General features: G+C 44.8%; 1 protein-coding gene across 2 annotated transcripts; it reads right to left on the bottom strand.

Annotated features, from left to right (window-relative positions):
• Window positions 1-97,215: 97,215 nt before the first annotated feature.
• LMX1A (LIM homeobox transcription factor 1 alpha) lies at window positions 97,216-265,765 on the bottom strand. 2 transcript variants are annotated; one of them, XM_043450557.1, is made up of 9 exons: window positions 265,164-265,765; window positions 264,308-264,405; window positions 261,859-262,045; window positions 150,454-150,686; window positions 108,606-108,778; window positions 105,700-105,777; window positions 103,970-104,039; window positions 101,705-101,875; window positions 97,216-99,414 (listed from the first exon to the last, which is right to left on the bottom strand). In XM_043450557.1, exons 2-9 carry the CDS (start codon window positions 264,381-264,383, stop codon window positions 99,254-99,256), a joined length of 1,149 nt encoding a protein of 382 aa, XP_043306492.1. In that variant the 5' UTR covers window positions 264,384-264,405; window positions 265,164-265,765; the 3' UTR covers window positions 97,216-99,253. The 2 variants fall into 2 exon arrangements, with proteins under 2 accessions (XP_043306492.1, XP_043306500.1); XM_043450565.1 differs by lacking the exon at window positions 265,164-265,765 and adding an exon at window positions 264,895-264,915.
• Window positions 265,766-288,358: the final 22,593 nt, after the last annotated feature.

Below are 288,358 nucleotides of genomic sequence, written 5' to 3'. Positions count from 1 at the left end.
ATTGGCTGTGACACGCGGGCCAGCTGTTCTGAGAGGTGGAGCGCGGCGGGCGTTTTGAGGACAGAGCCTGTGGGCAGGTGGATGCGCCTGCCGACCACTCACACTGCTTCCTGCCTGCCGACCACATCTTTGTTCCAAGAAGGGGCTAGGCGGAGGCTGTGGGCTTTAGCATCAGTTTCTTTCTGCTGATCACAGCCAGGGGGTGGGGTACAGAGAAAAGGAGGAAGTTGCAGGTTTCATTTGGGGCATCAGGAAGCATCATTGCCCCCCACCAACACCCAGAAATCTCCCTCCCTTCCCAGACTGAAATCACTGCTCCTTCTTATTACTCTTACTGCGTAATAAATTCAATCCGATTAATCCCTGCTAGGGAAAAAAATGGAATATATGAGCTGGAGTGGGAAGCAGGGAGGGAGAAAGAGCATCAGATACGGGAAGGGGAAGATGCCAGGGTCAGGAGGGTGGTTTGTACCTCCAGGAAGTGACTTGAGCCCAGAAGGGAGAAAGAGAAGCACTTGGAGATGGGCATAAGCCTGGTATTGGTAAAAGTGCAAAGGTCTTTATCCAGTTTGTGGATCAAATGTGATTCAAGAAGGAATACACTTTTTAAAAAAGTCTTGCAAGCACACTTTAAAATACATTCCCACTCAGTAGCAGGTGTGTTCTGAAGACATTCTGGTTTTCTAACAAAGTGATCAGTGCTGCTGCCTGAATTGAGGTGGGAGCCGAGGGGAAGAGCTATGATATCTATAGAGCTTCCAACCCGTCCCAGGAAGGATGCTGAGCACTGCCAGACCTCTGGGGTGTGGTGGGGATGGGCTCCTCGGCCCTTCCAGATCCTGCTTCTCAGCGCTGAGCTGAGTGGTGAATTCAACTATTTGGTTCGTTTGTTTCATTATTCAACGACTTTTGCAGAACCCGACACTGCCAGACACCATGATGGGAACCGAGATACCCAAGAGCTGGAGGAGCTGACAGTGAGACTGAGAAAGCAAAGGGGAGGGGACATTACAGCGCGGGGTGAGAGGCCTGAGGGAGAGAGCCCGGCAAGGGTGGAGACAGGGTTCTGGGTAGAGCTGAGAGTCAAGGGAAGCCGGGTGAAGCCTCCTAAAGCAGCACCTCTTGAGCTGAGAGCTCTAGAGCAGCCAGCATGAGTCGGGGGTCACCGGCGTGCTTCAGGCAAAGGGGCACCCGTGTGAGCTCAGGCTGATGGAGGTCGCTATGCTGGGGACACCACAGTGACCCTCTGTTCCCTTGTACCCCTTCTGGAAGGACCCAGGGAAGGCTGTGAGCAGAAAAGCCAGGTGGGCGGATGGGGCACTTCGGTAACAGGGGCCATCCTTAGACAATCCTCCTTGTAGAGAGAGAACCCAGGGCCGCCTGCGCCCACAAGTGGGAGGGCCTGGAGGCCTGCAGCCGCTGGGGCGGTAATAGCCTCATTAGGAGGGCAGGGAGCCACGGGGCACAGGGAGCCGGTGTCAGCGGCCCCACGTGCTGTCAGCAGCTGAGCAGCTGTAATTGCCGCGCAAGCTCCTGCCTCACACCTCAGGTCTCATTAGCCCCCTGCTGGGCTGCTGCAAGGACAGATGAGAAGAACTTCTGCATCTTCAGCCCCTCTGCCGCCCGGACCACTGTCCTGCCACTCCCCTAACCACCGGTTCGCCGCCTTGTCCCTCTTTGTGGGTCCTCCAGCCTCTGAAGCAAGGACAAAGGGGCTAGGGGTGGATGAAGAAGGAAATGGGCTTCATCCTCGGCTCCCTGGTCCTTGCTAAACCTGGAGGAACCAGATACGCCTGCTACAGACCCCCAGTGGCTGAGTGGGACCTGGCACTTCGCTCCCAGTTGACTGTGGTTAGTTGCTCACATCTGCCAGGTTGGGACCCCACAGGATGGGCAAGACACCTCGATAGGGAACAAGGGTGCTCCTCGTATGCCTGCGGTCTAATGAGGAGGAGTGAGATCACAATGTGTACGGAAAAAAAATAGTGGGGCAATGCCAAAGGCGTTCTGATGCTGAATGAATTCAAAAGCAGTGGAGGAGCCGTGGGCTTGGCAGTAAACTCTGACCCTGCTGTGTGCTACTGACTCGGGCTGTAGCGACGACCAGAAGGTGTGTCCCCTGCGTCTGCAGAGCTCGCTGCCAGCAGGGAGGTGAGGACTGAGGCCCAGGACACGCCGGGCAGAGTGCAGGGCGGGAGCAGAGGCTCCAGTGAGAGAGGGACTGAGCAGAACAGAGAGCTGGGGAGTCGTGGGGCGGGGTGAGGAGGACAGGATGGGGTGGGGCTGTGAGGGGAGGGTGCCCCAGGTTGCAGCAGCTGAGGGACCCAGAAAGCCTGGACACCGTGCCCACTCTAGGAAGGCTTCTCAGAACCTGCAGCCTCTCCTCTGACTGTGCTTCCTCCTCATATGACAGGAGCAGGAGAGCCCAGGCTGGGGCCCCTCAAGGCAGGTCAGGGCTTCTCAGCTGGAACCGGCATCCTTGTTACTCCTCACTCTCCTTTCTTCCTCCTGTGTCCATCACAGGGACTTTTCTGCAGTTCCTACATGACAGCCCACTCCTGTAAGAAGCTTGGATTTAACTGTAGAATGGTTACTTCTTTCTTTTAAAGGTTTGTGGTCAACCTGTTTGTCTTAGGAACTTTGTATACAGACACCCAGGAAACTTCTGGAAAGTCGAGGGGAAATAATGATCATCTGTTTTTAACTCAGCATTATCAAGAAATAAGTTTTACTGATTACCAGTCATTCCACCCCAACCATTGAGACCACGTCCCTGAGCAGAGCAGCCTAAATTTATTCCGTGAGCTAAGCAGTCATTTTGGCATCTGATGAGCATAGCCTTCTCAAGTCCTGGGGTCAGGATCCTCACAGCTCTCCTCTGTTGGGCTGAGTGCAGGCCCCAGCATTCAGCAAGTGCACTGGTGAAATAGCACAGCTTTCTCTGAACCCTCAAGGTCACCCAGTGGAAGTGTGAGGCCCGCCAATCAAAGCCGAATCAGCTGCAGCTTTGTGAAAGGAAAGGTGAGACTGAGGCTGGGGCAGAGGTGGGATCCTCCGCCACCTGTTCAGAGCCTCCACCTGCCATGTGGAGTTTGGCTGAGCTGCAGGAGGCAGCAGCCTGTCTTTGATACATCTTTGTATTCACCTCAGCCCTGCCTGCCTCTCTGAAGTTGGCGCTGGGCTAGCTCTCATGGCCCTCGAAAGCAGCTTTCCGCAGAATACATGCAGTGAAAATTTAGACTCTTGGGACACTTAATTTATAACATACATGATAAAATAGTGGAGAAGGTTCTGGTTCTGTGGTCATATAAATTTGGGAAATGTGACTACTGCATTCCCCTTGCCCATTGGCCTATTATAAGTTCTGAAAAATCCTGTTTAATTTTACTTATTGTGGCTGCCCCAATTTTTTCATCACAGAGACTCTATTTTTATGTAACACCTATCAGCCCCTTATTGAACCTGGGTTTTCTAGCATGCCCTTGGGTTGAATGATGATGGTCTACAGCATCATCAGTGATAATTTAAGGTATACCGTTTTCCCAGGCTACTCTCGAAGATACAAAGCCTTCTTGAACCAAAGGAGTAATTCTTTCACGACAACCAATGGGTAAGCAGATGGTAGCCCCACTGGAATCTCTGAAATCACATCACATGGGTGATCTCCTGCTCTATGCAGCCAACCAGTTCAGAGAGCTCCAGTAACCATGGGGTTGTATAGAAGCACTGGGCATCTCTTCAAAAATCAAAAGCATGCTTCTTTTGTGACAGAAGGCAGCAGATGAAGAATATCCCCTCTGATAAATTAATACTTATACAATTTATTTAGAAAAACAAAGTTCCACATGTACACAGAAAGAGACAATCAGAGAAGGATGGGAGAGATCACCTTCCTTTTAATCAAAATTTGCTCTCTAGTATACAACTTTTTAGCCAAAGCAAGCACTGTGTATGAACAAAAGGAGGTAGGGAACAGTTATTAAATGAACAGTACATATCAGCTCTTTTTCATATCACATCTTAAATCAATATAAGAGGTGAGATCAAATTTTAGCAAGCTTTCTGTCATCCATTCTCACATTTAGCAAGGATATATTCAGTATATACTGTGTGTAAGATAGTCTTGAACCAAAAAGAAAAACAGTTTAGATAAGGTACCAGTCTTGCCCCAAAGAAGGTAGCAGGTTTTAGGGGAGATAACATGTAGGCTCTGATTTATAATCATAGGGTTATAATTATATATCTCATAACTGTATAATTATAGTCACTGGGTTTTAAATAGAAGGCTGCTTAGAAGCTACACGGTTCCAACCCATCATGTTGACAAATGAGGAAGCTGCGACTCAAGAAGATCGAGAGGCACGGTCAAGGCCACACACCTTTTGGTCACAGAGCTGAAGCAAGGGCACTGTCCTCCAATCAGGTTCCTGCTCCTTCTCCACCAAGAGTGTGATCAGAGCCCCGGAGAGCTTCAAGGAAAGTATTGTGAGGGCTCGGAGGGAAGGCCCTTGAGAGAGAAGGCATTTAGGCTGAATCTTGAAAAATGTGTAGGACTTTGATGATACTTGAGGATGGAAGGGCATTCCAGGAGGGTGGAACAGCAAACAAAGGTTTCAAAACCAAGAAGTACAGAGCAGGTTTGAATAACAGGCAAATAGTTCAGCCTTTACTCAGATACTTGATAGAGTATACTTATGATGGAGTTGACCCTCAAAGGCAGGTAAAGCTGAGACCTGGGTGGCCCAGAGTCAGACCAAGGGCTAGACCAGTTCAGTAAGATGTGGGTCTGAGTCACACACAGGAGCTGCAGAGGCCCTCATGTTATCCATACCCAAGCAGGGCCTGCTGCAGAAGGGTGACGCAGCCAGCAGGGAGGCGAGGGCTGAGATGCTGGAGATTGAGGGCACATCACTATGGCCCACTGCAGAGAGCATATTGAGAGAGTGAACGGTGTTAACTGGATGGCTCCTGGGGTAGAAGACAGGAGTGATGAAATCCTCTCTCCATGAAAGCAACTTACAGTCATCAGTTTGTCTCTCCAGAGTGGCTGTAGTCTTGTTCTTGGTAGAAACTGAACTTGAGGGAGAATTGTTATAAACCCTAAAAGCTCTTCGAAGCCTCGGGGTGATGTGAACCTTGGGAGCGGAATCACCACCGACAGGCCTGCAATCCCCAGAGTAGGCAAAGGACCGCTGAGTGTTTTCCTCACTCTGGCCACCGGGGGCATGACAGCAATGATTTCACAGTTTGATTTTTTAATGTAGCTGTCTCCAACCTTTTTGGCACCTATCACCAATTTCATGGAAGACAATATTTCCATGGGCTGGGGAATGGGGCTGATGGTTTTGAGATCCATGGCCCAGAGGTTGAGGACCTCTGCTTTAATGCATATTCTTTCTCTTTAAAAGAAACAAGTGTCCATCTTGGTGCTCAAACCACATCTGATCAATATTTCCATTTTCTGAAACTTCTTGGCATCTTTTTCAACATTGTTTGCTTAGTAGAAGCAGGGAGATTTACAAATGGATGTTTCAAATTCTCTTCCAAACGGATGATTTAGACCATCTTATACCTAAATATAAACAAGTAATCTCAGTTGAGTGTCCTGATTCTTTCAATGATTTAGACATCTGTTATTGTATAATCAAGATATTTATGTTTCTACATGACAAATGCTATAGATATTTGGCATTGTGATGATGCAGGCTCAGAACTGGGTCCAAGCTTAACTTCAAGCTGGAACAAAGTCTGATCTAGACACTCCCTTCAAAGTTATTCTTGTGATTCCTGCCTCTCTGCACGATGCAATTCCACCCCAGCACGCACACACTCTCCCAAAGAGGTCTTCACCTGAATGCCAGCCAGGCTGTGAAAACACCTCCATTCCCCGTGACTTCTGGGTTTGCTGCCATATCTGGGAGGGGAAGGGGAGCTGAAGGACCCCGGCCTTATGCTCAAAGCAGAGAATCAGTAAGCTCATTCTCACAAATTAAGAAGAGTGAACAGGAGGGGGAAAAAACAAAGTGGGAGGAAAGAGGGAAATAAAGAGACAAGGAGAAAAGAAGGAGACGGATTCAGAATCAGCTCAGTCTGTGCCGATACACACCCCACAAAATAAAGGAGAAACACATAAACAGCCCGGATGTTTGTGTGAATAAAGAAGTCACGTGTGCATATCACAGTAGTAATTAAAACCTCTCAGTCAGATGCTATAGAGAGATTAGTTGTCACATTGTGTTAAAGGAATCCTTGCCTTATTCCCTAGAAGGGGACAGACTGCCTGCCGTCCTGTCAGCTGTTTCTGTGCTAGATGAACCCTCAGCCAGGAGGCCTCGCTGGCAGATTCTGTGCTCAGAAGCCCTTAGCTACTGGGGAGTGTTCTCTCTGCTAAATAAGAGAAATAGTGGACCGCATCGATGCACCCAACTACTCCAGCCCTGGACCCCAACAGCCACCCAATTGTCCTTAGGTTAAGACCTTAAGCACCATCCAGAGACTTTCACTTCCCAGCCTTGCCGTTCAGGAAAGTGAATCATAAAGTTCAAGAGGCCGCTGCAAAGGTCAGGCAGAGGGGCAAAAATAGAGGGGCGTAGGGAGAGAAACCACCTGCCCGAAGTTTAGGGACAGCTTCTGGTCATCCTTCCTACCTGGCATTGTGAGACCAGGAATGAGTGTCTTAACTTACTAGTGTATAAGGTAGGTCCATTGGATCTGTTGGTTCCAAGCTGTAATTCTGTTCAACTAACCAAGCAGAGTAAACACTATAATCAATACTTGGAATAAGCAATTGACTCAGTCAACATTTTACCAGCCCATTAGAAAAGAAAACCCAGCCAAGCCAGTTTTTTTTCCTTCCTTTTTTAAAATTTATTCTAATTGGAGGCTAATTACTTTACAATATTGTGGTGGGTTTTGCCATACATTCACATGAATAAGCCATGGGTGTACGTGTGTCCCTCATCCTGACCCTCCCTCCCACCTCCCTCCCCATCCCATCCCTCAGGGTCACCCCAATGCACCAGCCCTGAGCACCCTGTCTTATGCATCAAATCTGGACTGGCGATCTATTTCACATATGGTAATATACATGTTTCAATGCTATTCTCTCAGATCATGCCACCCTCACCTTCTCCCACAGAGCCCGAAAGTCTGTTCTTTACATCTGTGTTTCTTTTGCTGTCTTGCATGTAGGGTTATCATTACCATCTTTCTAAATTCCATATATATGCATTAATATACTGTATTGGGGTTTTTCTTTCTGACTTACTTCGCTCTGTATAATAGGCTTCAGTTTCATCCATCTCATTAGAACTGATTCAAATGAATCCTTTTTAACGGCTGAGTAATATTCCATCGTGTATATGTACCAGAGCTTCTTTATCCATTCATCTGCTGATGGGCATCTAGGTTGCTTCCATGTCCTGGCTATTGTAAACAGTGCTGCGATGAACATTGGGGTGCACGTGTCTCTTTCAATTCTGGTTTCCTCAGTGTGTATGCCCAGGAGTGGGATTGCTGGGTCATATGGCAGTTCTATTTCCAGTTTTTTAAGGAATCTCCACACTGTTCTCCATAGTGGCTGTACTAGTTTGCATTCCCACCAACAGTGTAAGAGGGTTCCCTTTTCTCCACACCCTCTCCAGCATTTACTGTTTGTAGGCTTTTGGATAGCAGCCATTCTGACTGGTGTGAGATGGTACCTCATTGTGGTTTTGATTTGCATTTCTCTGATAATGAGTGATGTTGAGCATCTTTTCATGTGTTTGTTAGCCATCTGTATGTCTTCTTTGGAGAAATGTCTGTTTAGTTCTTTGGCCCATTTTTTGATTGGGTCATTTATTTTTCTGGAAATGAGCTGCAGGAGTTGCTTGTGTATTTTTGAGATTAATTCTTTGCCAGTTGCTTTGTTTGCTATTATTTTCTCCCATTCTGAAGGCTGTCTTTTCACTTTGCTTATAGTTTACTTCATTGTGCAAAAGCTTTTAAGTTTAATTAGGTCCCAATAGTTTATTTTTGCTTTTATTTCCTTTACTCTGGGAGGTGGGTCATAGAGGATCCTGCTATGATTTATGTTGAAGAGTGTTTTGCCTATGTTCTCCTCTAGGAGTTTTATAGTTTCTGGTCTTACCTTTAGATCTTTAATCCATTTTGAGTTTATTTTTGTGTATGGTATTAGAAAGTGTTCCAGTTTCAGTCTTTTACAAGTGGTTGACCAGCTTTCCCAGCATCACTTGTTAAAGAGGTTGTCTTTTTTCCATCGTATATTCTCGCCTCCTTTGTCAAAGATAAGGTGTCCATAGGTATGTGGATTTATCTCTGAGCTTTCTATTTTGTTCCACTGATCTATGTTTCTGTCTTTGTGTCAGTACCATACTGTCTTCATGACTGTTGCTTTGTAGTATAGCCTAAAGCAACTATAAAAAGAAGAAATGATGCACCCCAGGGTTAGTAGAAGGAAAGAAATCATAAAAATTAGGGAAGAAATAAATGCAAAAGAAACAAAAGTGACCATAGCCAAAATCAACAAAGCTGAAAGCTGGTTCTTTGAGAAGATAAATAAAATAGACAACCCATTAGCCAGACTCATCAAGAAAACAAGGGAGAAGAATCAAATCAACAAAATTAAAAATGAAAATGGAGAAATCACAACAGACAATACAGAAATACAAAGGATCATAAGAAACTACAATCAGCAACTGTATGCCAATAAAATGGACAACTTGGGAGACAAATTCTTAGAAAAATATAACTTTCCAAAACTGAACCAGGAAGAAATAGAAAATCTTAGCAGACCCATCATTAGCACAGAAATTGAAACTGTAATCAAAAATCTTCCAACAAACAGAAGCCCAGGACCAGGTGGCTTCACAGCTGAATTCTACCAAAAATTTAGAGAACAGCTAACACCTATCCTACTCAAACTCTTCCAGAAAATTGCAGAGGAAGGTAAACTTCCAAACTCATTCTACGAGGCCAACATCACTCTAATACCAAAACCAGACAAAAATGCCACAAAAAAAGAAAATTACAGGCCAATGTCACTGATGAACATAGATGCAAAAATCCTTAACAAAATTCTAGCAAACAGAATCCAACAACATATTAAAAAGATCATACATCATGACCAAGTGGGCTTTATCCCAGGGATGCAAGGATTCTTCAATATTTGCAAATCAATCAATGTGATATACCACATTAACAAATTGAAAGATAAAAATCATATGATTATCTGAATAGATGCAGAGAAAGCCTTTGACAAAATTCAACATCCATCTATGATATGGCCTCCAGATAGCAGGCCAGGTTTTTTACTGAACTGACTGCTATTTTGACTGAGAGGGCTTCCTGCTGGCTCAGACAGTAAAGAGTCTGCCCGCAGTGCAGGAGACCCAGGTTCTGTCTGTGAGTCAGGAAGAGCCCCTGGAGAAGGAAATGGCTACCCACTCCAGTATCCTTGCCTGGAAAATTCCATGGACAGAGGAGCCTGGAAGGCTACAGGGGTTGCAAAGAGTCAGACACTACTGAGTGAATATCACTTTCACTTTTTGCTTTCATGGTCTAAACAGTTGGTCACAAAAAATGCACACAGGCCACCTGAGAAACCCATGGACACTTGCTCTCCTAATCAACCACAACCTCTACCTGGGGTGATTTTTAAGCTACTATATATAATCCTGCAATCCTACTCCTGGGCATATATCTGGAGAAAACCATAATTTGAAATAATATATGCACCCCAATATTCATTGCATCACTATCCACATTAACAAAGACATGGAAACAGTCTAAATGTCCATTGATAGATGACTGTATAAAGAAGATGTGGTATGTATCTGGAATATCACACATCCGTTAAAAAAAAATGAAATAATGCCATTTGCAGCAATATGGATGAACCTAAAAATCATCATACCAAGTGTAGTAAGCCAGCTAAAGGAAAACAAATATCATATGACATAGCTTATGTGTGGAATCTAAAAAAAAAAAAAAAAGATACAAATGAGCTTATATACAAAACAGAAATGGACCCACAGACGTAAAAAATAAGCTTACAGTTGCCAATGGGAAAAGCAGAAGAGGGATAATCTAGGGGTTTGGGATTAACACACTACTGCATTTAAAACAGATGAACAGTAAGAACTGACTGCATAGCACAGATGACTATCCTCAGTATTTTGTAATAACCTCTAAAGGAAAAGAATCTTAAAAAGAGTACATATGTACATATACGCATATATGTATATATGAATCACTTCGGTGTACAGTTGAAACTAATACAACATTGTAAATCATCTCTAGCTCAGTTAAAAATTCATTATAAGCAAATTCTCCCTGTATTGTATCCACATAATGCCTTTATCTGAAAGTTAATTGGAGGCAAGAAACTTGTCTTCAACACCAGTGAAGAAAGTTTTGAACACCATTGAGGAAGTTTTGAAAAGACAACTCATAGAATGGGAGAAAATATCTGCAAATCATATATCTGGTAATGAACTTGTACCTGGAATATATAAAGAATGCTTATAACTCAATAATAAAAATAAGCCAATTCTTTAAATGGTCAAGGCATCTAAATGGAGATTTCTCCAAAGACATACGCATGTTTAAAAAGCACATGAAAAGGTGTTCAAACATAATGAACCCTCAGGGAAATGCAAATCAGAAGGAAATACCTTTACACCCACTAGGATGGCTATAACCAAAAAGAGAGCAATCACAAGAGTTGATGAAGATATGGAAAACAAGGATATAGAGAAACTGGAAACCTTGTACACTGCTGGCAGGGGTGGAAAATGGTGCAGTTGCTTTGGAAAATAGTCTGGCAGTACCTCAAAAGGTTAAACAGAGTTACCATATGATCCAGCAATTCTACTCCTAGGGATATGCACAAGAAAAATAAGAATGCATGTCCATACACAAACAAGTGCTGGAATGTTCATAGCATGTATTGTTGTTAATCAAAATTTGATCCTAAGACTTACATATTCTAGGAACTAGACCCCATCAAATGAGCTTGGGTGGTTGGACTCAATAGCAATGGATTACTGTAGGAGACTGCTAGGTGTTTCAAAACATGTTTTCCGTTTCTTCCACAGCAATCAACTATGAGCTGCATACCTAGCAGCTAGGTCTGGGTATTTGATTAAGTTCTGGCCAGTGGAATGGAAGTAATATACACCATTTCTGGGTACCTTTAAAATAATTGGCCATATGTTTCCCTGGGTCCTTCCCTTTTTAAAAATTCTTTCAGCTGTCTGAAAGAGAAGCAAACACGGGAGCAAAAACCTTGGTCCACAAAGGGATGACACCTTTTATGAGAACAGAGCTGTTCTACCAGTCCTGAGCCCTACAATTACCATTGGACTGTGACATAAGAGAAAAAATAATTTCTATCAAATTTAAGCCATTGTGGTTTGGGGGGTTTCCTTGTCATATCTACTCAGACTGTTCTCTAATAGAATCAGACTGCCAACTGTGCATGTGATTGATGTGTAAATCAAATGCTACTTTGTCATTCCTGCTATCTACTTTACATTTCCCCAAACAGGAATGTATAATTCTATTGAGTATCTTTTTTCCTATTCAGTATCATGGGAAACTGAATTAGAAGCTCTGTTAATAGATAATATTAAGATTGGTGGTTGGTTGTTAATTTAAATGAGTTGGTTAAAATGAAGAATCATTTTGAAATGATAGAAGCATGCTACATTCAACATTTCATTTTATTATATGTGAATACTTCACAGAAGTCTCTTTTAAAGAAAGTGGTAGACTACTATTCAACATAGTGTTGGAAGTTTTGGCCACAGCAATCAGAGCAGAAAAAGAAGTAAAAGGAATCCAGATAGGAAAAGAAGAAGTGAAACTCTCGCTGTTTGCAGATGACATGATCCTCTACATAGAAAACCCTAAAAACTCTTCCAGAAAATTACTAGAGCTAATCAATGAATATAGTAAAGTTGCAGGATATAAAATTAACACACAGAAATCCCTTGCATTCCTATATACTAACAATGAAAAAACAGAAAGAGAAATTAAGGAAACAATACCATTCACCATTGCAACAAAAAGAAAAAATACTTAGGAGTACATCTACCTAAAGAAACAAAAGACCTATACCTAGAAAACTATAAAACACTGATGAAAGAAATCAAAGAGGACAAAACATGTACCGTGTTTGAAGAATCAATTGTCAAAATGGCTATTCTACCCAAAGCAAGTCTATAGATTCAATGCAATCCCTATCAAGCTACCAACGGTATTTTTCACAGAACTAGACCAAACACAATTTGTATGGAAATACAAAAAAACCTCGAATAGCCAAAGTAATCTTGAGAAAGAAGAATGGAACTGGAGGAATCAACCTGCCTGGCTTCAGACTCTACTACAAAGCCACAGTCATCAAGACAGTATGGTACTGGCACAAAGACAGAAATATAGATCAATGGAACAGAATAGAAAGCCCAGAGATAAATCCACGAACCTATGGACACCTTATCTTTGACAAAGGAGGCAAGGATATACAATGGAAAAAAGACAACCTCTTTAATAAGTGGTGCTGGGAAAACTGGTCAACCACTTGTAAAAGACTGAAACTGGAACACTTTCTAACACCATACACAAAAATAAACTCAAAATGGATTAAAGATCTAAATGTAAGACCAGAAACTATAAAACTCCTAGAGGAGAACATAGGCAAAACACTCTCCGACATGAATCACAGCCGTATCCTCTATGACCCACCTCCAAGAATATTGGAAATAAAAGCAAAACTAAACAAATGGGACCTAATGAAACTTAAAAGCTTTTGCACAGCAAAGGAAACTATAAGTAAGGTGAAAAGACAGCCCTCAGATTGGGAGAAAATAATAGCAAATGAAGAAACAGATAAAGGATTAATCTCAAAAATATACAAGCAACTCCTGCAGCTCAATTCCAGAAAAATAAATGACCCAATCAAAAAATGGGCCAAAGAACTAAACAGACATTTCTCCAAAGAAGACATACAGATGGCTAACAAACACATGAAAAGATGCTCAACATCACTCATTATCAGAGAAATGCAAATCAAAACCACAATGAGGTACCATTACACGCCAGTCAGGATGGCTGCTATCCCAAAGTCTACAAGCAATAAATGCCGGAGAGGGTGTGGAGAAAAGGGAAACCTCTTACACTGTTGGTGGGAATGCAAACTAGTACAGCCACTATGGAGAACAGTGTGGAGATTTCTTAAAAAATTGGAAATAGAACTGCCATATGACCCAGCAATCCCACTCCTGGGCATACACACTGAGGAAACCAGAATTGAAAGAGACAGGTGCACCCCAATGTTCATCTCAGCACTGTTTATAATAGCCAGGACATGGAAGCAACCTAGATGCCCATCAGCAGATGAATGGATAAAGAAGCTCTGGTACATATACACGATGGAATATTACTCAGCCATTAAAAAGAATTCATTTGAATCAGTTCTAATGAGATGGATGAAACTGGAGCCCATTTTACAGAGTGAAGTAAGCCAGAAAGATAAAGAACATTACAGCATCCTAACACATATATATGGAATTTAGAAAGATGGTAATGATAACCCTATATGCAAAACAGAAAAAGAGACACAGAAGTACAGAACAGACTTTTGAACTCTGTGGGAGAAGTTGAGGGTGGGATGTTTCGAAAGAACAGCATGTATATTATCTAGGGTGAAACAGGTCACCAGCCCAGGTGGGATGCATGAGACAAGAGCTCGGGCCTGGTGCACTGGGAAGACCCAGAGGAATCAGGTGGAGAGGGAGGTGGGAGGGGGGATCTGGATGGGGAATGCGCGTAACTCTATGGATGATTCATATCAATGTATGACAAAACCCACTGAAATGTTGTGAAGTAATTAGCCTCCAACTAATAAAAAAAAATTAAATTAAATTAAATTAAATTAAAAAATAAACAAATAAATAAATGCTTTTCTTGAAAAAAAAAAGAAAAAATAAATAAAGAAAGTGGTAGATGATTGGCACTCTGTGAGCCGTATTGGACAATTAGGATGACAGTCACTTTTCAAGGATAGTAAAGCAGAAACCTGGAGGAAGACTGGATCCATAGCAACCTCATGAAACTCACTTGAGTCTGACTGCTTGCCTCCAAGCTTTTGTTCCTGGAAAGATACCATGGGCATCAGTCTGTAAGTTTTATACAAGGAGTGGAGAGTGTTTTTCAATTCAACATATTTATTAAGGGGTAATCAATTAAGAGCATTTGCAGAGTAATCAGATTCTGGACTGAGCAGAAGTCCAGAACAAGCAAATTAGAGTTAAAAGACATGTCATTCAAGTTACAGAAAGGCTTAATAAATGTCTGTATCCCATAGTAAGTACATCTCTCTTGTGAATAGAATTCTTGGAACCACTGGATTCATCATTTTATTTTCTCTCTGGTAGTACTGAAAACTGCTGATGATTTTAAATTTCCAGTTCTGATTTTTAAAGTTACCATAACTTCAATGTATAATATGAGACAAACTATAATCAAGTTGAATGGTTTGCAGTTTAATTGGTTTCCTTAGCCTCAAATAATCCTAGGGACACTTCTTCTTTATTGGCTACAGCCATTGCCTTGGCTTCCCCAGCCAAGTCCCATAATTAGTTGAACTAAAATTATTACAAGAGAATACGTCATTGACTATGAGCAAAGCCAAAGTTATGTTTATGTAAGTTATAGAGGTCCAGGTTGGAAAGGATTTGAAGTCCATTTATCAGACCCCTGTGTTAGTTCCCAAGGAAAATTCCCCCTCAGCTATCTTGAGACATGGTGTAGAAACATTTGAAAGCTACCAAAATGACTAGATAGCTGAATGAACGCTTGCTCTGTATTATTTTTAAAAATAATATAAAATAGGAAACAAAACTTTGCTCACAGAAATAATAAAATAATTGTGAAATAAAATAGTCTCTTACCATTCATTCATTCATCCCTTTGTAAATTTGACAGATCTTTGTCGAGAACCTCTGATTGTCTGTGTTGAGTGCAGAATGTGACTGTGGCGACTACCGGGTCCTCAAAGACTGCTGTCTCTTTTCTAAATGTAGAGTTGTTGCTGGAACACGGCTGCCAGCCAGGACTACATGCTTGATTGAGCTCTTGTACAAATGAATGACCAGTTCTGGCCCCAGCAATGTGAGTATAAGTGATGTGTGCTACTTACAAGCCAAGTTTGTTACTATCCCTCCCCATTTTTCTTTCCTTCTGTTTTGACTTTGGAGACTCTGTTAAAGGTGGTGGCATCACAAGATGGAAGGAGCCTGGACCTTTGAGTCACCACCTGCTGGAGAGCCTGCGAGGAGAACCACTCAACCAGGAGCACTGCCCTGGATTTTACGTGATCAAGAAAAATACCTTATTTTGCTAAATCACAGATTTGGGGGGTTGTTTTTCTATAGCACTTAACCTATCCTGATTAATACTTAATATGTAGGATTGGGGATAACAAAATTCTCATTTATTACAGGTAACTGGTCCCACTATTATGATCTTACTACATTGTTATGTAACTTTATTAGAAAATATTGGGGGTTTGTGAGAGTCTCTCCCTGGGGATCTGAAAAACCATTACACAACAGACTCTCCCCAAAGAATGAGAACAACCCCAAATTAAGTGCATTTTGGCAAACATTTTGTGCATAATTTGGAAATTAAAGTCTCTCAAGGACAGTTGCCTAGTTTACTGAGTGGAATGTTGGAAGAGATAGCAAATGAAGCCACTGGGGACATGTACATTTTTAATAGGAATGCTCTGTAATGTCTGGAAAATCCAGCACCGACAGCTTGACTGTTTAGTTCTTCCCACCCACGGCCTCCAAGCCTTCAGATGTCTGATTTATGAGAAGCTACACCCTCAGGTTAGATGTGATATGGCACAATAGAACTGGAAGTCCCACAGCCAAGGGATATGGCCTGGGGAGGTGGGGCCTCAGAATGCAGTCATGATCTCTCAAACCCAACTCCTTCTAGAATTTCTGATATGCTTTTCCTTCCCAGACTCATCAACTAGAAGAGAACACTACACGTAGAGAAATCATATAAAAGTTTCACATTACATTCACCATGACTACATGCAACTCATTCAAGTATTTTCTGTTCTACTTCCTTTTATAAAATGCTGATTGGAAGCTGATAAACTGTTTTCATGACCCACTAATGAATCAGAACTCTCCATTTGAAAACTGTCCCATCATGACTGTTCCCTTTTTGCCTTAAAATCCTCTTTCCCCTTGTGCTCTCTCCTTAACTAAAGTCTGCACTTAAGAAGGTTTCATTCACTTTCAACCTACTGAGAATTTGAGTCAAATTTTTACCTTCACAGGAAATACTTGAATTTTTTAGCCCTAGAGCAGAAAGAAGTCTCAGGTCTCTTTTTCTTCCATCAGCAAGTTGACAAATAAATCCAGAAAGGATAAGTTCTTCTTTTATTTTATTGTGGAAGAAAACTTTGGCTTCCCAAGTGGCTCAGCAGTAAAGAATCCACCTTCCAGGGCAGGAGACATGGGTTTGATCCTTGGGTCAGGAAGATCTCCTGGAGAAGGAAATGGCAACCCATTCCAATATTCTTGCCTGGAAAACCCCATGGTCAGGGGAGCCTGGTGGGCTACAGTCTGTGCTGTGCTTGGTCACTCAGTCCTGGCCGACTCTGCGACCCCATGGACTGTAGCCTGCCAGGCTCCTCTGTCTATGGAATTCTCCAGGCCAGTTACTGGATACCGGAGTATCCAGTGTCTGGAGTGGGTAGCCATTCCCTTCTCCAGGGGATCTTCCCAACTCAGGAATAGAACTGGGGTCTCCAGCATTGCAGGTGGATTCCTTACCAGCTGAGCCACCAGGAAATCCCGGGCTACAGTCAATGGGGTCCTGAAAGAGTCAGACACGACTGAACGACTGATCATAAGAAAACTTAACATGAGATCTACACTCTTAACAGAACTTAAAGTATATAACCATAAACTCTGAGGGATTTCAACTGCACTGTCAGTTTGAAAATACATCAGTATGTTTCATTAGTATACTGTCACTTTGAAAGTATCTCAGTATATCTCATTAGCATGGTGAGTTCTTTTTTAGCATTAAACTCACTTAAGAAAAAAAGGAGTTTAATTGCTTTACAATGCTGTGTTAACTTCTGCTGTACAACATGAGTCAGGTATGTGTATACACACCTCCTCTCACTCTCGAGCCCCGCTCCCCCCACCCCACGTCTCCCGGTCGTCACAGAGCACCAAGCTGAGCTCTCTGAGCCATGGGGCAGCCTCCCACCAGCTTCCGTTTTACACACAGCAGTGCACATGGCCGGTTACGGAACTGGGCATCAGAACCCCACTCCCACGATGTGGGTCATTTTCAGTCATCACTCTGCCACTTTACCAAATGAATGACTGCGCCCTCCCGTTACCAATTTCAAGGTTAATGAGATGTGAAGAGCTTTGTGGGGACAGGGTATTGAATACATGGAAGAGCCTCAAACTATGTATGTATTTATGTATGTTTGTATGTATTTTTGATGATCAAATAAGATATTTGCTGAAAAATCTACCCCTTCATAGAGTTCTTTCTATATGTTCTTCCTATATAGTTCTTCATGTAGTTCATATAGGGCTTCCCTTGTGGCTCAGCTGGTAAAGAATCCGTCTGCAATGTGAGAGACCTGGGTTCGATCCTGGAGAAGGGAACAGCTACCCACTCCAGTATTCTGGCCTGGAGAATTCCATGGACTGTGTAGAGTCGGATATGACTGAGTGACTTTCACTTCATATAGCTCTATGGAATTTTTAATTGCGGTAAAATACACATAACACAAAATTTACCATCTTAACATTTTAAAATATACAGTGGTATTAAGTACATTGTATTGTTATGCAACCATCACCAGCATCTGTCTTCAGGTCCCTTTTCATCTCGCAAAACTGAAACTCTATATCCATCAACAATAACTCTCAATTTTCTCCCACACTCAAACCCTGGCAACAACCATCCTACTTTCTGTCTCTACCTCTAATTGTATTCTCAGGTAGCTTTTTAAATCTAGGCCACCCAGCCACAGATGTGGAGTGGACAGGCAGCAGAGCAGGCCAGCTCCTTTCAGATGTGCACAGCACCCTAATTTTAAATGCTGCTCCTGGGCTTAGCAGGTGATGAAGGTGGACATCAGTTGTCTCTGAAGCAGCTCATGAAATCAAGGGAAATGTTAACCCAAGAAAGGCGGAGCTGGTGCAGAAGGTAGGCGAAGAGAGCGAGAAGGCAGATGTTGGTCAGCACCCTGCACTCTGACATGGAAGCCAAATCTCTGGGGACGAGCAGGGCAGACGCCGTGAGTGACAGCAATAAGGGTAAGACCAGCTGGTGCACCATTAATCGTCACAGGCTCCAGGGAGCTCATCCCCCTTCAGATAAGGACAAACAGTGCAGGCTGCTGTCTGGGACCCCCTTCAGTCACCCTGGAGGCATAACTCCACGTCCCTCACCTTTTCAACTTGCTTTTCTAGGTGCCTGTGACATTTATTTCCTGACCTCAGGGTGAAACTCATAAAGGCAAAATTATCCCAACCCAGCAACTTCTAAGCCATGAGGCTTAATCCATGTAAATCATTACTGTAAATGACAACCGCGACAATGGACAGTCGTGTGGACCCTACAATCATGATTTTATCTCTTTCCTGTTTGTCCCAACCAAAATACATATTTTTTCTATCACACTATTAATCCCTTATATTAATGGTAGACTCGCCTTATATAGCAAGGTAAGCAATTTACAAAGTCATTCTATGAGCCACAGAGAGCCATTGCCAACAGTGAGCACAGTGAGGAAAGGTTAGCGATGCCATGGACCACCAGCATTACTAAACAGTTCTTATAGCAAAAGCCACATTCAAGCATTAATAAATGGTTGGGTGGGTATCTCCACCCAAAAAAACAAACATGAAATATGCAAGGAGAAAACAACAGGGTATCCCCCTCAGTCTGTACTTCACATCAAGAAGAAACTCTAAAAGTAACAAGATAATAGAAGCAACAAACTCTTTAGGAATGTCATGGGGTGTGAATTGCCAAAGAATGCACAGGCTTCCTAAATATTATACACAAGAGAGCCCTGGATTTAGTGTGAGACACTTGAGTTTCAATTTAGGCTCCGACTTTCACAAGCTGTAACCTTGAATAAGATATAAACTCTCTGAATCTTTTTTTTTTTTTTAATTTGGCAAGATGGATATAATACCACTAGCCTCTGCCTTTTTTACCATACTGTGAAGATGAAATGAGATAATGTAAATAAAGCACCCTAAACCTAAGTGGTGAAGGCACAGTATTAATATTTATATGCAGCTACCCACACATATAGGTAGTCACACATGTCATGTACACACACAGGAAAAGAATTTTGATTAGTTTCATTATTAAGAATTCTTCAGCAGTGCTTATGAGAATTTCTGCCTGGCTTCTGCCCTAGGAGTATTCATTCAATTCTGTGAAATAAATTCAATTTACAGCAAATACATTGCCATTTGCAGGGTTTTGGTATACCCGAAACAAAGGATGATGTGTAAGGGAGGTAATCACTTTGTAATGTGTGAGTGATGGGGTATGTATACTGAAAAGTTATATAGAAGAATTGTCCAAATATTTGGAATGGATGCTATGAATTTCCAGAGTACAGTAGAGGGGCCTGGAATCACTTTTTATAAACTACAATGAAAATCTCACGTTCTTGCTGTGATGGCAGTTCTGTTTGTCATCCTCATGGATGTCGGCGTGCATGCATCGCACCTGTTTAATGGCAGCTATGGAAGTTACATAGTGCTGTGGTCTCAACATCTGTGTCCCTCTCCAAATTCACATGTTGAAATCCTAACGCTCAAAGATAACAGTATTAGTATTTGGTGTCTTTGGGAGGTGATTAGGTTGTGAGGGTGGAATTCTCATAAATGGGATTAGTGCTCTTATAAAAACAGACCACATAGAGGTCCCCCGGCCCTTGCATCATGCGGGGACACAGTGAGATGTCTGTGACATGAAAGAAGTCCATTATGCAACCATGCTGACACCCCAATCTTGGACTTCCCAGCCTCTGGAACCATGAGAAAAAAATTGTTTATAAGCTATCCAATCTGCAGTATTTGTTATAGAAGCCCAAACAGACTAAGACACACAAGGAGGTGTTCAACAAGGGTCTGAGGAATAATTTTAAAAGAGAAAAAAATGTAAATCAGGCCAGCTTATTCCAATCTGAAGGCTAAAGATGATGTAGGCACAAAGAATCTGTGTACACATTGTTCTTCAGACAAGCAAGTTTGTGATATGCCCATCAGAGTATCTGTCTACAAATATTCCAGTTGTTGCTCAGTTGCTAAGTTGTATCTGACTCTTTGTGACCCCATGGACTGCAGCATGCTAGGCTCCTCTGTCCTTCACTGTCTCTCCAAGTTTGCTCAAATTCTAATTGTAAAAGAATCTATGTTTCATAATTTGATGCCTTTTGGTTGACTTGCAAATTGCCTCCCTAGGTCAATGGCATGGCGTTTTGTCCATCATTGTCTTTTTAAAATTTATTCATTTATTTCAATTGGAGGATAATTACTTCACAATATTGTGATGGCTTTTGCCATACATCAACGTGTCCCCCCAGTCCTGAAAGCCCTCCCATCTCCCCCCTCCCGTCCGTCCAGGTTGTCACAGACCCTGCATGCTCTGCTTCATGCCTCAAACTCACACTGGTCATCCATTGTACATATGGTAGTGCGTATGTTTCAAAGCTATTCTCTCAAGTCATTCCACTGAGTCCAAAAGTCTGTTCTTTACATCTGTGACTCCTTTGCTGTCTTTAGGCACCTATCTCTGTGACTTTTATGTCTGAACTTGTAGTTACCTTCCCTGAGAACAACTCAATTCAGATTTCTAAAGTATTTCATATAAAGTTCATGTCTAACTCTGCCCTATGCTCTTTGGTGGCATGAACAGTCAAGTGCCCACAATTTGGAGCTTGTAAAAGTCAAGTTTGGTCTTAGCTCTTTAGACACAACTTTAGCTTAACATCTCCCCAGTCCCCAGCATCTAAATAGCAAAGAAGTCTCCTTCCTTTCCAGAGGGACGACTCTCCTTATCCCCAGAGGACAAACAGACCCTGGGGGGCTGAAAGCAAAAACGTAATGGCTCCTCTCATCCCTTGCTCTTGCTGAGTTATTTGCTCAGAAGCTCAGAGAAAAATATTCCCTGATTAAAAATCACGGTCTTAGTCTTTCTTTTCTATACTTCTCTTTTCTCAGACGTGTGCCTGCAGCAGGACGAAGGAGCCATGAAACACTATGGATAAGAGCCTTGCCCTGGAAGCAGACAGACATGAGGTTAAATACCAGCCTTTTGGAGCCTTACTTTTCTTATCATCTGTAATATTTGGTTAACAGAACCCATCACAGGGGGATGTATAAGAATTAAATAACATCTGAAAACCACTTAGCACAGTGTCTATAAAATAACAAATGTCAATTCACGTGTGACATTATCATCTGTTGGAAGTATGCCCTTCCCATGTAAAGGTTAGAGCTTGTGTCTGATGATTCAGCCTTACCTAAAAGGTTCAGGCAACCCACCAAGGAGCATTTGGCCCTTAATGTGACAGAAGAAGAAAACAAAAGGAACAGACCACAGGGTGATAGATTCTGTGGTCCATTCACAGATCAATTTCAAAGGAAAGTGGAATTTATGAGACATGAGGGCCAGGGCTCAGCTCGGCTTTTTCTATGGAACTAGCAGTCCATCCAACAGGAAAACTCAGTGATTCGGTTATTAATGTTTGACCCCATTGCCCAGTTACTGCTGAGTAGTAACTATATTGCAGATTCTGGTGGAAAATATCCCAGTCGCATTGGTTTGCACAGAGGAGGGAATGGTGAAGAGTGGCTTTTGTTTTTTAAACCTCAGCACACAAACGGACTTGAGGGGAGAGGAGTTGAGGAGCAGAGCAAACACAGCTTCCCTTTGTCCATCTGTCAGAACTGGCACCAAGGTCTTGGCAACCCCTTGGGAGCCTCTGTGCCTGGGCTGGGTTAACGTGGCCCCATCCATTTAAGAATATTTGATTTGATTGCACAGCAAAATGCTTTTGAAAAGCTGGGCTATTATCCCTGAAATAGAAAAATTAAAAAAATTTGAAAAGCACCTTTGAAGTCAGCTACCCAAATGAAACTTGTGACATCAGAGCGATGGCAGATAAGTGGGAGGCAGAACAAGGCCATCATTGACCACTGAGTGGGCCAGGCTGATGCCACACTTTACACCCTTCCAATATAAGTCGAAGATGAAAGATGCCCCGGGCGGCTCGCCTGACCCCTGGGCTCCGTTATCTCCAGTTGATTGCACACTGTTTCACCGTGAACAATCCCTCACTGTCTGCCTGGTGCAGGTGAATCTCAGCAGAGCAGGGGCCTGGGCGGCTTGGCCAGGAGAGAGAAATGCCATGCATAGCACAGGGGGCCAGAGGAGGCCTCGCTCCAGTCAAGCCCCGTCTTTATTATTCCTCTCATCCCCTGGATGCTGAGGACAGAGCAGCTAAGTGCAAATCAAGGGCAGCAAAGTAAGACCAGCGGGTGTGTGGTGACAGACAGGCAGCTCTCTCTCCCACTGATAGAACATCAAGAGACTGCAAACAAGCTCCAGCTGCCACACTGGCCCCCGTGTGTTTACATGCAGTGTACAAGAACCACGTTATAGCAAGAGTTTGAACAAACCCCGATTGAGTTCTTGCACCCCTTAGTGCATAACAACTAGTTACTGAAAAAGTTCAACTAGCTGTCAGTGGTTCTCAAATTTGAGCATGCATCAGAGTCACCTGGAGGACCTGTTAAAATAGATTGCTGGGCCCACTCCCAGAGCTTTTGATTTGTTCTAACAAATGTTCAGCTGAAGGAGATGCGGCTGGTTCAGGGCCCATACTCTGAAGGCCACTGGTCTTTACGGGAAATATGTGTTGTGTTCAAATCACTATTAAAAATAAGATCCGTTTGAGTTTGATACAGTCCAACAAGAGTCAGGTGCTATATATACTGAGCGCTGAGGGTACAAAGATGAATAACAAACTGCAGTTAAACAGTTCAATGCAATCTAAATTCTATCTAGAAAGGTGGGAATGTATGTAGCATGTGTGCTATTCACTGAGTCACGTCTGACTCTGTGACCTCGTGGACTGTAGCCCACCAGCCTCCTCTGTCCATGGAATTCTCCAGGCAAGAATACTGGAGTGGGTTGCCACTTCCTTCTCCAGGGGATCTATCTAGAAAAAATTAGATCAAATATAAGTCCACTGGTATCAAATAAACCCAAAGGATCATTTGAGGAATCAGTAGAGTGGGTTTGCAACTTTAACAGAAAGAAGTAAAAATATTTTGCATCATCATTAAGAATGGATGGAACAAGCGATTTAGGAAGGGAACTTGGCAGAAAAATAGTTTACTCTGTTAGAGAAAACTTTTTAGGACAGAGGCAGAATTGCTGTGAATGTCTAAAAGATACACTGTGGAATAGAAATTCATGAAACTAAGGGTGAGGAAGTGTGGGTGGACATGAAAGGACAGAGGGAAAGAGCCATTGTCAGTTGCACGATTAGGTGGAGGGAATAAAATAATTCTGATACCATGTTCCACTGGAGTCTGGTTTAGGCATCTGTGTAAGAGTTGACCCTGCGCATCCTTCAGGCCTTCTTCCATGCTATTTCACCCTCTCGCACTGCCTCAGTTATTCGACACATCCCTGAACTTCCCTCAGTTATCTAGAGTAGCTGAGGCAGAAGAGCAGAATCTCCTCTCAATTAATTAAATAGCATTTAATAGCAGCACTGACCAGCTCCCATGTTCCCAGAAGTGCACTGGGCTCCGTGGGGATGGGCTCTACCCTCAAAAACATGTGACATCACCACTGTCTTCAGAAGCTTCCAAGAGACAAGAAGGAACTCTTAAGAAGTTATTTTTCATTGACTAGCAATTTCAAAACTACCATAAGAGGTGCTACAAGGTACAAGTGTAAAGGGCCCTATGACTAATTGAGAGTAGGCAAGCAGGGCTGCAGAAGATGGAATAGTCTCCACTGAGGAGCAAGATGGGAACTCAGAGTGAAAACTGAGTAGATATAATACAACTGGAGAGGGTAAAGGAAAAGAGAGAGAAAGAGGGAGGGAGAGAGGGAGGGAGGAAGAAAGAAAGCCAGAAAGGAGGAAAGAAGGAAGGAAGGAAGAGGAAAAAAAAGAGAGAGAAAGAAAGAAAGGGGGAGGAAGGGAGGGAGGGGGAAAAGGTGAGAATGTATGTGTGTAGCATGTGTGTTATTCACTAAGTCATGTCTGACTCTGTGACCTCATGGACTGTAGCCCACCAGGCTCCTCTGTCCATGGAATTCTCCAGGCAAGAATACTGGAGTGGGTTGCCACTTCCACTCCAGGTGATCTTCCCGACCCAGGGATGAAAGCCCAGGTCTCCTGGATTGCAGACAGATTCTTTATCATCTGAGCCACTAGGGAAGACCATATGTAGTACATTGAAGAGCAATACACAGTTTATCTTGGCGGAATCAAAGGGTTTGAACTATATATATCAGATTGAGAAGAGACTGAGCAAACCACTGAAGGCTGTCCTAAGGAATTCTGACATTATTTTCCAGATAATAGGAGATCAAGCATGCATTTCATTCATTCATCTGTCTAATCCCTTATGGAGCCCATTCTATGGGGCAAGAACAGGGTTCACTTGCAGGCTTAGAAATCGCTTAAGACTAATCCTTGGCCTGTAAGTGCTCACTGTCCAGTAGGGAGACCCCATGGAATAAGATAATAATACAAAATAGTAAACACAATGAGGGGAGTTTGCACAAGGACAGCGGAGACCACAGGAGGCAGCAGGTGGCTGTCCCTCGGGGCAGTTAGGAGAAGGTTCGTGAGACCGAACTCCTTGAACTGGGACTTGGAAATGGCAGACAGCCTGAAGACAGGCAGCAAAAGCAATCATTGCTGCTCAGTGTGGTCATCCGAGGCTGCTTCTCACTTTTCTCCTCCACCAATCCTGTGTCATGAGTGAATGAAGGAGTCACTGAAGGAGTGAAGAAAGTGGGGGAAGGAAAAAGGGAGGGAGGGAGGAGGGGAGAGGATGGCATAGGCTACAGGAGGGGAGGATGCCAGAAGAACAATTAGGAGGAGTGACAGAGATGTCAGCCGGACATCATGGTGTGCCCATGAGCTTCAGAGCTCATAAGGGGTGCCCAGCGGTGCAACTATCAGGTGACAGCAAAAAAGACACTCTTTCAGAGGAGAGAAAAGTCCCATATTCCTCCCAAGCACCCCGTTTGTGGCTGACCATCTGCCTGATTCTCTTTCTACTCAGGAACAAATGTCCCCTGGTTGGGAGAGAGGATAGTTGATTGGCCTTTGCTCTGACTTGAGAGGTACCCAAAGTCCCCCCATCTGTTCTGCCCCCAGTCCAGAGGTTGGGGTGTGACTTCACAACTCCACAGGCTTCACAAGTGGGTTAGGGAAGGATCAGGACTCCTTGTTTCCAGAAAGCCATATTTACGAGGGGTACATGCTAGTCAGAAGCTCCATCACCCCTTCCCCCAAGCTGATGAGCTAGCTTCTATAAGTTGAAAGAAAGGAGCTTTAAAAGGGGAACCCCATAAGGAAAACTATCTTGCTATGAAAGTTAACCGAGAACCACCCAGCCAGTGAGTAATGGGGAGACTAATTTTTTTTCAAAGCAATGAATGTCTCAGAGCCTAGCAAACAATCTATCTGAGCAGACCATTTCTGTGAAAAGCACAATTTCAACAGCTAGAAGATCAAAGGACTGATTCCAGTTCAGAAGTAGATTTCAAATTTCTTTTGTCATTGGTGTGTATTCCATTAAGCGTCATTCTTCAATCTATTACCACCCACTCCTCCCCCATCCCTAAGTGTAATTTCACCGAAAGGAGGAGCTATGCTGGCCTGGGACTCTGAACTTAGGTAACTTGGGGGTTATGTGGCCTAAGCACACTCCATAAGCAATTTTCTCCGTCAGTCAATTTCTGCTATTAGCAAGAAGGACCCCCAGTATGGCTGCCCCTGTGGTTGGATTCCAGGTCCCTCTGTGCCCCGTGTAATTTAGAGCCTCTTTGATTGTGCAGGTGAATAGCTCCACTTGTTTCCCCAGCAGATGTTTGGTTGAAGTTCCTTCCCTGTGATTATGATTTTCTTTGGTCAAAAGGAGAGTAATTTGAGAAAGCTGGTCCAGGAATGAAGAACAGGGAGGCAGCCACGGGATGAATTTTTGAACTCTCCAGACTGCATTTCTGACTATACAATCCCGGAACCAACCTTATTATTAAGTGTAATTACCGGCCCCAGGCACGAGCTCCGGGGCCCCTACAGAGGACCCAAGTGTTTGCTGTAGGTACCACTAAGGTGAGCTATACTTTTTCAAGCACAGTCATCTTACCAATTGGCAGGTTATGAATTCCAGGGTGATAGCTGGGTCAAGGTGGCTCCAAATGTCCAAAGACCTTGATAGGATACTAAAGAATATAAGACATCCATTGTTAGAATCTTAAAAGCTAAGCATGCCCAGGCCCCACTTAAAAACACTAAAGATGTGTTTAATGCAACATTCTTTCCCAATATTAATTATTGAAAAATAATTGAAGTTTCTCTCTGCCCCTAAAAAAAAAAAAGGTGTATCAGCTCCAGGCTTGGTAATCTGATAATACTCTTGGGAGATGGGAATAGATGTTAGTTTAAGGATCACTAGACCCTATTTCATGTGAGCCTCAGTCACTAATTAGATAAACCATTGACTATGGCCTGCTCTTTTTCACTACGTGATTGTGAAAAAGCATGCATATTTCTACAGAAGCACATATTATCCCAATAATACACCTCAGATTGTTTAATTGAAATATTCAAAGAGCAGAAGAGAATGACAATATGTACCTCTGGGAAATGAGGAGGACTCCAGGAGCCTGGAAATGTAGGTTGAGCAAGTAAGTAAGACATTTTCGTGGAGATTAATATTTGATCTCGAACATTTATGAGGCTATTACAGTCTACTTCCTAATATATCTGTGCTCCACTTCTAACAATGACATAAATTGCTTATTCCCCTAAAATTGATGCTCCAGGGGTGTTTGGAATGTTTGTTCTGGAGTTAACCTTGTATACCCCAGTGGATTGGTCCTCCAGCTTGAGAACCAAGGACAAAGTATGCAGTGTCTTGGCCAGAAGACAGGGCACCAGCCCCATTCTTCTGCAAGGAAAGAGACCAGCCCAGGAAACTAATTTTAGACATTTGGGCCCCAGTCACTGTCTAATGAGGACAGAGCATCTTGCCTCATTCTTACTGTTGGGAGAGGCAGTTGTAAGAAAGTGATATTAATTTGTTATCTCATTATATGAATCACAGAGTTAATTTGTGTTTGTTTGTTTTCTATGCCGTTCAGCTTGTGGGATCCTAGTTCCCTGACCCGGGATAGAAGCGTGGAGTCCTAACCACTGGACTACCAGGGAATTCCTGCAAAGATTCTAAAAGAGTGTTGAGTCAAGTTGAAAAGTTGAGAAGTGTGTGAGTATCCTAAATACGAAATGCATTAATGTATCACGTGATAAATTAGTGGGGAACCTGAAGGAACCATAAATCCTGAGCAGAGGTGAAGGGATGGGGTGTAACAGAGGAGTCAAGAGCACCGTCTAGAGGCAGAGATGGCAGGTTGGATGGGTTAAACTGGGTAAGAAGGAAGAGGAAGAAGTAGGAGCATTTTCCCGGCTGTTGCAGACAGAGCACAGGTGATGAGGACACGACGTCCAGAGGAAAAGTTCTAACAAAAAGTTGTATTTATTGAGCACTTTTTAAGTGCTCAGCACTGGATTAAACACATGGAGAGCCATTCCAACATCCAACACCCCTATGAGGTATGATTCTTAATCTCATTTTTCAGAGGAGACAGCTGAGATTTGAGCGCGTTCATTTGCCAGATTTCCTTTCCTCTTCTCTCCTTCCTCCTTGTCTTCTTCCTTCACAGTGTCCTCGTTTTCTTTAATTTCTGTGTGTCAGTCACTGTTCTAGGCAGAGCAGAAAGTGAAAAGAATCCTGGTCCGTGTAGAGTTCACACTCTGGTGTGGTAAACTAACTTTGTACAGTATATAGTACGTACAGCACGCTTCCATATAGGGAGAGCTGTGCAGCCCCATGATGACCGAGAGAGGGAGGCAGACTGATGATGGCAGTGAATGGGCTTCCGCTAATGCAGATGCTTCGGGAAGGCTCTCTGATAAGGTGACATTTGAGCATCAACCTGATGAAGGGCTGGAGGGAACTATGAACCTCTACACACTGCTAAATATAGAATAGATAACCAGCAAAGACCTACTGCATATCTTATAACAACCTAGGAAGGAAAAGAATCTGAAAACATTTACGTATATAGTTATGCGTGAGAGCATACTCAGTTGCTCAGTCGTGTCTGACTCTGTGATCCTATGGATTGTAGCCCACCAGGCTCCTCTGTCCATGGGATTCTCCAGGCAAGAATACAGTTGCCATTTCCTTCTCCAGGGAATCTTCCCCACCCAGAGTATGAACCCATGTCTCCTGTGTCTCCTGCATTGACAAGCAGATTCTTTACCACTAAGCCATCTGGGAAGCCAAATATAGTTATATATATATATATAATTATATATATATATATACATACACATGCATATATATATATTTAAAGTATATATGTATTTATACAGATAGATAAGTATAACTGAATCACTTTGCTATATACCTCAGACTAACACAGCATTGCAAGTAAACTATACTTCAATTAAAAAATCTTTAAGAATATCTCTGAAAAGAGTATCCTAGACAAAGAGAACAGCAAGTGCACACATGCTTTTGGGTCTGAGGAAGACTGAGAAGGTCACTGTTTTAACAGCAGAGAACAGGAGGGACAGTGATGAGAATGAGGCTGGAGAGTAACCACAACACACACATACAGGGCCCTAGAAGCCGTGGGAAGAACCTGGAACTAGAGTGCAATGAAAACATATCAGGTTGCTGGGGCAGAATTGGCTGCAAAAGGACAGTAGTAGAAAGGGATGGGGGATGTGGTGATGATTCAACTGGTAAACAGTATACTAGCCATGGTATTGATAGAAGCAGTGAGAACTGACTGGATTCAGGTTATATCTGAATGTAGGATCAATGGGATTGGCTTTTGGACACAATGAAGTCTAGCTCTATACCTAGGCAGGTGAGCCATGTCCCCACACCCATCCCTTGGCCAATACCATAGGCTGGTCTTATTGCATCAGCCCTTCCATCCCCCCTTTTCCTCCCCCTTCTTTCAGCTGCCACCCAGCATTCACACACTGCCTCAGAGTCTCCCCAGCTTGCCCTGAGCGGGGTGCACATCAAATGTTTATGAAGAAGTGGTGTCAGTTTCTCCATCTATAACATGTCAGGGCTGGGATAATTGTCCTCTAAGATCACTTCCAATCCTTATTTTCTGTGATCTGTGATCTACTTTGCTATAATGTAGAAAATAAAAAAGCTAAGGTTATGGAAATCCATGGAATGCTTTTTCCTGCAGGAGTATATTTTTAAATATTGCCTGGATAGTTCTTGAGGATCCTGCTCTATTGCTTAGAATGAATCAAGGTGCTGTAGAATCATTAGGACTTTTGCAAAATCAAGATTTAAATGATTTAATAATTATTATATTGTTAATTGGGCTTCCCTGGTAAGTCAGACGGTAACGTGTCTGCCTACCATGCGGGAGACCTGGGTTCTATCCCTGGGTGGGGAAGATCCCCCGGAGAAGGAAATGGCAACCCGCTCCAGTATTCTTGCCTGGAAAATCCTATGGACTGAGGATCCTGGTAGGCCACAGTCCACGGGGTGTTAATTAAAATTACATAAAATTAAAAATTCACCTCCTCGGAAAACAGTTTGGTGAGTTCTCAAAGAGTTAAACACAAGATTACCATATGACCAGCAATTCCACTCTTCAGTATATAGCCAAAGAAGTTGAAAACAGCTATTTGAAGAGATCCCTTACACATATATTCATAGAAGCACTACTTCCAATAGGTAAAAGTTGCAACAACCCCGAATATCCACCAATAGATAAAAAGATACACAAAATGTAGTATTTTAAAGGAAATTTACCCAGCCATCAAAGGTTTTGAAATCCTGACAAAGGCTACAACATGGATGAGCTTTAAAGACATTGTGCATAAAAAGAAATGAATCAGCCGTGTGTGTACACACGTCCCCTCCTTCTAGTGCCTTCCTCCCACTCCCCCACCCCCACCCCGCATCTCACCCGTTCAGGCCACCGCAGAGCACTGAGCTGACCTCCCTGAGCGGCAGAGCAGGTGCCCACTGACTATCTATTTTACACGTAGTTCACTGTACAGCAGAAACCAGCAAAACATTGTAAAGCAACTACGTCCCATAAAATTTTTAATTAAAAAAACCATTATACTAACTGAAAGAAACCGGTCACACAAGATCATTTATTATATGATTCTTTTTATACGGGATATACAGGTTAGATAATCCATAGAGAAAGCAGACTGGTGGTTGCCAAGGACTGAAGGGGGTGGTGGAAAAGGAAAGTTACTGCTTAATAAACACTGCATAGTCTTTTGAGGTGATGAAAATGTTTCAGAACTAAATAAAAGCTCTGGAATTGAACAATGTAAAATCGTTAATTTCATGTGATATGAATTTCACTTCAATGCAAAGTAAATCAGTTCCCCAGTCTCACCAGCCGCATTCGGGGGCTCAGTAGCCAGTCCCTGCCGTGTGAGCAGCAGAGCTAAGCAGTGCATTCCCATCACTGCAGAAAGTCCTATTGCACGGAGCTGATTTAGACATGCACGGCTTCTGAGACCATTGTGGGGAGATTGCAAGAGTGGAGAAAAGCGGGGAGAGCTGGATCCCACCCCCTCTGGCCCCTGCTCTTCGCAGAAACTGGGATCCACCTACACCGTTATCTGTCTATCCTGCATCCCAAAGCAAGAAGCAGACTCAGTTCAACATTTCCAGCCAAATGCCCACCAGAGGGCACTCACATACCCCAGAAAACACTGCTCCAGGATCAAGATACATTAGCATCCAGTGCCGAACCAGGGGGAACAAATGCATGGAAAGCAAAGATTTATATGACAGATTCCGTGTGAACTCTCCCATTCCCACTTGTGAAACTGTTCATAACTGGGGGAAATTTCCCTTCTTGGTCATCTTGGATCTCAGCCCAATATGAATTTGGTGAGTATGTAGAAATCTTAAGCTAAAGTAGTGTAGTATGTTTTACATCAGTGAGAGAAAATAGATGCATACTGCACATTTAAGTGTGGATATACACAAGCACACACTTAAAGCAGATTAATGTATACATACACAGATATCACCTAAATGTAAAAGCTGAAGTCTCATGGCATAGAAATTACCCTGCCTTCCATCAGTAAATATGGTAAATCAAACACTGCTTCACAAGCATTTCAGAGAGATAACCCTCTCATTAAAGCAGCAGGCTCCTAGTAAACAAATCGTCCACCTCCAGGATAGGAACTGTATCAAAAACATTTGAAAATCACCATCCCTTCTGGGACATTAGTCACTGTGAGTATTTATGTTTCACTGTTTGAGTTTTCCTGTGAATCATCTCACATGAAGAGCCATTGTAATCAGAAAGTTGACCATTATTGTAGCTGGGCACAGGCATTACTGTCATTTTGCAAATCTCAGTGTGAAAAATGCATCTGTCAACTTTACATTTGTGGAATAACATTGTCCAGGACACATTTATTGCCTCTGCCATTTGGTATGTGGAGGGACAAGATAAATTTGCTGCACTCCTGAATGTGGAAATGTTTGGGGTTAGAAATATAAACTCAAAAGCCTTCTGCGCCCCCTCAGGACAGGGGTGTAAGTAGAACCTGCCCTGAGAGTGGTTGGTTGTTTTGTCTCATTGATGTCAATGTGGGTTTTCCTCCCTCCGTCCTCCCATCCTTCTTCTCTTCCTACTCTTCCTCTTTTAATCTGATATTGATTGCTCAAAATTGGAACAGTCTCTACTAATTCTCAGCTATCCAGGAGAAAGTGGACAAAGCCAGACTTCAGCCTTGTGTTAACGGTAGGCAGTGGTATCATAAAGAGAAAAAATTACTAGACCGTCTTCAGCAGAATATATAGAAATGAGAGGTGTTTAAAATGTCCTTTTATGTAGTGGTTTTTCATTTTTAATTTTTTATATGTATAAAAAGTTTGTATTTACCTGTTTCATTGGTATATTTGTTCTTTAGGACTTTAAAATCCAAGAACAAAGTCCAATATCTAAATCCGAAGGACCATCACTCCCTCACTTTCTTCAGATAACCTTAAATATCTTCCACTCTCAAAAGTATTACATCAATCAACTACATTCAGGCTAATCACTTGAAAAGAACTGTAAATCAGGGAATTATTGGCCAACCCCAAACCATTTACACAATCTTAACCGTAGGTCTCCTTAAACCCTTGAAATTTGCAAGAGAAAGCAAAATGTGAGCAGCATTTCTCATAGAATGTTTCACAGAAAACCAGTAAGAGAAATATTGAGGGGAAAAAATGGACTTCATGTCCAAATAAAGTTGAAAAATATTGAGTTTTTGATTTTTCTCCTGGCCCTTCACAACGTATCAATACAGTAAAGACTTTGAGGAATTGCATTGTCAATTCTCTGTCCAGACCTCCAAGATCCAGCCTCTGTCCCCCACAGCTTTCTTCAGAGAGCTGTAGAGGGCAGGGTGGGAGGTGCTGAGAACCAGGAGTCCAAGTTGACATTCCCCTGGGAAGCCTGAGGCCAGTGCTGACCGGGACTGGAGTTTGGAAACCTAGCTCCTTGCCTTGGAGCGGGATAAATTCTGCCAAGTAACATAAGCCCTGGAGTTTTCTGGGGTTGAGACTGAGGCTGAGACCTCACCTGAAAATATGCCCTGCCGCAACTTCCCCTGTGTCCTAGGTCCTTCCTCCCTTACTGCTTTCTCCAGGGAGCACTTCCTTCATGAACTCCTGCCCACATGTGCTCACCTCAGGGTCTGCTTCTGGGGAACCTGACTCACCACGCTATTCAACTTGCTTCACTCAGGATTTTGTTTATGCCTTCATTCGACAATCTTTTACTGAGTTTTTATTATGTGCCAACATATCCTGAAGGTGAGCAGCTAATGATTGGCTGGTTTGTTCCACCAAGTATACTTAGGCGAGGTTTCTCTCCAATGCAAAATCTATCAGATTTCTGGGAAATGAGAATGCCTTTAGAAAACTTTAGAAAACAATGACACACAGAATTAGATTTGGCACACAGGAATCTCCTTCTCAAACTACATCATATATTCCTCAAGGCAGAACTGTAGGGTGTATTTCTTTGTAACCACGTTATTGTTCATACTTCATTATGCCCTGAAGTTACTCTGGACACAGAGGTAGAAGCACTGAGTTCTCATTCATCTTTTTGAAGTGAGGAGAAATAGGAAGAGACAGCCTGGTGATTAAAATGTGACATGGGTAAATATGGGAGGGGGAGGTTAATGTCAGTTTTGTAGAATGAATAAAATTTTGGCTAACTGGCAATCCTGGACAAGATTTTCAAAAGAGTGTTGAATAATAATTTCTCCTAAGAAGCTCCAATTTCATTCCCAGATGGTGTGTACTCTATCTCCAAACAAACAACAAACCTAGGAAACAGGAAGTACTTCAGAAGGTCACTGTGCAATTTTTAAAGCTATGTCTGCCCAGTATGAAACATTTAATCAATTCATAGAACCCAGCATTCAATGTTGATATTTGGCTTCACAGAGGAAAATAATCCAGGTGTTTTGATGCTGGATTGACTGGTAGAAAAGAATCTGGAGGTGAAAATTGAGTTGGGAGACATGCTTTCTGTCTCCACCTTTTCTCTACCCAGCTTTCTCAAGGGAGAAGAGAATTCAACACTTCCTAGAAATCCAGTGAGATTCAGTTCAGTTCAGTCACTCAGCCGTGTCTGACTCTTTGTGATGGGATAGTGCTAAACCTGGTCCATTGAGAACCAAACTTGGCCAGGGACAAGCAGAAGGGGGAGGACTTCTGGCTGCTTCTAGGGTGGACACAATGTCTGCAGTACCCAGTGCTGTGGCCTGAAGCAAAATATTGGGATTCTTTATCAGGTAAGATGGTTAAAAAAAAAAAAACCAGCAAACCAAAAGCCCACCACCTGTCTCTAATACTCTTAATGGAAAGAATTATGAAGAAGGAGGTGATTTAAATTATAGGTAAAGTGGTGCATGTACATATACAGATCCTGGTCCATCGTCAAAGGTTAGGAAAGCCTGTGAGATAAATGGTGGAGGAAAAAGACTGGGGACAGGTAATATGTGACCAAATTAAAAGAGGGGCACAGATGATCAGAAAATCAAAGATTCTGAGCAGGAAGACACTGCGGTATGAACAGGACCATGAAAGGCTATACAGAAAAATCAAGCCTTGTAATAGGCCTTAATGGAATTAAATCTGGGAAGTTTGGTTACAAGTTTAAACAGTCTTATCCCAGGACATTCCCTGCCTCCTTTAGCCTTGAGAGAAAGCTCTCTGAAATTCTAATCTTGAGTCTTCTGAGCAGAAGAGTCTAGGACTGTAGAGTGAATATTTTCAAGACCTACACCTTAAACCAACCACCAAAGTCTGTTGTTGACTTTCTCATTGGTTTATCCTATATCTATCTATCTCTATTGGTTTATCCATCCTATAATACCTGTCCACTTGCCTAGGACCCTTCCTCTGAGGCATAGTTTTATTACTTGGGATGAAACAAGTTGAAAGAAAGGAGCCATAGAATTGAAGAAGCTCCATGTATCCCAGGCTGCTAGTCTTTTACTTAATAAACAGCCAGAAGGTGTGGGCACGTGTGTGAGGGAAGGGGCCTGAATCTGTGTGGACAGTCAAGTTCAGGCTCTGACACTGGTATGACAACTTACAACAAGACAGTTATTGAAGAGCACAATGCATTTGACACTGTACTGCACTGCCGGAGGGTTTCATCAAAAATGGGTGCAGCGACGCAGGTGGAGTGCCCAAGATGCTCACAGTCTAATCAGTGCCCTCGATGCCCGATGGGAAGGGGGCAAGCCTGCCCCTGAGGCCAAAGCGTGACCTCCATGCAACAGGCAAGTTTGGAACTAAAAGTTGGAGTGCCCAGGTCCAAGTCCTGACCTCAGTACTTTCTAGTTCTTTGACGTTGAGAAATGCACTTAAGAAATCTATGTGGGGAGGAACAAGATGGTGGAGGAGTAGATGGACATGATCTCATCTCTCCCTATGGATACATTAGGAATACACCTTCAGACACAGAAGTGCTTGCAGAACATCAGCTGAGAGCTGGCAGGAGTACCTGACCACTGGAAACAAATATATAGACCCACACAAAACTCGGTATGATGAAGGAACTAGAGGGATAAACAGGAGTATTAGTATGACCTGTCTTCAAAGCAGAGGTCTGATCCCCACAGTAGGGTAATTGTCTGAATCAGAGGAGAAACATTTGAGGCTGAGAATGAAGCAGCTGATCTGTAGCAGCCTAAATGGAATGAGAATCAGACAGTCCTTCCCACAGCCATACGTACCCTGGACAGGGACGCAGGTCCCCTAGAAGTCACAACAGCTGGGAGCTGGCACATAGGGATTGTGGAGCAATCCCAGGGCAAGGGCTGCTGTTGACTGTGGAGAGACAGACCAAGGGGACATGAGGGAGGAGATTGTGGTGGGGAAAATCCTGTGGAGGAAAGCCAGGCAGCCATGGAAGCAAGTCGATGCTGCTGAGTCACGCTTGGGGGTGGAGCCGTCACCGTCGCCTCTCCCTTCACACCAGCACCAGCAGCTGAGCAATAGAGAGGCTGGCCCATCACGCACCTGATGTGCAGAGCAAGAGTAGGACCCCAGCCAGAGGGGGACCCTCTGTGCCTGATGTGCTGAAAAACGGACAAGGACCCCAGGCAAGGGAGCCCTCAAAGTGCCGGAATGGGTGGAGCTACAGAGAAAGACTAACCATAGAGGTCTTCTGATCACCAGCTGCCAGAAGCTTGAAAAAAGACTTTAATATGGCCACAATTCCTGCAGCTGAGTAGTCTCTGCACACTTGGCAGTGCCATGGTCCCTGTGACCCAAGCAGCTGTGCCACCTTCATGATCAACCCTCAGTGGGACAGAGCTGCCACAGGCAAAAAATGTCTTGCATCTATGCATGCGGGGTTGCTTAGGTCACGTCCAACTCTTTGCTACCGCATGAACCGTGGCCTTCAGGCTTCTCTGTCAGTGGGGTTCTCCAGGCAAGAATAATGGCGTGGGTTTCCATACTCTTCTAGAGTTCTGTATTTCCTGCTGCCCTAGCCACCAACTCCCCTGAGTACCTGGTGCTGCCAAGGCCCCTGTGACCCAAGCAGCTGCACCACCTCCACACCTGGCCCTCACTGGGGCAGACCCAAGTCCTCCAGGGCAGCCTCAGGAGCAAACCCCAGTGGACGACCCACATGCAGAGGTGGAAATAAAACCACAGTTGAAACCTGGGGGCAGTGTGGCTAAGGAAGAAGACTGCAAACCTTCCCACTGGTTATACTAGCAGCAGATTAAATCCACGTGGTCAACCAGGCAGACTCTGAGTCTATGGAATATATAAAAGGACATTGAGTGCTCCCACACACACACAAAAACAACACTAGTTCTGACAGTGTGGACATTGGAGGCAAGAACACACAGGAGTAGGACCCGGCTAGAGTCTGAGCTGCTCCCACAGCAGGTCCAGAGACCAGCACAGTGTTGGAGGGCCTCCTAGGGAGGCGAGGTGGACTGTGACTCCCAGCAAGTCTCTTTGACAGAGACTCAAGAAAAACATTTATTATTCCTATATTTTGACTTGTTCTGTAGTTTCTTTTTTTTTTTTCTTTTCCTTTTTCCCCCACCTCTGCTGTAGTTGCTGATTTTATTAGCACTATGAAATAAATCTAAAGCTTTTGAGATTTTTTTTCTTTTCAATCACACTTTTTATTGCTGCTATAAACCTCTGCCTCTACATTGGCCTTTTGGAGTTATGTGGAGTTTTCCTTTTCTATTTTTTTCCCCTCTTTTTAAAATTTTAATTAAAAAAATTTTTTAACATATTATTTTTTCTACATTTGTTCCTTTGTCTGTTTTCCCTACTGTTCTCTTCCCCTTGCAGTTAATCTTTAATATATGTAAATCTTCTTTGAAAGTGAAAGTGAAATTTGCTCAGTCGTATCTGACTCTTTGTGACCTCATGGGCTATACAGTCCATGGAATTCTCTAGGCCAGAATACTGGAGTGGATAGCCTTTCCCTTCTCCAGAGGATCTTCCCAACCCAGGGATCAAACCCAGGTCTCCCACATTGCAGGCAGATTCTTTACCAGCTGAGCCACCAGGGAATCATCTTTATCTACCTCTATTTAAGTTTGCATTTCTATTCTTTTTTTCTTTTCTTTTTCCATTCTTTTTCTCACCATATTTGTTAGTTTTGTTTTCATTGCTTTAATCCCCAGTTGCCACCTTGCCTTAGGTTTGTTTTCCAGTCTGTGCTTTAGTTAGTTTGTTCTTAACTGGTGGATATCATTTTTTTGGTTTCTTTTGTTTGCCAGGTCAATCTATTGTACTTTATTTTTGCTGGACTCTTTTGAGTTTGCTTATGGGTGTATTTGCGTATGTGTATATTCCATTATTTTAATTATTATCTGCCTGATATTTTAATTCCCATTTGTCTGGGGTTCATCTTTGGTTTCTCATATTTGGGTATTTGTTTTAATGCCATTTAATGCCATAACAAACCACGTGTGGAATCTCCATTCCTGGCCAGAGATCAAGCCTTGAGCCTTTGGAGTGGGAGCACTGACTCCAAGGTCCTAGACTGCCAGAGAACTCCTAACCCTAGGGAGTATCAAATAGTGAGACCTCCCACAAAGGCGACCACTTGTGTACAAGACTCAGCATCTCCCAACTGCCAATAGCACCCTGTGCAGGGCACATCATCCAAACAACCAACAAGACAAAAATACAAACCCAGTCATCAGCAGACAGGATTACTGCCTCACTCAGCCCTGCCCATCAGAGGAAAAAATTAACAAAACTCACCTCCTCCCATCAGAACACAAGCACAAATCTCACCCTTCATGAAGCTTACACAAACCACTTGACCAATTATGAGAGCAGAAACCAAAAGGAAGAAAGGATTCAATCTTGAAGCCTGGGAAAAGCAGACCTCACAGTAAGTTTAAAAATAAGTTAAAAAAAATAATGAAAAGGCAGAGAAATACTGCATAAATGAAGTAATAAACTAGAAACACACAAGTCCAAATAAATGAAGAGGAAATAGGCAAACTACCTGAAAAAGAATTCCAAATAATGATAGTAAAGATGACCTAAAACCTTGAAAACACAATGGAGAAAATGCAAGAATATTAACGAAGACCGAAAAGAATTAAAGAATAAACATACAGAGAAAAACAGCACAATTATTGAAATTAAAAATACTCTAGAAGGAATCAATAGCAGAATATCTGAAGCAAAAGAACAGATCAGAGATCTGGAAGATAAAATGGTGGAAATGACTGCTGAAGAGTAGAATAAAGTAAAAAGAATGAAAAGAAATGAGGATAGCCTCAGAGACTTCTGGGACAATATTAAACACACCAACATTCAAATTATAGGGGTCACAGAGAAAGAGAAAAAGAAAGGGTATGAGAAATTTTTCGAAGAGATTATAGTTGAAAGTTTCCCCAACATGGAAAAGGGAATAGCCAGTCACTTCCAAGAGGTGCAAAGAGTCCCATACAGGATAAACCTAAACATAAACACACCAAGACACATACTAATCAAACTAACAAAGATTAAACATAAAGAAAGAGTATTAAAAGTAGCAAGGTAAAAGCAGCAAGTAACATACAAGGGGAAGCCCATATGTTTAACAGCTGATCTTTTAGCAGAAACTCTGCAGGCCAGAAGGGAATGACATGATATATTTAAAGTACTGGAAGGGAAAAATCTACAACCAAGATTACTCTACCTGGCAAGGATCTCATTCAAAATTGATGGAGAAGTAAAAAGCTTTTCAGACAAGCAAAAGTTAAAATAATTCAGTACCACAAAACCAGCTTTACAACAAGTGCTAAAGGGACTTATATAGTCAGGAAAAACAAGAGAAGAAAAAGATCTACAAAAACAAGCCACAAACAATTAAGAAAATGGCAATAAGAACATTTATATCAATAATTACTTTAAATGTAAATGGATTAAGTGCTCCAACCAAAAGACACAGACTGGCTGAATGGATAAAAAACCAAAACCTATATATATGCTGTCTACAAGAAATGCCCTTCAGACCTAAAGACACATATAGACTGAAAGTGAGAGGATGGAAAAATATACTCCATATAAATGGGAAGCAAAAGAAAGCTGGGGTAGCAATTCTCATATCAGACAAAGTAGGCCTTAAAATAAAGAATATTACAAGAGATAAGGAAGAATACTAACTACATAATGATCAAGGGATCAATCCAAGAGGAAGACACAACAATTGTAAATATCTATGCACCCAACATAGGAGAACCTCAATACATAAGACAAAAACTAACAGACAAAGAAGGAGAAATTGACAATAACACAATAATAATAGGAGACTTTAACATCCCACATACACCAATGGCCTAACACCCCCAAAATATGCCCTTTTCATTATAGGGGACTGCAATGCAAAAGTAGAATGTCAAGAGATATCTGGAGTAACAGGCAAATTTGGCCTTGGAGTACGGAATGAAGCAAGGCAAAGGCTAATAGAGTTCTGCCAAGAGAACACACTGGTCATAACAAACACCCTCTTCCAACAGCACAAGAGATGACCCTACACATGGACATCACCAGATGGTCAACATTGAAATCAGATTGATTATATTCTTTGCAGTCAGAGATGGAGAAGCTCTATACAGTCAGCAAAAACAAGACCGGGAGCTGACTGTGGCTCAGATCATGAACTCCTTATTGCAAAATTCAGACTTAAATTGAAGAAAGTAGGGAAACTCACTAGACCATTCAGGTATGACCTAAATCAAATTCCTTACAATTATATGGTGGAAGTGACAAATAGATTCAAGGGATTAGATCTGACAGAGTGCCTGAAGAACTATGGACAGAAGTTCGTGACACTGTACAGGAGGCAGTGATCACCACCATCCCCAAGAAAAAGAAATGCAAAAAGGCAAAATGGTTGTCTGAGGAGGCCTTACAAATAGCTATGAAAAGAAGAGAAGCAAAAGGCAAGGGAGAAAAGAAAAGATATACCCATTAGAATGCAGAATTCCAAAGAATAGCAAGGAGAGAAAAGAAAGCCTTCCTCAGTGATCAGTGCAAAGAAATAGAGGAAAACAATAAAATAGGAAAGACTAGAAATCTCTTCAAGAAAATTAGAAATACCAGGGAAATTTTCATGCAAAGATGAGCAAAATAAGGATAGAAATGGTATGTACCTAACAGAAGCAGAAGATATTAAGAAAAGGTGGCAAGAATACACAGAAGAACTATAAAAAAAAAGATTTTCATGACCCAGATAATCATGATGGTGTGATCACTCACCTAGAGCCAGATATCCTAGAAGGTGAAGTCAAGAGGGACTTGGGAAGCATCACTATGAACAAAGCTAGTGGAGGTGATGAAATTCCAATTGAGCTATTTCAAATCCTAAAAGATGATGCTGTGAAAGTGCTGTATTCAATATGCCAGAAAACTTAGAAAACTCAGCAGTTGCTACAGGGCTGGAAAAGGTCAGTGTTCACTCCAATCCCAAAGAAAGGCAATGCCAAAGAATGCTCAACTACTGCACAATTTCACTCATCTCACACACTAGCAAAATATTGCTCAAAATTCTCCAAGCCAGGCTTCAACATTACATGAACCATGAACTTTCAGATGTTCAAGCTGGATTTAGAAAAGGCAGAGGAACCAGAGATCAAATTGCCAACATCCATTGGATCACCAAAAAAGCAAAAGAGTTCCAGAAAAACATCTACTTCTGCTTTATTGACTACACTGAAGCCTTTGACTGTGTGGATCACAACAAACTGTGGAAAATTCTTCAAGAGATGGGAATACCAGACCACTTTACCTGCCTCATGAGAAACCTGTAACAGGTCAAGAAGCAACAGTTAGAACTAGACACGGAACAACAGACTGGTTCCACATCGGGAAAGGAGTATATCAAGGTTGTATATTATCACCCTGCTTATTTAACTTATATGCAGAGTACATCATGAGAAATGCTTGGCTGGAGGAAGCACAAGCTGAAATCAAGATTGCCAGGAGAAATATCAATAATCTCAGATATGCAGATGATACCACCCTTATGGCAGAAAATAAAGAAGAAGTAAAGAACCTCTTGATGAAAGTGAAAGAGGAGAGTAAAAAGTTGGCTAAAAACTCAACATTCAGAAAACTAAGATCATGGCATCAGGTCCCATCACTTCATGGCAAACAGATGGGGAAACAGTGGAAACAGTGACAGACTTTATTTCTGGGGGCTCCAAAATCACTGCAGATGGTGATTTCAGCCATGAAATTAAAAGAGGCTTGCTTCTTGCAAGAAAAGCTATGACCAACCTAGACAACATATTAAAAAGCAGAGACATTACTTTGCCAACAAAGGTCCATCTGGTCAAAGCTATGGTTTTTCCAGTAGTCATGTATGGATGTGAGAGTTGGACTGTGAGGAAAGCTGAGAGCCGAAAAATTGATGCTTTTGAACTGTGATGTTGGGGAAGACTCTTGAGAGTCTCTTGGACTGCAAGGAAATCCAACCAGTCCATCCTAGAGGAAATCAGTCCTGAATATTCATTGGAAGGACTGATGCTGAAGCTGAAACTCCAATACTTTGGCCACCTGATGTGAAGAACTGACTCATTTGAAAGACCCCGATGCTGGGAGGGATTGGGGGCAGAAGGAAAAGGGGATGACAGAGGATGAGGTGGTTGGATGGCATCACCGACACGATGGACATGCGTTTGAGCAAGCTCTGGGAGTTGGTGATGGACAGGGAGGCCTAGCATGCTGCAGTCCATGGGATTGCAAAGAGGCAGACACGACTGAATAGCTGAACTGAACTGAACTAGCGAGATTCATCAAGAAAAAAAGAGAGAAGAATCAAATCAACAAAATTAGAAATGAAAAAGCAGAGTTTACAACAGACAACGCAGAAACACAAAGGATTATAAGAGCTTGTTATGAACAACCATATGGCAATAAAATAGGTAAACTGGAAGAAATGGAGATTCTTAGAAAAGTTCATTCTTCCAAAACGGAAGCAGGAAGAAATAGAAATTATGAACAACCCAATTACAAGCTCTGAAATCAAAACTGTGATAAAAAATCTCCCCAAAAACAAAAGCCCAGGACCAAATGGCTTCGCCAGTGAATTCTAGCAAACATTTAGAGAAGAGCTAATGCCTATCCTTCTAAAACTCTTTCAGAAAAATTGCAGAGGAAGGAACACTTCCAAGCTCATTCTACAAGGTCACCATCACCCTGACAAAACCAGACAAAGACAACACAAAAAAAGAAAATTTCAGGCCAATACCACAGATGAACATGGATTAAAAATCCTCAACAAAATTCTAGCAAAGACAATTCAACAACCTATTAAAAAGCTCATACACCATGCTCAAGTTGGGTTTATTCCAGGGATGCAAGGATTCTTCAATATCAATAAATGTGATACACCATGTTAACAAATTGAAAGATTAAAAGCATATGATAATCTCAATAGATGCAGAAAAAGCATTTGACAAAATTCAGCACCTATTTATGATTAAAACTCTTCGAAAAATGGGCATAGAAGGAGTCTACCTAAACATAGTAAAGGCCATGTATGATTAGCTCACAGCTAACATTATTCTCAATGGTGAAAACCTAAAAGCATTCCCCCTAAGATCAGGAACAAGACACAGGTGTCCACTCTCACCACTAGTATCAACATAGTTTTGGAAGTCCTAGCTACAGTAATCAGAGAAGAAAAAGAAATAAAACTAATCCAGATCAGAGAAGAAGAGGTAAAGCTCTCACTGTTTGCAGATGACATGATACCATACATAAAAAAACCCTAAAGATACTATCAGAAAATTACTAGAGCTAATCAGTGAATTTAGCAAAGTTGGACCACACAAAATCAATACACAGAAATCACTTGCATCCCTGAATATTAACAATGAAAAATCAGAAAAAGAAACTAAGGAATCACTCCCTTTCACCATTGCAACAAAAAGAATAAAATATCTTGGAATAAACCTACCTAAGGAGTAAAAAAAAAACTATATACAGAAAATTATAAGACACTGATGAAAGAAATCAAAGACACATAAAACAGATGGAGAGATGTTCCCCATGTTCCTGGGTAGAAAGAATCAATAATGTGAAAATGACTATACTACCAAATGCAATCTACAGATTGAATGCAATCCCTATCAAATTACCAATGGCATTCTTCACAGAACTAGAACAAAAAATTTCACAATTCATATGGAAACACAAAAGACCCTGAATAGCCAAAGGAGTCTTGTGAAAGAATGGAGCTGGAAGAATTAATCTTCCTGACTTCAGATTGTACTACAACCTGCAGTCATCAAAATAGTGTGTACTGGCACAAAAACTGAAAGATAGGCCAATGGAACAAAATAGAAAGCCCAGAAATAACCCCCTGCACCTATGGGCACCTTATTTTTGACAAAGGAGGCAAGAATATACAATGGGCAAAGACTGCGTCTTCAATAAATGGTGCTGGGAAAACTGGACAGCTCCACATAAAAGAATGAAATTAGAACACTTCCTAATACCATACACAAAGATAAACTCAAAATAGATTAAAGACCTAAATGTAAGACCAGAAACTATAAAACACTTAGAGGAAAACATAGGCAGAACACTTGATGACATAAATCAAAGCAAGATCCTCTGTGACCCACCTTCTAAAGTAATGGAAATAAAAACAAAAGTAAAGAAGTAGGACCTGGGTAAACTTAAAAGCTTTTGTACAACAAAGGAAACTATAAACAAGGTGAAAAAAACAACCCTTAGAATGGGAGAAAATAATAACAAATGAAACGACTGACAAAGGATTAATTTTCAAAATATGCAAGCAGCTCATACAACTCAATACCAGAAAAAACAAACAACCCAATCAAAAAGTGGAAAAAGACCTAAACAGACATTTCTCCGAAGAAGACGTACAGATGGCTAACAAACACGTGAAAAGATGCTCAACATCACTCATTATCAGAGAAATACAAATCAAAACTATAATGAGACATCATCTCACATCAGTCAGAATGGCCATCATCAAAAAGTCTACAAACAATAAATGCTGGAGAGGGTGTGGAGAAAAGGGAACCCTCTAGCACTGTTGGTGGGAATGCAAATTGAGACAACCACTATGGAAGATGGTATGGAGATTCCTTTAAAAACTAGGAATAAAACCACCATATGACCCAACAATCCCAATCCTAGGCATATACCCTGAGGAAACCAAAATTGAAAAAGACACATGTACCCCAATGTTTATTGCGGCACTATTTACAATAGCCAGAACATGGAAGCAACCTAGATTTCCATTGACAAATGAATGGATAAAGAAGTTGTTGTACATATACACAATGGAATATTGCTCAGCCATAAAAAGGAACATCTTTGAATCAGTTCTAATGAGATGAATGAACCTAGAGCCCATTTTACAGAGTGAAGTAAGTCATAAAGTGAAAGATAAGTATCATATACTAATGCATATATATGGAATCTAGAAAGATGTGTACCAAAATTTATTTACAGGACAGCAATGGAGAGATAGACATAGAGAACAGACACATGGACATGGTGAGAGGGAAGGAGAGGGCGAGATGTATGGAAAGAGTAACATGGAAACTTACATTACCATATGTAAAATAGATAGCCAAGGGGAATTTGCTGTATGTCTCAGGGCCTCTGTATCAACCTAGATAGATGGGATGAGGAGGGAGATGGGAGGGAGTTTCAAGAGGGAAGGGACATATGTATACCTATTGCTGATTCAGGTTGATGTTTGACAGAAAACAACACAATTCTGTAAAGCAATTATCCTTCAATAAAAAAGTAAATTAAAACAAGAGAAAGAAATCTACATGGAGTTCCTGTAAAATACCTGCCTTGCTTACTTCGAAAGATTTTTGTGAGAATCAGATAAGGTTAATACATGTGATAGCATTTTGGACAGACTGAAATTGTATACAAATGGAGTTTCTTTTAATGTCCTCGGTATTTAATTCCCCCCAAGCCAGTGCAAGATGGGGCAAGAATAATCATCCTAATAGTTAAAAATTTTCTCTTGTATGTATGTTTTAACTTTTTATTTTCTATAATTTCAAGTTATAGAAAAGTTATAAGAAAATATGAAGGAAGCTGTATGTCCTATATCCAGATGTATCAATTAGTAATAAGTTGCCCCATTTGTTTTTTTCTTTCTGTTTCTCTCTCTCTCTTTGCAGATATCATGTCCATTTACCCCTAAATACATTATATATTTCATTCTCTTATATCACCCCAGTACAATTACCAAAATCAGCAGATTCAACCAACTGCAGATTGTGTAGTTCTATAGTATGTGTTTACTGGGAAAAAAAAATGTGTATAAGTGGACCTGTATAGTTCAAACCTCTTTTGTCCAAGGGTCAGCCATGTATATACTAAGCGTAATATACATATAAAGAAAACATGAGTTTACACTGGCACTTCCATTCAAATCAATACCACCAATGCGTTCTAGTCCTTCCCCTTCCCGTATTTTTAACTTCCTTCCCTGAAAGTAACTTGGCTCCCTTTCAGAAAATACTTATTTACCCAGTCTTGGAACACTCACACAGTAGTTTCAAAATTTCTAATCCTGTCTGGCTTACTTCACTTAGCATGATAAATATCATATGATATCACTTGTATCTGGAATCTAAAATAATGATACAAATAAGCTTATTAATAAAACAGAAATAGACCCACAGACATAGAAAACAAACTTATCAAAGAGGAAAGAGGAGGAAGGACAAATCAGGAAGTTGGGAGTAACAAATGCACTACTATATATAATAGACAATCAGAAAGGACCTACTGTATAACACACAGAGCTATACTCAGTATACTATAATAACCTATAAGGGAAAATCTGAAAAAGAATACACACACACATATATATTGTTTGCTGTATACCTGAAACTAACACAACATTGGAAATCAACTCTTCAATTTTAAAAAAGGAAAAAAAATGCTAACCCACACCACTATGAAAAACAAACCTACTAGGCAGGGTTTATCAATGGTTGCTTTTGACTTCAGATTGAGGTTATATAGTGAAAATACTGTGGTCAAATGTTACTTAGATTAGTTTTATTTCCTCCTTTGCTGTGATTATGTTTTTCATATAAAATGAAACAAACCCTGTTTGTTTCTGTGTTCCATTTTATGTTTCTTCCCCATTCTTCCTGATTAACTTTTTTTGTGTAGTAAAACATTGACCTGGCTCCAAAATTAAAATCTTACAGAAATGTATTTTTAAAGTATCACTCCCCCAATTCTTTGCACTCTATTCCCACCACTCCTTGCAAATAACTAATCTCGCTAGTTTGGGGTTTATTCTTTCTGTGTTTCTTTTGGCAAAAATAATAAGCAGATGCATGTATATTTCCTTAGAAAAATTAATATCAGGATTATTACTGGCTTACAGGAAAGACACAGTCTGTACACACACCTTATAGTCTGTCTGATCAGGCTGCATTTCCTACTGACTCAGAGGAGCCTGCAGGAGTCAGCAGGGGGCACAGAGCCAGCTCTCATGAGCTGAGTGGATATTACAAGTTCACTGTAGTCTGAACCCACATCCATCAACTGGCTGCTAATCCTTCTTGACAGACATCCCAGAAGAAACTTGATGTGTTAACTAATTCCAGAGTTTAATGAGTGTGAAAGTCAAGGTTTGTGCTTGAGAGGCTGGAAGTAAAGTGATTTATTTCAACATTTGACTGAGCAGAAGAAGTCACTCATAAAGTAGATAGACTCAGTAGCTTCAGAGCTCTTCCTCCACTTCACCCCAAGAAAAAGAAACTACACATTATCCTTCAATTAAAAAAAAAAAAAAGAGCCTACACATTTAAGTTTCCCCAGAAGGCTCTACTTAGGAGACCCAAGAGTCTCAAGCCCCAAGCCCTTCTTAAGATGCATTTGATATACCACCATATGCAAGCGACAATGGCAGGTCTGTCTGCCCACCTGTCAGTGGGGCCTTTCAGCCCCACAGGTGAAGAAAAAGGATGATGGCTCCGCCTGACTGCACCTGTGTTCACCTGAATAGAGTCAAGAATGTGGACAATTCAAGTATTCTCCAGCAGAGAAACTCAGCTGCGAGGCTGAGAGACTGGATGCGCTTTTCTCTTTGGGAATTTCTCCTTTGTCTCCATTGCTTTTCTTGACTGAAGGGCACAGTCTCTGCTGGACGGCAGACAGAGAGGCTCAGGCGGCTGCCTTGGCTCAGGCAGGCAGAGCGACAGCAAAGGAGGCAGCTTCTGTTCTGTACAACCTGAGCCCACTTGGGCTAAGGGGACACCCCCAAACTCTGCCAACTGTGCAGAGGAGCAAGGCTCTCCTCTCCATCCCCAACTCTCCTTGTTTTCTCATTTAGTCCATCTTACCATCCCATGTCAGTACACTCAGTTGAGAAGTCTAAAGAGATACATACCCTTAGGGCACAGGAAAGATAAATTCTCCCCCTTGATCCCAGCATAAACCCTCTTGGGTTGACAGCAACTCTCCTCTAGCCCCATAAGGCAGAGTATTGGGAATACTGTGTTGATGGATGGTAATATATATGTTAGTACAACAGTGTTCTACTCCAGGGGCTCTTTCATAGGATCTTGGGTTTGGAAGGACCTTGAGGTCAACCAGGACAGTTTCCCACCTACTCAGCAATCTGTCTGCAGCGCCTTTGACAGGTGGCCATTCAGCCTCTGTCTGAACCCTTCCAGTGATAAGGAACTCTGTACCACTCAATAGCAGACTCCTACTCATCCTTCAAGACCTTGATCAAATGTCATCTGCTTGGTAAATCTTTTCCCAATTCCCCTAGGCAGATCAGTTACTGTATAACTTGTGATCCCTCAGCACTTTTCCTTTAGTCTATAAGAGCCTATTGCATTGGAATTTGTCTATTTATATACATGCCTGTCTCTCCCATGGCCTCTGAGCTTTTCCTGAGAGCTCTCCATATTATTCATAATTGTATCCTCAACTCTTAATACAACACCTGACACTTAGCTGTTCCAATAATCATCATTGACTATGAAGATGAGTGTATTCTCCTAAGATAGCTTATACCATATTTAAACAGCAATAATTATTTAAATACCCATCCTTATGTTGAGCCCATGTCTTCTTTCCTGCATTTTCCACACAGTGGGCAAAGGGATAACAAGAATCTAGAGCTTATCAAATTTCCACCCTTTGCTAGACACTCCTCTGGACAGCTTTACATAAACTTAATCTGGTCTTTCATTTATCGTCCTTCTGATACTTACAGTCCTCATGATTCCTGTGATCCTCTCCTGCTCAGGCTAAGCCTGAGCAATACTTCCTCGGCAGATGTGGCTTTGGGACCTCAGCTCTCCATTCTTCAGTTCTGCATGGGTTTACCTTGGAGAAGCTAAAGGAAACTCAGAACCATGTGGTGAGGTCCATTATCTGCCCTTGGAATAAAATGGCTCGCCAGATAACATGGGACAGCTGCTCAGTCTTTCAGATGGTGGTGGTTTAGTCACTAAGTCATGTCTGACTCTTGTGACCCCATGGGCTGTAGCCCATGAGGCTTCTCTGTCCATGGGATTTCCCAGGCAAGAATATTGGGATGGGTTGCCATTTCCTTCTCCAGGGGATCTTCCCAACCCAAGGATCAAACCTGTGTCTCCTGCATTGCAGGTAGTCTCCTGTATTGCAGGCAGTTTCTTTAACACTCAGCCACAAGGGAAGCCTCTAGTCTTACAGAGGACAGATAAAAAGGCTTAGGAAAAGAGATCAACACTTTCCTAAGTATCAAGCACAGTACTTCAGTAGGATATCTAATTTTCCTTCAAGCCTATCTCAAGGGAAGATTCTGTTATGCCCCAACTAATGAAATATTAGACCTGAGACCAAAGAGCCATACAACCTGCACTCAGATTACTGTCATCAGTGTTGAATCCTCAGGTCCAGGTTTCTATCCATAGGTCACTTTAGTTCAGTTGCTCAGTTGTCTCTGACTCTTGCGACCCCATGATTGCAGCACACCAGGTTTCCCTGTCCATCACCAACACCCGGAGCTTGCTCAAACTCATGCCCATTGAGTTGGTGATGCCATCCAACCATTTCATCCTCTGGCATCCCCTTCTCCCGCCTTCAAACTTTCCCAGGATTAGGGTCTATTCCAATGAGTCAGTTCTTCACATCAGGTGGTGAAAGCCTCAGTTTCAGCATCAGTCCTTCCAATGACTATTCAGGACTCATTTCCTTTAAAATTGACTGATTTGATCTCCTTGTAATCCAAGAGTCTCTCAAGAGTCTTCTCCAACACCACAGTTCAAAAGCATCAATTCTTCGGCATTCAGCTTTCTTTATGGTCCAAATCTCATATCCATACATGACTACTGGAAAAACCATAGCTTTGACTAGATGGACCTTTGTCAGCTAAGTAATGTCTCTGCTTTTTAATAAGCTGTCTAGGTTGGTCATAGACTTTCTTGCAAGGAGCAAGCATCTTTTAATTTCATGGCTGAAATCACCATCTGCAGTGATTTTGGAGCCCCCAGAAATAAAGTCTGTCACTGTTTCCACTGTTTCCCCATCTGTTTGCCATGAAGTGATGGGACCAGATGCCATGATCTTAGTTTTCTGAATGTTGAGCTTTAAGCCAACTTTTTCACTCTCCTCTTTCAATTTCATCAAGAGGCTCTTTAGCTTTTCCTTGCTTTCTGCCATAAGGGTGACATCATCTGCATAGCTGAGATTATTGCTATTTCTCCCGTCGATCTTGATTCCAGCTTGTGCTTCCTCCAGCCAAGCATTTCTCATGATGTACTCTGCATATAAGTTAAATAAGCAGGGTGATAATATACAACCTTGACGTACTCCTTTCCCAATTTGGAACCAGTCCGTTGTTCCATGTCCAGTTCTAACTGTTGCTTCTTGACCTGCATACAGATTTCTCATGAGGCAGGTAAAGTGGTCTGGTATTCCCATTTCTTGAAGAATTTCCCATAGTTTGTTGTGATCCACACAGTCAAAGGCTTCAGTGTAGACAATGAAGCAGAAGTAGATATTTTTCTGGAATTCTCTTGCTTTTTCTATGATCCAACAGATGTTGGCAACTTGATCTCTGGTTCCTTTGCCTTTTCCAAATCCAGCTTGAACATCTTAAAATTCTCAATTCACGTACTGTTGAAGCCTAGCCTGGAGAATTTTGAGCATTACTTTGTTAGAATGTGAGATGAGTGCAATTGTGCGGTTGTTTGAACATTCCTTGGCATTGCCTTTCCTTGGGATTAGAGTGAAAACTGACCTTTTCCAGTCTTGTGGCCACTGCTGAGTTTTCCAAATTTGCTGGCATATTGAATACAGCACTTTCACAGCATCATCTTTTAGGATTTGAAATAGCTCAACTGGAATTCCATCATTTCCCCTACCTTTGTTCATAGTGATGCTTCCTAAGGTTCACTTGAAAGGTTCACTTGATTGCACTCCAGATGTCTGGCTCTAGGTGAGTGATCACACCATCATGGTTATCTGGGTCACTAAGATATTTTTCGTGTAGTTCTTCTGTGTATTCTTGCCACCTCTTCTTAATATCTTCTGCTTCTGTTAGGTCCATACCGTTTCTTTCCTTCATTGTGCCCATCTTTGTATGAAATGTTCCCTTGGTATCTCTAATTTTCTTGAAGAGATCTCTAGTCTTTCCCAGTCTATTGCTTTCCTCTATTTCTTTGAATATATCGCTGAGGAAGGCTTTCTTAGCTCTCCTTGCTATTCTTTGGAACTCTGCATTCAGATGGGTAAATCTTTCCTTTTCTCCTTTGCCTTTAGCTTCTCTTCTTTTCTCAGCTACTTATAAGGCCTCTTCAGACAACCACTTTGACTATTTGCATTTCTTTTTCTTGGGGATGGTCGTGATCACTGCCTCCTGTACAGTGTCATGAACCTCTATCCATAGTTCTTCAGACTCTCTGTCTATTAGATCTAATACCTTGAGTCTATTTGTCACTTCCACCATATAATCGTAAGGGATTTGATTTAGGTCATACCTGAATGGTCTAGTGGTTTTCCTATTTTCTTCAATGTAAGTCTGAATTTTGCCATAAGGAGTTCATGATCTGAGCCACAGTCAGCTCCCGGTCTTGTTTTTACTGACTGTATAGAGCTTCTCCATCTTCGGCTGCAAAGAATATAGTCAGTCTGATTTCACTATTGACCACTTAGTGATGTCCATGTGTAGAGTTATCTCTTGTGTTGTTGGAAGAGGATGTTTGCTATGACCAGTGTGGTCTCTTGACAAAACTCTGTTAGCTTTTGCCCTGCTTCATTTTGTACTCCAAGGCCAAATTTGCCTGTTACTCCAGGTATCTCTTGACTTCCTACTTTTGCATTCCAGTCCCCTGTGATGAAAAGGCCATATTTTTTCGGTGTTAGTTCAAGAAGGTATTGTAGGTCCTCATAGAACCATTCAGCTTTAACTTCTTTGGGATTAGTGGTTGGGGCATAGACTTGAATTATTGTGATATTGAATGGTTTGCCTTGGAAGCAAACAGAGATCATTCTGTCATTTTTGAGATTGCACCCAGTACTGCATTTCAGACTCATTTGTTGACTCTGAGGGCTACTCCACTTTTTCAAAGGGATTCTTGCCCACAGTATTAGATATAATGGTCATGAAGAAGGAATTCATAGGGCCTGGACTCCATCTTAGGCCTGTCCATAATGATCATGCTCGGCCACCTCTCCAATGGACTCTGAACTCTGTGTTTAGTGTCTATGGAAACGACAACAGAAGGATAAGACCCCCTCTGGACAGGAGAATCTTGAAGATCTTATCCAGGTTACTCCTCACATAAGAGAACACATACACTAATCACCCCTTCCTCCAGACAGGCCATAAATTTTTCTGTACCTGTCGGAGTGAAACCTCGTGCTTATTGATTATTGGCTAATTGTTTAACTGTCTGAGCACATGGCACACGAGTGATGGGGTTATTGGGATTGTATTTACCCTTCCTTAGTTTATGTAAGTCTCAAGGAATTTGGGGTGGTGGGTTCGGACACGTACACATGGGGTATAAAGGATTTTCACAAATGCTGTTTGGGGTCCTTGGCTAAGACTCTGCCTTGGGCCTGCCGGTGTAATAAACTGCACTCCACTATCTACATTGTCCTTCTGAGTGAGTTTGTTTCCTGGAACGCGTGGTTACAACAGTCATCTGAGTTAAATTCACTGATTCCAGTCCATTTTAGTTCACTGATTCTTAAAATGTCGATGTTCACTCTTGCCATCTCCTGTTTGACCACTTCCAATTTACCTTGACTCATGGATCTAACATTCCATGTTCCTGTGCAATATTGTTCTTTATAGCATCGGACTTGACTTTCATCACCAGTTGCATTTACAATTGGGCATTGTTTTCACTTTGGCTCCATCTCTTCATTCTTTCTGGAGTTGTTTCTCCACTCTTCTCCAGCAGCATATTGGGCACCTACCGACCTGGGGAGTTCATCTTTCATTGTCATATCTTTTTGCCTTTTCATACTGTTCATGGGGTTCTCAAGGCAAGAATACTGAAGCGGTTTGCCATTCCCTTCTCCACTGGACCACATTTGGTCAGAACTCTCCACCATGACCCATCTGTCTTGGGTGGCCCTACGCAGCATGGCTCATAGTTTCATTGAGTTAGACATGGCTGTGGTCCATGTGATCAGTTTGATTAGTTTTCTGTGATTGCATAGGCCAATGGATAGGTCAGTCAGCATCTATTTTTAGTCCTACCTGTATCCAGCCCTCGCCTCTTCACTTCCACCAAAATGCACCATAAAACCAACTGCTTCCCTTCCTCACCATCTGCTAAGACGAACCTCTGAAGATGTTCTATTTGATTTTAGTAACTTTCTTCAAACATACTCTCTAGTCACTCTTAATCATGTATCTTTCTTTTCAGAAACTACCCCAGGATTCCTTCCTCACCACACATCCTATCAGGCTCTTGTTATTGATATTAGCTTTCAAAAGAGACCTATTCCCCTCAGTTTAAGTCACCTCTGTGCCTTCTATATATGAAAGACCACTTCTACCTTGGGGCTTGCTCTGCATATTTGAAAAGGCTTCCATCCTAACGCATGATTAAAGATACTTATTTACACAAATGTCTCCCATGGTAAAAGTCTCTGAGCTTCTATTTTTTTCCCAGAAATTGGCAAATTTATCTTAAATTCTATTTGAAAATGCAAATACTCTAAATAGCCAAAATAAATTTGAAAGTGATGAAAAAGTTGGAGGATTAACATAGCATATTTCAAGAGTTTTTATAAAGCTGCCAAAATGAAATGTTGTATTTATGTACCACATATATGGGTGACTGATTTTTGACAAGATACGTAATATTTTCAACAAATGGCACTGAACAGTTGGCTATCCACATGCAATAAGATGAATTTTAGCCATTACACCACATACAAAAATTAGCTCAAAATGGATCATAAACATAAATATAAAAACTAAAACTATACAACTTATAAAAGAAAATAGAAGGAAGTCATTGCTAGCTTAGGTTAAGCAAAGAATTCCTGGATACAATACCAAAAGCATGAGTCATAAAACAACAATTTGATACATTGGACATCATCAAAATTAAACTATTTTGCTCTGAACTTCTTGCGAGCAGGAACTTTGTCAGTATTTTGTGTTTCCAGGATCCAGCATAACCTCTGACATGTACGAAGTATTCAGTTGGTGCTAACGAACTGCTTTTGCAACAACCCCCAAACACTGAGTCATTGTGTGACCTTACTCACTCACACCAGTGCCTTTGAATAAGCCAGAGAGTTTGTTAGAAATGCAGATCACAGAGCTGTTGACTCTTTTATGGGTAGGGTGTAGATATTTGCATTTGTAGATAAGCATCCAGGTGATTCTGATGTTAATGTTTCTCATAATACACTTTGATGAACAGTGACTAACCTGCAACCTTCTTTCCCATTATGCTCAGCGTACAGGGTAATTTGCCATTTCACATCTAGAAAATTATTAGCTTGGTAGATCAGTCACAAATTGCAAACATCATATACCTGGTATTCAACAAGGCAAGTGTCAAAATCTCTCATTAGCACAATTAGGTAAATTAATAGCTGGTTAGACATTATCAATCAGCATAGGAGAGTGTAGGCTGCAGTAACAATTAACCACAATATCCTAGCGACTTGATGTTACAAAAGTGTACTTCTTCCTCAATGGACTTGGCAGGGGACTTGGTTCATTTGTGGAACCAGGCTGGTAAAAGTTTTATGTTAACACGTGCTTCCAGGGACCCACACCAGGGAGAGGAGGTGACAAGTCTTGCACTGGTCGCAAGGCTTTGGCCTGGAAATGACATCTGATCACTTCCAATGACCATGCCCAGACTCTAGAGGGTCATGTGATCCTGCTACATGTCTAGAAGGACAGCAGAACTGAAACATTAATGAATAGCATTAATGATTATCCAAACACTCCCTCACATCTAATATAAAACCAGGGAGAGGGTATCAGAGAGGCTGCCACAAACTACGTGCTCAATAATTATTTATTGGATAAATAAAATGAGAACATGTAGCACCTGTGTGAGGAAACCACTATCATTATCTTTCTACTTGCAAAGCTAGTTCTATTCTGTTGCAACATATATTAAAATACACGCTCTATGCTAATGAGTAGAGGACCAGTAGATTACAGAACATCTGTTTGGTGTGATTATGATCTCATTTAAGCAAAGTTATGGATGTATGCACCACACCAGACGTAGTTATATGCTATACAAAGAGAAATAAATGTGTTCCACTAGAAGTTACTAGTAAGTTATTTCAGTCTGGTGAGCTTTCACATGACTTTTCAAATTTTATTTTCTTATTTCATTTGACATATTTTCAGTAAGCATGATAATCAGAAACAATAAAGCAACTTTCATTTTGAAAAAAAACACAGATGCTCACTATAAGGGAATGAAATAGACAATATTAGCAAAAAGCATGCATGGGAGAAAATTAAAAGAAAATAGTCAGTATACGTTCTGAAATAAGAGCAAGTTTAACAAGTGGCCTAAGATACAAGGATATTCCATAAGAGCACCAGTGATAGTGGACAATTTGAAATGTCCATTAGAAAATAAATGCGAGTTCCAAGAATAGTGTGGATTTGTGAAAAGGACACAGGGACAGGAGGAAGGGGTTCCCAGTGACCAAATCTAGGACATTGAACATTAAAATTAATAGTAATAGTAGTGGGGATTTCCCTGGCGGTCCAGTGGCTAACAATTCACCTGCCAAAGCAGGGGACACAGGTTCGCTTCCTGGTCTGGGAAGATTCCCCTTGCCGCGGGGCAACCAAACCCATGTGCCACAACTACTGAAGCCCTCATTCCAGAACCCGTGCTCCTTAACAAGAGAAGCCATCCCCAAAGAGCAGCCTGCTCACTGCAGTGAACGCCCAGCAAAGCCATAAATAAATACATCAAATAATAGTAATGGGCTATAATCTGTTGAATAAAATAAGAACCAGAGATACTCTTGGAGGTTCCGTCACCCTCGGCACTCATTGCAGTTGTAGGCACGTGGTCAGTTCTCAGTCTTCACATTACTTGATTCAACAGCATCATACAACACAGTTGATTTCCTCCTTCTTCCTTTAAACACTTAAAAAACTTTCTGACCTTCCAGAACACAACAGTCTCCTGGCTTTCTTTCTACTTCATTGCTTCCTCCTTCTTGGGCTCCTTTACTGGTTCTTCCTTCTCTCCTCCACCTCTCAACATTGGAGTCCCCCGAGGATTCAACCCTTCATCCTCTTCTCTTCTTGCTTGCTCTCCTCTGATGATTCCAGGCAGATGCCTCACTTTGAGTACCATGTATATGGTGATAACTTCCAAATATCTATCTCTCCCCCTAGCCTCACTCTCACTCCTGGATTACAGAGTGTATATCCAACATCTTCATGTGGACACCCAGTAGACATCACAGATTCACTCTGTCTGAAACTGACCCCAAACCCCAAACCCTGAAATATTTCCCCCAAACCCATTCCACCCTCAGCCTTCCCTCCTTTCAGCTGATGTTTCTCCAAACTTCCATTTGCTCACACCAAAACCCTGGAGTCTTCCATGCCTCCTCTTTTTCTCTCATGTCTCCCCATTTTCAATATGTGAGAAAACCTTACTGGTTATGCTTTCAAACCTGTATAGACATCAGTCACATTCTTCCTTTTCTTTCTGCTGCCGCTGGTTCATTTCTCTGACTAGCATGCTCAGACTACCACTGTCTAAATCTCTCACCGCCTTCAAGTCTGGGCTCAAATGCCATCTTCTCAATAAGGTCTTTGGTTAAATATGTAACCCTAATGCTGCTGTATTTTCTTTCTTTGATCACACATATCATCTTTTTAGATATTGTATGATTTGCTTTTCATTATGCTGTTAGTTGTCTGGCACAACACAGTGCACATTCCACAAAAAGTATTATTTTAATTTGTTTAGTTTTATGATTTATTACAACACATAATATTCAATAAAATTTGTTGAATGAAAAATTGACATTCAAAGTTATTCATAATATATCATTGTTGGGGCAGGGGAAGCCAATCACAAAACCAGGAAAGCAAAGTGATGCTATTTTGGGAAAAATAGTGCATCTTCATTTAGATGTGTATCTTCATGTACATAATAATAAAATATACATAATAGTATGGAAGAGCATATAACAAAATGTTTACAATGGTTTTCTTCAGTAGACAGATCTTAAATAATACCATTTTATTCTTTTGGCCTTTTAGATTTGTGATTTTTAAAAAAGCACAAATATTATGCCTGTGTTATTTTTGTAGTCAAAGAAAACACTTTATTTTCCTTTTATGGAAAGAGTTGTAAAAATAAAACATCACTCAGAAGCCTACAGAGACTAAAAAGAAACCTAATGTACGTTTATGGCAAATTTCCAGCGAGAGGGAAGTTAGTGAGGATGATGTTGCATCATGGTTGTAAATTGGGGGTTTGAATCCAGATAAACCTAGGCGTTATTCTGATCTTTCTCCCTCATCCATAAAACTTTAATTCACAAGGTTAAATGAAAAACCCAAGAAAAGCATTTACCCAAGTACCTAAATTAGTACAATAAATACTAGCTCTTATCCAAGCCAGGATTCAGCAATACATGAACTGAGAACTTCCAGATGTTCAGCTGGTTTTAGAAAAGGCAGAGGAACCAGAGATCAAATCGCCAATATCCTCTGGATCATCGAAAAAGCAAGAGAGTTCCAGAAAACATATATTTCTGCTTTATTGACTATGCCAAAGCCTTTTACTGTGTGGATCATAATAAACTGTGGAAAATTCTGAAAGAGATGGGAATACCAGACCACCTGACCTGCCTCTTGAGAAACCTGTATGCCGGTCAGGAAGAAACAGTTAGAACTGGACATGGAACAACAGACTGGTTCCAAATAGGAAAAGGAATATGTCAAGGCTGTATATTGTCACCCTGCTTATTTAACTTATATGCAGAGTACATCATGAGAAACGCTGGGCTGGAAGAAGCACAAGCTGGAATCAAGATTTCCAGGAGAAATATCAATAACCTCAGATATGCAGATGACACCACCCTTGTGGCAGAAAGTGAAGAGGAACTAAAAAGCCTCTTGATGAAAGTGAAAGAGGAGAGTGAAAAAGTTGGCTTAAAGCTCAACATTCAGAAAACTAAGATCATGGCCTCTGGTCCCATCACTTCATGGGAAATAGATGGGGAGACAGTGGAAACAGTGCCAGACTATTTTGGGGGGCTCCAAAATCACTGCAGATGGTGATTGCAGCCATGAAATTAAAAGACACTTACTCCTTGGAAGGAAAGTTATGACCAAACTAAACAGCATATTAAAAAGCAGAGACATTACTTTGCCAGCAAAGGTCTGTCTGGTGAAGGCTATGGTTTTTCCAGTGGTCATGTATGGATGTGAGAGTCGAACTGTGAAGAAAGCTGAGTGCTGTAGAATTGATGCTTTTGAACTGTGGTATTGGAGAAGACTCTTGAGAGTCCCTTGGTCTGCAAGGAGATTCAACCAGTCCATCCTGAAGGAGGTCAGTCCTGGGTGTTCATTAGAAGGACTGATGCTGAAGCTGAAACTCCAATACTTTGGCCATGCGAAGAGTTGACTCATTGGAAAAGACCCTGATGCTGGGAGGGATTGTGGGCAGGAGGAGAAGGGGACGACAGAGGATGAGATGGCTGCATGGCATCACCGACTCGATGGGTATGAGTTTGAGTAAACTCCGGGAGTTTGTAATGGACAGGGAGGCCTGGCGTGCTGTGATTCATGGGGTCACAAAGAGTTGGACACGACTGAGTGACTGAACTGAACTGAACTGAATTATCACTTATGTCATTTAATCCTCTCAACAAGCTAAGGAAGCATCACTATTCCCATTTCCTAGATGTGTAAGTGAAAATCGCTCAGTCATGTCCAACTCTTTGTGACCCCATGGACTATACAGTCCATGGAATTCTCCAAGCCAGAATACTGGCGTGGGTAGCTTTTCCCTTCTCCAGGGGATCTTCCCAACCCAGGGATCCAACCCAGGTCTCCTGCATTGCAGGCGGATTCTTTACCAGTTGAGTCACAAAGGAAGCCCTTGTGGAAAGGGTGTGGAAGCCAAGTCTAAAAAGACTTAAGCACTTGACCCCAGTTAGAGGTCAATCCAAGATTTTCAGCTGAGTTTGTCTGATAAGTGAGTCCACACTCTGGACAATACACCACACTTTAACTCAAATCTGCACTGTAAAGGTCACTACTTCTTTACTGAGCGCAAAAGAAACAACAAAAATTAGAGTATTACTTCTCTGCTTTTATTTTTAAGATTGATGAAGGGGATGTCTAGAATCACAGGAAGACAGAGCTGCAAGTGTTTAGAGACTTTAAAAATAAGGAAATCAAGATCCAAGAATGTCCATGGAAGTTGCTAAAGTATGGTGCCTACAACTAGACCTGGCTGCCCATCCACTCCATTTCCACCCCACCCACTAAGTCAAGGCCACGTCCAGTACCTTGTCATGCATCTGCCCAGCCCTGTTGATCACCTCCACTAGGATCCCCTCTCTACAAGGCAAAGAGCATCAATTCTTTGTTTTTCTTTTTTTCTCTAGGGCACTTGTCCAAGCCTTTCATCATTGACACAGGCCTCTCTGGGTCTTTGTTTTTAATCTTTAGTTTCTGAGGCCCAACTAAGGAGCAGTTTCATATAAAAAGTCATTCTTGAATTAGGAGAGAAATAAACATGCACTTGATCATGGGCGGCTCTGGTGGGGGAAGAGGGAAACACTAGCTGCCTCCCCCCAAGGTCATCCCTCCTGGTAAGGATCAGTGGGCATGAGGACTGGCCACAGGGGGAGTGGGAGAAGAAATGAAATCTGAATTTCCAAAGAGCTTGGGGAATAAGCCTGCTGGGAGAAAATTTTGATTCTTTCAAAGATAAGACAGGGAGAGAAGAGTCAATAAAATTACTAGCTTACCGTGAAAACATTTGACTACTCTGTTCGCTATAGAGCCTCCTTACCCTACTCCACCCCTACACACACATCAGGAAATGGTATTATTATCATAGTAACAACACATTACAGAGAAGACTCTCGTGGGTCCCTTGGACTGCAAGGAGGTTAAAACAGTCGATCCTAAAGGAAATCAACCCTGAATATTCATTGGAAGGACTGATGCTGAAGCTGAAACTCCAACACTTTGGCCAACTGATGAGAAGAGCCGACTTATTGGAAAAGAGCCTGATGCTGGGGAAGATTGAAGGCAGAAGGAGAAGGGGGTGGCAGAGGACCAAAGGGTTAAATAGCATCACTGGCTCAATAGACAAGAACTTGAATGAACTCTGGGAGATAGTGAAAGACAGGGGAGCCTGGCGTGCTGCAGTCCATGGGGTTGCAAAGAGTTGGACACAACTCAGTGACTGAACAACAAAAACAACACGTTTCATTTCAAAGTACTTGAGAACTGCTCCCAGCACTCTGAACTCAGCAATCTGAGTTTAGCTGAGCATCTGTTCCCGTCCGAAGAACATATCTACACACCTTTCCCACTACCCCTCCAGTCTTCTTTATATCACCCCCAGTGGAAAACCACTTGATAATAAAGATGGAAAGTTAGGTTGAATTAAACCAAAGAGAAAGTGATGCAATGATTCACTGCTTAGTAGAAAGATCCTTGAACTGGAAATCACAAGAGTCAAACTTTATTTCCTCATATCCTAAACTACTGTAATCTCAAGCCTCTACAAGAAAATAAAGATGACGATGAAACTTTGCCTACCTGGTGGCAGGTGGCCATGTCAAATAAATGGCTTTATGAATCCCTTCCAGTTCCACAGTTCATTTTTCCTATATCTAATTTTCATTCTTTTTTAAACAGTCTCACTGAGATATGACTGGCATGCAATAAATTGTAAATATTTAAAGAAAACAATTTGCTAGGTTTGACAAGTACATACAGCCGTGAAACAAGCACCACCATTAAGACAATGATCACATCCAACACCCTCAAAATTTCCTCTTCACACTACTTTGTAATCTCTTCCTCCCATCAGCATACATTTTTTTTCCTTTCCTAGAACTTTACAGAATAGAATCACACAGAATGTACTCATTATTGTCAGGACATAGTTTGTTTATAGAGTCAAAGGTATTTCCCAAATGTCTATAGCTCCAGACAAAGTCTTATCCTCAGATGACAGTGAGTGCTAGAAGGAAAAAATGAACAGGAAAGAGGAAGAGTGGTGAGAGGATGCTGTTCTTGGTAGGGTGGTCACTCAAGCACCACTCGGATACCTGGGGGAAAGACAATCCAGGAAGCAGGAAGAAAAGTACATTCTCTGAATCCTTGAACTGCATTCTGTACACATTTCCAAAGGGGCAAGAGAGCCTCCCAAAGCCTGGTTCCTTTAGAAATTGTAGAAGTGTGAAGGCTAGGCCAGCTCCGTCTTGGAAAGACCAAGTATTGAGAGTTAGGAAAAAAAGAATCTTTCCTTTTCTTCCTGACTCCTTCCAGGACCAGCTGGAATATAGCCATCTGTTTGTGTGGGCAGTGATTTTCCAAGAGCTCTGCTGTAAACGGGCCCTCTTCGTTCCAGTGGCTCTCTTGTTCAGAGCCCTGGAATAGCCCCACTGGCCTCTTCCAGCTCCTTGGAAGATGACGATGCTTTTTCCAAAGCATCTCAGGGAGGCAAGGTTCCCACTGGCTATGCCCCACTTGGTTCAGGAGCCACATTCTCTTACTCTCAGGCAACCTTGAAGTCCACCTCCCCTAGAGCCTTTTGTAAGGCAAAGCCCTGGCATGATCAGAAGGAAATAATTAACCAAGCAAAAACTTCTACTCCAAAAATTCTGAACAGGCCTGCCCATGAGGATGCCTGAAATGTCTACCATGCATTTGGGATTCTTTTGAATTAAAACAGAAAAGTTCCTTTTAAAAAATACAAATATGGCACAGTGTTGATAAACCATTAGAGTGGAACCTGAGTGAGTTGAATCCTGGCCCCCCCAAATGTATTTTCACGTCCTAACCCCAGAACCACTTCCAATTTGCCTTGATTCGTGGACATAACTGAGTTTGAGTACACTCCTGGAGTTTGTGATGGACAGGGAGGCCTGGCGTCCTGCGATTCATTGGGGTCGCAAAGAGTCGGACACGACTGAGCGACTGAACTGAACTGAACCCCAGAACCTGTGAACAGAACCAGTGTCCCTGTGAGAGAGATAAGGGGATAAAACACGCACACACAGAAGAGAAGGCCGGGTGAAAACAGGCAGAGAGGGAGTGGCATGGGCACACGCCAAGGAATGCCACAGCATGCTGGAAGAAGCAAAGAGGGACCCTCCCCTGGAGCTTTCCAAATGTGAGCCCTGGTCAGCGCCTTGACTTTGGACTTTTGCCCTCCAGAACTATGAGAAAATTGTGAGAGAATCGGGAGAGAATAGTGTTTTGTTGTAAGCTACCAAGTTTGTAGCAGCTTCCCTGATGGCTTAGCTGGTTAAGAATCTGCCTGCAATGTGGGAGACCTGGGTTCGATCCCTGAGTTGGGAAGATCTCCTGGAGAAGGGAAAGGCTACCCACTCCAGCATTCTGGCCTGGAGAATTCCATGGTCTGTATAGTTCATAAGGTCACAAAGTGTCGGACATGACTGAGCGACTTTCACTTTCACTTTTTCACGAAGTTTGTGGTAATTTGTTTCAGCAATCCCAGGAAACTCAAATAACACCTTGCATTATATTTTTATATTTAGCATTACATTTGTTATATTTGCTTCTTCTTCTCTTCTGGACCTCAAAAGTCTGGGATGTGGGACATTTATGTGTCTCATAGGGAAGGGAAATGCATTAAAACTGTTGGTGAAGGGGACTGTGACAAGCAGACCCAGGTGACGCCCAGAGGGGGGCAGAGGGATCACGGAACGCTCTGGGGAACGGGAGGACATGGGCACCAGGGGAAGTGGTGCCAGGAAGGGGCCAGGGCCTGGTCTCCGAGGGAAACGAGAGCTGACAGTGCAGCCTGCAACATGTTGTTTTAAATGGGGTAATGACAGTCTTTTATTTTCTACTTTTTAAATTTTTTACTTCTTTAGTTTTTGCATTCCAAGAGAGCATGATAAATTTTGTTAGTTTGCAAAGCATATTGCATGAATCTACCAGTGCTCTTTATTCTGACTTCACATGTGTTCTATAAAGTTGTTATTTTTATTTTTATATATATCTACTCTTTTTCAAATTCTTTTTCCATTTGTGTTATTACAGAATATTGAGTGGAGTTCCCTATGCTATACAGTAGGTCCTTTTTGGTTATCTATTCTATTTTTTTAATTTTTAATTTATTTTTAATTTTAAAATTTATTGTACTTGAAGGATAATTCCTTTGCAATATTATGATGGTTTTTGTCATACATTAATAGGAATCACACAAGTGTCCCCTCCATCATGAAACCCCTTCCAGCTCCCTCCCCACCCAGCCGTCCAGGTTTGGGCGCCCTGTGTCTTATGTCAGACTCACACTGGTTATCTATTTTACACATGAAAATGTATATGTTCCAATACTGTTATCTCCTATCATCCCGCCCTCTCTCCCACTGAGTCCATTGGCAGATGACTGGATACGGACGTTGTGGTACATATACACAGTGGAATATTACTCAGCTATAAAAAGAAAAGCATTTGAGTCCGTTCTAATGAGGTGGATAAACCTAGAGCCTATTACGCAGAATGAAATGTCAGAAAGAAAAAGATAAATATCATATATTAATGCATATAAATGGAATCTAGAAAGATGGTACCACTGAGCCTATGTGTAGGGCAGAAAAGGAGACATAGACGTAAAGAGTAGATTTTTGGTTGCACCGTGTTAAGTTGGTTCAGTGGTGTCCAACTCTTTGCAACCCTATGGACCATAGACCAACAGGATCCTCTGTCCATGGGATTTTCTAAGCAAGGATACTGGAGGGGGTTGCTGTACCTTCCTCCAGGGGATCTTCCCGATCCATGGATCAAAGCTGCTTCTCTTAGGTCTCCTGCCATGGCAGGCGTGTTCTTTACCACTAGTGCCACCCACCTGGGAAACCTTTTGGTTATCTATTCTAAATATGAGTGAGTGAGTGAAAGTGGCTCAGTCATGTCCGGTTCTTTGCAACTCCATGAACTATACAGTGCATGGAATTCTCCAGGCCAGAATACTGGAGTGGGTAGCCTTTCCCTTCTCCAGGGGATCTCCCCAACCCAGGGATGGAACCCAGGTCTCCTGCGTTGCAGGCGGATTCTTTACCAGCTGAGCCATCAGGGAAGCCCCATTCTAAATATAGTAGTGTGTGTTTGTGAACCCCAGACTTCCGGTTTGTCCCCGCCCTTCCCCTCTGGTAACCATGTTTGTTTTCTGAGCCCCCACAGCCTGCGCTTGATGTTCCCGCAGTTTTATGTGTTTGCAGCTTCTCACACAAGGTTAACAGAATGGACCTCATTCCCAGGAAGGACTTTGGCTCTCCCCAAACGAGCTGTTGAAGCAATTCAGTCTCATTGGAATAAACCCTGGACTGAGCGAAAAGATTTATGGAAAGTGTTCTCAGGCTGCATTTCTCTGAAGTAGCATCTTGAAGAACTGTCTGACTTGTGCTCAAAGGGAAACACAGGGCTGCTGGCTTCAGGTGAAGAAGTCGCAGGCAACCCAACCCTAGTTTGGAAGGCAGTTCGTCTGTAATTTGTCACACCAAGAAGGCTCTAGGGACTAAGGAGAAGTGTCTGATGATTCAAACAAGCTGGCACACATCCTGCCGTGGGCAGGAACACACACACCACAGCAGCTGAGGGTTGAAACATCTTGCCCAAATTCCTTTCCTGGGTTGAATTTGATGGCAGTGAACAAGCAGCCTCCTTGGGAAGCACCTTGAGGATACCGGGGGGGAAGAAAGCTTCCTTTAGGGTTTCCAAAACACTCCCCTTTCATGCTTGTTTTTACTTAGTCATTGCCTCCCCGTGGCCTCCGGCACCGAGCCTGCGTCATGCCTGCCCCAGGTAACCAGAGTAGACAAAGCGCCCCTGTGCCAGGGCGATGTTATCAGGCGGGCCTGGCCTGCTCCACACGCTGAGACAGAGGCCAAGCTGGGGTGGCCAGACCCAGAGCTGAAACAGGATTCCCACGCGGCCGATCAAGGACAGAGTGGCCTTTGTGAGCAACAAATCGCATTTAGGTGGGTTCCTTATTAACATTGCAGTCGTCAGAGCATTTTCTTTCCTGACTTCCAGCGCCAAAACCCTGACAGGCTTCTGTGGGATGCAGATCACCCCTGGAGGTGACATTGGACGGAAGAGGTGGTGTGGCTCTATTTGGCATCTGTATTTGTGGGCCCCTGAGAGCAAACTTTGTGGCCGGACCACAGGACTGAAAGTTTGATAGAGGAGGGTTAGACCAGAAAAGATTTGGTCATCATAGAGGGAAATAGTGTCTTTTACAAGGTTTGGAACCATATAAGCTTGGGTTATTGAGCCTCAGACTGCCTTTCCCACTTAAGGCAGAACTGAACCTCCTACTGACAAAGATTACAGGCATTGGCTTCAATTCTGTGTATGGGAAAGCCTCGACATTCACATGGCTCACAGACAAAAGACTCACTGTCTCCCTATGGCTGTAGTGGACCCTGTTTAGAATCCTCTTCCTGCGGTAGGATCCTCTTCTGATTCTACGTAATGTGCTCATAGCTAAAACTCATGAGTACATAACTGTTTAGAACACTTAACAGAAAATCTCATCCTTCATCAAAGCCCAGCTCAAACACCACCTCCTCAGCAAAAGCTTCAACTTCCCAGGTCCATCATAGTCCAGTGCAGATTGGGTTGTCTAAGAGTAAGTTTATACAATTTAGGAGAGGTAGAAGGAAGGGAAGGACTTTTTAAAAGAAGGAACACAAAATTATAATTCAAGCTTGATAGGAAGATAAATATTTATATAGAATGAAAAAAGAAATAATGAACTATAAAAGCTTAAAACCTGGTCAGTACAACAGACATTGCAAAAATCCAGAAATAAACTCAGTTTCATGAATTAACTGCCTGATACATTTTTATATTTTCCCTACCTTTTTAGCTATATACTATTTTGTATGCATATGTATTTCTTGTAGCGTCTTCTACTAAAGAGAATAGAAAGATTATTTCATCTTTCTTTGGGCATGGTTAATCAAAATTTGTTACTATTAATAGGTAGGATGCATAAAACATATAAACATACAGAGATTTACTCAACATTGTACTGCAGCTAACAGTTTGTTCCTGCAAGCACAAGAATCAGGAATTCTGATAAATTCTATATTATGCAATTCTCACTACACACCCATACATTCCACCTATGTAAATAGAGTGGGTGTGGATATATTTATAATTGTGTGTATTCCATCCTTAAGTATGTTCCTGACCTGGGAAAAGTTCCATTTTGACTAGTCTTTGACAAAAGTCAAACCCTCCACTCCCAATTTGATGTTTGAAAGAATTTTTCAGGCTGGTTTCTTGGTCCGTATATTTCAAGTCTTCTTTCTCTCCCACAGTCTACACACCTCTGGTGCCGGGTGTGATGTGACCTCTGACCCTGCATCTTCGTTTCATCAATGAATTGGAATGTAGGTGGTGGGCGTATTTGTGGGGGCCATTTCTGTACCAACTTCACTGTGAAAGCACTGATCTCAAAACAACTATTATGGCAACTCTCCTGCCCCTTAACCCAATCTCAAAGCTGCTCTTGTAGCATCACCCAGCCCCAGGAGATGGGATGGAAAGAAAGGCAGAGTAGAAGGGAAGGTCTTAATTGATTTAAGTGTCTTAATCATGCAAATTTTACAAAAGTCTATGACCGCTTGAACACATTCCTAGAACTTCTCCAGGCTCTTTGAAGGCACCATGGGAGTGAGCTGTCCTCAGACTGAAGATTCATTAGCTTTATGGCACTCTGCCCCTTTATATTACCTTTCTTCATTAACCTATTATATTGTTGTTCACTATCATCCTGCATTTATGCCCTGTCTTTACCATTTACTACCTATGTAACTTGATCAAGTCTATCAAACTTGGTTGAGTTTCAGTAGGAAAACATATGAAATGGGGCTAAAATAGAGAATGTCCCTGGGGCTCTTGGGAGAATGGTGTGAGGTGATGGCCAGGAAGTTCTTAGAAGCCACCAAACAGTTGCCTTGCCCATAGTGGATCTGGTGATGGCAGTGGCCATGGAGGTGTCCTTCACACGCACTGGTTATGACATGGGGACAAAGAAGCAAGCGAGTCTTTGCAACAACCTTGGATTGCCCTCAGAGTAACAGTCAGTCTTTGAATAAAGCTTATAAGGTCCTTCATGGGCTAGCCCTACTTATCTCTGCTACCCTACCTCATCTCTAAAACTTCTCTCTCCAACACCCCGTACTCCATTCTTGCTGCTGAACCACTATAGAGTTCTTCACCGTGCAGCCTTTCTCTGGCCTTCAGACCTTTCCTCATGCTGGTCCCTCTGTCTAGAAGACTCTTATCCCCACACTTCCTCCCTCTGTTTCACTACTTTCTGATGGTCCTGCAGGACGCAGTTTAGCTGACACTTCCTCCTGGATGTTGTCTCTGAAGCCCTGGTCTGTGACCCATGTGTTCCCTAGTCTAACACCCCTACCCCCAGGGGTCCCCACAGCATCCTGCTTTTCTTCTGTCTCTGCTCTTGGCGCACTGATTATAATTGCCTGCTCATTTATCTATCATCCCCCACTAGCCTATGGGCTCTTTGAAGACTCAGTGCACAGTGCAGTGGCTGGCAAACACTAGGTGTTCAATAACCATTTGTCAATGAATATATAAGTGAAAATAGGAGGGGAAAAAAAAGCTGACCCTGCAGTCCCTTAGTGGCATCTGGAAGAGGCAGCGTCAGGCAGCATCCTCTGGGATTGATCTCTGGGCAGGTGACTGGCTGGAGCAAAGTAAACTTTCTCCTATCGGATGACAGAGGGTGAAAGCCTCACTCCCTAGAGGCATCTCTTCAAGGAGCATGGATACCATTCGCTGGAGTCATTGACCCCAGACCTCAAAGGGTTTGCAGAGTGGTTGGACTAAGTGAAGGAACCTTGTATAGGTCAGGGCCAGGCACCCTGATAACAGAGGCCTCTCTGATTGCCAGGTGAGCAGCCACCTAAAGGAGTTGCAAGTGGCTGTATAAGGTGAGATGCTCACTTGGTGGCCAGCCTGGGGCTACTCTGAACAGGAAGAAGGACTCTGCCTGCTGTGGGAACACAGGAATAGAAGTGGGGGAAAGAAATGGGTCATTAATCAGAAGACAATGGCCGGAGGTCAACCTTCTTTCAACCCGACAATTCATTCATCTCTAAGGTTTAGGATGTTGCCCACAAATCAACTTTTCTGCAGAAAAGTGTCTAACCTATGCTTAGATAAAGCCTCATTCTCCTCTCTGGTAGGCAGAAGTGGAGCAGGAAGCCTCTGTCATGGGATTTTTTTCTTTTAGATGCAGTAGGGAGGCCACTTTACTTACTCCTAATTGTCCATGATGATCTGAAATTCCACAATTAGACATGCATTCCTTTGGCTTAGTATTTCCTTCCCTGTTAAAATGCAAACATCCCTGGCAGTCTGTGCTTTGAACCGTATCCATCATTTACCCTTTATATTACTTGGAATAATCCACTCAGGACCTCAGGATTTGCTACCTGAGTCAGGATAGCTGGGAGTACTCTAAAGAGGATTTCAAGTCCCAGAGTCACTGTCACCTCCTTTTCAAATATTCCAAGTACCTTTGTCCCAGCCCAACTAGAAATATTGTAATTTTATGACACTCTTCACTACGGATACAACTTTTCTTTCTGTGCATTTTCTACCTCTCTCCTTCCATTATTTCTCTCCTTTCAATCAATTTCTTCTCTGTTTTTCTCTCTACTTCATCTATCCCAAGGCTGCAGAAACATCCATACATATTTCCTGGGCATTCTTTAACATAAGGGCCAAGTGGTATATGATGAACAGTACAAAGGTTTTGTTTACCTAGCTTCTATTGTTTAGTGGCTATGTGACTTTGGACAAATCATTAGTCTTATTTTTCTCCTTTGAAAAGTGAGAATAATAAGTTATACCACTGTTAGCAGAGAGCTGTCAAGACTCAATGTAGCCTGGTTGATATCACTGGGTCACACCAAACCATTTCTCCTTTCCCCTCTATCTCTATCTGAGCCTAACCAGAACCCTCAGTGAACCCATGGGCCCTGCTCAGCTATGCGGACTGGAGGACATTATGGGGACATTAACCTCTCTTGTTAGCCACTTTTACAATTATCTTTTCATTTTCCCTGGCTTTAATCTTCCCCCTATAATAGTGTTCCTAATGAGGTTGCAATAAATAAGTAACAGGGTGGCCTAATCTTGAAAATACAGGTGCTTTTTCTGATCAATTTGAACAGAAATTCCACAGCTTTAAAATAACACCTCCAAAAGCATGGTATTCAGTCTAGCTTCATCAGAATCTCTAGGAATGTTTGCTAAAACTGCAGATTCTTGGGGCCTATCCCAGGGCTCTTAAATAGAGATTTCTGGAAGTGTGGCCTGGAAGCCAAGCACTCCAAGTGATTCTCATAATAGCTATTGTCTTATAGGTTAAGCTTAGCCTTAGAGGCTAAGTTTAGTACCTAAAATGACTATTGCAACAAAGGATAGAAAAGCATTCATCAGCTCTTGCTGACTATTCATAGTGCTAAGATAACTTTTTCCCACTGTCCATTGAGATCCAAGGAAATGACTTGCCAGGAAGCTCACATCTGGTTAATGACAGAGACAGAAGGAAACCCAAGCTTCCCGCTTGCAGGCTCAGGTCTGTTTCTACTGCATCGCGCTGTGTGATCCTTCAGTCACCATCACTCCTTCCTTCCAAAGAGTTCTCACCACTGAACAAGAGTTCCAGAACCTTCACACAAAAAGAGTGAAATAAGTGTGTGTGACAGAGGCAGAGAGATACAGAAACAGAGACAGACAGACGCAGATACAGACAGACAGAGACAGAGAAAGAGAGAGAAGCAGAGAGGGAGAGCTCTCCCTTTTTTTGTACTTCCTGTGCTCAGTACATTTTCTCTTATTTTCAAATTCATCGTGAAGTTTACATGCTTGATATGTTCTCTTTAAATTTCTGAAAATTCCATTTCAGGTGAATATAATCATAATTAAATATCATTATGGGGAAAGGAATTTAGATGACTAATAGCATCTTTTTCTTAATACTGAGATTTGATCTATATGCCCATTTAAGTATCTTTTGTGCTTCCTTTTAGTTGAGAACTGTTCTATCAAGTTTCATGCTTCCACCTGATAAAAGACTTTTGGACCAAGGTAATCTTTTAAAACATTAGCTATTATCTGTCAGATAAATTAATGTAATGAACCCGCAGGAAGAGAGAAGTTGAGAAGGCAGTGATCTGCATGTCAGCAGGTTTGAGGTTCCAGTCCAAAGAATGAGTCTGGAACACTGGGTTAGTCACTCATCCTCCTGTGTCTCAGTTTCCTCATTAGAAAAATAACATAGAAAATTAGAGTGCTTCATGCACTATGTTCCGTCTTGGTATGTTAGTGTTCATTCATGGGAAATGCTGCCATACACCAGATCCTGTCTCAAAGAATCTTGACAGATTTCTTGAAACAAAGACTATGAAAGATTCTGAAGGAAAGATTCTAGTCTAGCTATTCTCAAGCCAACTTTTCCCAAGCCCATTTCATTATCCATTCAATAATTATTTTTTGTGCATCTACTTTAAGGCAGTGTTCCAGGAGCTAGGGATTAAGCAGGAAACAAAACCTATTGATATGCCTTCCCATAAGGAACTTACGTTTTAATGGGGGAGACACTGAAAGCAAAATAAAAAATTGTAAAGTATATAGTATATAAAAAGTGATAAAAAGTATTATGAAATAAAATAAACCAAGGAAGAGACTTGGTGAAAAGGAGGTGTGAGTGACCAGTATTCTTTAAGAATAATTATTAATATCTCTGGACTTGATGTTGTGCAAAAACATAACCTGGGCATCCCTCTCCTGGAAAGTGTCTAAGGGCTTATCTGCTCTTAAAGTCATCTGTTTCACTATGAATGATCATACTGAGAATCAGGCAGGTAAGTAGCAAAAGGTAGAGTTGATCTTTGGTGTCATAACTGATTACATCATCAGCTTCCTCTCATGATGTCACCGAGAGGATAATTCAGTCCACCTACCCCTTGTTTGCCTAACACTACTCTGGGTACTATTAGGATATACTAAAGTAGAAACCATTAAAAAAAATAAAAAAGAATACATTTGAATCAGTTCTAATGAGATGGATGAAACTGGAGTTCATTATACAGAGTGAAATGAGCCAGAAAGATAAGCACCAATACAGTATACTAATGCATATATATGGAATTTAGAAAGATGGTAATGATAACCCTATATGCAAAACATAAAAAGAGACACAGAAAAAAAAAAAAAAAGAAAGAAACCACTGCCCTTGTCTAAGGCACTTGAGAGTCTTACTGGATAAAATAGCTAAGAGAATAATTCTAGGTCAAAGTCTGCAGTGCAATAGAAAACAGGGAAAGATATTAGAGAATCATGAGATTTGTTACCTAGTGGACATTCTGCCCCTAGTGGTGTTGTACCATGACTTCACCAACCTAGGCACAATTTTGTTACATTTAAAATGCAGGTGTTGGACCAGATGACCTTCAAGTTGTTTACATTAGTGAAATATTTTTTTACTTTTGTATGATACAGGTTTATGCATTCACTTAATAAACATCTATTGAGTTCCCAACAATATTAATACTTGGCTCTGAAGGCAAGATAAATAATCCAAGAAACTTTCTTTGAAAAAACCTCACATTTATTAATGCATTTTAGACTAACATTTTTTGAGCAATTACTATTCTGAATGCTTTTCGTATATAATTCACAACTCTTTAAAGAAGATGCTATTATTAACCCATTGCAGGAGGCAGAATTCTAAGAGAACCCCAATGGCTCCAGTCCTTAGAGAATGTCCTCCTGTTGAATGGTGGTGGAACCTGTGAAGTTGATGAGACATCACTTCTGCGATTAAGCTATATTATATGACAAAAGGAATTTGTAGATGGAGTCAAAGTCCCGAATCAGGAGAAAGAGTGATGTCAACAAGTTGGAAATATAGAAGTTTCCACAACTTATCTTCTCACAAAAACATTAATTTGAACAACTAACCATGCACATAAATACTTTCACAAGAACCAAAGGTGCATATGTGCATAAGTCCAGAGGTCTATGTGCAGGTATAATCACTATAGTTACTAATACCATATTGAATACTGGAAATATGCCAAGAGGGTAGATTTCACGTTCTCTCATCACACACACAAAAAATGATACCTATATAAGGATAACTATCTTCATGTTGTTAACCTTAACCATATAAAATTTTTATTTTAAAATATGTTCAATTCAAAAAATTGTCCTGGAAAATGTAAAATAGACTATTTTCCAACATCAGTGTTTAATGGTGCTGACAGCAAATACTCAGTGCCAGCAATTTCCCACCATTTAAAACTTAGCTGTTGTTTCATTTTTGCAGAACCAAACAGGCATCTGAAACCACAGAATGAAACCATTTTATTCTGCATAGTCAAATTGCCTGTAGTGAAAGTTTGTAAACCCAAATTTGCTCTCAGACTCAAATAAACTTAAACCAAGCATTAAAAAACCATGACAAACTAAAACAAAATCAAGGTCTCTGATCAGGTGACTTTAAGAAGGGGGGATTATTATGGATGTGCCAGACGTTGGCAGGTGAGACCTTAAAAAGAGACTGAGCAGTTCCTGAGGAGATTCAAAGAGTAAGAGATTTGATGTAAAGGCAATTCTTCACTGCTGGCTTTGAAGACAGAAGAGGTCACTGGGTGAGGGAATGTGAGCAGTGTTTAGGAGCTGAGAGCAACTTCTTGTCAATAGCAGGAAGGCAAGAACCTCAGCCTGATGAACAGGATTCTGCCAAAAATGCGAGTAAGTCTGGAATCAGATTCTTCCTTAGTCGAGCTTCTAGATGAGAACACAGCCCAGCCCACCCCTTCCCTGATTTCATCCTGGTGAGACTCTGAGCAGAGAAATCAATCATGCTGTGTTCAGACAAAGTTCTGATGGACAGAACTTTGAACTAATAAATTAGTGCTGTTTTAAGCTGCTAAATTTGTGGAGATTTGCTGTATAGCAATAGAAAACTAGTATAACCATTTTATAGATTGGAAAACTGAGACAGAGAGAGATAAGTAAATTGAGTAATATCATACAGCGAGCAAGTGCCAGAACAAGGATTGTGAACTCATCTCACCTAATTCCAGAACCTGTTTTATTGCTTTGTGCTCTGCTGTGCAGAGAGAAACTAGATCAGTAATCAAAACCTACAGTACACTTTACTAAGTACAACAACTAGAATTAGGGTGGTCAGCACCATCAGAGAACCGAATCAGCGATGTCCTCTGCCACAAACCCACGGTAGATACTCAGGACTTTGCTAGCCGGTTGCTAAGCTGTTGGCAGCCTGAAATAGGCTATGATGGAAGTATTCACCTTGTGGAAACTGGAAAACACTACAAATCAGGTTTTTGTCTTTTAAAAGGGGCAGCAGGTTAATGAGCACACAAACTGAATCAATGGTTCCTCGGGCTTCCCTGGTGGCCCAGATGGTAAAGAATCTGCCTGTAATGCGGGAGACCTGGGTTCGATCCCTGGGTTGGGAAGATCCCCTGGAGGAGGGCATGGAAACCCACTCCAGTATTCTTGGAGAATCCCCATGGACAGAGGAGCCTGGCAGGCTACAGTCCATGGGGTCACAAAGAGTCAGACACAGCTGAATGACTAAGCACAGCCCAGACACCGTATAAATGGAGACTGAGCATCTATCAAATACGGCTGGTATTCAGAGAAAAGGGAGAAAGGTTGCACGATGAGGTTCAAGCAGGGCAGCATCATGACAAGTACGAGTCTGCAGGTGGATCATGAAATGCGGCTGAGAGTGTGGGAAGAGCATTTCAGACTGAGGGGCAGCACATTTGTAAAGTGGCACAGAGGCGGCAAGGAATGTCATGTGTGTGTGCACCTGGAGAAGAGGGCCATGCTGGGCACATCATTCTCCATCAAGAGAGGCTGGCACAGGAGAGTGTCCTGAGAGCAGAGTGTGCTCTGAGAGGGACGGGTCTGGATGGATCCCAGCAACCTACCAGATGGGGTGGGGGTGGGGTGCTCACAACTGTCCATCAGCCACGACCCAGAGGCCCAGGGCACGGTATACTGGAATGGGAAGGTGGGGATCAGGGCCTCATCAAGAAAGAAGAGCGCTAATATGAACCCAGCTTGAAACCAACCCAAATCAGCTGCCACTGCACCGGGTGTAGCCACTTAGTAGAACAGACATATTCACTGGACAATAGAGGCAAGGACTTCCTTAAGGAGTTTGATTTAGTTACAGCAACCACACTAGTGGGAAGAAAAAGACAAAAATAGCAACATTTAGTTGTGTACCCTTTCTCAGAGCCCTGCTATGCAGTGTTAAAAGAACTGGTTGAAAAGAAAACATTCCAGCCTTTTAATCCAGGTGTATTGTGTCCTGGGGAGAAGGAAAAGGCAACCCACTCCAGTATTTTTGCCTGGGAAATCCCATGAACAGAGGAGCCTGGTGGGCTATAGTCCATGGAGTCACAAAAGACTTGGACATCACTTAGCAACTAAACAGCAACAATAGTGTCTTGGGTGCAATAAAAGCATTTACTAGGATGTGTGTTTAATGCCCTCTGTTGGACATCTCCTTTAGTCTGTTTTCAAACCCTCTCCCCTGACCGCTGCAACCAGCTTCCTGTAGGTCTGACTGGACAGCCCTTACCTCAAACCCTCTCCCCTCACCCACTACCTCCTTCTCTGTTGATGCTGGACGCCTCTCTGGAGCTCCAGGCCACATAACCCAGAAGTGCGGGAGAGTTAATATTCCAAGGGCAAAACTTGGACCGATGATAGACAGGAGCCAGTGGGTAAATGTCCCCCTTTATTCCCCATGCGGCTGGTCTTGAGATGCACTTCCCAGGGCTTCACAGACTGCCTGGTGGGATCAAGCAAGCAGTCACCTGGGTTGGTGACCAGCTCCCTCCTCCCATGCTCTGCTCTGCCTGAGTATTCTTACTTTTAGAAATATTTTTTTTTCCGTTTAGAAAATTAAGTTCCTAAGCAATTTGTGTTCTAATTCTGCAACTGAACTCCCTCTGCTTAAGATCATGTACACATATGAAGCTCACAGATTAGATCTTGAGAATGTTAGAGAAAACTAATCTCTCTCCTATTTGTAAAAGTAGGAGAATGGAGGAATATAATAATCCCTTTCTCTTAATCTTCCTAAAGAGCTGAGATCCAAGAATGTGTGACTTTCCTTAGTTCTGAGAACACCGAACATTTGAACATTGGGCCTGTCATGTCACAGATCTGATGAGGGGAGGGGTCCCCCACTGTAAACCTATTTGCTCAATAAAATATAAAAGAAAGGGCCCTGGACTCAGTTATAAGATTTCTGACTTCATGACGTGACAGTGAGCAAACAATGTAACTTCCCTGAGCATCTCTTCTCATGTATGAAGTGACACAAGGCTGTCGAAGGGATGGAATGAGATGATCCACGTGAACACTGTCAAGGGCTATGTACCTGCAAGGGCGAGACTTGGTGATATCCTCTTGTGTCCAGGAGAGGACGATGCACCCAGATAAGAGGCACTTTAGAGGTTATGGAAGGCTGAATAGTGGCCCCAAATATAGCCATATCCTAAATACCTGGAACCTAAAAATGTTACCATATATGGCAAAAAAGAGCCTTTGTTTAAGTTCATGATCTTGAGATGGGGAGATTATCCTGTGTAATCAGGTGGATCCTAAATGTTATCACAAGGTCTTTACTTATAAGGGAGCAAACGGAAACTTGACTATCTAAGTAAGAGATGTGACAATGGAAGTCATGGACTGGAGTGATGTGAGGAGCCAAGCAGTGCCAAGGAATGACTGCAGCCTCTAAAAAGTGGAATGAGGCATTCTCTCCCGGAGCCGCCTGGGAGAAACCATCCCTGCTGACACCTTAATTTTAGTCCGAGAAGACTCAGTGCAGACTTCAGACTGCCAGAACTGCTAGAGAATAAGCTTGCATAGTTTTAAGCCACTAAGTTTGTAATCAGTTGTTTGGGTTTTTTTAATATATAAATTTATTTATTTGGCTGCATCAGGTCTTACTTGTGGCTCTCAGGATCCTCAGCATGTCATGTGGGCTCTTTCACTGTGGCACACAGGTTCTCTAGTTGTGGCACGTGGGTTCATTGGCTCTGCAGCTTGTGGGATCTTAGTTCCCTGACCAGGGATTGAACCCGTGTCTCCTGCATTGCAAGGCAATTCTTAATCACTGGACCCCCAGGGAAGTCCCAGTGATCAAGTGTTACAGAAGCAACAGGAAACGGATACAAGTGCTTGCAATCTGGTTCCAGTTCCTACTGCTGCTTTCCTGCCAAAATGAGATACCCTACTCTCAGGAACCTTCCAAACATGGAGTTCATGTCATGCTTCCAAGCACACTTTTCTGGATATTCCATAGTTTCTCTAGGAAAAGTCATTATTCCATTTAATGCTAACATTGCATACAAGAATCCAGTACAGTTTCTCTCAGTTAAAAGGAATTTACAACAGGTGTAAAGAGGAGACAGTTAAGAAAAACCCCAAAGTGCTGCCTGTAATACAGATGGCTGGACCAAACATCCAGCCAGTTAACCATCCATTTGTCAACAACTCTTTGAGCACTTCTACATGTAGATGGTCACCATGCTAGTTAATAAAAGAGAGCACAACTTTTCTGAAGAAGGAAACAGTGTGAGTGGTTGTGAATTAACAGTGTAAATATAGTGAAAAGAAGTCTTGCCTCTAACCAATTATGGGGTTTTAGCAAGTTACAACCTCTCTGGATCTTTATTTCCTCCTTTTTTAAGAGTAGAGTTTACACTGTAGACGGTGTTTGTGCTTTTTAAGTGCCTTGCTTGCTATGTGAACGTCCCTAAATGCCCACAACAACACTATAAATGAAGTACTGCTATTTCCGTTTCAGTGCAAAGAGCCAAGGCCTAAGTTCACTGCAACTGACAATGTCAATATCAGTCTGACTGTAGACCCCACGCTCCTCTCACTGCATCACAACCCAGAACCATACTCTGCCTTCAAGCTTCTTCTCACCTTAAATTCATACTTCTCCCTGCCTTTGCTCAAGGAGTTTGTTCCCTGTATTTAAAACGCACTGGCTAATCTTTGATTATTGAGAGTCATCAGGGAAGATGCAGTTGAAATACCATCCTCTCACTCGGAATTAATTCTCCCTTTGTCACATCCCATAAAAACTTGCATGACATGTGAGACAACATGGACAGACCTGGAGGACATTATGCTAAGTGAAATAAGTCAGATGGAGAAAAACATATGATCTCACTAATATGTGGAATTAAGTAACAAACACAACCACAAACCAAGCTCATAGATAGAGAACATATTGGTGGTTGTCAAAAGTGGGGAGTAGAGGTGGGAGAAATGGGTGAAGGCTATCCAAAGGTATAGACTTCTAGTTACAAAATCATTAAGGTAGAGGATGTGATGTACAGCATGTTGACTATAGTTAATAATACTATATTGCATATTTGAAAAATGCTAAGAGAGTAGATCTTAAAAGTCTTCATCTCGAGAAAAAAAATTGTAACTATATATGGTGATGGAGGTTAGCTAGACTTACTGTGGTGATCATTCTGCATTATCTACAAATACTGAATCATCATGCTATACCCTTGAAACTCATTTAATGTTATATGTCAACAATGTCTCGAGTTTTTAAAAGCACATCAACATTTTCCATTTTGTGCCTTTATGAACAAAAGCAATGTGAGAGACTTGTTCACCACTGGAAGTCTGAAAAACTAAAATGTGGTTGGTATTTTATAAGGATGGCTATACTCTGAAAAGTGAGACAACACCAGCACTTTGACAAGGGATAGTATCTGGAAGGTGGGAATGAACATGCATGCATACATGCTAAAGTCATTTTAATAGTGTCCGATTCTTTGCGACCCTATGGACTGCAGCCTGCCAGGCTCCTCTGTCCATAGGATTCTCCAGGCAAGAATATCGGAGTGGATTGCCATACCCTCCTCCAAAGGATCTTCCTGACTGAAGGATCAAACCCACATCTCCTGTGGTTCCTGTATTACAGGTGGATTCTTTACTGCTGAGCCAACAGGAAGCCTGGGAACGAACACATTTACTAATAAAAAGAAATTATGTTAACTGAAAGCTCAAGGGAAACCTCAGGAGAGCCATCTTGAGTTCTGACTCAGTTTCTCCTCAGGAGAGCCATCTTGAGTTCTGACTCAGTTTCTCCCGGACTCTAGGGGGAAATGTAGAATGGCACAGTCACTATGGAGAACAATTTTGAAATTCCTCAAAAACTTAAAAATAGAATTACCCATATGACTCAGCAGACCCACTTCTGGGTAAATATCCAAAAGAATTCAAATTGGGATCTTCAAGGAATCCCTGCACTCCCATGTTCACTGAAGCATTATTCACAACTGCCAAAATATGGAAACAAGGCAAATGTCCACCAGCAAATCGATAAAGGAAATGTGATATACATATGCAGTGGAATTCTGTTCAGTCTTGGGACTTCCCTGGTGGTCCAGCGGTTAAGAATCCAGCCTTCAGTGCAGGTGACTCAGGCTCAACCCCTGGCCAGGGAACAGAGATCCCACGTTCCTCGGAGTGACTAAGCGCGCCTGCCACAGTGAGAGAGTCGCTTCGCTGCAACGAAAGATCCTGCGTGTCACAGGTGAGATCTGACGCAGCCAAGTAAATATGTAAAATATCATTCAGCCTTAAAAACTGAGGAAATGCTACAGTTTGCAACAACATGGATAAATCTGGAGGAGGACATTATGCTCAGTAAAATAAGCCAGTCACAGAAGGACAAATACTAATGATCCCACTTATGTATGAGTTTATCTAAAGCAGTCAGAAGTATAGGAGTGGGAAACAGAAAGGCAGCTACCAGGGGAGGGGCTGTGGAGATGAAGGAGCTGTTCAGTGGAAATAAAGCTAAAGTTAAACAAGATGAACAAGGTCAACAATATCCTACCTCTAGTTAACGATACAATGTGGTACACCAAAAAACATTTTAAGATGATAAGTCTCATGTTGACTGTTCTTATAATACACACACAAACACACAGGTGCATAAAGAGACTTTTGGAGGCGATAGATATGTTTATTACTTTGATTCTCATGATGCTATGGTGGTGTATGAAAATTGTATACATCAAATATGTGTGGTTTTTGGTCTTCAGTTATAACTCCATAAAGTTGTAAAATAATTAAGACTTTCTTTTCATCTATAGAATTGAGAGTGAGAAGAAAACCACAAAACTGGAAGAATATTTTGCAACATATAGAAACAAAGGACTTTATCCAGATTGCTAACAGCACTCTACATATCAGTGCAAAACAATTTTAAGAAAGGATCAAAAACTCACCTAGGCACTTCACAGATGAGACAGGCATGGCTGGCACACCTGTGAAAACTATGCTTTAGCACATTAATAATCAGAGAAATGCAAATGAAAATGACAACAAAAAAACTTTTCACCATTAGACAATTTAAAAAGTAATTTAGCATTCTGAATAAGGTAAATTATGAAATGCAAATGTAAAATTTTGTTGGAAAGTACTTTTACTTTTCCAAATGGAATTCTCAGGGGTTCCTCCCTCCACTGAGAAGAAACAAAGAAAGACAGTGCTAAGTCGTGTCTGACTCTTAGGATCCCATGGACTGTGGCCTGCCAGGCTCCTCTGTCCATGGCATTCTCCAGGCCACTGAGAACGTCTATCAAAGTAAACTCCATGAAAAGGATGGTGGGTTTTTTTTTTCCTCATTATATTCCAGCACCTATAGTGCCTGGCAATTAGCATATACTCATTAAATACCTGATGGAAAGGAGAAAAGCAAGGAAGAGAGGAAAGACAGAGTACAGATTATATTCCAGGTGTTTGCATATTTAGAGCCTTAAATCTCAAATCTAGTCTGTGGAGATGAAAGCCTGAGACTAAGTCCAGGCTCTAAACATTAGAACCTTAGGCAAATCAATTAAGCAGTGGATATTCTTTTTCCCCAGGCCCCATCAAGGGTAGCTTAGAAAGTGCTTAGAAAGTGGCTGATCACCTCCTAAAGCTTTATGCAAATATCCCTTGGTCCCCCAAATGCTTTGGCCCCAAGGTCTTAGACCTCCCTGTAAACATGTTTCTGGATCACTTGCCGCCAGAGGCCTCTAGGACTATAAACCCCTCCCCTCCTACTGACTGCTCTCTGCACCCCTTGAATGGCAGACAGAATCTTTCTCCTGCAATCAAAGATAAGGATTCAGAAAGAGTGTTGACAATAAGCTTCACCTGCCTCATGGGAGCAGGCACGTCCTGTATCACTGAATGAGCATGAATGAAGACTGCGATGGAGCAAAGATACCCGCTTCCCCAGGGGCAGAGTCAGGTCATGCTTGGGCTCAGGTCAAGAAATTGAGACGGCCCTGGGGGCTGGGGGAGGACTGTAATCCAAACCCATTGTTCACCTTTGGAGAAAGGCCTTCCCCTGTGCCACTCACTGACCCTCCCCAGGAACACTCCCACTCCCCAGTCTGAAAGGTTGGAGGTTTAGGAACGTCATCCCACCTGAGCTCAGCCACAGTAGCAGGTGGGCCACTCGACACACAGGGGCAGGAAGACAGCCCTTCCATCCGGACAGCAGAGGCTATGCCAGAAGAATTGGGGCAGCTCTCCCAGGGCCGCAGCAGCGGGAGGCGTCCACGTGCCCTCCGGAGGGCTGCCTGAGGCCAGCTCCTAGGCAGAGACACTGCCGGCAGGAACGCCAGCCCTGCCACCCCTCCCCGCTACCAGGAAGCACCCGTGCTGGGTCAACACATGTACTTCAGACCCAAAGGGCCTGAAGCTGGGGCCGGGCTCAGAGGCTTCCAGGATCCATGGAACTCAAATCAGATATAGTCCCCAGGAAGGTGGGATGTGGAGCCACTTAGAGGGTGGAGTCAGCCCTGACCAAACTGAAGGGTCAAAAGCAGACAGCAGTGAGGGATAATAATAGAAAAAGAATCAGATAGTAAGAGCCACATTTTCTTACCTGATCATTGTATGCCCAGGGTTTTACATGTTTGCTGTCCTTTCATTCTGGCAACCACCTTAGGTGCAGAAACCAGCATTAGCCCAATTCAACTGAGACATGGGAGACTCACAAGGTCACAGGATAGTCAGGTCCAGAGCTAATCTTGTGAGCGCAGGGTCTCTGACTCCATCACCCACTCCCCTCTGGTCTTAAGCCCACAGAGAACAGAAATCTGTCTCTATGGTCGGTTTTCTGATCTGTGACCACAGGGTACCAGGCTCTGATCTTATGAAGCCAAGGCAGAACCAGACCAGAAACAGGCCAAACCCTCTCCTTTTGGCAAATATCGACCACTGTAAGAGCTCCCCCAGCAGCTCAGCAGTAGAGAATCTGCCTGCCAATGTGGGAGATGTGGGTTTGATCCCTGGGTTGGAAAGATCCCCGACCTGGAGGAGGGCATGGCAACCCACTCCAGTGTTCTCGCCTGGAGAATCCCATGGGCAGAGGAAGGAGCCTGGCGGGCGACAGTCCGTGGGGTCGCAGAGTAGGGCTGAGAGAACTGAGCGCAGCATAAACAATGCCTGTGAGTCCGGACACCAACGAGGCCAGACACGTAAAAGGGCAGGGCAGGGCAGGTCCCATTCTCTGCTGCTCCTGACATAGTCCAGTGGGAGCTCTGGGAGCCTGAAGAAGGGCAGGGGCCTGACCATGGAAGGAGGGGGTCAGCGGACCTCCTGGGGAGCTGATGTCTGATTTGAAACCTGAGGCATGACTAAGTCAGCCAGGTGTGTGGTGCTGGTGAAGGCATGGGGAGATTATAAGGCAAACAACCCATGTGAAGACCTGGCAGTAGGAGAGAGTACAGAGCCTGGCAGAAGTGGAGGTCTGGGGACTAGAACTTGGAGGGCACCATGAAGGGAGAGAAAACAGGGCCGTGGCTGTTCAAAGGCACAGCCATGAGGTTCGGTTTGCCTCTAGAAAGATCACTCTGGCTTCGGGGCACACAGGGAAAGAGTAGCCTTCCCTGCTTGCATGGCATGCAAGTCAGTCACAGTCAGACTCAGCTCTGTAAGAGCCCTAGGCCCCCAGGAAAAAAGCGGAAGTGTTAGCTGCTGAGTCCAGTCCAACTCTCTGCAACCCCATGAACCAGGCTGCTCTGTCTGCGGGATTCTCCAGGCAAGAATACTGGAGTGGGTTGCCATGCCCTCCTCCAGGGGATCATCCCTCCTCCAGGGGATGTTCCCGACCCAAGGATGGAACCCGCATCTCTGATGTCTCCTGCATTGGCAGGCGGGTTCTTTACCACTGGGACCACAATGGGATAAACACCACTGTTACCATGGGTGCAGGGGTGGAGCTTCTAAGCTGGGTCTGGGGAAGGGTCCAGAGAAGGTTGGCAGAGCCCCCTGCTGCACTAGAGGACGCACCAAGGCCATGGAGTGCTCCCCTGGGGGAAAGAGGGCCAGAAACTCGGGGGGCAAGAACCCACAACCTGCCTGTATGGACCCATGTGCCCTTGGCAGGAGCATCGACTAGCAGGCACCACCATGGGGCTGGGGGTCCAACTCCGTCAGAGCTTCGGGGAACCCAGAGCCGCTGTCGGGGGCAACCAGATCTCCTTTCTCTTCCCTTCCGATCCGTCCTCCCTACTGCCGCCAGAGGGATCTGGTATGAAATAGCCTCTCATATCATCCGTCTGCTCAGAGCTGCTCAGTGCCATTCAAGCTGTTAACCCCGCAGAAGCCTTAAACTGGAGGAAGGCAGCCGCCCCACACTGTACAAGTAGTCATCACCTTCTTCACTTCCACACGCTCCCAATTTTGAAAAAGTCACTGAAATTTAAGAGTGTAATAGAGAAGGCAGTGAAAACGGTTAATTGTCTTAAATGTCACCCTCTGAGTACACACAGTTTTCAGATTTGATGTGAGGCTGTGGGGCGCACATGCAAACACTTCGGCTGCTTACTGAAGGATGATGTTTTGTCCACACAAAGCTCTTATTTTATTGCTCAAGCTGTGAGCTGAACTAGCTGCTCTTCGTGGAAAAAGTGACTGGATAAACCACGGTTGTGATTTGTTAGACATTTTCTCAAAAATAAGCAAAGTGAATTTGTCAATTCAGGGGGAAACATCTGACAGTTTTTGTTGCCGATGACAGAATTTGAGAATTCGAAAGAAAATTAGACTCTTGAACACTCACCAGTGCCTTAGAGATTGATACCTCCCCAATCCTGAAAGATTTTCTCATGAGACCAGTAGTGATATTGACAAATGTGATGTTGAATATGGTGTACTGAAATGTGTCAACATTGGGAAGAGTTGTCTACCTCATAGAATCACTAGATTTCAAAAGACCAATGAACAATAAACGGAGCCATGATTACAAAATCAACCATAGATTAAAATAATCACTCAAAGTGCAAGACTGACCAGTGAATTTTTTAAAAATAAACTTAATTTTTAAAATGCATTTTATTGAGTGATAGTTGATTTACAATGTTATGTTTCTCTGTACAACAAAGTGCTTCAGTTATACAAATATATATTACTTTTCATATTCTTTTCCGTTATGGTTTATTATAGGATATTGAAAATAGTTCCTTGTGCTAGTCTACAGTAGGACTTTGTTGTTTATCCATTCTATAGTTAATAACTTGCATTTGCTAATCCCAAATTCTCAATCCATCCCCCTCAATCCATCCTACCTCCTTCTTCCCCTTGGCAACCACAAGTCTGTTCTCTAAGTCTAAAAATAAACTTTGTTTTAAAGCAGTTCTTGATTTAATGACAAATTATGAAGCTAGCTTGGTGAGTTCCCACTTAACCAGTGCACAGTTTGCCCTATTATTAACATCTTGTATTAACATAATACCTTTGCTGTTATTAATGATCCGATATGGAAGCGTGATTATCAACTAAAAGTCCATTATTTATTTAGATTTCCAGAGTTCTTACCTAATTAACTTTTTCTGTTCCAGAACCCCATGCAGGGTATCATATTACATTTAGTCACCATGTCTTCTCTTGCTCTGACAATTTCTCAGACTTTCCTTGTTTGTGATGATCACCTTAATAGTTTTGAAGGATTTGGTTATGTACTTTGCAGAATGTTCCTCTTATGAATCTGTCTGATAGTTTTCTCATGACTGGACTGGGGTTATGGCTTGGGGGATAAAGACCATGGAAGTAAAGTGGTGTTCTCACCACATCATATCAGAAGTACATACTATCAAGCTGATGTGTGACTGTTATGTTCACTTCAGTCACATGGCTGAGGTAGTGTTTGTAGTTACTCCACCATTAAGTTACTCTTTCCTTTCATAACTGTCATTATTGGAAGGAAATTGCTAACTGCAGCCCACACTTGAGGAGTGGGAAGTTAAACACCCCCTTCCTTGAAGGCAGAGTATACACATATTTGAAGTTGTCCACATAGAAAATTTATCATTTCTCCTCCATTTATTTGTTTTATCAGTCATTCTTGTACATCAATATGGATTCATATTTATTTTATATTTTGGGTTATAATCCAGTATACTTCTTTATTAATTCTGTTCCTTAATTTTTTTTAGTTTTGGGCACCATCAACTCTTGCAATTGACTCCCATGTCCCTTTGATGTGTCCCCATCATTGTGTGTGTATGTGTGTGTGTGTATGTACGTGAAAGCGTTGAGGCTCATCTTGCCTCATCCTGTCTCAGCCCTACTAGAATCAGTCATTTTTCCCAGGACCTCCAGTTTCTTGTATTAGAGAATGGTATTAGAAATCAAGATCTAGGTGCTAAGTACTCATGGATTTTAACATAACAGAGAACTTGGTTTCAGATGCAAATAACCTTTAGGGAGCTACAACTTGTCAAGTTTGGGTTTAATAGGATTACATGTACCTGTTTCTCTCTTGCACAAGCATAGGGGCTTCTGTGATTCGTTACTCTACCATGGTCAGAATGTAATGCCAGGCATATATTTGGCGTTCAGATATGCTTGTTGAACAGCTAACCCAGGGGAAACCGTCTCTTCCAAGTGACTGATCAGGCACCTCTGCTGGCTTTAAACCTGAATGAAATCTGTTTTTCTCCATTTACCTAGGGCAAAAACCAAGTGCTTACATCTTGGAAAGTCAAAGTGTTAGTCTCACAGTCCTGTCCAGTTCTTTGCAACCCCATGGGCCCACCAGACTCCTCTGTCCATGGAATTCTCCAGGCAAGAATACTGGAGTGGGTAGCTATTCCTTTCTCCAGCAGATCTTCCCGACCCAGGGTTTGAACTTGGGTCTCCGATACTGCAGGCAGATTCTTTACAGTCTGAGCCACCAGGGAAACTCCATCTTTTCATGTGAATTAAGTGAAATTTACATCTTGGAAGTTGTCTAGCAGGAAATAACTGGTCATTGCATTCAGGGCCAGTGGACATAGAATAGTCAGCTGCACCCAAATGTAATCTCAGAACATAAATAGGCCAGGAACAAGCAATTATCCAGCGAATTAAAAAACTGTAGGCAGCTAGCCTCAGTAATGGAATGTGAAAAAGATCTTATGCTGGCTAGTGGTCAGATTGATCCAGATTCAAAAGTATGATTCCTCTTGAAAATGATATGCGAACATGACCAAGTCCTTGCTCCCTCAATATTTTAGCATTTGCTTTCTGGCCGGCATGAGATAAAAGGAGGTACAAAGAAGACAATAGAAAGAGATGATGCAAAAAAGATAATTCAACTTGTGGTGCTCTTTGCCAGTCACATGCGGGTAAATGCCAATACACTGCTTTTTCAGATATTTCAGGCTAGAATCACAGCAGCGTCCTTTTTGCCACTCACTTGGTATACGAAAATTTTTTGGCCCAAATGGTCTAGACGTGTGCTATTCAATACAGTAGACACTATCCACATGTGACTATTGAGCAGTTGAAATGTGGCTAGTGGGACATGTTAAAAAGTAATATTTGGAATATATGGGACTTATTAAAAATATATAATTAAAATTAATATCATCCATTGCTTCTTACCATTTTTAAACATGGCTAATGGAAAACCTTAAATTTCACAAGTGGCTCATATTGTGTTCTGAGTGGATACTGCAGCCTCACTTTACCATCTGATATTCCGGTTAGCAGAGGCCTTGGTTCAAGTCATTTCTCTGTCCCATATGACTGCTCACTTGGCTAGAAAGCTCTGCTTTTAACTCCAAGCCATGGTCTCTGCCTGCCTTTGCAAAGCAAGGTAATTAACCTAAGATCACTCAGAACAGGCTCTTGCCTGTCTCCTGATAACATCACGTGGAACCCCCCACCTGAAAGGTCATCTCCCAGCAAATCTCAGGCTGGCCATCAGGCAAGATCTGAGGACAAAGAAAGGGTTGTTGATGAAGCGTTCCAATCCTTAGAGGAAGGTCAATCCCAAATTCATCCTTTCTCCTTTCCACGTCCTCTTGCACCTGAGGAAACCTTCATTCCCCTTAGAAGCTCCCCTCAAAGACCCCTATCTCTGAGCCTCCCTGCCTTCCTACTCTGCCAGAGTTCTCAGCAGCAGCCCTGGTTTCGTGGCAGGCATGGAAGCCTCCCTAGAAAAACTCCCTCTGAGCTGCTCCCCTGGCCAGGCTGGCTCCCAGACACTGGCCTGACATACCACAAGGCGAGTTAGAACCCAGTTCCGTGTTCTGGGTTTGTATTCGTCAAAGGCAATCTTCTATCACAAGGGAAGACAGGATGTGGTAAGACTTACTTGATATTCCTCGTTTCAAAAGGCATCACCATGCTTCCGGTCACTCAGGCCCGAAAGGTCTTTAATCTTCTTCCCTTGTCTGGTCAGTGAACAAGTCCTGTGACCTTTGCCACTAGATCATTCCCCTGTTAGGATCCTTTCTTCACCTTTCCATCCTCCTGGCTTCCCTAGCAGCTCAGACACTAAAGCGTCTGCCTGCAGCGTGGGAGACCCGGGTTCAATCCCTGGGTCAGAAAGATCACTGGAGAAGGAAATGACAACCCACTACAGTACTCTTGCCTGGAGAATCCCATGGACAGAGGAGCCTGGTAGGCTACAGTCCATGGGGTCACAAAGAGTCGGACATGATTGAGCAATTTCACTTTCACTCCCCCTTTCCATCCCCCTACACCAGGCCATTACTTTGCCCAGAGTCACTACAATAATGGCCCCCAGGTTCCATGTGGCTACTGATCTCACACGTCTACTCCTAACACCAATCTGGCAATCAGGAATCTTCATCCCCCTTTAGTGATAACAGAGATTTCGGGGAGGGGGAGTAAATGTGTGGCTAGCAGTGGCAGAATGACAAAGAAAGCATGTCTGAGTTCACAGTGCTCTTATGAGCCTTCTACACTGGTTTCCCTATCTCTGTGAAATGAGAAAGGAAGAACTGAGGTCCTATCTGTCTAAGTTGTTTCAGTTTCTCCATAAGTCAATGTGTGAATGAAAAGTGAAAAGTTTAATCCATCACCTAGGCGTTCCAAACATCTGGCTGTTGCAGGTTGTAGGACCCAGCTGGCTGATGTGTTGGAGTCTTGACTTGTTGGGATCTATACTTAGGTCTATGTTTTATATTGCTCACTGTGTTTTGCTTTGTGTATGTCTCATATGCGTCATTAAATAGTCAAATATTTTCTTAAATAAACATGCTAAAGATATTTACCAATATGCTTTGCCTCCTTACTAACCTTTAAGCTTTATAAGGATGGAAGTTGTATCCTTATCTTTATGGCATCCCCTAGCAGGGCCTCTTTCCTGGCGATGTTCAGGAAAGGTTTGTTGAATTGAATACTTTCTGATGGCTGGTGGATAAAGTCCTATCTGTTAAGGAGGCAGGTGAAGTCCTTCCCAGTCCACGCAGCCATAATTTAATTTCACAGCCTTGGCTCAGCCACTCCCCGACCCCTTCCCCTGCCTCCAGTGTTCAGCCACAATAGGCATCTTCCTCCTGCACTCTGTTCTACACTAATTATTTCCTCTTTCTGGATTGTCCTTCCCTGTATTCCTGGCATTCTCTGCATCTTTCAAGGCCCCAATTAAATATCACCTCCACCATGATGTCATTCCTAATCCTCTTCTCACTTTGCCTCTATGGAACTCTGCACATACCCTTGTTAAAAGTCCAATTATATCATAATGATCTATTTACAGATCTTTCCTCACCAGCTAGAGTTATGCTCTGTGGGGAAAGATTAATTACTTCCAGAACCTAGTGAGGCAGGAAAATATGTTACTCTAAAATAGTATTTTATTTTATTGCAGGAGGATTAAGCAAAGGAAAAAGAGTGAGGATTCGGGACATGGTGGCGGGTGGGGGGGGGGGGATATGTCTTGATTGAAAACATAATTAAGAAAAGCTTCTTCTAGTGTTATTCAATAAAAAGGGATCCCTGGCTTGATTATGAGAAGGAAAAGGGTGGGAGAATACATAGGCGTCCTTGTAATGTTAACAGAAGACCCAAGAGAAACCACTGCAAGGTGGGTGAGGACCGGGACAGCTGTGAAAAGCGAAAGACTGCATGGACCATGGTGATGGGCACGTCAGAATAATGTCCAACACCAGATGGGTCCTTAACCCTACGTCTTCAGCTACACCGACCTTGTCCAAGACCCAAGACTATAATATGGCCATGGGGTTAGACAGAGAAATCCAGCCTAAGGAAAGGGGACTGAAACTAGACACAGGTTGCGTACAGAAAATAAGACATATATGCTTCTTATAAAGCTGAGATTTCAAACTAAAATTTATGCTGACTATTTCAGACTAGTGACTGACACAGCAATGGTTCTGAAAAAGTTTGTCTTAACTTAAATGTTGAATGGATGAATGAATAAATTTATCAATATTTAGATTTACCATGCAATTGCTGAACTTTTTATGGTAGATTTAATGGGTATTTAATTGTTGGAGTTTGGGGGAATGATAAATAACATCATTGGTTTCGTTTCCCAAGTTTGTAACTAACTTACCAATATTACAAAGGAATCAGCCATATGGAGGCTTTTTAAAAAAAAAAATCAGCTTTATTGGTCAATCTAATTAAAGGGTAAAGCTTAGATCTGTAGCCACATTCAGGATCCCTGACACGATCCCTTGGAATGGAACTGTTCCCTAAACTGCATTTCCGTTCCAGGACCTCCCACATGGATGAACCAAGAACCTAATGCTGAGTACCAGCCCCCGAGGCACCAAAGACCCGCAGACTCAGCAAGGCTGGCACACACAAGCTCAGCCCCTTTCCCCAAGCCATCAGCCAGATACCTTATCCGACTCCTTCAGGGTAAGCAAATGAGAGGGGACAAAAGAGGCCAGCGGTGTTTCTCTAGGGGAAACATGTTTCTCTTCATAGAAACATGAGACAAGGGGAATGACGTTTCCTCTCTAAATCAATACATAGTGTGTTACTGGCATGATGCATGATATGTGATCACTCAGCTCCACTTGGCCTCCCAAAGGCCTTAATCCTCTGCTAATCCTACTAGGAGGCCTCCACCCAGGCCTATCTGTTCAAGGATCTAATGGGACAGACCTGATGCCTTCGGTGTCTTCGTGTCCTTTTTCCTACTTCAGAGTAGGAGCAGTCTTCCTTAGAGTAGCTTGGCCTGCTGTTTTCTGCTTTCTCCTTGAGATTACAGAAAATGGTTGGAAGAAGCATTCTGTGTAGTATAGGAAATGAAAAGAGCATTTTGGTTTTCTTCAGCTCGCATGTCTTCTAGATCCCCAACACAGACATAAAACCATTCTCAGTATTTGCCCAAATTATAGCTTAGGGCTAGGATTGAGAAAATATCTGATTAGCTGGGAATGTGACTTCTGGTCAAACCTCCTCATAAATATGTATGTATATGCAAAAAGTGGAAGCTGTGACAGATTTTCTTTTCTTGGGCTCCACAATCACTGCCAATGGCGACTACAGCCTTGAAATTAGACTTTCCTGGCAGCTCAGTCAGTTAAGAATCTGCCTGCAGTGCAGGAGACCTGGGTTTGATCCCTGGGTCAAGAAGATCCCCTGGAGAAATGGCAAACCACTCCAGAATCCTTGCCAGGAAAATCCCATGGACAGAGGAGCCTGGTGGGCTGCAGTCTATGGGGTCTCAAAGAGTTAGGCACGACTGAGTGACTAACATTCACTGCTTCTTAGAAGGAAAGCTGTGACAAACCTAGACAGTGGATTAAAAAGCAGAAACATCACTTTGCAGACAAAGGTCCATATAGTCAGTTATGGTTTCTCCAGTAGCCATGTATGGATGTGAGAGTTGGATCATAAAGCAAGCTGAGCACCAAAGAATTGATGCTTTTGAATTGTGGTGCTGGAGAAGACTTTTGAGAGTCTGTTGGACTGCAAGGAGATCAAATCAGTCACTCCTAATGAAAATCAACCCTGAATGTTCATTGGAAGGACAATGCTGAAGCTGAAGCTCCAGTAATTTGGCCATCTGATGGGAAGATCCAACTCATTGGAAAAGCCCCTGATGCTGGGGAAAATTTAATGCAAAAGAAGGGGGTGGCAGAGGATGAGATGATTAGATAGCATCACCAACTCAATGAACATGAACTTTAGCAAACTCTGGGAGATAGTAGAGGACAGAGGAGTCTGGTGTGCTAAAGTCCACGGGGTCTCAGTCAGATATGACTTAGTGACTGAACAACAATATGTATGTGTGTATATATACAATGTACATATATATGTGTATATAAATCATGTTACATATGTGTATGTGAATAATATATGTGAAAAAATTGAAAATGAATATGAATATATAATATGTCATATATATAATATATATATAAATGATTTTTATAGTTGCACTGGTGGCCAAAATTGGGGTATGTAGGAAACAGTGTATAGAACTGCCTGTTCATTCTCCTTCAGGAGGCCAAGTAATCTGCACAAGTTCCACATTGGTTGTAGATGTCCAGGTAATTGTATTTAATGAGATAGAGAAATTTGTGATAAAAGTGATTGAATAGATAAACCACACTGATGTCCACAAGAGGACCAAGCTCCAAAGTTGGTGCTTTTTAGGTCATCTGTATCTTCTAAAATCACAAAATGATCCTTCTACCCTCTGTCTGCCTTGCCTCAGTTGACTCTCATTACCTGAGGAGTCTGAACATTTCACATTTTATCCACAGGAGTGGATTAAAACAGTGGATCCGACAGGCCTAGATTGCTTCCTAACTGGGTTAGGACTAGATTGAACTATGAGTCAAGGAAATACAGAACAACAGTAACTTAAAGAAAGAAGTTTATTTTTCTCTCGTATATGCATTAGGGCATAGACAGTTCAGGGTTAAAATGCAGCATGGCTCTCAGACGTCCTCAGGAATTCACGTTCCTTCTACCTCATTGTGTTACCATGTGTGGCCTCCAGTCACAAATTCACCTCACGACCTCAAGATGGTTGCTTCGGTTCCAGCCGTCACACTACATCCCTGGCCAGGAAGAAGAAAGGGACACAAAAGAAGAGGGAAAGGGCACATGCCAGCTGCCTTTTAAGGAAATCACCTCAAAGGTGTCTTGTGATACTTCTGCTTATCTCACTGGTCAGGATTTAGTCAAATGAACACACTTAGCTACACTGGAGTTTGAGAAATGTAGACTTTATTCCAAGTTAACTTGTACCAGATAAAAATGGAAGGTGTTGCTTTAGGAAAGAATAGATTAAGGGGAACGACTAGCAGCCTACACCTTGAAATAGGATGTCTTTGATCTGTGTTAGGAAATCACTAGCAACAAGCTACTGTTGCCAACAGCTTCACCATCAACCTCATTCAGTGCCTTAGCCAATCCTCCACCCCAAGCAGAATGGCCTTTGTGCATCTGTACTTGTACACGCCTTGCATCCTTTCCTCTGTACCTACTCTGGTCCTTTTTAGAATGTCCTCTCTCTTGCTACTTTTCTAAATTCTACCCATCTTTGAAGGCTCAGTGGAAGTCCCATATTCCTGGTAAAGCCTCTTCTCGCCTCCCCATTTCCCAGTAACCTCACTCTCTTCAGAATGCCCAAAGCACATATTACCTATGTCAGTGACCTGACCCCTTGCATATATAGGCATTTATGTCAAATCTACCTGATGCAAAGAGCCAACTTATTGGAAAAGGCCCTGATGTTGGGAAAGATTGAGGGCAGGAGGAGAAAGGGAGCGACAGAGAATGAGATAGTTGGATGGCATCACTGACTCAATGGACATGAGTCTGAGTAAACTCCTAGAGATAGTGAAGGACAGGGAAGGCTGGCGTGCTGCAGTCCATGGGGTGGCTAAGGGTCAGACATGACTTTAGCGACTAAACAACAACAACAATGTTGAATTTGTGTACAGCTAGTCTCCTTGTAGGAGGAAAGATCATAATTCTCTATACCTCTCACTGTCCCTGGCATGTGTGTACTTCTAAATTTGTGTATTTTGACACTTAGAAGTCAGGGTTGGGGAAACAGCAAAAAACTAAAAGCCAGAAGGAATGAATTAGAAACTGCACTCTGATCCTAACTCTACAGCCTTGGGCTTAATTTCTCTGAGCTATAGGTTTCTTATCAATAAAAGGAAGGAAGGAATACCAGCCCAGGCTAACCCAGCGGTTGTGGCAAGGACAGCAGACACCCTTTATATAATGTCAAATATTACACAAATTGTAGGTAAGAAGGGATTCCCTAGTGGCTCAATGGTAAAGAACCTGCCTGCCAATGCAGGAGATGCGGGTTTGATCCCTGGGTCAGGAAGATCCCTGGAGAAAGAAATGGAAACCACTCCAATATTCTTGCCTGGGAAATCCCTTGGACAGAGAAACCAGGGAGGCTATAGTCTTTGGGGTCACAAAAGTGTTGGACATGACTTTGCAACTAAACAATAACAACAAAGTTTTTGTCAGGACTTTTTGACTGCAAGCAACTGAAACCAACTCAGGCTAACTTGAGAAAAAAGGGTCTTTAGTGGAAGATCAGAGAAGATTGCTTGCAGAATCATAAGGTGTCCGGAACCCAGTCTTGGCAACAGATGGACAGCAGGGCAACTCCAGGGTCCACTCAGCAGGAACTGTTTGGCCATCTCATTGGGAGCACCTTCAGAAGTGAACTAACTCTGAACAAGCTTCCAACTCTGTATGTCCCTGCTTCTTGGTTATAGCAGCCTGGAGTCACCCTGATTTATAGTCCCACAGAGTCTACTCCATGCAGAAAGGTCAAAGCCCTGAAGGAAATCAAAGTGATGTTATCAGTAGAGTGAAAGAAGGCTGGATGGCCAGAAAGCGCAAATGTCCACAATAGGCTTAATAAACAGTGTTGATTGACAGTGTCCACTCCTTTGACTCTGAAGACATTTTGCATTAAAGATAACATAAGCAGCTTCTTTAGACCTTATCAGCAAACACCTTGGAGGGCATGAGTTCATCGGATTCTTTCCATCCATGGCAGTTAAAATACTAATGCCCTTATAGGAAGGAGATGCAGAACTACTTACTTGATGGGGGAAAGCACAAGGACAGACGAATAAAGTCACAGCTCCATCATCACTGGGTCACAGAACCTTCCTGACCTTCCTGACTAGGTCATGCCTCCGTGCTTTCTACTCTCCTATGGCTCCTGGTCCTCGTGGTGGCTCTTGATACTAGGTAAGTTAAATTAGTACCATGTATGACTATTGGTTATTTCCTCCAGTAAGTTGTAACCTCCATGAGGGCAGGGCCAATGTCTCTGCTCCTCTCTATTTCTATGACCCGTCCACATTCTAGATGCTCAGTAAATGTTTACTGAGTGAATTAAATACATGAATAAATAAGGTGCTCAAAGGGCCAGAGCAGTCAGTTGCACAACTATCTAGGGAGGGTCATTCCCATCACAAATCAGGGGCAGGTTTCACCTTTTCCTCTCTAGGCACACAGGGTGATGGAGCAGATTTGGGAGATTAGCTAACTCACCATCCACTAGGGGTTGGGCCACCTTTTTTTTTTTGCCAAAATCTGCTGCTAGATGGGAGAATGCCCATCAGGCAGTGGGAGAAGTAATCCACAGCTTCTGGGAGAGGAAATGAGATAGTCTGATCCTCCATTCACTGCTTTCCTCCAGGACCACCCCTGCCGGGAGCATCCACCCAAGTAGAAGCATTGCTCCTGTGGATACCATGACCCCCGAGTGGTCCCTCTGTGGTCGCTTCCTGAGAGAAGATTCTAAGAAGCCGTCCTGTTTGTATAGCATTTGCAGTCTACAAAGTGAAAACTGCTCAGTCATATCCAACTCTTTGAGACCCCTTGGACTATACAGTCCATAGCATTCTCCAGGCCAGAATACTGGAGTCGGTAGCCTTTCTCTTCTCCAGGGGATCTTCCCAACCCAGGGATCAAACCCAGGTCTCCCTCACTGCAGGCGGATTCTTTTCCAGTTGAGCCACAAGGGAAGCCCAAGAACACTGGAGTGGGTAGCCTACCCCTTCTCCAGCGGGTCTTCCCGGCCCAGGAATCAAACTGAGATCTCCTGCATTGCAGGCAGATTCTTTACTAACTGAGCTATCAGGAAAGCCCGTGGTCTACAAAAAGCTTTCCTAATTATCTCCTTTGATGCTCTCCATGACCAACCTGTAAGACAGGCTCCATGTCACAGATGAAGAAATAAAGGCTCAGAGCCTTGTTTAAGGTTATTTCAGTTCAGTTTAGTTCAGTCGCTCAGTCGTGTCCAACTCTTTGCGACCCCATGAACCGCAGCACGCCAGGCCTCCCTGCCCATCACCGACTCCCGGAGTCCACCCAAACCCATGTTCATTGAGTCGGTGATGCCATCCAACCATCTCATCCTCTGTTGTCCCCTTCTCCTCCTGCCCTCAATCTTTCCCTGCACCAGGGTCTTTTAGGTAACTTTAAATATTGCACAAACCTCAAGGTTAGGGAATCTCCATATCATCCTTATGTAGAGGGACTATAGTTTTAGCATAAACATCACAAGGTCTTTTTTTTGAGCCCTAAAGATAGCTCACTCCTTTTTGTTATTGAAATGTTGCAACATAATAAACAAAAGGATTAAGGAAAGCAAGGTATTCATTTGGTTTTTATTCTAGTGAAATCATATCAGTTTGCAGGTCAACTTGGATTGTATTGTATTTGTATTTGTATGTAAGGAGATGGAAGAGGGGAGAGAAGGAGAGAAACACCTTGATTTTACTTGAGGTTCAATTACAAATTTATTTTGTCTTTGAATTTGGAATTGACAAATTCATTCCACCTTGTCCCCATGTTTCACTCATGTCGGGTCAGCTCAGAACTCTCCTACTCAGCCTGTGGGTCTGGCTCTCACTCTCATCTCAGCCCTAATGTCTCAGCCCCAAGTGGAAGATGACTGGAGAAGTCACCTATGACCGGGCTGCTTCTCCTTGGGGGCCAGAGTTCTTGATGTTTCTTTGGAATTGGAATTTTATCTGCGTGAGTCTTAAACACGATCAAAACAAACCACCCCCCAACAATTGCTGAGGCAGGCTAGAGAAGACCCTCGCTGAGATTAAAAGCAGTTCCACTGAGGTGTGATCAGGGGCCTCCCTCTCCGGGGAACCAGTGTGCGTTTTCCTTCTTCGGATATGGTCTGAGACTCCCGGGAGCCTCTCATCAGCAACCAGACCGTGAGAGCAGGGTCTGGCCCCTGGCACAGCAGCTAATACGCATGCCCAGGACAGCTCTTGGCGTGAGCTTTCTCACTGGTCCTCATCACCCCCTCTGCAGTAGAGGAAAGGCACCGGGCCTGTCCTGAGGATGAGGGCTCAGAGGCTAAGCAGGGGGAAGTAACTTGCCCAAAGCCATGCAGTTAGGAAGGGGAGAAGCTGGATTTGCATCTAGACATATCCACTTTCAGCTGGAAGTGGGGAGAAAAGAAGACAGGAAACAACAATCCCCCATGGAATCTTGGATGGAAAAGAGGTGCCCTTCTCACACAAACCCCCTCCCAGGCTTTCATGTGAGCAAAACTAGAAATTTCTCTTGTGTTACAGCTATTCTAAAATTGGGAGGGGTGCTCACAGCTGGTAGCATTATTCCAGTTCCTCCACACAGGCAGGCATGCAACCCAGCCCTGCAGACTTCTCTGAGGAAGCCAAGTCTAGGCTGATGCTGAAGGATGAGTGGATGCCAAGTAGGCAAACATGAGGGGTGAAGGTCTCATGCCTAAGCTCTGTCTGGAAATGAGACGAAACCAAGGGCAGCCCAGTCAAGGCCAGTCTGAGATAGACGTTTCCTGGGTGGGTACCACGTGCCCACCAATCTCTCCTTCTAGACCCTCAGTGAGAACCAGAGCCAGCATCTAACGGTAGGCACATGAGCCAGGGTGGGGGTCGGAAGGGGCTGAAAAACTGAAGGGGTGAAAGTGAAAGTCTCTCAGTCATGTCCGACTCTTTGTGACCCCATGGACTACACAGTCCATGGAATTCTCCAGGCCAGAATACTGGAGTGGGTAGACTTTCCCTTCTCCAGGGGATCTTCCCAACCCAGGGATCAAACCCAGGTCTCCTGCACTGCAGGTGGATTCTTTACCAGCTGAGCCACATGGGAAGCCCAAGAATACTGCAATGGGTAGAAAGAATATTCAAAACAATGCCACCTCTCCTCTGAGCATGTCTTATGTCTTCCAGCCATACTGCTTCCTGACTTCTTTACTCCATAAGCATAATCTTTGCCCATTCGTACATCATATTTAAAATTGTTGAGGGTTTGGGAAGAATCTATCAGGGGAGACACACGGTCTGTTGTTCTGACCCTGATCCTGGCAAGGCACCTGCCTGAAGTCCTGCATGAGAAATCTTTCTCCTGCCCATGACTCTGCTCTGATTTCCAAGCAAATGCATATCACAGACTGCCCTGCCTTGAGGGAACTTGCTGGGAGGATGGAATGTTCCCAGTTCCTCCTCCTGGAGAGGCGTCTGCAAGGACTGAGGTCTCTGAGTCCTTGGCAGGAAGGTGAAAGCTGCCTTCCCCTTCTGTTTCGCTGTCATCCCTCGGTCAGGTTTTCCCTTCATGGGCAGCTTCAGCCACTGCTGACAAAACATCCAGGCCCCCCAGTCCCCTGCCAACCACCCCTGCCCCTAAATAAACACCAGCTCATTTGTTAAGAGGTCTTTAATTTGATCTTGGTATGCCATTAAGGAGTGGAATAAGGATCTCTATTCATCTTCACTCACACAGTATCTACTACTTTTCTCTAACTGACCTTCACCATAGTTGCCTGTGTAGTCATAGCGTGTCTGCATGATTTCCACTCAGCAGACTGGTTTAGGTTTCTCGGTGGTTTGCATAAATTATAAAAAAGAGCACAAAAATCATACAACAGTGACTCTATCATAGGGAGCTGTGTTCCCTCTGGCCTTGCAGACAGTGATGGGGACAAGTAGCGGTGACCAAAGCTCTGATGACGGGGGACATCCCTAGGAGTGAAGCCAAGCCTGTCCGGGCCCCTCTCGGAGGAGTCCTCCGTCTTCCCCATCAACTTGTTCTAGTTTCTCAGGAGGCCTCCTAACACAGAAGGATCCCATCTTAGCACCACAGTGGTGGACAGGGTGTGGAACTGTCCCTGTGTACAATGGCAGCTGGGTCCTCTGTGCTCAGCAACAAGAAAGAGAGCCAGGAGGAGGAGTCCTGGGTTTCCACCAGGACCTCCTCTGCCTCTATGAGCTCCAAGAGGCTGTGAGCTATGAGCTCCAAGAGCATCTGGACCATGGGTCAGCCAACTTTTCACGAAAAGAGCCAGATATTACAGATAGTAACTATTTCAGGCTTTCCAGCTCACATATATTCTGTTGCATATTCTCCCCCCCCCTTTTTTTACAACCCTTTAAAAATATAAAAACTCTTCTTAGGAGGCAGGCCATAAAATACAGGCCTACAGGCTGCAACCTCTGGTCTAAAACATGATAATAACCTGTCCAACCCATTCGTCACAGCCTCCTCCCCATCGAAAGCCTCTAGTCCCTGGGCTTCCCTGATGTAGTATGTGCAGCCCAGGCTTACAGGGGGTATTATGGCAGGCAGAGTTGCCCTCGGGCTCCTGCCATATAGGCCCAGGTACCCTTCTTTGCCAAGTGGCTGGTTGGTTGGATTTTAAGCAAGTATAGATATTAGTCTCAGCCCTGCTCATGTGTCCTGGGGTTGAATTAAGCCTCAGTGTCCCCAGTGAGGTAGGTAAATACTATCAGCCTCATCCCACACTTGCAGATGGTGAAGTTCAAGAGCAGAATTGACTTTCCTAGTCAACGTCCTAGTCGTGTGACTTCCCAACAGTCACATGTCTGAATTTCAAAGAAAGCCAAAGAGTCTAGGCTTTAAATTTCTTAAGAGTCTAGGCTTTAAATTTCCTAATGATCAGGAATTGTTCTGTCCCCCCCACAAGCCCAGTGATTGATTCCACCTCAAACAGAGCAAGAATCCACCAGTAAATACTGTCAGCCACACAGGGTAATTGCTTTCCAGACCTCAACAACACTCTCTGAAAACAGAATTAACTCAAGCACTCAAAGCTACGGGCCTCAGTGGAGCGGCGCTCTCTGCCCTGCCCACAAGTCTCTTCAAACTCAAAATAAAGTTTATAAAAGTAAATTATCTCATTTTATAACTTAAGTGCATCAAGCATTTCCTTAAATATAGTTCACACTGAAAATAAAGTTACTTTTTGCTGTACAGTTGGTGTCTGTTATAATTAGGAATAAACTTTGATGATAAAGTATGAAAGGTTACACACTCACGCACACATCTATCTATCCGTCTGTCTGTCTATGGGTGTGTGGATGGGTAGACATATGCACCTCTCGACAAGAGATTCCCCCCAAAATGGTGGGAAGTTGCTAGGGGTCTCTAGTATCTAGTTTGCATGAAAATGCCTATATTAAAAGTCCCTGTCCTTAATGATAAACACATTTTCGTACCTAACACTAAGACTCTTATTAGAAACATTAAACTATGCAATCCGTAATGTATTCAGTCTTTGGAAATGCCAAGCTACACCATATCATTATACAAAGCATCCCCAACAGAACTCCCACCCACCCCACCTCTTCCCTGCCTCCCCATACTAAAGCCAGTCGACCCCTCACGTAATACAGTTGTTCCAGAATGGGAGCTGAGCCACAGAATTCAGGGGGAGGACTCAAGAGGTGAAGTAAGAATTCTGCATAGAGTACAGATGATCGATGGGGTTTCCCACTCTGGACTGCAGGGGCCCGGCTTCTGAGGTTGCTAGGAAACAGTCACCCAGGTTACTGAGGGAGGTGTCCTCACTATCCAGCTCGTGGAAGAGGGGCTCAGCACCTGAAACGGAGACGAAACACTGCATGAAGGTCCAGAGGAGGGACTCACTCGAAGCTGGGGCATTCCGCTGAATTCGGCCTGCGCGGTCTAGGCGCATCACCCCGTCCCCACGGTGGTAAGCCTTCTACTGGGTGCTGGGGAGGGGGAGCGCTGGGGGTGACACAGAAGAGTAGGAGGGGGCATAATCCCTGCCCATAAAGACCTCCTCAGAGGGTTATGTCTAACGTGGGACAACTGAAAATAATGTAAACTAGGATCTGACCAAGGAGGGCTAAACGGAGCGCAGCATAAGCAAACGTCCGAGTGTTTAGACACTGGAGGTGCGGAGTGGGCGGGACCCAGCGCCGCAGGCTGCAGAGACGGGCGCAGGGCTTCTAGAGGACTCCGGCCACAGAGAAGGTTCTTGCAGGAGGGAGGGTAAGAAAACGAACAGCGACTCTGTGAAGGATGCTCACGAAACCACTGGCGATAACACTTGTCCTTTCAAACAGCACAAGCATACTGAATGCCAGCCCTTTCCCCAGATTTGTGCTGCAAAGGAGAGGAAGGTTAGGTGTCCACACTCAACTAGTGAAACCTTTGATAATGAAACTGGGAGGGCAAATTGAGGAGGAGCTGGGGGACCTGTGACCAGAAGCTTGAGGCGTGGACATTTCACCTCCGCTTCAAGTAAATGGGAGAGAGAACACTGCTGTTTATAAAACTCGTCATGTGGCTTTAATTATTCATTTTACTAAAGGATTCATCACAGGAGCAATTTACGTAAAAAGACCCCTAGGACTCTGAAAATGTATGAATTGGCAAAAAAACCAAAGCTATTTGTCCTGTTTTTACATAGCAGTGGAGTGAAGACAGGCATAGATGTGTCTTCTCAGGAAGCAAAGGGGATGGCTGTCACTGAGCACATGCATATATATCTATGTGTGTATGAATGAATAAGGTAAGGCAATGATGGCCCTGCAAGTGACTGGATCTTAATAAATATTTGCTGAATGCATCACAGGGAAAGATAGGGCTGATTTCAACAATATAGCTAATTTTATAATGAAGGCAAAAAAGAAGTTGACAAAATCTGTACACTGAGGCATGTATCTCTGATACTAACATTTTGAAGGCTTACTGTATAAAACTTTATTTTTAGCTATCAGGTTTACTGACTACAGATTTCACAGTACAGGCAAATGCATTACATAGGCCATATACCTTCTCTGTATAAAAACCCAGTGGCCTATATTTGACCCTAAGATTGAACTTCAGCCTTCAACTCTAAAGCCTGCCCACTCCATCAGGGCATCCAGGCCCCAGCTGCTGTCCACTGGCTTCAGAAGCAAGCCTGGAAAGTAGGGGAATTTCAGCTGCCCTCACACCCTCCCTTTAAAGCAACCCCATTTTGGCTGCAGTGGGACTGGGACATTACTTCACAAGTCAGCTTATGTTCTAGGAATTACATGAGAATACCTACTAGTGTCCATAATAGGAGAGTCCAATTAGAACCTTTTTTTTTTCTGTGCTTTTCTATGTATTCTTTCCTATGTAAGAGTTTGCATAATTAAGGCCCCTGAGTATATATCACTGCTGATAATGCTTATGAACTTGTAAGTGTGGTGAAGATGACAGTGTTAGTCACTCAGTCCTGTCCGACTCTTTGTGACGCCAGGGACTGAAGCTCACCAGGCTCCTCTGCTCAGGAAATACTCCAGGCAAGAATACTGGAGTGGGAAGCCATTCCCTTCTCTGGGGCTCTCCTTGACCCAGGGATCACACGTGGGTCCCACTCACTGCACGAGTGTGGCACCTGGCATGAAAATGTGCCACAGTGAGGGAGGTGTATATGTATGTGCTTAACTGATCAGTCATGACGGACTCTGCGACCTCAGAGACTGTCGCCTGCCAGGCTCCCCTGTTCATGGGATTCTCCAGACAAGAATACTGGAGTAGGTTGCCATTTCCTACTCCCGCAAGTGTGGTATCTGGCATGAAATGGAAGACTTGGGAAGTTAAATCCCAACAAAAATGTCTACACAAAAAAGGAAAACACAACCTCCTTTTCAAACAAAGAAAAAACTTTGAAAAAGGAGAATAAATGGAAACATGACTCATGGATATGCGTTCTGCTGTTACTTCTGGAGCCATAGGTTATGTGATTCTAGCAGTATTTTGTGGGACACTTATTCTGCTTTGGAACTTTAATGGGCAACTAGGAACTGCATAGAGAGGGGGACTGGGAGGGGATGAAAAACTCACGCAAGCAAGCTGTGCGAGGTCCCTGCGGGGCTTGAGTCCCTCTTACCATAGGGGTGCATGTGGTCTCCAGGCATCTGGGGTGGGGTGAGCCCCTGTCGGAAGGGGTCTGAGCTGTAGACACTCTGCTCGATGGCCAGGAGCTGCTGTGGGGTGGGCAGAGCCGTGTAGGGGTTCATGATCCCTTCCATGCCCGCGCTCCCGCCACCGTTTGTCTGAGCTGTGGGACAAAGAAGAAGATAAACAGTTCTCCACGTGCAGCCCAGTATCTCATGCTGAAGGTGGGGCAGGGCCTCTGAACAAGCTCTGAACTTCACGTGCCCCACTGGCTGGGGACCACACACATTGTGTGGACATGGTGACATCGTTTTACTTTCGTCATTTACAGAAGGGAAGGGATGAGGTGACATCAGTGGTTCCCAGCTTGTGCCCTAGCATGGGCCACCAGTGATTATGCCGAAGGATAGAGCTACAGGATGAGGGTTGTACTTGGAGAGCTTCCTTGAACCATATCATTAAGACAAAGGCATTTGATGCTAAGTAGAGACGTCTAAAGATGCTTCCAGTGTCACCCCACTAGGATCCTATCAGTCAAGTGGGGTTCATCGTATGGATCCAGGGGACCTTGTGGAGCTGATATGAAGACTCCATGAGATGGTGGGTATGTGCTTTGGGTCTGCAACGTGCTCTGCTGTGTACACAATTTTATCAGAAAAGGAGGACTCAGTTCCTCCTTCCACATCCTGCTGTGGTTCTCTGAACGTGGTTGCATTAACTCTCAGAGGCTCTAGTTCCACCTTCTTAAGTCTACCCTAGGAACTGCCATAGAATTCTTCAAAGTCCCAGCACTAGGAGTCTGTGTTCTCATAACGCCATGATGCCTTCTCCTCCCTTTGAGCGTGCTGGCCTGTATGACTCAGCTTGCATGGCTCCTCCTGAGGCCCTGTCTGATCTGTGACCCTCTCTGAGGCCCACAGGGCTGTGTGACTGGACTATCAGACAGCACTAGCCTACCCTAGGGATGCAAGCCCGAGGTGCAAAGAGACAGAACAGCAGGTGTCAGATCTCCAAACAGCACCGCGCGTAGAGCCAGGGCAAATTCAGGTCTCCTGACCAGCTTGGCTCAACCCTGCCCAGCTGCCCATGTTCTTGCTTGATTTTCTACCAGAGCATCTCTCTTGTCATTAAGATACAATTTGGCCTCAAAGGTATAGAAAGAACTCTTGACTGGGAAAATCAAATTCTTGATGGAGCCTAGCCCCGGCATCAAGCATAAGGCAAGGTCCATGAAGGTAAGGAGCTCTGTTTAGGGGCCAGACAACTAATGTCACTTTCCACAGCCTTCCAAGTGTGGCCCCCAGGCCGGCACGAATGAGCATTTATTACAAGTGCAGACTCTTCAGGCCCACCATAGTCTCAAGAATCAGAATCTATACCAAACACCAGGTGGTTTCGGTACACCGAAAAGGGTGAGAATCCCTGCTCCAGGGCACAAACAGACCACTCAGGAAATTCTGCTGGACAGCTGAGGCTGGGGGCATATCCCGTTAAGAATGATATTGTTTTAATATAGTCATTCTTGCTTTTTTTCTCTTAACTTCCTTAAAGGGTCCCACAGCTTGTCCTGTTTCACACGCTCCCCAATCCTCACATTGCCCCTATTAAAAAACAACAAATGAAGGTACATGGAGGTAAGGGCGAGTTAAGGCAGCGTGACCAAGTGGGCCTTAGAGAGACTGGTTCCAGCCCAACTCCATCCTTCACTGATCTAGGACTGTGGTCCACCTTGCAGAGCCTCTGTTCATCTGTAAGATGGAAACATTAGTAACTCCTCTGCTCACCTTGGGGGTTGGTGGCTGTGAGTCAGGTCAGCATGAGAGCAAGAGTGCTCAACCTAGGAGTGTTTTTTTCCCCACTATCATTATTTTTACTATTTCATAGTATTTTGGAAAAGATTGTACATCACTGTGGTGTCTTCTATGAAACTGATTTGCCGAGAAGCAGGGCCTGGCTGGATGAGAAGCTGGGCGTGTCCTTGACTCTGCAGGTAGGCCCCGACACAGGCCCAGGTACCACAGCAGGATCTGCCAAGCGGGCTTTGGACTTGGCTAGTGCCACCTCTGAGCCACAGCTCTGGGCCTTCAGCCGGCGCCCTCTGCACTCACAGTTCCCACGGTTTGGTCCTCCCCGGAAGGCCCCTTCTCCCAAGTGAGTGTGGGATGGGCTTCAAGGGAGCCCAGAGATGTCATCCAAGGGCAGGGCAGTTGGCAGCCCCGGGCAGGAGAGGCCTGGCCAGGAGGAGGTGCCAGCTTACCGGAACTCAGCCTCTGGGTGTTCTGCTGATCTTGCTGCTGCTGCTGCTGCCGCCGGGCCAGCTTCTTCATCTGGGGAAGAGAGAACTCAGGATTAGAAGTCAGGGGGCCTGCAGCAGGTTCTCACAGCTAGGTCAGGGGGAGTTGGCTCAGGGCGAAAGCAGAGGGACCCCTTCCCTAGCTTTTACTCAGGAGAGAATCCATATTTCAGGAACGGCGCCTTGAGCCTGATGCGTGGCGGCTGAGGGATTTCTACACCGCAGCTGTGGAAAGACAGCTGGCTAGGAAGCCACAGGGAAGCTGCTCTTAGCAGGAACAGGGATGCCCTCTCAGCACATAAAACCTGCTGCTGATGGCGTCACAGTTTACTGTGAGGTATAAGAGAGGCACGTGCAGTCTGCAGCCCAGCTTAGCTGTGCAGTAAGGGCCTGCTGAAAGCTGTGATCTGGCATGAGCCAAGAGGTCGTTCCAACCCCTGGCCCCTGGGGCAGAGACTCCTACCAGCAGATGCATGCCTTTAGGTAAGGAGCTTGTCTCCCAGAGCACCCTGTTAGCACACTAACTTCCCAGAAGGAACACATCAACTCAATCTTTCTCAAAGTGTCTTCTGTGGAACATTAGGGTACCATGAGGTCCTTGGTGTGTGTGTGCGTGTGTGTGTGTGTGTGTAGGGAACATTAGATTTTTTAAAAACTTCTTTACTGCAAGATTTCTCAGAACTTCGAATATGTTCCCTGCTTATGAATACATAGGCTATAGGTTCTCTCAAACCTATTGAACTATGAAATTCTTTCATAGAAAAGACCACGGACTACACACCAGAAGCCCAGTCTGAGGAATTCAGTTACGGAAATGGTATCTTAACCCATCATGATGAGCTAATGAGATACGAATCCATCGCCCACTAAAGATTAGAGGTCTAGAGAAATGGGCCACTAACACGTGTGTGTGTGTGTGTGTGTGTGTGTGTGTGTGTGTGTGTGTGTGTGTGCTCAGTCATATCCAACCCTTGCAACACCTTGGGCGATAGCCCACTAGGCTCCTCTGTCCATGGAGTTTTCCAGGCAAGAATACTGGAGTGGGCCACCATTTCCTCCTTCAGGGAATCTTCCCAATCCAGGGATCAAATCCACATCTCCTGCGTCTCCTACATTGGCAGGCAGATTCTTTACCACTGAGCCACCTGGGAAGCCCAACACATGCACGTGTACAGGTAGGAAGATAAACAGGTAAAGGTCTAAGGTCAACGAGAGACCGCGGCAGGGGCTTGCACACTTTGGTAGGATGCATTAGACAATATGACTATATAACAGGGACAGGTGGGGCCCGAGGAAAGGTGAGTTAGGCCATCCATTCCATGCGCCATGATGTTGTCTTAGACCAATCATATGGGTGCTATGTTGGCTTCCCTCTGAAATTTCAAAGGTACTCTGGCATCTGGGTTAAATGAATAGGAATCAAAGAACCTGCTTTTATCAAAAGACACAGAAAGGTATTTCTTCATGAAAATGACTGACAGTCACAATCACGAGGAAAATAACAGCATCCCACTAGAACAAATGCCCTTCTGCAAGTATGCTGTGGCTGAAATGACTGCTCATCATAGACTTTCTGAATTGAGAGAACTAGTCTATCCAATGAATTGAAGTTAGAAAATTTGTGGGCAAGGACAACATTCTACTATTATTTCAGGAAACCGGCCACACAGAGACAGAAGTAAGAAGCAGATTACCTTAGCTCTCTGGTTCTGGAACCACACCTGAACCACACGGACGCTCAGCCCTGTCTCTGCAGCCAGGGTCTCCCTCACCTTAAAAACATGTAACATTAGAAATACAGAAACACTGGCATGTCAGAGTAGAAGGCAGAACGCTCGCTGTGCAGTGCACAGCGAGCCCAGCAGGCCACACCTCACAGGAGCTGGTGCAAATTCAACGTTCAGCAAAACCCCAAACAGAGCATTGCTTCCCTTCAGCTGGAGAGACAGTGCTTCTCCAGGGAAGTGAGGAGAAGCAGCAGCATTCATCTAGGTTTGTATTTTAAGAAGTGTTCCTGGGTTTCTCATCTTCTGGAACCTGGGCCTTCAAGTGGTTCTTAGATACTAGCAAAATCTATTTTTGTGTTTTAGCTGTATGCCAGGTATATGCCATAACCTACTTAAGGAGAACTGAGGGTGAAAAACCACTTTGCAAAAACAAATGGTTCTCTCTTGCTCTCTTCTACCTAATTCACTGACTTAAATGTTTGGTTTTGTCCCTTATAGCTCTAGATCACTTTGGGTGTCTCGGGAATATTCATATTTACAGCGAGCCCTCAGAAAAGATAAGACAAGAGCCATCTTGGATCTGACAGAGCAAGGCAGACCACGCTGAGGTGGGCACGTGGCCTGGGGCTACGAAGGGACAGGACAATCGAGGTCCCTCTCGTGAAGAGAGGGGTTTAAACGTCTGCCCTCCACACAGGCATGTGGCGAGGGACGGGCCAGAAGGGAAGGGGGAAGAGGCACAGATCTCCCAAGAGTGGCCTTGAGACACACTGGCTCCTCACGGTTAGATTCTGAGGAGATCAGACTTAGGAGCGCCTTCAGTAAACATATAAATAGGGCAAGCTGGAAGCGCTGGGAGGCCTTGGGAAGCGTCTACCTTTGTCACACCACTCACTCAAGCTTAGGAGAAATGGGATGATTAGAGCAGATCTTTAAAGCACATCCTTCTGCTAAGCCAACTTAAACACCAGTGTACCCAGGGGCCCACGGCCACCTGCAGAAACCCTATCCATCCTTCAGAGGCCCGGCTCAGAGGCCACCTGCTCCACAAAGCCTCGCCTGATTTCCCAGACACGAGTGACCTGTCCCTTCTCTTGGCTCCAGGCTGCCCCTCTGTCTTGGCCCTCAGAGATTTCTCCCCAGTGTCCCAGCGCACATCTCCTCCCTGCTGGTGGCCCAGGGACAGGCAGTGGGCACAGGCCACACAGAGGCCGGGGGTCTAGTACATGCAGAACAAGTAAACTGCTGAGGGAAGTGGGAATTGGCCCTTGTGCAGGCCTACTTTGGGGCTCACTTTCTACCAGCTCTTTCTGCTGGAACTTATGGGGCAGTGAGGTCAGGCAAGGAAAGCATTCTGCAGTTGAAACTTCAAAAGTCAGAAGTGGTGGGAGGATGTATTGTGGTTCAGCAAATAACCATCCTCCCCACTCCTGGATGGCTATGCGCCTCCCCTGCACTCACAGTGGGCTTACCCACGTGACTTGCTGTGGCACATGGACTGTTACCGGATGTGAAGTGAGTGATCTCCATGGAGATCCACTGGGCATGCCCAGTGGAACTCAGACTCTTGCCTTCTGCCATCGTCAGGAGACCCATGTGCCCCAGGTGGCTGCTGCTTCTTTGGCCTGGACCCTTTAATGACAGACATGGGGGGCAGACCTGAACCTGAACCCAGCTGGGCCCCAGCCAACCCACAGCCTAGCAGGAGGAAATAAATGTTTGTTGGAGCTGCTAAGATTTTATTTGTTACCGTAGCAAAAACTGATTCCTACACAGAGGGAGAGAGGAAAAACAATGCTAAAAATTTTTAAATGTCTTTCTTCTATGAATTTCAATTCAATTTCAGGAACCCTTGTTTTCTTATTTTTGTTGCATAAAAGACAGTACCTAGTATGGCAGAGTCAATAAATGGTGGGTACTTAACAAGTAAAGGCAGCTATTTGTGACAGAGACTACTAATTGTCTCCAAAATGAATTCTCTCTTTCTTCCTCTTAGCAACTGAATTCCTAAGTTTTAGGAATTTATATGGATACCCAGATGGACTCATTTCCAAGGTCCCTTTGTAATCACAGGATTAAATTCTAGCCAACACGTGAGAGTGATGCAAAAAATCCCAGGGTGTGTATGTCCTGTAAAAAGCAACTGCTTGTCCCCGCCCCCCACCCTACTCCCTCTTTTTCCACCATGGTAGCTGCAAAAAATGGTGACATCTGGAGCAGTCCCTTAGACCCATGTGATGAGACAGAGTTTCTCGGCCAATCTTGTGTTGCTCACCTCTGGACTATGATGTGAGAGCAACATGAACTCTTGTCTCATTAAGTCACTGTATTTTTTTTTACATATCTGTTCCCAGCAGCCTTGTCTGTAACAGCCCCAAACTGGAAACAATCCACATGCCCATCAATAGATAAATGGACAAGCAACCCATGGTATACCCACGGAATACCATGCAACAACAAAAATGGGTGAACTGCAACATGGATGAATGCCAAAATCACCACCTTAAGCAGAACAAACTGGGCCAAAAAAAGAACATGTGCTACAACCCACTGTATTTTTCCTCTATTGTAACATTTTGACCTATACCCCAACTGGAACTCCTTATTATTCTCCTCATTGCTCTCCATGAAATGAAAGGTAAGAGGAAGTAGCCAGTTGGAACGGTGCATGCCGAAAAGCAAAAGGAGATTCTACCACTGCCCCAGCCACAGCTACAGTGATCCCTGGAGCCTCCAATGGGGCTCAGGGCCACCCGCCCAGACTGTCTGAACAGCACTCCCCACCCTGGTGCCCATCGACACCCCAAAGGAGTCCAGGGCACACGCAGAGAAGAGGGGCCTTATCCCCCTTCTTCCCTTCTTCCCCTCTGTACCTTCCTGCACGGCTTGGAGGATACTTCAAACGAGGCCTTGAATGCTCTCCTCTGTTGGGTTGTCAGGATAGTTCTGGGACGTTTGGGGCGCTTATGGTCCTTGCTGTCCTCAGAGGCTCCTTTCCCTGCCCCATGGGCTGACTTGCAGAGACTTTCCTCATCATCACTTTTCCCTGAAAGAAGCAGAAGTAATGTGTTGAGTCCCTCAGGGCTGCTACCTGGAGTTGTATGTTATTCCATAATAAGACACTCAGGTCCACGTTATGAGGATGACTTAAGATATGAATGCAACAACCCGTGTGGTATTGATCCCAAAGCCCCCAGGAAGGGGCTAAGGAAAAACTTCTGAAACTTGGAGATAGGAACCAGGAAGTCCACCATCACAGCTCAGGACTTCCTCCCAGGATATTCTCCTAGCTCCACATTTACCAGCTGTATGGCCTTGAGCAAGTGACTTAACTCTCTGGGGATCAATTTCCTTCTCTGTAAAATCGGGATAGAGGAGAACACTTCACTGAGGTTATTTGAGGATTCAATGAGGTTACCAAGAAGGCATTCAGAAGTATAGTAATGGGCATATAGTAAATGCCCAGTAAGCATTGGTTATTAGTATACTAATAGTTTGTGTAGTTTTCTTGACCTGGATAATTTATATATAACTTCTAGATACTATGTCTGAAATACTAGCCACTGCCAGGAGGTTAAAAAACAATACTGTTTAAAAGGCCGCAGAAGACCAACATAAAACTATGTACAGAGACAGATAATAGGCAATTAGTCAAAACTGCGTGTCTATAGAAGAAATAATTCTCTAGTAAAGTAACTATTTATGTGTTTATTTCAACTTTATCAGCAGTGATCAATACAAGGAGTAACTTGAAGGAAATAAAGCCTCTAGTACATATGACATTCATTCCCAGGCTACCTTTTGCATCCCATAGACTTCACACTTCTGAGAAGATGCTTCCAGGATCTAGGAAATACCCCTGTGAGAGAGATTCCTTCCTACTTTTGGCATTAAAAGCCACAGGCAGTGTGTGCTCACATTACCCTAACAAGACCCTCATTTATCTCTGGGTCCTTACCCAGCTCAGCTGCCCTCTTTCATCCAGGAGAAACCTTTGTCCCAAGAGCTTCCTTGGCTCCAGTCCCCTCATTCTGGTCCCCTTCCGGCCACTTAAAAAAATCCAGGATGAGGGGACCCACTGGGTGTAAGCTCCACATCCTAGTTCTTCATGGTAACGTCCTCTGGAAAGATGGTTTTTTGCATACCATGTTTGAGTTTAGACTTAGTTTAATCCTACTTTTTGGCTCTGCTAGAGCCAAAAAACCTTATTTTCATCTGAAAGAGAATGGCTAAGATGCTTTCCTCTATGAACTTTTAGACATACAGTCTGAATGTGAAGGAAGATGAACCTCTGAGTTCCTTGATGGCATGACCCTTGCAATGTAACTGAAAAGAGTCTGACATAGGCAGACCTGGGTCTCCATCCAGCTCTGTCCTCTTGTTTTAAGTTCAATCCTGTGTAAGGGATGCCCTACACTGAGCCTGCTCTGGAGACAAGAATACCCAAAGCAACTAACACAGAGGCACAGAGGAGGCTTTTATTAGGTGTTATGGGAAGGACATCTTTTCCTCTCTGCCTCACTCCCTATGAGAGTACAAATGATAAAACCTAAAAGATGGATGAAGGTGAGATGAAAGAAGACTCCTCATGACAGGGATTGGCCACTCTGGCCTTTTCAACTCTTAGGCTTCTTTTCCCAGGGGAGAATTCAGTAAGCTGATCTAAGTCAGATGTAAGGGGTTTTAGGATCTTTCTAGAAGGGTTTTTTTTTTTTTCCAAGAAAAAAACAAGCATGTAAGAACTAAAAGCCTTGGGGAACTAAGATCCCACAAGGAGAGAAAAGGTAGAAAAAAGGAGGCCATTGATGGTGCAGATTCATCCTCGCTGGGCCCTGCATCCTGCTGCTTGGAGACTCCCCAAACTCAGCCTTTTGTGAAGCCAATAATTCTGAGTGGATTCTTTGGGATCAAATGATGCTCCTCTGATACTGCTGATGCTTTGGGTACTATTTCTGAGGCAACGTGGGTGACACCCCATGCCAAGCATTGTGAAGATCTCCTGCAAGGCAGATGACTACAAGGTTACTGAGTCTGGAACAAATGAGTGAGCAATCCAAAGCACAGAACTGATTTTAAAATGCAATTTTATCACCTTCAGAAACTACATGTCTTATACCTGTTTTGTCCATACAATGGTATTTGCAAACGTCTTACAGAGTCAGTCTGGTTCTTTTATAGTCACATAACTTGATGCAAATGCGTATTGATGACTAGGATGATTCAATTATTGAAAACGAAAAATCTAAAATAATGCTAGATTCCATGATAATGGCTCATATATGCTGACACCATTCAGAAAAGCATGATGGCACAGTGCCCACAAGCATGGTCTCTGGAGCCATAGGAACTTGGGTTTCAATTCTGGCCTTGCCGGTGATGATGTGTGATTCTCAAGAAATTCCCAAGACTCAATTTTCTTATTGGAGAAAGTGACACTGTTGTTGTTGGAATTAAATGAGATGATATATGTAAAGGGTTTAGCACTGTCTAAGTATGATACGTACGTAGTAAATCATCACCATCATCATTTCAAAGGACGTGTTTTTAATCTGAGATCCGTGTTTTCTCTTAGTAACAGGTGCACATTGATGGGAGCCTGAGTTATGGTTTTAAGTGCGAGCATTCATTCCTCTCTCTTTGCAGACATGACCCTAGCTTGCCCTGTGAGCTGGTTTTATAGAAAGTGAGTGTGTGAGTGCTTATGAGGAGAAAGAGAGAGGGACAGGGGACCAAGGCTGGTCCCAGAAGGAAGATGTGATGGGTGAGGTTTGTTCACAGCCCCAGGAGTGGTTGGCTGGGGCCCCTGACATCTGTGTACTCTGGACTCACCCCTGCTAAGGCACGTGCACATTTCCCAAGACCCCATCATGGAACAGCCAGGGGCAGGGCAAAAAGAACCGTCTCCTAGGGCAGCCTTTGGTGCCCATTTTTGGTGGACGTAAAGAGCATCACAAGGAGCTGCTCACTCATTTTCTCTACAGCCCTGAGAGGACAGATGAAAACGTTTGTTTTCAGAAGAGGAGGAGAAGGAAGATGGGCAGACGTGGGAGGAGAGGGAGGATGAGATTAAGATCTGACCCTAGAGTGTTTCTATCATTTTTGTGTTGCATTTTCTCCCTTTGATCCCTCCTATTGCTGTTCAGTCTTTCTCTTCTGTCTCCTAAGGGGTCCCATTTTGCCTTCCAAGAAACACTAGATGCTCTAGAGTAGGCATCTGCAAACTTTTTTTGTAGAAGGCCAGGGAGTAAAGTATTTTATTCTTTGCAGGTCGTACGGTCTCTATCGCAATCACTCAACTCGGCCATTGTAGCGTGAATGCCGCAGAGACAGGATGAAGAGGTATGGCTGGGTTCCAATAAAACCATTTCCCAAACAGGCACCGGGCCAGACCTGGCCTGCATACCACGGTGTGCCGACCCCTGCCCTGGACCGCTCCTGACCTGTTCTCCATCAAAACGTACATATCCTGTGCTCCAGGCTTTCAGACTCTGCGTCTGGAGCAGGAAGCACTGCTCCACACTGAGGAGTTAGTGACTGCCATAGTCTGATCTGTCCTCTGGCACCGTCAGCAATGTACAGACATGGAGCAGGAAACGCCTCCAACCCAACATTCACCACTGTGAAATTTCAGGTGTCTTGGCAGATCGGAGCAAGAGAGAGTCTGAAGACGGAGGAATGGAGCGCCTCTGGGCATCTCCCAAAATGCAGACAGATGTCTCGACCCAGCTGCCAAGGGGAGCACAGACCATCACTGGCTTCAGCCTGCCAGGTGGTGAACATGAGCACAGCAGTGCCCTCTGACTCTTTCGGGGAATTTCCAGGCCACTCCTGGGATGTTAACACAGGCTCCTGCCTCCTCCTTCAGCAGCGGAGGGCTGCCTGACTCTGACGCCAACTTCTCCATGCAAGTACGCAGTGCCTAAAATATATACTTAGTGATTTGTCCAAGAGAAAGGAAAGTTCTAAACGAGCCAGGAGATTTCTTACTGGGCCAGCAGGAGTACCACAGAGCAGAAGATGAAGAGAAACCTTCTAACAGCAGAGACGTCGCGGGAGCAGAGTGAGGGCTGGCCCCTCTGCCTCGCCAGAGGCTCCCACACCCAGATGCAGGCCAGAGCGATCCCTCATAATTTAAGCTGACACCCCTCAGCGGAGATGAAAGGAACACCACTTGCTGTCTCCAACAACAAATGTCAGCATCCCTGGAGGCCATTTAGACACAAACGCAGCATAAATCTGACTCCTAGAGGGAAGGTCCAGAGATTAAGTCTCCACGCACAGCCTACCAGGCTGAAATGAATTTGCTTGGCACGAAGTTGGAGCATGTTTCTCAGGGCCTTTCTTCCCGCTTTCTTGTAAAAAAGGAAATCTGGAATGGCTCAGGGGCTATAGCTCCCCTTTGCCTGGCCCTCCCACTCGTTCGTGACATAAGCAATGGCAGATGAAAGACCAGCCGTGGTTTATGGCTCCGAGACAGGCTGTACCACCTGTGGGGCCTCCCAGATTCATTTCAGGTTGTTGGAAAAGTCCCAACGGCCCATAAACTGGGCAAGAGATGTCAGAGCTTGGCCCAGGAGGCGAAGGTGAGGGAGGGGGACCACAGACCCTCAAGTGAGGGAAGGGGGAGGCAGGAACAGGGCTCAGATGCTCCCCCCGTGATGGTCCTCATAAATGTCCTTCAGGCAGGGGAGAAGAGGAAGGCTCTGGGACTTGTGGTGTGTGGAGGGGGAGGGAAAGAAGCAAGGGAGGAATTTATGAGGACAGAATATATAGGAAACTATTTCAGCCGCTGCCTTGTGCTAGAGGATCACAACACTCCCTGAGTATAGATGCAAGGCGGCATTTCACATTCAAGAGGCAGGAGGTAAAGCTCTCTAGAATAATGATGTCTCTGCAGCTACAGTTTGAAACTGCCTTATACAGAGTCCTTCAAGGAGGTCTCAACTCAGACCCACATCAAGTTTCTGTAGATTTGCCTTGGACTTTGCAACAGCATCCACTCAACATTTATTGTGGGCTCCCGAGTTGGGCACTGCAGAAGGACAATTCTGGGCTACAGAGATGATGGAGATTTGGCCTCTGCTCTTACAGATCCCAGATGAACAGACAACGATCAAGTGCCAAAATAATAACTCTGTTTACAGGAGCTGGAGGAGGGGGCTGGGAACACGACAGAATGCAGGTGTCACTGGAGGTGCAAGTGAATGACAGGCAATGCACAGACGCTGCCAGGCAGGGAAGGGCAGAGAGGGTGTCTTGTGTCAAGAGAGAACTTCAAATAGCAGGGGAGCAAGACCTGGACCTGGCAAGTGAGGCTCACTGAATATACAGTCTACTTGCACATCACCAGGTACTCAGCACCGGGGATGACAGAGATCGTGACCCCCCTGCTCTCAAGGAACAGACAGGGAGCATGTGAGAGTTAGCATGTGTGAAACAATAAATATAGTATTTGGTTATGAGTTTTAGGCATGGTAAAAAAGACTATCAATAAAAATGGAGGCATATAGAAGGGGAAAGAAGGAAGGGATAAATTAGGAGTTTGGGATTAGCAGATACACTATATATTGATAATACTATTATATATATAGTATTATATAGTATTATGTTTATACTATATAGCACTACACTTATACCATATATAAAATAAACAAGGTCCTACTATATTGCACGGGGAACTGAACTCAATATCTTGTAATAAACTATAACGGAAATGAACCTGAAAAAGAATATATATGTATGCATAGCTAAATCACGTTGCTGTACGCCCGAGACTGACACAATATTATAAACCAACTATACTTCAAGTTTAAAAAATAAAGGCATTGAAGAAAGAAGGGTGTCAATGAGCTGGAGGAGCTAGAGAAGGCAGGGGCCTAAATGCAAGGGAGGAAGGAGGAGTGGGTCCAAATAGGCCAAGGGGAGAAGGCAGGGGTGGGGAAAAGGGCTCAGCCTGAGACTGGAGAAGAGGGGAGAGAATGTGCATGCAGGCCAGTAGGGGGGCCTCAGGGCCTCAGAGGGTGTGCACGTCTGGGGAAGAGGAACAGCAGGGTGGAGAGGCCACGTGGAGCTTTCTCCAGGGGCCCAGACGTTCCTGAGCCAATGCCATTAGCAATGATGAGACATGGGGGAGTCCTGTGGCTGGAGCTACACAGGAAAAGTGTGGACCCAGGATACAGGGCCCCGTGGTCCAGGAAAGTAGATACCAGTGTCTACATGTGAGGACACCACCGGCCACCAGGCCCACCTTGCAGCCTGGGCTGAGGAGGTCTCAGGTCTCAGCACTAGACAAGGGACCCGAGAAAAGAAGAAAAGGCCCACATCCCAAGCACCAGTTAGGCGTCACTCTCTGTGTCCAGGGTAAACAGTTCACCTCATCTCCATGGCAACACAGCATGGCAGGTCCTGGAGGAACTCTTCTCCTACCTAAGGAATAGTCACAGCTTCAGAAAGCTTCAGGAACCTCCCCCAACACACAGGGTCCAGGTGGTGGGGCCAGGTTTCTCGCCAAGCTTGTCTACTTCCAAGCCCAGGTCCGAAACACTCCTGCAGGGAGCAGAGATTCAGACTTTTTAACCAGAAAATAAGGCATAAACAAATGAGAGTCACCTGTGTGTGCCCTGGCCCAGGAGTGGAGGCAGTTTAGGTGCTAGGTCTCCCATAACCACTGAAAGACCACTCTTTATATCAAAAGAGCAGATGGAATGGTGGAAGGTAACTCTGGCCACGAAACAGGAGACCTGGATTCTAGTTCTAATTTTGCTACTCAGCTGTGTATCCTTGGATAGATTCTCACATTGCTGAGACTCAATTTCTTTATCTATAAAATGAAAAAACAGCCCTCTCCCTTAACTAACAGTTGACAGCTTCACTTTACAATTGCATTATTTCATTGTTTCTGTTGGAACACTAGGAGGCAGAAATGGTGTTATTATCTGTCCCCCTTGTTTTTAAACTACACATGAGTAAACCAGGCCCTGGGGAGGTGAGTGATATTTTGCCAAAGGGCACACAGCTGGGATGCTCTGTCTTCCATTTTCCCTCCCCTGCCTACGCTGCCTCCCAGGATTGTTGGGACGACCCAAGGATACCTGGGTCTTGTAGCTCCAGGTAAGGCAGCATCACTGTTATTAAAGAGTGAGGAAAGGGAAGGGTTTCTGGGGTGATGGATCTTCCACTCTGAGCTCCTACTGGAAAAGCCATTCTTTTCAGTGCAAAAAGGACAGGCCTTATTTTAAATCCTGGTTCCCTCACTCCACCCCACTCTCCCCAGGCACACCCTGCCACTCCAACCCTCACTCTGGGAGGATCCTCAGTCACGGGGCACCTAGCATTTCAAGATCAGGGCAGCCAGGAGCAGAGCTACACTCCTGAGCAGGCCACGGGTAAGGGGTCCCAAGAACCCCTCTGTTCAGCGATGTCCACTGTGGATGGAGGCTCCTGTGCCAAGCAGAGGGAGAGGGGCGTCCAGCTCAGACGTCCAGGTAGTCCCGCAAGGGGAGCTCAGTCTCCACTCTGAGAATGCAGGCGCCCCCCGCAGCCTAGCACCCTCTCCTTCTGCTTTCCTTGGCTGCCTGGTGTTCCTGAAGTTCCCCTTGAGCCTGGGAGGTTTGTCGGGAGCATAGACAGTACTGATACTGACCGGTGGAATTTCTGTGGATCTGCATCAGTTTGGGGTCTTTTCACATTTCAGTAGGCTTTCTGCTGACATTTACCCTGCCTCACTCCCTCTCCCTTCTACACAGATACACACGCTCTGTATCTTTTCCTCTCTGAGTTTTCCCATCTCTTTGTCCTCCCCTTTTTAATGAAGAGATGGCCACATGCAACCCAAACTGATAAGCAGAGGTAAATGTTCCATGGAACTATGCATAGCTTTGTCATTACTGGAAATCTTGATAATCAGGACATCAGAAAATACCTCTCTACCACCATCACTGTATTCCAATCAAGCATGGATACATAAACCATAACTTGTTCTTTTTGATTCAGCCGGCCTTAGAGAAGGTCAGGAAGCTCATAACAAGTCAAATCAGATGTTTGGGGTTCTGCTCTCAGTCTCAACTGCTGTTTAATCACTAAGTCATGTCTGACTCTGTGACCCCATGGACTGTAGCCCGCCAGGCTCCTCTGTCCATGGAATTTCCCAGGCAAGAATGCTGGAGTGGGTTGTCATTTTCTTCTGCAGGAGATCTTCCTAAATCAGGGTTCAAACCCACATCTCCTGTTGGTAGGCAGATTCTTTACCCATCACTGAGACACCTGGGAAGTCTCTCAGTCTTAATAAAAGCTCATTAATCTGCAAGCCTGATGGCTCACTAGGCATGGGGTATGATATGCATGACACTGTATTTGGTTATATTATTAAAGTTTGAGTGTGTTTGCTCCAAACTTAGGAACTGACTTAAGTGGATTGAGCACCATATCTCTTTGGAATAGTCCATTTTGCTGCATTAATCACCAGTCTTCAGGAGGATAAAATTATCTGGAATGGAAGACAAAGGGTTAATTGTCTAAGTTAAAAAGACCCAGACCAACAATCCTCTAGGTGACTGGGGAGCTGGGGTGAATTGGCTAAAACATTTAAATATTAGGGCAAATTCACTGCAGGCTTAATCACAGAGAGAATTTGCCTAGAGAACCACAGCTGATCTGACTGCCTATCCCCTTAGTCTAGATGTCCTGGTTCTGCCAGGCCCTCTGCTGGTTTGGAAAGACAAACCAAGGCTAATACCCAGTCAGGCCTGCGCCTTCAGACTCTAGACCATTCCATAAACCACTGATAGACACAACAGAAAAGGGTCAAGTGAAGTCAGACACCTAGCCTCTGATATTACATCCACCACTCATCTGCTCTGTGACCTAAGGCAAATGACCTAACTTCTCTGAGCCCCGCCTTCCAAATTTGTAAAATCAGGGAAATAAAAACCTGATAAGCTACCCTGATGGTATTATGAATTCAGCAGTGAAGTCGCTCGGTCGTGTCCAACTCTTTGTGACCCCGTGGACTGTAACCCACCAGGCTCCTCTGTTCATGGGATTCTCCAGGCAAGAATACTGGAGTGGGTTGCCATTTCCTTCTCCAGGGGATCTTCCCAACCCAGGGATTGAACCTGGGTCTCCCACATTGCGGGCAGATGCTTTAACCTCTGAGCCACCAGGGAAACCCAGAATAGGTTAAAGTACTTTGAAAAAAATTTGTAAAATAGCATAAAAATGTGAGATATTTTAAGTATTTTGCTTTATTATTCCTCTTGGGTGTTCATGACCTTATTATATGTTTCCACTGATTAAGAAACTCACAGTTCTCACATGAAATTCCTGTGATTCACTAACCACACGTGTGTGCGTACTATGCACAGGTACTAGACCCAGGATAAGGAGGGATGGACAAGGTCCAGAAAGTCACTGTTCTCCTATCCCTAGGGGGAGAAGAGAGGTAAAGAGTAAAGAAAAACATAATGTAGCTGCTAACAATGTTAAAATGCTAAGAATAAAATAAAACGGAGTAATTAGCCAAGGAATGACTGGGGGCAGGGCGAAACCTTCTTGTGTTTCCATAATTCTCCACTAAAAAGATCCAAATTTATCTTGTCCTGAAGCCTCCCTCAGCTCCTTCCCAAGTCAGTTTCATCCCTTTCCAAATACCCAGAGCACCTGCTTGTCTACCTCCAATGTTTTAGTTACTCAAGTATACTCAAGTTAGAAGACAATTGTATATGTTGCTCAACATTATTCTCCAATGGTTTAAACAAAAACAAAATTAGCTCAGATTTTTTTAAAAAAAAATTGTACTGGACTAATATGAAAATTTCATTATGGGGGACGTCCCTGGTGATCCAGTGGTTAAGGCTCCATGCTTCCACTGCAGGGGGCGTGGGTTTGATCCCTGGTTGGGGAATCCCACATGCCTTGCAGAATAGCAAAATAAATACATAAATGAAATTTCATTATGGGCACTAGAACATAGTGGTTAAGACCAGTGCTTTGGCCTCAATATTTTGCTCCATCACTTACTAGCTAGTAGTCTGAGCCAAGATGCCTCTACGTTGTTTTGGTTTCTCAAATAGGGTTAATAGCACCTATCTAATAGGATAGTTATAATAATTATATGGATAATTTATATACTGTATTTATAGTACTAAACTCATGAAAAGAACTTCATAAATGCTGGCTAATTACCATCATTATAATATTGCATCCCTTCTGTAGAGACCATATCTAAATCATCTTTGTATCCTACATATACGCCGCCTCACTGAACACTCAGAAGACTAATAATTACTTTTGAGTAGTTTGTATCTAAAGTATACAGAACAAAGTGATGCACTGCATTAACAGCCATGCTGAGGAGTCCTGTCTTTCCATTTTTCAGAGATTAGTTCACCAGTGTCAACCAATCCAGTAGCTATAGCAATTATTATAGAATTACTAACTACTTCCATACTTGGGCTCAGCTAGGATGAAATAAAGAAAGCTGAGTGCCAAAGAATTTAGGCTTTTGAACTGTGGTGTTGGAGAAGACTCTTGAGAGTCCCTTGGACTGCAAGGAGATCAAACCAGTCCATCCTAAAGGAGATCAGTCCTGGGTGTTCATTGGAAGGACTGATGCTGAAGCGGAAACTCCAGTACTTTGGCCACCTGATGTGAAGAGCTGACTCCTTGGAAAAGACCCCAATGCTGGGCAAGACTAAAATTGCAACTAACCACTGAACAACTATGGATAGGAGGATGTTGGATTCCACCAAAAAAGATACCCCACACCCAAGGGCAAAGGAAGAGCCCCGACAAGGTGGCAGGAGGGGCAAAGCCGACAGCAGCCTGCCATGGGGTTGGGGGCACTGAACCCACCCATCCTGCCAGAAGGCCTTTGGAAGCAGGCCTCCAGAACCTCTGCCCTAGTGTGGCCGCAGGCCAACTTCAGGGAGGGAATACAGCCCCACCCAACAACAGAAAACTGGATCAAAGATCTACTGACAGAGCCCTTTCACAGTCATCTTTTAGGATTTCAAATAGCTCAACTGGAATTCCATCACCTCCACTAGCTTTGTTCATAGTGATGCTTCCTAAGGCTCACTTGACTTCACATTCCAGGATGTCTGCCTCTAGGTGAGCACACCATCATGATTATCTGGGTTGTGAAGATCTTTTTTGTATGGCTCTGTGTATTCTTGCCACCTCTTCTGAATATCTTCTGCTTCTGTTAGGTACATACCATTTCTGTCCTTTATTGTGCCCATGTTGCATGAAATGTTCCCTTGGTATCTCTAATTTTCTTGACAGATCTCTAGTCTTTCCCATTATGTTGTTTTCCTCTATTTCTTTGCACTGATCGCTGAGGAAGGCTTTCTTGTCTCTCCTGGCTATTCTTCGGAACTCTGCATTCAAATGGGAATATCTTTCCTTTTCTCATTTGCTTTTTGCTTCTCCTCTTTTCTCAGGTATTTGTAAGGCCTCCTCAGAAAGCCATTTTGCCTTTTTGCATTTCTTTTCCATGGGGACGGTCTTGATCACTGTCTCCTGTACAGTGTCACGAACCTCCATCCATAGTTCTTCAGACACTCTGTCTATCAGATCTAATCCCTTGAATCTATTTGTCACTTCCACTGTATAATCATAAGAGATTTGATTTAGGTCATACCTAAATGGTCGAGTGATTTTTCCCTACTTTCTTCAATTTAAGTCTGAATTTGGCAATAAGGAGTTCATGATCTGAGCCACAGTCAGCTCCCAGTCTTGTTTTGGCTGACTGTATAGAGCTTCTCCACCTTCAGCTGCAAAGAATATAATCAATCTGATTTTGGTATTGACCATCTGGTCAATGTCCATGTATAGAGTCTTCTCTGATGTTGTTGGAAGAGGGTGTTTGCTATGACCAGTGCATTCTCTTGGCAAAACTCTGTTAGCTTTTGCCCTGCTTCATTCTGTACTCCAAGGCCAAATTTGCCTGTTGCTCCAGGTATCTCTTGACTTCCTACTTTTGCATTCCAGTCCCCTATAATGAAAAGGACATCTTTTTTGGTGTTAGTTCTAGAAGGTCTTGTAGGTCTTCATATAACCATTCAACTTCAGCTTCTTCGGCATTACCAGTTGGGGTATAGACTTGGATTACTGTGATACTGAATGTTTTGCCTTGGAAACGAACAGAGATCATTCTGTCATTTTTGAGATTGTACCCAAGTACTGCATTTCAGAGTCTTTTTTTGACTCTGAGGGCTATTCCATTTCTTATAAGGGATTCTTGCCCACAGTAGTAAATAAAATGGTCATCTGAGTTAAATTCACCCATTCCAGTCCATTTTAGTTCGCTGATGCCTAAAATGTCGATGTTCACTCTTGCCATCTCCTGTTTGACCACTTCGAATTTGCCTTGATTCATGGACCTGACATTCTAGGTTCTTATGCAATACTCTCTTTACAGCATCGGACTTTACTTCCATCACCAGTTGTACTTCCACCACACAACTGGGTGTTGTTTTTGCTTTGGCTCTGCCTCTTCATCCCTTCTGAGTTATTTCTCCACTGATCTCCAGTGGCATATTGGGCACCTACTGACCTGGGGAGCTTATCTTTCAGTGTCCTATCACTTCATTGCAAATAAATGGGGAAACAGTGGACACAGTGACAGACAATTTTGGGAGGCTCCAAAATCACTGCAGATGGTGACTGCAGCCATGAAATTAAAAGATGCTTGCTCCTTGCAAGAAAAGTTATGACCAACCTAGACAGCATATTAAAAAGCAGAGACATTACTTTGCCAACAAAGGTCCATCTAGTCAAAGCTATGGTTTTTCCAGTAGTCATGTATGGATGTGAGAGTTGGACTATAAAGAAAGCTGAGTGCCAAAGAATTGATGCTTTTGAAATGTGGTGTGGAGCAGACTCTTGAGAGTCCCTTGGACAGCAGGGAGATCCAACCAGTCCATCCTAAAGGAAATCATCCCTGAATATTCATTGGAAGGACTGATGCTGAAGCTAAAACTCCAATATTTTGGCCATCTGATGTGAACAGCCAACTCATCTGAAAAGACCCTGATGCTGGGAAAGATTGAAGGCTGGAGGAGAAGGGGACAACATAGTGTGAGATGGTTGGATGGCATCCATGACTTAATGGACATGAGTTTGAGTAAACTCTGGGAGTTGGTGATGGTCAGGGAGGCCTGGCATGCTGCAGTCCATGGGGTCACAAAGAATCAGACACGACCGAGCAACTGAACTGAACTGAACTGCGCATAGCCCTGCCAATCAGAGCAAAACCCAGATTCTCCTACAGCCAGTCCCTCCCATCAGGAAGCTTCCATAAGACTCTTATCCTTACCCATCAGAGGGCAGACAGAATGGAAACCACAATTACAGAAAACTAACCAAACTGATCACTTGCATAACAGCCTTGTCTAACTCAATAAAACTATGAGCCATGGCCGTGTAGGACCACCCAAGACAGATGGGTCATGGATGAGATGGGAGAGATCTGGGTCATGGGAGAGGTCTGACAGAATGTGGTCCACTGGACAAGGGAATAGCAAACCATTTCAGTATTCTTCCCTTGAGAGTACCATGAACAGTATGAAAAGGCAAACAGAAATGACACTGAAAGATGAACTACCCAGGTAGGTAGGTGCCCAATATGCTACTGGAGAAGAGTGGAGAAATAGCTCCAGAAAGAATGAAGAGGCGGAGCCAAAGCAAAAACAAGCCCAGCTGTAGATGTGACTGGTGATGAAAGTAAAGTCCGATGCTGTAAAGAACAATATTCCAGAGGAACCTGGAATGTTAGGTCCATGAGTCAAAGTAAGCTGAAAGTGGTCAAACAGAAGATGGCAAGAACATTGACATTTTAGGAATCACTGAACTAAAATGGATGGGAATGGGCAAATTTAATTCAGATGACCATTATATCTACGACTGTGGGCAAGAATCCTTTACAAGAAATGGAGTGGCCCTTATAGTCAAAAAAAGGGTACAAAATGTAGTACTTGGGTGCAATCTCAAAAATAACAAGAGTTATCAATGTTAGTATCCAAGGCAAATCATTCAATACCACAGTAATCCAAGTCTACACCCCAACCACTAATGCCAAAGAAGTTGAAGTTGAATGGTTCTATGAAGACCTACAAGACCTTCTAGAACTAACACCAAAAAAGATGTCCTTTTCATCATAGGGGACTGGAGTGCAAAAGTAGGAAGTCAAGAGATACCTGGAGTAACAGGCAAGTTTGGCATTGGAGAACAAAATGAAGCAGGGCAAAGGCTAACATAGTTTTGCCAAGAGAATGCACTGGTCATAGCAAACACTCTCTTCCAATAACACAAGAGATGACTCTACACATGAACATCACCCGATGGTCAGTACTGAAATCAGATTGATTATTTTCTTTGCAGCCAAAGATGGAGAAGCTCTATACAGTCAGCAAAAACAAGACCAGGAGCTGACTGTGGCTCAGATCATGAACTTCTTATTGCCAAATTCAGACTTAAATTGAAGAAAGTAGGAAAAACCACTAGAATATTCAGGTATGACCTAAATCAATCCCTTACAATTATACAGTGGAAGTGACAAATAGATTCAAGGAATTGGATCTGATAGACAGAGTGTCTGAAGAAGTATGGACAGTGGTTCATGACATTGTACAGGAGGGAGTGATCTAGACTATCCCCAAGAAGAAGAAATGCAAAACTGCAAAATGGTTGTCTGAGGAGGCCTTACAAATAGCTGAGAAAAGAAGAGAAGCTAAAAGCAAAGGAAAAAACATGGCTTTGGATATATGGGCCTTTGTCAGAAAACTGATGTCTCTAATTTTTTTTTTTTTTGTCTCTGCTTTTTAATACACTGATAGGTTTGTCATAGCTTTCCTTCCAAGGAGCATGTCTTTTAATTTAATGGCTGGAGACACCTGTAGTGATTCTGGAGCCCAAGAAAATAAAATCAGTCACTGCTTCCACTTTTTGCCCTTCTATTTGCCTTGAAGGGATGGAACCAGATGGGGCAGGTGCCATGGTACAATCTGTTCTCCAGCCATCCCTTAGGGGACTGGAAAGCAAGTCTCCAAGGACAGCTGGGGGAATGATGGGGCCCTTGACCTGGAAGCCCTCAACTCCATCTGGCTGCGCTGCCCTTCCCAAGTGAGAGATCTTCAACAGACCGTCCCCTAGCCATGGTTCCTCACAGGTGAGGACACAAGATTGGGTGAGAACACGAGACTGGGTGAGAAAAATAAATATTTATCACAGGAAGAGCTCTCCCTAATTTAACTATCACTCAGAATATAACTGTGTGCACTGAACTCCTTTACAGCCCTTCACGGAGTATTTATGGTTATTACTCATAAGTGAAATTGGGTGTCCCAACATGATTTTGAGCTTGATGAAATCATAGTTAATAGCACCATCACGAATCCTTCTTATTAGCCTTGAATTTCTTCTTAGCCTTGAATTTCTAATACTAAAAACTTTTCTTTGCCATCCTGTCATTACTTGTAAAGCACAGAGTTTATTGTTGAAATAAGGATGAGAGGAAGAAGACTGTTATTATGAAGCTAGGACCACTGGGGTTCTAGTCTAGACTCTGGAGAAGTGGATCTCCAGTCTGAGCATGCCTCAGGATCACCCGGAAGGCTGCTTAGACCCAGACTGCCGGGCACACCCCCAGTCTCTGACTCAGTAGGTCCAGGATGCAATCTGCGATTTTTCACTGCTAATGGTTTCCTGGGTGACGCTGATGCTGCTGGTCCAGGAACCACACTTGGAGAATCACTGGTCTAGAACATTCCTCTCTTTCTCCACCCTTATCCCTAGATGTACACAGGGATACGTGTATGTGCAGTGATGGGAGGTCTGCAATCATAACACATCCTTTCAGTCAACAGTGGCCTTCATACCTTTGCAACAAGTCCCAAATCTTCAGAGTAATTTCTGCCAGTTTTGATAATTAGGAGAGAATAAAATTATGATAAAAAATAATGGTGTGCATCTATAAGCCAGAGGTTGCAAACTAGCTACTTTGACCTTGACAGTGTTGACCCTCAAAGTATTTTTGCTTTTAAGCTGTTACATGAATTGGCAACATTAAGAATGACTAGATTTTGAAACATGGAGAAGAAAAGTGGTTGCCAAGAGCTTGGGAATAGGGGAAACCGGGTGAGCCTGGTAAAGGGATAGAAACTTCAAGATGAATCAGGTCTGAGGCTCTAACATATAACATGGTGACTAGAGTTAATAACACTATATTTTATAACTGAAACCTGCTAAGAGAGTAACACTTAAATGTTCTCACTGAAATGAATTTTAAAAATAATAATGGTTGTGCATGGGAATAATGGGAAAATTGGGGCTGAATATACGATGACTTCGGGTTGACATGAGCAGGGATAGCCTTTGTTATCCATCATCTTGAAGTACCCTACCAAGCACGTGAGTCAGATTTGCCTCTTCTTTGTCAAGTGTGATGACCTCAAAATACCAAACCCACAGATACTTAAGCTGGTGAGAGAGCAGAGAGCCCTAAAAGGGGTCAGCTCTCCCTCACCCTGGTGTGGAGTTGCTCTTTTCCATTCTATTCAGGACCACCTCTTCCAGGATTGAGGTAAAAGGCTGGGTGGCCCTTCTGCTTGCCTCACCCAAATGATTCAAAGTTATGAACCACTCACAAAACACGGACATCATCATGTGTCCTTTAGCTTAATGTCTTAGACCAAGTCTAAATGCATCCTCCCATGCAGTCAGCTGTTTCATCTCTACTGATGCCAGTAGGACAAGATGTTATCAGGAAAGACCCAATTTCATTCTTTTTAAAAGCTACTATTCCATTGTATATAGATACCATATCCTTATTCATCCCTCTGTTGACAGACACCTAGGCTGCTTCCACGTCTGCCTGTGGTAAACAGTGCTGCCATGAACAGAGGGACATGTGTCTTTTTGAATTATGCTTTACTCAGGGTATATGCCCAGTAGTGGGGTTGCTGGGTCATATGGTAGTTCTGTTTTTAGTTTTACAACATGGAAATACCCTGCCATTACAGGTACAGCTGAGCTTCAGGAAAATATAGATGGCTGATAGACTATACCAGCAGTTGTAGCTTAACCTTGCTATTAGGGTCTAAGTTAATATAGGTTTTCTTTATATCACACATCTTGCTCTATAAAATGAATGTGCACCTGAGAAGCATGCATGGATCAAGCTCTTTATGTAAAACTAAATTTTATTCTCCCAGTGAAGAAGAATTCTTAGTTTCACAGATTCTTTCTTTTCAGAGACAAATATTTTTCAGTATGCAGGGGTCATAATACATCCATCATTCAAGTATTCATCTTAAGGTTTTTTAATTTAAAAAATCTTTAATTGAAATAATTGACATATAACATTGTGTAATTTTAAGATGTACAACAAAATGATTACCACCACAGCATTAGCTAACACCTTTATCATGTTGCATAATTATCATCTCTCTTTTGTGGTGAGAACAATTAAGATGTCATCTGTTTAGCTGAAGCTCCAATACTTTGGCCACCTGATGCAAACAACCATCTCACAGGAAAAGACTCTGATGCTGGGAAAGATTGAGGCAGAAGCAGAAGAGGGTAGCAGAGGACGATATAGATGGTTGGATGGCATCACTGATTCAATGGACATGAACTTGGACAAACTCCAGGAGACAGTGAGGGACAGGGAAGCCTGGCGTGCTGCAGGTCATGGGGTCGCGAAGAGTCAGACATGACTTGGTGACTGAACAACAAATGTTTAGCAACCGTGAAGTTTATGATACAGTATTGTTGTCTATGTTCACTCTGCTGTGCATTCCGTCTTTAGGACTTATTTATCTGCTAGTTCCCAGTTTGTAACCTGAAATAATATCTCCCCAAATCCCCCATCACCCAGTCTTTGGTAACCAGAATTCACTTCTCTATTTTTAAATTATTTATTTTTGCAAAGTATTTAGCACACATCCATGAACAAGACAGAGTCCTGGCTCAGGACTACACAGTCTAGTGGAGGAGATGGCAGGTTAGCACTTACAAAGCAGCAAGAGAGGTGTTCTGACAGGGACAATCCCCATCAGAGAGTGATGCTGGGCAGAATTCCGTAAAGGGGCATCAAGTGTGGTCACTGGGGATCAGGGTGGGATTACTCAAGAAGACCTATGGAAAGAATAGGTTGGATTTAACAAAAATAAATGTAAAATAAAGGAGGAGGAGGCAAGGATATTCCAGACACGGAGAGAAAGCGGAGTACGGACAGTGAAGAAGGACAAAGTGGAACTGATCAAAACTGACCTTGTGTTTCAATTTTATAAAATACAGAAGCACCACGGTGAAAGGATTAAGAGTAGGGGCTTTGAAATCAAAGAGACCTGGGTTCCATGCTGGCTCATTTGAAAGTAAATTAATTTCTCCAGATCTGAGTTTCCTGTACTGGGCACAGAGTAAACATTTAAGAAATTTAAAATGTTAATTTTCTTAGTTACAAGTACATATTCATAAAGTAATATCATATACTCTATCCACAAGGGTCTTATTAACATGAGAAATAGCCAATTTTTTTTTATTTCAAAAAAAGGGAAGGAAGGGGGGAATATCTTTAGTGCCAAACTAGGGAAACAGCCAAGCAGCAGACAATTAAATACCACTTAAAGGCACTCTTTGGTTCACTATCTTGGCAAACATTTACTGAGCCCATAAAATGTTGCCACTGTTGTCCCAGATTTGGGGACTACAGTGGGAAATAAAATAGATGTGACTCCTTCCTCTTGGGGAACTTACCTGTCTTTGGGGAAAACATATCAAATAAGAACAAACTAGATCATTCCAGAATTTAAATAGTGAAAAGTAATGAGGAGAGATTTAAGATATGGTGACTGTGATGGAGAAATCCACAGTGAAGGATGACGTTTTAGATAGGGCGGTCAGTGGAGCCCCTGCAGAGAAAGTACCATTTGGAGGTGACAAGAAAGAGCAAACCATCAGGGCAGGATGTCCCAGCAGAGGAGCAGAGTGGGCTGAGCGGGCTCCGCGGTCAGGGCCAGGCCACAGTGCCCAGCAGGAGAGAGGAGGGAAACAAGGTGAAGAAGCGGATGCCAGACCGAGTCAGGGCACACAGGCCATGACCTGGGTTTGTTCTTAACACTATGTGAAGCCATAGCAAGTCAGGGCAGAGACTGAAGCACAGTTCTAGTCCCTATCCCCTATCTCCTTATTTCAGGGCTTTTTCCTACACGTTCCTCCATGTCTAATCCACTCTAGGAAGCCAAGAGACCTACCTTTTCTCTAACACAAAAGGCCTCCACTTCTGTGAACAAATATTGATTTTTAAATTTTCTTTCCACTGTTTTAGATGTCTCTAAATTTCTTCTTCATCTGTTTTATAGGTGTCACAGATTAAGTGCACTTCCTTGGAACGCATATTCCTCCTTTGCTTCTCTTTTATCTCCTATGTATCACCTGGGGTGCTGACCCTTGCAGGCTGCTATGTCTGCCTGGGTCCAGCCAATGGGAGGCATTTACAAGGAATAAGAAAGAGAGAAACCAAGGTATTTCCTTGACCCCCTTCTGCCTTGGGTGGTTTCTCTGCATCTCCTGAATGGCTCCAAGTCCCACCTAAAAATCCCACTGTAGTGTTTGCTTCCACTAGATGTCCACAGAAGTCACATCACCTGTCACTCCGAGGCTTCTCTCTGTTGCAAATCCGTAGACTGTTTCACCATCCTGACCTGTTTGTATCGCCAACAATCTCATTACTGTGTAATCAATTCTCTGTACGAAACTGTTCTAAATGCTGACAGTTGGTTCTGCCCTCCTGTCTAGTCCCTGGCCGATACAGATCTTGAGACTGACAGGTGATTTCACAGGTTTGGCAACTGTCCCTTCATCTGCCAGGTGAGCATCTCCAAACATCCCATTTCACTAGCACTATTGAAACCTAAGTTAGCTCAAATCACCTTCTCACTTCCTTTGTTATTTTCCTTGGAACTAGTTTTGAAGGCTTCTTCCAGAGTACCAGTTAGGTAATGAGACATGGCAATTATCTACCCCAGCATTTAGATATTAGGTACAGAAGTCACTGGAAACAAGTAATAAAATTCTATGTGCAGTCAGCACCATGGCCAGATCCAAAGGCCAGGGACAGACTGGAGTCCAGGAAAGACTTCAACAGAACTTTATTCCAGGGACAAGAGACAGACACTGGACAGCTGATCATTTTTACTTGTAGAGCCTCCCTTCAATTTCTCTTCAATACCTATACTACTGTGTCACACAGGAACCAAACAACTGAAAGGGCAGACTTGGCCACATGCTGTCACAACTCTAGGAACAGTTAAAATTGAAGTGACCTCTATACTTCTACAACCTGTCCTGAAAATAATCTACCATATTTTAATCAAATATAAGATGCTTTTAATTATATAATATGTTATTGTTTTATGGGCCACCAAGGAAAAAGAATGTGACCAATTAAAGTTTGATACAATGCTTTCTCATCATACCAACTGTGAGTTATGGCTCAATTTTGGATATATTAAAATACAACCAGTAAAAATGTCTTAGAATATGAAATACAGTATTGGCTCTGCTTAGGCACCTAAGTTTGTTTAACCAGGCAAACTGGCTAAAGGACTGGATGTTCTAGAAAACCCTCAGGCTTGGGGCTTTGGGGAAAGCATTCATTAATAGAAGTTAATAGAAGTTATAGATATCCCCCCAGTCATTTAATTTATTAGTCCCAAATATCTCTTTGACCATATCAGTGAGTCTTGCAGTGGGTGAGAGTCTAATACTAAATGTGCCTACTCCAATAATTACAATGTGGCCTTGGATGAGGTGCTTAATCTTAATTTCCTGAACTATAAAGTGATAATGTCCTAAGATTCATTCCAACTCAATCTTCTGTTTTTAAATGAAAGGAGAAAATACTAACGACTGTCTGATTATGATCACTCAACTGACCAGTGGTACTCAATCAGGAATGTTCTGTTCCACAGGGTCAAATGTATGGCTTGTTCCTGCTTGTTGCAATAACTGGTGGCCTTCCCGGCATTTGGGCTTCCCTGGTAGCTCAGTTGGTAAGGAATCCGCCTGCAATGCAGGAAACCCTGATTTGATTCCTGGGTTGGGAAGACCTGCTGGAGAAGGGATAGGCTACTCACTCCAGTATTCTTGGGCTGTGGCTCAGCTGGTAAAGAATCCACCTGCAATGCGGGAGACCTGGGTTTGATCCCTAGGTTGGGAAGATCCCCTGGAGAAGTCAAAGGCTACCTACTATGGTATTTTGGCTTGGAGAATTCCATGGACTTTACAGTTGCAAAGAGCTGGACACAACTGAGCAACTTTCACTTTCACTGGCATTTAGGGCATAAAAGCCATAGAGACAAAACACCAAACTGTCACACCCAAAATGCCAACAGTGCTCAAACTGAAATATGCTCACTGAGATCTTTTGCAAAGGTGTTTGTGATGGTGGACAGAAACCACTGTGCTTGTGTTCTGTTTCCATTATGATTTTTTCTTATTTTATTGTAATGATTTAATGTCAATACCTATACAAGAGAGATAGCAAGACTGTCACTCACGCAATGCCTAAGGGCCACCTCCCCCACATTTTCTCTCAAGATGACAATCTAAATCTTAATATTCTCCCAGGAACTTTTCAAGTTTCAATTTTCCTACATGTATAATGAGCTCTACGTTTAAGGTGATGAAGCCAGCCCTACCTTTAAGGCAATAACTTCCTTCATGAGTTGAAATAAGTTTCCCACTGCCTTATCATATTGTTCATTATTCAGTACATACACATAGCATCATGACTTACTCTAGCTGCTCCTTGGTGGAACACGTTGAGAAGAATAAAGGAACCTAGAGAACTTGTAGATCAATGCCCTCACATTGCAGGTAAAGAAACTGAGTCCCTCTTTGGTGAAGGGGTGTGTCCAAGGTCACACACCTAGTTATAGCAGCCTGCAAACAGGCTTTTCGTCTCTTGACTCAGAGTCCAGAGCTCTTCCCCACACCAAGTGTCCATCATAGTTGTTGAGAGGAGGAAAGTCCTCGACAGTTCTGAGTCAGGCTTCTGCTCAGCAGATAGGTGAACACTTCAGCATAGAACTCTGTTGACTCACTGCCCAGGGAATGGGCTACTCTTCTCCCAATGAACAAACAAATATTGGATTGGCCAAAAAGTCCATTTGGATTTTCCTGTAAGGTTTTACAGAAAACCTGAACAAACATTTTGGCTGACCCAAACCTTCAGTATTTCCTAATAATTACATCCTTGCATACTTGTTTGCATGTTTGCTCAAGCAGTCGTGTCTGACTCTGTGACCATATGGACTGCAGCCCACCAGGCTCCTCTATCCATGGAATTTTCCAGGCAAAAAGTACTGGAGTGAGTTCCCATTTCCTACTCCAGGAGATCTTCCCGGTTCAGAGGTCAGACCCTCAGCTTCTGCTGCATCTCCTGCATTGCAAGCAGCTTCTTTACCACTGCTCCACCTTGCCAGAATTGCGACATCAATACTATTTTGAATCTTCATCCATATTTTGCTAATTGTCTTTCAGTGGCCTCCTTCTGGTCCACAGTCCAACCCAGGGACCCACAAGGAAATCACCTGCTGTGCCACCAAAACCTTCACCAATCTAGGACAGTTCCTCAAATTTTTACTTCCATGAGGATTCACTCATGAAAAATACAGGCCAGTTATTCTACAGAACATCTTCCAAATTGAGTTTGTCTGATGTTTCCTCATTATTCATTTTAAATCATGTATTTTGGGGCAGGAACCACAGGACTGATGTAGAAAAGTACTGTTCTTGTTAACTCTATGCACTCAAACTGAAGAGCTGAGCACTGATATCCTTAACATCTGTTGATAAAAATTTTTCTAAAGTAAATTATGCCATCTTTCTGGTTCACAAACTAGAGTTTATAGACCTAATTGATCTTTTCTGTATGGTTCTTGGTCTTTCAGTAAGTCCTAAGGGGTATTGTTTTTAAACATAAACAATTACTTTGTACAACTGCAAGGGTAGAAAGTATAGAAGACAGGGCTGAGTAGGGACTAACCCTGGAAAAACATTATTTCAAGGTTATTGCTTAAAATAAATCTTTAATATCTGTTTATTTTCTGATTCATTCATTCTTTATACTAAAGGAGAACTTCAAATAACATTCTGCTCCACTGAGAGTTCAAATCAGTTGGGTTCCATTCAGCTGTGTTTGATGCAAAATTAAAACTGTTGTTATATCTGAATAATCCTTTTCCCCTACTTAACACTGATATAATAGGCATTTTAACCTGTCCTGAAAACCATAAACTGTATAGCTTATAACTTGAGAATTCTAGCCATTGAGATTCAAGTTTCTCCCAACTTTCTGGAAACTTTAAGGATTATAAATCTGTGATTACTGAGACTTTGCCTACAGAGACCATCTAAATGCATACAGAGCATTACAGTGACGAAACCAGTCTATCATACACATCTGACAAAGCAAAGGAGGAACTCTCAGACAAGAAGAAAAGCCTCCTTCTGTTGTCCCACTGGTCCTTGGGCGCATCCAAGGTTAAAAAAAAAAAAAAATGAACAGGGTGAGGAGGGCTCTGTAAAACCTGTCTCCATGGACCATGGTACACGGAAGTTGGGGCTATGCCCCTATACCACGGCAGCAAAGGCTGAATATTAGGTGTGCAGAGGCCTGTGGGAGCCTTGGTATTCTTGGGGAGATGTCCAGCCCTGCTGTGAGTCTTTCCCTTTGGCAGCTACTGGGTCTGGGCTCAAAGACCCAGGGCTCACTGAAGAGGGGGAGGCATTTTCATTCTCTTTCTCAACCCAGGGAAAGCACCAGAAGATGCCAGTGTGTGGTTCTACCAGTCTTTTGAAGGGAAAACCCAGTCTCCACAGTTCTCTCTTACAGATAATATGGAGCAGGCTTATGGCATCCCAGAGAACCAGGAGACACTAGCAAAGGACAGAGTGATGGATGGTGAATGCTTCCCTGTACTTTTTTCAGGGTAGGAGACATCTGATATCATCACCTCATCTGCTTTGGAGGAGGCATATGCTTCTGCAAAGGTAAGGAACTTTTCAAGTCACAGTTTGTTTATGAAGAAAATAAACACAACTTAAAGCATACTACCCCTTTCACATGAGTCTAAACAAATTCTGGGGAAAGTGCTAGACCCAATGTCACATTCCCTTTGGCACATTCCATTTTGCAGGCACTGTGTCTGGTGTCCTGTGTCCCTGCTTTGAGGGCCTGAATTCCCTCTCATCACACCCCAGCTGTTAGATGAGGTAAGGCCAGCTGTGGCTCCTTGCATCACTGTCAGGCTGCCTAACATACAGCTTCTCAACCATCTGAAAAGGACACTGTGAGTCAGGAAGATGTCCTTGGAGTGTCATTACTTCTTGGATTTACTCACTCTCTTTTGCCAGTGTATGGATAGGATGTCGAAATGACCAGCAAAAGTCCCCAGTATGTATGTATGATGACAAAATTGCTTTATTGAGCACTTACTTTGTGCCAGACACCACAATAAACACATTACACATGTAGTATTATCTTATTCAAGCCTTATAACAGCCCGTTTTTTCCAAGTGGGGGAAGGAGAGCTCTAAGTTCTTACCCAATGTCACTACTTATCAAATGGGAGAAAGAGAAATTAAATCCAGGTGTGCATAACCTTAAAGCTTTTGTTTTAAATCAATACATTAACTGAATCACTGACTACTCTTGTCCATGTCAATTTCTCTCTTCTCTAAAATTATTCAAACACCTAGAATATACATCAAATCATCAATTTAATCACAGACAGTAATTAACTCCTCACTGAATGATTCTAGTGTGTTGGAGTCCATCTGAATCACAAAGACAGTGTCTTTGCATCTTTAATATTCCCTGAGTGACCAGTCCAAGGCTGGTCACAGTGGCTGGACTCAAGTGTTGCCTGAATGAATGACACTGGGGATGATCTGCAGAATGAGTGTGAGTGTGTGCATGTGCATGCATGATTCATACCATAGAATCAGAGTTAGAAGGAATTTTAGAAACTGTTTTGTCAAGCCTTATCTGATGCTTAAGTCCTTTCATATCCATTCATTCATAGTATGATCGGGGATATAGCAAAAGCATGGACAAACAGAAGACTGCATGAATCGGAATCTGAGGTGAGTGGGACAGGGCAGAAGTCTCATAGTATCATAGATTACAGTAGAATGAAAAAAAGTTGAGAATCAAAGCATAATCCTTTAAGGCTTGAATTACTGTCTGAGTCCACATGTTCCCTGGGGGAGTCAGAACAGCCCACAGGTGTCCTGGATGCAGACACATCAGTTTCCATAGACAAGGGTCCTAACCAGTACTGCTTCTGCATGGCCTACCATCACTATGGCTTGTATCTGGTGGGCTCTGCTCTACGGGCTGCTCTAGTTCACTGATTCTCAAACTTCACCAGGCAACAGACTCACAGATTTCTGGCCCCACCCCTAGAGCATCTGACTCAGGAGACCTGAGTAAAGTCTAAGAATTTGCATTTTTAACAAGCTCCCAGGAAATGCTGATACTGCTGGTCCTGGGACATGCTTGATCTTTGTTGCGCTTGATCTTCATTGTTGCTATTGTTTGTTTCCCCATGCAAACTCAAACAACTGCAACAGTGGAGATGTTGGTGAAAACCTACCTGGTTTTAAACCCTCAGCTTTTCTGTGGTCCTCAAATCAACACCTGACCTCCCTTGTGAATTCCAAACAGTTGTGTTCAACTGCCCACTAGACATCCACATCCATGTGGCCCACAAAAGCCTTCACACTCAACATGTTCCACCTGAATTCACTATCTAGATCTTTCCTTCTTTTCTGAACTTTCTCCCTCTGCTTGTGATATCAACATTCACTCAATTTAGAAACCTCAAAGTCATCTTCAACTTCAGCTTTTCTTCTTATGTTTAATGTCATTTAATTCTAGAATTTAAGCTCCCCAATGGCAGATAAGGTCAGAAAGCAACAGTTCGAACTGGACATGGACCAACAGACTGGTTCCAAATAGGAAAAGGAGTACGTCAAGGCTGTATATTGTCACCCTGCTTATTTAACTTATATGCAGAGTACATCATGAGAAACACTGGGCTGGAAGAAGCACAAGCTGGAATCAAGATCGACGGGAGAAATATCAATAACCTTAGATATGCAGATGACACCACCCTTATGGCAGAAAGTGAAGATGAACTAAAAAGCCTCTTGATGAAAGTGAAATAGGAGAGTGAAAAAGTTGGCTTAAAGTTCAACATTCAGAAAACTAAGATCATGGCATCTCGTCCAATCACTTCATGGGAAATAGATGGGGAAACAGTGGAAACAGTGTCAGACTTTATTTTTGGGGGCTCCAAAATCTCTGCAGATGGTGACTGCAGCCATGAAATTAAAAGACGCTTACTCCTTGGAAGGAAAGTTATGACCAACCTAGATAGCATATTAAAAAGCAGAGCCATTACTTTGCCAACAAAGGTCCATCTGGTCAGGGCTATGGTTTTTCCAGTGGTCATGTATGGATGTGAGAGTTGGACTGTGAGGAAAGCTGAGAGCCGAAAAATTGATGCTTTTGAACTGTGGTGTTGGAGAAGACTCTTGAGAGTCTCTTAGACTGTGAGGAGATCCAACCAGTCCATCCTAAAGGAGATCAGTCCTGGGTGTTCATTGGAAGGACTGATGCTGGAGCTGAAACTCCAGTAGTTTGGCCACCTCACTCGAAGAGTTGACTGATTAGAAAAGACCCTGATGCTGGGAGGGATTGGGGGCAGGAGAAGGGGACGACAGAGGATGAGATGGCTGGATGGCATCACTGACTCGATGGCCATGAGTTTGAGTAAACTCCGGGAGTTGGTGATGGACAGGGAGGCCTAGTGTGCTGCAGTCCATGGGGTTGCAAAGAGTCGGACACGACTGAGTGACTGAACTGAACTGAACTGAACGGCAGATATTTGGTCTGTTTTGTTTACCATTATATCTCCAGCACTTCTAAGTGATGCCTGGATTCAACAAGTGTTGAAGGAATGACCTCCCCGAAACTTCTCTCTAATCTGTGCAGTGGGTCAAGCCTCATCCCTCACCTGTACCACGACAATAACCTCCTGCCCAGCTTCCCTGCCCGCAGTGTTCTGTCAGCTCCAACCCTCTGTACTTCTGTGTTGAAAGCACAAACTGAGCAACATCACAAATGTGTTTACAAACTTCTGATCAGACTTTGCATAACTCTCAGGAAAAGGTGCTACACAAGACAAATAAGATACCACACAAAGCACTTCACACTTTGGCATCAATCCTGCTGTTCACCAACACCAGGATCTCAGTCCCCCAGATGAACCCTACATACCAGTCTTCCTCCCATGCCAGACACAACCTTATTTCTCTAACTCTGCACATGCGAAGCTATACCTTTCTAACACATACTCATCTGCCTTGCATCACCTGAAAATGACATACTCTGTCAAGACCAGGTGACAATGTCACATCTACTTGTGAGCATTTTTAAAAACAGTCCTTTGATCCCTCTGCCCCAGTACACATGTATATACCCCAAGGGGAATTACTGATCCAATCTCTACAATCATAGACTTTGTATCTGCACTGTAACATATACACAGACTATATTTTACCAAGATTATTTTGTTACAGCAGTATCTTATCCACAGAGGAATCTGAGTGTTTGTAACACACAGGCTGTTTCCCTTCCTCTTGTAATCACTAGTATCTAACCCAGAGTCTGACAGAGATAGGTCCTCAAAATGTTTGCTGAACTGGCCTCAATTTAATTTAGTTAGCATCAATCAGAGAGTAAGGAATAAACAAACAGTCCTGGACTTAGTGAGACTAATTCTCAGAGGTCTTCACCATCAAGGCCAAGCTGAAGACTAAAGTAATTACTTGGGTAGATAATTCATGAAAGAAGGAAAACCATTTGCATTTGAATGCTCTATGGAGGATTTTCTGCTCGTTGATGTTTCTGGAATTTTTCAGATAATGACTTCAATTCTTTGATTCTTTCTTTAGTATAGAGAGTAGGCCAGAAAGTTAATCTAGCAATCACTCTCCCTTCTTAAACCAGGCAACTTTCAACCAGTTATGCTGAACAGAACGTGTCCGTAAAACCAGTAATATATATACATATTATAGAATGCCATAATGTATGGGTTGGAGGGTCTGCAAGGTTCAAATTCAGCCCTCCAAAGAGTTCCGAAAGAATGCCAGTTGGTGTTAAGTTGCTTTCCAGCTATTTTAATAACCTCAAATCTGGCTACCATTTATTCACGCCCTTAGAAATTCTCAAGGTCGCGGAAGGACGGGGGCGGGGGGAGACAATTCAGTAAGTGATATCTGTAGCCCCGTGTGCAGGAGTCCTGTGTCCCAGGAACAAAATCCAATCCAGGACGCACAGGGCGCCCGGGTACCACAGGGAACGCCCAGTTCGGGAGGCAGGTGTCTGTGGTCTGTCTCCTCCCGAGCGCACGTGTGCGGGCAGAGGGGGAAGGGGGAAGGTCATCTCGGCCTCGAAAATGCAACAATATGCCCGCCCCTCTTAAAACAAACACACTCTCACAGACGCAAATCCCCAGCACCTGCTTCGGAAGGCCCTCCCTCCAAGGCTGGCCGGGGGCGAAGGCGGCTTCCCCAGAAGAGCGCGGCGGATTTACCGTGGCATTACTTTTAATTAAGTCTGCCGCGGGTGCGGGGAGCGCGGGGTGGGCCCTAATCCCGGGCCCGCCTGACGTCACCTGGGAACGCGGCGGCGCTGGGCGGCGGGACCGGCGACGACCTCGCCGCGACCCGGGCGCGCCTCCGCCCGCGCGGGGCTTTGCTCGGCGGGAATTAAGGAAGGGAGAAATGTTAGTACACTTTTAATTGGAAACCGAGTTCTGCTTTCAGAGCGGCTTGTTTACTCAGGACTGGGCATTAGAACTCAGGGGAGGCTCTAATTGAAGTGACGGCTTTGGAGATTATGGGGAACATATGGCCCTACCGCCGGGCTCTTTATCTGCATTTTCTCATAAAACTGCCGTCGGTGTGTTTCTGCGCTCGCCCGTCTACGTTTCTCAAGGGTCTGGGAGGAGCGGGTGAATACGGTGCCCGCATGGGCTGGGATGCCCGGCACCTTGAGCTCCCTCCCGGCCGGAGGGCACTGGGAGCCCCGCCCGGGCTCGCTGGCTCAGCCTGAGCGCTCGGAGCGGGGAAAAAAAGAAAAAAAAACCCAAAGGAGACCGTGAAAGAAAAGAAATGGGGCTGGTCAGCGTCTAGCAGGCGGCGTCACTCAAACTGTTGTGAGCTGACTGCAGGAGGGAGTTGCCAAGGTGACCATAGATTCCCACCCCGCAGCCGCCTTCCTCCCAGGCCCAAGAGAGGAAGCCTCCTCGAGCCTCATTGCGGCCAAGCCACACACAGCAGGGAGAAACGCACAAAGCCATACACGGAAGAGAAATCGGGTGTCTTGGGAAGAGAGCTACATTTCTCCCTATCTGGCTAGCATCAACCAACCAGTCAATCAGTCGACCATATATTTATACACCTGTGCAGTCTCCAGCACCAATCACCATCCCGTTGGTCACCACCCTCCCCACTAGATTCTTGCTACATCTAGAGGTGCCAGGTAAAATATAGGACATAGAGTTGAATTTGAATTTCTGAGAAACAGTGATTTTATATGATAGAAGACACAAGTCATACCAAAAATATTATTCACTATTTATGGGAAATTCAAGTTTAACTAGATTTTTTTGTTTTTGTTTTTTTGCTAAACCTCACCACCCTTCTCACTCTACTGAAAAAGCTGCCTTCCGTCTTAATTCTAGAATCTCTCTGGTTCAGCACCAAAGCTCCGCAGTTGATTGACAAGCCCCCGCTCTGTCCCCCTGAACTTCACCTTCAGCTGGACCTGTGATTCTCAACCTTGAGTCTGTACATCAGATTGAACCAGGGAGCTTTCACCCCAGACTTATTAAATCCTCAAGGCCCACTCCACAGGAATCCAAAGTATTTTTTTACATACATAAGTATAATAAGTCATACTGAGTGACTACTTTGAAGAGTAACTCTCATTTGAACATACAGTCTTATTTATCTCTTTGGTTATGGCTATGGACCGTCTCCCTCCTCCGGCCACCCCACCGCCTGTTAGAATGTTACATGACTGCAGAGCTTTCAATGCACCGCCTGAGACAGGCTGCTACACTGGGCGCTCCACAATATTTGCTCATTAGTCAAACCTTACACACTTCTATATGTTCCCCCAGGCCCCAAACACAGTCCTTGCCCAAGGCAGGCACTCAGTACATTTCTGTGGATGAAATGGATGCTGGGCGGGTTCAGTCACTGCTTTCCCATCCTTAAGGATTCCTAAGAAGGAATACCTGGACACTTGCCTTGAACACCAGCTGGGTCCACTGATCCGACCCAGTTGCACACATGTACATGCTGCTCAAAACCCTGCTCACATCCCCAAGAGGAAAAAAGCATGGCTCTGGATCCTGGCGTGCAAACCTGGATTTAGACAACTAAGAGTCCAAATGGTTCTTAAATCCTCAGCCTTCCATATACTTTCACAGCATCAAATATAAAAGTACTCAAAGGAAGCCATCACCTGGTTTGCCATCAATCCTTACTAAACTGGACATTGGGTTTTTCCTAGGTCACCACTCCCAGGGCACACGGAAATACTGGAGGTGATTCTTCCTTTTGCTCAGTAAAGCTTCTTCAGACTCAGCATGAAAATTCTTGGTTGGAAATCTAAAAGTTGACGGGCTTAGCTGGAATGCCAGTGCAAGAAAACCAGTGTCTTTTCTGCACTTCCTCCCCCATCTTTACTACTGATACTTGATAGTAAAGTGAATCTGATTATTTAGCTCAGGTCATGAAAGGTCAAAGTCATGGGTTGGCTCTGCATGGCCAGAGATTTCACCCCTAGCATACACCAGTCACACCGCAAAGCCCTGCCCTTGTACCCAAAAAGGAGCCAATAAAAAGGTGGACAGAAGCACAAATTTCATCACTGCTACTGGAAAAACAAATCTAAGTGCATTTCTTCTGAAAAAGGGGTTATAACAGATGGTAGGATATTCCAGGTCAGCCTATAGAAGCCTGTTCACAAGGACTCTGTTTGCATGGCTGATAATTCTCATCTGCATAAAAAGAGCAACTGGTTTTTCCTGCTGTCATCAAATAAGCCATAGGGAACAGAATAGAAATTTATTGAGTAGTTGTAAAAACAAACAAAAAAATAGTATCTTAAGCAAACTTTTAAAGTACTTCCACATTCACACACCATGTTTGCTTTGGATCCTTGCAAGCCTCCTACTTCCTTCTAAAAGGTGTGCATGTGCTGTACAGTGACAGGGGTTAATTATTAAAGAAGAACCAGAGGTTAGGACAGAGGCAAACTTGTGATAGATTTGAAAGAGGGGAGACTCAGTTAAAATCTCCTGTTTTTATTGCTTTATCTCCTTGCTTTATCGCTTGCTTTTATCGTGTGTGAAAAGATTCTGCAGTTGGGGTCTCTCAGGTAGTGAGTCCGACCGAACACCTGGAGCCCTGCCATAACCAGCAGGGAGAACTGTCCGTGAAACATGAGAACAAAATTTTAATATACGTGTACATATTTTTATCAACCAGGCAACACAGCCTAACGCTGAATGAATCTGGCTCTGGAGCTAGTTTGCCTGAGTTTGAATGCTGGCTCTTTTCATTACTAGCTATAGAACTTAAGAAAATTAATAATTTGTCCATGCTTATCTTCCTACTCTATAGAATGGGAATAATCATAACATTCCTCATCAGCTTGATATAACAGTTAGGTCAGTTCATTCATGTAAAATGCGTAAGGCAATGCCATGTGCAGAGTGAGGGTCCGTAATTGATAACATCGTCACCAAGCAAAGATCACAATGATCAACTGACCACTTGACCAACTGTTTTTCTTACAGGGACTGTGCAAAGGAAATGAATGCACACAGAACACTATTACAGATGAAATATGATCTGCAGCCATTGTGCTCATTTTAAATTATGGTTTTTAACCAAAAACTGAAATTAAATTACAGTTCAGTGGAAAAGAGATAATGCATTATCATCTCAATTTATGTATTGCCTGTAACTTTTCAAGCACCAAAGATAAACTCTGCCCAACTCACAATTACAGCAAAGGCTGAGTATCAAGTGTCCTGACTCGGTAATTGGTAGAATTAAGTTCTTATTTTGGCTTACCTCTGACTCAAGTATCCTGTGTCCTTATTTCTCCATTTATAACATGAAGACAAAACAAATACACTAGAAGACAAAGGTTCAGAAGAGAAAAGAAGCATGGGGCCTCAGACTGAGGGCAACAAATAATTCTGGTAGTCAGTTTCATGGCTGTGATACCAAGAAGAGACAAAACTTGATTTTGAAAAAAAACCTGAGAGACTCAGGCAATTATATCTGCCTCTTGCATGCTATCCACAGATGCCAGATTAATAAATCAAAAATGTCCATGAAGACCTTTGTGCTAGTCATGATATAAATATGTGTGCTATTCATGTCTCCTTAATAATACCAACAAAAATGAAAACAGATAACAGTTATCACGTGTTTACTCTATAAGGCACTGAGCCAAGTCTTTGGGGGCCAGGCGATATTTTCTGTGTCTCTGGTTTTAGTCTTAGCACCTGACACAGTGTGGGTATATGCAGAAGATTAAAACATATTTATTGGCTTGAGATTCAAAGAATTTATAGTTCTAAAACTTGGGAATAGGTTTGAAAGTAATTGTCCTGTGAAGCAGTATTTTTCAAATTTCAGGCCATGATCCATAAATAGATTATGAAATTAATAGAGGAGCCTAAGACTAGAGCTAAAAAACAAATGTAATGGGTAAAATCAGCATGTAGGTTAAGCAGTAAGTCAATCTAGGGGTTGAATTTTTATTTCACATACACACATGAATGTATATGATAGGGCAAGACTTTTAAAAATTATTTTTTACTGAGCCACAGTTAAATTTTTCAAGAAAATGCTCTTGTAGAGGAATCCTGAACACACTGCTTTACAAGAAAATATAAAACAGAATTTAAATGTATTTCTTAACAAGAATAATGTTCATCTGAGTATTTTAACATCTACTCAAGATTTTTTGTTTTTGCTTTTATTTTTAGTGGCTCACCCCCTTGTTTCTTAACGAAAAGGGTGACAAGGCTGATCTCTAGGCTATGTCCTTTTTCCTAGCTCTCAACCCTTGTATATTAACAAGGTTGGCCTCATTGGCCCCCTGTATTAAGGCACTGGCTTTGAGATGTTTTTCTGAATTCTGTTGCTCAGTATTCCCTAATTCCTCTGCCCTTCTTTTTCTGCAACTAAAACACGGCATTTAGGACAGAGCCAGACACAGCATAGGGGTTCATGAGAAATATCTGTTGGATTAAAGTTGGTTAGGTGGCTACCTGAAGGACAGAAATAGATCCTGGCATGTAACAGAGCAATGCCAGGAGGCCCTGAAGGGATGCATGCATTCTCTAATGGGTGACTGTCCGGCTCGGTGTCCTTCCCGGACTCATAGATGAGTGGACCGGAAAGCATGGGGGCTAGGCTCAGTATGCCCTTCCCATTCTTGCCTGAGATGCCTACTGAGGCCCAGAAGTGACTGCAAGACCATTTCCTCCTGCTCTTCTGAACTGACTTTCCAGGGTGCAATGCTAGATCTAACATTCAGAGACTGGAGAGCGCCTCTGAGACACGAAGGCCCAAGGAGTGAATTAATCCCTCTCCAGTCCGTCAGCCTAGCCACCCCAAATGACAGGCCTACCCTGAGGTGCCCTCAGGTCAGCTATCCAGAAGCATCTAAAATAGAAGTGCAAAGACAGGAGATGAGACGTTTGTAAAATGATAGATCTTTGGGGAAATAAGCTTATGAGCTGTGAGCTATCCAGAAGTATGCTAGCCTCTGCACCAGCAGATAATACTGATACTATTTACTGGGTATAAGCAACCCACTCTGACTTATTGCCTGGAGAATCCCATGGACAGGGAAGCCTGGCAGGATCCATGGGGTCGCAAAGAGTCAGACACGACTGAAGCGACTTAGCACGCACCAAATTTCAAACCGTTGATACGCGTTACCTCTCTGACTTCTTACAGCAACTCACAAAAGTATTATAATCCACTCTTACTGATTAAGAAATAGAGTCCTATAGAGCCCTATAGAGGAGAAGTCCCCACAAGCAAACCTCATTTTATTGTGTATCACTTTACTGCACTTTGCAGATATTGCTTTTTTTTTTTAACAAATGGAAGGCTTGCGGCAGCCCCACATTGAACAAGTCTGTTGGTGACGTATTTGTCTCAGCATGTGCCCACTTCATGTCTCTGTCACTGTTTGGTAACTCTCACAGTGTTTCAAAATTTTGCATTATTATTTGCTGTGGTGATTTGTGATCAGTGATCTTTGATGTTGCTATTGTAACTGGGCATTTTTTAAGCAGTAATGTATTTTTTAATTAAGGCATATACATCATGTTTTTAGATATAATGCCACTATACACTTAACAGACTACAATACAGTGTGAACATAACTTTGATATGCACTGAGAAACCTAAAAATTCTTGTGACGCACTTTATTGAGACAGTCTGTTTATTAAGGTGGTCTGGAACCAAACCTGCTATAATTTTGTAAATCTCTAAGCTGTAATTTTTGCCAAGCCTATAATTTTTCCCAAGGTCACCATGCTTGTGAGTATAGGCACAACTCAAATTCAGACCTGTCTAACTTTGTACTACAACGTGGAGCATGAGTCTAACTCATACACCCCGCTGACTTTTCCTTGCATTTCAAAATTCATGACCATGAACTGACAAGATAATCCCACAGGACAGTGGGGCATTTTCCAGAATTCATGAGGTAACCACTGACTCTCTATTCTAATTTATTGAAGAACAAGAAGACTTCCAAGATAGGCTGGAATATTTCTGTAATGAATTAAAAAAAAAATCAATTCCAAGGTTGTAGGAGGAAATGAAAACCAGCATCTAAATGGTGGTGGGAATGAACCTGACTCAGAAGAGGAGAGATGTATTCCACAATGAGAACAGTAAGAGTCATCTGAATCATGCCAAGCAGCAATATCCCACATCCTAAGAAAAATTAAGAAGGAAGAAGGATTCACAAACTCTGGTATGGGTGAGGAACATCCACTCCTGCTCCAGTAAGAAGAAAGTCATACCAGAGGCTGGTGTTTCTCTGATAAGGATCACAGAGGCTAACGCGGACAGGACAAAGGTAACTTATTCATATGATCGATAAACATTTATTGGGTATCTACCGCATGCCAGGCACTGCATTCGGACCAGGTGAATGCAGACCATAAGGAAAGAGGCAGCAGATGCCTTTCAGTGTGGTCCAGACCAGCGGATCAACAGAGGCTGTTGAGGGAATTGCTGTAGTCATCTACAACATAATGCTTCCTTTGAAGAAAGGTTTCTCATGATGGGACTTCATGACCCAGGCTGCTTCTGGGAAAAGGCCTCTATAGAAGCAGAGCATCAAAAAGAATCCTGCCTTAGGCTGCTGACAGTTTTAACTTTAAGAAGGAATGCAGGGCCAGCTATTCTTGGATTTTGGTCTGACCAAAGAAGAGCTGGTAAACCAAGAGGGTGTAATGGTTTGAATCCTGGAAGAAAACCTTAGACAAGGAAGAAATCCTCAGCACAATCTAAAATGCAGTCTCTTCTTCAGTTCAGAAAATTTTTAAATGGTAAGCAAACAGACCCCAAAACAACTAAGCAAAAATACAGCTTGGTCCCATGGTAAGAAATGCTAAAAGGAAATAAAACATAACAGATACAGCTGGAGGGAGGGGCAAAAATGAAATTCTGACTAGGCATTTCTGGTGATCTCAAAAATGAAGGAAAAAGGCAATTTAACACAAATATAACATAAAACTAAATGCAATGTGGTATCCTGGATTGGATCCTGGAATGAATAAAGACATTAGTAGGAAATATCTTGAAACTGAATAAGCTAGAGTTAATAGTTCTGAACCAATGTTAATTTCTTGGTTTACATGGTACATTTATCAAAATGTACATTTAAATGTAAAATGTTGACATTAGGTGACACTGGGTGAAGAATGTATGGGAATATCTGTCCCACTTTGCAATTGCTCTATAAATCTAAAATTTAATTTCAAAGTTTTGAAAGTTTTAAAAAACCACTATATAAGACATTCTTAGATGAACTCTGATGTTGAAAGAAATGTGACGATAAGAGTGCTAGATAATTAGGAAATGCAACATGGACAAGCCAGGAACCATGATTGCATACAGTGAGCCCCCAAGTCCCCACCTCTTCCCTGGGTCAAAAAAGCTAATGACATCAATAGAATATGATGTCCCTGACAAGCAGTAATAATAACACGGTGCTAGTTCAGACTACATATGGAAGATTTTATCCCCTTCTGGGTGGTACATTCTAAAGAGAATACAATATCTTTATAGATAGAGTGAAGAGTCTTTTCTAAGGGATAGTGAAAGAATAAGGAAAAAAAGAAAAGATTTACGGAGCCTAAGGGACTCTGTCTCTAACTCGAAGGGCTGTCACATGTCAGGGAGACTACTGTATCCTTTGAGTTCCTGAAAGAGGAACTAACGCCAAAGCTAATGTTACAGATGGAAATAGATACTTGGGTTCAATGGAACAATTTGACAATCCACACTCAGAATGTGAGGTCAAGAACTCCCTGTGGTTGGACAGGCTCAAACAGAGGTTGAATGAGAGCTCCTGCTGGGCGTCTGAAGTGGATGAAGTCCAGGATATTATAGTTCTAGTTCCAGTAACTGTTCTAGTTCTAGCAATTTAGTTCCAGTAATGCAGCTTATAGCCTTTTTGGTGCCTATTGACTTTATGATCAACTAAAACCCCATGTGAAATTCCATGGAAAGAGGCCCTGTGGCAGCAGCAGCATATACATACTGTTGAATTTTGGAACGCAGTGGTTAGATCTCATTTTGCTGACTCTCTGCTGTTCTGGTAGCTTGTCAAAATCCTTTTGAACATGGCAAATACCAGCTGCCACACCAGTGTTCCCTGTCAGGTTTGTGTCATCTGCTAATTGAATAAACCTGCCTTCAGAGTCTTCAAGTTATTGATATAAATGTTAAAGAGGACAGTCATTCAATCATCACTCAATAAATATTTATCAAGCACCTACAATATGTAAAGTGCTCAGGACAGAAATGAGAGGAGAAAACGTATTTGTACTGGGACAGATCCTGAAACTGTTTGTTTTCTCTAAACCCCTAAGATGAAGTGGACTTCTTTCCTTGAAGATTTAATTTAACTCTTTAGGTATTTATTGATCACTTTTTTCTTGGCATCATGCTAAGCCTTCTTAAAGGAACAAAAGAATTAAAATTTGCAACCCTATTCTTGAGAAGTTGGTCCTTTCATTAGTAATTCTGGCTTTGGTGCACAAAACATTTTATGCCGCAAGATAGGCAACATTTATACAATTGACAAAGTGAGTGGTAGACAAGATATTTGATTCTGATTAAAACCTTAATGTCATTTTATTTAAAGCTGCAAAAAACAATGATAGATTATTAGAGCCGAAGCGGGCCACAGGGCATCATCTTCCCCACCCACCTAGCCAATATAACTTTCGACAACTGCGGTCTGTCTCTTGAGCAGTTCCACTGTTGTTGTTGTTGATCAGTGGCTAAGTCCTATCCAACTCTTTTGCCACCCCATGGCAGGCAAGAATACTGGAGTAGGTTGCCATTTGCTTCTCCAGAGGATCTTCCTGAGCCAAGGATCGAACCCACAGCCCCTGTTTGGAAGCGATTCTTTATTGCTGAGCCACCGGGGAAGTAGTTATACTGTGTTCAGTTCAGTTCAGTTCAGTCGCTCAGTCGTGTCCCACTCTCTGCGACCCCATGAACTGCAGCACGCCAGGCCTCCCTATCTATCACCAACTGCCGGAATCTACCCAAACCCATGTCCTTTGAGTTGGTGATGCCATGCAACCATCTATACTGTGTGAGACCTAATAATTAGAATGACATCATAACATTTCCTATGTCAAGTCAAAATTGCTTCCCTTTGTCTCTTCATGTATAGTATAAACACTCAATGGTTTTTGTTAAAGAATTGAATGGATTCTAATTTTTTTCTCTGAAGCTAGGTAAAAAAAACAGATCTGGTCCAACCATTTGAAGTTAATAATTATGTCTCCATTTACTCTCTACTTTTCTAGCCTAAATATCTACTATTCCTTCATTTGACATGGGTTGAGGACTATTGTTGTCATTTACAGTCTGACACCATGCCTGGCATAAAGCAAACACCCAAGAGACATCTACTGAACAAGTGCATGAATAAGTGAACTGGAAAGCCCCAGTTTGTCAATATCAGCCTCAAAAACAAATGCCTAGAGCCAGGAAACATATTGCTAAAAATGTGGCCAGAGAAGTGGACTTGTGGACCTATTGCAGTTTGCCTACTCTGAACATTAGACTATTTTTTTAATTGACGTATAGTTGTCTTACAGTGTTGTATCAATTTATGCTGCACTTACAGCAGAATGATTCAATTATGCACACATATGTGGCGATGTAGTTGCTAGGTTGTGTCCAACTCTTGTGACCCCATGGACTGTAGCCCGCCAGACCTCTCTGTCCATAGGATTTTCTAGGCAAGAATGCTGGAGTGGGTTGCCTGAGCGTCTCCAGCGGATCTTCCCGACCCAGGGATTGAACCAGGGTCTCCTGCACTGCAGGCAGATTCTTTACTGACTGAGCCACCAGGAAAGCCCTATATATACACACCTACGTATATATGCATATATAGTGAAAGTTGCTCAATCGTGTCTGACTCTTTGCAACCCTCTGGACTAGACAGTCCATGGACTTCTCCAGGCCAGAATACTGGAGTGGGTAACCTTTCCCTTCTCCAGGGGATCTTCCCAACCCAGGGATCAAACCCAGGTCTCCGGGATTGTAGGCAGATTCTTTACCAGCTAAGCCACAAGGGAAGCCAAGAATACTGGAAAGGATAGCCTATCCCTTCTCCAGTGGATCTTCCTGACTCAGGAATCAAACCGGGGTCTCCTGCATTGCAGGCAGATTCTTTACCAACTGAGCTATCAGGGAAGCACACACACACACACATATATAACATATATATATATATATACACATACACACACATATATAACATATATATATACACACACACACATATATATATATACATTCTTTTAAAAATTCTTTTTCATTATGATTTATCACAGGATATTGAATACAGTTCCCTGTGCTATACAGTAGGATCTTGTTATTTATCCATTCTATATATAATAGCATCTTTTGTTAACCCCAAACTTCCAATCCATCCCTCCTCCTCCCAAACTCCCCCTGGGCAACCACTAGTCTTGAACACTGCACTTTTAATGGTCCTTAGATCCAGCTTCTTTTTGTCTTTGTGTGTGGGGAGGAGGCAGTACACTGACGCACTGTTTGTACCCAATTAAAATCTATAATTGGAAAACAGTCATCAAGAGTCACACAATTGGGTACCAAGAAAGGCTAGACCGCAGCATTTATTTCCGTGTGAGAAAGAATGGTATGTCCTTCTGGGTCTGCATGTCTTTCTAAGGTCATGCTGGTATTCTGATCCCCATAGCACTTAAGCCCCTTGCGAATTTGAAGGTTTTGCAATATAGCACAGAGGAGGCCCAGTGGTTGGGTACGGGATGGCACCTAAGGAAAAGACAGGACGAGCTGATCTATTAAGCAGCTGTTTAGAATGGGCCCAGCTACCCCAGAGTGAGATGTTCAATAGGAGGAACTTCCCCCAAATTAAAACGTATAGGAAAACTTAAGTCCAATGAATCCAACAGAAGCTGGGATTGTCCTGGTATCAGCTTACCTGAGGCTGCAGTCAGAGTCAGGCAAGAAGAACCAACCCTCAGGAGGCAAAGGAAACAAAACACAACTGTGATGAAGATGCCAGCCCCAGCATGCCTGGCATGTACTAAACACCAGACTGCTAACATACATTTATACTTTATTCCCCAATATAAGGCACCATGATCAGCATTAACACCATGATCACCATGACACCATGATCACCACTTTACAGCTATAAAGATTAGGGCTTGGAGAGGTTCCAAAACTTGCCCAAAGTCTCACAGATCTAAGTGGCATACCCAAGATGAGGTCCCCAACTGACCACCTCTAAAGCTCTTGAACTCAAGCATCACCCCACAGGGCTTCTGTCCCATGTGTTTATTTACCCTTTAAAACAGATTTTATCAAGCACCCTCAGCATTTAAGCCCTGCGGACACAGTGGTAAAAAAAAAAAAAAAAAAGATATACATGGCTCCTGATGGCGCTTAGCAGTCTGGCAAGAACAACAATCAAACAAGCAACCCCAATCAAGTGGGATCCATGTCACGGCAGGAGAGGGTAAGGGTAAACCCCCCAGGCACAAGAGAATAAGAGTCTTCCTCCGTGAAGTCAGTCTTAGAAAGAAGCTTAAGGATACGCTGGCAAGACGAAAGAGTGAGTAAGAGAGATAGACAGGGAATAAACTCTTAAGATGCGGAAGCCAGTGGGAGACACAGATATGAGCTGAATGTAGAGGGAGGGGTCAGAGGCCCCCATGAGGCTGAGGAGATGAGCAGTGAGATTCCAGAGGCCCTGTAAGCCAGGGTAAGTGGTATGGAACTCGACTAGAATTGGCAATGGCAAAAACTACTAAGTTCACAGGGACATGACCTCATTCGATTATAAGATTCTTCCACAAAAAGGGAGGCCAGGTTAACACAAATGTTGCCCCGTGGGACTGACACCCTGGGAAGGCATTCCATGCTTTACTTGGGCAGTTGAAATTTCTCTGGCCTTGTGAAACCCAATCCAAAAAGTTTCTGAACCTCTCCAGGGAGGGTGTGTCTTAGGTGAGTGAAGCAAATATATTCTAGATCCTTTCTTTATGTGACCCACCAAGCCTTAGTTAAGAGTCCAGCTCTCCCACTTGACAGGTGAGGAAACAAAGGCTACCGCAGCTCAGCATGACTGTGGCCGATGGGATTACTGGTTCCAATTCACCATTCTCCTTAAAAGTTTTATGTATCTCTACCCTGTCAGGGCCTTGAGGTGCATGCAGTGTATTTCCCCTCCCCAGACTTCAGGTTTCATCTAATTTGATTTGACCAGCATAGTACTTGCAGCCATTATATGAGTAGAGGTTTTAAACATGACTGAATGGTTAAGCATGCCTTCCTGCACTTTTACCTCTTCCAGGAGATCATGCCTCATAGCTGCTGCTTCTCAAGCCTGAATCCAGTCACACAGAGCAGACTTGAATCTGGTCTATAGCCTAGAGCCAAGGTCAGCTGAGATCAACAGATCCTAGGAGACTTGATGATTTTCAGTGTGAAGCAGAGTCACTTCTGTTTACCCAGAGACTCGCAAATGTGTGAATAAATGTTTCTGGTTGTATGCCAAGGAATTTGGAGGTCCTTTGTTACACAGTATCATCAGAGCAATACCTGACTGATAAGAACTTACTCTGAACTTACAAAGAAACTTGCTGGAATGCACAGCCCTGCCCTGTCATGGAACCAGGGTGCCTTGGTGGTGGCCTTCTAAGGGAGAAAGCAATCCAGACTGCCACTACAACCCACTCTCCTACCCCCTGGCTTTCCGCCCACCACACATCACTCACCTGAGTCTGACGCTGCTGGGCTCACCAGGCTGAGCAGCTCCCGCTCCTTCTCATAGTCCCCTTTGCAGAGCAGCTGCCCCTCCTTCAGGACAAACTCATCGCCCTTCTGGAGCTGCCGTTCGCAGACACAGCAGCAGAAGCAGCTCAGGTGGTACACGCTCTTCTGGGCCCGCATAACAAACTCGTTGGGTGCGATGGCCTCAAAGCAGCCCCCACATTTGACAGCAAACAGCCTAGCAGCAGGGAAAAAGCGAAGCAAGGTCTGTGAGAAAGACGGCTGAGGCCCAAGTCTTCCCTCAAGTCAATCGCAAAAGGAACTTCAAGAACTGGGATAAGGAGACTTGGAATGGAATAGGCTTTAAATCTAGGTGATTTTATTCCCTGAGGAGGTTGAACCAAAGAATTCAGTTGAGTTACTCTCTCAAAGGCTTAAGAAAAAGAAGGATGAGCAGGCCTTGGAGGAAATGTGAGTTGAAGCCCAGTGTATTTGGTGTGGTCCACAGCAAAGTGTTCCCAAAGGATGCTCTACAGACTGGTGCCAGGCAGGCTGCCCAGGATCCCCAAGGGCTGACTATTCAAAACAAAATACCAATAACAAAAAGGCCCAGGCCCACTCCAATCGCAGGCAAATGGATGGGCCCCAGAATGTGAATTTTTAACAAGCTCCCCAGGGCATTCTGAGATGTCACCTAGTTTTTGAGAGAGAAATTGCATCCCAGCTTCCGAGCCTGATATTCAGTGGATTCAGCCCAGCTTTCAAGACTTTTATCTCATTTCACTTACTTTCAACCAGCCATGAAGAGGGTGTCCATCTATGCCAGGAGGAGGCAGTAGATACTAGTGATATAAAGGTTAGTGAAATAATTCCCTTCCAGAAATGAGCTCAGGCTAATAAGAGAGACAGACATGTCCAAATAACCAGAGGGTCCCAGAACACAGAAGAGGGGATGACTAACTGTCAGGGAGTCAGTAGGAGAATCTGCATTTTATGACACATTCAATAAATCTTGGTCAAGAGCATTATTCTATAGAGGGGCTCTCCACCGTGATGGCCTAAGTGTGGCCAGTCCCATCCCACAAGTCCTTTCACACACTCACTCACTCATTTAGTCTTCTTTCCATTCATTCTTTCATTGATTCAGAAGCATCCACCACAAACTACACCAGACACTCTGTGTTTTAACGGAGGGGTTGGGGAAGGAAGCCCCCCACCCCCAGCAGCATTCACTTACTAAGAGTCTCCTGGAGTGTCTGTTGCAGGCCCAAATAATACAAAACAAAGTCCTCATCCTCAGTCTCCATCCTCTGTTACAGAGCTCCCATAACAGTGAGAGAAACAGCAAACAAAGAAACAAACAGATAATGTCTACCCAGAGGGATTTACCTTCAGGGAACAGAATATAAGAATGATATGTACCACAGCTTCCTTATCCATTCATCTGCTGATGGGCATCTAGGTTGCACATATACACCATGGAATATTACTCAGCCGTTAAAAAGAATTCATTTGAATCAGTTCTAATGAGATGGATGAAACTGGAGCCCATTATACAGAGTGAAGTAAGCCAGAAAGATAAAGAACATTACAGCATACTAACACATATATATGGAATTTAGAAAGATGGTAACGATAACCCTATATGCAAAACAGAAAAAGAGACACAGAAGTACAGAACAGACTTTTGAACTCTGTGGGAGAAGGTGAGGGTGGGATGTTTCGAAAGAACAGCATGTATATTATCTATGGTGAAACAGATCACCAGCCTAGGTGGGATGCATGAGACAAGGGCTCGGGCCTGTGCACGGGAAGACCCAGAGGAATCGGGTGGAGAGGGAGGTGGGAGGGGGGATCAGGATGGGGAATACATGTAAATCCATGGCTGATTCATATCAATGTATGACAAAACCCACTGAAATGTTGTGAAGTAATTAGCCTCCAACTAATAAAAAACAACAACAACAAAAAAAAAAAACAAAAAGATACATGCACCCCCCCCCAAAAAAAAAAGAATGATATGAAGCCGTGCTTCATGAACACACAATAGGGGGCATAAAGCCCTAGCCTGTTTATAACAGTTAATCACTTCTCAGCCCTGAAGCTACACTAGTAAAGGGCTACATCCGTACACGTGCACAGTGTGTTTATCTTGGCAACTTCCTGGACAAAGGGAAGAGTTTTGAGGGTAGAGTGGAGAAGTGGGTAACGAGGAATTACCAAGAAAGGAACTGGCACCAGAGAGAGGAAGGCCAGAGTCTCTAGGTGAAGGAAGCCGAGGCCTGGAGAAGGGACTGAAGCCGCCTCCTGTGAGTCTGCTAGGGAACAGTCTCTGGACAGAGGCCAGCCTGCAGGGGACTCAGCACCGCTCGGGATGAGAAGCACATATGCAGCCTCACTGTTAACCGAGACCTCGGGCCCTGACACCAGCCTGCCCCTCGCCTTGACCACTGGACGCTCATGAGAAACACCCATCCTGATATGCCTGCCTTCTGCCTCTCAATTTCAGAAAGGAGGCTGAGGCTGGGGGGACAGTTCGGGGGCTGCTGTGGCTCCTTCACCACCAAGCAGGTATGTGACAGCCCCCTAAACAGAGCTCCAGGTCCCCGCTGCTCTGCCCATGCCCTCTCCCTTCCCCCACCTGCTCTGGGTGGTTCTGCTCTCCAAGTCTGAACTTCAGGGCACACACGAGGCCCTGGAACGATGGCCTTTAACCCCCACCCCAATGCTGGATGTCGTGTATCAGACAGAAAATCCACCTAGTTCATCCCCGGCCCCGAGTCCCCAGACACTGTTTGCCAACCTAAGCAAACGAATCAGGGCTTTAACAGGAGCTGGTCAAACGCGCTTTGTCCCCAGGCTCTCCTTCTCCTCCCCTTCCCCGGGAAGGAGCTGTCAAACAGAATCAAGGCAAATGCTCCGGGGGTCAACAAGCTCTTGAGAATCCAGTCGCAGGTGGTGGCATCTGTGCTTGTCTAACTTCTACCCTGTTAATCTCCTCCTCTTCCTCCTCCCCTTCTTAATTTCAACCCCCACTCCACAAATTTCCCCCAAGCTGGAAAAGGGAGGGTTGTGGGGAGCTCAGCGAAGAGATCCCACCATATTGACTCAGGAACGGCTGGAGGAAGCGGCGGGCGTTGCCTGGGCTCAGATCCTGTAATGGTCGCGATGGGCAGGGGTGGGGGGGTACAGAGGCCTGGCAGAGGCGGGCAGACCTGTTTCTCTCCGTTCTCTTCCCCAGCTCCCCCACTCTGGGTGAAGACCAGGCTGACCTCACCTAACTGCTTCTCACTACCCCGAGGGCACCCCAAGGGAAAGAGGCGCACACAGTCCGCAGGGGCGCTACGGTGGGCCCAGCTGCTGACCGCACACTTCCGCAGGTTGTTGTCTCTAGGGCTCAGACACGCAGAGAAAAGGATTTGTTCAAAAGTCCAGGGCGTAATTAAAACACAGCCTCTCTCTTCCCAATGCCCTGGATGGCGGCCCCCACGGTGACTTCACCCTCTGAATGCTAATGAGACTTCTCTCCGGGTTCAGAGCCTGGCAGCCTGGCTGTGCCCTGGAAAGCTAAGCCTGATTTCCAGAAAAGTCCAGCTCTGCTGGGCATATATAACAACTGTCAACTTTGCCCACCACTAGACATTCACCCACTCCTGAAGGCTCCGTAAATGACTCTTTACCTCTTTGTTACATCTAATTCCCTCACTTGTAAGATGGAAATAACAGGATCTAGCTGGTGGAGACACGTCCAGGGCCCAAGTCCTCTGTTAAGAGCTCTCCTTCCTCTACTGAACGTCCTTTGCCCTCCGTGGGGCAGACCTGGGGCTGCAGCCCTGAACAAGGTTGCCATGTCCTCAGGGAGCTCACCTTCCCCAACAGGCTGGCACCAATAACCACAGGAGGCTGTGTCTGGGGCATGTAGGAGGGGCCCAGCCAGAAGGGCCCCAAACAGCCCTACCGGACTGGCTCGGGCTAGAGGTCACCACATCTTCCTTCCCACCCTCTCCATTTAGCTCTCTTCTTCGTCCCTCTGGCCCTTTCCTGCTCCACCACAGGCAGGGAAGCCAAGGCTGACTGAAGTTCCATCCCAGGCCTTGCCCACCTCCCTCCCTGAAGAGCACTGCGCTAAGATGCATAACTCGCAGTTCTGGGAGGGAGCTGGAGTCGAGTCTGTTGGCTCGGCCACTTCCAGGCAGTCCATGTGGGTCGGGGCCCATCATGGAACCTCTGGCAGCCTCGGTTTGCTCCGATGAGGATGCCTGCACTCCTGGATTACTGGGGATGAAATGGCAGCAGGTCTGAGGACCTGGAGACCCATAAGGAAGGGCACAATTCTTAGTTCTTATGACAGGCCTTGCCTCTGTCTTTGACTTTTTTTTCCCCCACAAAGGCAGCTGTCTGTGCTCAAGAGTTTCCAAGCTGTGTCCTGAGAGATGGCTTCTTTCTTGACAGCAGGAGTCCTCCCGGCTCTGACATTAGCACGACCTCCTCTTCAAAGCATGCAGTACTGACCCAAAAGAAGAACGGGGGAGGCATGGCTGGCACCGCTGACATGCAGAGCACACACCTTAGACAAGGCATGTCCTCCCACCACACGCACCGAGGTAATGCGACGGAGATGAGGTATCTAGTATTAGGTGCCATGGAGGGCAGCAAAGAAGAAAATAAAAGGTGACCTGATACAGGCAAAGGACCCAGGACTTGATGTAGGAAGACCTAGGCTCAAGGTTTCTTTTATCAAGAGGCCTCAGAAAAGCCCCTGTCTTTCCTGGGGCCTGTTTTCTTATCTTTAATGAAAAAGTACTGTCCTATATCAGTCATTCGGAGAAGGCAATGGCACCCCACTCCAGTACTCTTGCCTGGAAAATCCCATGGACAGAGGAGCCTGGTAGGCTGCAGTCCACGGGGTTGTGAAGAGTCAGTCAATGACTGAGTGACTTCACTTTCACTTTTCACTTTTATGCATTGGAGAAGGAAATGGCAACCCACTCCAGTGTTCTTACCTGGAGAATCCCAGGGATGGGGTCGCACAGAGTCGGACACGACTGAACTGACTTAGCAGTAGCATATTACTCATTACATCAAGTTCTTAGAGGTTGTGGAAGGGGTCAGTCTCTATTCTGCTTGTCTCCTTTTAACCAGAGAAGCCAACTCTGCCTATACCTAAGTCCAGGTCTCCAGCATGACAGGGCCTTACTATGGTAATTCTCCAAACAAGGTATTTTCCAGAAACATATCATTCAGAGACATACATACACACATATGTGTGTGAGTGTGCAAATATATATATTTGTATATCTGTGAATGTTATGGTTCATTCACAAATATACATACATCTGTGTATATGTATACACAAATATACACACACATACACACACATAACAGGTAAGGCAAGAAGAGGACATGTATGAATGAACACACAAACACACAAAACATACATACGCACACACCAGCTAAAACCAACAACCCACTCACGTGTCTCTCTCTTTCTTCCTATCTGCACAGTATAAATATGTAAGTACTTCCAGAAAGGATTTACATTAATATAATGTAAGTTAATATAATATAATGTAAATTATATACATATATATATTATACAAATTTTCAAATATATCTATTTCTAGAAAAGATTTCATTTGAAGATAGCAAAATGCTCCTAGGGTACATTTGAAACCCATTAGGCTGGATAATTTCTTAACTCACCCCCATTGTTATGATTCATGCATTTATATAGTGTTGGAGGTCCTACTCTGCAGGTAAGGAGAATGTTTCCAAGGCAGAGATGAAGGCTTGCCACCTGAGAAACTCCTAGAGACACGGCTAAGGCGATGGAGACGAGGCCAGACCTCCGGGAAGCAAGAGCACGCCTTGCCGAGCAGGAGTTATGGCAGAGAGACGACGCTGCACCCGGATCCTGTGTGCACACCTGGGCTTTGGTGCCGGGTATGTGAGCTCAAGACAATCACTCCACATGATAAATATGGGGTCCTCATCATTAGAATATCTTTCATCCCCGAATTATTTTATTACAAAGAAAAAGCAGCTTACAGAAGATAGAAGAAGAGGAAACTGGTCTTCACTGAATACTTACTTGCTGCCAGGAACTGCAGTATTTCTTATATTCATTCCCTCATTAAATAAATCTGTGTAGTAATAGCAAATAGAGCTATTTTATAAACTCACAGAGAATCTCACCAGCTCAACTTGGCTCATGAAACCTCTCTTCCATGAGAATGAGAGGCTCTGGGATGGCTGATGCTTCAGTTCTTCCTCATACATCCTCTCTAGCACTCCTTTCACAGGAGAGATAAACAAACAGATCAAGCAGCTAATGTGGTGGTCTGAGCTCCCGACAGGTCCCCTGGACACACCCCTGGCTTCGCAGGAGGTTCTGAGACTCTGCTGCCCACATGCAAGTGAAAAGCAGGAGTCAGGAACCAAGCTGATCCTTTCAAGTTACTTGGTTCTTGGGCCCCAAAGTACATGAAAGGATCTGTGAAAGAGGCCTATCCTCTACGGAGTTGTGTTAAGAACAAAGAGTATCCAGGAGATGTTCTTAGACCTAACACCACCATGCCCAAGAGTCTACTCTGATTCCAAGATGACTGGGAAACAAGATGATTCTCGCAGGAACCCCAGTCACTGGGGCATTTGGTGGGTCACTGTTTCTAAGATATAGGCAGCAATGCAGGTCAGTGAGGCTGGACCCAGGAAGACCCAAGAAAGGCCAAGCAGAGAGACCGAGTTACAGAAGCAGTGAGACAGGCAGGCAGTGCGGTATAGTCAGATAAACTGAGACCAAGTCCCTGCTCCACCACTGATTAGAGCTACAGAAGCAGTGAGACAGGCAGGCAGTGAGGTATAATCAGATAAACTGAGACCAAGTCCCCGCTCCACCACTGATTAGAGTTACAGAAGCAGTGAGACAGGCAGGCAGTGCGGTATAGTCAGATAAACTGAGACCAAGTCCCTGCTCCGCCACTTATCAGCTAGCTATGTGATCTCGATCAGACCATGGCGGGATTAGTGTACTCACCTATAAAATGGAGATAATCAAGGGACCTCTGTCAGAGAGGCACAGTAAGATTTAATTGAACTAACACATCAGAACGCTTAGCACAGTGCCTGGCACATGGTAAATCTTCAATAAAATGGTAACTATGATGAGGAGGAAGAGGATGGAGAAAAAGAACTGAATATGAAATATGACAGGGAAATTAGCAGGAAAAATGATGAGCCATAATGTCAGAGGCTGGGAGAATCAAGATGAGACAAAGGAGTATGCAGAGAGAAGGTCTGGAGCAAATAACTTAGGAACGCGGCCGTGGATAATGCAAGAGCGTCAGCAGCCAGGTTTTCAGTGGTACTGGTTGTGGACGTGGGGGCCAGTCTTGATAACATCACGGAACCAGGGTCTGAGTTCCCACCTGCTCTAATGGCCTCCGGCTAGGGTTTGCATGCCACCTATCCACACAGCATCTGTCTGGATTCACCCAAGTAACAGTGCTGGCATGGCTGGATGAAATGTCCTCTTGCTCTGCGTATCAACGTAAAATATCAAACAAAGAGGTTAACTCAGGCTTAGTTTTCTTTTCGGTATCAACACTTTTTCACCCGTGAATGCCCATGGCACCCTCCAATCTCTCCCACCTCCTGCCACATTATCCTCTAGAAATCAGACACTAGATGCCATGTTATTCCCACGTTTAGTCTCCAGGTTGACGATACAACTTCCCATACACTGGAATATTAAAACACATGGCAGCCTCATGCAAACCCAAATTTATCCCAGGACAAAGGCTTTGAGACCCATGAAGGCTGAGGAGGACTATAAGGGGAGCCCCGATTATGATATGTTAGAAGGTTCCAGAACCAAGCCTATGCTTGGAAAGACGGAGATCTTCATTAACCTTGACCCAGAGTACTTCAGACCTCAAAGGGAGACTCTCAAAGCATCCACACCATAGATAATTAAGTAGAAGGATGGAAAACAAATAAGTACATGAAAAACCCTTAAGGCCAACTGACTGCATGCTGTTCTTTCTCGCCAAAATGAGAAATCAGAGCCGTTTTTAGCCTCGGACAGCAGATCACTGCAGATCACACTGCCTTTCCACAGTCACTGACAACACTAGTTTTAATCAAGCCTGTGAAGTCCCTGGTCTGAAAAGTAGACGTGGGTCTTTGCACAGTTCTTTAACAGGCAGGCTATGCAGATTAGCACAGCACTGTCCCCACCCTCGCCACCAGGGGGCAGCACAGCAGCATGCATTACGTGCCATGTTGACTTGGTAACTGAGGTCATCCAGGCACTGAGACAGGGATTGGCTCCATGCCAAAACTGTCTGTCCGGGAAAATCTGCTGCTGGGAGTCTGGGAGACCATGTGGCTAAAAAGAAGGAGAGATGGTGAGAGAGATGAGTATTCAAAAGTGTCGGGAACCAAAAGCATGGCTTGTGGCCTTAGAAGTAATGACACCAACAGCCTTGTCAGCTGGCTCAAGGTCTCTGTCCTTGAGGCTGAGCCAACAGACCACAATAAGCAACGGAGCCCGTGGTCCTGGGATGGTGGGAAAGTCTGCGGGGACAATGGGAGTGGCAAGATCTTCTATAGGAGACAGTCTCAAGACTCTGCAGTGGGGAGAAAATGGGAACAATGAGCGGCTGGCAGAGCCAATCAGAGTCTCTGTGTCCCTGGGGCTCCTGGGGAGCTGGAAGCAGGATCATACAATGGGATGAGAACCGCTAAGTGTGGTGTCTGCAGTCCCAGAGGCTCTGTGAGGTGCTGGCTTCACTGAGACAACAGGGTAACACGCACGGCTCATCGCTGAGGACGCATGCTGCTGGCAGTGGGCAGCGCTGACCTCAAAACGGTGGGCTGAGTAGTTGGTTGGCCAAAAACTTTGTTTGGGTTTTTCCATACTATCTTACGGAAAAATCCAAATGAACTTTTTGGCCAACCCAATACATTTTGTTGTTGTTCTCACAGTGAATCTGTTCCAGAATCAGCAAGGTTAGTGGGAAGAGTCTGAAGTCTGATAGAACCTGGATTCAAGTCTGGATTCCATCTTTGAGAACTTGAGCAAGCTACAGACTGTTTTGGAGCCTCAGTTTCTTTATCCATAAAATGAGATCATAACTCTTACAAGATGGTTTTGGAGCTTCAATAAGATAATGTATTTGAAGGATCTGATACATACTAGCTGCTCTCAGTAAGTGGCAGCTATTAACTCCCTTTATTGAAATCAGTTTACCATATCTGCCCATGTTAAGTGTTTGTATAAGATCATTATTTCAAGACAGCCAAGTGAGCCAAAAATAGAACTTCATGAGCATCCCAAGTCTCTGTTCTTCATTATATAATAAACTAAATCAGACTTTAATGAGCCTTTCATATGTTCCTGGAGAAGAGACTAACAGACAAATATGGAAGTACAAATGCTCAAGAGGAAACAGGGTACATTTCATTCAGGCTACTATGGCTATGGTCAATCCTAACACAAGGTCAATATTGACATTAACCCACCAGTGTTGATCAACACCTGTGTTCACTGCCCAACACCCAGCATATGTTCAGGAAGTCGGCAGCTCCATGTTTGACTGACCAGAGCCAACAGTTGCTATTTGGTTAATGCTGACATTATCTGACAAATAGTTAGAACAGATCCTTTCCCCTTATCACTTCACTTCTCGGGTGACTGCTCCTCACTGAGGCTACTGACCACTGTATGTATGGAACTACACTGAGATGCCGAGATTCTTGCCTTGTGCCCCTAACTCACAGACCCTGCCCCCAGAGGTCAGATCGTTGGCCCCCTCATTTTATAAATGGAAAGAAACTCAGGCCAGAGAAGGAAACTACCCCTCACCACAAAGAAAGTTCAGATGACTCACAGGACCAGCCAGAGCTGGAGGCTCAGTTAGTGATCAAGAAATACACAGGGAACTCTGCTCAATTTTATGTGGCAGACTAGATAGGAAGGGATTTGGTGGGAGAACAGATTCATATATGTGTATGGCTGAGACCCGTCACTGCCCACCTGAAGCTACCACAACATTGTTAAGTGGCTACACTCCAATATGGAATAAAAGGCTTAAAAATAAATAAATAACGGAGGTTATTGCCTGGCCCAGCTAGGGATGGGAATGTGTCCCCCAGGCTCTTCAGGGGGGGCTTCCCTGGTGGCTCAGATGGTAAACGATCTACCTGCGATGCAGGAGACCTGGGTGCCATCCCTGGGTCCAGAAGACCCCCTGGAGAAGGAAATGCCAACCCACTCTAGTGTTTTTGCCTGGAGAATGCCACAGACAGAGGAGCATGGTGGGCTGCAGCCCATGGGGCCACAAGGAGTTGGACACAGCTGAGCAGCTAAGCGCACACGCACAGGCTCCTAAGTGGCACCCTAGTGAGCGGAATGAGCAGACGATGTGTGTCAGGCTTTCTTTCCCCTCCCCCTCTTCTGTGCCGAAACCTGGGAAGTGGTCCACGAGTCAGGCCATAGAGCAAAAGACTGCGGCAGAAGCACAGATTCCAATAATGCAAGCCAAGGGGGCACGACGTGCATTACAGACTTCCCATACTGTCACACAGACATGCAAAGATGGCAAGGAGCACAAACACACACACAGAACATGCGTGTTCCCTGTTTAGGGAATTAAAGGTCTGGTTTCCTTTGAAAAATGTCAGTTTTCCTTTCCCTTCATCCTCATTAGCCTCCTGGGACACTCATAAACATACCAGCAAAGAACAGAGCAGAGGCAATGAGATATTTTTAGCTGATATTCTGGGCACAGATTCCTATTGTTCCACAAGTTTTGGCTTGACTGGATGGCACGTGGCCAACACAATGTATACGCTTACAAAGAATGTATGTTTCCTGGGCTGTGTGTGTGTGTGTGTGTGTGTTAATAGTAAGGAGGACAGGACATTATTGATGATGCTTTGATGGGAAAGATTCTGAGATCCCAGCAGGGGGCAACACTGAGCCCTTCATGAATCCTGTTTGCTTCAGTCACTATCGCTCTTCATCTGTTAGCACTGTGCTCCATGTCCAAAAAAAAAAAAAAGGAAAAACTACATTGTAACAATCCAAAAGTACCTCATAATCAACTGCAGGGTATTAGGAACTAGATGTATCCTGAAGATCAGTGACGATGTTCCTAAATCATCTAGAACAGTGACCAGCACACCACAATGTTTCAAACATTTCCAGTTGCTATTACTCTGCTTCTCCTCATTTGTAATGCCTCTCCTCAAGAGTGACCCACTCTTTGTGGAGAGACAAGGAAAGACACACACTGCCTCACCTTTTGAGTAAAAATCTCCCACTGTGGCATAAAAGCCAAAGGGGGCATTGTGGAGGACTTTCCCTTCCCATGTGAGAGGCGAAAAATATCTCCAGATAATTCGAATTTCCAGAATGCCTTTAGTTCAAAGACCTCAAAGCACATACAATCTTGTGTGACATCTCAGCTCTGAAGTAAATGTGAGGAGGTCAAGTTTTATTACCTGATTCTATTGCCTTTACCACACAGAAACTAGCATCACAGCAGAGGGTCGCACGTTATACACCATACCACAACTCAGCAGTGCTGGAGTCCGGGGTGAGAACACTAGGTGTTCTGAGCCTCTGAGGCAGCCTCTTTCCCAAAATACTGCATTGCTTTCCTTTCAAGTTAGACTCCACCTGTCTTCAGACCTCCAGGAAGGTTTCAACAAAGTCTGACCCAATGCAAGTGTTAGGAAGAGAAACAGTTTTTATTTTACCCTTCAACATTTTACTCTTTTTATCCTTTATCACCCTCCTCACACATGAAAAAATGGAAAAAAGTGGAAAAATAACAAATTTGGCAAGGATAAATTGGAACCCTTGAGCACTGTGGGAAACAAAATGGTTCAGCTGCTACAGAAAAGAGTATAGTAGTTCCTAAAAATTAAAAATACAATTACCATATGATCTAACATTTCTACTTCTAGGTATATATCCAAAATAGTTAAAAGCAGAGATTCAGATGTTTGTACATTCATATTCATAGCAGCAGAATTTTTAAAGTCCACAAAGAGAAAGCAACCCACATGTCCATCAACAGATGGATAAGCAAAATATTGTATATAAGTTGGAATATACTGGAATATTAGTCAGCCTTAAATGTTATGAAATATTATTTGGTATTAAAAGGAAGGAAATTCTGACACATACTACAACATAATGAGCATTTTATGCCAAATGAAATTAGCCAGTCACAAAAGGACAAATATTCTATTATTTCATTCAGATAACCTGAGTAATCAAATTCAGAAAGATAGAAAGTAAAATAGTGGTTGTCTGGGGCTGGAGGAAAGAGGGAATGGGAAGTTATTATTTAATGGGTACAAAGTTTCAGTTTTGCAAGATGAAAGGAGACCTGTGGTTGGATGGTGGTCATGGTTGCACAACAATGTAATGTACTTAATGCTACTGAAATGTACACTTAAAAATGGTTGAGATGGTAAATTTTATTTCATATGTCTTTTACCACAATTTTTAAAAATTAATTAATTAAAAAACTATAAGACACATTCATACTCTACCTCTTACAACCAAAATTGAGGTGACTGTGTTTCTAGTTGAAAATCTCCCCTGCTGAGGCTCCCTTGCAGCTAGAAGTGGCCATGTGAGGCAGTACATGGGGTTCTATTTGGGGTGGAGGTGCAAGGAGGAAGTTTTGGAAAAGCTATTGTCCTCTTGATACAATGAGACAGTCTCAGCTGATACAGACATTTTGCTCTTCATCCCTTCCCTTATTTTTGTCTGGAACTAAAACACAAGATCTGGAGATGAAAGAGCCATCATGGTACCAGAATGATGAAAGCTGCCTGCTAAACATGCAATACAAGAGGAGTGACACCTGGGTTTATGAAAACTTTTGTGAACAGTTGTACCATCCCTGGACTTCCTACTTCTTGATTCTCTTTCAACAAAATAAAATAAAATCCCTTTTTACTTAACCTACTGTAGTCAGGATTCAGTTCTATGAAATCAAGTGTTACATGAAGGACTTCCCCATCCCATTCAATGTCTATCTAGGCCAACTACTCCACTTAAACAGTGGACCTTATCACTTCAGGCTTACTCAAAAGCTACGTCATATATCTTCTTTCTGTGTAAACATTTTAATTTTTTTTTAAATTTCTCCCATGCTAAGAAAAATTACCCTTTTCTTGATACTACTTCATCCACCAGGTATATCCTCATTTATTTGATAATCTCTGTAGAAAAATTCAAAAAGAAATTACTTCTGCTTTCTATCTCCAGTTCCTCTCCTTCTTGTCTCTCTAAAGGCCAACACAAGGAGGCACTTGTTCTACACACTCTTTCTCATTTCCTATAAAGGTCACCAGTGGCCTCTATATTTCTCAGTCATCATCATACTGAGCCCATCAGCAGCATCTGACACTGGGATCACTTGGCTTCTAGGACCACTGACTTTTTTGGTTTTCTTCCTATCTCACTGGTCACTCCTTCTTGGTCTTCTCGCTAGTTCCCCTCATCTCCCTAACCTGTAAGTATTTCATCCCCTTCTCCGCGTAAACCACTGCCCTTGGAGATCTTCTCCAATCTCACTACTTTAAGTATTATGTATCTGCAAATTACTTTGACATTTCTATCTCCACTCAGATCACTCTCCTAAATCTAAATTATATCCACCCAGCATCTTTATTACCAACCACCATTATCAACCAAAGATCCAGATGAGGTAAAGCCAGATGAATGAGGTTCATCTATATCTACATTGTAATATCAATCAACTCTACTGAAATATTTTACAGAGAAAGGAAAGGCCAGAGGTTGCCCACCACCTCTGGAGAGGGAGCTCAGGCTCTGAGATCAACAACCCGGTCCAGGTCTAACTAACCCAGAAGAGCATCAATCTTGGAACTTCTATAAGAAACAATCAAGTGGAAAATGGGGAGAAAAACAGAAAAGCCAGGAGGAGCAGTAGTGCGTGTGGAGCACCAGCCAGCAAACCCCCACCCCCAACCACAACATTCATGTGCAAGTCTGGGATATAATTTTCATCTTGGATGCCTTTCATATGGCTCACTCCCCAGAGCCAGCTCCATTCAGAGGATTAGAGAACAGGGACAAACACGAGGAGCTAAAGAACCACAAAAATCTCTTGAAACAAGATTCCTGACTTAAACTCACAGTGACCAGTTACGTGCACAAGTTATGTGTACAGATGTGAGTGCACACGCACATTCTTATAGAGGTGAGTGCACACACACATGCACATCCTTACGGATGTGAGTGCACACGCACACACACACATCCTTACAGATGTGAGGGTACACACACACTCCCTTACAGATGTGAGTGCACACACACGCACATCCTTACAGATGTGAGGGTACACACACACTCCCTTACAGATGTGAGTGCACACACACACACACATCCTTACAGATGTGAGTGCACACACACACGCACTCCCTTACAGATGTGAGTGCACACACACACGCACTCCCTTACAGATGTCAGTGCACACACACACGCACTCCCTTACAGATGTCAGTGCACACACATGCACATCCTTACAGATGTGAGTGCACACACACACGCACTCCCTTACAGATGTCAGTGCACACACACACGCACTCCCTTACAGATGTCAGTGCACACACACGCACATCCTTACAGATGTGAGTGCACACACACACGCACTCCCTTACAGATATCAGTGCACACACATGCACATCCTTACAGATGTGAGGGCACACACACAATCCCTTACAGATGTGAGTGCACACACACACTCCCTTACAGATGTCAGTGCACACACATGCACATCCTTACAGATGTGAGTGCACACACACACACTCCCTTACAGATGTGAGTGCACACACACACGCACTCCCTTACAGATGTGAGTGCACACACACACGCACTCCCTTACAGATGTGAGTGCACACACACACGCACTCCCTTACAGATATTAGTGCACACACACACGCACATCCTTACAGATGTGAGTGCACACACATACGCACTCCCTTACAGATGTCAGTGCACACACATGCACATCCTTACAGATGTAAGTGCACACACACACTCCCTTACAGATGTGAGTGCACACACACACGCACTCCCTTACAGATATCAGTGCACACACATGCACATCCTTACAGATGTGAGTGCACACACACACGCACTCCCTTACAGATGTCAGTGCACACACATGCACATCCTTACAGATGTGAGTGCACACACACACTCCCTTACAGATGTGAGTGCACACACACACACACTCCCTTACAGATGTCAGTGCACACACACACGCACTCCCTTACAGATGTGAGTGCACACACACGCACATCCTTACAGATGTGAGTGCACACACACACGCACTCCCTTACAGATGTCAGTGCACACACACACGCACTCCCTTACAGATGTCAGTGCACACACACACACATCCTTACAGATGTGAGTGCACACACACACGCACTCCCTTACAGATGTCAGTGCACACACACACGCACTCCCTTACAGATGTCAGTGCACACACATGCACATCCTTACAGATGTGAGGGCACACACACAATCCCTTACAGATGTGAGTGCACACACACACACACTCCCTTACAGATGTGAGTGCACACACACACGCACTCCCATACAGATGTCAGTGCACACACATGCACATCCTTACAGATGTGAGTGCACACACACACACTCCCTTACAGATGTCAGTGCACACACACACGCACTCCCTTACAGATATCAGTGCACACACATGCACATCCTTACAGATGTGAGGGCACACACACAATCCCTTACAGATGTCAGTGCACACACACGCACTCCCTTACAGATGTGAGTGCACACACACACACACTCCCTTACAGATGTGAGTGCACACACACACGCACTCCCTTACAGATGTGAGTGCACACACACACACACTCCCTTACAGATGTGAGTGCACACACACGCACATCCTTACAGATGTGAGTGCACACACACACACTCCCTTACAGATGTCAGTGCACACACACACGCACTCCCTTACAGATATCAGTGCACACACATGCACATCCTTACAGATGTGAGGGCACACACACAATCCCTTACAGATGTCAGTGCACACACACGCACTCCCTTACAGATGTGAGTGCACACACACACACACATCCCTTACAGATGTGAGTGCACACACACGCACATCCTTACAGATGTGAGTGCACACACACACACTCCCTTACAGATGTCAGTGCACACACATGCACATCCTTACAGATGTGAGTGCACACACACACGCACTCCCTTACAGATGTGAGTGCACACACACACTCCCTTACAGATGTGAGTGCACACACACACGCACTCCCTTACAGATATCAGTGCACACACACACACATCCTTACAGATGTGAGTGCACACACACACGCACTCCCTTACAGATGTCAGTGCACACACACACGCACTCCCTTACAGATATCAGTGCACACACATGCACATCCTTACAGATGTGAGTGCACACACACACTCCCTTACAGATGTGAGTGCACACACACACACTCCCTTACAGATATCAGTGCACACACATGCACATCCTTACAGATGTGAGTGCACACACACACGCACTCCCTTACAGATGTGAGTGCACACACACACGCACTCCCTTACAGATATCAGTGCACACACATGCACATCCTTACATATGTGAGGGCACACACACAATCCCTTACAGATGTGAGTGCACACACACACTCCCTTACAGATGTCAGTGCACACACATGCACATCCTTACAGATGTGAGTGCACACACACACACACTCCCTTACAGATGTGAGTGCACACACACATGCACTCCCTTACAGATGTGAGTGCACACACACATGCACTCCCTTACAGATGTCAGTGCACACACATGCACATCCTTACAGATGTGAGGGCGCACACACAATCCCTTACAGATGTGAGTGCACACACACACACACTCCCTTACAGATGTCAGTGCACACACACACGCACTCCCTTACAGATGTCAGTGCACACACATGCACATCCTTACAGATGTGAGTGCACACACACACGCACTCCCTTACAGATATCAGTGCACACACACGCACATCCTTACAGATGTGAGTGCACACACACACGCACTCCCTTACAGATGTGAGTGCACACACACACGCACTCCCTTACAGATATCAGTGCACACACATGCACATCCTTACAGATGTGAGTGCACACACACGCACATCCTTACAGATGTGAGTGCACACACACACACTCCCTTACAGATGTGAGTGCACACACACACGCAATCCCTTACAGATGTCAGTGCACACACACGCACATCCTTACAGATGTGAGTGCACACACACGCACTCCCTTACAGATGTGAGTGCACACACACACGCACTCCCTTACAGATGTCAGTGCACACACATGCACATCCTTACAGATGTGAGGGCACACACACACTCCCTTACAGATGTCAGTGCACACACACACGCACTCCCTTACAGATGTGAGTGCACACACACACGCACTCCCTTACAGATATCAGTGCACACACATGCACATCCTTACAGATGTGAGGGCACACACACAATCCCTTACAGATGTGAGTGCACACACACACTCCCTTACAGATGTGAGTGCACACACACACGCACTCCCTTACAGATGTCAGTGCACACACATGCACATCCTTACAGATGTGAGGGCACACACACGCACATCCTTACAGATGTGAGTGCACACACACACACTCCCTTACAGATGTGAGTTCACACACGCACTCCCTTACAGATGTGAGTGCACACACACACGCACTCCCTTACAGATGTGAGTGCACGCACACGCACATCCTTATAGATGTTAGTGTACACACACACTCCCTTACAGATGTGAGTGCACACACACACACTCCATTACAGATGTGACTGCACATGCACACCCTTACAGATGTGAGTGCACACACACATTCCCTTACAGATGTGAGTGCACACACACACACTCCATTACAGATGTGACTGCACATGCACACCCTTACAGATGTGAGTGCACACACACATTCCCTTACAGATGTGAGTGCACACACACACACTCCCTTACATACACATATGTAAGGATGCTTACCATATAAGCATACTATAGCCAAAAGTTAAAAGAAGTAATTCATAAATCCCCCCAATGATGGGAATAATGACAAGCTAGGATGTCCCCAAGCCAGGGGAAGTCTTGAAGGGAACATGAGCTTTTAGGGTTGTCTCTGTTCCACTCAGGGCAGTGAGCTCAGAATCTATAGGGAAGGATAAGAAGGAGGATGATAATGAAAGAGTCCACCACTTCTCCGCTTCCTGGGGTTCTCCAGGATCCCAGTTAGAATTTTAAGAACAATTAAAAAGTTGAAGACTTGTTCTTCTGAGTAAAAATCTAAGGCTAGCAGGTCCTCTTGTCACTTACAGGAGAAGTACCTGCCTTCATCACTGGGTGCCAGGCAGATTACTTCCACTAGGCACAGAGGCAGGATTTATTTTCCACTTAGGCAGAGAAGCAGGCAGAGGAGCTGTAGTGAAGACACCTCTCAAAGGCCTGCAGACACTGTCCAGGAAGAATGGACTTCTGAAAGAAAGACAGGAACTATTTTGCACTCAAACATGAGTGTTTCCTGAGCTCTACTCATTTCTCCACTGTGAAGAAGGCACTTCATGGACCAGCATCAATCTCTATCCCCACTGCAGCCAGAAGAGACACACAGGAAGTACATTTGGTCATTGTTATTGTCACTGAAACATACTGCTACCTAGACTACTGCTGTGGGCTGAATCCCTCCAAGAACAGGTCAGTAGCTCCATGAAAAAAAAAAAAAAAACTTTGCCCAAACTGCAGCCACGGGAGGGGCAGAGAAAAAGAGAGTAGACATATACCACAAAACACCTTCACGCAGAAAACAACATGAAGGCCATGACCAACTAGTTTAAGGGCACACTTGGGTGGAAATTATGAATTTTGCGGTATTCCTCATAAAGACACACAAGGTCTTTACAAACAGAAAATATTGAAAAGGAAGCTGGGAAGCCCAAATTACAGATCATTCATACAAATAACAAATAATTGCTGAGTGTCTACAATTCTAGCTGCTAATATCAAGGCACTGTTTTAAGTGTTTGAAATATAACAGTGAACAAACAAAGTAAAACCCCAGTCCTTAGAGTTTACATTTGATTGAAAACAAATCGTCTATTTGATGCCAATCATTCTATTGACATCAAACAGAATGTCAGATGAGTGCAGTAGATTAAAAGGAAGGCATAAAAGAGGATTGGGCATGTCAGGGTGGGGAGTTAAAATTTTCTCTGGGTAGCTGATGTATAAGCAGGGGTCTGAGGGAGTTGGTAAGCAGCAAGCTTGGACACTCTCTGTGAGAGGCGCGTTCGAGACAGAGAGGACAGTTCAGTGCACAGGTCCTGGGGCAGAAGCACCACCAGCATGCTGAGGAGACAGCATCCAGTTCAGTGTGACTGGATGACACTTGCAGATGACATTTATCACTGGATGACATTATGACATTTATGGTGTTGTGTTCACTTCTGAGAGGAAGAGCGGCAAGAGCTGCAACAAGAAAACTAGAATTCAAAAAGACACACATACCCTAATATTCATTGCAGTGCTGTTTACAATAGCCAGGACATGGAAGCAACCTAAATGTCCATTACACATGAAGAGATAAACAAGATGTGGTATATGTCTACAACGGAATACGACTCAGCCATTAAAAAGAATGAAATAATGCCATTTGCAGGAACGTGGAAGGACCCAGAGATTATCATGCTAAGTGAAGCAAGTCAAACAGGGAAGGACAAACATCATATGATAACACATGCATGGAATCTAAGCTGTGACACAAAGAATATCAACAAAACAGAAACAGGCTCACAGACGTAGGGACAGACTTGGGGTTGCCAAGGAGGAGAACGGGGGAAGGGAAGTATTGAATGTTTTGAGTTTGGAGTTCACAGATGCAAACTATTAAATGTAGGATGGATAAATAAAAAGGTCGTGTTGTATAGCACAGGGAACTATATCCAGTATCCTAAGATAAACCACAATGGAAACAAGAACATGAAAGTGAGTATATGTAAAACTGAATAACTTAGCGGTGCAGCAGAAATTAACACACCACCATATATCAACTATATGTCAGTAAAACTAAAAACAGACCAAAATAAATTTGTACAAAGCTAGATTGGAGAAGTCATGGGGCCAAAGCTGGACAGTCAGAGAAGACCCTGCAAGTGACAGTGGGGACTCTTCCTTCGGAAGACAGTGGAGGGCATTCTGCAGAGAAGTGATGTGCTGGGTGAAGCTCTTTTTCCTTCTTTTTAATTTAGTGAGATGAAATTCACTTAACATATTTCAACAATGGAGGGGCATTCAGTAACTTCACAGTGTTGTACAAGGACCACCTCTCTTTTCAAAACATTTCCATGACTACCAAATAAAAGTTTTTGCACATTAATCAGTTTTTCCTCTGTTCTCCCCTGCTTCCAAATGTGGATAACCACCTATTTTGTTTTGTCTCTATTAACATACCTATTCTTGATATTCCATATATATGGAGCCATATAGTAGGTATCCTTTTCTGTATGGCTTCTTTCAGTTTGCATATTTACTATGCTAAGGTTCATCCACTTTGAAGCATATACCAGCAATTTTTTCATTCTATCTGTTTTCTAAAGGAGATCAGTCCTGGGTGTTCATTGGAAGGACTGATACTGAAGCTGAAACTCCAATACTTTGGCCACCTGATGCGAAGAGCTGACTCACTGGAAAAGACCCTGATGCTGGGAGGGATTGGGGGCAGGAGGAGAAGGGGATGACAGAGGATGAGATGATTGGATGGCATCACCAACTCAATGGACATGGGTTTGGGTGGACTCCAGGAGTTGGTGATGGACAGGGAGGCCTGGCGTGCTGCGATTCATGGGGTCGAAAAAGAGTCAAACATGACTGAGCAACTGAACTGAACTGATCTATTTTCTTGAAACACTCCCTTCACTTGGTGTCCACTTCGTTTTCCTGTTTTTCCATAAAAAGGAAGGCTGAATATGACCCAGCAATCCCACTTCTGGGCATACACACCGAGGAAACCAGACCTGAAAGAGACACGTGCACCCCAATGTTCATCGCAGCACTATTTACAATAGCCAGGACATGGAAGCAACCTAGATGCCCATCAGCAGACGAATGGATAAGGAAGCTGTGGTACATATACACCATGGAATATTACTCAGCCATTAAAAATAATTCATTTGAATCAGTTCTAATGAGATGGATGAAGCTGGAGCCCATTATACAGAGTGAAGTAAGTCAGAAAGATAAAGACCAATACAGTATACTAACGCATATATGTGGAATTTAGAAAGATGGTAACAATAACCCTATATGCAAAGCAGAAAAAGAGACTCAGATGTACAGAACAGACTTTTGGACTCTGTGGGAGAAGGCGAGGGTGGGATGTTTAGAGAGAACAGCATCGAAACATGTATATTATCTAGGGTGAAACAGACCACCAGCCCAGGCTGGATGCATGAGACAAGTGCTCGGGGCTGGTGCACTGGGAAGACCCAGAGGGAGTGGGTGGAGAGGGAGGTGGGAGGGGGGATCGGGATGGGGAACACATGTAAATCCATGGCTGATTCATGTCAATGTATGGCAAAAATCACTACAATATTGTAAAGTAATTAGCCTCCAACTAATAAAAACAAATGGAAAAAAAAAGGAAGGCTGAGTACAATGGAATATTGAAAGCCCTCCTCAATATGGAATGAGTCATATTCCATTGTACAGATACATCACATTTACTTATCTATTCATTATTGATGAATAATGGGCTGTTTCCACCTTTTGGCTACTTGGAATGATGCTGCTAACAAACGTGCATCCATGAACTTGACTGGGTCCCTGTTTTCCATTCTTTGGGGTGTAAGGATGAAGTTTTACTGGGATCGCCTCCAGCACTTTGTTGAGAGCTGTGTGGAGAGGGGGAGGTCAAAGGGAGGAAAGTCGGTAGGAAGCTCTGAAACACTGCAGGTAAGACGATGCAGACACTGAGAAAATGTGATCTGAGAGAGGAGAGAAGCAGGGAAGGGACATGGCCACCACGTGAAGGAGCCTTTCAATGAGACAGGCGTGATGAAACCCATCTTGTGTCGTTAACGGGCCCAGGAAGATGAGAGCTGAGCGCCGACCACTGGTCTCGGCAGTGTGGAAATGAAGGGAGGGGGACGGCTGGGGGCCTCCGTGGGGGTGGGGACAGGGAGCCACAGGCGCAAAGAGCTCCTTCAAGGACTTCTGCAAAGGCACAGGAAAGGGGAATGATAGCTGGAGGGGGTGAGGAGTCAAGGATGGGTTTAAGGAGAGTAATTATGAAATGTCTGCTAATAAGAACGATGTGTCATGAGGGGGATCTTCAGGATGGATGTGAGAGGTGGCAGAGAAGTGCTGGAGCCGGAGCAACGTCCACAGTAAAGGACTCGGGACCCAGAGCCCGTGTGGAGTGAGCACTGGCCTCACCTTAGAGCAAGGTAAGCCTGCCAGGTGCTGGAGGTAAAATTCTCAGAAAGTCATACTGAAAGAAGCCCAAGTCTGGATCACTCTGGATTGTCTGATCTAATCACAAGGGGAGCCAAGCTTAAGTCAGAACATCACATAAATCAAAGCACTAATATTTGACCATATATGCCAAATAATTGTCCTCTGCCTCAGATCTACCCTTCTTGTGATGTTTTTGGGCTAACATTAAAGCCACAATCATAAATAGTGGAGCAGCTGGCTCAGGAGGGGGCAGAGAGACTGCATAAAATGAGCCCTGCACCTCCCACAACATGCAAAATGTCGAGGCTTAGGAATAGCTCTGAGAGATATTGTTACCATCTCAGCAGAATCTCCAGCAGAATCTCACCAGAATTCCCACATCTACTGCCAATATGCACAAATATGAAGTAAGGTGGAATGGATGCTAAAATATCTTTTTATAACATCATTTAAGGGGCAATGATTCTGCAGTGGAAAGAGCACTGAAGGCGTGAGTTTGAGACCCCCCACTCCAACCACTCATTATCTGCATGACTTTAGTCAAGTGCATTAAGCTCTCCAAGCCTGAAGCTCTCAATCAAAAACTGGGGTCAATGATACCCATATCACCAGTTTTCAGCAGCAAATGAGGGGACATCACTAAAAGCAGTTTGTAAAATATTCTGTAGTTACCCACACAACCTGGCTTCAGCTGTCTAATTGTGCTTCACAGATGTTTTTTTTTTTTTTCTTTTCGTGAAACTTTTTATTTTTTAATTTTTACACTGTTGTACTGGTTTCTGTCACACAGCAGTGTGAATGAGCCACAACTACACATATCCTCTCCTCTAAGTCTCCCCCTCTCCCCTCCTCCCCCCATCCAGGGCAGCACAGAGGGCCAGGCTGGGCTCCCTGTGTTATGCAGGGGCCTCTCGCCAGCTCCCTGTTTTGCACATGGTAGTATACATATGTTGAAGATATTTTCTCCGTTTTTCCCACTCTCTACTTCTCTCACTGTGTCCACAAGTCCATTCTCTACACCTGCATCTCCATTTCTGCCCTGCAAATAAGTTCATCAGTACTGTTTTCCTAGATTCCACATATATGTGTGAATATACGATATTTGTTTTCCTCTTCCTTGACTTACTTCACTCTGTATAACAGGCTCTAGGTCATCCACCTCAATAGAATTGACTCAAATTCATTCTTTTTTTTTTTAATTTGAAAGCTACCATAAAGCCCCTATGACAAGCAACAAGAATCCCCAGAAGGGGAGCCAAAGTCAAAGCCCAGGACGGGATGGTGAGAAGTCCCCAACAGCTCAGGTGTCTGACCTCTTCAACAATCTAGACTCAGCAACGCATCCCTGGCTGAGCCACCAAAGGCTCACCAAGAGCTACCCAGAGTCGGATGCCCTATTTCATCATCCACTCCCATGACCTCCTTAGGCACATTTCAGCCCCTTTGAAGGGTTTGAGATACTGAAAAGGAGGGCGAGATGCTGAATCTGGACTCTCAATTTGGAGATGGACTCCCGAGGGTGTTACCTATGCCAGCGCTGAGAGCAGGGCTGCCTGGGAGTAGCCAGGTGAGAACTAGCTTCTCAGCGGCCTGTGTGTACAGCGCTGCATCTCCACCCCACCCTAGAGATCACCAGGTCAGGGCTTAGCAAACTGAGAGAGGAAATGTGGGAGCTGCCCCTGTACAAAAGGACATTAGGATTTCAGCCCCACTAGACACCTCCCTGGGTAACCCTTCAGATCAACACTGACCTTTCTGCAATGATATAAATGCCTGCATCTGTCTGTCCAATATGGTAGTCAGGAGCCAATTTTACATGCTCCTGAAGAAAGAGCATTAAGGAGCTTGAAGGTGGGGCAAAAGCAGAAATGTGAAGACCCTGTTGTGTTCTTATGCACAGCCTCATTCTGTCCTGCGAATGCATAGCATGGCTTCTGTCCCCCCGCCGTCACGGGTCAGCTCCAGCCTCACTTCATACCTGCCCCCATGAAATCACCCTTGCCCACTGGGCTCTCTCTGTGACTCCTGTGGGCACACTGAGAATGAGACCTACAGAAGACACAGGAAAGCTCAGCTGGGGACAGGCAAGGAGGCATCTTCCAAAGACACGGTGACTTCAAGAGAACCTTACATGATGAGTCTGAACATGCTGAGTTTCAAAGTCAGACATATCAAGTGGGGACTCTAGAGTGAGCGCAGATGCAGAGATGAAAAGCTCCAGGTGAGGTAAACAGGTAGAAAGCAGACTAGCTTACCATGCTGCCGCTGCTGCTGCTGCTAAGTCGCTTCAGTCGTGTCCGACCCTGTGCAACCCCACAGACGGCAGCCCACCAGGCTCCCCCGTCCCTGGGATTCTCCAGGCAAGAGCACTGGAGTGGGCTGCCATTGCCTTCTCCCTAGCTTAACGTATGACCCTGCAATTCCACTGTTGGGCATCCATCTGGAGAAAAACATGATCCAAAAGGATAGATGCACCCCAATGTTCATTGCAGCACTGTTTACAACAGCCAAAACAGAAGCCACCAAAATATCCATTGACAGAGGAATGGATAAAGAGGATGTGATACATGTATACAACGGACTATTACTCAGGCATAAAAAAGAATGAAATAATGCCATTTGCAGCAACATGGATGGACCTAGGGAGAGTCATACTGAGTGAAGCAAGTCAGACAGAGGAGAAATTTCACGTGACATTCTTTATATGTGGGATCTAAAAAGAAATGATACAAATGAACTTACAAAACAGAAATAGCCTCACAGACGTAGAGAATGGACTTATGGTTGCCAGGGGGAAGGATGGAGGGCAGGAATAGTCAGGGATCTGGGGAAGGACATGTACACAATGCTAAATTTTAAATGGATAACCACCAGGGACCTCATGTACAGCACATGGAACTCTGCTCAATGAGGAGAATGGATACACCTATATGTATGGCTGAGTCGCCTTGCTCTCCACCTGAAACTATCACAACATTGTTAATGAGCTATACTCCAACGTGAAATTGAAAAATTAATTAAAGAACGTAGCTTGATTGCTCCCTGCTTGGCACAGAGGAGCATTAAGAGATAAAATAGGAAAGGTGTGTTTCATGCCAGATGTGAGGCTGTCTTGAGCCAGATGGAGGGGGCCTTGAATGCTAAGCAGAGTTTGACCTCTATTTCTTAGGAAATGGAGAGAGTCGACACACTTTTGAGCAGAGGCCACTCTAGGAGGAAAACCAACAGGCCATCGTAGAGGACAGAAAAAGAATCCTGGGGAGGTGGGGGCCACAGCCATCACACACCCCACACCCTTCTGTTTCCTGGGGTGACTTCTCCACTTCCAGCAGTTTTGAGCCCGATGAGTCCTGCCTTTGCTGGCAGTGGCAGACCCCACAGCTGACAGCGTGATTGCCTTCCCAACTGTCACGTCTCCCTCACTAAAGGGCACCCCGACACTGCTGGGCAGCAATGCGCCACCTTCCAGGGAGGAGTCACAACTGATCTACACCAGGCAGGCCAATCTCTGCCCCTTTGCCAGTGACTAACCTGGGGATTGGCTTGTGGCCCAGTTACAGCCAAAGAGGTATAAAGGGAAGCCTGCTGGGGGCTTCAGAGAAAGATTTTGCCCTGAGGAAGCAAACAAGGATGGAAGCTCTGGTCTCAGCCCTTCCCTTCTCACTCTCAGTCCTGTCTTATGAGGATAAGAAGCCATCTTGCAGGCCCAGGTGGCAAGCAGGACAATGAAGTCAACACGTAGAGGACAGAGGGTAGGAATCTGGAGAGACCGGAGCCATGATAACACAGTAAAAAGGCCCAACCAACGCAGAAATGCATCCCGCCCCAATTTCTGGTTAATTAAAAAAAAATCACTTTCCTGTTGATTTAAACCCCTGATCATTCATTTTCATGTTATTTGAAGCTCAGTACCTACTAAGTTCTAATGTCACCTGGGATTTACTCCAGAGCTGACCTGTGTTTCCTATCACATGCAGATCAAAGTCCATGGACCCTGCAGGATAGCCCGACAGTGGCAAGCACAGTCTTCCAAGATTATAGGAGGGGGACAGTGGCCAGAACTGAGAAGCAAGGGTCACTAAAGCTAGTGGCTGCTGACCCCATCATAAAAAGGAAGAGAACCACACTTTACCCTGCTGCTGGCCAGGCAGAAACACCTGGAAGGAAGAGGATGCGCCAGGGCCCCGGCTGACCCATCAATGACCATTCAGCTCACCGAACGTCTCAGTGCTGTAAACCGAGTGGAAACATTCCGCCCAGCAGCTCGGCCCGGGGCGTGACGAGCTGGGTGCATTCCCTGCCAGATCCTCACTGCCTATCATGCTTTACGGACACAAAAACAAATTCCACCATATGTTAAAGTTAATTGCAAACATTTGCTGCTGAAGAGAACTCCATTTTTCAAGAGCCCACAGAGATCTGGTTACACCAGTGGCTGAAGCATCAACCAGCCTCATTCGCTCATCGGAAGAGGCAGGGCCCACGTGCGGGTGGCAACCAAAGTGTGAAAACAGCCCTCACGCACCCCTCTCCCCTCCCACCCAGCCTGTTCCCACCTCCACTGCGCTCAGCAAGTGCACGCCCCAGGTCCAAGGGTGTGCAACCCCCCTTCCCCATCAACACAGATGGAAAACCACCGTGGGGGCAGGAAGAGACGATGGCAGGAAGGGGCGGAAGGATGATGGCCTGAGAAGTGAGCTGGATGTATTCCCCTGTCCGGTGAGTGTTGAAATGAGAGGCACAGAGAAACTCAGAAGCCCCCAGGAGGCCCAGAGCAGTCAGGCTGGCTTGTTAGGGGTCTGCCTGGGGATATGAGAGATAGTTATTGATGGTGTGATTCAGGAAGAGGCTAGTGAGGGTCAGCCTGGGGCTGACACGGCCCTCAGCTGAGCATGCAGCCTGGGGAAGTCCCCAAAAGGCACGACAGCTGGGAAGAAGGCAGGACCTAAATCTGCCACGAACGCTCTTCCACGGGCCACAGAGCGGCATTCACGAGTCCACCCCGGCAGCAGGCAGAGGAAGCAGGAGGCCTCCGCACTGCACCCGCACTCCCATCTGTCCCAGGAGGAGCACTCGCGGTTTGGATTTGCACCAGCCCAGCTGGAGACACGACGTGGGAGGGGACAGAGCGCGGACCCTCTGGCTCAGGTAAGAGCACCCCAGCCGTGCGTGGGGAGCACTCCATGCACTCACCATCCAGGCTCGTCCCAAAGTGCTGTGTCTGGCTGACGGAGAACGGTTTTCGAGCAAGCTCCTGGAGGAGGGATTTGTGAAGCCAGCACCATCACGGAAGGACCTGTCACGCCTAGAGAGCCATCCCAGGCCTTTCAAAGGGTCAGTAGCATGGGTGGTCTAATAAGGGGGGCTTGAGGCACAGCCCAACACCACCCAGCGGCCCCTCCTAGCTAACAGCAAGCTCTGGGATCCTCTGCGTCCATGCAGAGACCATTCATCCAGCAGGTACAAATGTGTAATTGATGCAAAGGGGAGGAATTTGTCAAGTGAGGCAGGTCAACCCACTAGGGTTCCTCTGGAGCTTGTCCACTGAGGCAAACGTCACCTTCTCATCTGGGAAGAAGGGTTCATACAATGAGCACCACCTGTTTAGTCTCTTCTGATATGAACGCTGCCCCCACCAAACACAGTGCATCTTACATGTACTATCTTATTTGTAATACATATGCATTTATTAAGCACCCACTGGATTGAGTCACTCCATGCTGAGTATTTGGGGTCACAAAGAGTCGGACACGACTGACTGGCTGAACAACAACAAATGCTGATTATTACAAAGCACAGGGAAGTCTAACAGCTAATTAGTTCAGAACATAAGCATAGGAAAAGCGTGCTGACAATACAGGAGTTTAAGAAGATAAGGGTGCAAGGAAACGTTCAATGGCATGCCGAGCACAAATTGGGCAGCTTTAGGAGAACACGCAGGACCACGGAGCAATGCTGGCAGACGGCACCAGGACAAGAGAGAAAAGCCTGAGTACTGTCATACTCGCCGAAGCCTCGCATGCGCAGGACACCCTTCAAGGCACCAGATGAGGCCCTTTATTCCTCGTCACTACCCCGAGTCAGACACGGCGACCATGCCCATCTTACAGATTACACTCCCACAGAGAGATCACAGGAGTGTAACCTCAGCCTGAGTGTGATGTATCCGCCCTGAGTCCTGAGCAGTGCACAGCTGCCTGGGCCCCTGGAATTATTTCATCTCTCTTCTCTGCTTTTCGGGTCCAATTGTGGACCTGAAACTGGTCCTCTCCTGGCCATGCCTCATGCCCATTCTCAGCAGCTCTGCACACACATGTATTTGTACTCCGTCTTCATAATCTGAGAACACTTTATACATCTGCTTTGGTTCGTGTCACTGAACTTACACCCATCAGCTTATATCTGTCCCCTTCATTGTATTTTGTCCCTAGAAGAAGAACATTCATTTTTTTATTCCCCAGGACATAGAGAACCAGCTATGCACAGTATTGTAGGTACTTAACAACTGTTTGTCAGACTGAATTAAAATGAACTTGAATGTAACTGATTTGGGGTTTGGGTCTTCAGGGTACAGAAGTCAGGGTTTATTGCTAGTTCTCTCCCAGAACTGAAGAATGACCACACTGCCCCAGCTGACCCACCTTCCCAGCGCTGGACTCCAGGGGTGAGTATTTACTGCGGAAATCGGAGGCGGCAGCGGGACTGATGGATGGCCACCACCCTCACAAAGAGCTGTGGGACGCAGTCTCCAGCCACAGCCTCAGGGCTGCTAACTCCCTTGGAACTTTATGGCAGTGTTGCCATGGAGGTCACGGATGTAACACGCCATGGAGGCAAAAAAACGAAATTTCCCTAGAGGTGCAACGCTGATGGGAACTCATTCACAGGGAAGAGTGAGTTACTTAACCTCTCTGAGCCTCAGTTTCCCTGCCTGTAACATGGAGATGATAACACAGCTCATAAGGTCGTCGGGAGGATTTAATTCATCAATAGACAGAGCACCGTGGCCACAGCATAGTGGGCTCTCAACCATCGAGAGCAACTCCCATTCCCTTACCTGTTTTTAGGAGTTCTAGTGTCATCCCATCTTGTGAAAGTGAGCTTTTGTGGGGGGGGGGAGGGCTCTTATTTCCGTTTTTAATTTACACACCCTAGACCAGAGTTTGTAGGACTCTGGGGTTAAGGGTGGAAGGAACCCTATGGTTTCCAATCAGTGAAGCTCCTCATTGATCAAACATAGCCAGACTGACATCTGAAACTGCCACCAAAGAGCTACAGGACTCAACTCCTCCCAATCTCAGTCCCAGGCTGGGCCTCCACCAGGCATGTAATCTGCTTCTGGGTCCCCCACAGCCACTCGGTTGCTAAATACACTAACGGGAGTTATTCATTAGCAAGTGTGAATAATACCCCCCAGCCAGCAGCAGTCTAAGCTCTCTACAGGGCCCAGTGCAACTGCCTGTTAGCATTTGTGAGAAATACAGCAGTAAAAGGCTCCAAAGAACATCACACTAAACCTGACTAAGGTGAAGAGGCCCACTCACTCTCGGGAGACGCCCAGCCACACTGCAATACCTTCCCTCACGTATACCCCGGCCAGAACCTCTGCTCTTCACTCAGCGTCACGCCTCTGACTCACGTCCACCTCCCCAGCAAAATCCCCTCTTTTTTAATGTAACAAATCCAGACGTCAAACACCCAGTCTTCCTTCTCCAGGGAAAGAAGAGGTGCTCTGGAGGCAGAGAAGTCAGATGCTCTAAGAGGGGGGCAGGAAGGCAGATGGAAGGGGAGGGAAAAGAGAATGAAAAACGGATAGCATCCAAGGCAGACAGCTGTGCCCCTGTCCCACTGGTTTCTAGAACATTCACGGTGCCTCTGTGTGTGTGTGTGTGTTCCTCCCCATGAGCTTGAACACTAGCCCACTCAGAATAAGAGCAGACTGCGGTGAGGCCAGGAGTCAGCCACAACTGTGTTAGGACTATCACAGAGGTGTTCCAAAGGGGAGCCAGAGCATGAGTGATGGGATGGACACCCCGAGATGCTGGGAGGAGGGAGGGAGAGGCAGGGGATTGGGTGGGGTGGGGTCATGAGAGGTGTCGTAAGGAGAGAGCAAAAATCTAAACGGCACTCCTTCAGGTCAAGTCAGTACACTGCAGTCCTGAGAATGCATCTGCTGACTCTCCTCCCCAGTCTTCAAACTCCCTGGTCACAGCCTATCTTGGAAAACCCTCTCAGCCTTTTCCTGCCCATCAAGAGGTCCTTAATGCTAGGACAAGCCCCTCTTTTTCTGATAACAAGAGCCGGCTGGGATTTTAAAATCAGCCCCTTGCTGATGAAGAGCTCTTGAAACATAAAAAGATTCCAACCAGACAGCCCTGCCCAAGAGGCAGCTGCCCCTCCAACCTCACCCTCGCAGTCTTTGGCAAAGCCCAGACCCAAGTACGCAGTCTCAGGTCCCGGAAAGAATCTGCATGTGTGACCTGATGGATAACCTAAGAGGATGAACAGCCAGGGGCCCACAACCTTAAACTCTAACCCAGAGTGAATACAGGACTCAAAAACCTGAGGTGATAGTTACTCTCTGGATTCAGGCTGCTAAAATCACCTCAGACAAGGATATTCTACATACATGCAATGAAACACACACACACATATTTTTAAGTGTGACTGGTGACAAGCTTCCCTGGTTGAAATACATTCTTCAGCTCTTAAGAGAGGGGTTACAAAAGAGTATATGCTCGTGACTGAAGATGGAGGAGGAGATGTACGCAGAGAGTGCGAATAAGCAGAAGCTGAAAGAAGGGTGCCGCAGGGAACAGCTCTGGACCTAGATTCCACTGTTTAGGGCAGGAACAGGGGACGCCCGGGAAGGAAGCTGCAGGGCTCACTGGTGAGTGCCGCAAGTCCGGGCAGTGTGGCCAGTGTGCCAGGGCTGCTGGGATCCCGAAGGCAGGGCAGAGCGGAGTGACGAGACACGGCCGGCAGGAGGAGGTGGGGTCAGAGAGGCTCTGCGGGAGGCATGTCCGCTCAATGAAGTTGTCTTGGCATCTGCCCACCCCTCCACTCGCTGCCAGGGCTCATGACCAGGGGTACCAGCTTCGAGAGGGCATCTCTGCCAAATCTTCCACCCAGGAAGGGGCATTCCAGGGCCACGGCAGCATCTGGAAGACTGTTCAGGGCCCACAAACAGGGTAACCAGACCTGGGATAACATCACTCATCAGGTTTCCTCTCATCACAGGCAAGTGTATGTTCAGCTCAGAGGCAGATCTAACTCGGGTTGTCACTGCTCTGAGTGAGTACCTGAAAAACCCAAGACCTCCTTTGCCCCATCAGCCCTTTGTGAGCTTCAGATTCCTGGAATCTGCCCCGCCCCCATTCACTGTGGCCACAGGCAGGTCTCATCTTTCCGCTGAAAGAACCCCACCTCCACCCCATGGCACCCCACACACCTGAAATGCATTCTGCTAGGATGGCAGAGAAAGAAGGGCATCTGTTATCTCTCAGGGCAAGAATCCAGCTTCTTCCAATATCCAAGGGTGTACAGTTGGGCATGAGGAGGTCTATGAAACCCCAGAAATTGCATGGTTTTGTGTGTAGGTGCTTAATGTGAATTTCTAGGAATAACTACCATAGCTGACATAATGTCAGTTACTGTGCCCTAGTTACTATTCCAAGAGCTTAAACCATAGCAGCTAATTTATCTCCTTACAGAGGAGATACAAACTGCATTTATCCTCCATTTAAAGATGGGGAAAACACAGGAACCAAGAGGCTAAGGTACCACAGTCACAGAACCAGCCGATGGTAGAGCCGGGATTCAAACCAGGACATCCAGTTCCAGAGCTCATAAAACTACCTTGACATACTGTCTCACTTTAAGTCACCTTGTCAGAGAGGCCCATGGCCTCACCACGCCTGACCGTCTTAGAGGCATTTCACATCAACGTCTGGCATGTGGCTATGCCCTGTTGAGCTCTGCATGCCGAGAATCCAGAACCTCACCCAGCATCCAGGAGACGCGCAGCGGCCACTCTGGGGGAGGATGGACAGGGACGAGCAAGCAGGCTCTCCATCCGCAGCTTCCTCCCGCCTCTCAGAGTGGTCTCTTTCTCACATCCTCGCACCTCATCCTGGCACCTCCACCATGCCCGGCCCTTCATCACACCTGGGAGCTGCCCTGCCCCGGGTGCTCTCACTGCCCACCCGCTTCATCCTCTCTCTGGTCCTCCCTCTTCACCCGAACAGTCTCGCCGGACCTCACTGGTTCATAAGCCCGGGGGCCAGCCCCACCACCCGATCCAGGACTACCTCCTGGTGGTTACAGAGAAGGTTGTAGGACTCGACAAAATTCATCACACAGGCCCTCCAGGGAGAGTACACACAAAGGCCATCACCCAGAGGAAGCCTGCCTGCCAGGCAACCGCAGCCAGGCCAAGAGGAAGGCGTTGCAGCGTTACCCAGACCAGTGCAGAGGGCCCTGCGGATGAGGCGTGAGTCAACAAAGGACGCAGCCTCCTCTGTCTGGGAGGGCTTCTTCTGGAGTTTGGGCTTGAGGAGCTTAGAAGTTAAACGCCCACCACCAGCTACATCCTGTGAGCATTCAACGCATTTTCCCATGCCACTGGGTTCCAGGCCAGAACTCAGATCCTTTCCACCGTGGGTTGCAAACTCCCCAGGCCTGTCCAGTCATGGCTGAAATCAGTGATACCCTGACAGGGCCTCTGCAGTCTGTGAAAAAATAAGCGAGTGTGGCCTCCATCCAGGGGGCAGAGGCCTCGCCCCTGAAAATTAGCGCCAGGGTCAGCAGGCACTGGCCCGAGTCTGCTTGCTGTTCCAGCAAAGCCTCGAAGAAGCACCAGAGGGTCCAGCTCATCGCCCTCTTTTTTATTTTTTATTTTTGCACCCTCTTCTTAATATAAGCCCTAGGAAGTCTTCCCAGGGCTTATTCTCTCTCTCGCAGAGTCTTGCACAGCGGGGGAACTACAGAGATCTCAGAGAGACGCGGGCATGGACTCCACCCGCAAGGCTGCCCTCCTGTGAGGGGAAGGGGTGCTGATGGCCGAGTCGTCTGTTCCCGCAACACAAGAAGCTCAGCTGCTTCATGCCTCAGGACCTCCTCTAGTTAAATGGGATCCGCACCGCCTCTCCAGACAACATCAGTCACTTGAGTGCATCTAAGCCCTCCAGAAGCAGGACGGGGCAAACTTATCTTCTAATTAGCATCTCTATAATAATAAAAATAATTCGCAGTATTAGTTCTGACAAATGACCATAGATCGAGCCTATGCAGCAACATCTCTCCACACCAATAAACATATCAACTGCCCCAAAGACTCTCAAATGGGGATTTGCGGGGAGGGCTTGGTGAGGAGCCATTTACATAACCCCTTTCTGTCTAGTGGTCCCCCTCTCCCCGGGGCGGGCAAGTGCTCGTTTTACTGCCTGGCAACCAGACTGGGACTAAGCTTGCTAAAATATGAGTGTTTTTTTGGCTGGAGTACCAGAGAGCCTGCAGCCCTACGGAGAGAGAAAAATTGAACACACCAGGCCGTGGCTCCAGAAAGGGGAAGAATTAGACTTCACACCGAGCAGGCTGAACCATGGCATTCTTTAGATAATGCTTAACAAACCCCCAAACAAAGGCGGCCAACTTAGCTGCATGTTCGTAAAATGTATTCTCAGCAGATTCGGGCTTATTGAAGCACTGAGTTGCTTTGCAGCCAGGCTCCCCATCCTAAGCTTCCCGTTTTTCCGTGCTGTTCCCCTTGTCTAAATTCCTACAGATTCTGCCAATCAGAATTCCTCACTTCAGGCTCAGGGGGGCTTAGCAACCAAGGTAAATGATGGTGCTTTTAAATTTGATACTAACCCTGAAGAACCACTGGCCCCCATCCCAAAGCCCCCCACTCCGATGAGCCATCATCCAAGGCCGGTGCCCTCAGTGGTTTGCAGGATGATCACTTAGAGATGAAGGCCGTGGAGTTCTTGGATTCACCTCCACGTCTCAACATCCCGCCTCGAATGACATCTCTCACATTTATTCAATGCTGCCAACAGACTGTTTCTGACCAGGATTGTGAAAGTTCAAACTCGAGGTTACTTTATTTTTGGTGATGCCACCGTCAGTGTTATTTTTAAAGCCACAGGTACAACGACTAGCATTTGTGTACCCACATGGAAAGCTAGCTTAATGAACTAGTAGGCGATTTTTGGTAGTCCAGCCTGCTTTTTGTTGCTTCTTAAATGCGAGTGTGCGTCCTCAGTCTCTCAGTCCTGTCCAACTCTGCAACCCCATGGGCTATATCCTGCCAGGCTTCTCTGCCCATGGGATTCTTCAGGCAAGCATACTGGAGTGAGTAACCATTTCCTCCTCCAGGAATCTCCCTTACCCAGAGATCGAACCCATGTCTCCTGCTTGGCTGGTGGATTCTTTACCAGAGAGCCAGCTGGGAAACCCCTGATTGCTCAGTGATACAGAATCTGCCTGGCAATGCAGGAGCTACGGGAGATATGGGTTTGATCCCTGGGTCGGGAACATCCCCTCAAGAAAGAAATGGGAACCCACTCCAGTATTCTTGTTCGGGAAATCCTGTGGACAGAGAAGCCTCATGGGTTACAGTCCATAGGGTCACAAAAGAGTTGGACACAACTTAGCAACTAAAGAACTGTTTTCTGTTGCAGAATGTATGGGGCAACGGAAAGAGGGCAAAAGGTAGGGAAGCAGGCTTATATATGGAATCAAACATGAACATCATCTAACTCTACTGTTACTTAGCATAACTTTCACGTCTCCCTTCGTCCCCCTCCAGTTATCCTATTTATCCTGTACCCAAATTCCCCAGGACTTGAGTATTACTTGGTAGAGAACAAGAATTTAGGATCCAGAGACTAGACTCTGGGGTTCTTACATGTGGACTATCTGCAAATTTCATGAGATCAAAGCTTTTCCTGCAGGAAAAGGTACCTCTTCATTCCAAGAGATGAAGAGCTGGTCCTGATGGCTAGAGCCCCACCAGCACCCCCTGCTAACTAACTCTGGGACCTCAGACAGGATTCTTTGTTAGGGGCCTCCTCCATAAGACAAGAGTAGCACTTCTTACTCCAAGGCTTAGGGGTGAATGGGATAAGGAGCAGAAAATATCAATACTTTTAGTGCGTCGGAGAAAGATGTGTTGCCTGGGAAAAAAATGCACAGAAGTTGAAAATTATGTTTTTTTATCAGTGGACTTGCTGAGGCTTTAAGTCCAGAAAGCAGTCTCTCAGATAGCTCTGAAGGACGGCTCCAAAGAGGTAAGGGAGGGGCCTGGATACATAGGAGCTTTTGCAACGAAACCAGATATTTGGAACATCAAAAGATTACTGTTAATTAAAGTAAAAGCAGATATCTCAAGTTAATGAATTTAGCACTCTTCCTATTTTTTTTCTTTTTAATATTTATTTATTTGGCTGCACAGGGCCCCAGCTGCAGCACCCAGTATCTTGGTTCTTTGTTGCAGCACATGGGACCTTTTAATCTTCAGTTGTGGCAAGAAGGGTCTTTAAGGTGCAGCCCACAGGTTAACTGTCTAGGGCCATCCTGAATCCCCTCAGAGTGCACAGTTAGGAACGGCTGCAGTGACTGATGGTTTGATGGCTATAATATCATTTGTTTACTGATTTGGCAGGTGACATTTTTTCATCCACAAGTGCAAGATATTAAACTTTATTTAAAAATCTTCAAGACTCTCTAGTTCTTGAATATTCTTGCATGTGGCTTCCCTGAACCCCCATCTCCACTGCAAAGCTGCAGCTGGGAAGCAATACCCGACCCGGAAACACGAAGCAGAGCCTCTGAACGTTTGTGAGCTGAAGCCACCTGGACTGGTGACCTAAGCGTCCATGGCCTCAGACTGCAGATTGAAGAGGTGATCACGGCAAAAATGGAAGCCGGGAAATACGTCAAGCACAGAGCTTAACAACAGAGTCCAACTCCAACCCCAAGACACAGAAGAGACTCCAGGATTGCTAGAGGTGAGGACCAGGAAACTTTCAGGCTGAGTCCAGATGGAGCAGAAAGCAGGCCTTTTACAGATGATGGCTACACGTGTGTATTGGTGCCTTCAGACGTGCATAGGGACTGTGTGTCAAAGACCTCCCTTTCAGGCTCATGAACCCACAGGTAGCAGTATCCACAGGCCGATAAATCCCAAATCCCTGCCTCCGGCTACTTCTCAAACTCCAAACTCATGTCCAATTGCTATGTGACACAGCCATCTGGATATAAAACACATCTCAAACTTCACAGGGCCGGGCAGAACTTTTTCCCCCATCAACTCCCGAAACTGTCCATGTGGCAGTGAGTGGGGTGAGGGGTGGGGGGGGGGCATCTCCATCCACCTAGGAGGCGTCCACACCGTAAGATCTAAGCCAGCCCGTCCTGTGAGGCCTCCACGTCACGAGAGAGCTCATTCCTCTCTCCCTGTCTCTGCTGTTAGCGCCACTCCTTGCCCTCCTGAACTCTGCCGCACAGCAGCCGGGGGACTTTCTGAACATGCAGATTAGATCTCACTCCCCTGTGGAAAACCCTCCAAGGACTCCCAAGGGATCTAGAATAAAATCCAAAATCCTTGCTCTGACTGACGGAACTTCTAGTCCAGTCCTTGCCACCAGCTCCAGCCTCCACTCTCCCCCACTTCACTCAGCTCCAGCCTCACTGCCTTCTTTCTGGGCTCAAATAGGCCAACTTATTCCTTACACAGGGTGTTCTCACTGGCCACAGTCCACTGTCCAGAACGACCGCCACCTCTGCCGCCTGTTCCTCCTCCTCCTGCTCTTCTTCTACCTCTTCCTCCCCTCCCTCCTTCCCTGTGTCCTCTTCCCCCTTTTTCTCCTGCTCCTCCTACACATGGATGGCTACTTCTGGCAGTCGGATCTCAGCTCCAGCAGGCCCCCTAATCACCCAGCCTGAAAAACCCACCTGCTCAGCTTCTACATCATCCTACATAGCACTGGTTTTCCTATTTGCATCTTTATTCCCGGTTTGTCTCCTCTAGCTCTGATGTAATTCAGTGAACAGAGACATCACATCTGAGTGGCTAGAACAGAGCCTGGCATGTTGCAGGTTCTCAAAACATTTTCACTTGTGGGGCTCTTCTAACCAAAAAACACATGCAAACACACCCTCATGGTCACAGGTACTTAGGTAGAATTTTCTTATCATTCTCCTTGTCCACAAGATATTACCCATGACAAGCCTATGCTTACTTTATATCTAATATCTTTTTATTGCCATGAGGCAGAAGAAAGAAATTGCTGAAGAGTCATTGCCTAGATTGGCGAGAAGTAAGGAAAAGATGCAATTCACTCCCCCTCACCCCAACCTCCATCATGACAAACTAGCTCTATTGTCCATTTGAACACCAGTAGTTAAGAAGCAGTTTTAAGATCCAAAGACCTAAGTCTGAATCTGAACCTCAGCCACTCACTACACAGGGGATGCCAAACACCTCAGGCTCACTCTGGCCTTCTTTGTTTCTCGTCGAGCGGATGACCGTAATAGCAGCTTGTAATAAGGAACAATGAAGTATATAAAATCACTCTGCACATTGTAAAGTGTAAGCTACAAATGTAGGGGCTGTTGCCCATTATTGAGATAAACGGAATTTTCAATGACTGCAGATCTACCTGATTATTGATTTCATTTGATAGCATTGATCACCTTGGCTCAGTATGTTTGTGTGCATGTGTATTTTGGGTCGGAAAAAGAGCTAAAGAAGGGCTGCTAACAATGAATTTTAAAGAATGCATCCCGACAACAAACACCGAAAGCGCATTCTGGGAGTCAAAGCTAATATTAAGAGCGAGTGAGCCGGCAGGCAGTGGAGGTCAGAGTTAATTACAGCCGGCGGCGTTTTACATGGTGCCTACCCAGGCCTCCTCCACTGGGAACACCACATTGTAAATCCGAGCTGGCTGATATTAGTGAGCACTGATTAGAATATGCCCACAGGGCCTCTTAAACTTTCCTCCTCTTCTAAAGCGTTTGTTTTCAGCAAGATTTATGGGCACCTCTGCTGAGGGTGAGCAGGTCTGCCAACACGGAAGTCCTTCCCTTCACAAAGCCTCAGCTGCACAGAGCCTGCCTGAGCCCTGGGTGTGAAGAAAAGCAAGCTCCCTCTGGGTGATCTTCCTGCCCATAGAGAAGAGCGTGTGGGAGCCTCGCATGAAGTATTCAGACTTCCGGCCAGCCTGCAATGGCCCCCAGGACTAGGAGCCACCAATGGGGGTAAACACCAGTGGCATTGAGGAGAACCAGAGGCTCTTAGTGTCTCCATCTGTGCAATGGGTGACAGGAAAAATGGATGTTGACTTCGCCAAGCTCTGAAAGGTAAGAAGTGTTTGATGTTTATAAGAATGTCCTTTACAACTTAGCCACACACTCAGACTACTCTACTTAAAAAGAATAAGTGTGTTTCCCAGGTTTACACGTTCATATGGGATGCGCAGCAGGATCTCCGGCCAGGATGCAGGGATCCAGGGAGGAAAGTGAAAGGATTCTCATCTCACTTCACAGTTATAGCCCATCCCACCCCTGGAAGGAAACCCTGGGAGAAGTTCTGCAGGAACTCCATTCCCTACTTACTGCCCAGGATGGGTGAATCCGCGCCTGTGGGATGAGCTTCCTCTGTAGAATGAGATGTGGAGGAGACGGGGCATTACATCTCTTCCAGTCTAAACACCACAAGCCTACAATTCTCCTTGTCCCCTCCCATGACATCCACAAAACCAGGGACCATTCTGAAAAAGAAGTCAGGGACAGCTCTGAGACGCTGCAAGCCTGTTCTGGTTAAGAGCTGCTCTGAGTCTCAGGGCTGCTAGGAAGGACAGTCTTCTTACCCAGCAGGCAAAAGAAGGTTGACATCTCCAAGGTGAATGCACGCTTACAGGCTTCCCTGTGAAGGATTAGCCCACGAGAACCGGCTGCTCGCCATCTCCACCAAGAACCAAATGAAAGGAAGCAGGCTCTGCCTGATGGGCTGGGCTTAGGCTACAAGTAGGGAAGCATTCCTAGCCATGACAGGTTGTGAAACACAGCAACCAGTTACTAAGAGAAGCATCATAAGCCTCTTTTCCAAACTCCCTCTCTGGCATGATGCGCCCTTGTCTGTCTGAGGTGGCTCAGTTGCCTGGGAATGGAAGCAGGAGGAAGGGCAGGGGCTTTACGATATGATAGCCCACCTTTGCAAGCCATGTGATCCTCCCTGGAGTAGGACAGGGTGTGGACTACTTGTTAATAATTAGAAAAATGACAGTAAAAAAAAAAAGAAAGAAAGAACAAACAGACAAAGAAAACAACCCAGGACTTATCCAGACTCAAAGGCTGAGTCCAAGAAGGGGCAAGACCCCTGAGTAGCCACCGTGCAGATGGAGGTGAAGTTGGCGGCAAGGCTGTTGTCTCAAGTCCAACGGGCTGAGGTTCAAGTCCAGAGGGCTGGGTTGACTGCATCCGTCACCATTTGCACTATCTCTGTGACTGTGGACAAACTACCTAAAACCCCTGAACGTTAATCCCCTCATTGATAAATAGTCATTATCATAATTGATTTCAAGTTATCATCAGCAATTCCCACCTTGAAAGGCTCTTGTATCAGATAACTTATGTAAGAGCGTCTGTTATATGGGCACTCGGCAAATGTGTAAGTGGCAGGCTTTTTTCCTCCTGGCAGGCTCTGGATCTGTTCAGGGACTGACCCCACTGACCTCAGAGGTCTCAGCAGGAAGACAGAAGCCAAGGAAGAGCCAGAGAGGGTCAGCCTGACAGTTCCTTTGCCTAATTTCATGATGGACCCTCCAAAGGTCTAAATTACCCCAACTCTGTGCGCCTGGGCGATGAAAGCACACAGCTTCAAAAACCAGAATCTGAGGGCTCCCCAGCTGGCTTGTCTTGATCAAGTTCCCTTAGCCTCTCTGTGCCTCAGTTTCCCGATTCGGTAAAGATGGCACAAGACTATCCAGAGCAGAGGGGAGAGGACCCACCATGTACCGGGCACTACACCTAACACTTTTCATACTCTCCTTGAATCCTGTGCAAGTTTATTATTACTGAGTCATTTCACAGATAAGGAAACAGCTTTGGAAAAGTACACTGCCTGAGACCACATAGATCAGGTGTGGCAGCAGGATTCAGATTCAACCTATCCAGCTCTGAAGACAAGTCCTTTAGCATTTTTAAAATACCTCCAAGAGGTGTTCTGAGTATTTGCAAAATTGTGTCTAGAAATAATTAGGGGAAAGTAAATGATAATATCACACTATAAAGAATGTTTGATGCTGGAAGTGAACCAACAATTCTTAAATAGTGCAGTATCCAAGGTGTATCTACCTTAAATCCTCTATCCCCTCCTATTACCCAGCTCGGTTGAAATCCAGGAGATAAATACAATGGGAATTAACAGTAAGACTAGGTTAATAGGAAAAATAAATCAAGAATGTCCCACTGTATTTGTCTTGATAATAGGAAGCATCGGAACTTTAAAAATGCAAACTACTAATATTGTCTAAATGATCTCCTATCCACTGCCTAGCCAGCTGCCTCAGGTAGTGTGGGTTGGGCTGCCTTCCATAAAATCCATCTGATCCAGCCTGATTTATTAGACCCTAGAGATGGTTCTGCTGGCAGAATATGATCAGTGACTTAAGAAATCCTCTTCACAAACAAAAGAATCCACCTCTCTCTGGGGCTTGAAGCACTGAACTCCTTCTCACTCCACACCCAGTAGGTAAATGAGAGCATGGACTACACCCCTCCTTAAACAGGGAAGCCCAGACTCAGAAAGTAATTTGCCAAAAAGGGGCCAGTGACAAGATGAGGTTGGAACTGGGCCCTCGGCATGGGCTTCATCTGGGAACTCTTGTTTCTTTCTGTTCTAGAGGTCTGGGAGGCTCCAGTTATTTGTCCTAGAAGGGTGAAGCTGAGTCTTTCCGCCCAGATCACCCATCCCAAACTTCTAGTGGCTAACAATATTGTTTCATTCAACTCCCAGGCAACATTTCCTACAAGGGCCACACCTGCCTTAAAAATACAAGAGTATTTTTTAAAATACAAGTCTTAAGAATATAAGGGTCTTGTTGAGGATTACTCTATTCCCAACAAACCTATAAAAAGTCAATTAGGGAAAAGTTATCCATGTTCTTGGTTTTGCTAAACAATAACAAAACAATAACAACAAACCAACTGGCCACTATATTCCTTAAAAACTCTTTTATTTCAAATATCTGATGTACAGCCAATTTCCAAAGGATGCTATTCTTGTGTCAGTCAAGGTCCTCCTGTCCCGAGAATGAACTCCCAGCCAGGGTCCCTTGTTTGGTTGTATAGCCATAGAGCCAGACTGAGTTATTCATTAACTCCCTGTATGAAAACTGAATAATAAAACTGAAGTGTGTTAAACAAATCCAGATGAGGGGGTTTAAATCACCTCCAAGTCACTAGGCTTAAAACCGCTGTCATTTCCCCTGGAACAAACATGCTCTACCTTGCTCTAGCACCATGTTATTAAGTGGAGATAACAATATTTATGCCCATCCCAGGGGGGCCTGGATGGACAGCTCCCCCGGGCTGGACCAGCAGAGAGGAAGAATTGACAGGCAGCAGAGGAGACGGGTAGGTGGCCCCCGAATGCTCTTCCAGCTCTGTGACTCCCAAATATGTGCGGAGGTGAAGGGCAGAAAGGTGTCTTGGGATCAGCAGTGCCTGTCCTGCGTTAGAGCCAGAAACGTGTCTGTGACTAGCCGTGGGAGTCGACGTTTTCGCCCCTCTGTAACAACCACTTAGCTCCTATTTCTCCCCAGGGATTTATGTGCGAGCTAACAGCAGGCAGCTGCCGCCGGGAACTGCAAGGCAACGGGACGCCTGCAAGAGGAAAAGCCCTCCTGGGCCGCTCCTGCAAGCAGCCACGATGCGGTTCAAGATTCCAGCTCTGGTGGGACCCCGTGTCTCCTAGGTTACAGCTGAGGACTGTGTTTTCCTTTATTACAACAGAAAATGTGTGTTCTCCAGGGACTGTTCAAACATCTGTACGCGGTACACCATGTGTGCATGTGTGTGTGCACTCATACACGCTCAGGCAGCAGCAGCAGTCATGACCCAGCTCTTCAAATAACCTCTCCAGATACTTAAAATTCACGGGGCCTTATTACTGGCCCGGCAGCCAGTCTGCTACAGATGTGCAATGGTGCAGTCTCAGAACTCTAATTAAAATAGAGGAAGTGATCTCCTCCTCAAATTTCCTTTAGCTTAAACTCCATAAAAATCACTAGGTAATATCCAATTGGCGGAGCAAATCATAGGAGCTGGCAGCTGGGCTGAGTGGACAGAGCAAACAGACTTCTGGCCCCCCACGGGAGGTGCCTTTGGGAACACCCATGCCAGAGACTCCAGCCTCCTTGCCTGTGCCCGCATCTAATCTTTTGTGGTAATATTTATGAAGTTATGATTATGCGTCCATCTGGAGTGAGACAGGGGAGGGCTATTGTTGTGTGCTGTTAGTCACTCAGTCATGTCGGACTCTTTGTGACCTCACGGACCTCATAGCCTGCCAGGCCCCTCTGACCATGGAATTCTTCAGGCAAGAATACTGGACTGGTAGTCATTCCCTTTTCCAGGGGATCTTCTTGACCCAGGGATCGAACCCGGGTCTTCCCTCATTGCAGGCAGATTATTTACCATCTGAACCACGACCTTAAACACCATAGACTCAAGTGAAGCAACTCAGGAAAAGAAAAACAAATATCATATATTAACTCATATATGCGGGATCTAGAAAGAATGACACTGGTGAAGCTATTTGCAGGGAGCAGAGATGAGAGGCAGAGAACGGACCTGTGGACACAGGGTGAGGGGAGGGGAAGGTGAGATGAACTGAGAGAGCAGCCCTGACATATACACCACAATGTGTGAAGTAGGGAGCTAGCGGGAAGGTGCTACACATAGTCCTATACATAGGTCCTATGTACATCCATAAGTCCTATACATAGGACGGGGGGCTCAGCCCAGGGCTCTGTGATGACCTAGATGGGTGGGACGGCAGGAGAGGGAGGCTCACAAGGGAGAGACATAAGCACACATACGGCTGATTCACACTGTTGTATAGCAGAAATTAACACAGCATTATAAAGCAGTTATTGTTGTTCACCAAGTCATGTCTGACTCTTCGAGACCCCATGGACTGTAGTATGCCAGGCTCCCCTGTCCCTCACCTTCTCCCGGAGTTTGCCCAAGTTCATGTCCCTTGAATCGGTGATGCCAGCAGTCCTGATACTCACATAAGAAAAATGGCACTGTGTGTCAAGTTGTCCCTGGAGTGGGATGCTGAGGTTAGTGAGCATGCTAACCATGTTTGGGGCCACCGGTCACCCAACCCTGGGCAGAGTCAGATGCAGAGTGCCCCAGGAACTGACTTGGGATGGATTTGAAATTCCTTCTGAATAACTGTCACTGTCTCCCTGGCCCCCAAGCTCACCAACCTCTTTTCCTATTGCCCACTTTATGTGGTTCAATATACAAGAGTGTTCCTGTTTCCAGTGTCCCGTTTCCAGAACTTCAGGGCCGACAATCCATGCGAATATCATTAGGCACACACAATCGTAACTTGCTGCTTAGGCGGGCGACATGCCACATGTACCAGCGGTGCTGAGTGCGGGTCAGAGGACTGAACCTGGGTGAGGACCGATCACTCTGCATCATCTAAGTTCTCCTCAGCCCTGTAATTCATCTGGAAAAAGAGGACAGCACCTACCCTGCCTGCCTCGTGGGGCTATGGTAGGGATTCAGTTTGATAGGGGTACTTTGCAGATTCAAAGCCTCTCTTAATAGTCATCACAAGGATCAGCCAGCTTCTATGAAGAGCCTGGTCTCAGCCATTCCAACCCTGGCCGTAGATTAGAATCACTCGAGGAGCTTTTTGAACCAGGAACTTCCCTGGTGGTTGATCCAATGGCTAAGGCTCTGCACTCCCAATGCAGGGAGTCAGGGATCCTTGGTCAGAGAACTAGACCCCACATGCTGCCTCTAAGAGGTTGCATGCCACACTAAAGATCCCACGTGCTGCAACAAAGATTGAAGATCCTACATTCCACAACTAAGACCTGGCACAGAGACAAACTTAAAAAAAAAACAAAAAAAGTACAAGCTCTGCCTGAAGAAGAGTTCTTTAGGGAAAAAAAAGAAACAAATCATAGGCCCCATGGCCAGAGATTCCAATTTAATTGTTCTAATATGCAACTGGGGCTATACAGGAGACATGGGTTAGATCCCTGGGTCAGGAAGATCCCCTAGAAAAGGAAATGGGAACCGACTCCAGTATGCTTGCCTGGGAAATCCCATGGAAGGGGAACCTGGTGGGTTATAGTCCCTGGGGTCTCAAAAGATTCAGACGTGACTTAGCAAACAACAACAAATGTGCAACTGGAGGTGAAAGCCACCAGGCTGGTGGAATGGAAACTGAAGGAGTTGACAGATGTGGGTCTCCCTTGCGTAAATACGTACAGCACACCGATCAGATACGTCAAACCCTCAGTTTATGTGTCAGTTAAATGGGCACCCTGACACCTGCATGTAGCCCCCCTATTCGTTTCATTGATTACTGGATACCTATCATACTCATTTCCTATGGCCACTGCAACAAAGTCACACAAACATGTCAGTTTAAAACAGTAGAAATGTATTCTCACATAGTTCTGGAGGCTGGAAGCTCATGAGGCTGAAATGAAGGCGTCAACAGAGCCAACCCCCTCCAGAGACGCAGGGAAAAGGACTCTCCCAGCTTCTGCTGATGTTCCTTGGTTTATGACTGCACTACTCCAACCTTTGCCTCTGTCTTCACATCAACTTTGTGTGTGTATGGGGGGCGGGGGGTGAGTGTGAGTGATCTGTCTCTTTCTTATAAGGACACTAGTCATGGCATTTAGAGCCCATTTAACCAGGGTAATCTCCTCATTTCAGATCCTTATCTTAGTCACGTGGGGAAAATGAAGCTTTCCCCAAATAAGATCACACTGACAAGCTGCAGGGGTTAGGACCTAATATCTTTGTGGGGACACCTTCAGCCCACCACACCTACTATAGTCAGATGTTGTGCTAAGTACTGAGAACACAGCAGATAACAAGAGCCTTTTAAAGGAGTGTTAAGAATTACAGACTCTGAGATCTGAAAGACACTCAGAGCAGTGATTCTCAAAGTGTGGTCCCCAGGCCACCAGCATCACCTGGGAACTTATTAAAAAGCCACATTCTTGCTCTTTCTTCCCTTCTGAATCAGAAACTCAGGGTGAAATCCAGCAATCTGTGTTTTACCAAGCCTGCTTTAATCTGGTGATTCTGATGCACGATAATGCCTGAGAACCACTGGGCTAGAGACTATGGAGTTCCTATATTCTAGACTTCTTTTTCAAATATCTCTGCTAAGTTTATAACCAGCTTCTGCTTACATACCACCACTTTACATACCTGCCCATTTCATTGCTCACAGTTGAAACAGTGAGAAACAGTTTCAAGTTACTAACACAAGATCTAAGAATCGTTATTACTGTTTCCTACACACTCCACATACTGCCAATACACCCCACCTTAGCAATAACTCCAGTCTCACAGCCCAGAACTTGAGTAATTCAGCAGCCAGCTAAGGCTGAATGCCAACCTCTGGTCAACAGTGCTATCCAAGACACTGGAGAGGGCAAAAAGGGATATAATGCAGACGTGGTGGCTTTAAGGATGTGACTATCAGAATGGAGAAACTGATCAAAGGTACACTTCGCATACAAGCAAAGCGGCAGCAGCTTTCTGCCCCTAGCTTAGAGATGAAGAGGATTAAAGCAGGCTTGGTAAAACATAGTTGCTGGACTTCACCCTGAGATGAAGAGGAGGGTTCAAGGCCTGGGTGTGCCTCCTTCCACATATGTGATTTACCAGCTGACCGAATCTGGACCTGTCACTCATCTAGAAAATGAAGCAAGGGAACTGGACCATGTCTAACCATCTACGGCTTGTAGTGGGGCCAAGAGTGCCCCCCTCACTACCTGATTATTATTAACAAGTAACGACGATGCCTAATCCTGAATGGAACTTGCAGCAAGTGCCGTCTTAAACATTTTGGTCCTCATTTTAACCCCACGAGGTTGGTTCTGTCATCATCTCTTTTATACATGAAGAACTGGTTAGAGAGGAGAAATAATTTTCCCAATATCACATAGCTAGAGTTGGGGTGTGAACCTATACTCTTTTTCTTTCCCTTTTTCAAAAAAAGTTTTTTAAATTGAAGCATAATTGCTTTACAGAATTTTGTTGTTTTCGGTCAAACCTCCACATGAATCAGCCATAGGTTAGGGTTGAACCTGTACTCAACTCTGCTATCTGGCTGCTCACATAGACTAAGATGGTCCTCACAAAGGCAGTCAACACTTACTTTTGGCTTTGAAAGACAGCCAACATAAACCAACTATAAAAGGAGGATTTGGCTTCATGTTTCTGCAGGATTCTGGAGGGTTTCTTTTTTTTTTTAAAACAAGTGAATCAAAATGAGCACAGCGACTGGGAACACCTCTTTCATAGCAGCTTTCCATCATACTCGCCCATTCTGGAAACACTGTTTTCATTTTAAAAGCTCTGAGAACCACACTGAGAGGTCTGTGTTAAAAGCTAGAAGCCCATCCCAGGGGTAGGATTTATTTTTATACACCAAATAGCAGAGAAGGAAGAAGAAGACAGGTTAGACAGGCAAGGTGGTTCTAAGGCCCGTTCGGAGCAGAGCCAGCAGCCTCCCACCTCAAAGGTCACCTGCGCAGCAGAAGCGCCCAGACTGTGGCCTCAATCCACACCTACCAGATAACAGGTCTGAGTGATCCGAACTTTAAAACACACAGTGAGGAAAATTATCTCCCTTTCTTTCTTCTAGATATATAATTATTTATTTGTTCATTCCCTCAAAATGTGTGCAAAGTGTTGGGTTTCAGGGATGGACAAGACCCAGGGAACTCAGAAAAGTAAATACAACCAGGGATATAGATGACCCTCTACACAGCCTGGTGTCTTGGGATTTACACCCTTTTCACACTCATTGTTAGTATCAAAAAACACTTACTGAATTAAAGCTATATGCAACACATTGACCCAGAAGCCCTTGGGGAAACAAGGGCTTAAAGAAGAGTCCGTTTAACCAGAGTTCCAGTTAGCCAACTTCTATTGAGTTTTACTTTTCATGGGCCATACAGACAGTGCACAATTAATGTTGGATTAGTGTGCAGGAGTCTAAAAGAACTTTACACTCAATATTTGGTCCTCAAAACAACCCTCTGCTCGGAGGCATGATTACCTGGACAAGTCACATCACTGTCTCTCCCCTAGTTGTCTCGTCTGTTAAATAAGAGATGTGGGCTAAAGATCACTAAAACCTTTTCTAGTTCTAAAAGGCTATGATTCTCAACATTACAACTAAGACTCAGAGGAAATGACCTAAAGAATGGCACACACCTAATAATGATCATTAATGACGGCTGAGCATGTGCTAGGGCTAGACGCTAACCTAAGTGCCATACAAGGGTTTTCTTGCAGGTCTTCACCACAGTTTTGCAAGTGAAATGGGCACTAATGTTAGACTCCTATTCTATAAGTGAGGAAACTGACGGAGTGCTTACGTATCCAGTGCAAGGGAACACAGCTAGAAGCAGAGGCCCCAAGTGAAAACACAATCACGTCTGAACACAGTGACCAAGTTCCTACACACTACACTATAGTGGTCATAACGACACAGAACATAAACTTAGATCTTCTAGTTACAAACCCAGGCTCTTTCAGCTGAACTTGGCAACCCTCTCAGTGTTTTGGGGGTGGGTATGACACCTACTGTAGCACTAACTCTACAGTTAGTGCTTGAGAGTAAATTACAAGAGTCAGCACACTTAGAGTCCGTCATACAGAGTGACGAAGTCAGAAAGAGAAAAATAGTGTATATTTACACATATATGTGGAAGCTAGGAAAATGGTACAGATGAGCTTATTTGCAAAGCAGCAATAGACACACGGACGTAGAGAACAAACATATGGACGCCAAGGGGGAAGGCGGGGCGGGGGTGAACTGGGAGACTGGGGTTGACAGATACACACTACTGTGTGTAAGACAGATAACTCACGGGAACTGACCGTGCAACACAGGGAACTCTGCTCAGCGCTCTGTGTGACCTCGGCAGGAAGGACATCCGAACAACATGGGATGTATCGTAGTATTCACTTTGCCGTGGAGCAGAGACTAACACAACATCGTAAAGCAACAACATCACGGTCTTTAAAAAGCCAGTACATTCGTGATGACGTACTGATGAGTCTCAAAAGGCGTGATGCGCAGGCGTGGTCCCGGGAGTCGGGGCTGACCACATGCAGGGACACGAGCACCCTCAGCTCCTGCTGGTGGCAGTGTACTAACCGCTTCGACCAGCGACTGCCCTTCTGGGGATCTAACCTGAGAAATGGCTTCACTTTCGACCCTTCAGCAGTTAGGCCCTTGACTATCTAATAAAGGATATGGTCCTTCTCTCCTCAAAAATCAAATGCCCACGCATGTTTGCATGCAATTACAGAGGATGCATGGATGTCAATCTGAAACCTATCTGTGAGTTTCAGCTCCAAATCCCTGAAGAGAAAAAAGAAATCAATCATGTCTCACACCTGGATACTATGGTACATAAATTCAACTTAATATGCAGTCATTTAAACAGTGTTGGAGATGTGAAAGAACTTTCAATGACATGGGAAAGTGTTCACAATAAACTGTCAAATGTGAAAGCAGACTCTAAAATAATATGTAATAATATGATCCCTACAAAAATACATAGGCAGAAGGAAAAAGAAACCATGGGAGATGGGAAGCTAGAATCCAAACATTAATAGCAATTTCTAGATAGTGAGATGGTAGATGATTTTAGTTTCTTCTTTATGGTGTTTTATGTGTTCCAAATTCTTTATAATAAATACAAAGCCCTTTTATAATAAGATATAATGATTTTCTAAAAAGAATAATGATATCACCTAAACAAGCTTGATGTTTCATTTTTTCCCCATTGCCAGATAAAAAGCTCCCAGCCCTCCTAAGGACAAGCGCACCCATGTCAGAACCAAAATCAGAAGTCAATCTGAGAACTTAGTTCCTGCTTCTCTATTCTTTGGCCACTGAATAAAGCTTGTGCTGTGTTGGGAAAAAAATCTTTAAGGCGAGGACTCTCCTAGTGACAGTTCTCAGATACAAGCCCAGGAGAAGACTCCCTCCCCAGAGGTAGATGGGAGGAGAGCTGGGATCAGAAAGTTCACGTTACTGACAGGAACGAGTCAAACAGACCATCCTGAAATCTGTACACCAAGTCTGGGCACCATCCTGAACAACAGGAGAAAATATTGTACATTTATTTTTCTCACCATCTATATATTTCTTTAGCCAAAAAAGGCTGATTAAAAATAGTTGAAACCTTGGGAGAACTGATTGAAATCCAGTTTAGCAACCCCACTCAAACTATACACATAAACAGAAACTGATAAAATCTAACTTCCTTGTGAGTTCTTTCAAATTGCTTGAATACAAACACACACAAACACATGGGACAAACACTTGAAAAATACAGCCTGTTGTCTTTATTTATAATTAGCTCCAAAATATCTTTTCTATTGAGATCTGAGGAAGCAATCAGATACTCCACGTTGCCATCAAAAGTTCATCTTTTCCCTTTTAAAACAGCTTTGATCACATCACAGCACTGCTGAAAATCCCACACCAGAGCCCCAGATTCAGGTTTAGCCCGTTAAAGCCTCCATCCCAGCCTCATACACCACCCTGACCAAGCCCTGTACCCATGCCCCGGGGGCTGGCCAGTCCGCAAGAACTCTGCCCTCTATTGCTTACACTCTTCCCCTTTGCTGAATGCTATGTCCCAACCTCCTCCTGTCAAATTTTTTCCATCTCTGGACAAAAATAACCAAGAAACAGAGAGTATCAAACTTGCATAGGATGCTCCTCAGCTACAGCAGAATCCTGGTGCGAAAGAAGAGGGGGCATAGCTCAGTGGTAGAGTATTTGACTGCAGAAGGGGTCTGGCAACAAACAGGAGGCAAGCAGTTGAGGAAAAGCGCGAAGGACATCACAGACAGGGAAGAGAGTGCAAGGCACAGAGATGCACACCAGAGGACCAAGAGTCAGGAGGGAAAGGTGGGAGAGGAAACTGGGATGGCCCTGTAGGGCACGCTAGAGGTTGCCATCTCAAAGGAGAGGTACCAGCACACTCTGCAAAATGCAAATGTTGTGCCCTGTCAAGCGCCATAATGGGGGGGAGGGGGCTCGGCCGAGAGAAGAAGCCTGTTCTTAGCCAACCAGCTCCAGACATCACCTTGACAGTGAAGCCTTCACCGCCTCCATTCAGAGTTAACTGCTTCTTCCCCGCGTGCTTTAGAGCGTTCTCTTCATGCCTTGAAGGAAGGCATGATAAGTGGCAGATGCGTGCTGCCCACAACAAATTACTAAATCAGATATTGTACAGTGGGGTCCAGGCCTTGGATATTTTTCCTTCTGATACATGCTCTTCCTTATATGAATGACAGACATCTCAAAGAAGAGGGCTCCCTGAACTGGCTGGTATCACAGGCAATGTATCTTCACATCTTTATTTTGTTGCGCGGTGTTTCTAAAGAATGTGCCTTTCCTTTCCATTATGGTGTGGGTTTCAAGAAAATCTATGGGGTTTGACTTTGTGTGATTTAGTAGGAGGATAAGCCCACATTTAGTGTGTGTTAACCAAAGGGTTTTTGCACACACAACAAGCTCCATGGGTGATTTAGGTGTACATAGATTCACAAACCCCTAAGAGGTGCCCAGTTACTTCTCTGCGTGTCTATCTTCCCCTCAGACCATGAAGAGAGTGAGCACCTTAGATATCTCTACACCCCAGTATCCAGTACAGCGTCTGGAACATCCATCCCTACTCACTCAGACCCTCCCCACTTCTGCCCTTGGGTCTGCCTATGTATTAGAAATCTCTTTCCTTCGGAGACTTTTAAAAAAGTCTTTTCTCTATCCCAGTTGCACACTCTCAGAATCCCCAAAGAACCTTTGAAAACTCAGATGTTCAAGCCACACCCCCAGAGATCCTGGTATAATGGGCCTGGACAAGTCCTGGGCATCTAAAGCTTCCCAAAGACGGAATGTTGTGTCTTTTATCATAGCAGACAAACACAGAGCTGAAAGCAGCTCCAAAGTCTCAACTCAAGTGATGCTAAAATGTCTAAAGTCTCTGGATCTCCTCAGTTTGCAAAGAAAGAGCAGAACACTCAACATGGAAAAGCAAAATGGTAGGCAATGGCCTCTACCTTCTGAACAGAGACAGCTGGGGGTCTGGGTGAGCTAGAAGCTAGATGCTGGTCAAAACAGAAATAGATTCCCAGGAGACTCAAGGCCCCAACTTCAGGCTCTTATTATGTCCTCCAAACCTGTGCCCCAAATGATCCTTTCTGAGATCTTCTAAAGCCAGTCTCAGGGCAGCCCATGAAGTCAGAGGGAAGGTTCAGCCTGCTCTGCCCCAAGAATCAGTGGTTCTGAGTCCCATTAACAACATAAATATTTATAGCTGTGCAAACTCAGGCATATCATTCAACCTCTCAAAACCTGATTCCTCATCTGTGAAATTCTTCCACCTGTAAAACAGGGATAATAAAAACCCAACCCACTGCACTGAGCCGTGGGGAGGCTTCACATGTGACAATGGTTGGCAAGTGTCTATCCTGTTGTACAAACCGATTCCTGTTTCTTAAGCCAGGAAAGCAAAAATACATGACATATAGACAATCTGAAGTGGTCCTTGAAGAAGTAATTTTACAGAACTGGGGAGAGTTAAACTTGAGATAAGAGCTGACACTGAAAATGTCCCAGAGAAGCACATCCTTGAGTTCAGGTACTGAAGCCCTAGGCCCACCTCCTTTCCTTTCCTGGGACTGTGCATGCACCTTGGTGGATGCAGGCTCCTCCCCGGCAAGGCTGCTTTGTGCAGAGCCAGCTGGGGAGATGAGAGCTGATTTATGGCCTGGGAGGACCTCCATCACTTGAAGACTGAAGGGACTCTGGAGGCTCAAGTGCAACTTTCAGCTGAAAGGCATGTGACCCAGGGGCTGAGGCTGCTGTCAGTGGGGTCAAAGGGAGGAATTCTGCACAGTCGGCCAAAGGGCTCCAAACAGACAGCAGGGCATCTGTGGTGCTGCAGGCAGGGGCTCCAACACATACAGTCTGAAGGCTTGGCTGCAGAACTGGGGTCCAAAGGGCTGGGAATAACATTCCAAGCGCCATTCTGCACTTTGGTGGCTGACCACTGGCCAGAGCGAGGCGGCTGGTCTGGGTGAAATGCTGCCAGGCCAGCTGAGATCACCTTTCCTCACCATGCTCCAGAAGAAAGCCTGGCAACACTCTGGGCTACGAATCCCCATGAGGTCAAGCTGTTCTGGAAATGGCAGGCTCCAAGCTCCACAGAAGAGACTGTAGCTTTCAGGAAACACCAAATTAATCAACAATAATGAATCTAGCAAATTACCATACATAATAGTGGTCAGCCATTAACAACGAAGAAGAGAGGGACTGCAAAATCGAAGAAGGTACCTGTTTTGTAAGACTGATGTAGTACAGTGATGCCAACACTCTGATTTCAGCTATGTGAACTGTGTCTGCACATGGGAAGGGGATAATGAACATCTATTCTCTGCTGAGCTCATTACAAGAATAATTATAACTAATCCCGACAACTCCAAGAGATTTTAATTTTTGCATTTGTTAGATGAAAAAATAAATAAGATTCAAAGAGGCTGAAGAACCTGCTGGAGGGTAGCATGTTTCAGACTCAAGATTTTTAACAAGCCAGTGTCCTGGTATATCTCAACTGCAGACACCTTGCCCTTCCTCTTCCCTTCAGCGATCTGCTCTCCGACCAGAATGCAGTAATGGACATTCACAAATCCATTTGAGTTTTAGCCATTACTTCTCTCTGGGCATTTAAGAGTGAAAGGTAAAGGTGAGTTCCCTTGTTAATGGATCCCAGTCTTCAAAGAGCAGCTGGAGGAGGCATCTGCCAAACAGGGTGTCTGGTACCTGCTCCATCCTTGAAGTCCTAGCTGCCTGGCTATCTGGGGATGAGGCAAGGAGTCCACCAAAGTCCTCTGACTTCCTGCCTCGCTGTTGGCCATGGGGCCCGGCTCTCCACCATGGAAAGCCCTTAATACCACAGGATGGAAGGTATTCTCTGCCTGAAAGATATCATTATTGAATAAAAGGGGAGGGAAAACAGAAAAAGGGCATCAAAGCCTAAACAAATAACATCAGCATGAAATCTTTAATGAATGCCTCATCCAAGGCGATCTACTAAAATCCAGACGGTTTAGTAAAAGATGCCTTAAACCCAGTTTATACTGCAAATCAGCCATGAAGAAAAATCAACACCAAGTTAATCCCCATTTAATAATTCAGTTTCAGGATGTTAAAACATATTTCTCTTGGAGCTCCTGCACGTATGACTGATAACAGGGCAACCAAGAAACACACCGGAAAAAAAAAAAAAAGTACTCTTTTTGGAACTATACTATTAGTAGTTTCCAAGAGGTTGCAGTTAGCTCTTTCTGACTCCTGACTTTATCTCCAAAATCCTTTCTTTTCTCCCTTAGACTTCCTCCTAGGCAGGGCAATTTTAAATCCTGCTTAAGGGGCCTGACCTTGACCAAGCATGATTGTCAGATCACTGGTTCAGGCATCAAGGATAGGCTGCCCAAGAACCTTCTGTGGGACAAAGGCCACTGGATCAAAAGCCTCTTCACTTGGGGCTCTGTGGGAAGAATCAGCCACATAGCGATTCTGATTCACAAAGGCCCGCTGAGCCTGATACTAACCGGTGGGAACAAGGCAGGCTCCTCATCAATCCAACCTTCCAAACCCATACTTTTCTCAGCTGGCATCCTGAGTTCCCACCAAATCATTCGGAGCTCAACACTGACCAGAACCTGCTGTCAACTAAAATGTACTTAGTCACAACCTTAGGCCTGATGCAGGACTGTCTTAACTCTCTCACTGACCTTCTGGAAAGGATTTTTCTCATCACTGATGTTCAGACTGCTTTCAGGTTTTCCTCTAGACATGCAAGAAAGTGCCCAACACAACCTCTTTCCCCATCAGAAACTTGATCTGACCCCAATTAAGTCCTCTTCTCCTCTCCCCGCAGCCTCCCTCATCTCTAAATACAGAGAAGAATGCCAGGGTGGAAGCTCAGCCGCACTTTATCCTTTACACTCGCACTTAAAATAGGAAGGCCCACAGTCAAGCCCACAACTGACCAAGAGCAGCCTCAGCTTCTCCCTGCTATCCCCTCTTTCCCCTCCCATAACTGCTCCCCGGTGCCTCTGTGGTGCCTGCCAATGCACAGAAGAGAAATTAAAAGCAAATTTGCATCACCTTTGCGCAGTGCAAGAGCGCTCAGTTTTAATTTGCATTTTATTTGCACAGCACTTGCATATAATATTGTAGAAATGCCCAGAACACTCCCTTCCCCCGCCTACCCCACCTGCTTTTCTGCATCCACGAATCCCAGGATGCCTGTGGACGCGGGCAAATTACAGAGGGACTTGATCTTGGAGAGCTAAATCAGAGAGACTTCTGAGTGGCATCTAAAGGAGAGGGAACCTAAGGGTCAGGAGTTTGATGGCAGTAGATTCTGGGCCCTCAGAAAAGTAAGAGCCCCATTATGTATTTTCCTTACACATGAAATCATGGCAAATTCTCCTCATTGTGCAAATATGCCTGATGCTGACTCCAAGCTGCCAACTCTCAGGACCAGCTTAACACAATCCCAAACCTGGTGAGAAGCCGTGGGGCAGCCACCTTGCGCCATCTGTGGAAACCCCCGACGGGCCACTTAATATCCCTTCCCTTTAACAAGTGACATTTCTGTGACTCCAGTTCTACTGGGTGTTACACCCACCTGCCTGTCATCCCACCTGTCACCTATGGAGCCGAACACAGCAATCCCAGGGGACTCCCATATATATACATACACACACACCCCCCCAAACTAGCCTGAGTCCAAGACACACTCCCCCCAAACATACACTCTTCTGCACATGCAATACTGTAGCCCTCTAGGATTTCCGTAAGACCTGGATTTTATGTAAAGCAAGCCCACACAGAGGACGAGAAGGAGCTATCAGGGCCTTTCCTGGTGGTCCAGTGGCTAAAACTCCATGCGCCCAATACAGGGGGCCTGGGTTCTATCCCTGGTCAGGAAACTAGATCCCGCACGCCACAAGTAAGAGTTCCCAATGAAAGCATTAGTCGCTCAGTTATGACTGACACTTTGAGACCCCACGGGCTGTAGCCTAGGAGGCTCCTCTGTCCATGGAATTTGCCAGGTAAGAATACTGAAGTGGGTTGCCATTCCCTTCTCCAGGGGAAGAGTTCCCATGCTGTAACTAAAGATTCTGCATGTCACAACTACGACCTGGTACAGCCAAATAAATAAATGTTAATATAAATAAATAAAATTTTAAAAATAAAATTCTGAAATTTATTTTCTTTAAAAGGAGCCAGGAAATGCACCACATCTCTTCATGTAACCATTCTCTGCTTCCTTAGCACCCAAGCACTGCCCTCCTCCCAGTTGACACAGACAAGCAGCTTCCAACCTGATGGAATTCAGCGTCAAAAGAAAAAAAGGTGAGACCACTTTGCTAAATATGCTCCTCTAGTGTCAAAACTGACAGCCAGGTTCCAAGGGGTACTTGAAGAAGAAAACAAAATTAGGAGGAAAAGCAGTGGGACCGTGAAGCCAGAGAGGACCAAAAAAGAAATAACACAGATTAAATCAGTTCTTTTTCTTTCTCCTTTGTTTTCAACTGTTGCCAAGTTATTTATCTCTGGAAAGCCACTTGCTTTTTTAAGGTGAAGTATTTCTTTGTAGGATGACTTCTTTCACTGGGTTCCACTTAAGTTTATGGCTCTCAGGGAGGGGGAAAAATACCAAGTCATAGAAGGCTGGGGCACAAAGGGGTCTTCAGGACATGAATTGTCTTCTTGTTTTAGAGAAGAGGAAACTGCGAGGCCCACACGGTGCTGGCCCACAGTTAAGTGACTTCTCCAAGGCTACACAGACAGACAGTCTGACGGTGGAGGCAAGGGAAACCCTCAACTCCCTGCCTCCTGTTCTGCCACACCTTAGCACTGAACGAAGAGGATGCTCAAAGATGTCCACAAGGCCGATTTCTTTCCTCCCCACCCCCTGACGACCCTCGGCAGTGGTACTGCTTATCCCTGTCTTCAGTGTCCTCTGCTGCCCAACAAACATATCTGCACCCAGTTGCTTTTTACCTTACCTGGGTGCCATGAAGATTGACGAGGCAGTGATTCTTACTGAATTTGTGGCAAAGGCATTTTTACAAAATCACTGCCCTCTGAGTGGTCCAGCGATCCTAGGATAGTCACCTCTATGATGTCTCCTCCTTAGAGAAAAGTGCTGGGGGAAGTTTCTCTCTCCAGATGCCCAGGGAGGCTGCCAGTTGCTAGCAACTGAGCCCCATGTAACTCAGCACACTTGCTTTTCTCCCTGGCTTCCAGGATGTTCAGAACTAAGTTCCATGGGTTCACCTGAATGAACTCCTCTGAGCCTGTGTCTTTCGGAGCACCTCTTGCTCCGCACCACCCTTGTTTTCCCTCTTTCATTCTTACTTCAATCATTTTATTGTGTCTTTGTTATCTGAGTTCAGACTCTATAACAAATACCATAGACTGAGTGACCTAAAGCATAAACATTCACTTCCTAAGTTCTGGAGGCTGAGACGTCCAAGATCAAGGTGCTGGCAGATCTGACTTCTGGTGAGAGCTTGCTCCCTGGTTTACAGATGGAGCCTTTTGCTTTGTCCTCACATGATAGAGAGAGAGCCCCGGTCTCCTCGTTTTCTTACAAGGGCACTAATCCCGCCATGTGGGTCCCCACCCTCATGACCTTATCTAACACGAATTACCTCCCAAAGTCTCTATCTCCAAATATTATCACATGGGGGATTAGGGTTAAACATATGACTGTCCCTTCCTCTCAAATTCATTCAGTCCATAGCATCTGATATTATTATCAGATTAATAATAATTATTATTTTTATTATTATTATTTTTATTATTATAATAATTACTATTATTATTTTAATAGTATTATTATTATTGCCTCAAATCATCTTTGGAAGGGTATCTTATAAATAATAATACTGAAATTCTCAAGTTTTGAGGAGAAAGAGAATGTGTAATTTTCATACGTCTTAGGCTAAAGCCATTAATACAGAGCTGGTGAGAACATTTCTTTTGTGCTAAGACTACAATACCAGACAGATAGAGAACTCCAACATGCTCCCAAATGTGAAGGTAAATCCAGGACAGGTCCCTGTGCACCCATCTTTACATGGGCATTTATCTACACACATGCTTATCTCCTTTATGGCTCACCAGTGGCAGCTGACTTACTCCAAATGTGCTGGGGGCTGGGAACACTTTGTGGTTGGCTGACCTTGTACCCACTCTGGAGCTTTGGGTTATTCATGGATCCTCGTCAAAATTTACAAAAACACAAGACAGATGAGAAAGGGGAAACACATTCCTCAGCTGGAAGAGTGGCCAAGTAACCACAAACTGCTGGCCCTCCTGGGACCCTGCTGGTCACGGACTTGGCTTCGGCAGCCCACTGACTCGTTTCTCCAGACAGCACCTACGCCCACGCCTTATTCTTCCCTCTGACCGCCAGTCCTCCGGGTCCCAAGGAGGGAAAGCATGATGGGAAGCAGACAACTACCAGATAGCAACGCAAGGAGCCAAGGTAAGATTGAGAAGGAAGCCACTTCCTTCACACTCAATGCCCTGCCAGGTCTGAGACCCCTCAGCCTAATAGCCTTGGTTCAAGCTCTGGAGCTCAGGGTGGATTTTTCAAGGCAGAAGCTACAAAGCATAAAACTTTCCATGTCTTCCACACAGGATGTCCTGTCTAGTATCTCTGTGGGATTAGCCCAGATGAGATATTGTTTTCTTAAAATGCACACCCTCCATCCAAAGTGTAAAGACTCTGGGCCAGGAGGGGGAGCCACAGGCAGACACTCTGTCACATACTGGTTAGAAGCTCAGGTCTGGAGATGGTCAGAACTGAGGTGGTAAAGCCAGGCTCCACGCTTTCCTAACCAGGTCCCTCTGGGAAATTTACTCAACGTTTCCATGCCTCCGTTTCCTCCTCTGTAAAGTTCTGTGAGATAGATAAGGTACAGTGTGTAAGACAAGGGCTGATGAGCCAGGACATTGTCAGGACAGCCCTTTTGCCCAGATGTGCACTCAAAGAAGCTAACTGCCTCTAACGTCCTCACTGCCCAACTCCTGCCTGGACCTGTACCCCAGCTCTGGGCACGCGTGCTCAGCTGCTTCAGCCATGTGCAACTCTTCAAGACGCCACGGACTGTAGCCCACCAGGCTCCTCTGTCCATGGGATCTTCCAGACAAGAATACTGGAGTGGGTTGCCATTTCCTTTGCCAGTGGACCCTCCCAACCCAGAGACTGAACCCGTGTGTCCTACATTGCAGGTGGATTCTTTACCCGCTGAGCCACCTGGGAAGCCTATACCCCAGCTACGCACAATAAATATTCACTCCACTCCCGCCACTTCACCTTGAGCTTGAGTAACTTTCTCTCCCTCATTAACTTTGGGCTTCACCACAGGACTGGTTTGGCCAATGGAATGTGAGCAAATGTGCACCCGTGGTGTGGCTGCTATTATCCTCCATGAGAACATGGCTCACGACTGCTGATCCGAAGGGAATGCAGACAAGACCTGAGCCCAATCTGACACCTGGAGCCAAGTCCAAGTGGCCCACAGCCTGAAACAGACTGCCCCTGTCAACCCAGAGCCCCATGAGTGAGAAAAGTAAATGCTTGGCTTTTTAAGTCCCTAGCTTCAGGATGCTTTGTTATGCTGCGTTCCTGTGGCAATAGCTAACCAATACACTCTCAAAAAGCTAAATGTGATCATCTGCCTGTTCTTCCTCCATTTGTCTACATCACATAGTGACAGTGCCTTCCCAAGTGCAGTCAGCGCAGATGGTCTCTGAAACTCACTGCCAGCCTGCGGGTCTCTCACACCATCGCACACCCAGGATACAACCCCTGATTCTGCCCAGAGATACGGCGGCCGGTGGTGGCTGCTTTAACCAGACTCTCCAGCATCACAGGATTTTCACCCCAGTCCTTATTGGAAGCCCACCCTCCTTCTCGTCCCCCTGCTTGGGCAGCACATAGAGTGAAGTGGTCAGCAGGAGCTGGGGCTCAGGCCTGAGCTGCTGGCAGCTACGCTCACTGTGTCCTCCCGGGCAGAAGACAGATGCTGTGTCTGTGCATATGGGCAGTAGTAATGACAACTCCCTGTGGCTTCATGCAAGGGAATCAGGCGGTGCAGGCAAGGCAGGCCAAGCTTCCCTTCCCGTTCCAGAAATGACAGTGAAACAAATGGCAGGAAATTCATTCTGCTGACCAACACAGGAAGCAATGCCAGGGCACAGCTCTGGAAGTGGAGAGAAAAGCCAGAGGAAAGATAATAGGGAGCAAGAGACAAAGAAAGTGAGAGAGGAACTCTAACTCTTCTGTGAACATCAGTCTCTATTAATTCATCGGTTCTCATAACTCTGTCCATCCAAACCTCACCGAATCTAGTTCCAAAAAGGCTTAAATCTGGCAGATATCTTCTGTTCAGAAAGCCGGCCTGCCATTCCACAAGAATTTTGGATAGCTCAGGTGCCAGACAGAAATGTAAAAGGGGTGGGGGAAGGGCTGGTGTGAACAAGGCCAAGACCATAGTACAACTCAAGACAGATATTAGCCACAAACACACTTGTCCCACAGACAGAAAAAAAACCACTAGCAGGACTTCCATCCCCAGGGTCATGCTACACCCGGAGGGAATTCTAGGTGACGTGTAATGCAGTGTGCATGCATCGGTCGTGTCTGAGTCTTTGTAATCCATGGACTGTAGCCCGCCAGGCTCTCGTGTCTATGTATACAGTGTGTATATACTTAATAAAGATGCTGGTGAGTTACTTGGTGCTTCACGTGCAACCTCCAGACCTCAGCAATACCCTTAGGACAGATCCTTCTGAGTCTGCACCTAAGCAGCCACCCTGTGCTAGGTCAGCTGGTCTTGGCACTCTGCACACACCTCCAGGGAATTTCCACCCAGAGGAGCCTGCCCCACGCACGGAAGGATCTAGAGGACACACAGTGAGCTAACAGCAGGCACCTCCTTCTGCCATCAACATTTGGACTCACATCTTATGTGAAAATGGTCTCTGAGCAACAGCACATTTAAAACTTCAACTTGCAGAGAAAGACAGTGAAGACCACTAACCACGGTAAGGAATGCTGCTTTCCCCATCCTCCCTAATAGAGGTTGAGACACAGAACCATCACTGGAGGCCAAGCGGTCAGAGAAGGCCTTCTGGGACCTGTTGGCCAGTGCGAGGGGAAAAGAAAGAAAGGAATCAACTGTGGAGGAAATAGTTCTGAGGAGAGAACCAGTGAGCATATGAATAAAGGAAGGATTAGTCCAAGTGGGAAATAGACGCACCTAACACATCTGCAGTGCAGGCGGCCAGGCCAGTGGCCAGGTGGATTCTCAGCGGACTCCAGAGAGCCCTGGGCCAGCCCTCTGAGAACCCACCCCTAGGAGAGCCAAGAGCACCCAGGACACCCTGTACCCGAGTCACAGGACCAAATCACTCCAGCCCCACTAGTCTCTGGCTCCTCACTGCAAAGGCAAGTGATGTGAGTTGCGGCATGAAATAGACGAAACCCTTTTTAATGCGAGGAAGCTCCAGACACATTTTGGATATGATCTTTCCGTGTGACTCTGCAAAGTGCTCAGTAGCAACTGAAGACAGCATGGTGTCTAAGGTAAAGCAACAGGAGAGACACTCAGTCTCTTTAACACGATTTTTTAAAACTGTACTGAGCACCTACTTAGTAATTCACCCTTTCTCAAAAGTTTTATACTTAATCCTAGCAACAATTCCACTAAGTAGGGAGTGTACTCTCTATTAAGGTAAGAAAAATTGAGGCATAAAAAGGTTAAGTGACTCAGTTAAAATCACATAGCTAATAAGGAACAATGTGGGTTTAGTCTCCCAGACTTGTGATTGGACTCTTGTACTATGTTCTGCAGCTCTTGTCTATGTGAGACAGGTGACTTTTATAGCACCTATCATTTAGAGCAGAGTCTGTGTCTATGCACACACTTACAATCTCCATCACAGAAGATGCTCGAGCCGTAATGGTCATTTCTGGAGGGGTGAGCTGCTCATCCTGAAAGCACCTCCCAGGTCAGAATATGGGTCCTGACGCTACCCTGGATTATCGCTGCCTACCCCTCTGTTTTCTTGACATGGATATTATTAAAGACGATGCTAAGAGAGGTTTACGGGTGTCTCATATTCTCCCCTTGGTCCCCTTTGGAAAGAGGAGCTGCTTACGGAAAAACCTCCCTTTCCGCCCTAAGTCAAGGCATTCCTTGGGCGACTGGAGGGGAGCCCCCTCCCCGCCCCATAGCCATTTGGAAGTGATTACCACCGAGATACCCTGACAGAGTGAATGATGCTGAGGGCTTGCTCCTGGATGCTGAGCGCAGAGCTCGCCGCACGTCCCCACCCCCAGCCCTTGGCACACACCGCTACAGAGAGCCTCGAATCCCACTTGGATGCCGATTTCCAAGGCTTGCTTTCCACTCTCTGATACATGGGATCAACTTTAATAACAAAAACCTGGCAGGGAAGGCATCACTGCCTAGCAAGAGTTCCCAGTGGCAAAACCAAGGAAGTCCTGGTAGGGGGCTGGAGGGCAGACTGTCAGCTCATCTGTTACCTCTCAGCCCGAGATGCAAGGGCACTTGTGACCTCCTCTCAGGCCCTCCGCCTTGGATCTAACAACAGCAACAATGGTCTATATGGTGGCTTCTTCCCTTCTTCCTGGAGGAGTCCTCCCCTCCAACCCACCACCTCTAGTCAAGTTCCACCCAGTCCTCCCTGGAAGTTCATCTGCTACAAACTCTCAGAGTAATCTGCACTCCCTGCATGGCTCTAAGAAGCTTCCCCAGGGAGGAATCAAAACTGCTGGGGATCTGACACTACCAGGGGCTCAAGGAGACGCATGAACCATCTACCTTCCCTGTGACCCATGAAAACCATCACTTGTTCGTATCTGGAGCTACAAGCTTGCTGCTGAGCTGATCTTGTCAAATCACATCACAGCGTTCACCTCTGCAAAAGCCACCATATATTAAGGCCCAGAGAGAAGACATAGCCCATCTTGCTGCCTCAACAAGAAAAAAAAAGAAACAGAAGTGAGAAAAGCACTTGTCTACCTACACTAAGTGGTCATCTCTCAAAGTGGTGTCATTAGATGTTCACAGCAATCTCATGGCATATTCTCTGTTTCACGGATGAGCAAAAGCCTCAGGAATACAGAACGCTGCCCAAAGCTCTGCTGCCAGTAAGTGGCTGTTATCAGATGAACCCAGGTCTGGTGACTGAAGGCTGTTGCTCTCTGGATTCCTGACCCTTTCAGTGGTCTGACAGTTCCTGGATGGCAGGGACCTTGACACCCCAGCAATTTGTCCTAGCTTTATGCAGTATAAACTGGAATTTTCATCACTGATAGGTGACAATGATATTTGCTCTCCTACCTAGACTTGATCTCTTGCTACTCCTCATTTTCTGTTCCCCTCCATCCAAGCTTTCTTCCTGGATGGGAAGAGTTAGCAGGCTTCAAGGTATAAAATAAATGAGCAGGGCAAGGGGATAAGAAGCACCTCAATTGCCTGTTCCTTTTACTTCTTACTCAATAGAAAGTCATAAGATGGAGCATTTCAAACTCAAAACTGCCACCATCAAAATCCACAGGATACCCAAGAAGGAGCAGTAATTCAAAGAGAGTTATCGAGGGTACCTGGACATCATCTCACCCCTAAGGGAACTGGAGATAAAGCAGATCAGCGACTGTGCAAAAGCAACAATTAGCAGAGGGGTCCTGCACCCAACAAGAGAGAGGTGCAGATGTGGTCCACACACCTTCCCTCTCCCACCTTTCCATCTCTTCGTCCCTGTATTTTCAGTCTTTCCTTATCTTAGAAGATGATTTGGGGAGTCATGCAGTCAGCGCGGGTCACTGAGATCGACTGGAAAGTAATTACAGCTCACTGCAGAACCTAGAGTTGGGAGAGCTCAGAGCATTTCATTTGTGCAGACTTAGGTACTCGGCAATACAGAGGGGATGCTATGTGGGTAAGGACTTGCGAAAGGATATTATATTTGATTATGACTCCTAGAATAATCTTGGGTAAATCTGATCACCCACAGGACAGGGAAAGAACTTTCTATACAAAATCCGCCATCATGACAGTATTTGCTATGTGAAGGTGAAAGTGTTAGTCACTCACTCGTGTCTGACTCTTTGTGACCCTATGGACTGTAGCCAGCCAGGCTCCTCTGTCCATGGAATTCTCCAGGGAAAAATACTGGAGAGGGTAGCCATTCTCTTCTCTAGAGGATCTTTCTGACCCAGGGATCGAATCCAGGTCTCCCATATTGCAGGTAGATTCTTTACCATCTAAGCCACCAGGGAAGCCCAGTTTTGCTATAATGTCCCCCAAATCTGGAAGTCTCTTTCTATCCTGACTTTCCCATGTCCTCTAATATTCAAAGAGCTTAAAACTTACCTGAAATCGCCTCCACGGATGAAGTGGAAGCCCAGGAACTAAGCATTTCAATCAACAGGATTCACATTTTGTTTTTCCTTCCCCTGGGTCCCTCACTCTTCCCTAGGAGAGGACAGACTAAAACTGCATCTATTGTTCTGAGTTCTTCAATATGACAGACACATAGGCCTGAAGTGATAAGGACTTTATCAGGTTCATAAACCAATGAAAAGAATCTCCTATGTGTAAAAAGAGTCTCAGGTCCAGTCATGCTTATACTGCATTCCCAGTTTCCTATGGCTTTGTATGGCAAGAAAGTGAGTGAAAGTCACTCAGTCATGTCCCAACTCTTTGCGACCCCATGGACACAATCCATAGAATTCTCCAGGCCAGAATACTAGAGTGGGTAGCCTTTCCCTTCTCAGGGAATCTTGCCAACCCAGAGATCGAACCCAGGTCTCCTGCACTGCAGGCGGATTCTTTACCCGCTGAGCCACAAGGGAAGCCCAAGAATGCTGGAGAGGGTAACCTATCCCTTCTCCAGTGGATCTTCCCAACCCAGGAATTAAACCGGGGTCTCCTGCATTGCAAGCGGATTCAACTGAGCTATCAGGGAAGCCCTTTATGGCAAGAAATCTCCACTCAACTGGATTCTGAAACCAGTGGATTCCCAAGACCATTCTGCTTCGACCTAAGAGATAGCAGGACAGGAGTAGCCTATCCCTCTGAACTCCAGGTACCATAACTGACAGATGTGAAGGTTCACTGGCTGGCTCTCATCTACTTCATGTCCCTGAAGTCACTGCACAGACATGCCTGACAAGAGAAAATGAATCCCTGTGCCACGCTGAAGGGCCATGCACTGCAAAGTTTAGAGATCATCAACCTCTTTTCCAGCATTGTCATCAAAGGTTAAGGGATGTTACCTTGGGCTGGGAGAGTTCTTACCTATAGACCTGCACTATTGGAGAAGGATAAAGGTATGCTTGACCCAGAGGCTCCTGGGAAAGGGAGTTCTTCATTTTGGGGCTCCATCTGCACAAAGATAATCGAGCTCTTTCAAAGAAGATGGAGGCAAGTGTTACCATAAGCTTCAGGAGATTTCCAGAGGGCAAGGTGTGTGGCATGCCATTCATGAGGCCTGGGCGGGGGCGGGGGGGGGGGGATGAACTCATAACCTCAAAATGACCCAAAAGAGGCCTCCATCATGGGCATTCAGGCAAGCGGTTCTGGGCTACCCACTCTGCCACTATAACTTGAGACATAGTACATCCCTCATATCACCTAATCAACCAAGACCATGAGAACTGTCTATTTTTATGGTTTTGATGTTTTCCTTTGTTTTCTAAATGCCTGACTCTATTTCAGTAGTTCAAGACAAAAGTACTGGTATATCTCCCTTATTAATATTCTAATGTGCTTTGAGGTTGAAAACTTGGGCCATGAGGATAGAGAAGAGTTATTGCTATTTATTAGATTATGCAAAACAGCAGTATGATACGCTAGATAGAGCACAGTCTGGGAAATCACGAGCTCACGGGCACTGAGTCCAGCTTTGTCCCAGATTTGTGGCTGCTCAGAGAAAGATTTCATTGCATTGCTGCCTTGAATTTTTCCATATATAAAATAAGTATGCTTATTGTAGAAGATTAAGGATATCTGATTATAAATTCTTTGACTCTCTTCCTATCAAGAGCTGGGACTATATCTTTTCACCGTGGATCTGCATGGGCACTGTAACAGCGAAAGTGACAATGGAAGTCACGCTGTGCCAGTTTCTGGGCCCAGATTTTAAGACTGGTGGTTCTACTTCCTGTCTCTTGGATCCTTCACCCTTGGAAACCAGCCACTATGCTGTAAGGAAGCCCAAGGAACCCTGTGCAGAGAGGCCCACATGGAGAGGAACCAGGGCCCCTAGCCAACAGCCCCAGCTGAGCTCCCAGGCAAAAGCCAGAACCAAACTGCCAGCCACATGTGTAAGCCACCTCAAAAACAGGTCCTCTGTCTCCAGCTGAGCTACTCCAGCCAACACTGCCTCCAATAGCAACAAGCCATCCTTGCTGAGCCCTCCTAAATCGCAGGTTCATTAGCAAAATAAAAGGCCGCTGTTTCAAGCCACTAACTTTTGGTGTGCTCTGCTATGCAGCCATAAGTAATGGGAACTTATAATCAGACTTCTAAGTGGAGAAAAGGGGGACTGAACAAAACATAGAGGAATTATCTTTCAGTGACTGCTCTGTATCTCAAAGAGGCTACATACCAGGAAATAAAAGGTCTCCAGAAGAAGTAACCTTCTAGTCACAGCCTTGTATCCCCATCAATGGCAGAGGATGAGTCATGCTCAACTTATGCCCGCTGGAGACAGGATAAAACCCATAGCAAGTTTATACCAACAGGACTTGCATAACATATGGGATCCAGTGATAGATTAAAAATGCAAGACCCTCCATATGAAAATTGTTATTATAGAAAATTATAAAGAATTTCAAAATAGGACAGCAAAGAATTAAGCTAAATGTGGGACCCTTCTGAGACCAGGGCCCTGTGTGACTGCCGGGGTTTCTCATCCATGAAGCCAGCCCTGCATCCCGGTTGAGTGGCCTTCTTGGTTGATACCACAGGCACATGTATCCTAAACTCTAGAAAGCCACCTCCTCTGGGCCCTATGCTCATACTTTCATTTAGAAAGATCCAGACAAAACTGGAATCCAGACGAAAACAAAAGGCAAAAATCCAGACAAAAACAAAAAGCAGAAGAAGTCGCCTAGTGTCAGAAAGCATTTTAGAAATGAGTAACCCAACTTCATACCTGGGCAAACACACATATCCTCCCCTTTTTGTTATTGTTGGGCTAGGTAATAGAGAAGAGTTTTTAGGACTATTTACAAAAGTGTGGGAAGGATTTAAGGAAAGCAACCAAGGATGGCACAGTAGCCCATGGTGGGGAGCTTCAGGGTCCACCTCAAAGCTCAAGGATTGAGTGAGGAGGAACAGTTACAGGCACCTAAGAAAGCTGTGTGGAAAGGACGTCTGACAGCAGCTAAAGCTTTGGTCAAAGGACAAAGACAGCATGTCAGGACTGCACAGGAACGGAGCCAGGGGAATAAATAGCCAGCCTCATCCTCTTCTGCCCCCAGCTCTCCTAGCATCATCTCTTCCTGGTCAAACCCAAGAGACGTCAGAGTTCAGCTGAGTCCACAGAGGCACAGCACACAAGTCAGTCTCATGGGGACATATGTGAGAGCCAAGTCTTATTTGTTAGGAAGCTGGGAAAGCCTTCTTTAGAAAACCTCAACATTTTGCCCTTTTATTTTTTTCATCTAAGACACAAGCCCGGTGTCACTGGAAGTATCTTTTGGTTGCCATCTCCTCAGCTGCCCTCACAAGCCAGGGCTGGACTGAGCAGTGGGGCAATGAGGGCAGCGAGGGGTTAAGATGGACCTGGCTGGGGCCAGCCCTCAGCCCACAGCCACAGAGGGAGAGTTAACAGCAAACAGAGAGAGGCCATGAAGCCAGGCCTAAAAGAGGCAGCAAACATCTCCACAAGCTGACACCTCCTTGAGAAATAAATGCTGTCTCAGCCGTTTGTATGGGAGATGTTGGAGCCGGGGCCAGGGGTGGGGGCAGGGTGGGCAGAGTAGGGAGGAGTGGGGAGTCACCACATGCTTTTTTCTGAGCTTCAGGACATACTGTCAGCTTGGCCCTTGGAGGCCAAAGCAGTGAGCATGGCCAAAAGGGTACAGGGCTTCATTGACTCAGCCTCTAAAAATCAAACGTCCAAGGCTGCTTCAAAATGGGCTCAAGCAACCTTGTTTCTATGCTTGCACTTAAGCATTGGGTACCTCTGGGTCAAAAAACAAAGATCACGGCATCTGTCCCATCACTTCATGGTAAATAGATGGGGAAACAATGGAAACAGTGAAAGACTTTATTTTCTTGGGCTCCAAAATCACTGTGGATGGTGACTGCAGCCATAAAATTAAAAGATGCATTTCTCCTTGGAAGAAAAGCAATGACAAACCTAGACAGTGTATTGAAAAGCAGAGACATTACTTAGCTGAGAAAGGTCCATATAGTCAAAGCTATGGTTTTTCCAGTAGTCATGTACGGATGTGAGAGCTGGACAATAAAAAAGGCTGAGCGCCAAAGAACTGATGCCTTCAAACTGTGGTGCTGGAGAAGACTCCTGAGAGTCCCTGGACTGCAAGGAGATGAAACCAGTCCATCCTAAAGGAAATCAACCCTGAATATTCATTGGAAGGACTGATGCTGATGCTGAAGCTGAAGCTCCAATACTTCAGCCACCTGATGTGAACAGTCAACTCGCTGTAGAAGATCCTGATGCTGGGAAAGATTGAGGGCAGGAGGAGAAGGGGATGACAGAGGATGAGCTGGTTGAATGGCATCACAGACTCAATGGACATGAGTTTGAGCAAAGTCTGGGAGATGGTGAGGGACAGGGAAGCTTGGCGTGCTTCAGTCCATGGGGTTGCAAACAATCGGACACTGCTGAGTGACTGAACAAGAAAAATAACCTCTAGGTCAGTGGCAGCATTTTCCTAAGTCACTTTCTCCTAATTTGATGATCCACCAAGAGACAGTACAGTAACCTCAAGGTCAGGGAAGAGACTGGTCCACTTTCTAGCTGGTCCCATGTCTTGTTTTCCTTCTTTGCCTCTCAGCTTCTCTTTCTCTTTGTTTTACTTCCTGTTTCTGCTCTCCCTTGAAAAAATGATTTTTTCTCCTGATATCTTTATTTTTCTGCTTTACCTCTCATTTTGAGATTCATCCCCTTTTTTCTTTTCTTTAGTCTCTCTGACTGAGCAAACAGCATTGATGTTCATGGCCTCCAGACCCACAAGCCCTCTAGTACCTTCTTCCTTTATGCAAGACTGGCAGTTTCTCTTTTCTCCGGTGGGCAAGCCTACCTTTCCCCACAGTAAACACCCAATCATTTTGAGCCATCACGGGACTAAGGGCACAGCCAGCAGATAACAGTCCATGGTGTCCGTTCACACCAGCTAGGGGCAGAATGACCACAGGCGGTGTCCCCTCCCCCTAGACAGAAGCCCTGGAGACCAACGGCCCAGAGCTCCTGGTGGGCGGGCACACAGCCCCTTTCGACGTCCACCCCTCAGCCACAAGGTTAAGCAACTGATCAGAAGCCTGGCCCTAGAAATGAGAGCCAGGAGTTCCACTGTGTGCCCTTCATGAGCTGTCCAACAGGACACGTCTATCACTTAATCCCATCTCATAATGGCCCCCTTCTCTTTCTTCATCGCCACCTTTCATTCTATAATCTACCCCCAACTACTCAGGGAAAGTCAGGGTTCTAGTAAAACACAATCTCTATGTTTACAAAGGTGATGTCAGGTCACATCCACAAGTCCTGATTGGTCCTCTCTCTGGCCACACCCTCTCTGGACTGGCTCCCCTCCCCCTCCCTAAGCTCTCCCAACATCCATACGGACCAAAGAACACTCGGGAAAAGTCCCACTCCCTTTCATCTCCACCAATCCAACCTTGGCTTAAAGCCCCCTGGGATATCAGTGCAGGAAATGCTAACCATAGCTTTGCATTTTGAACCCTGCCTTTGAAGTATGTGCTAACAGCTGTAATTGGCATTATGAAAGAAGGTTAGAATAAATTACTTGTAGCTAAGAAGCCAGCAAAGAGAAAATTGTCCATGTCAACTTGTATTTGGTCCTTAATCCAACACTGTAAAACTAAATCCCTGTCACCCTGACTGGGTGTTAGTCTGAGGCATAGAGCAGGGTCGTGCTGACCCCTCTGACTGGCAGGGCCCTGGGTAGGACCTCAAAACCACCAAGTAGGCCCAGGAAGGTCTAGAGGGTCCCATCCATCCTAACGCTCCTCTTGACACTCGTGGCCCTCACCCCACCGCCCAACACCTCCGCCCCTCTCCTAGAAAGCCTGAGTCCAGCAGCTGAGTCAGGTATCCTCACCCAAGTTATCGCCGAGGAAGTATTCAAGGCGTGCCCCTCTCAGCAGTGGTGGGTTTACACCAAGAGTTCGGAACACAGAAGGTCTCACGGGCTATTCTCCACGGCAGAGCCTCAGGTACCGTCACGGAGGCGGACGAGAGCTGTTCAAGCGAGGACCGCTGTCCGGTCCTCAAAGCAGGGCCCGGATCAGAGAGGCTGCTATGCCCGGACGCTCCTCACCCACAGGCTGTTTTCGTGATGTGGCGGCATGGAGAGCTTCACTTCTCAATTCAAAAAACAAGGAAGATTTTTCTTTTTCAGTTGTGTGACCCGAGTCCCTTATGGTGGTTTTTTGTCTCACCTATGTACAAGTGTGTGTGTGACAGAGAAAGCGAGAGACCACACACATCTGATGGAGAGACAGACAGACTCCGGGCGACAGAAGCAGTCACACAGCGCCTGTTGCCTTCCCAGCCCCGAGAACCTGTGCTGAGAACTGACGGGGAGCTGGCTGAGGGCAGAGCGGTCAGGGCTGCGAGCACCGGTGTTGCTGCCGCAGGGCCCAGGGACAGACCACGACACCCACTTCCATGTGCAGCCAACACCTCGCGTCCCCACGAGGACTGGTGTGGCCCGAGGACGCACACCAGCGCCTCCCCCCAGCCATCACTCCTGACTGCAGGGCCGTGATTCTCCTCGAGCTGCTTCAGGAGAGCCCTGCGGGGAGTGGCTGGGCCAACACCGAAAGGTCAGCAGAATTCTGCCTGGACACTGGGCAGCAACAAGCTGGGAAGTATGTGTGTTGGACGGGGGTGAGGGCGGTCTTCAGGGTCCTAAATGTCCCACATGAGCAGGGGAACCAGAGGAAGGAATCTTTCATTTTTTTACTTTTCATTTATTTGGCTGTGGGTCTTGGTTGTGGCACACGGGATTTTCAGTCTTCATTATAGCATGTGGGATCTTTAGTTGCAGCATGCAAACACTTAGCTGATGCATGGAGGATCTAGCTCCCCCACCAGGGATCAAAGCCCAGCCCCCTGTATTGGAAGCACATAGTCTTAGCCACCAGACCACCAGGGAAGTCCCAGGAATCCTCAATGTTACTACGTCCCCATCTGCATCCACATGCACGTGCAGCTCCCAGGGACACCTGAGTTGCACATACGAAGCCGAAGATGGAGGCAGATGTGTTGGCCCTTTTACATACAGCACAAGGGAAATGGACGTGCAGAAGGAAGAGGCTGAAGAAGGTTCAGTAGCTGGCAAGAGTCAGCGTTTGGGTCCCAAGGTACCCCAGGACCCAGGCAAGGTTTCCGCCTTCCCTCCTGTTACCCCCAACAGACTGAGGTGTCCCTTCCCCTTTGACACAGTTACATTCTTGATCAGGATCTGGTTCAAGTTTAGAAAAACCAGAAGAAGAAGAAGAAGAAATGAACTCAAGAAAAAAACTACCCTGAAAGGATCATTTACGAAATTGATATTCACAAATGCCCAAGAAGAAACTGAACTCTCCCACATTTCTGACCCCACCTCATCTCCATGTACCCAGTGCGTGCACAGGTACATGGGAATTAACCCATGTTAATTATGTTAACAATGTACCTTAACCAAGGGAATTATTCTCTTCCTCAAGGATGCCCTGAATTTGTGGAACCCACGCAGAGCGAGGAAAGAGATGAAACCCCTCAACAGTTACAAGTCTTGTTTGTAAGACTTGCAAAAATACAACTATCCACAAATACAATTAATTCACTCACTCCAACTATTCTGACTGTGTGATATCCAGGGAACAATACCCTGAATATTCTTACAGGAGAAAGCTACAAAGAAGGCAGGAGGGTGGGTAAGCTTGACACATTACACTTACCCTTCTCTTTGTGTTAGTTAAAATCTTAGACTTCAAAATAAGGCAAAGTTGGAATTTTTTAATACAAGCTAAAGTAATGCTTAAAAAAAAAAACTTTATTCTGCATTGTGGTATAGCCGATTAACAATGTTGTGGCAGTTTCAGGTGAAAAGTGGGGGACTCAGCCGTACATATACATATATCCATTCTCCCCCAAACTTCCCTCCCATTGAGGCTGTTATATAACACTAAGAAGAGTTCTCTGTGATATACAGTAGGTCCTTGTGGTTTATACATTTTAAATATACCAATGTGTACACGTGGATTCCTAACACCCCAGCAATCCCTTCCCCCTTCCCAGCAAAGTTGGAATTTACTTATTAATACAAAATAACCATAAAAAAAATAGGGGCACAGAGAACTCCTACAGAACAAGGCATTTCAGATGTGTCCATTTGGAGTTTCAACATGTGGGAGAAAATCAAGCCATTCTGGGAATCACTGGGACATAGGGATAGCCCTAAAAAGTGAAGCGTGATAACACAAGAGGATAAAATCCTTCTGAGTGGGGCTCCAGGCCCAGAAGATTTCTGCAAACTATTATCTAATTTCATTCCCCTCACGGCATTACAGAGGGATTTAAAACACATCACCTCCAGCTGAAGTGGGTTCTGGTAAATTTCCTAAGAGCTTTCGTAGATCTCACGTCATCCTCCAGGTTCAGGGTCAACACTGCATTAATGACCCACCATTTATCTGCTGGGTAATTCACTCCCTGGCAACCTACTTCATTTATGCTGTATGAATTCAGGAAGCAATTAATAGTTGCCACAAAGCAACATGATGGAGGGTGCTTTCCCCCATAAAACTGTGAAGCAAAGTACTTCTCTTACCCCGAGTCAGAGAAGGGAGGCAAAGCAGATTGGGGCAAAGTACTGAATTATTTTGTTACGTGTTCTATCCGCCTCCCTCCCCTGATTCTGCAGAAGGTGAAATGAATTTCTGGCTTTTAGCACTTTATTTCTATTCCATTTTGGAGACATCATCCCTGTTGCTAACAGCTCTCCATGCTACCTTTTTTGACATGCTGTTCACCTTCCAGCTCAGTTCAGGCTGAAGTAATTTAATAATAATACCATGAAAATCATGGGGAAAGAGAAGTTTACTCATTAACATAAAAAATTATCCTAATGCAAAAAAAAGGAATCAAAATAGGGGCACTCTTAGGATTTGATTTCATCTGTACTTCACGGGCACCCAGGCAGCCAAGGCAGACATCACCCTATGAACAGAGAGGTTAAGTAACTTATCCATTCTGGCATACAGGGCCAGATGAGAAGTCCAAAATCAAACAAAATCCACTGGCTCCCTGTTCAGAGCATTGCCTAAGGCATATTTCTCCTCTTCTCTAGGGGCTCCAAACCATTTGCTTCTGAGTTGGGGCACTGCTGTTGCTTGGCTGACCCAACCCACATATTCAGGGCCCTTCTCCCAGTTCGTACTGTTAAAGGTTACCCATCTGACTTAATGAGATGTACGTAAGAGCCCTTGGGTGGCTCCTAGGAGAAAAGACTCAGCTGGTGAGTCTCTTTGGCCCTTTCCCTCCTCTTCCTGCCTTGGATGTGATTGCGAGGCTGAGCTGTGCAGACTTTCTTGGCCATGACGATGAAGGTCTATAAGCTGAGAACGGAAAGAAGAAATACAGGAAAAGCCTGAATGCTGACGAGCCATGGCACTGTCTCAGTACTACCTACCCCCTAGACTTCTGGTAGTGGGGAAAAAAAACAGCAACTCCATTTCCATTTAAGCCAGGTTAATGGCGTTTCTGTTACCTGATGCTAAGTCACTTCAGTCGTGTCCAACTCTTTGCAGCCCTATAGATTGTAGCCTGCCAGGCTCCTCGGTCCACGGGATACTTCAGTCAAGAATACTAGAGTGGGTTGCCATACCCTTCTCCAACGGATCTTCCTGACCCAGGGATCGAACTTGCATTTCTTGAGTCTTCTGAATTGGCAGGCAGGTTCTTTACCACTAGTGCCAATGTTATTTGAAGCAGAATATAATTCAACTGAATTTCCATCCCTCTCTCTTTCTCTCCCTCTCCCTCTCTTATTCTTTCTCCACACTTCCTTCCCCTCTTTCTTTTTCTCTCCTTCTCACAGACACAGACACACCAGTACCCACCAACCTTTTCGTAGAAAATAGAGCTATTACTTAACATGATAAAGAATATCAACCTTACACCTATAGCCAACATCCTATTTAAAAAATCAAAAAGCAGTCATTTCCCCTTAAAATCCATGGGAAAAGACAAGAATATTCCCTATTACTACTGCTACTTAAATATAAAGTTCTGTCTAGGGACTTCCCTGGTGGTCCAGTGGATAAGAATCTGCCTGCCAATGCAGGGGACATGGGTTTGATCCCTGGTCAGGGAAGACGTCACTCGCTGCAGGACAGCTGAGCCTGTGCACAACTACTTCGCCCATGCCCCTAGAGCCCATGCTCTGCAATAAGAGAAGCTACTGCAATGAGAAGCCCCCACATCACAACAGAGAGGAGCCCCCGCCTGCTGCAACTGGAGAAAATCTACGCGAGGCAATGCAGACTCCATGCACTCAAAAATAAATACATAAGTAAATAACTTTCTTTTAAAAAAAGGAAAAGTTCTTTCTAAAAAGTAGATAATTCATGATCTGAGCCACAGTCAAAAAAATAAAAAGTAGATAAAAGAGATATACAACACCTGAAAATAATGAGACATTACAGTCACTATTTGAAAATGAGCAAAACCAAAAGGGCAATGAATAACTCGTGAAATTAAATTTAGTAAAATAGAGACACAAGACAGTATGTAAAAATGAGTATTTTTCCTACGGTGTTAATAATAAAATTTATAATAGAAGGGGGCATTTTATTCACAGCAGCAGGAAGACATACAAAATATAGGAATAACCCTAAAAAGTAATATGTGGGTTCAATATGATGAAATACAACATCACTGAAAGATGTAAAAGATTTTAATAGAGACATGTCCTGCTCCTTAATGATAAGACTGGTTTATGAAGGCAGTAATTTTCCAAAGTTTAAGACAATCCCAGTCAAGATCATAATCATTTTTTCTCTAATTTGACAAAATAAATAAAACATACAGCATAAAGAATGAATCAAAGAGAATCAAAAAGTCTTTATTAAAAAATTAAACTATGGTGATAAGGGCAGTCTTGCTGTATTAAGATATTAAAACATGTATTATAAAACTACATAAGTTAAAATGGTATGACACTGCCAGGCCTAGAATTGATAGACAAATAAGTATCTATTTAAGTCACCTTGGAAAATCCCCTCATGGCTATGAGTTCAGCTGATGATAACAAAAGCATCATAAACAAATAAAAGAGAAGCTACTTTACAAAAGATGTCAGGAAAACTGGATATTAGAGAAAAGTAACTTCTTCACTTGGCAATATATAATTCTAGATGGGTGGAAGAGTTAAATATAAAAATATGAAATCCTAAAGGCAAAAATACAGTATAAATGATCTCAACAGTTCTAAGCTTCATGAAGACAGAGACCACATCTGACTTGCACTATAATTTCTCAAGTGTTTGGCAGAGTTCCTGACATAAAAAAGGGCTTCCATACACATTTGTTCACTACTTGGGATTAATACCATGAAAGAAATTACAAAAGAAAAGGAATATTTCATTATAAGATAAAATGTGTGTATATGATTAAAAAACTTGCAAAGCAAATTACAAACTGGGGCAAACATATCCATTAAATATGATAATGGGTTAATTTATCACATGAAAGAGACTGAAAAGTATGTTATAAAAGAAGGAATAAGAAAAGCAGAAAAATACAAATGGCCATTAAACATTTGAAAAATTCTTCAAATATATATGTAATCTAAAAATGCAATATAGCACTATCAATCATCAAATATTTGTTAATAAAACAATGGTCAATGAAAAACAACAATGCCACTACATATTTATTAGAATGGCCAGAATCCAAACACTGAAAACAGCAAATGGTGGCAAGTGCAGGAAGCAACAGGAACTCTCACTGGAGTACCTGATTAATAATTCCATGAGCTCAGTCGAAGATACCATAAGGAAAAATAAAGGTAGAGAGTGACAACAAAAATACTATTGAGTATGTAATATGAGTATTACACAGAAGCTAAACATCACATCTACCCTAGAACTTTTACATGAATGGGTATAGCAACATTATTCATAATAGCCAAACAGTGGGAATAACCCAAATGTCCATCAACTGAACTAAACAAAATGTGGTCTATCCACACAATTGAATATTATTCATCATACAAAGGAAGAAAGTACTGATACTTGCTACAATATGGATAAACCTTGAAAACAGTGAAAGAAGCCAAACACAAAAGACCTCATATTTTTTTATTCCTTTTATCAGAAATGTCTGCAACAGGCAAACCCACAGGAACAGAAAGGAGATTAGTGCTTTCCATGGTCTGGGGGGTTGTGGATAGTTAGAACTACTAATGGGTACAGGGTTTCATTTGGGGGATGATACAAGCATTCCAAAATGAAAATGGGGGTGATAATTGCCCAACACTATGAATACACTAAGAACCACTGAATTGTATACTTTAAAAAGTGTATCTTATGATAGGCAAATTGTATCTCAATAAAACTGCTATGTTAAAAATAAACCATATGTTTTGATTCCTCTGTCCTCTACAACAGCTTCCTCATTTTTCTACCAGTTTTTCCATTTCACTAGAAAAATAATTGCCAGAATAATCTTCCCTATGTTACCACTGAGTAACTTTTTGTGGTCAAGAACTTACATGCCTCACTTCACATCATATATACAAAAGTTCACTCAAAACAGACCCAAAGACCTAATCGAAAGAGCTAAAACTATAAAGGTTTTGCAAGAAAACATATGAGTAAATCTTAGTAGCCTTGGATTTGGCAATGGATTCTTGAATATGACACCAATAGCACAAGCAAACAAAGAAAAAAAAAAGGAGTTGGACTTAATCAAGTTAAAAACTTCTGTGCACCAAAAGACATGTTCAAGAACATGGAAAGGCAACTCACAGAATACAAGAAAACATTTACAAGCCTTATCACTTATAAGGGCCTAGGATCCACAATATATAAAGCTTCTTAAAAATTCAATGAAAAAAACATAATTTAAAAACATCTTGAATAGGCATTTCTTCAAAGAAAACAAGAAATGGCTAATAAGTACATTGCCCCTTGAACAATGTGGGATTCAGAGGACCTAACCGCTAAACAGTTAAAAATCCACTTATAGTTGGCCCTCCCTCCAGCTATTCCAGATCCATTATCTGCTTGTGTATGTTAGTCACAGTCATGTCTGATTCCTTGTGACCCCATGGACTGTAGCCCACCACGGTCCTCTGTCCATGGAATTCCAGACAAGATGGAGTGGGTTGCCATTTCCTCCTCCAGGGGATCTTCCTGACCTAAGGATCAAACCCAGGTCTCCTGCACTGCAGGCAGATTCTTTACTATCTGAGCTATCTATTGTCTACACCCTCAGACTTAAGAAACAGAGGGCCATTTAGCATTATAGTATCTACTATTGAGCATTTCGCTGCTGGCTCAGTGGTAAAGAGTCCACCTGCCAATACAGGAGACGTGGGTTCAATTCCTGGGCTAGGAAAATCCCCTGGAGAAGGAAACGGCAACCCACTGCAGTGGTCTTGACTGGGAAATCCCATGAAGAGAGAAGCCTGGCAAGCTACAGTCACAAAAGAGTCGGACATGACTTAGCAACTAAACAACGTTTACTATTGAAAATTGTTCACGTATAAAGTGGACCTGTGCAGTTCAAACCCATGTTGTTCAAGGGTCAACTGTGTATAAAAATATTACCATCAGGAAAATACAAATCAAAATCACAAGATACAACTTCACACCCACTAGGATGACTATACTTTTTTTAAAGAAGGAAAATAACAAGTGTTGGTGAGAATGTGGAAAAACTGGAACTGGTATACACTGCTGGTAGGAACATAAAATAGTGTAGCTGCTGTAGAAACCAGTTTGACAATTCCTCGAAACGTTAAATATAGAAATACCACATGACCCAACAATTTCATCCCTGGTATGTTCCCAAGAGAACTGAAAACAGGTGAGGTAGTGAAACAAAACTTGTACATGCATGTTCACAGCAGGATGTTTCATACTAGCCAAAAGACTGAAACAACCCAAATGTCCATCAGCTGACGAATGAATGATAAACAAAATGTGGTATGCCACACAATGAAATATTATTCATCCATAAAAAGAAATAATGTACTGACACATATTATGGCATGGATGACCTTTAAAAATATGTTAAGTGAAAGAAGCCATATTGTATGATTCAATTCACGTTAAACATGAATGAGTGAGTAAAGTCACTCAGTCGTGTCCAACTCTTTGCAACCTCGTGGACTGAAGCCTACCAGGCTCCTCCATCCATGGGATTTTCCAGGCAAGAATACTGGAGTGGTGGGTTGCCATTTCCTTCTCCAGGAGATCTTCCCGACCCAGGGATTGAACCCGGGTCTACTGCATTGGAGGAAGACGCTTTACCGTCTGAGCCACCCGGGAAGCCCCACGTTAAACATACAGATAGGCAAATCCACAGAAACAGAAAGAAGAGCTGTACTTGGCAAGGGCTGGGGAATGAAAGAAAGACAAGGGTCTGCTTCATGGGTACAGGGTTTCTTTCAGGGATGATGGAAACGTTCTGGAATTAGACATTGTGAATGTACTAAAAGCTACTGAATTGTATACTTCAAAATGGTAAACTTCACATTATGTGACTTTTACCATAATAATAATGATGATGATGATAATTAATAACCTACCATGTTTCCTTAACACCATCTTTGAAAACTCTTCTCCAGTTACTCCCATCTTTTTTATTTTCAGGCAAGGCTTTATTGGGGCTCCTGCAGCAGCAGCGGGGAGCAAGAACAAACCACACATTCCCTTGCTTGCTTACTCCCAAGATGGGGACAGCTTGTTCCTTATCTGGGGTGAGGGCAGGGGTGTGTCCAGGGATCAGGCCAGAGGGATGGCATCCTTTCTGATTTTTCAATTCATGTGTAATCATGTCCTAATTATTACAACAATTTCTTGCTGTACTCACTAAATAAGACCACAGTTTGCTCATTTTAACACCATTTCTTCAAATGCCATCCCTATTACCTGGAACTACCTCCCCTAATCCTCTACCATGGAATCGTTGTTTCAGAACCAAAAGACTCAGGATCTGATCCCAGTCCACTACTTACTAGATGTCTCACCTTGGGTAAATCAACTTCTCCAAGCGTCATGTCCTCACATGCAAAATGTGTAGTTAAAATTCAATTAATAAACGTACATATTAAAATTCTAGTTTGTGCCAGGGTAACATTACCTGCCCAGTCAGAGGACAGGACTATGGGGTAGTTATGATGATACATTACCCAAAATACATGAAAGCGTGAGCTATAAAGCACCAAACCTGTGTTTAAGGTGACAACATCATCTTTACCAGTACTTCACAAACTCTAAGAATTTCCACGTCACAGACACGGTTTAGGCCAAGCATCTCACTACCTGCACTACCACTATAACCTTTCATTTGTAATCAATTCACTTATTTTACTTAAAGTCTGCATTGAATTCATTATAATATTGCTTCCATTTATGTTTTGCTTTTTGGCCATGAGGTATGCGGGTTCTTAGTTCCCTGGCCAGGGATCAAACCCACGCCCCCTGCATTGGAAGGTGAAGTCTTCACCACTGAAGCACCAGGGGAATCCCCAGATTTATTTTAAGATAGAAACTTTATATCACTACAATGACATCATGGGACTGATGCTATTTGTCTATACATGTTAAAAGTAAAGATACATGTTAAAAGATACATGTTAAAAGTAAAGATTTGCAAGACAAAACGTGTACCTATGTGCCAGATCAACTCACCGTTTGTACCACCACCACTAGCAGCACATCTGGGAAGCACTGGTCTCTGCCAACTGCCTTCTTAAAGACCTGAATCAAAACTTCCCTAATCCAGAAAACCCTCCCTGACATATTTTTAAGCTCATTTTAATGACTCCTGTAGGGTTTCCCAGGTGGCGCAGTGGTAAAGAACCTGCCTGTCAATGCAGGAGATTCAGGAGAGGCAGGTTCAACCCCTGGGTAAAGAAGATCTCCTGGAGTCGGAAGTGGCAACCCACTCCAGTATTCTTGCCAACAAAATTCCACGGACAGAGGAGCCTGGTGGGCTACGGTCCATGGGGTTGCAGAGAGTTAGAAATGATTGAGTGACTGAACATGCACACACACGGTGACTCTTTTGCTCCTTTATGATAAGCCCTTGCATGTTCAATTTACACTCCATTACTTTTGCACTTGTTGATTTCACTGTTCCCAATACTTTCTCATCTGTGCTTTTAACTCCTTCACTAGATCATAAAGCACCAAAATGTAAGGATCTTGCTTCTTTTATTCCCTCCCGTAGGCCCAACAACAGTACAGCAAACATTTGCTGAGTGGGTAAAGGTTTAAATGGATGAAAAGTGCCCACTAAATACTAGTAATCTTTTTATTATCTCTCTTTCAAAGATGGAGCAAAACTCACCCACCTCATTTCCTAGGCTACAGTGCAGCCACATCAACAGCCTAACTCAGATACCAATCAGTGAGAAGGACGGTTTGCTAAAATAAGACCCAGGCGTGGCACATAGCAGGCATTCAGCAGATCTGGAGGAATAAGTGTTACATAAGTGGGATGATTCCTTCTCAGACAGACCACCTGCGAAGATAAGAGCGGTGAGTACGGACTAGTCATGCTGGGAAGACGAAGGCCCACCTGTGAGTGAGTGTCTGCGCCTGATGGGAGCCTGGACCACACAGCTCAAACCCCAGCTCCAGCTTAAGCCTCCTTCCAACAACCCAAGAGTGGTTCTACACTGATGAGGGGTCTAGCTCTCAACTTAGATACTCTCCTAATTAGAAGTCAATCCCAATAATACAGGAGAGACTTTGTGTGTCCACAGTGCATTCTGGCCATAAGTCTCAAAGCACTAACAAAGGAAGCTGCAAGCGAAATTACTGATTGAATACATCCAGACCCAGAGCAATCCTTGTGTCAATGTTGACAGAGCAGCTCTTCCCCGTCCAGCTCCAGAAGGGCTAACATAAAGCAAAACCACCAGAGATGCTGGGAGAAAAAGAGTATTTGCAACTGGAACCATGGAGGCTAGTATTCATAAAACAATAATACCTAGTAGTAATAATAATCATTGTTTCTAAAGGTACACAGCTCTTTACAGTCTACCAAGTGTTACTCAGATTTCATTGTCTCTTGCAATTCTTATACCAACCCTGCCAGAGATATAATTTGCCCATTTCTACACATGAAGAAACTGAGGTTCAAAGGGTATCTTAAACTCTGCTTTTCTGTCTCCAAATCCAGTGCTCTTTTGATCTCAAAGTCATCTAGTTAAGCCAGTTTTCCTTTTTGTACTGAAAGATGGTAGAAAATAAATATATATTCAACATAAGATTTAATACCCTCTGTGCCACCACTATAATAAAGGGCTGACTCTAAGTTCAAAAGCAGTGTTAGAAAGTCTTCCTTACATTGGACTGAACATTTCTCCAAGGAGCTCATCCCACTCCTTAACCCCCATGGCCACCCCCCTTCACCTCCAAAACCTTCCAAAGGTACCTGCACAAACCCAAAGGGATCCCCAGGAAACTCAACCTTCTGGATTCCTAGTGCCAGTAGCATGACCTCAGCTTCAAATACTAAATTCAAATACTAAAATCCCACCCCCACAAGACCCCGCTTCTCCCTGCAATTCTGATCAAGTTTTCTACCTGACCTCCCCAGATCTGTGTAATCAATTTCCTCCCTTATTTAGTGAGTCTTGGATTATTCATACTAGTGAATAGCATCAGGGACAGAACTTGAATTTCCAATTAAGGAAGGTTTAAATAAGGAAGATAAAGTCTGTCTTTTTTACTTTACTTCTTGACATGTTGTACCAGTGGTAACTAGAGGAGGAAAGGGATGCTTCCTTCCTTCATCGCTCACTTTAGATCTCTGCTTTTTGAAGTCTTCCTTCCAGTGCTGCTTTTTCACTGTCTATCCAGTGCCCCCAAGATGAGGATTATCTATGACAGCCCCACAGTCCTTGGATGAAAGAGAACAGAGCATCCTCTTCCCTCAGTTAATTACCATTTCTTGCCTCTGCATTTGATTTCAATAAAGTCTAATTACTTCAAATATCACTGCTCCTGCCTCCTCCCCGCTCTCCTGTGCCCCTCTTCCTCTCGGATTGCCTGAGACGGATGAACTCAAACACACCCACAAGCCTCGGGCATCTGCGGCAACCAGCAAAGGCGGCTCCAAGTTAATAAGCCAGGAGAATTAATAAACCAGACTTCCCAAAGTTAATAAACCTGGAAAACACAATGATTACTATTTCTTACTATTATTCAAATATTGAGATTACCATTGCTGTTGTTATTCCAGGCCATAGCGGCAGCTCTCCTAAGCCCCTCCCCCATGCTGCCTGCCTCCCCTTTCCCCCTCCACCCTCACCGGTGGCAGTAATATTGTGTGAGTAATCCCAGAGGGGTTCCCCAGCACTGCCCTGTTGGAAGAAGCAATATTGGAGCTCATGCAGCCCCCAGTCCCTTCAGGCTCAGCTCTGCCCTTTTATATTACACACTGTTCAGTCAAATCCATCACCGGCCTCCCAGATCTTTCCAATAGGCTGAAGGAGCTGGGATGGAAATGATGATTAAAGGAGCTGGAGGGAGGGAGAAGGGGAAGCCAGCAAATGAGATGGGAGGGAATGTATTTGGGTTTTGGACATGTGTGAGCTGTCATGAGTTCAGTTTTCATATGATGGCTTCTAAGGCTCAGTATTTCTCTGCATCCTTTAGGCAATGTGTGGTTGGTTCTTTGAGGATCAGCTAGGAATACCTACCTGCAAATAAGGGCAATATGAACCAGAGCACCTTCCAGCCTCTCAGCAAGTATGTTCCCCCTTCATCTGTTCTCTTTCCCTCTGCAGGAATCCCTCCATCCATGAAGAAGGCGACCTTTTCAAATTGGTCAATGGGATGAAACAAGTGGAGAAGCGCTCACAGGGCAGCAGAGCTGCAGCATCCGTCTAGGCTGACCCCTCATTTTATGGATAGAGAGACTAAGACTCAACTAAGTCACATGACTAGGCTGACTGGCTAGAGGAGCGCCCAGACTGGACCCCTAGCCTTTAGATCTTTCTTCCCCACCTCCTCCTAGGCCCCCCTCATCCTGTCTGCCACCAACATCCTTGGTACCGAACCTCATCTGTTTCCCCAGATCTGCTCAGTTCCCTGTGGTCCCTGTCTCAGTGACTGCTATCCCTGCAACCCAGTGGGTCTCCCTGGAGACTGTGCCCCCCAGGGGAGACACAGCAATGTTTAGAGAGATTCCCGGTTGTCACAAATGAGACTGGCATTTAGAGGGGGGAGGTCAGAGAAGCTGTTGAGTGCCCTACAGCGCTCAGAGCAGTGCCCCACAGCAAAGAATTCTCCAGCCCAAAACATCCGCAGGGCTGAGACGGAGAAGCCCTAAGGAAGCCACTGGTTCAACAACTTGGTTCCAATCTCCTTGTTAGGACATTGATAACATGAGTCCAGAAACTAGAGTAGAGATGAACTTTTAGGTTTGGGATTCAAAAGTCACTTTCTGAGGGATGCCAACAGCAACTAGGAGAGTGGCTGCCTGGCTGGGAGAAGGTGGGTGAGAGAGAAGAGCATGGGAAAGGGCCACACACAGGACCAAGAGGATGGAAAAAGGCAGCATCCCCAAGAGGCTGCGCCCCAGTGCATCCTAAACCCTGGGCTAACTCAGCCTTTGCACACGATCCAAAGCAACTGCAGGCCCCAGCCGTGTTCAAGAGGCTGTGACAGCAGATACAGACACCCAGAAAAAGACCGAAGCCTTCCTGACCTCAACAGAGACAAACCTGATTTCAGAGAGACAGCCATGGACTGCCACACCAGCCCTCTGGGTCTGCAGGGCAACCACGGTACTGCTGAATCTCAGGGCCCAGCACCGAACTCCAAAAAGACACGGGGGGACTTCCCTGGTGGTCCAGGGGTTCAGAGTGTGTGCTTCCACTGCACGGGGCATGGGTTAATCCCTGGTCAGGGAACTGAGATCCCACAGGCTTAGTGGCACAGCCAAAGCAAAGGCATGGGACACAAGTGCAGCCTTCCTTGGCTGCTCTGAAGCACACTTAGGACTCACCTCCCCATGGACAGCCTTGGGTATCTCCCCAAAGCCCTCCGCCACCAGGGAGAGAAGCTCGGCTGGATGGTAGGGGCCACTCATGGTCTGGACACACAGCCCAGCCAGGGAGGGCCTCCCACACTGCTCTCAGTCCAAACCCAGGCTCTTTTCAACAAGGTAGCTACTGCCAGCAGGAGGCTTTGGAAGGAGTCAAGTGTAATTAAAAACTGTGAAAGCGGCATTGTCTCAATTGTAAATCCTTCTCCCCAAGAGGCCTTGACTGGGCAATTCTCAAAGGTGGGGACAGGCCAAAGCTGCTGTAGCCACCACCTCTACTGAGCAAGTCTAACCAGGAACTTTAATGGAAAAATGTTTCCACTGAACATGGAGACCTGGAAAGTGCATGGTTTCATTCCTTCCGGCTCTGGGATAGAGACTGGGGGAGAGGAAGAGAGGAAGGTGAGGAAAAGGCATGAGACAGAAACCGGGAGAAAGGAAACCCCACTAACCACAATGCCAAGGCATGCCCCCGCTCAGCGCTTTCTCCCGAGTTCCCACGGAAGCATCTGCATTGGGACGCAGTGCCCACAGGGCCAAATATCTGCTCCTGTGATCAGCGTGGGGCCTGCAGGTTCACTCTGCTCAACAGCACTCCCAGCTCCAGCAACAGCCTGTTCGCGTGAGACTAAGGCAGGACACACGGGTGTGTGCGTGGCTGCCATTCTGTCACCAGGCAGGGGCTGCCTCCCTCGCGTGGACAAGTGGGTACCAGGGAGCCCAGCATACAAGTCCCACAGGCCGGAAAGCAGGCGCCCCGTTATATACCCCCAGGCGGCTCAAACAGTAGAGAATCTGCCTGTGATGTGGGAAACCCAGCTTCCGTCCCTGGGTGGGAAAGATCCCCTGGAGAAGAAAATGGCAACCCACGCCAGTGTCCTTGCCTGGAGAATCCCATGGACAGAGGAGTCTGGAGGGCTACAGTCCACGGGGTCACACAGAGTCGGACACGACCGAGCGATGAACACTTTCAGTTTCATGAAACCTCTGCGGTGCCCGCATCCAGCTGCAAGCCTGTCCCAGCACCTGATCAGGAACTTGGTGAAGACACTCAAGAGATTCACCTGGAGGGAACACCATCAGAGCTTGCGCATCTGTGCCCATGATGGCCGGCAGCCCGCGGGAGGCTCAGCTGTGAGAATGAGCCTCAGCAAAGTGCCTGAGTTTCTGCAATTCAATCACACTCACAGAGAGAGTGAGGGTAGATGCCACCTTTCCAATGAGTTCTGCTGAATGACAAAGGGAAGGGCCTGCCATATCCCCCCACTCTCTTGGAGCTCTTGTTTTATTCCAAACCCATGTGAAAAGAATGTGGTTTCTGGGGACAATGTGGACTCAATGCAATAGTCCGGAGAAAAGCAATGTTTCTCTGGGGCAGAAATTTCAAAACACAAAATGATTATATTGACCCGCATCTGGGCCGACCGCACACCAAGGTAAAATAATGCCTCAAGTTGAGGGCTGGAAAAGCCTCCCACCCACACCTTTGCAGATGTGCAAAGACCTGGCTGGATTTCCAAGCAAGACTAGGTTTCTCTGTCCCTAAAACAATTCAGCAACACGAAGGCCATTCAGTGAAGGCCAGCATGAGCATGACATGGGTCTGCAAAGGCTAATTCATGCACTCTCTTTACAGAGAGTGAAACTGAACAGTCTCATTAAACTGGAAAAGAAAAGACAGCAACATGGTCAAAGGCAGTAAGTGCCCACATACCAAAATAACTCCTCCCCAAAAGCCTTACAGTGATGTAGGTGAATGAAGAGGACAAAATGGAAAGAAACATTTTAGTAGGGTCTGTCAGACTGCCCTCTCATCCACCTCTCAAAAAAAAATCATTCCTATGAAAACAAAATAATGTATAAAGAGTTATAGCACATTGAATAATTAAAAATGTTATTGATGGGCAAATGGATCACTAAGACTGCTACATTTCTTGTGTATATACATGGAGTGTATGTGCAGCCCAGTTAGAGATGAGGGTTCCAGGGCTGGCTCTGTCACCAACTAGCTCTATGACTCCCACCAGTGCTGAACAAGAAGGCTGGACCGGTAATATCAAAGCAGCTAACACACAGCAATGTGTCTATGCCAGAAATAACTCTAAATGCCCTTATTGCACGTATTTCATCTTACAAAGTTGGTACTGGCATTCCCATTTTACAAACAGGAGAACTGAGATACAAAAGGTAGTAACAAGGTCATATGGTATGTGGCTGAGTCAGGATCTAAAGCAAGGTTGCTCTTCAGCAGTGACTGAGGAGCTCCCATCAGACCAGCTTCCCCACAGATAACTAGAAACTCGAGACAAAATAAAGGAAGCAACTATGTGAAGATACCAGACGACAACCCAAGGCAGGCATCCACATGGAGGAATGGACTAGAACTGGGTAATTTTCCTGTTTCAAAAGCTTCAGTCACACAGAACAACTGAGACTCAGATGAAAAAGCCAGTCTTACTGACTGAAAGCCCCAAAGGACAGAATTTACGGCAACCGCAGCAGCTAAAAGTGAGAAAAGAAACCAGGAAGTACCCAGAGAGCGTGTGTGTGTTAATCACTCAGTCGTGTCCGACTCTTTTCGACCCCATGGACTGCAGCCCGCCAGGCTTCCCTGTCCATGGAATTCTCCAGGCAAGAATGCTAGAGTGGGTCACCACGCCCTCCTCCAGGGAACCTTCCTGACCCAGGGATCAAACCCAGGTCTCCTGCATTGCAGGCAGATTCTTTACCATCTGAACCATCAGGGAACCCTGCCCAGAGAGGGACAGCCCCAAATCTCTAGTTGGTGCCAGAACCCCATGTGTAGTGGGTAGACTTCAAGTCGCCAATTAAGGATCAAAGAACTGAACTGAGATTCCAGGCTAGCCCACCACAGGGAAGACAGAGTTTGCAGTTTGAGTTCATCCAAGTTAACTGCCTACTAGAAATTTCTTAAAATAAAATACAAAGACTCTTTGAAGGAACGTAAGAATTCAGGTTATCTATAATGTATCATGTACAGAATACAATATAAAATTATTAATATAAGCTATGAAAGTGAAAGTTGCTTAGTCATGTCTGACTCCTTGCAACCCCATGGACTACACAGTCCATGGAATTCTCCAGGCCAGAATACTGGAGTGGGTAGCCATTCCCTTCTCTAGGGGATCTTCCCAACTCAGGGATCAAACCCAGGTGCAGACAATTCTTTACCAGCTGAGCCACCAGGGAAGCCATACTTGAGGAAAAAGAAAATCAACAGAGATTACCCTCATAATGATCCAGATGTTAAAATTAGCTCACAGGGATTTTAAAGCACCTATTATAACTATGCTCAAGGACATAGAAATATGCTCAAGGAGAATGGAAAAATAAGAACTAACATCACAGAAATTCAAGCTGTAAAAAAGAATCAAATGGAAATTCTATAATGGCATTGTCCAACACAACTTTCTGAAATGATAGAAGTTTTATATCTGTGCTGCCCAAAACAGTGTCAGTAGCTACATATGGCCATTGAGTGCTTACAATGTGGCTACTGCAACTGAAGAACTAAATTTTAAACTGTATTTAATTTTAATGAATTTAGATTTAAATAACCACATGCCAGCAAAGGTCCATCTAGTTAAAGCTATGGTTTTTCCAGTAGTCATGTATGGATGTGAGAGTTGGACCATAAAGAAAGCTGACTGCGGAAGAACTGATGCTTTTGAACTGTGGTGATGGAGAAGACTCTTGAGAGTTCCTTGGATTGCAAGGAGATCCAACCAGTCCATCCTGGAGGAAATCAGTCCTGAATTTTCATTGAAGCTAAATGAAGCTAAAACTCCAATACTTGAGCCACCTGATGCAAAGAGCTGACTTATTGGAAAAGACCCCGATGCTAGGAAAGATTGAAGGCAGGAGGGGAAGGGGATGACAAGAGGATGAGACGCTTGGATGGCATCACCAACTCAATGAACAAGAGTTTGAGTAAACTCCAGGAGTTGGTGATGGACAGGGAGGCCTGGAGTGCTGCAGTCCATGGGGTCACAAAGAGTCAGACCTGACTGAGCGACTGAACTGAACTGAGCCACATGTTCTTGAACTGAGAAGTATACAATTGGAAACAAAAATTCACTGGATTGGCCTACCAGCAGATTAGAGATGACAAAGAAAGTGTTAAGGAACTTAAATACAGGTCAACAGACATTCAATCTGACAGAGGGGAAAAAAAAAAAGCCTGACAATGACAGCAAAAAAGAACAGAGAGAAAGAGTAAATGGATACATACAGTAGTTCCAAGGTTCTTACATGTTATGTGCAGTGGTACAATATTAACTCTAAGTTCATTGTGAATAGTTATGTATGCATAATATAATCCTGGGAGCAACAGGAGGTATAATTAAAAAGCCAATAAGTAAACTAAAATGAAATTCTAAAAAACAAGTATTTCATTAACTGAAAGAAAGTATGAAAGGAGAAATGGAGTGCAGAGAAGAGAGTGTAAATAGAAAGCAAATAATAGAAACAGAAAGATGGTAAACTGCACTACATCAATAATTACACTATAATTCCAGATACATCAATTACACCAAACTCTAATGGACAAAACACTTCAATCAAAGAAAAAGATTATCAGAATGGATAAAAAAGCAAGATTCAGCTATATGTTGCCCATAGCAGTGGTACTTTAAAAATAGAGATTAAAAATAAAAAAAATCTGTTGGGAATCTCCTGCTTTTAACTATTATACTATCCATGACCTATGAAGTACCTTCAGCTCTAAAACCCAATGATTCCACATGTATATATACATGCATATATACACAAGCACATATATAATATATACATATTTTTTCTACACTCAGGATACATAATGGTCAAATTTACATGTGTACCCAAACCCAGAAGAAATGATAGAAAAAGACAGTTTTCCAAGTCACCGCACCACCACCAGCACTGATTTTATCCTCAGTCAGTGCCCACTCTGTCAGGTAACCAGACGGAGGTTTTATATCAGTGTGTCCAGAAAAATCACTTCACTTATTCTAGAGAGCGACTTAAACCTGTATCTGCTCAGCAACATAGCTGTTTCAGAAGTGCTTGAATTTAAGCCTTCATGGGAGAAACTGGCATGACCTTTCCGCTCAGCCTGGTGGGTGGGCAGACAGCGTCTCCAGGGCTTTGCACACAGACAAGGCAGCCGTGACTCGGACAACGAGCGTGGGCCCGCTGCTGGACAGCCTGGGCCTGACCCCACCTCCACGGCTCAGAGCCCACGTAAGCTTAGGACCGGCATCTAGCCACTCTGAGCCTCACCTGCCTCATCTCAGGTAAGACGGTGGTGATGATCACATGTGCATCTGTCTGCACAGACTCTCTAGGTTTCCTTTAATCTTTTAGGCTCTCAATGCCCAGGGTCACTAGTTTTGCATGGTAGATTCCAAATTATTATTAGAGCTGAAAGAAACCATATGGGATTTTTAAAACACAATACAAATTCAAAGATTCTGAACTCTCATGAATGCTAAAACATTCACACAATATATGTATAAATAGTATCAGAGATATATTTAAAAACTGGAGCATACTACAAAATTAGTATTAGCATAACATTAATTAGGCTTTATTTTGTGGCCTTGTTTTAGAAAGATGATCAATAACTTGATAAATCTTGTCATTACGGTACCTTCTGAGAGAGACGGAGCCTCTCGTTGGATCATCGAAAAAGCAAGAGAGTTCCAGAAAAACATCTATTTCTGCTTTATTGACTACGCCAAAGCCTTTGACTTGTGGACCACAACAAACTGTGGAAAATTCTTCAAGAGGTGGGAATACCAGACCATCTGACCTGCCTCCTGAGAAATCTGTATGCAGGTCAGGAAGCAACAGTTAGAACTGTACATGGAACTGGTTCCAAATAGGAAAAGGAGTACGTCAAGGCTGTATACTGTCACCCTGCTTATTTAACTTATATGTGGAGTACATCATGAGAAACACTGGACTGGATGAAGCACAAGCTGAAATCAAGACTGCTGGGAGAAATATCAATAACCTCAGATATGTAGATTATACCACCTGCATAAAGCAAAGAAGAACTAAAGAGCCTCTGATGAAAGTAAAAGAGGAGAGAGAAAAAGTTGGCTTAAAATACAACATTCAGAAAACTAAAACCATGGCATCTGGTCCCATCACTTCATGGCAAATGGTTGGGGAAACAGTGGAAACAGTGACAGACTTTATTTTTGTGGGCTCCAAAATCACTGCAGATGGTGAATGCAGCCATGAAAATAAAAGACACTTACTCCTTGGAAGAAAAGTTATGACCAACCTACACAGCATATTAAAAAGCAGAGACACTACTTTGCCAACAAAGGTCCATCTAGTCAAAACTATGGTTATCCCGGTAGTCATGTATGGATGTGAGAGTTGGACTATAAAGAAAGCTGAGCACCGAAGAATTGATACTTTTGAACTGTGGTGATGGAGAAGACTCTTGAGAGGATCTTTGACTGCAAGGAGATCCAACCAGTCCATCCTAAAGGAAATCAATCCTTAATATTCATTGGAAAGACTGATGCTGAAGCTGAAACTCCAATATTTTGGCCACCTGATGTGAAGAGCTGACTCATTTGAAAAGACCCTGATGCTGGGAAAGATTGAAAGCAGGAGGAGAAGGGGACAACAGAGGATGAGATGGTTGGATGGTATCACCAACTCAATGAACATGAGTTTGAATAAACTCTGGGAGTTGGTGATAGACAGGGAGGCCTGGTGTGCTGCAGACCATGGGTCACAAAGACACAACTGAGCAACTGAACTGAACTGAACTGAGCCTCTGTTAAATATCACACGAAACCTGGTAAATTCACAGGTTTGTGAAATTCAAATGCATTATTTCCTCCTGACAGCTGTAATTAAGTCAGTAGAACTCAGTTCAACCTTCAGTTGCCAACAATGATCATAATTGTTGGCAAAGAAGAGTAAACATAAGCTTACTTAACAAATTTGCTAATTATCTTTCAGTTTAGGATTAATGTAACAAATAAATACTGGATGCCTGCAACTTAAGTGTATCAGTCAGTTCATATAAACCAACAAGGGTAAGTAGATTTTATCTGTTTTAGCACTCCTGCTTTCAAATGAAGTATTTGTTGCCCTTATTCTTTATTTCTGAAATCTGATGTGTGTTTTACTTCACAAGGCAATCTGTCTGCCTTTATATCCTTTTAAAATATTACATATATCCCTTGAGAATTCTTAGAAAAGTAATGTTGAGGTTTAAAAGTAATGTAAGAAACAAACCACTGCTATGAGAACAAATGGTCCATATGGGCATAATTTACAATTGGATGGCATTGATTAACATTAGTGGGTAAATCATTAGTATAATTAACTGCCATCTAGTGAGGATCCTTGCTGGATGCTGTATAAACATGCAAAAGTTTTAATCTCTATAACATATGTAAAGAAGATAGTTTCTGCCTTTTAGTAGTCAGGAGGAAGATTCCTCAGAGGTTAATTTGCCAAGTAACAGAACTGGGATCTGAACCCTTGTCTATGTGGGGTAGGGAGTGAGGGGAGCAGGGGGTCTTCCTGCCACCCATTCCTATGCTACAATCTTCCATGTGAGAGTGTGCCTAAAATTGGGATAGCCAAAAAGTTCGTTCAAGGGCATAAGTTCTCATCAGTTCAGTTCAGTCACTCAGTCACATTCAACTCTTTGCAGCCCCATGGACTGCAGCACACCAGGCTTCCCTGTCCAGCACCAACTCCCACAGCTTGCTCAAACTCATGTCCATTGAGTCAGTGATGCCATCCGACCACCTCATCCTCTGTCATCCCCTTCTCCTCCTGCCATTAATCTTTCCCAGCATCAGGATCCAATGAGTCAGTTCTTCACATCAAGTGGCCAAAGTATTAGAGTTTCAGCTTCAGCATCTGTCCTTCCAATGAACACTCAGGACTGATTTCCTTTAGGACGGACTGGTTTGATCTCCTTGCAGTCCAGGGACTCTCAAGAGTCTTCTCCAACACCACAGTTCAAAAGCATCAATTCTTTGGTGCTCAGTTTTCTTTATAGTCCAACTCTCACATCCATATATGACCACTGGAAAAAGCATAGCTTTGACTAGATGGATCTTTGTCAGCAAAGTAACGTCTCTGCTTTTTAATAAGCTGTCTAGGTTGGTCACAGCTTTTCTTCCAAGGAGCAAGTGTCTTTTAATTTCATGGCTGCAGTTATCATCTGTAGTGATTTTGGAGCCCAAGAAAATAAAATGTCTCACTGTTTTCATTGTTTCCCCGTCTATTTGCCATGAAGCGATGGGACCAGATGCCATGATCTTAGTTTTCTGAATGTTGAGTTTTAAGCCAACTTTTTCACTCTCCTCTTTCACTTTCATCAAGAACCTCTCTAGTTCTTCTTTGCTTTCTGCCATAAGGGTGGTGTCATCTGCATATCTGAGGTTATTGATATTTCTCCCAGCAATCTTGATTCCAGCTTGTGCTTCAGCCAGCCAGCATTTCGCATGATGTACTCTGCATATAAGTTAAATAAGCAGGGTGACAATATGTAGTCTTGGCGTACTCCTTTCCCGATTTGGAACCAGTCTATTGTTCCATGTCCAGTTCTAACTGTTGCTTCTTGACCTGCATACAGATTTCTCAAGAGGCAGGTCAGATGGTCTGGTATTCCCATCTCTTGAAGAATTTTCCACAGTTTGTTGTGATCCACACAGTCAAAGGCTTTGGCACAGTCAATAAAGTAGAAGTAGATGTTTTTCTGGAACTCTCTTGCTTTTGTGATGATCCAGTGGATGTTGGCAATTTGATCTCTGGTTCCTCTGCCTTTTCTAAATCCAGCTTGAAAATCTGGAAGTTCAAGATTCCTGTACTGTTGAAGCCTGGCTTGGAGAATTTTGAGCATTCCTTTGCTCATGTGTGAGATGAGTGCAATTTTGTGGTAGTTTGAACATTCTTTGGCATTGCCTTTCTTTGGGATTGGAATGAAAACTGACCTTTTCCAGTCCTGTGGCCACTGCTGACTTTTCCAAGTTTGCTGGCATATTGTGTGCAACACTTTCACAGCATCATCTTTTAGGAACTGAAATAGCCCAACTGGAATTCCATCACCTCCGCTAACTTTATTCATAGTGATGCTTCTTAAAGCCCACTGGACTTCACATTCCAGGATGTCTGGCTCTAGGTGAGCAATCACACCATCATGGTTATCTGGGTCATGAAGATCTTTTTTGTACAGTTCTTCTGTGTATTCTTGGAGAAGGAAATGGCAACCCACTCCAGTATTCTTGCCTGGAGAATCCCATAGAGGGAGGAGCCTGGTGGGCTACAGTCCACGGGGTCGCAAAGAGTCGGACACGACTGAGCGATTTCACTTCACTTAGCTTCTGTGTGTTCTTGCCACCTCTTCTTAATATCTCCTGCTTCTGTTAGGTCCATACCATTTCTTTCCTTTATTGAGTTCATCTTTGCGTAAAATGTTCCCTTGGAATCTCTAACTTTTTTGAAGAGATCTCTAGTCTTTCCCATTCTATTGTTTTCCTCTATTTCTTTGCACTGATCACTGAGGAAGGCTTTCTTATCTCTCTCTGCTATTCTTTGGAACTCTGCATTCGGATAGGTATATCGTTCCTTTTCTCCTTTATCTTTAGCTTCTCTTCCTTTCTCAGCTATTTGTAAGGCCTCCTCAAGCAACCATTTTGACTTTTTGCATTTCTTTTCCTTATGGAAAACCCCAAATGAAATTTTTGGCCAACCTTATGCTTTCCCTTTCTTCCAGATCACTAATTCATAATCATTTGGGGATCAAAGAAGATTCCAGGATCTGATAAAAATCTGTGGACCCCCTCCCCCAGAAACACACACACACATTTATGGGAGAATAAGGTATACATCCTGACCCAAAACCCAGGTTTAAAAACTTCTATCCCAAATAGAGTTTCCAAATATCAACACTGCTGGGTTTTTCACTCACTTACCTCCTTTACATTTCCCCCTCTTTCATGATGTCTATGTAACTTTTTCAGAGAAGGCAATGGCACCCCACTCCAGTACTCTTGCCTGGAAAATCCCATGGATGGAGGAGCCTGGTGGGCTGCAGTCCATGGGGTCGTGAAGAGTTGGACACGACTGAGCGACTTCACTTTCACTTTTCACTTTCATGCATTGGAGAAGGAAATGGCAAGCCACTCCAGTATTCTTGCCTGGAGAATCCCAGGGATGGGGGAGCCTGGTGGACTGCCATCTATGGGGTCACACAGAGTTGGACACGACTTAGCAGCAGCAGCAGCATGTAACTTTTTAAGGAATAAAATAATGGCGCTGAGAAGGAGACATGTCCACATCCAAGAAAAGTCTTGCCACCCACTCTGCTGTCTCTCCCCAACTCTCCTACATCTTTGCCATCTCAGTAAATACTCAGCTCAGGCAGAATGTCTTGGAATCATCCTCTTGTCTTCACTATTGTTCACCACTGGTCTAAGACAGCTTTATTGATTAATTGATTACTCCAAGCCTTCCACAACAATCACTGGGTACCCATTTTGTCTTAGGCACCAGACTAGTAAACAAAACTATGTCCCAGGCTCTCATTAGTGAACAAAATAAATACAGGCAGACCTCAGAGATACTGCAGGTTCAGTTCCAGACCACCACAACAAAGCAAATATAGTGAGCCGCATGAATTTTTGGTTTCCCAGTACATATGTAAATAATGTATACACTATACTGTAGCCTAAGTGTGCAATAGCATAATGTCTTAAAAATGGAATACTTTAATTTATAGATACTTTATTACTTAAAAAAAAAAAAAACTAACCATCTGAGCCTTCAGTAAGTTGTAATCTTTCTGCAATAGTAACATCAAAGGTCACTGATTACAGATCACATAATAAGTATAATAATAGTGGAAAAGTCTGAAATACTGAGATAATAATCAAAATATTACACAGAAACATAAAGTAAGCAAATGCTACTGGAAAAATGGTACTATAGACTTGATACAGCGCTGATACAAACCCTCAATTTGTAAAAAAAAAAAAAAAAGCACAATAAAGCAAAGTATTTTATTAAACGATGCATGACCTTTACCTTTGTTGTCATGGGGCCTACATTCTAATGGTGGGAACAATATATTGGCATAATAAGGTAAACTACAGCATATCCTAAAAGGTGATCAGCAGCTGGAAAAAGGAAATATGTAGAAGTTATGGGAGCATGGGAAGTGTCAACGTGGGTTGCAATGTTAAATAGCAGGATATTTGACTAAACACGCGAAGGAGGAATCAAACTTGGGGAGATTTAGGGAATGCATATTTCATTTCTTGTTTATTGTCTTTCCTCCCCTCTAGATGGTAGGCTCCCTAAAGTCAGGGATTCTGTGAGTATTCTCTGCTCTACCCCAAGTGTCTATGACAATGCACTAAATAAGTGAAACAAATGAAAGAGCTAAATTTACCTTTGGGCTGGCCAAAACTGAGGATTTAGGGCCACAATTCTAAAGCTTCCTGAAAATATCAATACTCTTAATTAAACCATAAATTTAAAGCAAAGAGAAGAGAAACTGAGTCAATTTGGAGTCACCTTTTAGAAAGGAAAGCTGAAAACTGACTATACATGAAAACAATAATAATCTGAGCTCCTACTTTTAAAAAGCCAAATAAGAAATGGGCTTTAAAAAACTCCAGGATATCCAATACCAAAAAGGCTTTTAAAAGTAGAAATGACCTTTGAATACAGGACTCCTAAATGCTGCATGGTCGGTCCATCAGTTAGGCTGTAGCTGAGGTACATGGAGACGTGGCAGGTAAGAGAAAAGCCTCCAAGCTGGGAAGTGCCAGCCACTGTGCCAGCACCTCACCCCCAGCTGCATTCCCCATTACAGCCCTGCATGCGCAGATCACGGTGCACTGATGCCCTTGTGTTTTAAGCTGAGCAGTTCATCCATTTATCACTCAGTGATGGTGAGCCTGAGGATACAGGTTAGGTCTCCATGGAAATCAAGAGACATGGTTCAGTTATCTGGCCACAAGTCACACCTCTGACCTTGTACATCCTCAGTTACACAAAGGGACAGAATACGGTCTGTGTTTGTGTTACAACCCTAAGAAAGAGCTACTCAAAACACATGCTTCATGTTCAAGAAGGCCACAGGTGACCATGGAGGACCGACTGACCACCTGCAGCACAATTACAGCATCAAACCAAGGCCCTGGATGCAAATTTCTCCATCAGCTTCTCCTAAAATCACTATTTAATTCTAAGAAAGAGTAAGTGCTATCTGGATGGAAGCCACAAATGGTTGGAGGGTCACAGGCAGGACATCTTCTCCCTCCGTCTTGTCCCCAGAATTAACTCAATCTGGGAAAAAGTCAGGAATATGAGCTCCCTGGCTTCCATGGCATGTGACTTCAGTGATGGTTGGTCTTACCACATTATAGGTAATACCAGCTCCAGAACCTTCTTTCCTCTCTGATTAACCAGCAATGTCAGAGTGAAGCTGAAATCACTTCATTGAAACAGTTCAACCTCTACAATACCGCACATCATTAAATTTTTAAAGGAGTTCGTTGGGGAAGTCTTTTAATTCTTTAATAATTGAGTTGGGGGGACGAGGCCGGTGACGAAAAGTGTTTACCTGAGCTGATATTAACTAGGATTGGCTACTAATGGCTTTCCAACAATCCCATTGTGTCCATGTTGCCATTTAAAAGAGTACATTCCATTTGGCACTTGCCCTTTCACTATCAACAGGGAAACTGAAAAACAATACATCACGAAGTACTGCAATTTGTATTACAGTTTTCCACCCAATTCTCCTTCCTAGCACTACTGAGCTTGATTTAAACTGAGCTCTTACAACCAGTTGACAAGTAGAAAAATTCATCCCATGAATCTTTTGGCTGTCTGTGATATCACATAAGCCATCATATTCTCCACTGAATTTACTAGCCACAGAGGCAAAGCCCTTGGAAAATACTCAGCCTCCTTGATAGCACCAATTTTACTTTAATTCCCTTCTAAGTTAAGAGGTCTGGCCCCTTATGACCCTGTCACCTTTTCTCCTCTAGGGTCACATAGGTTTAAACAGTCCTAAGGAAGGATTCCCACTTAACCCTACACTGGTCTCAAAACTTCTTGTCAAAAACATTACCGCTCACCTGTGCCACATATCAGGCAATTTGTGATCATGCTCCACAGCTCAGAGAGCTTGAGAGGTAAAGGTGTTGAGGTCAATGGGAAAATCTCAAAATGGTGAAATGATTTGCCCAGGCCCACCCAGACAAACAAGAGGCAAAGGAGGGACTACAGCTCCAGGATTCCAAAAACCCACTGTTATCTCCTAGGTCACTCTAGCCTCCAATCTGGGAAAGCTAACATGAATCAACCGTGTGGATAAGACTGTAAAACAGAATGATAGTGGGTTAGGGGGCCGGGCCCCCATGGCATGGTCAATAAGGATGACAATGTCCCCATACAAGACTCCCTTCTCTCTCCTGAGAATCACAAGAAGCAAAAGCCCTTCCACGGGCAGCGGTGTGGACTGGTCTATTCGCCAAGCACAACTGACTAATTCCTTTCCTGAGGGGGACGTACGCACCTCTCCTGGGGAATCAGACACCCGCTGCACACCTGTAGCCGAACAGAGATCTGCACGGATGAGAAGCAGAAACAAGAAGAAGGTGGACGACTGAGATTTACACTAGGACAACTGGGATCTGCAGCAGGACTTGAGCTGGAGCCCCGCTCCCCACCACCCCGCGGCTACCTGCCAGCCCCTGAACCAGGGTGACCTGGAAAATAAGCCATGGGGAGGTGGCAGCGCCACCTGATGAGATATCCTGAGACACCACGGGGAACAGAGCCACCTTCTGCTGGCCTCTGTCCTGTGGTGGTCAGCTCTGACCAATCCAGGGAGAGATGCAGAAAAGGACAGAGGAAAGGAATGGCTGGAAAAGACCAAAGCAGGGGTTCAACACGTGCTCAGGGTGTATCCCTGCCCCTGCCCCATGCTTCTCTTCTATCAGCTGGGGGCCCCTCTCTCTCCTGGATCCTCAAGCTCCTCCTTTTCCTGGAGAAACTCACCTTAGCCATCACGTAGCCTCAAGATTACCCCATCTTCCCAAAAGAGTTGGCCATCACTCCTTCTACTACTTCTTCCTTTTTATTGTAAAACCCACTAAAACGCTGTCCTGTTCCCGCCAAGCTTCTGACAGAGCTACTCTTGATAAGCTTACCAATGACTAATGCCAGTTCCAAGAGCAAATACGTGGCCCTACTTTTAAAATCCCCACCTCCGCTCTGTCCTCCAAAGCCCTCACCCTGGCGTTCTCTCCTGTGTCCATGTCATTTCATCACAGCCTCTTCCAGGGCTCCTAGAATGCCAGAAGCCCCCCAGGTTATACCCTGGGCCCCTTCTCACTCTGTGTAGTATCCCCTTGGGCACTTCTCATATTTATTTGATAACATATCCTAAAGCTGTTCGTCCAGGCTAATTTCTAGATCTTCTTTCGCAACTGCCTCCTGGACATCTCCACCTAAATGGTTCACATTTCCATTCACACTTCAAAAGCGAGTTAACATATCACCTCTTCCATGAAGCCTCTTCAACAATCCCAAGCAAGCCATTCATTGATTCATTTATCCACTTAACCAAAATATATTTGTCTGCTGCTGCTGCTAAGTCACCTCACTTATGTCTGACTCTGTGCAGCCCCATAGACGGCAGCCCACCAGGCTCCCCCGTCCCTGGGATTCTCCAGGCAAGAACACTGGAGTGGGTTGCCATTTCCTTCTCCGATGCATGAAAGTGAAAAGTGAAAGTGAAGTCGCTCAGTCGTGTCTGACTCTTAGCGACCCCATGGACCGCAGCCCACCAGGTTCCTCCATCCATGGGATTTTCCAGGCAAGAGTACTGGAGTGGGGTGCCATTGCCTTCTCTGTATATTTGTCTAACATATACGTTTGTCAAGAACCATGTAAGATGCTGGAGATACAGGAGTTAACAAAACAAAAAAGAAGGTCCCTGCCCTCATTACTGAGCTTATGGCTCAGTAATACAAACAACAGTAAACCAACAAATAAATATGTATTTCAAATTATGATAGGTACTATAAAGATAATGAAAAGTAATATAGAACCAAGGGATTTACATAAGCTGGTACCCGGTCTCACTGGCCATGCCTCTCATAAAACAAGTTTACTCTTCTTGCGAGTCTCTGCTAATTTATATCTCTGAGCAGTCTCTGCTAGATTGTTAATACATCAGTGCTTTGTTTTATTCATTTTTACACATCTGGCACATGAAAGAATTTAATAAGTCTGTCTGATGATTAAAGGGATGAATGAGTAATTTAATTAATGAACCAACTGTTTATAAGATTCCATTTAATTCTAAATTTGAGAAATCCACATACAACTAGGTAAAGTGCATTCCAATTGGTGGCATATTACCCGAAATCTCTAGTTTCATTAACCGCCAGTTTACAGAGATTAAATTCAGACATACATTTTATCTCTATAAAATTGACTAGAACTATTTTTAAGAGAACCAAGTGTCAACAGTGGCGAGAGAAATAATACAGTCCAGGAATACTTAATTTCCTCAAAACCCAAGGTTCCATGATCCCTTCTTCTATCCAGCCAGGCCAAGTGATAAACAAGAGGGAGTGAACAGTTCTGGAAATCAGCCTCACACGGTGGCACAGTGGGCTCTTTCCTAGCTGAGGCTGGGGCTTGTTTGAAAACACAACACAGTTCAGAAGAAAACTTGGAAAGGGTTATCCGAGGAATGGATGGACAGCTGCTGGCTGGTCCCAATGGAAGTATGTCTGGAAGGCTCCAGATCTGATGGTTAACAGTTCTGCTGCCAAATGTGCAGACAGGCTCTCAGGACAAAAGTCACCACTAGCAAACTGTGAACTAGAGAGCAGGATAAGGGATGTGTCTCCCTCCGTCATTCTTCCCGTGTGGGAGAACAGTGATGCTAGCCGGTCAGTGGAGACCTATGCAGACGGGATGGGATGGGAGAGGAGGGGTGGGCAGGATGGCTTTGCTTTGGCAGAAGAGTTTGATAAATAGGAATGACGAGTGTATACTAGCAGCTTTCACACATACACACACACACACACACAGGCATTCCCCAAATCCAAAAAGACTTCCTTTAGAACCACAGAATGTATAAACAGCTGACCGTAGGAAAGCTGCTGGAAAGCTCAAGTATCTAGCAGGTGGGGACTTGTTTTCCAAGAGCTGGTTCAATAGGACAGACCAAGAATTGTGATCTCACAGGGGTGTGAACACCAGAATTCAAGGAGCAGATGGTGTGATTTAGTGGAAAGGTCACTGAACCTGAAGTCAGAGGCTGTGGAGAGCATCCTAGCTTCTCTACCAACAGCATGACCCTGGCAAGATCTTAACCTCACGGAACCTCTATTTCCTCATCTACAAAATGCAGGGTGGTGGAGGGAGCCTCTCCATATCTACCTTTTTAAATTGCTGTAAAGTCTGACAAAGGCAATACCTGTGAAGGTTCTCTGAAAATTGAAAAAGATACATTTTTCCCAACATATCCTTTTATGGCATTTTCTATGAGACAATCATTAAACTGCTTTATAAACATTAACCCAAAATGACATTATGAGGTCAGTACAATTTTTTATTTCCATTTTATTGAATTCTAATTGACATACAGCCCTGAATATGCTATAAAGAAACTGCTTTCAGGAGATGAGAGACAAAGATTTAATCCCTGGGTGGGGAAGATCCCTTGGAGGAGGGCATGGAAACCCACTCCAGTATTCTTGCCTGGAAAATCCTATGGACAGAGAAGCCTGGTGGGCCACAGTCCATAAGGCTGCAAAGAGTCAGACACGACTGAAGTGACTTAACAGGCACACGGGCATGCAGTGCATAAGTTTAAGGTGTACAACATAATGACCTGACTTAAATGCATCAGAAAACAACTACCACAATAAATGTAGTGAATATTCATCATCTCATATGGATACAAAATTCTTTAAAATAGGAAAAATAGTTTTCCTTGTGACAAGAACTCTTAAGATTTACTCTTAACAGTGTTCATGTATAACATATAGCAGTGTTTGTCATATTTATTATATCATGCTTTATGTCTCTAGTGCTAATCTATCTTATAACTGTAAATTTGTGAGGCTGGTACTTACACCCATTTTAAAGAGAGAAAACAGGCACAGAGAAAGCATGACCTCCATCCAAGGTAACACAGCTAGTGAGCAGCAGAGCAAGAATTTGGTCCCAGACACTCTGGCTCCAGAGTTTATGCTCTTAACCACTAGACTGTGTTGAGTTATTATACACAGTTCCTAAGAATATGTATTCTTTTACTCATATTAAAAAACCAACAATAACAATACCCAAGCATATATAGTTCTCCACATTTCAACAAGAGGTTTTTGAAGTTCATTATCTTTTTTAATTCTCACAACAACTCTATGAAGTTGTTATTATTCTATTCCTTTGTATGGATGAGGAAATTGTGGCTTGGATATCACTTGACAGTAGGACATGTGTTTCAAATTATTTTTCCAGTAATGGAGAGAGCTGTGGAGTGCCCAAACCATTCATATTCACCTGTCCAATCCTCTTCCATCTATGGACATGGACTTCTAAAATCGAAGATCCCAACCAATAACAGAACAAAAAGAAAACAAAACCCAGAAGAAAAGGAGTGGGTGCGGAATCATGGCTGGCCTCACATATAAACAGGAGAGCATCTGACAAAGTGATACTTGCATTCTGCCCAAAACAATCTGCCCAGAATGATCCCATTCTGGGGCCTAAAATTCTACCATAAGATAGTTATTGCTTTGAGCGAACACCCTTCCAGTTAAAAAGTACCTTTGAAAGGTACACATTATCATGTATATCCCAATGTGATATTTCATAATATCCTCTCCATTTTGACAGCTAGTGGAGAGTAGGCTCTAACCTGTATACAGCACAATTTGAAAATTAAAAGGTCATAAGATGGGTTCAGAGTATAAGATAAGCAAGAATACAAGGCTGAGCTGAAAGCTGAGATCCTGAAAATGGGGTTGAAAAACCAGTGCTGTGGTTGAATTTGGGGCTTGCAGTTACACAGATTCCCCAGGGGAAAGGTAGGTGCACTCTAACCAAACACATGCAGGGAAGGATCTCCTGGGATGTTCTTCCCCTTTAGATTTCCAAAGTCTACTTCATGGGACCACCGAGGAGGCACTACCACGACATTATCCCTGTGAAGACAGCAGGCTGTCACCAGGCAAGCACAGGAATACGTGCCCAACAGGAATCCCTGCTACAATGTGAGGAGGGGCAGGAGGAGAAGGGGTGAGGGCAGCCAGCAGCAGGGGAGGAAACTCTCGATGGTTATGTTAAAAAGGATTTGTTCCACTGTCAAAACCAGAAAGCTCTCCCCAAGAGCCAGCTTTAGGGAAGGAAGCCTGAAATGACAGAGAGGGGAAGAATTATTAGGGAGGCCCTTTGCAAAGGGGGTTGAAATAAAGAAGAGAGCAAGCAGCAGGCAAAAGGCAGGTGTGGCTATAAAAGTCCACCTCTGGACAGTAGCAGCCCACAGTGCCTGGGTGTGAACAGAAACTGCGCTCTCATGTCTCTGTTGGGTCCCGATCAAAACAGATCCCAAAGCCGCCCTCTCTCGGGCAAGGACAAGCCTCTAAATTGCGCCTAGTCCTGGTTCTCCCCAGCAACTGGGAGAGGGCCCCATGACTACCAAACTCCCCAAAACTGTAAGAGCCACACCTTGTCCACTCACCTGCCAATTCCCTTTTCTGGGCCCCATCCTATCAACCTCCTCTCCACCCTGGAGCTGGGGGCCCCCAGCCAAGCTGGCATCAGCTTCCAACTCAGGTTCAGTCCTCAAACAAAGACATATTTGGACCCTCCTGCAGAGACGGGGAACCGCTTCTGAGCCCAGAGGGAGCTGGCCTTAATCTGCTGCACAGTGAATGACAACAATGTTAAGAATGAAAATATGGTTTGGGGGGATAGTCCCCAGGAGCCCAACATTTTGGTATTTAAAGGAACTTTAATGAGCTTAAGAGGCTAATCTGGAGTTCAGGAGGGGGTGTTTTGTTTTGTTTTGTTTTGAAAAATCCTTTTAAAGGTTCCTGAGGCTGGAGAGGGAGGAGGCAAGAGCATTGTGAGTCAAGGAGTGGCTACGGTATAACTGAAAGGGATGATGGAACTCAGAGAGCAGGCTGCTCTAAAGACCCCTTCTCACTGCAGCAGCAGAACCTGGTACTCGGGAGATACAAGATGATTCTTTCCAGGTGGAGAAGTGTGACAACCCGAGAAGCAGCCAAAAAAGTTGAGCGTGAGCACACGCTATCAGAATGCTAGCCAGGCTTCTCACCAAATGACTCCTTGTCCTGGTTTCCTGGTGACAACATCAGGCTCAGGCACTTCTCTGACCCACCGAAAAACATAACGCAGCATCCATGAAAGTGCCAGGCACACTCAGGAGGACGTTCAGGGGCCCCTAACTGGTCACCCAAACAGCGCGGTCATGAGATCACGCAGACCTGGGCATAAAGTCCCTCACCCGCTGTTGTAGCTGAATTCTGCTCCATAACTGGATGGACCGTTATTTTATGCATCTAAAAAACAAAGTTGTTTCCTCCAAGTGAGAAAAATTAAAAGAGGATTCCCAGGTGGCACTAGTGGTAAAGAATGTGCCTGCCAATGCAGGAGATATAGGAGGTGTGGGTTTGATCCCTGGGTCGGGAAGATCCCCTGGAGGAGGGCATGGCAACCCACTCCAGTACTGTGGTCTTGAGAATCCCATGGACAGAGGAGCCTGGCAGGCTACAGTCCACAGGGTCACAAAGAATCAGGCATGACTGAAACGACTTAGCACATACGCATGCAACAGTCCATAAGGATAAGGTTGGCCTGGCAGAAAAATGAGGCAATGATGAGATGATATTTAAGTCTTATCATGTGCCTTCAAGAGTCAAGTTAGTAGAATTCCACAGGACATAGGGGAGGGAAGGGGAGGCAGAATGGGATGCAGCTAGATGTGAAGTCAGATATAGCATGAGGTCCATTCCACGTGCTATTCCATGTGCTAATGCTAAATATCAAAAGTATTTTTTTTTTAATATGAAGAGTTTAACTGGCCCATCACAAAATGTTTCCAACCCATAGTGGCCAGATATCTAACCAGGGCTTGTCCATTATAGGGTAATGATGATAAAACACAAATCTAACAGGGTAGAAGGCCACGGGAGGCCGAAAGAGTCAGAAAAGCCAGACATATTTACTGTTATCCAAAAATAGGATCCCCCAACTGGAATCTTGAAAGGCTGGAAGAGACCAGACTCTTCCATGTGACTTCAGTTAAGGACTAGGAAAAGCACTGTCCACTTTGTATTTTTAGTTGTTATGACTTTATGGTGCAATAATGGGGAATCTGGCAAGGGCGTCATTAAATTCTAGCTAATCCTAGCATGGCAGCCAGGTGACAAGCCCTACAGATAATCTGGTTGCCTTGTTCACCACTGAAAAGTATAGCATGGAAGTAGTTTTTTTAAATCCTCTTTTAACTACCCAGATGGGGCTATTTGCGATGGGACCATGTATGTATACCCAGAAGGTAGGTAACCAGCGCTGGGCCACAGTTTTATTCTTCCGATAACGTCTTCACTAATACTTCAGTGTTTCTGCTGCATTCCGATTGCATCTGCTGTCTAATGCCAAAAGAAACTTAATCCCTATCCTAAGTCTCATTTTATTTATTTTCAGTAGTGTGAAAACAAACATGCAGTAAGATTACAGTGTTTACACCTCCTTTTTAGCTGATATAGCTCTAATCCTCCTGCTAATTAATGCCAGGGCCACAGCAATTTTATTAATTTCAACTTGGTTAAAAATATAGAGACAGATAATTGTGCTTGACTAAAATAACAATTTGACATTTGGAAGGTGTTCACTTCATTTCAGCAAGACAGTTGGCTAGGTTTCATTTAATATATGACAAAGAGACACAAAGCTGCAGCTGACATTGGTTAAAGATAACACAACTAATTCTAATTGTGATGAATTGACTAAACTGTCCCACAACGCGCGGAGATGAAGGGAAAAAGTGTAAATCGTCAGGCACACCAAGCTTCTCTGTCAGTTTCAGAAACAAGCACCAAGGGGAAAAGGGCCTCTTTCCTCCAGTACCTTTCTACATTTGGCTCCTAAAATTCCCAACTTTCCCAAATGGAATCTGAAAAGACTGCGAGCAATACTGTTCTACAATTGCTAAGAAACTTTCAGAAAAAATATATAGGGCATTCATTCCCTAGGGGGAAGCCTCAGGTTATGCCGGAAATAGGACAGGACTATCCCATATGGGAAACTTTCTGCCTCTTTGGGGGGCGGGGAAGGCACTCATCACCCCATACAGTCCCTAATCTTCCTTATCCCACCCTGCAAGTGGCTTACCAAGAACTCTCATCTGAAGAGGTGGGCATTTAATTTTCCATGTTAGAAAGATGTTAAAAAAAAAAATTTCAAAGCATTTAAGTACAGCTAAGATTTCATAGTTAACTCAAATTATTTTTAAGTCTTTCTACGGTGGCTGTGATTGTACTTTATCCCCCATAGTCCATTTCCCAGTATTGTACAATATACTTAACAATCAACTTAATATGGGTTATTGTGAACTTGATATAACACAACAATGACATCTTGTATACAAATTTATCCCAAGATGTTTTAATAAATTCCTGGGAATATAATGAGTATTTTAAATTCCTGTCTATTTTCTCACTTCTGAATATTAGAACCCAAATAATTTCTTTGACCATAAAAAATAATTAGCTGATAATTTAATGAAGGGAACTGTTCTCATTAGAGAAACAGTAGCTACTCTTTAACTTCAAAAGATCCTCCCAGAAATAAAAGCAACAATGAAGAGGGCTCTCTAAAAGTAGTAACAGTATTTTGGGTCATACAAAAGTTATAAATAAGAAAAATGAAACTAAAAAGCAACACAAACAGTGAATTATCAGAAGAGCTCTTGTCACTGAAATCTGAACAGCAAAAGCAACTCCTTAGCTGGGTGGATGACAAAATCCCAGAACTCTATAGTATGCAAAACTGGGTTGAATAAATAACTTTTTTTTAACGTGCTCAGTTTACGTTAAGGATAAAAAGAATCCCACAAGCCTACTCTGAAAGGAAATGTTCATATCTAATCCCCAGAATACTATTAATATCTACTCCTACTCTCTAATTTTATTTCAACATTTAAAGTCTGAGATTCAGAAAAATCCTACCTAGGGACCAATTCATATATAAAGAGAAAACACCTCTGAACAAAGACTGTTTCCAATCATCCTTTAAATAAAAAAAAGAGATAAGTCAGCCTGCACAAACACAGTCACAGCCCATGGACCACGCTTATCCCAAGCCCCCTGCAATTTAATGCGCACATCAATTTAATACCTAGCTGTGTTTGATTTTTATATTCCTAAATTTTACCATGCCAGGCGTGGGGCCAACAGGAGATAAAGTAAAAATCTAACAACTGCCTCTGTAATTTCATCTGCGGGCTCCTTTTATGAGGAACTGATGCCCAATTTTTATCTCCAAGTAATGTCACAGTAATAAAACCAAACTAACTCTCCTCCCTACACACCTCCTACACTACCTTGATAAAATCCAGTATTAGTCCATTACTGATCCTAATAGAGATCATTACCTCAGCCATTTCCTCCTTGGGGCCGCCAATCAGCAAGTTGAAAGAAAGATACAGAGAAAGTTCTGGTGAAGGGTGTGCACTTTGCTTCATTGGAGTCCCTTTCTTCAGAAAAATTGGTCTGCTCCAAAAGAAAGGGGGGAAAACATGGACTGGCCCTCCGAGAGAAGGTTTCCCAAGACCTGCGATTTGCTGACATGTGGGGAGTTATGATGTTATAAGAGGAGCCCTGATGACAGCAATACTATCCCACACTGCTCCTAGGATGTCCAGAACAATCTAAGGGATGATGATAAACTTCACATGTGAGGGGAGAGGGCCCTGCCTGACACACACAGCCGCCAGGCACATGAAAGAAACAATATAAACTTGATTTAAATGTGGGATCTCTTCCAGAAGGCTTAATTATCTATTGTATCACCACATTCCTGTTAATCAGCAGCCTCTTCTGTCTCCAACTTAAGTCCAGCTACAGTATTTGTCTGGAACACATTCAGGGAAAACTCCAAACTAACCAGATACTAGAGAACTCAGTTAAATAGGGAACAATAGTTATGCAAGTAGAAGTTTTCCCAAGCTGAAAAACACTGGTTATTTACTAACTTTCAAGAACGTCAAAGACAGTTGAGTCCAACGTTTAAGCATCTACACCTATAGCATCCTGAGTTTTATGTGACATGATGGTCCTTCAGCAATTCTGTGCATGTATCATCCCACCGAACTAGCTATTTTTCATTGATGGCATGTCATGAACAATAAAGGTCACCTCCAGTTCTTAATTTCTGGATATTCATAAATCAGTTTTCTACACTCCAGCTTTAAATGCTTATTTGTTTTGGATGCTGAGAAGATAAATTATTCCTCAGAGTGTCATAAGTGTGAGACAAATATTTAACAAAATGCCCTGAAGTCCTCAAGTGGATGGTTGTACGTCTAAAATGCCACTGTCAATTCAATTTTTTAAAATTAGACAAATATGGTGTTTGACATCAAGAAGATGTAACAACTAGTTGATAGAGTAGAATTTTCACTTTTTAACTGGCTGTCTGACACCATGAACAGGCAGTTCATAATTCAAATGCAGAAGTGCCCAACAGCCAGAAATGCACATACAAATGACTAACATAAATATGATAAGGCCACTGTGTTAATATGTTTATGAACTCCACCGAAGACTGCACATTAGCTATATGGTTTGTTTTTTTTTAATGTGCAGAAATAGCATTTGAACTCCATTTATTCTGGAGACAAGGGCACTGCCTGAATGTTCATTTCTGTGAATTCTTCCATAATTCACCACCAGTGTTGTCCTATAGCTTTAACTTCTATCTTAATTTCCTCTCCATTCGCCTTGGCTGGGCCTCAAACTTTTAAAAAGATCCAAAGGAAAAAGGCAAAAACTATCTCTATAAATGCATTTGTTAAAGAGGAAATGTGCTGTCTGTTTTATGACTATTATTTAACATTAAATTGCATCCCCCAGAGGATAAATTTCTTCCAGACAACTTCTATTCAATACTTAGTCCTATGGTCTAAATAGAGGTTTACAACAAATACTCAATAGCTAGGATAATATAGGCTATAAGCCTCCTGAAGGCAGGCTTTGAGACATTTTCTCAATATTTTCCCATCACCAAGTCTAGTTCCTTGCCTGTAGAAGCTCAAAGAGCTTGCTGAATAAAGGGAAATGTCTTGAGCCTAATTTTAAAACAAACAAACAAACAACACCCCACCCTTCCCGTTTTACAGCAACTACCATGAAGACTAATGCCATTAAGACTACCAAATATACTACATCCCGGTTTGGTTGAAAGAAGAATGGGATGCGGATGGGAGACAGCAGAGAAAAACCGTAATAAAATTAGTCTAAAAGACAATGGGGGCGCTGGGCACACACAAGTGCTGGTGGTGAGCAAAAGAGATAAGCAACTCCATTTTGGACATCCGTGTTAAAAATCAAAATGAAAAACCCTCATGGCAACATCAACACCTCTCTGAACAATGTCGCTCACACTACTCTGTAAAATCTTCCTGGTTCTGGCCAACAGCTGGCAAGTTGATCCCTGCAATTTTCCCTCTGCAGAAATAGCTCTGTGCGGGGAGAACTGACCCTAGTGGGCTAATCAGCCCCAAACTGCGCCAAACCTGGGAGGCTGCAGTGGGGGACATTGCTGTATTAAGTACTTTACAACAACTGTTTCTTCTCCTCTTGACACAGCCTGACTTCCTTAAAGAAGATTTGACTGGCCAGACAGCTGTGTTGACCCGTAAGCCTTCTTTGATTCGTGATTTTTTTTTTCACAAACAGAATAGAAATTCACCACCTAAATCCTTTCCTAAGCTCCCATACTTTTGAATTTGCTAGTGTTGTGCCTGAAGGATGTGGACATTTCAGTAATCTATAAGCACAAAGATAAAGATTGGGTCTACGCAATCCCCAAACTTTCAGACGGCAACAGGGGGGTGGAAAAGTGAACAGAAGCTTTATCCAAAGGTGGTACTTTAAGTTGTGTGTGCCAAATTTGCTTAATTACCTAAAAATCGCACTTTTCACTCAGATACTAGAGCAATGAACAATCAACAACAGATACATGCACATCGTCTTTTTTAAAAAATGTACAACTACAGTTACCACTTTGGGTAATGGTGATGCACTTCTCTCCTATTTCTGTATTGCTCAACTCATTCAAAATCAAACCTCTATTTTTTCTGTGCTGAAAAATGTAGTTATCTTTTTCAAAACAAAGCAAAATGTCCAGTACTCTATCCACATGGGGGTAAAATGCAGGAATACTATATCAAAGGAGTGTGAGTAGCAGAAAGAATTTTTGTGTGTGGTCACTGGATCTGATGACTTTGTCAGTTTGCAGTAAACCTTAGAGTCCAGGCAAAAAAAGAAGATATTTCTGTTCTCTCTCTGAGCCTTTTTGTGTTATACTGAGATTTTCCCCACACACCTCATTTCATGGTGTGTTTTTAATAAGATCACAGGAACTGTTTTTCATGAACACTAAACCTCCCTTGATTTTCCTCATATACTGCTGTCCCTTTTATTCACCAGTGACAAATGCAGAATTTTCCTGCGCGTTCCCCCAGGGCACTCCGTCACTTATACCAGTCCGGAGTACAAAAACAGAGGCCTCCGTTTCAGCCATTTTTCTTTGCTTCAATACCCTCCACGCCTCTGTGAATCGGTGTCCCCATTATTTCGTCATTTTTGACCCGGAAAAGCAGTGCCTCCCCACCTCACCCTCTGCTTAGCCGGCGGGCCTGGCCGGAGCCAGCAAATCCTTCAAATTCCCATTCCCCAGTGTCATCCAGGCTTTAGACATTATGGAGAGCTAGAACTGAAATAGTCCACTTCCCTAAATACCTGGTTCCTAACTCTCCTCATTACACACCAGAACGTTCACGTCGACCGGGCAAGACGGGTTCATGTCGAACCTGCCGCGCGGCAGAAACGCACCCCCAGACAGGACTTGGGGAGGAGGCGGAGGATGGACGACGTGGTCTAGATGCCCGTGTGGCCCGAGGGTTTTGGAGAAAACGGTGTAAGGGGTGGGGAGAACTCAGGGAGCGAAAAAGCCAGCGGGGTGTGCGTTGCCTCGGCGGAGTTCAGAGGAGCAACAGCATTGTGCCTGAAGCGCAATCTGTCGGGGACCCCAGTGGACAAAGTCAAGGAAGGAAGGCGCACAGGGGATGCAAGCTGTGGGGTACAGACAGCCTCAGTTCTGCGCAGAAGCGTCTGGGAGGCACAGACAGGTGGGTACAGAGGAGAGGGAGCGGGAGAGCAGAGGCGGGCCAAGGGCAGCTCCGCGCCACCCCCCGCAGGGCACCCCAGTGAAGCGGGGGAGGGAGAAACAAGGCCGGTGGGATGGGATAGGAGTGTCCACAGTGGAGTGTCCTGGGGGGATCGCCAGGTCCAGAAAACTGGACGAGCAGACCGTAGAGAAGGCCGTCCCTTGGCGCTGCTGTGGGGCCCCGGCCACTGCTGCGCGTGTCGGCGCAGGCCTCCGCTGCCCCGGGACGCTTACAGGATGGCACCTGCGTATCTGGGCAGGCGGGTGCGTCCTGCACCTTCCAGAAGCGGATGAGGGGTAAGGAGGACGGGGTCTCCCGCGCCCGCTGAGGCGGTGTGGGGAGCGATCCGCGGCGCCGGCACTTACTTCTCGTAGTCAAACTTGCAGTAGAGCTTCTTGTCCCGGTAGAAGCAGGTGGTCTCCAAGGGCTCTTTGCAGGAGGCGCACTGCACGCACTGCTCATGCCAGAAGCTGTCGTTGAGCCGCAGCAGAAACCTGTCCGAGATGACCCGTTGGCAGCCCTCGCAGACAGACTTCGGGCTCACCGCTCTGCCTATAGCAGGAACAGACGTCCACCGATGAGCCGCGCTGGCCCGGCATCCCCCCAAACCCAACCCGCACCGCCACTGATCCATCACTCCACACTCACGGATTACCCCCGCGGGCCCCACCCCGGAAAGCCCCCTGCTAGACATCCAAGCCGAGATTGGGAGAGCACAACAAATCAAACCAAACAGCGTTTCTGATAAACAGGAACTATGTGGGAAGGTTTTACATTCTACCAGGGGAGGGGGCAGAAATCAATACGTTGCCTTTAATTATCAAACCTATCCAGGTATGCACAATCCTGCACACCTCATGTAAAAACCAGCCTACAAATAAATTTGTGCTCCCAGGTTAACCAGCTAATCATCAAATAATTCACTATGCTTGTCTCCATTGTCTATGATTAAAACTATGAATGTGTAAAAATAATTTTTCTGTGGTTTGGTTTTGTCCTTTGCTAAAATGCAATGTTGTTCTATTTATTTGGAGGAAAACTTTATACATTTTCTTTGCTTCCTAAAAAGTCCCGTGCCTGCAAGAAAATACCATTCCCGCCCTAGGCAAACGGTATTGTTCAAACCAATGAGCCCCAAACTGCTGGATGGCCTGCAAATTGCAGATGGGTTTTTTCATAATTAAGAAACATCAAAACGGAGAGAAGGGCGGGGCGGGAGGGTGGGTTGGGGAGGAAAGAAGCAGGACTCCAAGACACTGTAGTGTCCGGCCGGTGTTCCTGGAATCAGGCGAGCTCAGCAGCCACGAAAGAGGGCTAAACCGAACCCAAACCAACTCAGAGGGAAAAGGACTCTTTTCAATCCCAACCTCTGCACTTGCGTCAGTTTTGTTCCTTTAGTTTTCGGGTGCGGGTTGGGAGGGCTTTTTTTTTTTTTTTTTTTAGGGTTGTGGGGTGCTCGGCCACCTCTGTCACTGTCGGCACGTTTCACAACTATTTAGAGATGGCTTTGTCCCCCGGTAACAATACTTTTGCGAGAGATGTCCCAAAGGGCCTGACGCTTCCCGTTTCCCTGCTACACTCGGCCCCTTTCCCCTTAGGAGACAAGGCTATCAGCTCAGGAGCTGGGCCAGTCACCTTAGGATTCAAGCAGGCAGTGCTAGAAGTAGCGAACTCTTTAAAATATTTCCTAGGGTTTTCTGCTCTGTCTCTGCGTCTAGGGCCGCGACCCCGGGCGCAGAGAGCGGACCTGAGGCGGGCAGGGCGCACCGGCCTCGCCGCGATGCCCGCTGAACGCCAGACGTTCGAGCGCGCCCTGCGCTAGGTCCGGGCCAGCTCTGACCCTCTGGCTCTTCCAAGACTGTATGGAGTCGGGAAGTTTCCGAAAAGGCTGTTCAAAGAGGGGAACGCGGTGCACGCGATTTCGTTTCATCTGGGGAGTTGGGGGGCGGGGTGGGGGGAGGATTTCCTCCCTCGGTCCGGTTTCTCCAGCCGAACTGTCTTATCCTCCGCCTACACCCCGCTCTAGCTGTTCCGAGTTAGGAAAAGAGGCAAGAGGTTTAAATGACAAAACGAAACCCCGCTCCCCCACTAAAAAAAAATTAAAACACCCTTTCACCAAACTTGAAAAGCATCGAGGGCGGCGAGGTGGGAGTGAGAATCCCTGGCTCCGGTTCGGTCTGACCTGCGTCTGGGCTGAGGCCCTGGGTTCGCCGCTCCTCGGCAGTCACTGCGAAGGGACTGGGGAGACCCAGGAGGGAGCGGGACCCGCGAGACGAGAGATCCGGCACGAGTTAATTAAAGCCGAGGCTAGGGCCCCGCCGCGCGGGCTAATCCCCGCGAAGCGCTGCCCACCCGCCCGGAAAAGCCTCTTGGCGGTGCTCGAGGCTGAGACTGGGGCTGGAGTTGGAGGCAAGAAGCCGTCTCGAACTTGGGTGCTCCGGTTCCGGACCTCGGGTTTGTGTGCTCATCGCTAAGTCTCGGAAAAGAGGGCGGCATTTATGAGATGTCGATCAGCTCTATGATTAAAAATTCAGCCTTGGGTATTTTTAATCACTTGCCATTCAAACGCCCGCGAGCAAGCTCGCCCGCCCCTCTCGGCTCTAGGGAGTTTGGTGCCCGGCCCAAGAGGCCTGGGGCGGCTGGTCGGTTTAGGGTGGGAAGGACCCACAGGTTCTGACAGATAGGGAGTGAGCTCAACTGAGTGCGCCAAGCGGGGCGCTAGCTCCCCTATTGCTGTGTCCCAGCGAGCTGGACGCCAGAGCTGGGGCCTGGCGGAAAGACGGTGCGCCCGAGGCGCACGGCCTGAACACTCACCCAGCAGCGAGGAGAAGGAGGCCGACGTTTCGATGGCGCTTTGGAAGTTCTCCTCCATCTTCAGGCCGTCCAGCATGTTCGGGCCGCGCGGGGAGGACCTGTAGAGGAGAGGAAACGACGCTTTGGGCGTCTGAGCCCTTTAGGACGCGGCACACGCAAGCCGCCGCACTCTTGGGAAAGGACGGAGGGAGTGTCCAGGGTGACCAGAACGAGCTGCGAGGGTAGAATTCAGCCAAGAGAAATGTGGGCTAGGAGGAGAGAAAGCAGTCACAGCGAACTGCTCGGACTGATCTGATTTCATTCGAAGCCAACGCGTTAAGTACTTAGGCCTCCGCCCCCCAACTGCGTTTCTCCTGCCCCTGTCCCCCACCCCCTCGCCAGGTCCCCAGCCCCAGGTTTCCCCACCCCGAGTTCGACTCCGCCCCAACCTATACCAGTCAGGGCCCTAGGGATGCCTCGGCGGGAACCCAGCTACTGGTGTAAGAGAAAAAAATAAGTGGGTATTTTCCCTCGCGGGGCCGAGCCCAGGCACGCGGAACTATGAGGTCTACAGCCCGCGCCGGGACCCGCAGCGTTGCGTCCCTCACCTGCCCCGGCCGAGAAGGGGGCAGAGCGAGCGATCCGGAGAGCGTCCCGCCAGCTCCCAGACTCGGGGCGCTGGGATCTGCCAGGGGGGCGCGGGGCGCGCAGGGAGGTCCGCCCGCCGGTCGGCCGGTGCCGGGAATGTCTGCAGAAGCGAAGAAGTCGCCTCGGGGAGGAGCGCGGCTGGCCCTGCTCACTCTTGGATGCATTTCAAATCAACTTTCAGAAACACGCCCGCCCGAGCTGGAGCCTAGGAACAGGCAGCCTTCCTTACCTGATGGGTGAACTCGCTCCCCGCGGCAGGAGCCAAATGAAGTTGCCGAGCGCTGCGGGAAGCTTCGGCCGGGGGAGGCGCAGGCCCTCGAGGCTGCAGCCGGAGCGGCCGCCCCCGGCTCCGGCGCGCCCGGGAGGGAGCCGGAGCGAGCGCCGGCCCCTGGCTCCGCTCCTCGGCGCGCCCGGGCCGGGCCGGGACGTGGCCGCGGGCGGCCGGCCTTGCTGGGACGTCCTGCCCGCCCGCGTCCTCCTCGGGAGGAGAGGAGGGCCCGATGCTTCTCCCAGGCTAGAGCGAAGGCGAAGGCCCAGGGTCCTGGGTGCGAGTCGGGCCCTGCTTGGCTGGGGCGGATCCGGCCGCTTCTGACAGGGACCGCGGCGCTGCGTGCGCGGCGGAGGGAAGGGGGTGGGGTGCGCAGGGAGGGGGCTGGGAGCGCGTCCCGCGGAGGGCCAGCGGTCGTCCCTTCCCAGCCCCGCGGCGCAGCTCAGCCTCGCGGCCCCCGCCGGGCGAGCTCCTCGGCCGACGCGATCCTCCCGGGCACGCAAAGTTTCCTCCTCTCCACGTGTACCGCTACCTCTGGACGCGCTGACGCCGCCGCCGCCCGCGGCTCCGCGCCCCTGCTACGTTTTCGCTGAGATCTCCCCGCCACCTGGACCGCGGCGCCCGCACGCTGCTCCCGCGGCCGCTCTCCAGCCACTTCGAGAGCACCGCAAACCTCACGAGTCGCGAACAAGGCCAAGAAGCAATTTGCCGCGCGTGGCTGCGGGACCCTGAAGCTCAGAGTTCTTCAAGCCCCTTCTTGGCCACCCGGGGCCCCCACACGTTCCCAGCTTCCATTGGGCTGGAAACGCCGTTCACCGTTTCAGTTCGAAAGCCGCTCAAGGTTGGGGTGTGCGGATGCCGTGGGATCCAAGGCCAGAACTTGAATCAGGCTCCTGGGAGCGACTACACGGGATCTGACCCCAAGGCGACGAGCTCCGAATACCAGCGCGCAGGAAGTCAGCTAAGGGGGCATTCTTAGCGGAGCAAAGTATCTGGGGGTGGGGTGGGGGGAATGTTAACTCACTAAACCTCCTAACCCTAGCCTCCGGTGGTAGAACTTTAACCCCTGCAGGAGCAGAAACTGTGTCTCCTGTGTATTCCAGGAGGTTAGCACAGTTCTGCGCCCCAAGTGGATGCTAATTAAGAAAGAAAAATCATGACACCGCTAATACTTAACCGAATATTTCTTTTGTTTCAGTCTTGGTCACAGAGTTAACTCATTTAATCTTTACAACAACCCTATGAGGCGGAGACATTATCCCAGTGTTAACAGGCGATGAAAACAGAACACAGAGGGCATCTGAGCACTAGGGGAAGGTTCCATTCGGTGGGGTTCTCTGGGGGCCCCTCAGGTCTGAACCGAACAGAAGCGAATTGGAATTGCCACGCATTTTGGCAAGTCGAACCTGAGCAGAGGAGATGCCACTGAGCAAGCGTTTCCTGTTACCTGCTCCAAGGACAGGACAGCTTTCTTATTTTTAAAGAAAAAGTACTAGCAGCCCTTGCTCCAGTGTGTTTAAGGGCAGTGACCCCATTTTAAGTACACTAGGCCAATAAGGAATGCCAAACACTGAGTATCACTTCAGAAAAACCAGGGAAAAGGGCAAAGAATTTAATACTTTACATTTGAACGTTGTTTTACACTGTTCAAGGCCCTTTTACACACATGATTTTGCTTGATCTTTACAACAAACCTGTGAGGTAGGCAGAACAAATAGTTTTCTCCGTTGTTCCAGATGAATCTTCAGGGCTTAGCAGGGCTGGGAGATTTCTCTGATGTTGCCCAGATGGCTAGCTGCATGTCCCCTGACACCGGTCCTTTGTCCTTTTTGTCACCTCATGTAGAGCAAGAGGTGAAAAAAATGTGTATGAATTACAAGGATTCTTAGGATAATACATAAAATAGAAGTTAGGGAAGAAAAAAAGTTAGGCAAATACAAGCATAAGGAATATTTTTAAATGCCCAGCAGAGTTTTGGTTTCACTAAAGGTCTTGAATTTGTAAAATATGTTAACTAGTGATGAGAATATTTCTTTGAGAGGATATCCTGCAAGTGGGTAGATCCACAGAGTTGGATCTGTGGCCCAACTTTTTCAAATGGGCCTTGTATCTGGAAAGTGGCCTGATTAGTGTAGATTACCCAAGGATTTGGTGGGAATGTTTCTCCCCAGATGGTTCTTGGGCGTCTGCAGATGTATCTGATAATACATTGTAAGTCATAGGGTCCTTGATGCAAAGCTAGGCACATATATGTGATCAACAAGTGATTAACTGATGGACGAGGGATGCACTCAACCTTTGGTGGGCAGAGGGAACACCTCAGTAAAGGTGAAAATATAGTGGGTCAGGAATCAAAGGACCTCAGTTTGATTCCCAGCTCTGTCACTAGGCCGGTTGCAGCATCAGTTCATTTCTCTGGCCAACAGTGCTTCCCTTCTGAAATGAGAGGGCTGTATTTTTTAAATATGGTCTGTAAAGCCCTCACAGTCTAAAGTTCATGTAATCAGACTACCTTTGGACAACAGGATGGGCAGTAGAACCAGTGTATTCTTACCATGTGCTTTGCAGAATCTGTCTAAGGGTAGACTAGCTGATATGTCTAAGTGACATGTCTAAATCAATATAGATAGCAGTAGCAGTGCTTAGTAGCCAAGTTGTGTCCCACGCTTTGCAACCCCACGGGCCATAGCCCGCCAGGCTCTTCTGTCCATGGGATTCTCCAGGCAATCATACTGGAGTGGGTTGCCATCTCTCCAGGGGGTCTTTCCGACTCAAGGATCGAACCCACATCTCCTAAGTCTCCTGTTCTGTTAGGTGGATTTTTTTTTTTTATCACTGAGCCACCTGTGAAACCCAAACCAATAAAGATACACCTTGTTTATTCAGAATTTTCTCTTGTATGTTTTATCTTACCTCTGCCAATGATTTAGAGATCGTGAATCCCACTCCTACACCATATCGTTTCCCTGTGGCCTTAGTCTGCTCAGTGACGTGAATGAGTGAACAGGCATATTTCTATTTGTGAACCATCCTTTTTTGTCTCGTGTTTTCCATTTTTTTGCCTTATGTTTTCCAAACACTATTATTTTACCTTTTTAATGAAGAAAGATAGCACAGAGCCACCATTCAGAAGCTCTTCATGAAAAATAAGCCAGGTTCTCCCTTTTATCAGGAAGAAATGTTTTTTTCCAAGAATTTGTCCAAGTGGGGTAAACAGGCATTAGAAGAGACATCCCAGATTACAGACTTTTTGAATTGGAAGTGACCTTAAAGCTCATCTGGTCCAACCATTTCATTTATATGGTCAAATTTCTTCCCCTAGAACTGCCACCTCTGGTCCATTGATTGCTCAGAGTTGGCCACTCACAATGTCAAATCCTCGTTCCAAAATCTGTCATATGTGGGCAGAGCAGTCTTCTCCATCCAATTCACTTTTCTCTGAACCTGCTCCAGTTTTTCTCTATCTCTTATAAATTATGACAGCCAGACCTGTTGCAACTTTCCAGTGGTCCTCTGTTCCGGGCCTCATCTCCTTTCTCTGGCCATAAAACACTCATTAGCACAGTCAGATTTTTTGTTAGCCTTTTCAGGGGCTGGTCACTGTTGACTCAACTGCTCAGTCCTATTCCATACGGGCTGCTGATCAGCCACATCTTCCCCAGATTGCAATTATACAGTTGGTGTTTGGCCTCAAATGTGGAAACTTACACTTATCCCTGGTAAGAGATAGGCAGTTGTCCCAAACATCAGAAATTTTGCAACTTCCAGACTGTGTCGTAAGCCTAGTCGTCTGCTTTAAGGAGAAAATGTGGAGCCCTTGCCAGGCGGTCCACAGCTGCCATCATTGGTGAAAGTGGAAGTGAAAGTCACTCACTCGTGTCCGACTCTTTGCAACCCCATGGGCTATACAGTCCACGGAATGCTCCAGGCCAAAATACTGGAGCGGGGAGCCTTTCCCTTCTCCAGGGGATCTTCCCAACCCAGGGATCAAACCAGGGTATCCTGCATTGTAGGCAGATTCTTTACCAACTGAGTTTTCAGGGAAACCCAGGGCAGGCAAAAGCCAATGAATGAGGAGTCTCCATGGGGCTCCAAGAGGGTGCACGGGAGCCTTGTAACCTGGGGGTAATCTTTCAGTGGGAGGTGACCACATCCCGTTCAAGTCCTCTCCCATCATCTGTCTCCAGTCAAGCAGTAGTCTACAGAAGGTGGGGTTGAGACATTCAGACCAGTTGTGGAGCTACAGCCTTTCTATGGCCAAAAAAAGAGATTGGCACCACCATACTCCTGAATCCTTGTGGCTGAGATTGGGAGAGGGGGTGGACCAGTGCTTGGTGAGAGGGAGGCAGAAAGCGAGGGAGAAGGAAGTCCGGCTACAGAGTGGAGGTGACAGGAACATATTTTTTTACTTTCCTTTTCTTGCTCTCATTTCTGTGTTTTATTAAGGGAAACACAAAGGGAAAATTGTGTTATTTGTTAAAAAATGTCAAAGTGCATTTCAAGCGAGAGGAAAAAGAGCAGACACATTACTGCCTAGACAGGGAAGGCAACGCGCTGACGCTGATGGGGCAGCCAGAGAGGAGTGCGGCGGGGACACATTGGAAACGCACGCTCCCCTGACCTCCGGGTTCTTTTCCCGGGAACCTCCTGGCCCCGCATGGACACGAACATCTCTCGAAGGAGCCAGGTGCCTCGGGGCTTTCTGGGGTGAGAGGGAGCAGCTCCAGAAGAAGGGAAATCAGGCGATGTCCGAGCCAGGTTCTTCCACCAACATAACAAGGACAGCCCTGGACACGGAGGAGGCTCATCCAGGCCGGCAAGGCACCATTTAAAGCATTGCATTCTTTGCATCTTATAATAGAACCATCTACATGCCCACTTTATCTCTGTCTTGGACTGTGAGCTCCTTCAGAAGAGGATCCATGTCAGATTCATCTGTGTTTCTCCTGTGCCCGCATGAGGCTTATGCCCTAAAGTTCTAGTAAATTCCATGGCCTAACTGGGTGAACTGGAAAGAACAAACCTGAGCTTTGGGAACAGAGAGGCCCGAGTTCAGATTTGTAAATGGTTTAATCTTAAATCACCCAATCTCTCCATTTTCCAGTTTCCTTACCTCTACAAGGAGAGGAATAAAATATTCCTCAGGAGTTAATAGAGATGATGGATCTGGGTCACGTGATGTTTCTGTCTCAATCTAACCTCCCCATGAATGAGCAGACATAGTTTCTCAAGGAAAATTACTTTCACCTTGCCCTGGTCACATGAGCAAACACGAGCCGAACCAGCGTTTAGACAGAGTGCCTGTGTCTAATGACCGTAGTTGTCACTGGTTAATTGCGAGATTCCCGTGTTTGGGGTAGGTTGTGCTCTCTGGCTGAGGGGATGCCAGACAGTTACAGAGTGGGTCCTGGGGTCACATAGACTTAAGGTTGAGCTTAATTCTGCCACTTAGGATGAACCTTGGGCAAGTTTCTTTATCTCTCCAACCCTTAGTTTCCGCATTTAATAAATTGGTGAAATAATCGAGTTGTTTCTCTGTGTGTTAAATGAAAAATACGTACAAAACACCACAGTGATAGGCACATAGTAAGATGAATTTCAGTTGCCAGCACCCTGGCCACCACCATCGTCGTCGTCATCACCATCGGACAATAAGCACCTCGGGGGCTGTTTTATTACCCCTGTGGCCCCAGTGCCTCAGGCAGTGGTATCCAGAGAATGTGACTGGAATTACAGTGGACAGAATACCTAATTGAAGACAGTCTTGGCGCTGAGTGAAGTTCAAGGGCTGGCTGGCTCTAGGTTCCACGTACAATCTGAGAAGGAGTTTCTTTTGGAACAGTCCCACATGCTCCTAAACAAGTCCGCATACTGCAGACTTCCTGCGCAAGCCTCTCATTTCTGGGCTCTGACAAGCCCCCTCTTGACGTCTACACATGGCACTTCACGCTAGGCACCAGGAACCTGGATGCGATGCGGTGTGGGGTTGGGGGTGGGAGCGGCGGGCACAAGGGGCAAACTCCCCAGGCATCTAAACAGAGAGGGACCTCTGAAGAGACAGTCTGTTACCATCCCGGGCTGGGTTCCTCTGCCCATCTCCCCTGTGTGGGTTAGGAGGAGGGCCCTGAACGCAGGGCCCAGGGGAACATTTGGGGGGCTGGCTAAGCTCTCTGCAGCGCCCCGGACAGGTGGTACCCAGCGGCAGCTGTGCGCTGAGCAGGTGCCGAGACCACCTGTGCCAGCCCAGGAGCAAGCCCGCCATTACTTACAGCGGTTTTCAGGAAGGAAGGGCCCCCGTCAGCATCTTCACCCTTCAAGAATATGAAACCAGAGTGGCTGCTGCCAGAATACTTAGGAGGCCCCTACTCCTTAACCTACACACCTTCTCGTTTCTTCTGAGAAATATACCCTGTTTAATACTGTTAATATTGTCAATTGTTAATTTATTTACATAACATATCCCATGTATTTCCAAAAAAGTTTTCAGGTCGCATATGAATACTATCAATATTGAAATGGAATTTCAATTATATACAGGAAACAGAAAAGCAAATCATCCCCAAAATAATGATGCAGGGCTAATCTTCTAATCTTGAGGTTAATCAATAACCTCAGATATGCAGATGACACTGCCCTTATGGCAGAAAGCAAAGAGGAACTAAAGAGCCTCTTGATGAAAGTGAAAGAGGAGAGTGAAAAAGTTGGTTTAAAGCTCAACATTCAGAAAACTAAGATCATGGCATCCAGTCCCATCACTTCATGGTAAATAGGTGGGGAAACAATGGAAACAGTGGCTGACTTTATTTTTCTGGGCTCCAAAATCACTGCAGGTGGTGATTGCAGCCATGAAATTAAAAGACGCTTGCTCCTTGGGAAAAAAAGCTATGACAGACCTGATAGACAGCATATTAAAAAGCAGAGACATTACTTTGCCAACAAAGGCCCATCTAGTCAAAGTTATGGTTTTTCTAGTGGTCATGTATGGATGTGAGAGTTGGACTGCAAAGAAAGCTGAGTGTCAAAGACTTGATGCTTTTGAATTGTGGTGTTGAAGTAGACTCTTGAGAGTCCCTTGGACTGCGAGGAGATCCAACCAGTCCATCCTAAAGGAGATCAGTCCTGGGTGTTCATTGGAAAGACTGGTGCTGAAGCTGAAACTCCAATACTTTGGCCACCCGATGTGAAGAAATGACTTATTGGAAAAGACCCTGATGCTGGGAAAGATTGAAGGCAGGAGGAGAAGGGGACAACAGAGGATGAGATGGTTGGATGGCATCACCGACTCAATGGACATGAGTTTGAGCAAACTCCGGGAGTTGGTGATGGACAGGGAAGCCTCCGTGCTGCAGTCCACGAGGTCGCAAAGAGTCAGTTTAGCAACTAAACTGAACTGACTGAATCTTTTGATCACAATAGGATGTTAAATGTCATTCTGAGTTTACAAGGTGAAACAGAAAGTAAAGCCCTACAAAACTGCTCTGATCTCATCCAACTGTGTATCATTTGTATTTACATGTCTAGTTGGCTTTAGAAGAAAGTCTGTGATAAAAGAACCAAACTATATAACTCATGGCAATAGAAATCAAATTTGTGACCTCACTAATAGTGCTGGAACATTTTTACTTTTATATATTGACTGTATCTCTCTTCTTCCTAAAAGAATTTAACATAAAACTGAAGGTGGATAATGATAAAATAGAACTATAAGATCAGGAATAGAGAAATAATGCAGATATGCTAAATATGAGTTAATAGTCACCTCCTGAGGGCAGGAGCTATGTCTCTGTCTTGCTCACCTAGTTTGAGCTAACATTGTTCTGAATACTTTCTTGGCAACTGTTATGTATGAATGTTTGAATGAGCAAATGAATACTGTGATTGCAAGTCAAATTTGTCTTTGAGTTTCCTGGTAGCTAGAGCAAAAAGGGAAATAGCCACTCTACAGATATTTTTGCACCAGTATTAGAGTTGTGATGGTGGGTTTGTTTATGTAAGCAGTCCTCATAGCTCTAGATCTCTGCGCCCAAGTAGGTAAATAGTCAACCATCCCACCCTAATCTTCAGCATTTCTTGCACAAAATGAATATTTGCTGCATGAATACATTAATGAGATCATTCAAAAGATTCCTTGATGCATCTAAAATATATTCAGTTCCACTTTTCTTATTCCATAAATAATTTATCTGCAATCCTTTTTGAAACTTGGAGGATGGTGGGGGGTGGGGGGCGGTATTTGTCAGGAGGTTACTGAAAGTGAAGGCATTCCAGGCAGACTGAGTGAGCAAGCAAAGGGCAAAAAGCCAAGGTGAGTTGTTGGAGGATCTCTGTGAACCAGGGAAGTGAGGCAAGCCAGGAGGGCTGAATACTGCACATTAGAATTTATTACTCTGGAGGTAACAGAAAGCCTTTGAAAGTCTGAGACTGGAGGAGTGAAATATTTAGGCATATGGTCTAAGATGACTAAATCTGGTAGCAGTGTGGCTGATAATTCAAAGGCAAAACAGGGGCTTCCCCCGCAGGGCAGTGATTAAGACTCGGTGCTTCCAGCGCAGTGGGTGTGGGTTCGATCCGTAGCTGGAGAACTAATATCCCACATTCCATGTGCAGGGTGGCGTAGCTAAATACAAAAAGCAGAAGAGAGTGAAGGTAGACTAGATAAACTTTACTACTCTGGTATAAGAAGTCCAGGGTCTGGACCAGGGCAGGGACAGCAGACATGAAATCAAGCGGGATGAGTGAAAAAGACTTCTCAGAAACCAAGTCCAAAAAGCTCAGCGTCTGTTTAGTTGTGAGGTGAGGAGGAAGGAAGGAGAAAAGTAATCGAAGTGTGGGGTAATGTTGAAACAGAAGTGGGAAATGCAGCAGAAAAAGCAGCTGGATGGGGTGCAATAAGAAGTTTGGTGACTTTTCAAGATGTTTGCACATTCATTATCTCATTGATTTCATATGCTAGTAGAGTGAGACCCGCCCTAAACGTCAGCCTGAAAAATGCACTGCCCCTCCTTGGAGCTGCCAAGTTGCATGAACCAAACCTTTGCCTCGGATTCTTGCGGCAACAGCAGGGCACCCACCCCAAGGTACTGCACCCATCCCAAGCAACCCGGAGCCTTCCCAAGGACTAAGCTACCCCATCCTGGTTCTGGGCCAGGAGCAGCTCAGAGCCAGGTAGTGCAAACTCCCGGCTGCCATGCTTGCCAGGAACGCAGATGGGTGTGCCCCAGAGTTCAGCCAGAGTCTCCCAGAACATCTGGGCAGGGTGGGGAGGGCGGAGCACAGCCATCAGAGTTTGGAGTTTCTTCAGTGTCTCATCTGTCTTCCCACTGGGTAGAGGACTCTGGTTTCATCACTGATTCACTCCCAGGCACAAGCAAGCGGCTGCCCTCGGGGCTGCGTCTTCTCCCCCGAGCAGCAGGGCAGGTAGCATTTCTTCTTTCCCGAGATGGTAGGGCATTAACGAGAGGGTTCCACACGCACCTGGTGGAACCTCAGCTGGACAGGGTTGGTGATCGTACACAGAGAAGAAACACTGACCTCGTCATGACAAGTCAGCCCTGGAAGGAAGGGACCCCCCACCCCAGGCTCAGTGGGCTCACCTCTCCCCTCCCCGATGGGGGCACCTCTGGTCTGTCATCATCACTGGTGTTTAGACCAACACGTGGGGTCCTCTGATAGATCCTCCATCCCAAGAAAAGTCTCACTTTTTTTCTTCTCACAGACGGTTCCCCACTGACTTCTCTAGCATTGTCTCCCCATCTCCCCTGCTCTTTTCTCTCCTCTCCCACTCAACTCCATGAACTAGCTCTCTCTGCCACCTCAGACGTGACCCAGACATCACCCTAGTCCATCCCTGCGCTTGGGTGCAGGCTGTGTCCTCAGTCAGGAGAAACCCCCTCCTCTTCCTTCTCTGGTGTGTTGAGTATCTACCTCTGATGCTCTCAGACAGGTAATTAGCACTTCCTCTGGGTAAATTCACAGGCTGATTAGCATTTATCACACAACATGACCAACTTTTCCTTAGATGTCTGCCTCCTTCACTGAAAACACACACATCTGTGTCCTACGGGGCTCCATGTATCAGAGCGTGACCGAGTCAGGCCCTGCTGACCCGTAAGGAGGGAGGCTGGGAAAGGCAGATGCTTATGGGGTTCAAACATCAGGGAATAAACATGGATGCAGGAAACTCGCCCCCTGGCACCCCCTCCCACAATTCTCCCTAACACCCACCAGATATTTGGTTCTTCTGTATCCTTCCAGACTTTATTTATGTGCAGCAAAGAAAATACAGATCCTTAACTTCGCCCTTTGTAACCCCAACGGTAATACTGCTCACTCAAAACTTTTCTTCTACCAAAAAATCTTTTAAATCCTTCAAAGTTCTTCATATTCATACCATCTCCTTCTAAATGTCCAACTTGTAGATTTCAATACTCACAAAACAAATAAGACCACACATTTAATGTAAGTTACAGTACAGTGCAGCTTGCTTTTAAAAAGGATTGAGTTCCTGGAAAATCATATAAAAATCACTCTTTGCAACACCATGGACTGTAGCCCACCAGGCTCCTCTGTCCATGGAATTCTCCAGGCAAGAATACTGGAGTGGGTAGCCATTCCCTTCTCCAGGGGACCTTCCCGATCAAAGGATCGAACCTAGGTCTCCTGCATTGCAGGCAGATTCTTTACCATCTGAGCCACCAGGGAAGCCCATATACAAATCACATTGTCATTAAACCCATCATATTTTTGGTGCATTAACAGGGATATTGTTTAAAGATACCCAGGTGAGATTCTTGTTATCAATGCGGAAACTGGATACTATGGCACTCCTGAACTGTGTCAGGTTCAGACATGCTAACACCTCGATTTGTTAGAACCCAGAGATACATTTCAGTGAGAACAAGGTTCTCAGCTCAGTTAGGAAAAGGGTAAAATTTAGAGTGTCTCCCACAGATAACCCCTCAAAGTTTAACAAGGGGTCAAGCACTCAGATGGCCCCATGACCCATGGGACCCCAGGGGCCAGATCCTGTTGGCACCCAGTTGCTGCAGGGCGGCACAGAAACCACTCCAGTGAGTTTAGCGCCCAGTGGCACCCCTCAATGGCTGAACTGCTGAGAAGTGCAAGCCAAGGGCCCATCTGCTCTAGCCATGGCCCGCTCCAGCTCACTTTTTGTAAGGCTTGCAAACTAAGAATGATTTTTACATTTTTAAAAATTTCATAAGATCAAAACGAGAATAATATTTCATGATGTGTAATGAAATTTAAATTTCGGTGTCCCTAATAAAACTGTATTGGAACACAATTGTCTCATTTGATGACTGTCCGTGGCTGCTCTCACACTACAATGATGGAGTTCAATGGTTGAAACAGACAGTAGAGTCACAAGCCTAAAGAATTTACTGTCTGGCCCATTACAGAAAAACTTGCTAACCTCTGTTTTAAAAGACGCTCCAAGACCCAAAGCAGATGTCTACGTGAGACGCGCTTGCCTGTCTCCGCTTTGGGTACCTATTTCTTGATAAATAGCCCATTCGTTTCTTTGAGCAGGGGATCCAGACCTCCGTGATGAGACTTATTCCTTTTGGAGAAAGGGATCAGCGCCATCACGAGTCAGTGCTGAAGCACTCCTCCTATCTGCTTCAGGGGATCAAGCCCATCTTTCCCAGCTGGGGCTTCCTGGAGTTCAAGGTGCCTAGGGCTAAGTGGCCAGCCAGCTGCAAGGCCCGTCACCTTCATGCAGTACCGCAGCTTTCCACAAGAGGGAGGCCGCTCCCCCGTCTGCAGTTTCTCGGATGTCCTTCCAGGCTTCGGAGAGCAGCCCCGGAGACCTCAGTGCCTTGCCAGCCCCCGCAGGACCTTCCCTAGATTGATGGTCAAGAATGAGGCTGTCTTCCGGGGCAGGAACTCACGTAAGCCTGCTGGTTCCAGGCAGCCAGTCTGACATCTTAGTGGTTGATCATCACACGTGTTAGTCTTGAACTGTCAGCAAAAAAAAAAAAAAAAAAAAAGGAAAGGGGCAAAAAAAAATACTGGTTGAGTCTCCCATCTTGCCCACTCCTGATCCCCCTCTGCTAGACCAGTCAAGCACAGTGTACCAGTTTTTAGGCTGTTCTCTCCCAGCTCTAAACTCAGCCCTGTTGCTGGGGCCAGAACTCTGTGAACCACATTTCTGTTTTCCAGATGATTCCATGCTAGGCTCTGCTAAGTCAGGGTGGTAGAAGAAGGGATTCACCTCGTCCTGGAAGTTTGCTTCTCTGTGCTTCCTTCCTTCTCTCTGTGGCTCTGAGGGACCCCAGCAAGGCTTCCTCTCCGTAATAAGAGTGATGCCTCCGCCGGACAGCAGCGGGATCTGGTGTGCATCTTCTTCACACTGCTGAGCCAGCTCCCCCGTGTCTACAGAGACACTCCAACCAGCTCTGCCCCATCCTCAAAGGTCAGGGTCCTGCGTCCAGCAAGCCTCTCCTCCAAGGTCCTAATTTTTATAATCCAAATTTCTTCCCTTTGTCCCCAGAGCCCAGTGGGTGGTAGGCCTCCTATGATTGCTACATTTATGATAACCTAGGGTTCCCTTCCTGCCTCTTCAGTGACATAATTAACAATGTGCTGCCTAGTTAACTATTCCTTATGTTAATTCTGGTTTCCCAGGTGGCACTGGTGGTAAAGAATCTGCCTGCCAATTAAGGAGACACAAGAGACTCGGGTTTGATCCCTGGGTCCTGGAGAAGAAAATGGCAACCCACTCCAGGATTCTTGCCTGGAAAATTCCATAGAGCCTGGCAGGCTACAGTCCATGGGGTCATAAAGAGTCAGACACGACCTGGTGACTGAGCACACACATATGAAATCCTCACTGTTCAAGTAACTGGGGTGGCTTCTGTGTCCTAACTGGACCATGACTGATATGTAACTCTTATCGAGTCTAAAATTAACTAGACATTTAACTCTAATTATTGGATCACAGACCCTCCTAAGGCCCACCTGAAAAATTAAGTCTACAAATGCTCAATATATACCTACATGGGAAAGACACGGGGCCTGAGGCTGAGAAACGGGCACCACCAGCTTTCTGAGGTCTCAGACTCTTGGGACCCGCCACACTGCCTGGGACCCTAGCTCTCTCTGCCCTCATCCAGCAGGGAGGCTCTGTGACTGTGCCTGGGGGTGGAGGTGGGATGGGGGGAGATAAAAAATGCAGGTTAGCTGGCCTTTGTCCCTCTTGCCCACTCTCACCCAACCCACCCAAACCCACCATCCTCACAAAGGAGCCCAGAAAAATAAAAGTACCCAGTGAGTGCCCCACTTGGTCTGGTGAGAGGTAAACTTTCACTGGTCTGGCAGACAGCCTTAATTCTCAGACGTGATTCCTTTCAGGCAGTACCTATAACTGAGGAAAGAGAAAGAAGCCACCGTGGCCAGGAGAAAAGGGGGCACAGAACTCCCTACCTGCTCAAACCTGACTGAACCTGCCTGCTAGTTACCACTCAAGAAAGACAAAACTGCAGAGGAAAGAGGAGCTTCGTGCCTGGAGCAGATTTTACAGCTGATGGGATCTCAATAAAAAATTATCGAAAATCATTATCAGTGAAAAGTAAAATTTAAAATAGCAACACCCAGCAGCAGATTTGGATAAGTGCTGGGAGAAGCGTGGAAAGAGGAGGCTGGCCGGGACTGAGCAGGAAAGGGAGGTCATGGTCAGCGAGTCTCCACTTAAAACCCAGCAGGGCTCTTTGTAGACCAATTCCACCAGTGTAGTCAAAACCCTCTTTTCAAGAGCCGCTGAAATGACAAACAGAGCTTCCAATGACATGTAAGAAACAGAACCTCTTCAGCTGTCATCACTAGGAAGCACCAACTCAACCTAATGATTTTACTGGGATTCCTTTTAATGAAGTCTTTGCCCCTCCTTTCCCAGAATGCCTCCCACCTGGATTCCAGCAACACCAGGACACGGCTGTGAGCTCGCGCGCCCCCTGGTGGCAGATCACCGCAAAGGATGAGGGCCGTCTGCCCAGCTCACATGTCCACTGGCCTGAAGAGCAGCATTGAAGATGAAAGTTCCTTTATCCAGATCTTTATGTTCCTTCCCCACTTTCCTATGGAGTTAAGCGGACTTTAGCATCCTCATCTCCCTCTTATTTTTATCCAGCCTTTTCTCCATTTGGCCACTGCTTTGCTTGACTCACCTCAAGTCCCGTTTTTGTTTGAAGGCTGAGTACCCAGCCGAGACTTGGCTCTTCAAACTCCTGAGAGTAGCTCTTGGGTCATAGATGGGAATAGTTATGTATTGGAGGTTTTAGAGAGCTGTAAGAAGAAAACCAACCATAGGGACTAGGGCACTGAAACTACAGTGGGTAAATCATTCCAGCACCACTCTTCAGCTGACCTCAGGTTCCGGGAGCCTAGGACCAGAGAAGCTAACTGGTCAACCGCTGTTACCTCTTCTGAAGAGGTGTGTGCCTGAGTAAACGCAACCTATGCCTAGCAGACTGAGTGAATGTCCCAGATGACAATAAAGCCACATTCAGACACACAGCTAACTGATCACAGCATTGAGCTGCCCAGCCACAGGAGGTGCCAGACGGCCACTTCAAATCAGCTGGGTTTGACAAATGAGACTAAAACTTCTTCCTGATCTTGGGCTATTTGAAAACATATTTGTAGACAAATTCATGATTTATTGTCATCTGGAAAGTTCACTAGTCCAAATATGAGTTCCAAATCTGCTTAGCTATGGCCTTGTAGATCTCTCAAATCCCTCCCCTTGTTTTTTAAAATGTGGGTGTCTGAGCTCCTTTCATATGTTCTTAAACATAATCTCACCTCAGGGCCTTTGCACTCGCTTCCCTTCATGCCTGTCCCATTTTTACCCTGGAAATAAGGCAAAAGTGAATGACTGGAAGGTCTAGACTATTAAAATTGTTAGTGAAATATACTTTTATTATTATTTTCAAATTCAGGGACACTCTCCTTATTCAGCACTCGGACACTTAATCTCTCAATTCATTTTAATTCAATTCAACTGCCAAGAAAACCCACAAACCCAGAAGTAATCAAAGAGTCCTTCAGGCATCAGCAGCAATGAAAATATCCCAAAATAGCCAAAAGCAGGAAATTTGCTGAGATTCAGTTGTTTTGCTAACCAAAAGAAAGTGAGACTCATTGAGTGTCAAAGCCTATAAAGTGAAATTCAGCTAGCATTCGAATCAAGAAGAGCAGGAAGAAACAGATACTAATAATGATATAATAATAACATCAAACAACATTGACAACTAATATTTATTAAGAACTTACTACATGATGGGCCATACTACAACTGCGTTATAGTTTGCATTCATGTAACAACCAAATCAGATAGGTTTTATTATCAACCCCATTTTAAGATGAAGACACTGAGGCACAAAATACAACAATTAAAGGGAAAAAAAAAAAAACAGAAAGCCAAGGAATCAAATTTTAGATAGTAATGATTATAGAGGCTGAAATGACAACTTAGGTTAGAAATACATTGTCAACACAAAAGATGAGAATGGAGAGCAGAGATGACCAAGAGGGAAGCGAAATTGAATACATCAACCTCAGAAAGCTCAGAGCAGGACATTCAGAGTTAGGACCCTTCAGTGACCCTGAGGACATCACTGTTCTGTCAGGCAGGCCAATAATGACTCTCAAGTTAGCCCTCTCCCATAAAACCTCCAGGGTGATGACTGAAGACAAAAGGGTACTTAATTTGTTTGACTTTTCATAAACCAATTATCCAGAACATTACTTGTCTAGCTTTTTCATCTAGATGTGTTGACAACTTAAGTTATTGAGGAACTGCTTTAAACTGTTGAATTGTTGTAAACAGCACATTAATTTTATGCAAAGAATATCTGTAAAATGCCTTGAATGTTACTTGCTCCCAAGTAGCTTAAGCAATCTCCATGATTTTATGCTTGCCATTCACCGGCACTTCCTTTTCCTCTTTCAGAGTCATGGTGTGTTTCACGTGAGAACATTTCTGCGTGATCGCCAGTTCTGAGTGTGGGAGACCCTGGGTGCATGTATGTGGTTCTCCTGCAAACCAGGGCCGTCCAGGATTTGACAAAAGCCAGCATCAGCTCCTAGAAGCAGGGATCACTCTCAGAAATGAATTTCCCCATTGCTTGGGAGAAAGTAGGGGCAGCGGTGGATGGTAATTTAGAGGTTTAGGGTGTGACAAGTGGACTTTTGCCGCTCCTACATAAAACCTGTCAACACTCAGCCTGGAATCATAAACAGGACAAGTAAAATTTTCTAGGTTGCCAGTGTTCTTTCCAAGTTGTCCATACAGAGCTGATGGGATGCACAGGCTATGATTCCTGGGAAGTGTCCTGAACAAGCCCTAAATAAAGCCCTGTAAACCCTGACATCTGGTCCACAGCATGTTGAAACTTCTTGCCCAGGACTGCTTTTTTTCCCCTCCAGATTTCTTTGAGTAACTTGTGAGGCAACTCTCAGTAATTATTTCAATTCACAAATTAGTCTCAGTTGTTCCCCTAATTTATACTGTGGCCCCAAAGTACCCTATGTAAGCCAAGTCTCTCACCCACATATGCCACAAGTACTTCATCACCAGGGCAGCCCCCGAGCCTGAATGTATCTGTTTGCTCTTGGAGGACACAGGTTAGAACAAACCGAGTCTGTAGTAGGACGGAGTCTCTCACGGCTGCGGGGACTCAGCTGGGCCTCATTAGTTCCACAGGCACTGGAGTCTCCTCTCCAGTCATGGGCCAGGACTCAGGATTGATCCTCCCACAATCACCAGCCCAGCGGAGCCAAATCAAGTCATGAGTATCCGAAGTCTCAGTTGCCGCGTGGTGCCCACGCGGTGTCCCTATCCCTTCCAGTCAGATGGCCTTTGCCCTCAAACCCACTGGTCCTCTTCAGAAGGCCTAGCAGAGAGCAGAGAATCCGGCTCACTCCCCAGGGTACTGCTGCCTCAACTAGGACCCCCAAAGTATCCTGGCCTCCAGAAGGCAGTGCTGGAGGAAGTCCTGTGTCCAGGCTTGGTTTAGAAATCACACTAGTGATATGTTGCATCATCAGTACTTTCGCATATGACATAGGATGCCAAGATTAGTGATGGTTACAGTTTCAGTTAGTGTGACTTAGAATGGCTTTTTTTCTCCTGCTGGTAACTTTTCTTCGAATACCAGTTTTTCATGTGTACATGTTGTCTTCAGAAAGAAAACATCCTTCCTTGGTCAAAAGAAATACAGAGTTTAAATTAGCTGTGAAATGATTCCCTGTGTGTTTTAAAGCGATTTTCAGTGGTTTATTTCAAGTCTGTGCTATTTGAGAGTTGATACTTCCATTTCACAGGCTGACCCTTTACGTGGAAGATCCATGATTCAGCTTTGTGCATGTCCGTCATCAGACTTGCTCCCCTCCATCCACCTGAGAGGGAAGAGTGGTCCCACTTCTCCCCTTCCTCGCTGGCTGTCAGTCACCGGTAGGGCAAAGCACACATGCCTCAGACTTGCCGTGTTCTGTCCGTAAAGCTCTCCATGGGAAATTCTGTAAGTTCATATTTTCCCTCCTCCTGAGAGATGCACAAAGACCAGTCATAGTAATTTCAGTTTTTCAGTTGAGAAAACCCAGCTACTGGGCATGAAATCCCCTTGGATTTCCCAGTTACATGGAGCAGGTTTGTGTTCCCATCTTTTAAGACAGATCCCCCTGGGCTGTGAGCATCTGATAGATTTCCCAAACTCCCGTTAGAGTCGTTGTGGGTGGACTCTATCAGCTGACAGGAGAGGGGCTGAAAACATATTTCATGAACCCTCACAAGTTAATCACCTTCCAAAATGAAATTACCCAAATGGACCACAAGATGAGCCTGGCAACAATTAGAGCTTGTTTCCTTTTGAGTCGATCACAGTAGCAAAAATCTCACCTTTGCTGTACTTACCTGGCGAGGCTGGGATGTTGCAGCCATCCTGCCGGTCAAGAGAAGGAAGCAGAGGAGACGGGACCATTTGGGTAAAAGATCCTCTCATCCCACCCACCTCCCAGTGTGCCCCACCCTCCTGGTGATCACCAGCCTGTGCACACATTCAGTAAGCAGATGATCCTGGGGCACTTTCTGTGGCTCTGACCTGTGCTGCCCGATGGGCTGCTGGACCCTGCCTGCCCCCACACAGCCCACAGCCTGCTGGGGGAGACAGCCAAGAAAGCAGAGGTTTCAGAACAGAGCAGCGGGTGCTTCAAGATCCACACAGGTGCGCTGGGAGCATGGAATGAGGCCTTCAAGTAGGACCCAGCCAGGGGTGCTTTCCAGTCATTCCTAAGTGAACGGAATGATGCCCGCAAAGAAACTGGTCATGGAATCCTTGAAACATGGCTTTGCCTTCTAGCATTTTGCATTAAACCCCTTCCCTCGGTATTATATCTCCATGTCTCAACTGCCCTATATGTCTATTGAGTTAAATTTGATAAGCCTGTTAAGCAAGGCTTTCAAACTTAATGGGTTTTTATTGTGCTTTGAAAAAATGTTGTTTTTCCAAACATGAAATACATGATTTGATCGGTCCATAATACTTCATAAATAATCAGTGGGAAACACAATGGTAAAACGTCCGGACATGGGAGTGTGCACGCCCATCGTCAGGACAAGCCGGTACCGCATCCCAAGAGTGGCTGAGAAGATAACCCCCAATCGCATCCCTTATATCACCTTTCAAGGTAGGGCTTGAGCACACGCTGACTAATAATCAATAATATTAAAGACCAGTACTTGTTCAATACGAATCCCAGTACTCAGCGCCTGCAAGAAGCCGCCCCACATCTGGGTTTGACAGCAGACCTGTAAGTAGGTCGGGTTTTGTCACTCACAGTTTACAGACACGGAAACTGAGGCTGGGGTGAACTGCTGACCGGCCTCTGGCGCTGAGCCCCGGCCCCTGCCCTCTGCCTCGGGCGGCTGGGGCGCGGAGGTCGGTGTCCGGCCTCTCCCGCCGCGCGAGGCCCGGAGCGCTCCCGAGAGGGGCCCTCGGTGGAGGACGGGCGCGGGCGGGACTCGGGGCCCCCCGGGGCGCTCCGGCCCCCGCCCCGACGGCTCGGCCGCTCGGCCCTGGCACGCGGCGTTAGAGAATCTCCGGGACGGCCCGCGCGCTTTCCCTGCCAAACCGCAGGGAGGGACGTGGCCGATGGAGGGAAAGGGCTGGGAACTGTTTGTTGCTTTTTCTGAATTAAAAGAAAACTGGGGAACAGAGCAAGGGAGGGAGCCCAGAGTTCAAGGGAGAATCTGGCGAGTCACCTTGGCAGACCCCTGGACCACTTCCAGAACTCTCTCTTGGAAAGGGTGAGGCTGCCGAGTGTTTGATGAGTGCTCAGTGAGCATTCATTGCGGATGATGGATGACTGGCCTGGAATCCTTCCACACCACAAATTTGTTCCTCTGTACACCCAGGCAACCGAGGAGCCAGAAGAGGTGGGGACTCGGGGTGCTGCCTGAACGGCGCTTTCCCTCTGCTGCTGGCCCCGGAGCCGCCCCTGCGCTCAGCCTCGCCTTCTTGCATCCTCCCTGACGCCCTCCCTCCTTCCTTTCCGCTCAGTCCCTGCGGTCCCTGCAGGCAGAGCTCGGAGTTATCTCCACCTCCGCTCTCCCAGCCCCAGCCGCAGCCCAGCCTCCCCAGGCCGCGATCTGCTAGAGAGCCTTCAGCTAGAACTAGCGAGGACAGCCTCCCGGCCTCCCTGCCTCCGGCCTCCCCTCTGCTGCTCGCAGGGCCGCGCGGTCCCCAGCGCAGCTGCCAGAATCGCGTTTCCGCTGCCTGGTTTTGATCATGGAACATCCCCACTTGGAAGACCAGAGTGAGCCCCTGTGGCCTTATATGTTAAGTCTCAATTTCTAGCCCTGCATTCAGATCCTCCCCCACAGCCCCCCATCTTGCTCGCCCTACCCAAATCCTTCCAATGCCGAGCGGCTCCGGTTCTGCGAAACCTCATAGCCACTCCCTTCCCTGCCCGGCCACTTAGTCATTTGGCCGGTATTTATCGAGCGTCTTCAAAGTGAGGGCGCTGAACTATGGGCTGCAAATAAAGAACAAGAAAAAAATAAAAAAGAGCTGCCTCCTCCCTCACAGACTGTACAGGCAAGTGAGCAAGACAGTGAAGACATGAAACGTTCTTGCTCCCAATTGCTACGGGAAGGCCATAGCACACTTTTAAAAACCTGAGCACAACTGTGTAAAATAAACCCATAAACAGGCATGCAGCGATGAAGGCGTGAAAGGAGGTACACTCAGACAGCCGTCCCTGTTCCGTTAAGTATCCGGATTAGGGTCATTATCTGCTTCCTCTGCCTTTAGGTAGATTCCCAAACTTTAATTCTGGTCACATATTCATTTTATAATAAGAAGCAACTGCTTTGTGATAACAGTTATCAAAAAATAAAGGTAAGAAATTACCTTTTTGTGACCAAAAAGGCCACGTCATTTCTTTTAAGAAAGTTTTGCAATTGCAGAAAACATAAATAAGAAAATAAAAAGCATTCACAATTCCAATATTAGCACATAACAATTATCAGCATTTTATTTTATTAGGACCTAACCATTATATTTTTTCCCTAAAATTAGCCTTACATTATGCGCAATGTTTGACAACCTAGTTTTTACTGAACATGTTGTACATAGTTTCCATGGCATTGAAGTGTTCCACTTCATTGGGACATTGTGAGTTTTTCACATCTTTATAATATATAACGTATGAACCATAATTGGTTTAATCAGTTCTTACACCTAAATGATGATATTTGTCCCTAAAGAGGGAGAATCTTTTGGAGTTTGGAAATAGGCTCAGACAGGGATTCAAATCCTGGCTTTAACCACTTGTTCAATATATTAATAATTTTAGGTACATTAACTTTCTAGGTGTTGTTTTCCTCACAAAGCATATATCTTCTATATAGGGTTATAGTGAAAGCAAAATAAAATAATGCTTTTTTATAAGAAAATTATAGTACATAATATTACTTACTTAAATACTTACATTTATTGTACTTAAATAATAAATTATAATAAAATCATCGCTTTGGCATGTCTGCACCTAGGTACTTCTTAACTCTGATTATTTCCTTGGAATACATTCCTAGAAGTAGAACTTTCAGGGGAAGTGGTTTGACCATTTTTAAGTTTTTTGAGGCATACCACCAAGTTGCACTGTTGAAAAAAGTGTATAAATTTCATTTGAAAGAAGGAGGAGACAGGGGGAAACTTTTAAAACTTGAAGTTGCCTTGAGCCCTGCGTGCCTGTACTGCCATGGGTTCATTCCAGAACAGGGACTTGGATGAACCCTCCCAGCTCTTCAGATGGTCATCTGCTGCTCCCCAGCCTTCTTTCCACCAGCTCCAGCCCCTACCTCTCCTGAAAGTTTCCTAAATGGATCCTCTCTGTCTTCCCCCAGGGAACCCTTCTATAAGATGCAGACAAAGAACAGACTTGTGAACACAGTGGGGGAAGGAGAGGGTGGGATGAATGGAGAAGGTAGCCTGGAAACACATTCATTACCAACATAAAATAGAGAACCAGTAGGGATTTGCTATGTGACTCCCGGAGCTCAGATCCGATGCTCTGTGACAACCTAGAGGGGTGGGATGGGCTGGGAGGTGGGAGGGAGATTCAGGGAGACGGGCCATGGTACACTTGTGGCTGATCATGTTGATTATGGCAGAGACCAACACAAGACTGTAGTTATCCTCCAATTAAAGAGAAAGGAGTTTTTTAAAAGGCTCTTTTCTACTTGACATTTAGCTACTTCTTTACTGTGTGTTGCTTGAGATTTTTGCCGTCTCTGCCACATGCTCTCACTGTCTCCATCAGACTGTCAACTTCTGAAGTTCAAAGCTAAGCTAGGAAAATGAAATCGATTTTAGCTCTTTAGGTAACCATTTGCTGTTTTGGAAGAGAATAAATCATCCCCAGGTCAAAACTATTCAGGAAGAGCTGAAAATACGAAAACACCATATTTAAAGATGCCACTTTACAGGTGAGGAAATTGGGACTGCCACAGGGGCTGAGCCCTTCCAAAGGTCACACGTAAGCCATAGAGCCCCCTCTATTGACATCCTCGGTCACTCTGCATTCCTCCTACTGTGGGGCCACCTCCCACCAGCTTACATGCTTTATTGCTCATCCCGAGCCCCATGTTATCCAGCACACTATCTCAATTTGAAAAATCTTGCCCTTGACTCTTGCTTTCATGCAGCCCGCTGCCCTGCTGCTGTCTGTCCAGATCATTTCTGCTCTTGGACACCACACTCCCACCCACCACCCTTCCTTGACCTGGGGGAGATAACAGAATCTGTGCCCACCCCGGCATTCCTGCGCATCCCAGACATGAAAGCAGTTGTGAAGCATGCAGAATCCTCCCCGATTTATTTCTTTTTACCTTACATCCCTTCCTCTTTGATGTCAAGAGACTATTTGAAAGAAAAGAATCTAACCTGACCTACTACCCGGAATGCCAAGATAAACAATTATTGGGCTGATGGAGGGCGGTCAGCAGATGGTGGACGAGGATGCACTGGACAAGGTTGGGCTGGCTTTCTAAACTCCTGTTCCACTTCAGGGCTGACCAGCAGGGCCTTTGGCTGGAAGCTCCCAGGGCTCCCTCCTTACCGAGGTCCAGGGTCCCACAACCCACCCAAAGAGAGAGAGGCGCCTGTCTTTCCCTCAGACCCTCATCTCTTAGCAGGGCTCAGTGAGAGCCCTGGAAACGTCCCAGAAGGAAAGTAGATTCAAAAGCACTGAGAACTGTGAGGCTGTGTGAACAGTGGGGTGGGTAGCAATGAGGAAGGGAGGGAGGAGGACACGCCCTCTTCCCAAGCCAGCGACAGAGCGATGCTAATGTGTCCAGGGGACACTGAGGGTCACCGCCCAGCTCCAGCCTCTCCTGCCTAGACCCCTGCCTGCCATGAGCAGCATTGCCCCAGTAACTTATGGCAGCCGTTCTGCTTTGCACAGCAGAATGGTGTTGGATGATGGAGGCCAGCGTGGGCTTTGAAAAGGGCCATAATTTGGTGCATCAGAATTGAAGTCTCACCATGAACAGCAGGCCACCCTCATACAGCCCTTCATCCCCTCCCTCTCCTCTTCTCACTCACTAGGTCACTGTTACTTTCTTGTTGCTCTTCAAG

The sequence above is a fragment of the Cervus canadensis genome, chromosome 2, assembly GCF_019320065.1.
Source record: "Cervus canadensis isolate Bull #8, Minnesota chromosome 2, ASM1932006v1, whole genome shotgun sequence".
Classification (NCBI taxonomy): domain Eukaryota; kingdom Metazoa; phylum Chordata; class Mammalia; order Artiodactyla; family Cervidae; genus Cervus; species Cervus canadensis.
Note: the sequence above shows the minus strand (reverse complement) of the source record. Positions and strands in the feature narration are given on the sequence as shown.

Coding starts and splice junctions, on each gene's coding strand:
- LMX1A (XM_043450557.1), bottom strand. CDS start 264,383: ATGCTGGACGGCCTGAAGATGGAGGAGAACTTCCAAAGCGCCATCGAA. Junction 104,040..105,699: donor TCCAGAACCAGAGAGCTAAG/GTAATCTGCTTC, acceptor TCTCTTCCCCAG/ATGAAGAAGCTGGCCCGGCG. Junction 99,415..101,704: donor AGACCACATGCACCCCTATG/GTAAGAGGGACT, acceptor TCTCCGTTTCAG/GTGCTGAGCCCCTCTTCCAC.